General features: G+C 41.5%; 16 protein-coding genes, 2 long non-coding RNA genes and 1 pseudogene across 24 annotated transcripts; 5 read left to right on the forward strand and 14 right to left on the reverse strand.

Annotated features, from left to right (window-relative positions):
* Positions 1–2,768: 2,768 nt before the first annotated feature.
* Positions 2,769–10,808, forward strand: arg2 (arginase 2). The gene is made up of 8 exons (XM_084045457.1): positions 2,769–3,050; positions 3,239–3,311; positions 7,399–7,573; positions 7,785–7,944; positions 8,647–8,741; positions 8,854–8,958; positions 9,366–9,502; positions 9,766–10,808. Exons 1-8 carry the CDS (start codon positions 2,937–2,939, stop codon positions 9,954–9,956), a joined length of 1,050 nt encoding a protein of 349 aa, XP_083901583.1. The 5' UTR covers positions 2,769–2,936; the 3' UTR covers positions 9,957–10,808.
* Positions 10,809–11,733: 925 nt separating this feature from the next.
* vti1b (vesicle transport through interaction with t-SNAREs 1B) lies at positions 11,734–20,488 on the reverse strand. The gene is made up of 6 exons (XM_084044739.1): positions 20,193–20,488; positions 19,330–19,388; positions 18,387–18,575; positions 16,924–17,097; positions 13,947–14,008; positions 11,734–13,823 (listed from the first exon to the last, which is right to left on the reverse strand). The coding sequence occupies exons 1-6, from the start codon at positions 20,287–20,289 to the stop codon at positions 13,730–13,732; spliced, it is 675 nt and encodes a 224-aa protein (XP_083900865.1). The 5' UTR covers positions 20,290–20,488; the 3' UTR covers positions 11,734–13,729.
* A 1,224-nt stretch (positions 20,489–21,712) lies between these two features.
* Positions 21,713–27,307, forward strand: rdh12 (retinol dehydrogenase 12). Of its 2 annotated transcripts, none has more exons than XM_084044072.1 (7): positions 21,713–21,822; positions 23,254–23,372; positions 23,810–23,965; positions 24,059–24,163; positions 24,415–24,624; positions 25,111–25,300; positions 26,272–27,307. In XM_084044072.1, exons 1-7 carry the CDS (start codon positions 21,749–21,751, stop codon positions 26,372–26,374), a joined length of 957 nt encoding a protein of 318 aa, XP_083900198.1. In that variant the 5' UTR covers positions 21,713–21,748; the 3' UTR covers positions 26,375–27,307. The 2 variants fall into 2 exon arrangements, with proteins under 2 accessions (XP_083900198.1, XP_083900197.1); XM_084044071.1 differs by having other exon boundaries at positions 21,735–21,822; positions 23,242–23,372.
* A 1,398-nt stretch (positions 27,308–28,705) lies between these two features.
* zfyve26 (zinc finger, FYVE domain containing 26) lies at positions 28,706–70,007 on the reverse strand. 2 transcript variants are annotated; one of them, XM_084045272.1, is made up of 43 exons: positions 69,906–70,007; positions 68,541–68,834; positions 68,180–68,255; positions 67,501–67,587; positions 66,937–67,080; positions 65,782–66,130; positions 63,543–63,667; positions 62,496–62,660; positions 61,812–61,900; positions 61,538–61,689; positions 60,852–61,064; positions 59,605–60,228; positions 58,509–58,676; positions 57,110–57,258; positions 55,956–56,199; positions 55,134–55,397; positions 53,756–53,881; positions 53,242–53,409; positions 52,891–53,124; positions 52,514–52,619; positions 51,525–52,396; positions 50,754–50,953; positions 48,340–48,444; positions 47,857–47,979; positions 46,557–46,733; positions 42,759–43,008; positions 40,911–41,009; positions 40,494–40,669; positions 39,660–39,796; positions 39,227–39,255; positions 38,455–38,591; positions 37,802–38,022; positions 37,172–37,319; positions 36,752–36,961; positions 35,298–35,513; positions 34,564–34,761; positions 34,204–34,284; positions 33,600–33,715; positions 33,003–33,177; positions 32,750–32,809; positions 32,329–32,511; positions 32,066–32,116; positions 28,706–31,086 (listed from the first exon to the last, which is right to left on the reverse strand). In XM_084045272.1, the coding sequence occupies exons 2-43, from the start codon at positions 68,729–68,731 to the stop codon at positions 30,874–30,876; spliced, it is 7,851 nt and encodes a 2,616-aa protein (XP_083901398.1). In that variant the 5' UTR covers positions 68,732–68,834; positions 69,906–70,007; the 3' UTR covers positions 28,706–30,873. The 2 variants fall into 2 exon arrangements, with proteins under 2 accessions (XP_083901398.1, XP_083901397.1); XM_084045271.1 differs by having other exon boundaries at positions 53,242–53,412.
* Positions 70,008–72,313: 2,306 nt separating this feature from the next.
* On the forward strand, positions 72,314–76,587 carry LOC311035867 (galectin-related protein B). Its single transcript, XM_084044330.1, has 3 exons — positions 72,314–72,393; positions 73,698–73,878; positions 74,331–76,587. The coding sequence occupies exons 1-3, from the start codon at positions 72,350–72,352 to the stop codon at positions 74,472–74,474; spliced, it is 369 nt and encodes a 122-aa protein (XP_083900456.1). The 5' UTR covers positions 72,314–72,349; the 3' UTR covers positions 74,475–76,587.
* A 130-nt stretch (positions 76,588–76,717) lies between these two features.
* plek2 (pleckstrin 2) lies at positions 76,718–83,774 on the reverse strand. Its single transcript, XM_084044331.1, has 9 exons — positions 83,304–83,774; positions 83,048–83,212; positions 82,042–82,235; positions 81,556–81,647; positions 78,599–78,786; positions 78,223–78,324; positions 77,901–77,984; positions 77,655–77,733; positions 76,718–76,989 (listed from the first exon to the last, which is right to left on the reverse strand). The coding sequence occupies exons 1-9, from the start codon at positions 83,355–83,357 to the stop codon at positions 76,862–76,864; spliced, it is 1,086 nt and encodes a 361-aa protein (XP_083900457.1). The 5' UTR covers positions 83,358–83,774; the 3' UTR covers positions 76,718–76,861.
* Positions 83,775–88,161: 4,387 nt separating this feature from the next.
* On the reverse strand, positions 88,162–103,553 carry tc2n (tandem C2 domains, nuclear). The gene is made up of 12 exons (XM_084044785.1): positions 103,023–103,553; positions 102,347–102,418; positions 101,632–101,832; positions 100,961–101,125; positions 100,749–100,819; positions 98,431–98,500; positions 97,136–97,236; positions 96,452–96,568; positions 95,351–95,542; positions 91,424–91,538; positions 89,995–90,194; positions 88,162–89,488 (listed from the first exon to the last, which is right to left on the reverse strand). The coding sequence occupies exons 2-12, from the start codon at positions 102,408–102,410 to the stop codon at positions 89,378–89,380; spliced, it is 1,407 nt and encodes a 468-aa protein (XP_083900911.1). The 5' UTR covers positions 102,411–102,418; positions 103,023–103,553; the 3' UTR covers positions 88,162–89,377.
* Positions 103,554–104,343: 790 nt separating this feature from the next.
* fbln5 (fibulin 5) lies at positions 104,344–120,598 on the reverse strand. The gene is made up of 11 exons (XM_084044734.1): positions 120,093–120,598; positions 119,820–119,874; positions 119,374–119,422; positions 118,706–118,990; positions 112,728–112,850; positions 111,802–111,918; positions 110,224–110,340; positions 109,133–109,255; positions 108,364–108,490; positions 107,189–107,384; positions 104,344–105,426 (listed from the first exon to the last, which is right to left on the reverse strand). Exons 1-11 carry the CDS (start codon positions 120,134–120,136, stop codon positions 105,265–105,267), a joined length of 1,398 nt encoding a protein of 465 aa, XP_083900860.1. The 5' UTR covers positions 120,137–120,598; the 3' UTR covers positions 104,344–105,264.
* Positions 120,599–120,859: 261 nt separating this feature from the next.
* On the reverse strand, positions 120,860–145,163 carry trip11 (thyroid hormone receptor interactor 11). Its single transcript, XM_084045524.1, has 21 exons — positions 144,563–145,163; positions 142,957–143,033; positions 142,722–142,832; positions 141,861–142,163; positions 141,535–141,603; positions 140,935–141,100; positions 140,174–140,500; positions 139,807–139,847; positions 139,591–139,689; positions 139,057–139,260; positions 135,630–138,680; positions 135,011–135,151; positions 134,331–134,524; positions 133,916–134,079; positions 133,521–133,624; positions 132,867–132,966; positions 130,804–130,885; positions 128,817–128,931; positions 125,064–125,186; positions 124,013–124,157; positions 120,860–122,859 (listed from the first exon to the last, which is right to left on the reverse strand). The coding sequence occupies exons 1-21, from the start codon at positions 144,699–144,701 to the stop codon at positions 122,639–122,641; spliced, it is 5,976 nt and encodes a 1,991-aa protein (XP_083901650.1). The 5' UTR covers positions 144,702–145,163; the 3' UTR covers positions 120,860–122,638.
* A 974-nt stretch (positions 145,164–146,137) lies between these two features.
* On the reverse strand, positions 146,138–155,511 carry golga5 (golgin A5). Of its 2 annotated transcripts, none has more exons than XM_084044067.1 (13): positions 155,339–155,511; positions 154,412–155,085; positions 153,801–154,007; positions 152,841–153,054; positions 152,355–152,478; positions 151,885–152,088; positions 151,213–151,383; positions 150,840–150,968; positions 150,148–150,246; positions 149,403–149,625; positions 146,842–146,941; positions 146,689–146,752; positions 146,138–146,590 (listed from the first exon to the last, which is right to left on the reverse strand). In XM_084044067.1, exons 2-13 carry the CDS (start codon positions 155,076–155,078, stop codon positions 146,510–146,512), a joined length of 2,283 nt encoding a protein of 760 aa, XP_083900193.1. In that variant the 5' UTR covers positions 155,079–155,085; positions 155,339–155,511; the 3' UTR covers positions 146,138–146,509. The 2 variants fall into 2 exon arrangements, with proteins under 2 accessions (XP_083900193.1, XP_083900192.1); XM_084044066.1 differs by having other exon boundaries at positions 152,835–153,054.
* An 828-nt stretch (positions 155,512–156,339) lies between these two features.
* rtf1 (RTF1 homolog, Paf1/RNA polymerase II complex component) lies at positions 156,340–170,774 on the reverse strand. The gene is made up of 18 exons (XM_084045399.1): positions 170,641–170,774; positions 168,517–168,627; positions 168,101–168,251; positions 166,357–166,561; positions 162,932–163,049; positions 162,302–162,413; positions 162,041–162,182; positions 161,476–161,653; positions 161,183–161,265; positions 160,989–161,076; positions 160,721–160,828; positions 160,546–160,623; positions 159,791–159,912; positions 158,969–159,026; positions 158,778–158,855; positions 158,576–158,680; positions 157,605–157,719; positions 156,340–157,413 (listed from the first exon to the last, which is right to left on the reverse strand). Exons 1-18 carry the CDS (start codon positions 170,722–170,724, stop codon positions 157,307–157,309), a joined length of 2,043 nt encoding a protein of 680 aa, XP_083901525.1. The 5' UTR covers positions 170,725–170,774; the 3' UTR covers positions 156,340–157,306.
* A 1,477-nt stretch (positions 170,775–172,251) lies between these two features.
* Positions 172,252–174,346, reverse strand: LOC311036608 (nucleolar and spindle-associated protein 1-like; annotated as a pseudogene). The gene is made up of 5 exons (XR_014602939.1): positions 173,969–174,346; positions 173,685–173,851; positions 173,290–173,453; positions 172,997–173,113; positions 172,252–172,891 (listed from the first exon to the last, which is right to left on the reverse strand). The product of XR_014602939.1 is annotated as a nucleolar and spindle-associated protein 1-like (transcript).
* Positions 173,969–183,509, reverse strand: LOC311036605 (RNA polymerase-associated protein RTF1 homolog). 2 transcript variants are annotated; one of them, XR_014599866.1, is made up of 9 exons: positions 183,381–183,509; positions 182,486–182,596; positions 182,070–182,220; positions 180,032–180,233; positions 175,799–175,904; positions 175,121–175,232; positions 174,875–175,001; positions 174,319–174,402; positions 173,969–174,016 (listed from the first exon to the last, which is right to left on the reverse strand). XR_014599866.1 is itself a non-coding variant. In XM_084045402.1 (8 exons), the coding sequence occupies exons 1-8, from the start codon at positions 183,462–183,464 to the stop codon at positions 174,372–174,374; spliced, it is 924 nt and encodes a 307-aa protein (XP_083901528.1). In that variant the 5' UTR covers positions 183,465–183,509; the 3' UTR covers positions 174,269–174,371. The 2 variants fall into 2 exon arrangements, 1 of the variants encoding a protein (XP_083901528.1); XM_084045402.1 differs by lacking the exon at positions 173,969–174,016 and having other exon boundaries at positions 174,269–174,402.
* A 1,000-nt stretch (positions 183,510–184,509) lies between these two features.
* On the forward strand, positions 184,510–191,152 carry ndufaf1 (NADH:ubiquinone oxidoreductase complex assembly factor 1). The gene is made up of 5 exons (XM_084045405.1): positions 184,510–184,682; positions 189,193–189,726; positions 190,156–190,341; positions 190,719–190,793; positions 191,005–191,152. Exons 2-5 carry the CDS (start codon positions 189,217–189,219, stop codon positions 191,143–191,145), a joined length of 912 nt encoding a protein of 303 aa, XP_083901531.1. The 5' UTR covers positions 184,510–184,682; positions 189,193–189,216; the 3' UTR covers positions 191,146–191,152.
* A 467-nt stretch (positions 191,153–191,619) lies between these two features.
* LOC311036604 (nucleolar and spindle-associated protein 1-like) lies at positions 191,620–196,014 on the reverse strand. 2 transcript variants are annotated; one of them, XM_084045401.1, is made up of 12 exons: positions 195,811–196,014; positions 195,150–195,209; positions 194,707–194,889; positions 194,318–194,468; positions 193,944–194,018; positions 193,710–193,822; positions 193,572–193,619; positions 193,279–193,445; positions 192,879–193,042; positions 192,587–192,703; positions 192,391–192,496; positions 191,620–191,749 (listed from the first exon to the last, which is right to left on the reverse strand). In XM_084045401.1, exons 1-12 carry the CDS (start codon positions 195,886–195,888, stop codon positions 191,662–191,664), a joined length of 1,350 nt encoding a protein of 449 aa, XP_083901527.1. In that variant the 5' UTR covers positions 195,889–196,014; the 3' UTR covers positions 191,620–191,661. The 2 variants fall into 2 exon arrangements, with proteins under 2 accessions (XP_083901527.1, XP_083901526.1); XM_084045400.1 differs by having other exon boundaries at positions 193,944–194,033; positions 195,811–196,013.
* Positions 196,015–196,981: 967 nt separating this feature from the next.
* Positions 196,982–200,275, forward strand: oip5 (opa interacting protein 5). Its single transcript, XM_084043981.1, has 4 exons — positions 196,982–197,012; positions 198,167–198,289; positions 199,139–199,220; positions 199,314–200,275. Exons 1-4 carry the CDS (start codon positions 196,987–196,989, stop codon positions 199,404–199,406), a joined length of 324 nt encoding a protein of 107 aa, XP_083900107.1. The 5' UTR covers positions 196,982–196,986; the 3' UTR covers positions 199,407–200,275.
* A 2,359-nt stretch (positions 200,276–202,634) lies between these two features.
* Positions 202,635–203,966, reverse strand: LOC311035652. Its single transcript, XR_014599758.1, has 2 exons — positions 203,661–203,966; positions 202,635–203,570 (listed from the first exon to the last, which is right to left on the reverse strand). It is a non-coding gene; the product is annotated as an uncharacterized lncRNA (long non-coding RNA).
* Positions 203,967–204,610: 644 nt separating this feature from the next.
* Positions 204,611–211,756, reverse strand: LOC311036412 (calcineurin B homologous protein 1). The gene is made up of 7 exons (XM_084045099.1): positions 211,330–211,756; positions 210,948–211,020; positions 209,751–209,831; positions 208,567–208,694; positions 208,249–208,310; positions 207,349–207,471; positions 204,611–206,302 (listed from the first exon to the last, which is right to left on the reverse strand). The coding sequence occupies exons 1-7, from the start codon at positions 211,394–211,396 to the stop codon at positions 206,249–206,251; spliced, it is 588 nt and encodes a 195-aa protein (XP_083901225.1). The 5' UTR covers positions 211,397–211,756; the 3' UTR covers positions 204,611–206,248.
* A 4,445-nt stretch (positions 211,757–216,201) lies between these two features.
* Positions 216,202–216,686, reverse strand: LOC311035904. The gene is made up of 3 exons (XR_014599803.1): positions 216,589–216,686; positions 216,330–216,377; positions 216,202–216,241 (listed from the first exon to the last, which is right to left on the reverse strand). It is a non-coding gene; the product is annotated as an uncharacterized lncRNA (long non-coding RNA).
* Positions 216,687–247,015: the final 30,329 nt, after the last annotated feature.

The raw sequence follows: 247,015 nt of genomic DNA on the forward strand, positions 1-247,015 counted from the left end.
CTAGCTAATGTTAGCTAGAGGCTGCTGTGTTCTACTCACCCCTGAAGCAGGTGTAAAGTGAACCCCGAGGACAGATAGTTTTATGAGCCGTCCCAATGTGGAGTCATGAATTCCGACGCGGAGTAAAAGTTGAAAATGGAATATATCACCGGCAGGACGGGTAGGTTAGCACCATATAATATAACTCTATGGTTAGCACAGAACGTGAAGCCACCAACACTGGAATCTATTCTTTACGAAATGCATTATGGGATACCACCACACGTCGGTGTAGTCACCCTTTTTAAACACTTGGGGGCGACATAGTTCATGCTTTGTTGCTGGATACTTTTTGGACCGCCAGCGTGTATCAAGCCACACAACTCAGACAGACCAAGACCAGACACCATGTCGTCCCCCAAGACTGATTGATTGATTGATTGATTGATTGATTGATTGAATACTGTATTAACAGTTTGCCCCCAAAAAAGCACAGAAAGTACAGTTTAATACAAATACAATGCTAAAAGGATTGAACCCAAGAAAGCACCAAACAAGCCAATGGAAAACGGCTTGTTTCTGTTAGTATAATATATAGTATATTCTAATAGGGATACAGGAAAGGTGGGCACCATATTTTTGGGAAGAGTGGGCACAGGAAAGGTGGGCACTAGTGAGCACTAGAGAAATGTGGGCACCTGGAAGAGTGGCACTTTGGGGTGGAGAAGAGTGGGCACTAAGGAAATCTGGACACCAGGAAGACTGGGTTATAGGGAAATGTGGGCACCTAGAAGACTGGGCACTATAATAATAATAATAATAATAAACTTTATTTATATAGCACCTTTTTAAACAATGTTACAAAGTGCTTAACAACTTAAAATCAGACAGTGAACAATAACAACTATTTATAACAACAAGAACAGTATCAGTGAGTATAAAGGAGAAGCACCGAAATTCTGCTGTTAAGGTTAAAAAGGCCTTTCTATTATAATGGGTCTCTATTTTTGAACAGTAGGCTACTATTTATCTAAATGTTCCTATCATGTTATACTGTTTTTGATATCTTTTCTTATTTGTTATCATTTTATAGTGTACTGTTTAGCTATGTTTTCTCTATCCTAACATTGATCATTTGACAATTTTTTGGTATCCTCAATATTTTTGGTGGTATTTCACCATTTTCTCCCAATAGTGTCTTATTTTGTAACAGTATTACTATTTTGGCAAATACACTCTTATGTTGTACTTTGAAACTCTGTTATAAAGTGCTTTTGACCTCAGTACTATTTTGGAAAATAAACTCTTATATTGTACTTTTGACCTCATTGTTGTGTTGTGTTGTGTTTGGGGGTTTAAAGAACAGTGGGGTAAACATCACTTACCAACAACAAAGCAGCATGCTATGTAAAGTTAAAAAAAAAAGCACCACGAATCCTAATTCAGGTGCCCAGTCCTAATTCAGGAGCGCAATATTCCTGGTGCCCAGTCTTCCTAGTGCCCACTCTTCTCCACCCCTAAGTGAAACTGGAACACTATACAAATGAAGCTAGTAAATGGTACTCTATCCGATTGGCTGAAGTTTTGTCACGTATCTTTTTTTTATCAAAAAGCTGGAGAGACAGGGAGACTCCTGTTACTGAACAAACGCTCTATTATATAGCAATGATTACTATCAGAATAATATAGTGATTTAACCTTTTAACAAAAACACTTTTGTTTTAATCCAAAAATATCCCTTAGCCGACCTTTAATTCAATAATAGGCTTTGGGAATCTATGGAGTCTATATTGAAACATTGACAAGGGTATTTTTGCGTATGAAAGCTGAAATTTGATATGAGATACCGGTTTTGGGCATCTAGGTCACGCTACATGTAAACAAGCATATCAATTCCAATTCAGCTGTGGAAATTTCCGTGAACACCCCCCATAACAAACATTACAATACAGTAAGTTGCTCTTCCTCGATTCCCAAGACACACCCCTGCAACAAACCCTCTTTTTTGACGTTTCTCATTGGCTAGCCCTGAAACATGACTTTCATGTCATGACGAAACCTCAACCTGGTTTTTGCACTTTCTTCATTTACAGCACGTTCATCTACATAAACGTTCAAATTTCAAATGTAAAGTGCCATGGGGTACCATGGCCACGGATGTTTCAATTCAATTCGGGTGGGTATAAGTACCCGTATTTTCCATATTGTTCAATAAAAAGCATTTTTATCCGATCGGCGGACATTTTTTCATAGAGTTATCAGAGTACAATACACCTTCCAACCGATAGAGTCACGTAGTTGAAAGCATATGGCAAAAATTCGGAGAAAATGGCTACCAATCGGATTAAAATGCTTTTTATTGAACAATACGGAAAATACGGGTACTTTTACGGGCCCGAGTAGAATTGTAACATTTGTGGCCATGGGTTAAGCACTTTATATTTTAAATTTGAATGTTTATGTAGATGTAAGGGTTGTAAATGGAGAAGGTGCAAAAAAAACAGGTGAAGTTCAGCCATGACGCTCGTGACGGACGAGCGTCGTGTGATCCATGGATACTCATTGGCTAACATGAAGGCGTGCTATTCAATTTGACGCAAGCCTCTGTACATATATAGGGTAATGTACAGCTTGTATTGTCAGACTTATTTCACGAGTTGAAGCGCATCACTGAATCAGAGCTACATACATCTGTGTTGTGAATACGTTGTTTCTGGGTTCCTCTGAGTAGGGTTGGATCAGATCATTGATTCTCGTAAACGCTCAAGTTCATCATCTCATGAATATTAAGTGGATTTGATGACATAATAGGGCTAAGACCAGCCCTGGCATCGTTCAGCATCCATTAGTGCAAGGTCTGACAGAGCTTTCATCAGACTTTTTTTTACCGGCCGACGGGTGGTGGTGGATAACTTTTTGTTTTCAGCAACGACGGCAGAAACCGATCTGAAAGAGCAATGGCTTTGAGAGGATCACTACTTCGTCTTCTCAGGACACAACTCGACCACAACTGCCAACAACGCAGGGCACAATCTGTGGCAATTCTTGGCGCTCCGTTCTCTAAAGGCCAGGTAAGCTATCCTATGACATGGAATATACATTAATAACGCTGTTATTAACGGATCTAAAGAATGTATGTGGTCTTAGCTAAATTCCATTAAAGCTATGGTATCTGATATGAATGCCATTAAGCTACGTAGTAGACTATATAACCTACATTATGTAGCTATATTCACAGTTTTTGTATTCATTTTTACAGAAAAGGAGAGGTGTGGAACATGGTCCCAAAGCCATCCGAGATGCGGGTCTGATCGAACGGCTTTCAAACTTAGGTGAGTTAAGATGCGAGGGGTGATGCGTGTACCCGGTGACATGATTATGTAACAGTAACAGTGGATGAACTTGACTGATCCCTCTTCATCTCCGGTTTAAGCTATATAACATTAGGCTAGTAGGACGGCTATACATCATTAGGGTGTGTTAACACGGCGAATTAAACGGTTTTGCTCAGACAGATAATTAAGCGCTCTATTAGCCACATGTGTTCAAGTTCAAAAACTCATTGGTGAGCCGCATGGAGGGTAACCGGAAGACTCGCCCCAAAACACGCTCGCCCCCATTCTTTTTCGCGGACCACTCAGCGGTTTTGTATTCGTGTATTTGTTTTACAGAGGATAAGGTTAGAAATAAGTTTAGGGTTGGCATGAGGTTAAGTTTAGGAATAAGGCTAGATTTTGGCCCCGTTTGACTGAGGTTACGACGTTTTTACTTGGTGGCGACCGTTCCGAGGTCGCCGGATTTGCCTCGGGGTGACTGTGTTTTGGGGCGAGCGTTTTGGTATTCGCATGGAGGGAGGCAGGGAGCAGGAAAGGATTCCCACCCATTGTCGTCACTGCGGTCGGAGCCATGATCCACTGCGTCTACAATGTGACTGGCTGGGGGAACGCCTACGCTTTGTACTGTACTGTCTGCGACGTACAGTTCAACGGCTTTGTACTGTAGCCTAGACTTGAAAGATGATACGCCAAAAGGAACCTTTCAAGTCTTTATTTGGGATGAATGACTCACCCTCGGGGTATGAAAGAACTCCACACCTTGTCAATGAAGGGAACACTAAAAAGAAACGAGCTTATGCTGTTCCCGGCTTAATAATAATAATAATAATAATAATAATAATAATAATAATAGTTATTTGTATAGCACCTTTCATGACATCAAATGCCCAGTGCTTTACATAACATAAAAAAGGGACCAACAAAAGAAAAAGAACAATACTAAACCAGATTAAAAAGAATAAGACCAAGAACAAATTAAAAGGAGGCATCAAAATTGGCATAAAAATTGAAACAATACAAGAAAATAGCAAAAACAAAACATCACTACATCACTTTAAACCAGTGCCTGATCTGAGAGCTTAAACTAGTAGCCCTGTCAGGCATAGGTTCCTTACAATAAACGAATAATGATTGATAGATTAGGGAAGGCAATGCACACATTTAACCATGTAACCTATAAAATAGCCCTTAGGCTAGAAATGGAATGTGCAAGTCATTTTTTGCAAGATGATCCTTGTGGCATTTTGTCCCAGTCATAACATGAGATTAACATGTTGCGCAACACCATCTCCCACTTTCGCCCTACAGCAAATCCTGTAGATCCAATTAATGTATTTTCCTTATGTTGAACTTTGTTGCTATGAAGCGGGCGGTTGACATAATTTTAGTAGACAGATTCACGAAGAGCTATGTATCTACATTTTTTCTCGTTTTGTCTAAACTCAATTTTTTTTATGTAAAGGACCCCAAAATGTATAAATAATGTTTCAATGTTATGATCTACAAGCGTGTAGATTGTCCATTTTCAAAGAGCTGATGTGTATAGGGTTACAGTGGTTAAATTGATTTTTTGATGCTAAATTATATTAACTAATTTTGCTGGGGACCCCCTGGAACCCCCTCAAGGACCCCTGGGGGTCCCTGGACCCCATGAGAACCACTGGGCTAAACAACAGATTGAACCTGAGGACAGGGAAAAATGTGTCATGCCTAAAGTAGCTGATTAGGGTGACAAGCTATATTTGTAAGGACATTATTACATAATTGCACTGACAGGAACAAGAAAAGATTAACACATTTTTTTTTACAAGGCCCTAAATGGTTTAGCTCTCTGCTCGCTGACCTCTCAGATCAGGCATTGTTTAGTCAGGGGATATACAATAGTACCTTTTTATTATAACATGAGGTTAAGCGGCAATATTTAATCAACATAAGCACCAATGCCTCCTCATGCTTATTTGGCCAAATTAACAAAGACTAAAACAAAATACATTTTCTGTATATTTAATTTTTAGTTAGTATAAATTCAAGTAAACATTTTTAAATGTTTGTATTTCACACCTTCTAGTTTTAGTTTAGGTTTAATTAAACCTTGCACCGTTATGTGACAGTATTACTGAAAAAGGACTAGTGAATAATGGGCTCCAGATGAGTCATTGGATTGAGTGACTCATATACTCTTAAGGAGTCTCAACCTGAGTCAACAATAGGCAAATGAACCAAAGACTTCATATTATTATGAAAGACCTGCACCAACACTATAGTTTATGTTGATGGGGAAGTAGCAGTGACAGTTAAATTATTTTAGTGCATGCCACACAAAAGTGGAAAGTCCCATTTTCTAGGCACACAAATACACAAAAGGCTTAAACATGCAGACTAGTTTTAAGTTACACAACTCAAAAATTCTAAATTCAAATATATTGTATAGGAAGGGGGAAGAAGGGAAATGGTTCACAATCACATCATGATCAATCTCCCTGATTGGACTTTGTTTTACTTTAACTTAATTAGAGAGATTACAGACCACACCTCTACAACACCTGCTTCAAAGTTTTGTACAGTGGACTCCCTTCTTATCTTTATACTTTGGTAATTTATTTTACCCTAACAATGTGGAACAATATATTGAAATTAAGAATATTTTAGACATCTTGACATGTCTGCTTTACCTTACACACTGAAGATTTCAATATATTGTCTAGCACTATTTTAATGTCAATAGTCATTTTGTAGGGGTAGGTGTAACTACAGTACCGCAATTAATTAAGATCTCATTTTGGAAAGGATTTTTAAAGCTCATGTTCATTAGGCCTATCTTATACTTTCAAATACAAAATGAAAGTACCAGTAAAAATGTAATGTCGTTGGAAGATACGTGTGTAGGGTGTTTGTCATATGCCTGGTGGCCTTTTGCCCCGTTTGGCACCAGTGAGAAAATATATTCAATGTCAGGTTTCATTGCTGCCATGCCACCACACGAGCACTTGCCAATGTATGAAACTGAATCTTCAACAGAAGTAAATACCATCCCCCTTACAGCATATCCATCTGTTCCCCTATCTAGATATGGAGGTCAATTAACCACTTGAACCCAGCATCCCCATTTTGGGGGAACATTCACCAAAAATAGATCTACAAGATCAAAGCACATCGCAACAAAGCGCGTTGTGAGGTTGTATACCGGCTATCTTTAGAGAAGAGATTTGGTAGAGTTGTAACTGATTTTGTCCACATCACAGAGTCCTACTTTTAATTACAGAAAACCATGGCCTCCTTGAATCGGCAATAACATTGTTATAATTCTGACCGAACAGTAGTAGAACTGGCATTTAAAATACTGCTGCACTAATGGGATTTTACTGGCTTTAATTGTACAGCAATACATGCTCAAAGTTGCATCAAGACAAGGGCTATTCCTGTCCCACCTACGAATGGTAAAGAGGTACCAAAGTTGGTTCCCCTTACACCAGCAGAGTAACTCTACACCGTCAGGGCTCGTATTGCCAGACGTGCCCCCAATATCGCATCACTTGTTTACCCCAATGCACCGCCACCATGTCCTAAAACTAGGTGGACATTTTTCGGTGTTTATTCCCTCCATGCATTTAGAATGAGCCAGTCTGCCCTGGTAAGGCTGAAACCTGAGCACATCTGGGAAATGGGACTAATGGAAAGTGCTCCGTCACCAATGTTCCACTGCCGTTTAATGACTCAGCCTCATCAATCACGGAAATGGAGAAACTGGCCGGAGGGAATAATCTGGGTTATTTGCTGTATAGAAGGTTCATCTTGAGATCCATGGAGCAGTATGAAAGACTGCTACTTTCATGTGCAATTCTGTTTGTGGCAGGATGGCCTTGTAGTTAGAGAGACCCTCTCATAACTGAAGATGTTACACAATTGAGCCCCATAACAACAAAAGTGCCGGTCAACTTGCAAATAATATGATGTGATACCCTTATTTGTGTAATTAACCCCCACACTTTATAATCATTGTATGTCTCTCTGGAGCTTCATGTAAAATCTATAAACTATCAAATGTAAAGCACCTGACTTCATGGCAGTTTTCCTGTTTTGTCAGAATACCCTGTGCACGACTTTGGCGACCTCAAGTTCCATCATCCAGAGAAGGATGACTCCTTCATGCACGTGCCCTTTCCTCGCACTGTCGGAAGAGCCAATAAGCTCCTTTCAGGTGCTGTTAGCAATGCTGTCGGGGCTGGACACACTTGTGTCATGCTTGGAGGTGACCACAGGTAACTGAGAAGCTCAAGCTGCCGTTTCATTTGTCTCCAGAATTTAACACGTAATAGTGCTACATGTATCATATACATACTGTATTATCAGCTATCACACCTACGAGCTCCCTTCTGGAATGTTTTGTTTATCTCTATATTTTTTTATCAACTCTTTAATAGTTTTAGTTTTGTTTTCAGTAAATATTCCAATCTCAATTTCTGTTCACAGCCTGGCTATTGGATCAGTGGATGGCCATGCTCAACAGTGTCCTGACCTGTGTCTCATCTGGGTTGATGCCCATGCAGATGTGAATACTCCAACGACCTCACCCTCAGGGAACCTCCATGGACAGTCTGTGGCATTTTTGCTCAAAGAGCTGCAAGATAAGGTGAGAGAGAAGACACAGTCAGTCTGCAGTTAACTCAAGCAACACTAATAATAAACTGGAGGCACACTATCTACAGTTCCCTCTGCCCTCCACAAGGACACAACAGTAGCTGTAATAATAATGATTTAATGTATTTCTATACAAATGATGAATGGAGTTACAGCGTGGTAATCAATGATGATTAAAAGCCCCTCTACGGGGTGCCAATGGCCTAGTCCTAGTGGCTACCACATATAGGCTCTAATGCCTGACAGGGAGTCTCGAGTTTGATTCCCGAGCCCGATGGCCTTAGCTGCGTGCCACACCCCATCCCTGCCTACCTGATTCCTGTCTCTCGCAGAAAAGCCTAAAAATATATATATTTTAGAAATCATCATATATCATAGAAATGTACATAGAAATGATGACTGGAGTTACAAAGTGGTAATCAAAAATCATTAAAAGTCATGACAAAGCAAAAGTAATTTAGGTTTGAATAACAAGGGTAAACAAGGAATATGAAAATCACTAAAACAGGTAAAAACAAAGATTATGCCGATTAAGTACTAAAGTTGCTATACAAGCAAGTTTTGTTTTGTCCCACATAATTAATTATTTTTATTGAATTATTATTGCAAGCCGATTAGCCGAAAGGTTTCACAATAGTTCATTCCCTCCAACAAGATACTAATAATAATTGTTTATCCAATCCGTCATTCACAGATGCCAGACATCCCTGGTTTCTCGTGGATGAAGCCTTCCCTCTCATCCAGGGACCTGGTCTACATTGGCCTGCGGGATGTTGACCCCGGCGAGCAGTAAGTGTACATCACATTGATGAGCTCTTATCAAGAGACCTACTTTAGATGTTAGATGTAAAGAAGCTGATACCAAGAGGTTGCTGATATGAGTACATTTTGCCCTTTGTAGTTTCATCCTGAAGAACCTGGGTATTCAGTACTTCACCATGAGGGATATTGACAGGATTGGCATTCAAAGGGTCATGGAAGTTACTCTCGATCATCTCCTGTCAAGGTAAATTAAACGGCTTAACCCACTGCCCTCCTATTTACCGTCTCTTCATATACTATACACAGGTACCTAGTTTTTCGGCTTTTGGAAAACAATCGTGTTTTGTTACTGATAAAAACCTGACCGATATATCGGTTTGGTTGATATATGGGCCATTATTTCGTTATCAGCAATTATGCAGCCAATTTGTCTGGATTTTACCTGGCGTCCATATTTAGGGCATGTCATTATAGGTCAAAATAGAAAATATACACATATATAATATATATAATACCGTATATAATATGCGCAATAAAAAATAACTATCTGAAAAAAAACACTGAGTACTACTGAGCTCAATTGACCATTGACCACCACAAAAGCATTGGATTAAAAAAACTACTCACTGCTTTCTCTTTCTTCCTGAACAGAAAACAGCGGCCGATCCATTTGAGCTTTGACATTGATGCATTCGACCCATCTTTGGCTCCTGCCACAGGGACACCAGTGAATGGAGGTCTGACCTACAGGGAGGGAATCTACATCACAGAAGAAATTCATAACACAGGTAAGGAGGAGGGGACAAACACCTGCACATTTTCTAAGATTCCTCTTTGTGTATTGTTTAAACAGTACTTAATCAATCGTAATGCTTCGGAATATCACTGCACTATTTAATCTACAATACAGTGCATGTTATCTGTGTAGGACACAAGATAAAACAGAGATTGTTAGTTATTTGAAATACAGTCCTTGCTTTCAATGTAGGTCACTCAGGATAAGAGAGAGTCTGACATAAGTATGTGTGGATGTGGTTGTGTTGATGTGCAGGCCTGCTGTCGGTTATGGACTTGGTGGAAGTGAACCCAACCCTGGCGGCCAGCCCTGAGGCAGTGGAGGCTACCGCAACGCTAGCAGTTGATGTCATCGCATCCTCCTTGGGACAAACGAGAGAAGGAGCTCACATGCAAGTCCACGAGATCCCAACTGCTAAACAGGACACAGAGCAGCTCTGCATCTGAGAAACGGGACGCAAGATGAGCTTCTATGGACTTTAATGGATATCACCACTGAGCATTCCACAATCTTGAAAACGATGACTGCAATTTACTGGAATTGTGGAGTTGTGGGTCTGTTTATTTTTCTAGTCTTTTTTTCCTGTACTGTATAGCATTATGTTCAATGGTCAAAAACGTATGAATTCATAAATGCCCAACTAAAGGGCTTTAAAGACAGTTAGTTTTCATCACTACTACTGAGGCAAACACTTTTTGACCTGACAGAAAACTGCCATCATAATTTTTGCTGTGGATTTTATTTAATTAATTTAAATTAAATAGCAATGTTAAGGTATTTAAGTTCAGCATAATTGATATATGATGTAAATTAAGTGTTACTAAAACCACTGTGGCAGCACATTATCTGGTGTGCTTTGGCTTACAAGGAGATTGTGAGGCTGGATCTTCTGTGCATATGTTTTGGCTCACAAAGTTATGAGGCTGCCTCATAGGTATGACAAATGTTTGTTGAAAACATGTCCATCGTCTTGCTAGGGACGACATTTTCTTCAACTTTTCAACTGAAAAGAAATGTTATTTTCATCAAGCAACGGCAACAAAGTATAAATTGGGCTTTAAGTGGCTGTGCCAGTTGAATTGTACTGTAGTTATGTGTTTGCACTTTTGGACCAGCTATGGTTCTGTATTTTTCATCGGTTTTTTGTATTTTGACAATGAACCTATGTGTATTTAGTATAATTATGATTCTTACTGTTTAGAGCAGTATTAACTTAGGTTTGAAACAATCTAATACATTTGCCTTTGATGTGACCACAAATGACTAGTGTTTAAAATAAAAAGTACATATTTTATCTTCGACCTTTGTGATCACGTCATTTCTGTGTGCAATTTTCCCTTCTTGCGATGGCCCATTACCCTTGTTATTTATCATCTCAACAGTATAACTTTTGTCCTCGAAAATGCCAATCATTTCACATATATTTAAGTACAAAATGGCGGCTGGCTTTGAAGTAAAATTGTATATACATTTTTCAATAGGTTTATTAGCCAATTCAAAATCTATACCAAACTAAATATGATTGATCAATGAATATCATCTGTCGGCATTTGCGTAAAGCCCAATACAACATAGTAGAGCACAAGATGAAATGTCCAAATAATCACCAAATGTTAACCCAAAACAAAGATATCACAAATCATGAGGTACTCGCTACCTATTACGGAAAGTTGTATAAAACAGAAGATACAATTTGTAGAGTTACTTCCTTGGCCTGCTGGCAGCGTGCACAAGAGAGTTGGCACTGATCAGCCTTGTGGTTTGTGAGATTAGCCCCAGACACACACTCACACCCTCTTTTAAACAGCTCAGCCCCTACTACAGTCCCACGCAGTAAAAAAGAAAGTGTCCCAAATTGGCTATTTAGAATGTTGCCCGTTGCAATCACGAGGTATGTCAGTGACCATGAACATATTTTGTAATCGAGCCCACTCTCCACCATTCAAACAAGTGACACAAACAAAACCCACCACACACCACATGAGGACGGTGAAGAAAAAACAGTGGCCAGAGTAGTAAGATGTGGTTTAAAAAAATAGCCTTATCACCTACTATGTCAGGTGTGTGAGCATTAATTCAATTGCAACTTGTAGCAGATGTTGATAGCCAGCACTAACAAGGCCTTACATCTGCTGTCATATGGCCAGCTCTAGGCAATAGCAGTTCTGTAACGGATGTCTGGAATATAAAATGAAACAATATGCTTTTAAGGGTTAACTTTAATACAGTGTAGGTAATTGGAATCTTAATTGTCAAAAGAAAGAAATTCCATTTTCAACATGTTCATAATATACAGTGATGTCGCAATAAAAAATATTGCATATGTGCGAGGAGTTTCCATGCCTTTCTGTTTTCATATTCATACTTTCTTTGATTGGCAGGTGTGCGATTCAGGTCTCATTGCTGATAATTGGCGGGCATCTCCAACCATTTGAACCCTAGCGGCTTCTGGGGTGAACAATCGTCAAAATAGCTTATCTACAAGGTCAATGCGACTCAATTAGCTATTGGCGAAGAGATTTGGTGTAGAGGGAAATACTAATGGCCCTAGTGTTGACTAAATGTGTATGGTTTAAGTGGTTGAGAAGTCACAATAGTATTCAATGGAACTATTTTGCTCATGGACACAATATTAAAATACAGTGGTAACACATTATACAGGGAATATACAAAGCCTACACACCCGTTAAAATGGCAGGTTCTTGTGAGAAAACAAGACCAGGGGACCTGGTTCTGCCAGACCCAGAATAACCGAGGTCCCTTTAAGCCCATGTATGGACGAAAGGGGGACGAAATTCTGTGTCTTTTATGCCCATGTATGGACGAAAGAGGGACTAAACCTCATGTAGGCCGACCCCTTGGGTCTGGCAAAAAATGTAAACCAAGATACCCTCTGTCACTATCCTGTTTTGCCCCAGCTTCAAACCCGGCGGGTCTCCTGCGCAAGTGCTGAAACTTTTACCACTGAGCTAATAGAGCCTGCCTGCTTGCTCAGGGGAGAAATTTAGTTTTGAACTTCACCTAGTTGTGTCAAACCAGACACAGGATCTAAATGTCTCAATAGAAGAGCAGGGACACCAAATACATTATATTGTACATACTTTCATTTGGATCATTACTGTGCTAAAAGATAAAATTCCTCTACAGCTTTCTAGTATATGGCTGACTGTTTAGTGCGTGTGTGGGGGAAGGGCCCTTCTCCCACACACACTAAACATTCAACCTACGCCATAAATACACCATAACTTCCTGCAGCTCCTTTAATGTTGTAAGCCTCTTGGCATCATCCCTAACCAGCTTTCTATTGTCTTTTCAATGTTGGAGGGACTTCCTGTTTCTAGGTAATGTAACTGCCATATTTTCCTTCATAGTGAATCAGAGTCACTGTAATTGATGACAGGTGTATACTAACTACAATTTTAACTACTATTTAACTATTCAATGTGACTGGCTGATTTTGAGAAGCGCAACACAACCACATCCTCAATTACAATTATGCAACCATTTTATATACGCCAGTTCATTGCTGTTTATACTGTACATCACAAAAACATGCCATTTTAACAGGGATGTGTAGACCTTTATATCCACTGTAAAAATGGATTAAATTGATACCATTTCATTAAAAAGTTCGGTACTACAAACATACAGTACTTCATCACATTAGCTGCTTATAATACAAAGGTAAAATGCATTTCAATCACAGCCTATAGTTGAGAAGTCATAAACCATTTTCCAAAGCTGCCCAAGTATCAAAGTATATCGGATACATTTAGACAGCATTGCCTCCTGTATAATTCCTCGCTGGGGAATGTAAGGATAATTTACTATTTTCTGAACTACATTTATACTCCTTCATGGAACCTGCTCTGGAATCAGCAGAATCTAGTGCCTGTCTTGGAAAGCTTCAGTATTTCTAGAGGGCATCACCTCAGGGGCAGAAGAGAGGCAATTCAAGTCGAATAAAACAGAGTGATTCTCAACAGTTGAGTCAAATGTCAGTCAGGTGTACCACTACTCATGGAGCAGAATCATCACTTGGATATTAACCCTGGTGACCCCATTAAGACTAAGTCATCTTGTTGTTCTCACATGCAGAAACAGTTTGTTTGATGCTGGAGGACAGCATTTGTGTAACTGGTTAGTTTATGAAGTGAGACCAGGAAAGGAAAGAAGAGGCTTTGCCTGGTTGTCTGTTGCCTCAGATGGTGCACGTAGTTCATTTTCTGAAGAACTTAAGGTAGATCACAGCACCCAGTATGGCAAGCTCCATTATAATGATGACAGCTAGTAGCAGCTTGTTGGTCATTAACCTGCAAGAGAATAATAAAGGTAGACATTAGGAAGAGGATGTGGTAGAGGCACAGCACCTTATGCATGAACTTCAGAGAAAACTGAATACTGGAGTTTAAATATATAGTGTAACTAGAACTTACCGTCGGGACATAGCACGCAGGACCTTACGGCTTTTACTAAGATTCTCTCCAGTGTGGACCAGCTACAAAATACCAAAAACACAGAAAGAAAAACTGATAATGCCATTCCATCAGCCAAACCAAATACCATAGGACATAAAAGCACTTCCATGTCCAGTGGGAAGAGATTTACAAGTGTATTGTTCTTTTCACTGCAACATTGACGTTTGTGCGACACACTCACACACACACACACACACACACACACACACACACACACACACACACACACACACACACACACACACACACACACACACACACACACACACACACACACACACACACACACACACACACACACACACACACACTATTGTGTTCGCACTGGGCAAATGAGAGAGAGAACTATAGCCTCAAGGTAGAGTGAACAAGGACGTGTAACCACCTGCATACAGCAGGGAATATTTCCGTACCAACATCATAGACATGACCTTGAAGAGCAAGTGGGCGGGGGTAATACATGCACAAAAAATATTAATAAAAATACTTGCAAAAATGGATGCAAGAATATTTTGGGAATGTCTTCCTTAAAGGAGCACTTTACCCATTTTCTTTTTATACCCCTTTCTCCCCAATTTAGTTGTTAAATCCTGAAGGGGGCGTCAACAAGTGTCACTAGGTAGCGGCGGACATCTTGGGGGGTCATAAACCATAGATATAGAAACCTAGATACCTCATTGGCCTCTGCAGTTCGTTGGAGCGACCCGTATCGCGGTCGCCATTTTAGAGGAGGCAAGCTACCATTCAAAGTGACTACAGGCCAATCACATCTCGTTGACTAATGGCCAATCACAGCACATTGACTACTGGCCAATCACAGCGCGTCTAACTTACTTTTGCTGCGCGGCTGCCTCTTACGAAAAGACCCTCCTCCACCTGCCTCTGATTGGCCTACCGAACGCCCCCTTATATGTCTGCAGCTACTATGCCACGCCCCCCGTCCCCCGTGGTGACGACACGTTGCCAAGCACTATATGCCAATTGATTCCTCACTACACATATTTCTGTGTTGTCAAAGCTGTTGTATTCTACTGCCTCACCTGCCAGTGAGGAGCACCAACCGGGAGGACTAGAGCCTTCATCCTACTCCTCCGGCCCAACACTCCCTGCTAACAGGTGCCACGCCAGCCCGTACGACTACATGTAGTGATATCACCCTCTACGCCCAGCTTCCCTCCCCCGAACACGGGCCAATTGTGTTCGCATAGGCGGATTTCCATTGGCATGGTACCACACCACACCACACCACACCGACCACCACAGCAGCGGTTTCCACTACAATGAAGTGGGTAGAGTGGTGTGTAAGTGGTACTAAACTGGTGCCTAAAAAGTACCCAGTCCTGGGTAGGTCTGAGCTAGGCCAAGCTGGGCCACATGCACAGGTGATTTGCATTTGTATACAGGACAGTTGGCCACTCACCTACATTCCATTGTTAGGCAAAGATTTACATTACAAATAAGTGTGAATGACCGGAGTCTGCTACTCATACCTGTGGATTTGAGCAGGGGTACTTTTGTGTAATGGAAACAGTAGATAATTTGAAGCGGTGCGGTTCTGGTCTGGTATATGCTGGACTGGACTGGTCTATAAGCCGTAATGGAAAAAGGGCTATAAATATATAGAGTGGACACTCGACAAAACCGGATGCACCACGGTGGATTCGAACCCACAACCTCCACAGTGATGGGCAAGTACTTTACCACTGCACCACCCAAGCACATCACCCATTTTCAACCTTATCTTTACTAATCACACAGCTTGGTTGAATGCTTGATTCTGATTGGTCAATCACTGATTCAGTGGTGTGTTATTTCTGTATAATGACCGAGGAGCTCTATAACAGACCGCTGTCTAATCAAAGGCTCAGAGCACCTGCTGCGCTGCTTGATTTTATGCTGTATCCAACATGACAGCCATGTCATTTACAGCTAAATATTGCTCTCAAGAATGTTTTTGAAAACATTTGAAGCGAGAAATAGACGATGTAATAACCGAAGAATGATGCTATTTGATCAACACTTCCTTGTTTTCTGAGGCGACCGTGTCCGCCATGCGCAACACTTATGGAATACTTTCATTACCGTAAGCAAGGAAATACCTGTCAATAATAATTGATAGGTCGCCGGTCATTATTGAGAAATAAATCACCCCGTCGGGATTTATTTCTCAATAATGACCGGCGACCCGTCAATTATCCCTTGCATAATTGGTCTCCACTAATACTCATTATCAGATGGCACCATTTCTATATACTCACTCTGCATCTCATTGGTGGGCTATGGATAGTTCAGAAACCTGCCTACCAGTGACATCATTGATTGGGATTCCAAGCTAATAGAAAGTACAGCCTTTCTCTCATGGGAATGCATGCAAAGGTCTCTTACATGTGACTACTTTTTGTCATTCCAAAAACCCATAAATCAATAACAAAACACAGTTGGCATGGCCTTCCGCCTTTCAGATATAGCTGTATAAATCTTATCTTAAATGCCATTATTTTTCAGATGTGTAGCCAATGTCATTAACTGTCGTCCCAGAACTCATTCTAAGGTACTTCCTACTCCCGATTCCAGGTCCAATACTTGTGGAAATACAAACGATATGTTCACAGAACCCTGTCATGGAAAGGAGCAGCGCTATGCAGACCCATTGTGCCTCCGGTCGTGGAAAAAAGCCTATTGTTTTGCCACCCCCTTGCGACTATCAATTAAGGGTGATTTATACCTTGTTGCATGACCACATCATATGACAAACATGTCCTTTTTGTTGTATGACAAAGGTATAAGCCTTATTGTGAAACCTACGTAGATAGCCCTAATTGATACGTCATTAGTTTGAATCCAGCTCATGACCAGCATCATGTCATGCCCTCTTTGGCTCTCTTCTGTTCATAGAGCATAAAGAAAATCTTCCATAAATCACCAGACAACTCACTCGGTTTCTTGTGCGGTCCAGCTGTTCCCTCTGCTCTCCCAGTTCCTCAATGATGTCACCACCTATTTGGTCCGTCTCAGCAGCAATACGCTGGCTTCGCTCAATGCTCTGCGTGGCGTTGTTTAGAGAATCAGTGCCCTGGAGCAGCAAGCTTCTCTGTGACTGCAAGTGTGTCTAAATGAGGTAAGGTGGGACAAATCATAATTCTTAGAAAAGGGCAAGAAATATAAAGATAAAGATTGATTCGGTCAATGAACCTACTGAAAACCAGGGGAGAAATCCACAAGGCACCAGTGACTGATAAATCACAAAGTTCACTTTTTACCAGCCAACTCTAGTTTAAAGTAATACAATGCAGGTCCACAAATAACAAATAGCCTCTGCTGGTCATTACCGTCACTGCATGCCGTTTGTTTATTCCTCCGTTACCCAGAATTCCATTTGTTTTCACCGGAAGACGGAAGCATTTCAAAAAGCGTTCTTTTAATTGTTTTATACTATCTGTGGATCGTTTCTCTTAGCCAGTGGAGCTTTAGTTACCGTGAGCTGTGTTTTCTTTTTCTGTTGTTTTTCGATCTTCAATCTCTTAAAAACAGCGTGAGATTCCTTTTTATTATTAGCGCGGTAGTTCCTGGCCAAACAGAAAACCGGTGCTTTTCCGTTTCCGTTTTCCGGCCGGATGACGTCATTTTAGCGGGAACGGCTCACCAGGCCACCTTTTCAATATAAACTAGAAAATGTGCTCCTCGGAGCACAAGTCTCCGCCAGCAGCAGGATTTTTGGTAAGGAATTTATTCCAAGATTGGAACTTCTTCTGCTAATATCTCCTGACTAAATGTTAGCTTGGCTGATGGCACTGATGTCACTTCGAAACATTACATGTTTCGAAGTGACTCACCTATTTATAGGTATGTATTTCGTCATGCGTCTCGCTAGCCAATCAAAGCACACCCTTTCAACACATTGTCACGTGTCACGTGAAGCTTGACCAATGTTAGCTTGGACACACAGCGAAAAACGGAACGAAAACATACTCTCCACCATGCCTTCGGCCTGGCGGAGACAATTATAATAGAAAAGGCTTTCGGGGGTGAAATTCATGAAGTGGGTGTTGTGAAACATTTGCCACTCAAAAAAAGATATACAATTTAACTTTAGTTTTATTAAAAAAGTTACCTAGTATTACTTTAAGGACAGAACCATAATTAAATGAGGTGCGGTCATCTGCTAAAGTGATCAGAATTATCAAAAAATATATGCAACTTGTCGAAGATTTTACAGCAGGAATATCCTAATAAGTAGTTTGCACAGGTCTGAAACCCACATTTCTATTCAAGTCTTCCAAAATATTTGAATTAATAGTTAATCAATTTGGACCCACCATTTCTTTCAGTGTTTACCAGGAATATTTATTAAAGAACATGCTGATAGTAACCCAGGGGTTAAACACTCCCCACACTCACACTGTGTTCATTTTGGGATGAATAGATGCCCAGGTGGCCAACTCCTTCCCCTGGCCGCAGCCCTGGATCCGTGCTTTTAAACTCTCTCTGTAGTTTGCCCAGGTCCCTGCGGTACAGGCGAATCTTTGTGACCATTCCATTTCGAAAAGAGGAGGGCGCAGAATGCAACTCTTGCTCCATTCCTTGTAACTGTGGACAAACAATAATATTATGTAAGATCATTCACCACACAACTTATGAGGGATGTTTATGCAATAGCAAACAGGTTATTGTTGACATACTTGGAGCTCATACAAGGGCATATTATCAATATGAGCTCATCAGTTATAATCACGAAAAGTCCTGATAACAGCACTGCAGCCATGGAAACAAACAAGCTCCTTCTTTGCTAATACGTAGCAAATGTTTGTTTGTTTGTTTGATTGATTGATTGATTGATGTACTTTATTTAGTAAGACATGAGAACAACAGTACATGGAAGTACAAATTCACAATATAAGGTCTACTAAACTGGAAGACTCATTAAGCACTGAGCTTGTTTAAGATGAGATCCCCATGCACACAAATCATGATGACATATAAGAGACAGACAGATATACACACTACTATACAGAACGTCATACAATCAGCTTACAGGTTACTGGTAATGAAGAGTGAAAATATGTACAAGAGAAGGAAAAAAATGGGGGGGGTAGGGGGGGGGGGTAGGTTAAGACTAGGTTAAGGGTCATTTTCAAATTGCAGCCTCCTGAAGGTGTATCTTTAGGGCAGTTTTGAAAGTGAGTAGGTTTTTACACTCCTTTACTCCTTTTGGTAGGGCATTCCACATTTTTGTTGAATAGCATAAGAACGAGTTCATTCCCTTTGTTGAGGCTTAACACCCAATGAATAACTCATTGTTATTATGTTACAGTCGATGTATGAAACCAAGAGAGGGACTTGCCATTTCTTCGGCCTCTCCCTGCCTTTCATCGAAGGTTCTCACCAATCTCTTCTTCTCCTCTGCAAATGCCAGGACATGGGGGACATCACATTAGCTTAGCATACACAGAAACGTTATTTATAATGTTAGCTTAGCCTTAGGGTTATTACACAGAAACACCATCTTTAATGTTATAGTACACAGACATAATTTATAATGTAATGTTAGCTTAGTGTTATATTACACAAACGGTATTTATAATGTTAGTTTTAGTTGTATTACAAGTACAACACTAGCCCTGAAACATGACATGACAGTCATGACAAAATTTCAACCTGGTTTTTGCACTTTCTCCATTTACGGCCCGCACGCCTACATAAACTTTCAGATTTCAAATATAAAGTGCTTACCCCATGGCCACGGATGTTACAATTCAATTCGGGCGGGTATGAGTAACCGTATCTTCTGTATTGTTCAATAAAAAAACATTTTAATCCAATCGGCGGCCATTTTTCTCATAGTTATAATGTATCAGAGTGCAATACACCTCCCAGCCGATAGGGTCGCGTAGTTGAAAGCATATGGAGAAAATTCGGGGGAAATGGCCACCGATCGGATTAATATGCTTTTTAGTGGACAGTACGGGTATTTATGCGGGCCCGAGTAGAATTGTAACATCTGTGGCCATGGGGCAAGCACTTTATATTTGACATCTGAACGTTTATGTAGATGTACAGGTTGTAAATGGAGAAAGTGCAAAAAACAGGTTGACGTTCAGCCATGACGCCCGTGGCGGACGAACGTCGAGTGATCCATGGCTATACAACACGACACATACATTATTTAGAGAAGCTTTTACACATAGTTAGCTACTACAAGTTTACCTCCGTAACATTTCGCAGCTTTCTCCGGCATCAGCTTCAGTTCTTCATGCAGTGACTTGTATATTTCGTGCAACTTCTCAAATTCTTCCGATGACATTTTGCATTCACTGTAGATCCGACCCCTTGATGAATACGCTCTCTCCAATACAGTCTACTAGCTACTAACTCTAATAATATCAGTTCGGTATTAGATACACTTTGTTGATAAATTAAATATCATAATTAATATCTCGGGACTCTCTTCCGCATACTACTGGTCCTTATCCGCAGCTGTTGACAACATCGTTTGTGCCTATGGTTTGTGCCTATAAATTGGGAGGTGGGTAATCACTTTATTTTTCAAGGTACCAAATCGATTTTTGTAAATATACATATATATATACACATATATATAATGCAAACGATGAAAGTAAAGATAAACACTGTTTGTGTCAAATATTTGTTTAACTATGGCCTTCTTTTATATACAAGCACAGAACTGGACAGCTTTCACTGGTGCATTCTGGTAAATGTAGGTTTGGCAGATGGTTCTCTTGGGGGAAATTATTTATCAGCTTTGTAATATAGTTTCTATCCAACAAATCAATAATTCATCCTCTAAAGCCTATACAATAATTATATATGGTCTTAGAGATTGAGTCTGTTTTACTTTTATAGCCAAGACCAGCTAATATGACTAGTATGACCAGCTAGTATTATATATTTAAATGTATAATTGAATTTAATAAACAATCAACTCTTTGGAAAACATTATTATTATTATTATTATTATTATTATTATTATTATCATCATTATTATTATTATTATTATCATTTTCCAGAGGAATGGTAAAACAGAAACTACCATGGTAGAGCATCTCTGTCACTAGCATAGGTCATTTAGCTACAGTACAGTACTAGCCATGGATCACACAACGTCTGTCACGACCGTCATGGATGAACCTCAACCTAGTGTTTACACTGTCTCCATTTACGGCCCGTACATCTACATAAACGTTCAGATTTCCAATATAAAGTGCTTACCCCATGGCCACGGATGTTAAAATTCAGTTCGGGCCCACAGAAGTACCCATAGCTTCCGTATTGTTCAATAAGAATAATGTTAATCCAATTGATGGCCATTTTCTCAGTTCTGTTGCCTAATCCTTTTAACTACACGGCCCTATCGGTTGGGAGGTGTATTGCACTCTGATAGATTATACTCTATGAGGAAAATGGCCACCAATCGGATTAAAATGCTTTTTATTGAACAACTCGGAATATAAGGGTACTTCGAAGAGCCCGTACATAATTGCAACATCTGTGGCCATGGGGTAAGCACTTTACATTTGAGATTTGAACGTTTATGTTGATGTACGGACCATAAATGGAAAAGTGCAAACACCAGGTTCAAGTTCATCCATGGCTGTCAGTCATGTTTCAGGGCTACTACAGTACAAACTACAATCCCATGATTCCGTGTGTGAAGAGCATCTCTGCTACAGTAGCTAGGAGCCCCCACATCAGCTGTTCTCCACAGAGTAGTGGGAGGCGAGTGGAGCAAAGAGAAAGGCACGATGGTGCTTTTACTGATCGTCGCAGGCCTTGGAGTAGTAATATTCTCGGTGGTTTTATTTGCACCTCACATAAGGTAAGCAGCATCAGTAGCATCTCCTTAATAAACACAGTTATTCCATAATAATATACTGTTATAGATGCGAGTCAGGCAGTGTATCATTTGCAGCGAGCATATTGAAGATCATTTCTATGATAAAATAAATGTAATTTCCCAGGTTTTGATTGATTGAATACTTTATTTAGCAGTTTGCAAAAAAAAGGGATGCTTGAAAGGATTAAACCCAAGAAAGCACTATGGCTTATTTCCATTGGGGTCCTGTGTATTCAATTCATCGAATTGTGTATTCATTCATTCAGGTCAGGCCAACTCCTCTGACAGCTGACATCTTATCCTGTGTTTTGTATTCTTCTATTCGGATGTGCTTTTAAAATCAGTTATTTAGAATGTAATCAATTAAACAAAAATAATGCATCGACAGTCTGACAGATGTATAGTTCTGCATAGGTGAGCATGCATCTCTCCAACGGTCAAACCCATCTCATATACACAAGCCAATCTGAGCGTTGAGCGTGGGCGGAGTTCTATTTGTATGCATTAATGTTGCTGGGTCATTGGTTATGGGGCGGCTCTATTAAGTGGCGTGGGTCGTACGACTTGACGTGTCTTGGCTTTGATTGATTGATTGATTGATCGAATACCTTAACAGTTTGCAAAAAAAAGCACAGAAAATACAGTTCTGGTCTGGTAAAAGGATTAAAACCCAAGAAAGCACTATGGCTTGTTTCCATTGGGGTGATGCTCAATTCATCAAAACATTTAATGACAATTTCAAACAAATATACAATACTATGCAAAAACATCAGATATAAATGAGTTGTAATCAAAAATAAAAATATGTACAGTAAACAGTTTGCGGGAGGGGGGAGGGGGATTTCTGGTTATAGGCTTGGACTTTTTTTTTACAGGGGCCAGTTCTGAATTGCAGCCACCAGTAAGGGCTCTTTTAGAGCAGTTTTGAAGGAGACTTTTTTATGACCGTTGGTAGGGCATTCCACGTTTTGGTGGCATAGCAGTAGAACGAATTTAACCCTTTGCTTGAGCCAAATCTGGGTTGAACGTGATTAGTGGAGCTTTCTCTGGTGTTGTGTTTTAGGACGTCTTTGACGTTTTTTAAGTAGTTTGACAGGTACATGGGTGTCTTTGTGGTGTAGCGTATAACATTAACAGTTATTGATCAGAGTTGAAATTCATGCATTCAGTTTTAACCAGTAGTAATAGTAATTATTAGGTTTGACATCCTGATATTCTTATCTATAGTCAAGGGAATGTGGTTTTGTTTTGACCCTTGTTGCTTCCTTGTTGTGGATCCAATAATTTAATCTCATTCTACTGTTAGTTAGTACCCCAAATTACTAAATAAAAAATGTTGAATGTACAAAGTATTAGTCATTCAAATGATATTCCTATTTTGTGATAATACATTAATAACAGAATTCTAAACAGGAGATATGCAGCTGGACCAGTGTGCAAGACAATATCTCGCCTGGATGGGAAGACCGCCCTAATCACTGGAGCTAACACAGGGATTGGGAAGGAAACAGCCCTGGACCTAGCTATAAGAGGTGAGGTAGAAGTTAGAACCTCCAAATAGAACTAAATGCATCCTGTTTCCAAAAAGGATGCAATAGCTACTGACCTTCCATGCCAGTGGATGATAATGTGTAAATGTAAAACTAGTGGTTTTACCCTCAGAAAATGGCTCCAAATATTGGTGAGCAATGCATGCTGCACAGTTCTTTATATTGTACAGCATATTTTCTTTCTACATACGATACGAAGTAAAGGGGCATCTGGCATCATCGTTGACTTTGACACTTTGAAAATGTGTCATCTTTAGTAAAGAGAGAAATCAAACCAATAAACCACATTTACACAGTCAGCAACCATGTTGCTTTTATTCCATATTCAGGGGGGGTTATGAACTCCCAAGTATATTAAGTAGTAGTAAGAGAAAAATGGCTGCCGTGTAAAAATAGTGAATGATTGTTTTTGATTACAGGGGCCAGGGTGATAATGGCTTGTCGGGATGTAGAAAAGGGTGAGGAGGCTGCAGCCAGTATCTGTGCCGTATACCCCGAAGCACAAGTGGAGGTTCGAGAGCTGGACTTGGCAGATTCGTGCTCTATACGTGCCTTTGCACAGACATTTCTCAGAGGTACATATATATTAACTGTGAGATACTTTATTTCGTAATTCATCCTCAATCCATCATAACTGAAATATTTTCTTGCACTGTTTTTCTGTTTAGAGGTCGACCATCTTCATATTCTCATTAACAATGCTGGGGTGATGATGTGTCCCTACAAGAAAACCACAGATGGCTTCGAGATGCAGATCGGAGTAAACCACTTAGGTGAGTATTTACAGAAATGTATTGTGAGTAAAGTAACATTAAACAGGATAGGGCTCCTGTAGCCTCCATGTACCGATTACCTGACTGACTGACTGATCGTCTGTGAAGTTTACAAATTGAATATTATTATTTATCCCAAACCCTTAGCTGTCCCTTTTTACAAACAAGACAGGAACCATCAATTATTAGCTGAATAATAAAGTGAAAAGCTCTGCACCACTGACTGTACGTTTTCCTTACCACCGCTATAGGCCACTTCCTGTTGACCTCGCTGCTGATTGGTCTGCTGAAGCGCAGCGCGCCAGCCCGTATTGTCGTTGTTTCCTCTCTGGCACACAACTTTGGCTGGATCCGTTTTCATGACCTACAGAGCCAAGGCAGCTACAACAGTGGGTTAGCATACTGTCAGAGCAAGCTGGCCAATGTGCTCTTTGCCAGGGAGTTGGCTCGCAGACTCAAAGGTAGACACACGCATACTACACACACACACACACACACACACACACACACACACACACACACACACACACACACACACACACACACACACACACACACACACACACACACACACACACACACACACACACACACACACACACACACACACACACACACACAGATTGTCTTCCTCAAATGCACACACACAAACGCGCAGGACTGATGACCTGCTCTGCCCTGTGGCAACAAGAGGAGTAAAAAGGAGAGTATTATAAATGTTCAGATGTGTAGAATAGTTCTTTATATCATCAAATATTACCCTCACCGTGTAATTGTTTGTATTGAAGAGGTTTTTACTGTCTTTGCAAACATGTCATTGAACTATAACATGGTCACCACCCCATTATTAGCAACATTAGAAGTGGAGATTTCTGGCACTACACTATGAAAACACTTGCAATTTGTACCTTCCACGGTACCTCCTTCCTATGTGTTTCTCTTGACAGGTTGTAATGTGACTGTGAACTCAGTTCACCCGGGAACAGTAAACTCAGAGCTCACCAGACACTCAACCCTCATGACAATATTCTTCGCCGCCTTCTCCTTGTTCCTTAAAACACCACGGGAGGGAGCACAGACATCCATCTACTGCGCCGTGGCAGAGGAGCTGCACTCCATCTCTGGGAAACATTTCAGGTAGGCTAACAGCAGATGAGTTTCACATGTTAGGTATTTAGCTAAAGTGTAACTTTACCATAAGCCTGCTTTCCTGGATCAACATTACCAACAACCAATAGTAAGTACAGTAGTCACCCATTGGTCATTTTTCAGTTAAGTCATACTCAGGGGACACCCCACCTCAACAGGGTTGGCTATGACGTAAGAGCAGGGGATTATGGTCATTTGTCAGAGACATAGCAGGGATCTGATGATGTAGGTAGAGGGAGGAAATAAGGAATTTAAACCAAACCTGGCAAATATGTATATATATTTGGAATGTATTTTAAATTGTATTCCTATTTTACATTCACTAACTACGCTGCAAGATATTATAAAAGTAAGTAGCCTTGGGACCAACGGTTCCCGTGGCATGTGGTCCATAGGGCAGGAGCCAACAGTATCTCCTGTGTCTGTAGCATGAGGCGGCTTGGTGTACGAGTACACCCCTTGACATGACGCTAGTATGTCACAGGGACCAGCTCAGTGGCTTTCTGGTTAGAGTGTCTGCCCTGAGATTGGGAGGCGGGTTCAATCCCCTGGCTGATTCATACCAAAGACTATAAAAAGGGGACCCAATGCCTCCCTGCTTGGCACTCAACATTAAGGGTTGGATTGGGGGCAAATGTCAAATGTCAGCTAAATGCCTAAAATGTGCAAATACACCCAGAACTACAAAGAATACATCTTGACATATTTTGAAGTCTAATTATTATAGTGTGTTATAATAATCTACATCAGAAGTTCTCAAACGATGAGTCGGGAGACTCTGGACCCTAAGTGGGATTGCGGGAAGGTGAAGGTGGGGTCAAAAATCATGCAATTAAGCCAAAACAGAAATGAGGTTGTATCATCCAAACTCGGCCACAGTACTTTCACTAGCCGTTATGTAATATACATTCTCCCTCTCACACTCTCTCTCTCTCTCTCTCTCTCTCTCTTTCTCTCAGTGATTGTGCCCCTGCCTTCGTTGCCCCGCAGGGCAGGAATGAAAAGACAGCACAGAGACTTTGGGAAGTCAGTTGTGAACTTCTCTGTATTGAATGGGACTGATTCAAGCCTTGTACTGTCATCTATCTCTGTTCTCAAAATTCGTATACATTCAAACCTCATTTATTCCATTTGTTTCATTGTTAGTTTTTAAATGTACTTTCAACGTTTAACTACTGAGATTACAAGCAGCTGGGGTAATAATGTAAAGGTATCATAATGCAACGTTGCTGTTTTTGTGTAATATTGCAGTAATTACATTTTAATACAGTTCATTAAGTATTTTGGTATTCCAATGTTACTGGTTCCACACAACCAAAACAACTCAACTGTATTTGTTTGTAAGCCACAAACTTTGTATTATATATTTTTTGTGACACAATGTGAATACTATGTTGGCAAAAAAGCAACTTAATATTTTGTGATGCTGTAGGAAAACTGTGAAGGGTCCAGCCAGGGTAAATTGCAAATCTATTCTAGAATTTGTATTCGTTTTTTTTGCTTTCTGTTTTTAGATTTCTTCTTAAATTACTCCAGGATTTGCCATCATATTGCTTGATTTTGTGCATTTCTGAAAGAGTTCAAGGGTTGTGTAATGCTTTCTGAGAAGAGATTTGAATTAAATAAGCTTTTGTAGATGTACTATATTTATACCATGTATTCATATAAAATTACAGTTTGTTATAATCCTTGCCAATTTTTTAAAATATTAACTTGTTTCCTACAATAAACTTGTGACCGTCAAAGTTGCAACCCCTTGCAATATTTACAGAGAAATGTTAATTTTTGCAAAAGATCCCCCTGCAAATCCCTGGAGTAACTATCATTCCAAGCTTGGCTCCTGTGTTTTAAAGTTTTTTTTTGCCATTTCCGTTTCTCTCTCGGCATTCACTATGAGCAAGGTTGCCAAGAGATTATAGCATTTTATACAAAAGTGAAACATGCCTTTTACTACATTTACATCCATGTCTGGAGTTGAATGTTTACATTTCATGTAAATAAATAGACATATTAATAGAAAGTGACTTATTTTATTTTCTCATGTAATAGCTACATTATTATCTCATGCCTGCCTACTTACCCACGTAAAACCCCAGCATCTGAATTCTGGGAAAACCTTTGCAGAAAATAGCTATTAGCTATTTTCAGCAAAGATATTTAATGGAGAAAACAGAAAATTCATTAGTATAGAGCCCAGAGGGACTCCACTCAACGTATGGGGTTCAAGTAGTTAAAGTGATGCACACATACTGAAAATAAAAATGTGATGCGTGCATACTCAAAGTGAAAGAGTAATAATGCGTGCCTAGTACTAAAAGTGAGAGAATGATGCACGCCTACTCAAAGTGAAAGAGTGATGCTCTCTTACTCAAAGTGAAAGAGTGATGTGCACCACCTACCCAATGCGAAATTGTGATACATGCCTTTAGGGGTCTGGGGGTATGTCCTCTGGGTAGTAGGCTGCTGGCTACACTGTCATTATGACAAGTGATTTTCTTCCTGTGCCTACTTAAAGTGAAAGTGATGTGTGTTTGGGTGTGGGTGAATTGTCAACAAAAGCGTATCCTGTAATTTACTTTCAAAATGACTGATTAGAATAAAATGATACATTGGCATTTCAGGGATTAAGTGCAGCTGGAGCTGGACATGGCTGGAATTGGAGGTTGAAAATTAGGTTAAAGGGATAGTTCACTAGACAATAGTTTCTATCGATTTTGTCGCATTCCTAGGCCAATAATTTGATGACCGGCAGTGGTTCCGGTAGGAGACATTAAAAAAAAAGTCATTTTAGGGGTGAACTATCCCTTTAAAGAACAAGAGCATATCATCGATGTCGGGCAGAAACCTTGTATGTCCACAAGGTTGGGCGGGACGAATGGACGGACAACCTCAAAACCTAATCCTCTGGGCATGGCTGTTCGCCAGGAAGGCATGAAATAAAGAACGGTTCCATTATAGCAACACTGTGCTTGCATGTCAAACATGAAAGAGGAAGTAGTCAATCCATGGGGGCAACCGTGACATGCATTTGTTGTTTGCTATTTATAGCCAGGAGTGTCACTGGGTCCCCCAGTAAAGTTTATCTATGATTACAATGAAACACATTTGATTCTACATTTAAAGGTGAATACAAGACAACTTCAGCAGATTGTGGAGTTTCCATTGGTCTCCATGTTAAACCTTCTGAAATCAGTGACCCCAAGTAAGAAAACAAAGTTCAGTTGAAGTCAAGTTGTCTCATACTCAGCTCAGGGTTATTTATTTATATTTCTTTGTTAACGCACACATACACTGGATATGTGGGTACTGGCTTAGAAAAAAGGGAAAGGTTGGGCATTCTATGAATAGGGTGTTTCTAGCCTGCGAGAGAATAAAACAAAAGTAAATGACATGTACATTTATATACACAATCCACATTTTATTAGTGAGGTTTTATCAACATGGCAACTGTATCACAGTAATTTTAACAATCTGAAAAGGCAGATTCATTATTAAATGAATTCATTAGTAATTCAACCAGACACCACTAGCCTCAAAAATCATTTTTTTCTGAGGAAAACTCAATTTTTCTTACCAATTTTACACTAGTTTTCCTGAATAATTTGTTATTTGAGACTCACTAAGTATAAAGTGCGGCAGTGAAAAGACAACAGTCCTGATCATATAGGCGGCTTTGAGTGCAAACACATCCATATAAAATGACAATGGCCCATCTCAACAGCCTAAAATGGCTTCTTCTCATCTCCGATGATCATATGTGTTTTGTTGAGAGGGAAAAAGAGGCCAGGGTGTTATAGTTTAAACTACAGTTGATGCGACACGTGAATGCCTCTGATCACATCACCAGATCGGCACCATGATGCCTTGCTAAATATAAACATAAATATAATCCACAGCTTGACAAAGCTGATTCTGTAACATAGGTGGCCATCATGAACAAATAACTTAATTTAACACTTTTTTTCATGGCATGAAGTTATTTTGTCCAGGTCGTAAAACAAAACAAAACAAACACACACACACACACACACACACACACACAAATATGGCAAAGATTAAATCCCTTTTTGTAACATACCATGATTGTTTCTGTATGTCTATATATACACAATATATTAAAATAATTCACAGGTTTCTGTTGATATGATATGAGCAACATGTTTTTGACAGAAAAATATGAGAACATAGTTTCACAGCAGTGACGGAGCCAATTACTTTACACCTTTTCAAAACACCTAATGCAGAAAACATTGAATCAATGCAGTGAAAAGACAATTTCATATATGCTCTGAACAGACTTTCAGAGACAAAACATTAGAAGACACATATGCCACCTGGAGACAATCATGGTGACCAGAGAGGACTTTTTTCATGTTTTCAATTCAAATCACCTTTCCAAGCTCAACTTCTTAAACATTAATAATTCATTGAGGTCCCTTTGTGCATCCAACTTCCAAGTATTTGTTTTCTGGAAAGCTCCTTTGTGCTAACCTTAATGCCCTTTCGGTACCTCAAATGCCATGTTTTTTGTTTATTAATACCATTATTATTATTATTATCAATTATTATCCTCATTAAAAGGAAATAGATTAATGATTGTGAAAACATTGAAGCAAGAATGACAGGTGAAACCAACAGGTAAACAGCATCGACAAGAACACAGTTCAAAACTGTAAATTCAACATTCCAAATTGTCTGTGTTCAGAGGTATTGAAAGTGTACCAATATTTCCTGGCCTGGTTAAACTTGAGGGGTTTCATACAGCTCATTGCATTTCCATTTGAATGAAACAAAACCCCACTTCATCCACGAGCAAAATATAACAAGGACAAAGAAATGGCAAAACACAGTACAACCCACTAAGACATTTTCAGAGGCTTTTCTGTAAGCAATATTATATTTTCCCTTTTGGCTGAGGTAGAACATAAATACTCTGTAAGAGATTATGCCTAGACGTTTAGTGTTTAAAGTTGAACTATGTGTGCATATTGCGTCTTTATTTTTTTGTTTGTTGAATTCTTGTTATAATTGTTATAGAGTGGTTGTCATTCTAGTGCAGTTTTGCTGTTCCCTCGCCACAGAAATGGATGAAACACACAAGGAAATAATTACGGTCAATAAGACCAGAGTGGGAGGGATAAAGCACAATGGTGTTTCTTTAAAAGAAGTAGGAGTCTGCACAAACAATAGGTATTCAAGGCAATTATAAGGGTTCCTACTGTACTTTTCATACCGGCTCTTACCTCAACAAGACAGCATTTGCAGATTTTGGTCAGGAGGGAGCATTGGCTGATAGAGCCACTGCACTGCATAACTGAGAATAATTATTTTAAATAGGATAGCATAATATATACTGTATATATGACATTTTGCCCCCCACCCCCATACTCTTCCAGACATGGACAAACATACTTTTCCATACCATTAATGCTTTCTGTTTAGGAACCCTGCACTCTCGAATCACAAACGACACCCACCGCTCTTAACATGCTCACTGCAACTGTTAGTGACATATGCCCTAGTTAAGACCAACTCTGTCACTACCCTGCGGTGTGATGTCATTACCTAGCATTGGGTCGCCCCTGGCGCTGCTGTGAGCTTTTGTTGTGGTGCTCAGACAGCCACTGGCGACAGATGTTCTGCATCACCGAGTCCTCTGCAGCCTCGGCAGCCTGCAGGACCTCCTGCACCAGCGGGCCGGCTCGGCTGGACTCCAGTTTCACCGCCAGGAGGTACGCTGGCCGCAGCTTGCTGCACTGCAGGTAAGCCTTGATCTGTGAATGGAGGCATAGTGATAACACTGTGGTGCTAATGCTAATGATGCTTATAAAGTTGATAACAATGAAACACACCGACATGATTGTGATTCATTAATATGGTGCTTTTCAAAATTAAAGTTGTGCCCTGATAATAGAGATACTACTGTATATAGGCCTTAATCTTTAGATAATGATAATACAGTATTGCGATAATAGTAATATTATATATAACACGGCATTTTTAATCATGCTAAAATAACTTTTCAATATTAAAAGGTAAGGTTAGTAATTGATATTTTTTGGTTAAAATTTGTCATTTGTCCAATCTGTATGGTAGAGTATGTTAATACAATATACAATATAACTTATACAATTGGGGTGGTTGTATTTTATCTCCCTGCTCTTCTATTGAGACATTTACCGGTAGTTCGTGTCAAAGGTCATGTCTCAACAGGATCTGATACGAATTTTGACCTGATGGTCAATATTCAATTTATCCCCTGAGCAAGCAGCCAGGCTACATTAGCTCAAGGGTAAAAATGTCAGCACTTGTGCAGGAAACGGTTCTGATAGTAATCATTGTTATAGAGTACCGGTATTCAGTAACACAGGTCTCCCCGTCTCTTCAGCTCTTTAATAAACAGAAAATACATTTCAGGTGGGCGGAAAAATCTCAGTCAATTAGGAAAGAGTACCCATTTGTCTGCTCATTTCTTAGTACCAGCACTTCCAATTTCACTTGTTTAATCTGTATTCTGTGCAAGTTCTCTCTCCTGATTGGATAAAATAGGTATCCGGACCTGAAAATGCATTTTCTGTTTAGTAAAGAGCAGGAGAGACATGAGGACTCCTGTTACTGAACTAACACTCTATAGCAATGAGCACTATCAGAATATAAAGCTGTTTAACAATTATTTTAACAAAATGATTAGTGAATTGTGCATTAGTGAAGATTAAAGTTGAAAAAGAAATTGAGCATTGAGGTTTACTCTACCTTGTTCTCTGTGCTCTTTGTCTCCAAAATGAGACTCTCCAACTCCTTGGCCTAAATAAAATAAATGAAAGTCAGACGGAACATTCTTCATCAGGTATCTACATAGCAGGCCAAGGAGTGTTAATTCTAAGCACACATTTTATTTCTACTATGTCAAAAAGGACCGTCAGCCGTCACTCACATCTACAGATTGTACTACGTCATAAGGACCGTTACTTACATCTACTTTGTGATTCTGCTATGTCAAAAGGACCGACACTCACATTGGCAGGACCCTTGTCTGCAATAGAGACACAGCTGAGGACGATAGCATCGCAGTCGTTCTTGGTGGCTGTCCCCGACTCCCCCACACACTTTAGCAGCTGACGGACAGCCCCATACTGCCTCTGACGGACCAACCTTTGACCCACACGCACATACACCGTCTGGGTCTCCAGCTGGAAGTCCTGGGTGGAGGGGAAGGAGGGGAGCGAAGGACGGATTGAGAGTGAAACACACAAAACAGTCATATTTTATTAAAGCTAAGGCTAAGGGAAAATCATATGTAAATGTTCCCGTGTTGTGCAACTGTATGTTTGTCAACTATGCGTCACTACAGTAAGCTGAAAGTGAACTGAACTGAAATGGGATGACATGCTTTGATGAAAACGCACTGTGACAGAACAGAGCACATCTCTGTCATACCTGTATGACTCTGTATGCTATACCGAACCCCTCTTCAATGTTCTTCCCTCCAAGCATCACCTGAAAAAGTACACATTTTGTTATGGTCTCCATAACATACAAACCACCAAAGTTTTTCTCACACACAGAATACTGAAAATAAAAATAGCAGATCCACAAACTCACACGCCACGATGCAACACAGTGTGAGCTTGTAGATTGGCCAGTATGTGCTTTTATATTGCCCATAATGCAATACAACAAATCAGCCCACCTTGCAGGCCACCTCAATCTTGTTGTTGCTGTTACCAAACAGTGTGGGGGGTGCGGTGGAAGCTGTGCTGTTAGTGGAAGGGGTAGTCGTATGTACAGTCTTGGAGGATGCTGAAGATTCACAGCGATGAAGGAACCGTGTTACCTCCAGCTGAAGCTCAATTGTGTTCATGTGCCTGGAGGCAATAGCAAGAGATCATAGAAGCTACGGTATACGTACACAAATTAAACACCAGACAGATGAATGTAGCAAATTGATCCAATCTGACCTACCGTATACAAATCTAAAATACATCCATATGTATACACACACACACACACACACACACACACACACACACTGCAGACGTGATGAATAAATGATACGGAAATCACTGTGCCGAGTATTTACCATCAAAACTATTCATATAGTCAATGCCTCATTCATACAGGTTGATGCCTTTATTCATGGTGAAAAATCTAACTTGTTCTGAAAAAAGAAATTGACGCTTCATCACCGCATTAAAATTTGTGTTCTGTGTGGATGTACTCATTACTCAATACTTTTGGTTGCATTAATCAGACAGTAAATGCACCCCCGGTGTGTCAGCACCTTTACCTGGACACATCGTTGGAGGACATTGTCTTCCTGAAGGAGATGACTGCAGACTTCCTCCGACCTTGCTGCTCCTGCAGGTAAGTCCTCAGGTGTTCCTTGGCTCTGACCAACCACCTCTGATCAAGGTCAAGATGATACAGTCAACGGTTAATGTCAGGGTCAGGGTCAAAGTGAGATCTTTACAAATGTCCTAATTAATTTGTTTTTTATAGGTTTCTTTTGGGAACTTGCAATGTAACATAAATAAATGTGTAATTTTTCACTTCCTTCCACTGCTGCACGTGAGGTGAAGAAACGTGGGAGTGTGTCACATATACGTTTCAGCACCTCGCGTGCTTGGTCACAATCCAAGTAAACATACTAAACTAGGTCCCATAGGGAAATCCTTATAGTTGGTGGTTTGACTGTTTGCCCACTAAAGCCCTTTATTCTTGCTCATACAACAAATAGCAAAAATAGCAGACCTAGTGTACATACACATACACTACATACATACACGTCACAGCCGCTTTTGAAAAGTTTCATTTTTTGAGGTTGAAAGTAGTTTATAAAATAAAAAAGAGAAAATAGAGAAAAAGAAAATGGGGCAAATGATATACTGCACCTGCTGTTCTCCCAACTGCAAGTATGATTGAGCCCCATGGGTGAAGAAACGGATACATGTCATGGCCGCCCGCACATGATCCTGTAGAATGAATAATTATTATTATGATTTATGTGGGATTTTGTTTTACAAATAAAAAGCTCCATAATCTCCTAAGCACTGAATGAAAATGTATTTGTTCTAATTGAAATAAATTGAATTCCATCCACACCATGATCCATATACAGTATATTGTGTGTGTGTGTGTGTGTGTGTGTGTGTGTGTGTGTGTGTGTGTGTGTGTGTGTGTGTGCAGACAGACAGACAGACAGACATACAGTATAGACTACATATATATATATATATATCAATGATTCAGACCATCATGAACTGCTGGAGCTGGTAGAGGGTGTGGTAGTATCCCCGGCGCTGCAGGAATTGGCAGGCGGCAATCAGGTAGCGGCTACAGGCCTCCAGGCCGGGGTCCAGGGTCTCCAACATGCCCTGCAACATGCCCAGGCGACTGCACTCCAAACTAGGCTGCAGCACTCCCTCCAAGAACACCTCATCCAGGCAGTCCTGGGATTTAAACATTCATTGACGTTGACTATTGGTCATGAGTACGAGTGTTCCCTTTATTTTTAAAGTCCCCTCAACAGTTCAGCAATTTCTAAGTGCTTTTATAATGCATTTCTGACAAACACCACCTCACTAGCTGTGCAATATGACTGCAACTCAATATCACCATTATTTCAAACTTTTGCATAAATTACGATTAATGAACGATTACAAAAAAATGTGTGAAAAGAGTAGATCTATACACTCACAACGCATAGCGACACGTTGTGAGCTTGTATATCGGCTATTTTTGTATGCACCATTGTACAACAAAGAATAATACAGGGTTAAGTGGTTAATCAGACTAATCGATTTAGTCGATTATAAAGAATCGAATAGAGGGTCGATTTGTTGATATATAAGAAATAAAATACAAATATTCAAAATATTGATTATTCGATTAATCTACATGAGCAAGATTAAGTCAGTTATTGGTTCTAAATATCGGTTTCGATATACAGTATATTTACAGTTAATTGCCCAGCCCTACTCCTCACCTTGCTGAGCAGGTGTACCAGTGCCTCCCTCATGCAGTCCTGACGCATGTAGAAGCTGACCAGGGCCAGGTGTGTTCCATAGGCATTCAGGTAGTACAGACACTCCTGGTGGAGGCTGCTGTTCAGGGCCTGTCCCTCCGGCCAGTCCACTGGGCCGGACTCAGACAGGGCCTCCTTCAGCTCCCACAGAGAAGCCAGGATCTCCTCGCCAAAAGGCTGCAACACACATAAGCACACACACACACACATAAATGATATAGATAAATGTGCAGGTACAAGAGGTACACACACCGGCAGGCGGACACTGAGTCACATAAAAGGCATGTGTACACACAAAGCCACACACAATCACATACGAAGCAACACGCTGGTGCAGGCACACATGAGCATGGAAACGATCAGAGATGCACCCCAAATGCCCAAAGCTAAGTTCATGTACTGTACATACCCCCACACATGCATGAATACACAGTGAACAGAGCACAACGAAGACTATAGCTTTCTCATTTCTCAATTATCATAATTTTGGACACACTCTCCATATAAATTACCTTCCAAATATTGACAAATTCAACACTAGTTTATTGTGCAAAATTACACACACACACACACACACACACACACACACACAATACTGTACTTCATACTGTATATACAGTATACAGTAAATATATTTATTTTCTTTTTTTAGTATCAAACACTATTTGTGCACGTGCCAGCATTATTGAAGCCTTCACAATTAAACTAATTTGAAAGAGTAGTCTTAAATAAGAAAAGTATGTATGGCATATTTACACACATGCACGCAGACTATGTAGTGATGGACTATGCCTCATTTGGCCAAATAGAAATAGCATACTTTACCAATAACATGCATCACAAGAACAATGTTGGTGTAACTAAGAGATGGCATGTTATGTCACGCTAGAGAGAAAGATCTGCCATATATATTCTGGCCCAATAAAATATCAAACAAGGAACTCTATATGAAGACTAACTGCCAAGAAATGAAACACCGTCATCTAAGATGGCTTAGACGCATACTACAAATGCCCCGAGAGTGGATCCCCAAAGTTGCCCTCAGATAGCCTAGACACCACCGCGGAAAAGGAAACGAGGCCGACCTGAGATAACCTGCAGGAGATGGGTCTCTCATGGGGTGAGGCACAACTTGTTGCCAAAGACCGTGATAGGTGGAGAAACATTATCGATGCCTTATGCCCCATAGGGGGAAAGGAGCATACAGTAAGTAAAGTAAGAAAGACACAACATGCTTTCTGGCTGGAGGACGTGCTTCGACTTTGTGACGTCATGCACATAGCGGCATGAGCTGCTGTGATTGGTCTACTTTTAAGGGGACAGACAGTCCATACATACAAATTGTTCTAGACGGCTTGGCCAATGGCTGAACTGTAAAAAATGATTTTTTTTAAATTAAAGCTTTGTTCTCCTACCACGGCTGGTGTCAGTCGAACTGTGGACTCCAAGTGCTGGACTATCTCCTGCAGAAGACAGGGCCCCAGGTTGAGCTGGTTGCGGTCCACCGGGGCCTTCAGGCAGCGGGCAAACTTCTCCCGTGCCGCTGAAAGGTTCCCCGCCTTGAGAGAGGCCATGCCCCATGCGTGCCATACACCACCAGGGTCCAGTCCACTCTTTGTGGATACCTGGCGTAAGAGAAGAACCACTAGATTACAATATGGCTTTAGTCACTAGCAATTCAATTTGTCCAAACTTAAATAAAACTACATGAATGACCTACTCAGATAAACAAAAATATAGTGCGACGCGCTGTCAGTCTACATTAGAGCCTAAATGTCCGGACCACTAGGCCAACGATCCGGGTCAAACACAGACACTGCTGAGTGCCTCCTCACCTCCACAGCCAGCTGGTAGTGTTCTGCCTCCAGTAGCTGGTTACGCAGACGAGTGACGGCAGTCGTCTCCAAAATATCATCCAGAGACGGGATGTACTTGTAATTGGCTGTCACCAGAATCTTAAGGACGTCTACTTTGCTGATATAGCTATTATGGACAGAGGACATTGACAAGAGTGAGTAGTAAGTAACAGAATGTGTGTTATGAGAAAGAGAGAGACCAAGCATCAGTGAGAGCATTTAGATTGAATGACAACCATTGTCAAGTATTTGCTAATTATTTTATTAATTTTATTTATTTAGAAATTTCCGTTAGGATAAGCCCCTTGAGATGTATAATTTTTTAGTGCATTTCAAACCACCTTTATTACTAGAGACATTGAGTTGAATTTGAAAATATTATAGAATAAAGGCATATACTGTGTAAGTTATTTGAAAGTCAATACAGAAATCATAGTATTTACTTCTATGTGGACTTTTACTGAACAGATTTCTTACTTAATAATAGTAATTAATAATAATATCAGAATTGTACAGATATGAGCAATACCCTCACCCATCCAATTCACAAAGTATGTCGAAACAAATGTCACAAATTCATTCCAAATACTGTCATTTAATTAGTTTCACCTGTCACAGAGGGCGAGATCCTGGCTGCGGCCGACCTTGACAAACATTAGCTTGGCGCTGAAGATCAGTTGCCTCATGATTTCAGTGAGGAGACAGGCGTCCACCTCTGGGTTGGTCAGCTTACGGGACAGGGAACGGCAGTGGTTGATAAGCTGGTGACCACAAGCCGTCTGGTCACTGTGCAGGGTCAAGATGGTCACGCAGAGGTGGGCACTGGGAGCCTTCGAGGGGGTATGGATAAAAGAACACATGCAATATGTGAATGGGTTAAGTTAAATGGTACATGCCAGGTCATACGTCCTAATATCCTACATGGGCACAATGACCAGAAAGCGGACATAATGTTTAGGGATATACTGTTATTCAACTGTAAAGAGTATTTTATACTGAGTGAGCCAAGCCGTAACTCATACTGTAGCTCTGTACTAGATACTTCTGGAGCTATGAGCCATGTGTCATGAGCCACGGCTAGGCTCACCCACACAGTACACATTAGCAGTACAGACTAGAGTACAGTAAGAGTACAGTATGTACTAATACAATATGTGCACAATATTTAAAGCTATCTACAATATATAATACGCTATCTACAATATATAATACAGGAATCTTTTTTATTTGTGGGGGGGGGGGGGGTTTATCTACATCCAGACCTGTTCGTAGTAGAACTCGCTCCGCAGCAGATGGTTGTCTTCAGGGTTTGTGCTGAGTCGTATCCGTCTGTGGACCACCTCGGGCAGATACAACATTCCATCTGAAGCACCGTCTGTAGCCATGGGGCTCCCAGCCACTGTACAGAGAGATTGGCAGAGAGCAAAGGATGAGCACGTTTCACAACAGAGTTATAGCAGAAGGTTACAGAAATGAGAGGAAAAAACTATGAGAACAGGTCATTATAGTGAATGAAAAAGGACTTGGAAAGTACGGGACAGAGGACTTATTAAGTTAAAACCCACTCTTCCCTACTCAAAAGATGTAGCAGTTTAGCATAACATGGATGGAGGGTACTGTGGCATGCTGTTACACTTTAACCACATGAACCCTTGTGTTGCTATTCTGGGCATGTCATAATAGGCGAACATTCCGCGATAATAGCTTGTCCACAAGGTCACAATGTGAGTGAAGACATTAGAGGGAAAAAAGAAGGGGGCCAAGTACAGACATCTGAGGGACGCTGGTCCACAAAGTACTATATAAGGTTTAAGTGATTAAAGGGAGGACATTTAATGACATTATCTGATTGATCTCCAACAAATGATTGAATGCCAATGTTCCAATTTAATTAAAAAAAATGGCCACATCCACCTGTTAGTGATCAATTACATAAAACTGGAAAATCTCTCTAACAGTAGTAACCACCATACAGCAGGATGTTCTGTGCACTTGCTGAATTGAAAAAAGAAACCATCTTTAAATTATATCTACCTTCTGCTTCCTCCAGCTCATCATCCACACTGCAATCAAAAACAAACAGCCATTCAATGAATGTTCATCAAATCATTAACATGGATAAAACATGCAGTGCACACATTTATAGCACCACTCCACACATACATACACACACACACACACACACACACACACACACACACACACACACACACACACACACACACACACACACACACACACACACACACACACACACACACACACACACACACACACACACACACACACACACACACACACACACAATTTGAAAAATTGCATTGTAGTTGTTCTCAAACGTTTATCTATTTATGTCCCAAGTTGTTCTGTAAAGCCCTCAGTTGGACAAACCTATTCTATTTTTTATGGAAGCACTTCATGAATAAATGAGTAGGCTAGTGAGTTGGACGTAGCTACAGGGTCTTACTCAGGGTGGAAGTACATGTAACACTGGTCACACACTCTGGCTTCGTCCTCAGGGCATCCCTCAACGTGCATCTTCTTCTCAGAGCAGGCGTGACACACCAGACGACCACATCTACGACAATGGTGCCTTCTGTTAAACTACAGGAAAACAAGGGGAGAAAGGAAAGTCACGACTTCACAGTGGCAAGTTTTAAAGTATTAAATACTTTGGTAAATATATATTTTCATATTTCTTCCCCCATGGTTTTGTTGATTGGTGAGGGGCTGCAGCCTATAGCTGAAGTTTTGTTTTCCCGATTTCCAGGTTGTCATTCATTTCAGTATAGCAACATTAACAATAGAACACTGCGTCATGTTCTCAAGTTATTAACCACTTAAACACTATATATTTCAGTTTAGCAAGGGTGTGTACTTGACCCCCTCCCTTTTCCCCTCTACACCAAACCAACAAGCTCAAAACGCATCATGTTGAGAGCTTGTGGATCTGCTATTTTCGCTGAATGTTCGCCTGTTTTCACTGAATGTTTGCCCATTATGACCTGCGCAGAATAGGGACAATAGGATTCACGTGATAAAGCACTGGTACAAGATCTAGGATCCTAGATTCAAGGAGGTACACACAATGCATTCCACAATACTTTATATTGTACTAATATTATCTATTATCCACAGTTATAATACGTACAAATAACTCAGACAAAGACCACCCTTGCACTACTTTTCACATACTGTATGTATCTTGATTTCATCAGTTCCATGGACATTACACATTGCTATGCACTGATCACCCACTGGTTTTGGTTTCATCAGCCTCTCATGGTTTTTGCTTTCTCACCATGGTGAACCGTTCACGCAGGCAGACCATGCAGACGTGTTGCTGGGTGTCTGGAATCCAATCCTTGCGGGCAGGAGGCTTTTCTGGAGGCTGAAACTGACTAGACAGGCGCCCCCTTCTGCTCACAGAGCCTCTCTCATTGCTGCTGGTGGATGTGGTGTGTGTAGGTGTGCTGCCTGGAAGTGGACATTTACAGATAACTGCAATAAATACATTATATATATAAAAAAAAGCTGATGAGTATAGATGGAATACAACTACTAAAAAAGAACTGCATTCACATTGATTTCAATGGAGAATGTTTACATCAAGTGATTTCAAATCTAATCCAGAGGGCAACACATCCTAGTATACATTCTGGGGGAACACCTGGTATATTAACACTGCAAATGTGATGTGGTGCACATGCCATCTCACCTGTGGAGGATGTTGGAGACTCCACTCGGCTGGGTGAGGGGGGAACGCTGCCCTGAGCAGGGCACTGCAACAAGGCATCTTGCAGGCTGATGACAGAGTCTGGGGTGTCAAGATAATTATGCAATTAGACCAGTGATTCTTTTTAAATTTCAAGGACCCCCAGTTGATATGCATTAGGCCACGGAACCCCATTTGAAAAAAAATTACCTCCGGGACCCTAATCTACAGGATACTGCGTAAAATCCTCAGTGTTCATTTAACTCTGAGAGTGTACAAAGTTTATTTATACATTTATACACTCTGAGTTACAGACCTGCAAGGGTCCATTTGGTTCCTGTATAACCTTTCCTATCAATCATTTAGCTGGGGACCCCCTTGATGGGACTCCTTAACTCATTCACTGCCAATGACTGCCTTTTGACGGTTGTAAATCGAAAGCCCTCACTGCCAAACGTCTTTTTCCCCCCTTTTTTTTCGCACACAGAACCAGGAGATAACGTGAGCCAAAGATTTACAGCTCCATTCACTTCCTGGTTAACACTTCCGTGTCTGCCATCAGGCCATCCCACACACAGCCTGAGATAATGTCATAATGACTGATCGTTTCCTGCTATTTTATTGGCCAGTGTATCCCCCTCTGGCTCAGACGATCCCAACACCTTCTCCCCGCGCTGCGGGGCACAACGGGGGGTTCCATTGCCTGATGTCGAAAGCAAGCGAGTTGTCCGCACAAGTTTATGCAATGGACGGAGAGCAATGTTTTTATCTTAAAGTCGCTTATAATAAGCAGACATGGCAACACCGAGGCAGAGCGCAAGAGAGATTGCGAGAACGAGAGAGAGAAGCAAACCATTGCTCAGAACAAAAGTACAACATTTAGTGGTTAGATTTATGGGGACAAAGCCGTAGTTATTTCTATTTCATTATTAGTAGGCCTAGAGGAGAGAAGTCGGACGGACAGTGAAATGCAAATCAGCCATTAAATAAAACAATGACGATCGGCTGGCAGGGGGTCTCTGAGGTGTGAACAGCTCTTGCCTGGGGGAGAAAGGGTAAGACCGGTCAATATAGCCGAAATATAACGGAATATAACGGTATATATATATATGTAATTTCATATTTATAATACATTTCAGATTTTTTTTAAAAACAGAGATTATTTGAAGCGCATATTTAGGAAAAGTCAAGAAAGGGGAACTTTCTCAGAGCTTCATGAGAGAAGATAATCCACTTTACATTCTCAAAATCGGCTAGATTGACGGGTTAGACACGTGAGTGTTAAAGCATTTGGGAAATAGTCTGTATCTCGGCTCCTGTGTTTTACTATATATCTTTGGCGAGACATGCTATTTTCAACAGCGTATTTTTTTCGCGGAATCACAGTGAAACCCTCCGTGATTAGCAACCATCAGGGGATCGATCATACTAGAGATAAATATTCTGTGACTACTTGAAAAGGTAAGAAAATCGAAAAATCGCTGGCAGTCTGGGCTTTATTTATTTATTTACTCTGGCAGTGGATGAGTTAAGGACCCCTACATTGAGAGCCAGTGGCAGTGAATTAAGTCATAATGAAGTTATACTAAGGATCGGTACCTCCATACACCAACCACCTGTGCCTGGCCTGCTGCTAATGTCTCCACAAAAGACAGCATTCTGTGTACACATGTATTCAACTAAATTTCGCTAATTTTAGTTCGCTAAATTTGAACACAGGTGGAACATTATTATGATGTAATGTTCTTGTAGTATTTTGAATCTAGAACTCAGTGCAGTGGTACCAAACTGATCATGTAAGAGATAGGAGCTGGATCTGTGTGCACGCGTGCGTCTACATTTTCAACTGACCAGACCGAGACATCTCTCTTGGTGCGTAGGGGAAGTCGAGGGCCTTGCAGGCGTAGTTCTCCAGCAGCTTGTCGATGTCCTCCGTGCCGAAACCGGCCTCCTGGCCAACCAGGAGGCTCCGCAGGGTTCCCACTGCCACGTCCAACCAGTCCACCTTTAGGTTCATCAACAGCTGTTCCAGCATCAGCAGCGGCTCAGAGAGCAGAGGGAAGTAGTCCTGCCTGGCGGCCATGGGCAGAGTGAGCAGCACCTATATGTACACACACAGCCACACATTTAACAGGGGCATTCTGGGGAAAACGGGGTGCCAAGGCACACTGATGTGCCATCAGACAAAATGATATAATGTATTATTAGGGGGCCAAGCACGTAATGCGTAGGACCCCTATTGTTTTTATTGGTTTTATTATTCCGCCAGTTTTTGCAGTTCTGGCTTAACCATGCAGTCGTTTTTTTCGAAACCCGGCAATGTGGTAGAGGGCTATGCCAAACGGCCAAGAAACGAAACTCACAACCACTGGCCAAAGGATGGCGCTATAGCACTTGAAAAATGCAAACTTTGAACAGGCATAGCTCATAGTTTCACCTACAGCCATGAAACTTCATTACACATTTACGTCTCCTCTTAACAAACTACTTTGCTGCTTTGACCTATGACCTCTGACCCTTAGATCTTCCGATTTGAATTATATGAAAAACAGTTCAATTCTATCACCTCCTGGGATTTCTTAGCAATCTGCAGAAGTTTGTACAGTATGTGAATGAATGAAGCCTCCATGAGCCAAAGAATATTGCAGTTTTATGAAAATGATTATTCTGCTCCTAACTACAAAAACACAGTCACATTTTTACGAAACTTTGCAGTATGATAGAGGGCCATTCCAAATAGCGCTGAAGCCAATCTTACTCCAATTGGCCAAAGGGGGGCACAATAACAATCTTAAGTCATGCCTCCTTTGGCCTATAGCCATGAAACTTGCTTACACATGTGCCTCTACTTATGAGGAACACATCTGTCACTTTGACCATTAAGCTCCGCCCTTAAACTTTCCGCCATTTTGAGTAGATTGAAAAACACTTAAATACATTCTTCTCCTGGGATTTTTGAGCAATTTGCTTCAAACGCTCTACACATAATCTATGGACAATCCTATATTAAAATCGCCTAGTGGGTGCACGTTTAACCGTCTACCTTCTTCTAGCACACCAGCAGTGCAATTGTTTCCACACTATGCACAAATAATAATGCATGCCATGAGAAATCCAATACACTACATTTCATGCTTGCATATTTACCGTACACTTTGTATGTGCATGAAACTACATTATAGAGCAATACTTATTAGTGCACTTATGCGATATGCGTCCCATTTTCCCAGTTACACAGCGCATGTTGGCAAACTTTTGTCTTGATAACTGAAATGTTAAAGAGTTTGAAATCTGCCATTATAAACAACATAATAAAGACATGCATTTTAATATAATATATTTGAATAAACAATCCCTCAGAACTCTGCTCCACTGTTTCCAATGCTCATTAAATGAGCATTGGAAACAGCTGAGCAGAGAAAATACTATGCGATTAACAAATTGTGTTTCAGTGTCATGTTTATGTTTATGTTTAATTTCTGTCTCTAAAACTCTGACTATTAACATTGGGGAATGATGTATGCCACCAACTACCTGCAATTTTATGTACATGCTGAATGCTGTTTATGCCCCCATGGACCAAAATACATGAAAATGAAATTAATGTATCTTAGGACCTGAGCTCTATATGTGTGTATGTCTTTTATGTTTTGTAATACAAATATATTGTTAATCGCATAGTATTTTTTCTTTCAAGTTCAGTTTATGTTTCTGTGGCTTATTGCGCATTTAGCTTTTTCTATATTGCATATTGCATTGCTTGGCCCCCATATGATGCGACTTGGGTAGAAAACGTTTGAGAACCACAGAGTTACTGCATTTGCTGATCACATGATGGCAACATCACAAGTCCACTCCGGTTCTGGACCTTATTTTATAATTTTTTACATTGATCTATTGTCAATTGCAATAAGTGCAATTTCTAAATTAATAAAAAAGAAATACAAAAGAAAATAACAGATGGGCAAACCGCAATTAACGACTGTGGGATAAGTGCAACAGATCATTCACTATTGAAATACACTCACTATTAAAACACTGAGATGGATGAAATAGTCAGGGTTTCTACAAGTTATTTTCCATTACAAAAACCCATTCATTTTTATCAACTCAATTGGAAGTTTCTCTTCACTGTCCCACAAGAATGTCAGACTCATTTCAAAACTATTCAAGATTTGGAAATTACCAAAGTCATCATACCTCTGTTTCACCAAATGTTATACTAGGTCAGTCATGCAGTGGAGTCACAATTGTGGATTAAAACAATGAGAACACTGCCTCATTACTTGGGGCATGAGCCAAGATGAGTAATACAACTGAATGAAATTCATTGTGCTTGTGGTACACTCAGTGGCTGTAATTGGTGAATCTTCCCATTGTCAAAACTCAACAACAATACTATTTTATTATTTATTTATTTAAAAAAAAGACTTTATAAATAATATTCTACTATGATATTTGATTTCTGATACATAATGCATCTATAAATAGAGAAACAAGTAATTCTTTATTCTACAATATATAAATAAGTGGATGATTTAATTTGGTATGAAACTTGTATTTTTGGGTCATGCTGTATCAGTTTCACAATCCCTCATGAGATTATGTGTCACAAAAACATGTGATAATGAGCAGCGATAAAGGCTTGGTAAAGGAAAGAGCTCCAAATGACATAGGGTGGGTGAAGGTACAACGTGTACTGATATCCCTTTGCCATGTCTCCCTAACTAACCAACCAGTTACCTTTTCACTTGCACACCCACGAGTTCAACAGGGACATGTGACATAACATCAACACATCCACAGCCCTAAACAGTAAAATCCTGAGAGTTCATTTAACTCTGAGTGTACAAAATGTAACCAAATGGCCCAGTAGGGGTCCATTTGGTTACATTTGTATACTCTAGCTGCAAATGGACAAGTTTACACTTATGATGTTACTGTGTATATAAAGTCAAAGATAAGTAACTGTGCATAGTGATACAGAGGAATTAATTAACAGTTTAGTTCCCCTACCACACACAAAAGCATCACTGCTAGACAGACAGCATATCGTATACTGTAGTATTTATGGGTAGAACAGGGTCCCCACACATTTTTAGCAATGAATTTCCAAAGCTTTTCCAAAACTTTTCCAGAATATTTAGCCCAATTTCCAGGCCTATATAACAATCATTCGGCGCAATAATGTGTCTCTTACTCCTATGTAGAATGCCCAAAGATAGGCAGTGTAGCAAAAATAAAGTTTGAGACATACATTAGGCTGCCGTCACACAGCCCGTTCGGCGAAAAACTACTTATGTTACATATTTCGTGTAATATTATTCATGTTTATGAAAATGTTTTGTTTTAACAAAATCAATAGCCAAAAACAATGCATAGCCAAATATTTTTCCAGGACCCTTGATAAATTCCAGGACCTTTGATGATGTTTGATGAATTTCAAACCTTTTCCAGTACTGGATTTTTTTTTTTTTTTTTCAAAATATTTCCAGGAATTTCATGACCGTGGGGACCCTGGTAGAATGCTTGTGTTTACGACAACAAAAGATAGTACAAGCCTTTCATCTTTACAGCTCACAAAAACATAGATATGGCCGTTTGCGTTTGTAGCACGGGACAAAAAACATGGACTCTAGCATTACTTACCTTAGAGCCCAGATGGAGGGCGTGAATATGACGGCGTCGGGCTGGTGACACCTGGCTCTGGAAATGCAGAGTGAGGTAATCAGCCAGGAAGTGACAGGCAGCCAATCCGGGTCGGCGGTCCAGAGCGCGTTCGCAAACCTCCAAGCCCACTGCGGTGTCTGAGAGGCCCTCAAGCAACTAGACAAGGAAAGAACAGAACAAATACAGTTTTAAAAGTTATAAACACAGTTATAAAATAGTAGAATGCTAGATGTCTTTTCAGGAGGCCCTTCCTATTGTACCATAGTAAGTAAATAATAGGTTAATAGTGGCTTATTGTCAGTATCAGCTGAGCAATGACAGGCTCTATCCCCCAATACAAGGCCCTGGACCAGGGAGATGGATTGCTGAGGCAGAGTGCCACACCCAACGTCAGCTCCCAGTGCTACTCACACGCTGTGTTGGTGGTGCCCAGGATCAAACCCAAAACCTTGCAATTCAAAGGGGAGCGCTCTAACGACTGAGCAATCCGGACACATGCCTTTGTACATAGTACAAGTTTCCAGAAGTGTATAACCTTTTCTATTTTAGATTACTGTAACCACATAAAACCTCAAGTCCCTATTTGGGCATTTCATAACATAACATGTGAACATTCGTTGAAAATAGGCAAACATTGGGCAGAATTAGCAGATCTACTGTACAAGCTCACAACGTGTCAGATTGTGAACTTGTATATCTACAAATTTTGATGTAGAGACAAAAAAGGAGGGGAACAAGTCAGTAAAGTATGTACGGTTTAAGTAAGTGTTTAAGAAACAGCATTAAAGTGGAGTTGACCAATACGCTATGGTGCAGACCATTATTCATGTGTTTGTGTTATGTTCAAGTTCAAGTTTTTTTATTTGAAAACATCATAGCATAACAATATGAATTATGATGTTTCTGACAGTAAAATAATTGAATAAAACAAGAGGGCCGGTCTATTAAATACTAAAACTAAAACTAATCATCAGTCAAACACCAAACGAAAAAAAAAAAAAAAAAAAAAAAAATGTTGCTTTATGTTATAACTTTAATGTTGTGTGTCTTTAATGGTTAGGAACCATGGGTTATGCGGTTAGGGGAAATTATCTCCCTTACACTTTCACTATGACTGACCTTGGCTGGAGCAAAATGATGTGGATGTCACAATAAAAAGTGTTTCATATTGAAAGCAGAAATGCCGTTTCATGGGAATCGACAACCCACCGGTCATTGCAATACTGTGATTGAGTAACTGCTGTTTGCCGTAATCATGGCATTTTGCTATGGTGCAGACCTGGTACGCCTCCTCTGCATGTCCTTTCTCCAGCAGATGAAGCAGGTGTTCTGTTTGCAGCTGCAGTGTCAGATGTTCAGAGACAGGGTACAGCGCCACCCACTGGCCACAGAGTGCAAACTCCTGCAATAAACACCAGAATCAATCATGAAACAGATAATGCATAGACTGGTAAAGTAAAGCTTTATTTGTGCAGCACATTTCATTAAAGCAATATCAATGTGCTTTATCTATAAGCATTTACACCAAAATATAAACAGAAAAGTCGTAAAGTATAAGGAGGTCACTATGGATATAAATCTGTCAGCTATGTGCTTAAAATGTGACTACTGTATGAAAGATTTTAAGTCTAAATGATCATATTGTTCATAATACTGTACTTCTGTTGTTCTTGATATGATAACAATTTTCTCAGAATGACCCCTGTAGGGCTAAGCAATGTGTAAGAGAAATAAACTCATGGAATGTCGTTCCACCACCTACTCGTGCCTCCAGGATGATAGAAAACACAGATTCAGAGTTTCTCTTAGACTCAGTCCTCAGCTCCTGCCATGTTACCCAGGGCAAGGGGGTCTGTAGACTCAACATCTGGGGGAGGGAAAGAACACAGCAGAGAAACCGGAATGTCACAACTGACATTTCCCATTACATAATCTTTCTTGTATACTGTATGTATTACATAAGTCAGCTAGCTATGATATTTACTATATACATCATCTCAGGTGCAGGGTTTAAAAACAAATAAAGACATCACAAAATTTCAACAGTTGGTTTGAAAGATTGCAAAGTAAAGAATATGGAGTGCAAGTTCAAATGTATGCAGGCTTTTTCCCTTTGCTTAATCACAGCCAAACGCCCAGAAACTATGTGAGGGATAAGAATTAGAGAAGTTGACAATTGACGTTTTATTTTTTATTAACTGTATATATGGTTACGGTTTTAACTGGAGTGTGTGTGTGCGTATGTGTATGTGTATGTGTATGTGTATGTGTATGTGTATGTGTGTGTGTGTGTGTGTGTGTGTGTGTGTGCTCCATCGCTTCCCTTATCTCATCACATCTCTTCTCATGGCATCTGTCATCACACTATCAATCAGCTAATCACTCTGAAAATAGGTTTGCCAACAATGTGCACTACCAAACACGTCACTGTAATCTGTACTCATCTGGAAATGTGTAATCTTTACACAAACATTAACTGGTTTACTCCCTTTTAACACTCCTCTCTACCTACAGCACAATCTCTGTTACAAACATTGACACCTACACACTCGATCAGCACATTATATAAAGTATTTCAAACCCCCTTAATAGGCTACTGTAGCATGCCAAGCTGTTCAGTTGGCAGAGGAGGGATTCCTTCAGGGGGCTCCATTTATTTTCCCTTTGTTATGGAGAATGTTGGGGGGATTCATGTGTTTGTGTTATGTTGCTTTATGTTATAATATTTATGTGCTTAATCGTTAGGAATCATGGGTTATGCGGTTAGGGGAAATGATCCCCCTTACACTTGACTATGACTGACCTTGGCTGGACCTTGGCTTGTGTGAGTCACACTCACAATAAAAAGTGTTTCATATCGAAAGCAGTTGTCATGCCGTTTCATGGGAATCGACAACCCACTGGTCATTGTAATACTGTGTTTGCCTTGTCATGGGATTGACAACCCACCGGTCATTGGTTAGGAAACATGGGTTATGTGGTTAGGAGAAATTATCCCCCTTACACTTTCACTATGACTGACCTTGGCTGGACCTTGGCTTGTGTGAGTCACAAGAAAGCAGTTGTCATGCCGATTCATGGGAATCGACAACCCACCAGTCATAGTAATACTGTGATTGAGTGACTGTTTGCTGTAATCTTGGCATTTTCTACTGGCATAGATATGACTCAATCTTTATGAACCTACAGTAAATCAAAGCCTTTGATTCAAAGGTGCAGACAACAATAGGCCTATATTATAGGTACATACAGTATTATAGGACCAGTATATACCGCCCACTAACAAGTGGCTTATGCCGCTTAACCCATTGATACCTGAAGGCGATTCTACATGTCTCCTAAATCTCAACAGTTTTCTGAAAAACCTATGTTTCTATATCAGTGGTGCTCAATCTTTTTCATGTCAAGGACCCCCAAAACTATATGTATTTGGCCGTGGACCCCCATCACAATATTTTGTTCCAGGGACCCCCCAGAAACAAAGATTTGAGTTAAAAATGTTCGCTTTAAAAATATATATATTTCAAAGATTTGCACACATTTTCACGATTTTTCAAAAATAGCAGATCTACAAGTTTTAGCTCAAATCTAAAAAATCACACAGTTCCAGGTCTTAATGGGTTAAGGTCTGGTATATGCTGCGGAACCATACAACATATGCCATGCGCCAATTTGAAAGACTATTGGTCAACTACACCTTATTATCCTCTTTGTAAGACTACAAATGGTCAACTACACCTCTATCAATAAAAAATTGATGGACATTTGGAATTGCCCCCTCACAAAATAGTACCAGCACTCAATTCAAGTACAGGTCCTTGACTATGTGCCAGCTATTTCTTCTGACTTGGTTTGTGTTTTCAAACATTTTTAGGATGCATCTGGTTCCTGGCGGGCCTGCAGACTGCAGACGCAGGAACTGCATGTTGCTTACTAACTGTCGATGGCTCTTATTATCCGTATGGTATGTGTTCAGATTGTTGTCCAGTCTGTTTATGTCCACCCTGTTGGTATGGCATGATGTGTGCTTTGTTTCCTCGATTCTAACCCTTTACAGGTGTCATGCTAGGCTCGGGGTTCGGTTTAATTTGTTTTTTACTTATTGTAAATAAAAATGTGTTCTTACCAATCTGCCAGATTAAATACATTCTATTGTCTCATGTTAGCATGAATTACCCAGCGATAGATTTCCAGTTCTTTCTTCCTTAGCTCCAGGTGGGTTCTCAGTGAGGTCTCTGTGTTGGGGTCATTGAGACAGAACTCCAGCAGCTCCAGACAGGACAGCAGAGGCCAGCGCTCCAGGGCCTGGAGGGCAACACGTGCACGCAGGCTGGGCTCCTGCACTCGAAACAGCTGTGCTATACCTTCATCTCCCTCTGAACATGGATAATTAGACAGAACACATGTTTACATCGCTTTTATATTTAGAAAATTAATAACATAGTAATCGTGTCTTTATGTTTAATGTTCCAATAATCAATTATAAGGAAATAAATGAGCTTTATGATGCTTAATGTTTACCAATACGGCTTAAACAGGGAGTTTGTTAGCAGTTTTAAAACTCAAAACTGTGGCTTTTATTTAACATCTTTTTTTATGTACCATTTATTACTAGTCACAGTCTTGTGTTCTTTTTAGTTGTTTAGCTATAAAGATATTAAAACCATAGTATATGGTTATTTATGCCTTTACTGTTTTATTTCATTTTAATATTGCTATTAGAATTATTATGAAATCACAGCCTATTAAACTGGAATTAACGGTTGTGTTCAAATACAGTTCTAATGCAGCAGGTGCAACATCATATTAAAGCAAAAATTTGCGTTGTCAACGACCCGTCATTATTTCTTGGTCTAGCTGAACTGAAGCTAAATTGTGGAAAAACAATTCCATGAACTTCCATGACCAGCCTGGTGGTCAAAACATGTTTACCAGAGAGGTCCTCACCTTCCAGAGCAGCGCAGGCCAGCAGACGGTCTCTTAGTGCCCCCTCCTGGCTGCAGCCTTGTCCAAACAGCTCCAGCAGACTCAGGGCTCTGCCCAGGTCCTTACAAGCTAGGGCCTCCTGGAAGGCCTGGGCAGCCACCGCCTGGGCCATGTCTCCCTGAGGCCCAGAGAGCAGGAGACTGACCAGGGGTCTCCCACAGAGTGCTGATCCTAGACCAGCAGAGCCCTCCTCCCTTGCGTCCCCCAGGGTCCCAAGTATGGGCTCAGACATGTTCTGTAGGTACGCCCGGAGAATAGGGAACTCCTTCAGCAGGCCGTCTGCTTCTCGAGCGATCTGCTCTGCATCTAGCATTGCCTCTTTACGTCCACTACGGAAGTAGCCTGACCAGCCTGAGGACTGCGCCCGGGCGCTTTCTCCTTTACAGGCGCTCAGGCACGCCAGCACAGCCAACAACGGACAGCGAGACTTTAAGAAAGACAAGGCTGACGAGGTGAGGAGGAAAGAGGATAACAATGGTGAAGAGTTGGAGGAAGAAGCAGATGAAACAGAAGAAGAGGACGAAAAAGAAGGCGGGGAGGTAGAGAGGCTGGTGGATGTTGCAGAGATCTCCTCTGCAGAGGCCTCCGACTCAGAGCTGGGTTCCGGTGAATGGTCTGCGATGCCCAGGGTTGCCATGTGTTCCTGGGCATGCTGTTGTAGCAGGGCAGACATGCTGGCCACACAGAAAACGCCTTCTCCCTCACGGCCCTGTGTAGTGTCCCTGACAGGGTCTGGACATGAGGACCACACAGGCAGAGACTCACAGCAGCGCTGGATGATCACCTGCTGAACGCTCAGATGCAGCCCTTCCTGCTGCAGCAGAGACAGAAGCCTGGAGAAATGGGAGGGGGGGGGGGGGGTGGGGTCACATCTGGTATCATGTCTACAGCTTAGCTTTGTGTGAGCTCTGTGCAAAACACGTAATGAGTAAGCCAGTGTGCATGCATACCTATCAGGAGATACCTGTCTGTCAAACAGCAGGTGAGAAAGAAGTTGAGATGGGGTCTGAAGCAGCACGAGTAGTGGGTTCCCCAGCTTCACTTCAGTAGCCTGGTCTGAGAGATACACCCAAAACAAACTCAGGTATAAAGACAGGCTGCGCAAAATTATGATTTGATAAATGGATGATTTGATTATTTATTATGATTTGATTTTAAGATATGGTGTGTGAAACTGCTAATTTTGCCCAAAAGATGGTTCTAGAGTAAAGACCAAAATCTGTAGGGTCATCACTGGAGCATGAATGCACTCAGCACGTTTCATGGTAATCTGACAGATAAAAACATGGCTTGCCTTGGATCATATCTATGTTATGAATGATTATACCTTCTGAACCAAGGCTGCGTACGAGCACAGACGCTAGCGTGTTCACGTAGTCCAAAAAGCTGCGCATGTAGTCAGGCTTGGCGAGGCTTCCATCCGGCTCGAATGGACAGAATTGGTCCAGCGACCGGAGCAGCTGCTTCATGCTGGAGCGTACGGGGTGGGCGTCCAGCTCAGCCTGCTTCAGGCTGGCCTGCTCTACCAAGGCCACCAGCAGAGAGCTGCCCGCATGGCCCTCTGTTACAAGACACAACACATACAGGCTTTCAGAAACAACAGAATCAGTAACAAAAAAACAGGGTATTTACTCAGTCATAACAAATAAAAGAGAAGTTTGTGAAACACTGTGTTGACCTATGTTATCTGTGGCAGTGCTGAGGGTTTGCAGGGTGTGTTCCAAGCGTTGAGAGAGGCCGAGACGTGAGGCGATGCCCTCTTCACTCAGGGTTGGGTGACAACACAGCAACACTTCCTGTATAGAGCATCCAAATGGACTGGATATCACATGGTCCTCTCCAACCACTTCTATGGAAACAGAGAGGGTCAGTTATTAATTTATAACTAACCCTAGTTTCTCTTGGCAAACAGTCTTTTTTCTTCTTTTTTTTCTTTTGTGTTAATATTGTTGTTTTCTCAGTCTCTTCTTTACATTTGTATTTGTTTAAGTGCTGCTTGTAAAGCTCTTACAGTATGGCACAGTAGGTACATGTGTATTAAGTTACATACATTACAAAGATACACAAACATTTAATCTATCACTAGATTCAGATGTCTTTGACACTAATTTATGTAACTTTACTGTACCTGGTTAACAAAGCAACTAACATTTAAGACAATGCATCATTGTGCCTTTGTATTCACTATTCACCTGTCTTGACAGATCCCTTGTTACTGGCTGTGTGGTTCAGAATCTTGCTGATTTGCTGCAGAACCATCGGCAATCCACAGATCCCCTCAGAGTCAGCATGAGGCACCTTGGGCTCAACCCTCAGTCCTGAACACCAAGACAGGGTTTGAAATAATAACAACAAAAAGATCATTATTGATGACTTAGGATGATTATCGGACCACAATGGAAACAAGTCCCCAGGACTTTTTGGTGTTATCCTTTTAGCGTAAATGTCTGACTGTACCCTGTGCTGTTTACATCTCTGACTAATAAAGTATTCAATCAATCAAAAAATAATTGAGATTTATATTAAAAAATAAACTATATTTTCGTGTTGTTGTTTTTCTATACTTCTTTAATTACACAGTTCAACAATGTTACACAGTTCAACAATGTAACTCCATGTTATAAGTGTCATCATTCAAATCTTCCAGTAATGTTTAAACTATTTATTTTTGTATGATTTGAGGAACTGGCAAGCGTTAGGAAAGGGCCTTAACTGCTCTTTTCCTTTTTTTATTCGTTATTTCTCTCCCACATTAACATGTTGCTGTCGTGCCATAACCTGACTCTGCCAGATGGAAGAATACCGCCCCCATCTGGCGGAGTCAGGTTAGTCGTGCGATGCATACCCAGAATATCCAATTTGGGCTATTATCATTTTTAATACTTAAATTGGAGGTTTATGTGGTTCTCAGTGCTATACATATATTTCATAACACAGAGTCCCTTGAGGCCCATCCAAAACCACAATGAAAAACCTTAAATAAATACATAGATAGTTGTCGGTCTGAAGGTGAGGTGAACCCTAACCCTGTAGATTCATGAAAGGTTGGCACAAGGAGAAACTTGGGGTCATCACCCAACAGCAGCGATGTGCTGTGTTTTATTGTGTTACTATTTTCGTTGTCATTGATGTTGTTGGCGTCTGAATGTTTTGTGGATATGTCTGTCTATCTTAGTCTATGTGAGGGAGGCTGGGGAAACGGGGAAAAAGATGGAGTGTCTTATGTGAATGTTGATTGTGTTTTAAAATGGTAAATGCATTAAGAAATAATAATATAGTAATATAGTAATATATAATATATATAATATATATTATAAGTGTCCTACTTCACAAATCACACCTGTAGCAGTGGAGAGAGAGTGCAAGGATTTGGCAAATCCCTTTCTCTTAAAATGTTGAAAAATACATTGAAAATAAGAATATTTAACTTTATAATCACTAAGATAAAATCCTTTAATAGGTCCTAAATAGAAATCCTAAAGATCTCTAAGGCCAATTTCAAAAATCCCAGAGAAGACCCAAAAATCACTGTGAGCCCCTTGTGAACCCATACGACCCCTGGATACACACCCCGTGCTTCCAGGCTGCTATTGAGCCTGCGCTCTGCCGTGTCAAGCAGCTGCCTAGAGGTCTTCCAAAGCTGGCAGTGGCAGCAGGCCAGGTCGAATGCAGCCATGGCTGTCGGGCTTAGCTCCTTCAGCAGGTTGTACAGGAGGTCAGAGGGTTCTGAACCACAGCGGCTTAGCCAGTAGCCTTCTTCCAGTGAAGGTATGGGGTGGCCTGGTGTACTGAGGAGCCTGTCTGCTATGTCTGAGATGGAGTAGAAGGCCATGCCTATAGAAGGATACAAGATCATATGAGTTCTACAAGACATCTACTGTAGCAAGCATAAGATAAATAAGAAAATATTCAATTTAGACCCATTTAAATAATTTCTCTTAGATCCCATTAACAGAACACATTAAAAGTAAACAGGGTCTGGGGTTTGAAATGGATTTTATCGAACCTGAATCCAACAGTGAACATGAATATTGAATCAGAATCCATTCGATTCCCATATCAACATTTTGGGGGTACATTTTCAGCGGACAGAGTGAGGAAAACTATTAATCTATGCAAAAATCAGTACCGCTTTTAGTGCTCTTGGTGACAATACACAATATGTTCAGCCTTCTAGAACAACAGAAATTCAATCGATTTCAAAGTTAAAATTCAGACTTCAGATTTGGGGTGAAAAGATAAGACATTTGTTTAAGTCAAGAGAGCTTATTGAATCTGAAAAGTAGGACTTGGCTATCGAACCCACAACCCTATAACTAGTGTCATGAGATTTCTGGCAAGATGTTACAACAACAACAACAATAACAATAACAACATTAAAACTGGTCATACCAGCTGCAGCTGCACTTCCAATGGCCTGCAGTGTAGAACGTCCACTGCTGCCCAGCCTGCTGCGTCCTGAGGCTGGACCCACTGTCGACCCCAGGCCCTCTGAAGAGGATGAGGAATTAGACACAGACTTAGACTCCATCTTCTGCTCAACCCGTCCCAGCTCCGTTAGGACCTCCTTGTAGCGCTCCATGAACACCAGTTCCCCACCGCACGCTGACGCCTCCAAACCGAACACCAGAGACACCTGGTAGATAGGAAGCAAGGAGACACTAAGGAGCTGAGCTTGTCAACAGGAGTACAACATATACAGTAATCTTCTTGAGCTGGTTCTGGACTCTAGCAGAGTTATTATGGCGACATTGCGATCCGCCATGTCTGTTTGAGTGTACAGTACCTGTATATCTGTGTGTCTGTCTGCAGCTAATCTCACAAACTAACAACAATACAGATCAGTGTCATATTTCTTGTGCACGCTGGTAGCAGGCCCAGGACCTGAACTGACGAATATTTTTCAAACCCGTCAACCACAACTATGTAAATTGACAAACGTATAATCACTGAGCAACTGTCCCTCCAGGCTATGGGACAAGTGTTCTGCCAGGCTCTGGACCGTAACTAGGTAATCACAGCAGGCTATGGGATAAACGTCATGCAAGGCTATGGTCCGGCCTGAACTAACCAATCGCAAACATGTATAATAGGATGGCAGTGCTACATGAACACAAACTTGCCTATCATTCAAATCATTACAGCAACTGACTGAGAGTTTAGACAACTGAGACAGAGAGAGAGAGAAAGACACGCAGTTTGGCGTTACTGTGTCAGACAGTGTAAGTATAATTTTCAGGGCATACCTCCTGGTGGCGATTTGCGCTCCTGGTGGCGATTTGTGCACCGTTTTAGCATAAATTCTACAGTACCAATAGAAATGTGTCTTTCCACATGCTACGCAACACACACACACACACACACACACACACACACACACACACACACACACACACACACACACACACACACACACACACACACACACACACACACACACACACACACACACACACACACACACACACACACACACACACACACACACACACACTTCATCAGAGCGGCAAGCTCACAGACAAAATCAACACACCAACACTCCTAACCTGATGTGCCTCCATGAAGTTTCCCCGTCGGATGCAGGACATGAGCAGTGACTCTGGAGGGGACAGCATGGCCGGGACAAGCCAACTGTGAGGACCGCCACATGGACAAGTCTCCCTTTCCAGACCAGCTCCAGCAACTCCACTACCATCTGGGGGTCAGCAGACAAACATTTATCCACAAGTGACTTAACCACAGGAATCATAGTGTCATATCAGTCAAATCACCAAAATAAATACATCTATAAGCTCACAACATTATGAGTGATTGGCTATTTTCAGATGAGATTTGGTGTAGAGTGGGAAAAAGGAGGGGCCATGTATAGACCCCCTGCGGGATCCCGGTAAATTAAGAATACTGTTAGGTGACTTGTGCAATTTGAAAATACTGGGAAGAGTCTTAGTGGTCAGCCAACTACAGACCTTGTCACAACATCATGGATTTGAAACATGTCTCCTCCTCAACCTCTCCAGCTTTTCCCTGTTTCTACCCACTGACTGCACTGTGTAAAATGCCTTAAAAACATTCAAATAACTAGCTGCATTCAACTTTGTAAAATATTAAACAATAACTGTCGATCTACAGACAGCCATATAGAAACGTTAAATGGATGCATTAAGACCCACCTCTCTGGACCCATATTCAACCTCAACTGCCAAAGGATCAATTCCCACAAATTGTTTCCTATTGTGTCCCATCTTAGCTGCCTCCCCTTTGGCTTTCCCATAATCAATCTCAGAAAAATTAAAGAGTGGACTAGTCCTTCTCCTTTAAGACATAAAATATATTTAAAAATCTGTTTGAAGATGAGGTGATTCATTATAAATCTTGGATTTATTTTTACGATCTTGTCTAAAAATGAAACTTACTGACTTCATAAAAAATATATAAGCCAATGCCCTTGTATTCAGGACAATAAAAGGAAATGAGGGGAACAATGCCAGCTAGACAAAGAGGAAGAGCAAGTCTCTTACAGTGGTAGAAAATGTCTTGTCTTTAATTCAATCACTTGCATCTTTCTGGCACATTCTGAAAATATTTTGTACTGAATTTCATTTTACAGAAACAAAATGCATGTACATTCAACGTGCATGCGTGTGTGCATGCGCGCGCATGTGTGTGTGCATGCGTGCGTGCGTGTGTGCGTGCGTGCTTATTAGACCTTGAAAGTAGATCTAGGTCACTAACTAATTTAAATTCTTTCAGTCGCTTTAACAAGGACTGCATTTACGTTACTGAGAGCCTAGAAGATCTGCATTCATGTTCTGCTCTGCTGAACTCACTGAGATGTACTGGTCATTGAGGCTCATTTTGAAATAAAAACAACTACAAAATCTTTTGTGTCATTGAATGTTTGCCCAACTTGTAGTTTGATGTACTGTAGAGACATTTCTGCGTCACCTGAGGTACTGGTGCTAACTTCTCCGTTGTGTCTCTCTGTGGAGCCTTGTTTCTGTGGAGCATGCCTCCCAGCTCTCTTCCTTCTCCTCAGGCTGGCGTGACTGCCGCTCTGCCCCAGAGGGGGAGAAGGTTGGCTAACGGACGAGGTCTGAAGAGGCCTCTCTGGACCTGGGGATTTTTGAAAATGTTTAGTTATTATCAGCAAGGCTGAGAAACTGTTGAACAACGCTACTGGGTGAGAGGGAACATGCTTGTTTATTGCTTAAGAACTAGCCACAGCTAAATAGAACATGAATCATAAAAAGAAAGTCACTGCAGTGCACACCACACTCAAGGCAATTAAAATGTGACACACCTCATACACACCTTCATATATATATGAAATAGCATGTAAGAAAAGCTTGGTGATTGTGTAAAGTGTCACCCAAAGACACTTTACACAAGCTAATCAAATTAAATTTAGAAATAAATTAAGAAATAGTAACTAAAACGTGCAAAAATGTATTCATATTTCTTACAGCACAAATAACAACTAGATGGGGAAAGCAAGTCAAGGTGGGTTTTGAAGGGGTCATGTGGGAGCTTTGATGTGGGTTGAAATGAGTTGACAGAGACGGGACGGTAACTGAGAAGGCCCCATCACCTCAGCTTCTGGTGAATTCTTTTCCACACCAATATTTATTGGAGTGGAAAAGAATTCCCCAGAAGATTCCAATATTCATGAATACTGAATTCTGATTGATCACTCAAGCCAATCTAAAGCCTGTTATTTCCAGATAGCAGACCGCTTTTCTCAATAAAACACCAATGTTTTGCCTCCGTTTACATTGCTATGGAAGCACTAAGCAGCATGTCAAATTATAGATTTCGTTCACAAGTAGCCATGTACTAAGTGGGATAATGTAGAGTGAGATGGTCATTATTGGAAAACTAGAGGTTAGGGCCGCTACAAGGCTTTGAGTCAGTCCTGCTTCAGTTTATTTTTCAATAATGGCCGCAACACTGTGCACTATCCCTTGCCCAGCCCTATTGACCTATCAATAAAAGAGTGCAGTGAATACACATCTATACTATACTGTAGATTATTGTCTCTCACCATTTCCACCACTATCCTTATTGCTGATGATGATCTGCAGCCTCCATTGAGCCTCGGCAGTGCGTTTGGTCAGCCTCTGCAGACGAGCCCCAAACGTCTCTGCTGTTACAGAACATCCCAGACTCTCCGCCACCTCTGCCTCGCCCGCCAGCGCTCGTCCCTCCTCCTGTCCCTCCTGCTGCCCCACCACACACACTCCCTCCAGCCCTTCCTTCAGCAGCTTCAGAAACCCTTTCATGGCAGCCACATCCACCAGAAACCCCCTGCAGCCCTGAGTGAGGTGGCCCAGGTCCAGGTAGCCATGTTCAGCTGCTGCTGCTGAGATTGTTCCAGGCTGCCGCCGCTGTTGTGGCTGCTGCTCCCTCCTGTCGTCCCTGATTCCATCCTGTATGGGCTTACTACCTGATTCTACCGTCTTCCTTGTTTCCGATGTACCCTCTGTATGCGCAGTGCAGCCCGTGTTCACGTTTGCTTCCCTCTGGTTCTGCTGAGGGATGAAGTCGGAGTCGGACAGGAAGAGGAGGGAGAAGATGTTCTCTAGGAGTTCCAGGCGGAACATGGCGGGAACCGCCTCCAGGTAGAGCTGGCACTCTGTCAGGAAGTGCTGAAACAGTGGATGGTAACCTGGGAAAAACATCAAATATAGAAAACTAGTATAGAGCGACGGTCGAGGGTAGTACAATTAAATCAGCTTGAAATTAGGAAAAACATCTTGAAACAGACCTGAATTAATGTAAAACATTACTGTTTTACAAAAAGTTTAGATAATATGCTACAGAGATTTTTTTTTTTTAACTAAAGTAACCAAAAGGTAAACTAGAAAATGGGCTCAGTATATTGCAGACCTATTCCATGGAAACAGCTTGTCCATAAATGTGCAGTAGAATGCACACCACCCCTTTTGGGAAAAGGGTTAATTCCATATTTTTTTTAAATAAAGCGAGATAGACTTCATCATGATGTAAAATACTACGTTTTATATTAGAGTGTTGTATTTATTAATTTACTATGCGAAATGTGCAGTCTAGCATAATTATCATAAGCATAAACAACTGTAAATGGCCGTGGCCCAGGGGTTCACCGGGGTAGCTCTGAGCCAAGGTCAATAGCACCCACAGGGTCACCTTCTCACACATAAAAAATGTAAACTGAAGTGGCCGTGGCCCGGGGAGGTAGACCACCTTTTGTTTTAAACTGACACCAAGCACCATGAAACTATCTTGAAACTAGGAAGAGAACATCCATACGTTCTGAAGCAGCTGACGAGGTCTGGCTTTGGTCCCCTTCTGGTTCAGAGGGTTGGTGCTGCTGTTGCATAGCCTCACATTCAGTGCAGGTGGAGTATTGGTGTGCATTCATGCAGAGGGCGTAGAGGGCATACTTCATGGCACAGAAGCCTTGAAACAGAACAACGTTCCTCTGTACAGCTGGGCTGGGAGTACTTATGGACTCTATGTCCTCTGAAAGGAAAGACAGAACCAGGTTACTTTACATGCAGGTTCTTTTTTTTTTTTTACTTTTTTATTGCTCTTCATATTCATTGACATGCAATTTATATCACATTGCAGAAAATGTTATACATTTATCCAACAATAAAAACAAAAATAAAAAAACAGTACATTAAAGAATAAGAATATAAATAAGTAAATAGACATGACAAAACATGGCAGAATTAATGGTTCCCACTGTATACCAGACATCAAATAAAGTTCAACTTTATCATCCCACCACTGTCACTTTGGTTGCAGCCAGGTATAAATGGATGATAATCAGAATCATTTTTCACCATTAAGAATAAACATACAGGAACTTGTCTTGGTGACGTTGGTAAATAATTACGTGTGCACAATCACAATTGGTCCGTGCAACAGAACAGAGTGTGGTAGATAACACATTGGACACAGACCAAAAAGCAGATGTGGCAGAACCTCACCTGTTCCTGATGGTTTTGGCAGTTGTTGTAGTAGATCAAGGACCCTGGACTCCTCAAACTGAGCCAGAGGGGTCAGGGAATGCAGAATGTACAGAGCAGAGTGATTGTCTAGAGTGTGAAGCTGTGCCAGCAATGCCTCCATGGAAATCACTCTGACATGTAATGAAACAAGACATGGGAGACATAAATCAGAATTTATGCTGCACATAGCCGTACACACACACATCCAGTCCAATGACGTCAAACTTCAAAAAGGATAAAGAGAACAGCTTACGGATTATTGTTTTTACACCACTCAAGTATTCCAAGCTGAGAGGACATAACATTGACGAATTCCCGCAGCACTGAGTCATTAGCCGGTGCCTGAGAAGAGGGCAAGGAGGATCATATCATTAAGCTCTGAATTGACTTCTTCTATGTACTGTAGTTTAGTCTCCAGTCTGAAAGTTATGCTGGGCTAATGTGAGTCTTGTACAGTTCATGTACCTTCGGTAGTCCTGCATCAAGTGTTAACTGTATCATGTTACAGCACCTCATGCCATATCCTATTACTTGTACTGTATGTAGCCTATACTTGAAAAATAGTGTTTTTCAATTTGATTATCAAAGGCTTGGTGCCACCTCATAAAAAGTATGAATTCTAAATCTACAGTAGGACAGGAGATCATTCCACAGTACATAAACATACTGTATTATTTAGACTAAGAAAATCAACAATCAAATCATTTGCAAAAGTAAATAATAATTTGAGACTGTTTGCATTTTGGTCACAATAAACTAAGAAGAGTTTCATATCCCCCATCAAATCATGAGTAAAGGTGAAAGAAAGAGGAAAGGAAATAGAAAGAGGAACAGAACAAGTTCTAATGAAACAGAAAATAATAAAACGAACAGAACAAAAATATACCAATACATCTGCAAAAAATAGAAGAAAAAACATTTCCATAGGATGCCTGACCTGCTCATGGTGAAGGATGTTTAGCAGGGTCTGAGCTGAGCTGAGGCTGCGACATTGAGTCCAACCCAGCAGCAGCAGAAGGCGACACAGTGGCTGGAACTCCAACCTCAGCATGTCTTTTAACCTGGAAAACTCCTCACGTTTTATCAAGTCCAGTGCAGTCACCTGGAGAGAGAAGAAAACCTTCTTCAAGGGGAATTCTGCTAGAAATTGACTGTGAGGTTCTTATGAGAAGACATTAGATAGATATTTGATATACACAGCAAAAGAGATTTGGTGGGGTTGGGGTTCGTTTTTGCACATGCAACACAGGTCATGAATTGGATTCAAACCTGTGACATCCAAAATAGGTCTGTAGTGTACAGTAAGTGCATAATAACTTGTTGAGCCAGTATGAAACTCTTTATCTGTATATTCTATGTTGTGACATGATGTGATCAATATTGACGTGATAAAATCTAAATTGGATTGCATAAGCTGGTTGACAGGAAGTTATACGAGTTCCTGTGTCTAAAGATAGCATCTAGAATTGGGGAAGAAAATGTACGTGTTTCCTTTAGATAATGCAACATGAACATGAATATTTGTTTTATAATTCATATTATAATACTTGTTCAGTATTCTATTTTACACTTAACACATTTAGACCAGAGGGCGATTCTAAAAACACCTTCTAAATCCTGACCTAAGTTTTCGGAAAAACTTCAAATATTTATTCAAAAATTATAAAAAATGTATGTTGCTATACTGTACATAGCAACAACAACCCCAAAAGGGGTTCCCGTCTTGAAAGGTATAGTTACAAATAGGGATTCCCACCCTAAATGGGTTAATGAAAGGATTTCCATCACACTAGTATTATAAATCCAGTTATAAATGTATGATTTTAAATCAACTTGAACTCAAATTTCTTTCATTGAGCTATATGTGAACTAGAGGAACAATGTCTTTGTAAGTGGCGCTGCCACTTAAAAAGACTTATAGTCCATTTGTAAAGCCACTTATAAGACTTGTAGAAGCGGCTGGAAACCACTTAAAAATACTTACCACGACCTGTTCAAGGAAGTGCTTCCCACTGCTAAGGCACTCAAAATAGATGGTCTTCCAAGCGGAAGGACGATCACTGTGGCAACACAAGCTGAGCACTAGGTTCTCTGCTTCAGGAAGGACAGCTAAGGATGTATTGGGAATACATAAAAAATAGGAAGGAGATTATGGCATGTAGAGGAGTATCAACATAATGCAACCGAGCTCAAAATGGGATTTGGAAGATCCTTTTTTGTGTTGGTGAAAAAAAACTAAGATATTTTGTATATCCTTAATTGGAGATGGGTAGTGTTGTTTTCCAACAACTTTTTTTGTTCTTTATTAAATCAAATTGTAAATTATTAACATGTCATCTGCTTTCCAAAAAAAAAAGTAAGGAATCCTATTTGGTTCATCCAAACAACTTCCCACTCGGCGCATCACTCCCTCGGGTCCTCAGCGATATACACACCGAGTGTGAAGTCAGTTGGTGAGCTGGTTCTCGAGATATGCAGGGGATGGACGGACAGACAGACAGATGCTATGGTTTTGAAAAATCGCAATTCCTTCCTATCAATAACTTTTGATGTTTTAAAAATATTTATATCCAGAATTGGCACAGAACTGATAGGTATTCTTTTTTTGATGCTCAAACCTAATGCTTCCAGTGGGCCAATATAACTTCTAGGATTAGCTCACTCTGGTTCCTCTTATAACTACACAAAGAATGTTGTAAAACATGTTTGAGAATCTGGAATCAGTTTAATTGTTCTGGTCTCTAAACATGCTCTATGTCAGTACCAATAACTGCAAATAACACTTTTCCTTTGGTAGATGATACATTCACTATTTTGTCCAACCAAGGCATCAAAATCATAAACCAAAAAGACTGGGCCTAATTATAGGTGTGGCTCCCATGTAGATCTCTGACATCTTTTGGTCTATTGTGGGAGTATGTGCTGGGTGAGCCATTTTCATTGAAATGAGTGTGCAGCACTAGCCTGGGACCAGACGAATCTGCGAGTGCAAAAAAAAATTGCACTCTGCGATTTGGGTCTGGCACCGCTCAATAGAGAATCCATTTCCTGCTCCAGAAGACGTGTGTGACCAATCAGGGCCCAGTATTCAAATATGGGAGACTGCAATTGGTAGTTGGTTGTAGGTCTAACCAATTGCTACGAGGGCTATTATTTTGATCCCGCCCCTTGGGAAAGAAAACGTCCTCATGGAGGCACCAGACTCATATCCACGCAGTGATATAGTCGGCTACGCCAGGCTAGGGCAGCACTGGGCACTGATTTTTCATGCCTCCTCTTCTTATAATATTGCTCAATGGCTGTGACCCACCACCTTGGGAGAGCTTGGGCATCATATCTCTATATCTGTCCAGACAAATGGACAACTTCAACTATATTTTATGTAGATAAGTAAAAATAGGTACTTCCTTACCCTACTGGCAGCATGCATAAGACATTTATGCATTGTGAGATTAGCATACCGCTGGACTAGACAAACCCATAGGCAGACAAACAGACAGACCCATAAATGTTTGTAGATGTCCTACAGAGCCACTTCGTAAAAACTAAAAACTCTCATGTCATAATCAAGTGACACTGGGTTGTCAAATGTAAATTTACTGATCAGCGAAAATTGCCTAAGTGCAGCCCACAGAAGCAGAAGTGTGAATAAACAGGCTGACTACGTTGGCAGCAACACTGTCAGATATGTTACTTCCTTCACCTCTGAGGTAAAGAACAGACCTAATATAAAGCAACATTGTTGTGAAACTACAGGCTCAATGACCACATCAGCTCAAAATACAACACAAGAAGAGGAACTTAGCTACATGACAGAGAGCCTCTGTTTTCGGCTTGATCATATTGATTAACACTGGTTTAGTCACCACAGATAACATAGCCCATAACACGGATTTGATTAGGCAGGGTTGCCTGCAGTGCAAAGGCCCTGGAGCTGTTTGGGGGTCAGCACTTTGCTCAAAGCCACCTGAACAGTGATGGTAAACACTGTGTCTATACCGTAATCCTAATCCTACAGAAAGCATGCAGCTGGAATACACCCTCCCATTAGTGCCAGTGATTGAACGTATTCCTAAACGGATCATTAGGAATTTAAGACTTCATGGCTGCCCCTCTGAATTAGTATCTGTAGCCTAAATGTTAAATGCAATTAGAAAATAATTTCATAATGTTAGGTCACAGGGGGAAACAAAGACACATCATGTTGTTAACGCTGATCATACCTTGGGTTTCAGGTGTGCTTTTCAGAAAATGGTCTCTCTGAAGCCGCAGAGCGGTGGTGCAGTACTGAGAGACCAGAGCGGTGCACTGAGGGCGCAGCAAGGAGCTCAGCACCCTCTCCTCCTTCAGAGGGCCATCTCTGGTCGCCCATAGCGCCTCACACAATGTCTCAAAATGGCCCCCGCTTCTCTCAGAGCCCCATGGCATCACAGACAACACAGTGCATATCTCCTCCACCCACTCCTCCACCTTGTCAGGGTCCCTCTCTGGCTTTCCGACTTTCTCCAGCAGGTATTGGATGAATGTGTGCTGGAGAGTCTGGTCCCCTGTGCTGCCTCCCAACGAGTGACCCTGCAGAAAATAACAAGACAATGAAATGCAGACAATGCTGAATGGAGCATCTTTGAGTTCCTGAATAGAATAGAATAGAATAGAATAGAATATAATACTGTATTGGCAACGATTAAACAACAAAGTATCATCAGTTTAAAGCGCCAAATGGATTGAACACAAAAAAGCAGAGGCTTGTTTCCATTGTGGCCCATTATTAAACATACAACATGGAACAGAATATACAAACAACCAAACAAAAACACAATAATCGATACTAATAGACAGTTAAGAACAGTACACATAGGACAAGTGACTCAACAAAGGCACACCGTGAGAGTCTCTAGTGCAGGTGAGAGCGAGGGCAGAATGAACAAAGACTTTTCACATCATCTTTTTCCAGGGAAGGGAAGCTCAGTAAGGGTTAGGGCATGTTCTTTTTTTGCAATAATTCTTAGTTTCATGCATTCCTTGTAGGTTACAACTTAAAAACACACATTTTCTTCCATTGGCCACTGCACAGTTCCAACAGAGGAGTTTTTTTGTTTAGTACATTGCATTATCTTGCATTTATCACTTCCATTTATATTTTAAATATGTATTAAATTTGCACAGTTTAGCATATTTTACATGTATTTCAGTATGCATTTCAAATTAGTTTCCCTGTGTATGAAATGTTCTATACACAAGCTTGACTTGACTTTAGCTCACCATCAGCCCCCAACATGCACAGTACAGCCTGCATGAAGTGCTACATATATTATAGGTAGCAGATCTGTAGAATACGGTATGTTAAAGAACCAATCTGTGAATAAATCGTTCACTACCTGTAAGAACTGTGCCAGTGCATGAGCTAGTCTGGGCTTCTTCCTCTCCAGTAAGTTCTGGAGGCAAGACTCAACGCAAGCATCTGTTGTCCTGGATGCTCCTTTTTGCTCACACTGGATGTCTAAGAAGGCCTGGTGCAGCTCCTGGTGGAAGAGAATGTTTGCTTTTATTATGCTCAGACAAGTCATAGAATGGAATAAAACAGTTCTAAGGTTACATAGTCATAGAGAACTTAACTTTATAAACCAATAAACCCTTTTTTAATATAGACTGTAAAACCATTGCCTGAACATTTTCTTTTTTCTATTTAGCGTGGTTGAATTTACCACTTACGTCTGCATTTTACATTGTCATACAAGCTGTCAGACAATGAAAGTAGCCGATCTACAAGCTCAACACATCACAAAACCAGGGTACAATGGACTATACATTAAGTACGATTTTTTAAAATAATTTTCCCCTATAATCAAATGCACAAAATCTGGACGCACGGTATGAATGTGGTTATTGTAACATCTACAGGTGATGTGATAGACCAGAACAGACCAGAACATTATGCTAACCTTGAGAACAGCCTCTGGAACTTTCTCCTCCCCCAGCTCTTCCAGGAGCAGCATGAACTCCAGCTCTCTCTGGACCACTGGAGAAACCTACAGGATAACATCAGAATACAGTTCTTCACCAAGTACATGTGAATGAGCAGGTGATACCAGTGGGGACAGTGGTCCAGTGATCAACAGTAATGTAGTTAGAACAGTAACTTCATTTGTATTAGTAGTTTGTGGTGCAGAGCATTAAGGCACAGCGCTACACAATGTACACATACAATAGGCAGTAGTCTGTACTTTTATCACTCCACATGGGGACAAGTAGATATCAAGGTCTCCCTACCAAGGAAATAGAGGGGAGGGCCACCCCGTTAATAATCTGTTTCAGTAACGAGTTATTGTGCAATATTGACTTTTCCTCTTCGTTAAGATAATGTGCTGGTGAAAATAATGACATCTTTAGTGTCCTGGAGACTTCTATGTGCATTTGCCCTAGTTACTTGTACTACTAGCATTATAACCTGTACTATACAAATGAAAGGTGCCATAAAAATAAAGATTTACTTAATCATGTGTTCATTCGATCATGTAATTGTTGCTGGGTTTTATGTTCATGTGGGGAACAATGCTCAGATTCAAAAGGAAGGAACATGGCCAGGACACAAATATACAATTTATAATTTCATAAATGTACCTGTTCATTTGTCAATTTCTCCAGGACTTGAAACCAAAACCAGGCCAGTTTGTGCGGACTGCCCACAGACTCCCATCTATCAAATCATCAATCACAGATATAGTAACTGAATTTACCACAGTAATTGCAATGTTACAATTATCTATTAGCTAGCATCTTCCTTAACTTATAAGTGGGCTATAACCTTGAAGACAAAACATATTGGTTTGAAAACACATTTTAAATCCTTACATACACCATGTCCATGAAAACACAAAACCATGACATCGGGAATGTTTCACTCAACTCAATTGAATATATTTGAAATAAAAGTAGCAAACAGGGTATATCCTCGTCGTCTTACTATCAGGCAGTTACTCACTTAAGAATGTAGGGATGGGAGACAATGGCTTTGACAATGTCCCGTAGCTTTGCAGAGAGCCCTCCAGTTGAGCTGGCAAGCTGTGGCACACAGGCACTGGCCAGCTCCCACTCTCCATGTTGCAAGCAGCGTGTGAAGTACCCAAACAGCTCCTGTAGGGACGCCTCAGCCTCACAGCCTACAGGATGCATGGCCACACTATCGTGACACTCCTGTGTTCACCGGTGACCGGTCACAGCAGCAGAATCCCCTTTACTACTGGGTAGTGAAAGAGTGCTCTTGAACTTCCCTCAGCTGTAAAGAAAGAATAGCCGCTTCCAAAGTCAAACACATGGAAAAATAATTGCTGCACAGAGTTCATTGACAGAAAGATGCCCATAACACGGTCATGTGATTTTTATGAAACAAAGACTTGACAGAGACAAAGTAGATAATCCAAGCTAACAGTACAGATATAATATTGTTGAGTTTATCATCATTTAATACCATCAGATAGGACTTTTCCGTTTCATGAATGGGCTGTCAATGGAGGGTATTGCAACTTGGATGCAGATGGCATTTATAGCATTGAGGTTGCTTGCGGCTTAAGAAAGAATAACCTATTATGTCCTCATAGACTCCTCAGTGTTTAACTCTGCGAGTTACAATTGGATAACACAGGATTTTATTGTGCTTCCTCGGTCCAGTTGGTACACTAAATAATGATATTTCGCACAGGTGCAGGGTAGTTTGCCATTCTCGTTTCGAGAGAAAAAGTTAGGACAAAATGTTGAAGAACAAATATATTATACAAGTCATGTATCAGCATAAAACCCTGAATACTTTAGCACAGTGGTTCTCAAAGTGGGGTCCATGGTCTCTCTAGGTTCCTTTAAGGGGTTCTAAATTGACCCTTACAAGTCTATAACTCATTTGGCATTTGTACTCTGTCATTTCGAGACAAGCCAAGCTTTACTTAAAACGTAAATTAACGTTACTTTTATTAGGCTATAGTCAGTGAAGCTAAACCAATGTATCCTTGGCTCTAATGAGATCAATCTCTCATATTTCTTTCCTTATGTGCATACAGTACAAGTGGTTGTCAAAGTGGATTCCAGGGACTCTCTGGGGTCTAAATTGACCCTTACAAGTCAGTAACTCTGACAGTGGAACCAAATGGACCTGTGTACACTGTCAAGAGTTAAGGGGAGACCTTAAAATGTAAAAGTTTTAGAACCATTGCAGTACAGTACAGATCTGACAGCTAGCATTGCTGTCAGTACTTTGCTATTGTTAGCCAGACTAGAAGAATAGACATAAACACGCCACATAGTGTGGAAGCTCGACGTACATGAGAATCAAGCCATACTCAACAAAGTTACTTACTCATTTCCATGGGTAGTTGTTTAATTCTGATTCTATTTGCACATTCTGCTCCTCGGGTGCTCCCTCTTCATCTGTTATGCTAGGCGGCTGCAGGGGGCCATTGGTAACTTTTTGCCTTTGAAGTTATTTAAGAGGCACTTTCCTACAATAAAACGTAACAGTTTTATTGCTTAACATCTTCTAAAATAACGTTATTTTTGTCTTTCGTGTATTTTTAAAAGTATTTTATTATTATTATTATTATTATTAGTAGTAGTAGTAGTATTCAGTGTGGTGGGAAAAGTAGCCTATTCACATTTCTTCTTCAGTAATAGCCCTAGAATGTCTGTGATCTTACATACATTTCAAGTATTTCAAATTTTCAAATTTGAAATACTTGAAATGTATGTAAGATCACAGACATTCTAGGGCTACTTCAGTAAAAGTATCAATACTGCAATGTAGAAATACTCTGTTACAAGTAAGTAAAGTCCAGAATTAAAATTTTACTTTAAAAAAGTACAAAAGTATTGGCATAAAAATGTACTTAAATTACCAAAAGTAGAAAGTACTCATTATGCAGAATGTCGCACAAGTTACCAGTAGCTAAAGTTTTCAAATAATTGTAGTGGAGCAATATTTGCCTCTGAGAGGGAGTAGAAGTAAAATGATTTAAAACGGGAAATGCTCCAGTAAAGTAAAAATACCTCAAAATTGTACTTAAGTACGGTACTTGAGTAACTGTACTTAGTTACTTTACACCACTTGTAGTATTACTTTTCATTTATATGGGCAAAACAAATAAAAGATATATTGGTAAAGGCAACAAAGTACCCTATGGGAGCTAGACGCATGCTAAAGAGGGTCATGTGACAAGAGCAGCTGATTCCCCTGTGCTGGTTGGTGCAAAGGTTGAGAAGAGGGGGCGTTCCAGTCTGCATTTTTTTTTGCAGGATTATAAAACACAACTTTCATATTTAGCAGGGATTAGGGAACATGCACAATTAAGAAAATGCACCATTTTTTGTCTGCAGACCCTGTACTGTCTGCAACCCTACGACCACATCTAGAAAATGCAATATTAAAGAACAATACCAAAAACTATGAGGCAAGTTGTCCTGACAAAAGTATTAGTGTATTATTGTGTGGTTTTAAGCTATGTGTTAAGTCTGTCTTGAAAATTGTGAAGTGATTCTCTGTATGTTTACAGGCAGTTGTATTTTTTGATTGCTTTAACAGAAAAAGCCTTGTTCTGCTAAATGAAACCACACAGTAGTTAGAGTAGAGTTTTTGTGTACAGAGTGTGCATTGACTGAAGTGTTCTCACTTCTCCTGCATGCATGGGACCAACTGGTAATGCAGTTCAAGTTCAAGTTCAAGTATTTATTTGCCATTTCAAAACAAGTTTGATGTTGAAATGCAGTAAGAAAGATGAGGGCATTTGCTTAATTCTTTTACATTTTTAAGACAGGTTGGACTCAATAATGATACCCACATGTAAAACAATGTGGGACAATTCTTATAATTTCTTAATTAAAGAAAATGTGATGTGGTAGTTGTTAGTCTATTTCCAGATGAAAGTATGAGAGCCAATAATTAGGCTGCTGACGTCACGCACTATATATATATATATATATATATATATATATATATATATATATATATATATATATATATATATATATATATATATATATATATATATATATATATATACATATATCACATCACATCTTTTCCCTTTGTGCCCCATACCCTGCCTACCCATACCCCATCTCTCTCTCTCTCTCTCTCTCTCTCTCTCTCTCACACACACACACACACACACACACACCCTGGCATCCTTTGTGCCACATTTGGGAGCCTGTCTCTATGACAACGGACAGGCGGGGTTTGCCAGCTGGAGGCAGAGAATTAATCAACTCACTGGCATCACCACTGGAGATAGAATATCCTCCCTGCGCTGACTGGAATGGAAGAAAACGATAAGAAACAAAATGTATGTAAAACGATGTATCTGCAATGATGCAGTTTTTTTCTTTTCTTTTGCATGTTAAGCTATAGGAAATAAATGCATAGCTAAATTGTTTAATTACAGTTTGATCGCGGTTTAGGAAACAATAAAACAAATTTTGTCGGCTCGTTCAATGACCGTTCATTCACCTGTGGACGTTTTAAAGACGCAGGCAGGCTTATCGATACGTTGTTAGCAGCGGGAATAGTTGTAGCCTGTAATGCAGATGTAACAGATAACCAGGCCTCGTGGCGCTAGGTAATAGGCTAATAGTATAGTTCCCGCAATATTAAAAAACCGTAGCTCGAAACTGCCACGTGCGTTGTGCTACATATTCCATCCTAGGTCTAGATGAATGCTGATGTTGCGGGTTTGACCAATAAAAACATTTCTTTCTATTGTTTTACAGGAGGAGTATATCGGAGAAATAAAAGGTGGGCTGCGGCCTTCAATGAAATTGGTTGTTATGGGAATTGTTAACCAAAAACCAAAGAGGTTAGAAGCTTATACTTACTACTATACTGTTTCTTCTTTAAGCGACTATGGTGAAAAGCAGACCTTTGTCTGTCTGCACCATTGCTTTCACCGCCCTGCAGCTGGTCCCTGGTGCATGTTTGGGAAAATACCTTTGCAAGAGCATTGCTTAATTATTAGCAATTAAGCATGGGAGAGTTGCAAATCCCATGGAATTACAATAATCACAATGGAATTTCCCTGCATGGCAGATAACATCATGTCTATTTGCGCATTTGTTTAACAACTGTAGACCATAATAATGCCCTCTACAACACACACATATTATTCAAAAAAGAAGTTGGGTGGTAGGTCAAGAGACCAGAAAAAAAAAACTTTGTCCTTTTATGGAGAACAATAGATAGGATATTACTGTAGAGATCATTGTGAATAATTACCCTTCCACTGACAGCCAGACAGACCAATCAAGGGTATGTCTGAAGTCATCTTTAGTTTTATTCTGATGTTCGAGTAATTTAATGTTACTCTGATATGTCTGATTGTTGTGGCAGAGATATATATTTCTTTCAATCAAAGCATGATGCTGGCTACCACCATTTTTCTTCCAAAGGAATCAGCTGCTGAAACATGTCATGTGCTGTTCATTTTCTAAACACATCATCTTGGCTGTCAGAGCGGGCTGGGTTCAAATCGAGTGCAGAGCTACTAATAATTAGACTCATGCAATGTCAATAAATGCAATATAGCATTGGAAAATGGAAGACGTTTTGTGGTTTAAGTGCCATGGATGTAATACTATTCTTACATATATTGGCACAATTGTGCATAAAAAAAGGGACGCAACAATAAAAGCATTATATATTCCACCGTTATGTAAAATGCTAATAATTCCATTTACCATCATTAATCCCTTAATCTAATTTATTTTACTATTCAGCCCCACGCTTTCAGTAGACTTTTTGTACAAGATTTTGCATTGAAATGTTCACTATTTGCAATACAAACCAGGAGATGTCACTGTTACTGTCTGAGCTGCTGTGTAGTAGCTTTTAGTCTGAGTTGAACTTGCATAACATTGTGATTGTACTGGCCAATTCCCAGGTGTGTCTGTGGTTACATTGAGAAATCTCCAGGTGTGTGTGTGTGTGTGTGTGTGTGTGTGTGTGTGTGTGTGTGTGTGTGTGTGTGTGTGTGTGTGTGCGTGCGTGCGTGCGTGCGTGCGTGCGTGCGTGTGTGTGTGTGTGTGCTCAAGATTCTTTTTTTGTTGAATTCTACATCCTGTACCTTTTTGTTAATCTTTGACCACTTTATTTGTATTTGTCCAGCATTGAGGTGTCTATATCCAGTGTCCCACAAGAGGAGGAGACAGAGGCAGATGTTGGTCTCCAAATGAAGGTCATCTTCACAGACAAGGCCATCCAGCGCAACGCTCGCCTGGCAGGAAAATGGGGTCCCTCTGAAAACACCCTCTCCTTCTTCCCTTTTGCTGCTGGAGAATCCTTTAAGGTACAGTATGTGTGCACATGGTCCATGTTGTGTGAGTACTAATTGTCTTCTTGTGGTCATGTTGCTTTGAGGTGTGGCTTCAAATAGATTGCCTGCAATACTGTATATCTGCGATCAAGGAATTAAGCTTAGCATTGCAGTCATTGGCAATAGCTCTGGAAAATGACTGTAAGCTAAATATCAACAAATCTAAATGCCTAAATGCACAAACTGTAAATGAAATGATTATGGTGATGTATATTTTAGAATATCCCACACTCACTCACATTCTTTCATTCTCTCATACCTAGGGCTGGGTGATGTGGACAAAATAAAACATCACAATGTTTTTGACCAAATACCTCAATATTGAAAAAGTGATTAAGTGATTAAAACCAGGAAAAGACAACCCTACTCATGCCCCCATCTCACCATCAATGTCTCTCTTTCTCTCTCCCTCCTGTCTCTCTCAGATGGAGATTGTTTGTGAGCACCAGCAGTTTCGTATCTTAGTGGACGGTCAGCCCCTATGTGGTTTCACACATCGCTTCTTCCCGCTTTCATCTCTGACTGCTCTAAGAATCTTTGGAGATCTACAGCTCACAAAAGTGGCCTAAGGCCAGCCCCTTCCCCTGACCCTCAGATGGAAGATGAAGTGAAGAGTTTTGGTTTAGGGACAATAGAATTAGAATAGTACCTTATTTGTGTATAAATCAATCCATAATGAAGATGTATTCTTAAATTACACCTGGCTCGTAATCATGTGTTAAGACGAAGTGCCTTCACTAGATTACCTGTTTGGAGATTTGAACATGTTGACTGAATGTAACGGTCTTCTTGATGTCTGATGTCCATTGAGGACTGGGATCTGACCTGAATTTGCTTAAAGCATACAATCTCTCCCCCAAAGAACACAATATTTATAATAGTACTGACTGTACTACTTACTTACAGTAAGATTAATAAGCGGTATCAATCTAGGCACAGTGAAGACTTGAATGGGAGCAACATGTTTTTCTGAAACAAGTTTATGTAATTTAAAAAGATATTTAAAATGTCTTTTTAAATAATTTCTCTAAAAGTTAAATATGACAGTGCTTGAAGCTGAATGTTTCTGAAATCAGAATAACCAACACTAAAGACTGTAATTCCTTTCCCTATGAAGTACTGTAACAGGTGTAACGTTCAACCAAGTATAGCCTACATTAGTGCATGCCCGTAATATAGTATGTTAAGTCCCACTTAATTTGCCTTCAAACGGGGATACAGACAAAAGAGCTTAAAGGGCAAGACCACTTTGGTAGAGGTTTGGGTTGTGTACTTACCTTGCCAAGATGTAACTTCAAAGGGGGACAAGAAATCAAAAATAATTGCTCCATTGATTAGAAATTGTTAATTCAAAATATGCTCCTCATTGACTTACATTGTACGGTAAAACAGCTCTCAAAGTCACTCTTTTAGCACATAAACAAACACAAACAAAGTTGATTCAGACAATATAGAACATCACTAAACCCACTACTGTTTTTTCTTTTTATAAAAATGTTAACTTCCTGTTGATTTTGCTATTTTTATTAAAAAGAAAACCTGGACTGGATCCGTGGATCCGGATCCGGATCTTCAAATAGTAAAAGTAGTAGTAATAGGAAGTTGACATTTTTATTTAGAAATTAAACAATACTGGATTTGGTGATGTTCTACATTGTCTGAATCAGGTTTGTTTGTGTTCGTTTACGTGATAAAAGAGTGACTTTGAGGGCTGTTTTACCCTACAAAGTCATGAGGAGCATATTTTGAATTATCAAATTCAAATCAATGGAGCAATTATTTTTGATTTCTTGTCCACCTTTGGAGTTACATCATGGCAAGGTAACTACACAACCCAAACCTCTACCAAAGTGCTCTTGCCCTTTAAAGCGTCATTATAATGTAGTTTGCACTTTTGTTGTTGTCATCCCACCACTGGGTTATATACTTTTCTGACTACCATGGCACTTTTTACGTGAATGTTTAATATTGACTGTATTTCACTGCAATAAATCTTGTCATTTTTCCAAGGTGTTTACATCTGTTGATTAACAGCTCCTTAAATGTATTTACAAATCTTCAGCACCCAGCGGTGCAGCAATTAGAACATGATGTAACATAAATCACTACCTGCCTATTTATATAGGACAGAATGTCTCCTTAGGCTCGAGAGGCTTTAGTCACATGTGTGACACATAATTATCTTTTCCCTGGCCCCTTCTCAAGCATTCTATCAGCCTGGCAACTATATCAACAAAGACAAAATGCAAAGGGAATTGACCATATTCACACGTGGCCATTTTGCTCTTACTTCATACTCGTGGGGACCCCTGTGAGTAGGCCTATGAAGTAAGACAATTATATCTTTGTGATAAAAGGTTAAAAAAATGCTCACTTGAACAAAAGAGAGGCTGAATCACCAGCTGTTCACCATGAATCACATGGTCAACATAGTAACATGCTGACAAAAGAGGAGAGGCTCGCATCAGCTTGCTGTGTGGGTGTGTTCCCCTTTTCCAGGAGAGCTGCCAATCTGTATGAATGTGAAAAATACAACCTGGGGCCTTGCGTGTACATACTTGTATTCAGGACATGGTGTTTTGAGTAAAAAACAATGAAGCTCAATAAAGAAAATACATTTAAATAATAAAATAAAATTGAATGAATATGAGAAAATGCATATTGTGTGTGTGTGTGTGTGTGTGTGTGTGTGTGTGTGTGTGTGTGTGTGTGTGTGTGTGTGTGTGTGTGTGTGTGTGTATATATATATATATATATATATATATATATATATATATATATATATATATATATATATATACATACATACATACATATAAATGTGAAATAGATTGTCATCTAATCAGATTTAGTCAAATTAGTATTCTAATCTATTTCATTTGGATCGCATACTTTGCTATTGCTACCGTACATTCACAGAATGTATTAATTCAGTCCAAAACAGGTTTAAAACCTTTTAGGTCTGTTTTCTTATCGCATCTATCCAGTCCATCTTGTCCTGGTGGGTTGGAGCCTGGATGAAGTAATGTGTGTCTGACTGTGTGATGATTTTAAACAGGTTGCCTTGAATGTTGCCTTTCACTCCTGTATGGAGAAGATGGAGGGATAGTCAGTAAAGTATACTGCATTCCTTACATTACTTTGAGTGCTTTTTTCCCCCTACACCAGATTTCTTTGCCAAAAATACCCGATCTACAAGCTCACAACACATTGCAATGTGATGCCTTGTGAGCTTGAAGATCGACAAACGTTCCCCCCATAATAGGGAGGTTCAAGTATTTAATAAATATAACAAATTAAATTCATCAAATCTGTTAGGTCATCAAACCTGACTTGAAAAAGAAATTAAGAATTTAGCTGTGTGCATTCATGGTACCTGAGCATTTCTTAAATGTGCGTTATGCCCAAAAATGGTTTGCTTTCTCAATGCTAGCAGACACTTACATCACATCACAACAGTAATTACATTATTTATTGAACATGAGTCTAAGTTATTCAACTAATGTTCCTTTAGGCCGTAAAAGTTTAAGAACTCCTTGTTACAACAAGGAGTTCAATACCATGCCCCTTCCATGGTCCTTTTCTACACTTTACAATGTTTATTTCATGTATAATATGTCATCTATCATGAGCAGGTGTTATATTTTGTTATATTATCAACCCTTGAGCATGAAGTTAATTGCTCCAGATGCCTCATTCCAATTCCAACCCTGAGGCCGCACCTTTGACCGAGGCTGAGGGTGACTCACCTGAGGGAACTCCGTTATCTTCCAGTGCTGAGACCAGACAGCCTCGCAGACTGAAGCCGCCTACAGGGCTGACATCATCCTGAGAGGTGATATCATACGACAGGAAACAGATGCGACAGGAAACAAACACAACCACAGACAGTAGCACAAACAACTAGGTCATTTACCACAGCACAGAGGTTAAGATGATAATGATAATATTGAGAAATAAATAATGTGTAACTATTAAGTGATTTGTGTGCTTACCCTGCTGGGATCATAGTAGTGGAGGTAGGCAGGCTCTGAACGCAGGACAAAGAGTCGCACCTTCCAGTTCTTTCTTTTGTGTCCCTAAGTTCGGGATTGAGCAATATATAGCTAAATAATTGTAATTACATACTAAATGCTAAGCTATAAAATAATATAATATATTTTCTGGGTACATTTACCAATTGACATAAAATACTGACAACCACGGCTTTGTTAAAGTGATGATATACTAGTTGAGTTACGCAGGACCAACTGATAATGCAGGGAACAACTGAATGTGATTTCCTACATTGTAATTTGTACAGTAGCTTGAACGTACCTGTTTTAGCAGATAACCCCTCCTCATCACTTTCCCACTGAGCTCGACAGCTGACAGAGACGTCTCTGCCTTCACACTTCCTCTTTTTGTGAAGCTCTCAGACTGGGAGGAAACATGAACAACAAAGCAATGAACAGGTAGTAGAACCTCCAAACATGTGCATGCAAGTACTGTAAGTGTGCCCCTTAATGGATTGAAGGATTACATTTATTAGGAGATAAAGTACTTCCCTGACTGACTGTTACCATACAGACTTCAAAAAAAGTCAATAATACTGGTGCTCACTACTCACTACCACAAATTCAACAACATGGAAACACTGCCCCCATGAAACTCACAACTCCAACAATGAGGTGGACCTCACAAAGGTACTCACAAAGCTGTAAAGTGCAGTGGAGTCATCCATGAACTGTTCTACGAGTCCCGCACTGCGGATGGCATCTAGACTCCTCAGTCCTATAGGCCGTAAGAAGCCTTCCTCCAGTAGGGCAGAGGCCAGGGTCACTGCCTCCACACGGGTCAGAACTAACTGCATAAATACTAGCCAGTCCACCACTGCTGAACCTGTATAAACATATACACATAGAGAGAGAGAGATGAGAGAGATGGCAACAGTAGTGCCATCATAACTCTAATTTCATCAGTGGCTTTATGAAAGATAGATCAGACTTATTGATCGCCAGTGGAAATTCAAGCATCACAAATTCAGTAAAGTGGCAGTTTACCTTGTTTCGAATGCCGACATTTACAGCCGATAAACGTAGTACACACTACACAGCATTTCATAACTTTCATGATCATCGTCCTCATTGAACGTTTTTCAACGTTTCTCAAAATCCGTGCATAGACTACTGGAAAACCACAAATTCTGTGCATAGCCGCCTCGCATCTCCCCCATTGTGACTAAACCATTTCGGAGCCGCGCAGTCTCAAGGGAATTGTCGCCGTGTGAAGGACCACCGAGCGAGCTAAAGCGAGCGAGTTGCCGTCCTGAACATTGCGACATTCCCTTGAGCCTACTCAGCGGCGTTTGAGTTACGTACCGATAGGCACAGAATCGTAAATTTTGTTGTGGGGACTGCTCTACTTCCTGGTTTTGCCCTAGAATAAAAAAGAAGGATGGATTACAGGGGCGTGTCCCAGCGTAGTACCGGGGTATTGCACATGCGCAGTAAAATCCTGCCTGAACATACAAAAAGGCTCAGTAGATGGCAGCGTGTGACCCTTAAACGGTAGTGTTTGTTTTGTGTCACTTCAGTAGCCACGGAGACCTGCATGAATTATATCAAAACTTTAATTCAGTCAAACAGTGGGTCAACAACAATGAAAGCAATAATAAACAGTAGGGACATAAACACAATAGATATGCATATTAATAACTTGGATATGGGGGTTTATGTCACTTTGTTGTTGTTCTTTATAACTATGTAAGTCATTTAGTCCACTTGTGTATTAGAATTACAAACCTCCAGCTGTTTAGGTGCTGAGTGGAGAGAACAACAAACACACACCTCGACCGACTGAGAAGGGATCCTGGGGGTTTTTATGTAGCGCCTCTGCTGGAACAGCGAACCCTTTTTCTACCCCTTGTTTTTCAGTAGCGGGGGGCGGGGGGCGGGGAGCGGGGGGCGCCCTAGTCCCTACGTCACATCCTAGACGGATAGCTCCGCCCACACTGGGCGAGCGCTGTCAGTGCAGCGGAAGTCGATGCGCAGACGGCTTTGTTGTTGAAGCCCGACTGACGCACGCTCATGAGAAACAGCAGAAATGAAATCTGGCGAAAACAGTTGCGTGCATTAAACTTTAAAGGAAACATATATAAAATATATAATAAATATCCATTTGCCTAATTCACCACTACTTTTGCGTTTGAAACTTAGTATTTCTCTAAATATTACACTTTCACGACAGCCTAAGTATAAACTGTTATATTAGATGAGTGAAACAGCTGTCTCACCACTACTTTTGCGACTGTCTCAACGTGGTTTTACTGGTTAAATTAAAAATAAAATTTGCGTTTGAAACTTAGAATTTCTCTAAATATTACACTTTCACGACAGCCTAAGTATAAACTGTTATATTAGATGAGTGAAACAGCTGTCGATACAGTCAATATAAGTAAATCATTATATGATGATAGCCTTATGAGTAACTTTTTTATAATTTCGGGACATTTTGTTATTTTGCACAACACCTTTGTACAACGAAGTATAAAATAGGGTTGATTAGAATTTCTCTAAATATTACACTTTCACGACAGCCTAAGTATAAACTGTTATATTAGATGAGTGAAACAGCTGTCGATACAGTCAATATAAGTAAATCATTATATGATGATAGCCTTATGAGTAACTTATGAGGAACCCTATTTTATACTTCGTTGTACAAAGGTGTTGTGCAAAATAACAAAATGTCCCGAAATTATAAAAAAGTTACTCATAAGGCTATCATCATATAATGATTTACTTATATTGACTGTATCGACAGCTGTTTCACTCATCTAATATAACAGTTTATACTTAGGCTGTCGTGAAAGTGTAATATTTAGAGAAATTCTAAGTTTCAAACGCAAATTTTATTTTTAATTTAACCAGTAAAACCACGTTGAGACACAGTCGCAAAAGTAGTGGTGAGACAGCTGTTTCACTCATCTAATATAACAGTTTATACTTAGGCTGTCGTGAAAGTGTAATATTTAGAGAAATACTAAGTTTCAAACGCAAAAGTAGTGGTGAATTAGGCAAATGGATATTTATTATATATTTAGACTGCATGTTTCCTTTAAAGTTTAATGCACGCAACTGTTTTCGCCAGATTTCATTTCTGCTGTTTCTCATGAGCGTGCGTCAGTCGGGCTTCAACAACAAAGCCGTCTGCGCATCGACTTCCGCTGCACTGACAGCGCTCGCCCAGTGTGGGCGGAGCTATCCGTCTAGGATGTGACGTAGGGACTAGGGCGCCCCCCGCTCCCCGCCCCCCGCCCCCCGCTACTGAAAAACAAGGGGTAGAAAAAGGGTTCGCGCTGGAACACTCCGTCGTGCACTTCCTGATAACACTGCGCATGTGCAATACCCCGGTACTACGCTGGGACACGCCCCTGTAATCTATCCTTCTTTTTTATTCTAGGTTTTGCCGGGTTGCGACTGGTTACGCCCACCGTGGGACTCCCCGTACATATGCACGGAATTTGGGGGTTTCTAGGCGACTATGCACGGAATGACGTGCACAAATCCGTGCAATGTAGGCCTATACTAATTCTCTGGCGATCAGGCTGGGCATTCAGTTGTGCCTCCTGTGCAGATTGACTATATTGCTGTTTCTGTAGAAGCTTACCTAAGAAGCAGTTGCTGTAGGTGCTGCCTTGCTCCACATGGTTGGTCAGCTTGATGCCACTGTGGACGTCATACATGGAGTCTACCACCTGACTGAGACACAGAGCAACAAGTTTTCTGTTTATATTTGCTGCAGAGCCATAGCGTCTCACAGTTGGACCAATAGAATATAATTATAACATTATAAGTATAATGTATAAGGAGTGCAAGGGTTAAATAAATAATAATACAGATTATTCAGGTATTCAACTATGTAATAAGTATTCAGTCTTAAGAACAATTAGGTATGACAGAAAAACATGTCACCACATTTATGGCAACAATACTTTGATTATTATTAAGTGTATGGAGTGTGTGTAGCTGGGTATTCCTGATTAAAGCCTAGAAGCCTATATGTCTCTTGGCCAAGGGTTGGGGGGAGTTCCCACTTTGGAAGAGTGGTAGTTGTTTGGTATCAAATCCAGGTGGTAACATAAGCATGGCTTACTTCAGACTGATGTTGTGTAACTGTAGTGATTTAGATATGGTGGGCTCTGGTTGACTTGGGGGCCCTCCATCGTCAGCCGTCCGGAGTTTCTCCACTGCAGCAGTGATGGCTTCTGCCCACTCATCTCGTTTCTCCCGAGAGCAAGACTCGAGGAAATGCTCCACAGAACTCTGTGTCTGCAGCTTGAACACCAGCTAGGGAATAGAAATCCCAGAGGACATTATTCATTTTTGGAATGATGTTCATGAGCAAGCGCCAAAATACATAAAATATTTAGAAGGAAAATGGCAGTTCAGAATAAATTGCATCTTGAAGTTAGTACTGTTATGTATAATGCATGTGCAATCATGTTTTCACAGAACTGCAACATTCAGGCAGTGAATTGTCTGAACAAGTGAGATAAGTGTGAGCAGATCATAAAACATGACATTGTCAACACCACACCTACAATTAATTGTTCACCATGATAAAATGTCAACTGCATAGGAAATTATTTGATGGAAAATCTAGATCCTTCTCATGTTATGGAAGTTATTGGAGGGCTGACGATATCAATTATTAAGTTAACAAAAATGTACTTTTCTATTTCAGTGGTATCACATTATTTGACTGCAAGTTTGCATATATCCAACCCTTGATTTTTGAAGGGTTACTTGCTCCTTGCTCATACTCCATATGCCTGCATGTGAATGTCGACATACATCATGTCACAGTAATCTATTTTGTCGTAGTTGTAAATACACCAAAGAAACAATTTCCAGTTATTAATAAGAGTATTTCCTTACATCTGTAATCATCAACAAACATAAAGTGGATTTAAATGGTTCTTATTCTAAACTTAAGGTATGGTGGCTTTGTCTCCTGGCTTGTACTACTACTCACAGAAGCACATTTATTTTCAATCTGAGGTTCATGCAAGGACCTTTTGGGCATTGGTACATAGACATTGAATATCAACTTAATTCCATAAGGGCCTACTGTACATAACAGTTCAATGATTACTCACCGGCCGATTATCATACTCCAGAAAAGGACAGGTAATCACACAGTCCTTCAACACGATTTTTCCACGTTGACACGAGTCCCTCTTGCCACCTTCATATTTATAATACAGTAACTTGTCTGTCATTAGTACAAACCAGCGAGCCTTCCAGTTGTGTACAAGATGACCCTGTAGAAAATAAAGTAAAAGTCATTCATTATGTTAGATCAAATGATAAATGTCCCATCATCAATTGTCTTATCATTTAATCATTTCTTACCCTTTTCACCAGGAATCCCTCTTTTAGAACAGTATTTTTCTGATCTGCATCCATGCTGTTACACGTCTTCTTGCATACCTTGCCTGTTCTTACCTGCTGCCTTTTTAAATGTTCTATTGGATGTGTCACACCACGGTCACACCCACACACACACACCTTGGTCAATATTCAGTAGGTGATCTTTCAATTGCCTGCCCTGCACAGTCACTTGAGGGCGCTCTTTGACAACATTAATGATTGATAAAACAGAAATCCATCCTGTGCGCAGCGTTTGGGGCAGCCGCTGAGAGAGGCAGTCTGGTTGATTGATTGATTGAATACTTTATTAGACAGACATGTAAACAGCACGAGGTACTGTCAGACATTTGAGCTAAAAGGCTAACACAAAAAAAGTCCTAGGGACTTGTTTCCATTGTGGTCCTGGTATTCAAAAGGTCACCGGTTTGCCTCCCGGTCCACCCATGTCTTAGCCTTGATAAAAGTCAAGACTCTCATGTGACCGTCTTGATCTAAGGCTACCCATGTCTATGTGTCAAAGTGTTTCTGAGCAAGACGCTTCTCTCCACTAAACAGATTAGGCTACAGGCGGTTGGAAGGTGTGGGGAAAAAAGTTGCTGAATGCACCTGAGAGCCGACACCGACAGACAGCTAAAATAGCTCGGTTCGGCTTTCGACGTTTCCCTACAACTTGCGACCCGACTTGGTAGTGTACCCACCACCACCACCCATTCAACAGCAGATTTCGGCAACAGCCGCTTTCCAACACTTACCGCCGCAGACGTCAGTGCGGAGGAGAGCGACCTTTAATGAGAGGCCCCCGATGAGGGACCCTCATTGATTAATAATCAGTGAGGGTCCCTCATCAAAGTTTTCATATTTTGTTTATAATCAATGATTATAAACAAAATATGAAAACTTTGAGTAGTCTCTCAGTGATGTCTGATGACTGGGAATATGTGCTGAAAAACGTGTTATAGGCTACATGGCCTACATTTAGACACTGATGTGGATCAGTATCCCAGATGTGGGAAAGAGAGAAAACTAGAAACATGCAAAAATCGGCCTCCTAGTTGGTGGCGCTATAACAGGCCAATGTGAAGTTTCAAGGCAATCAGATGCTGCGTTCATGATTTGAGGTATTTTGTTCAAAACAAGCCATTCCTGCAAATTTTAGATGCCAATCAGGATGGACTGATCCGTCTTGATCACATGACAAAAATTGTCCGCCTGGTGGCGCTATAACATGACATGACAATGTGAAAAGTGTGGCATTTCTTCCTCGGCCTAGTGTGAATGTGCGTGCAGAGTTTCATAGCAATCGGAGGCTGTGTTCATGATTTAAGGCATTTTGTTCAAAATGAGCCACTCCTGCAAACTTTAGATGACATTTAGATCACATGACTGTAGAGATAATGTGTACCGATTTGCTTGATGTTTGGACAAAATCTGTAGGAGTAATATCCAAAAATGTGTTTTGCAAAAATCAGCCTCTTGGTAGCGCTATAACAGGCCAATGTGAAGAATTTGGGGCAGAGGTTCTGCTCTGGCCTCCAGGGAGTGTGTGTGTGCACAGTTTCATGACGATCGGGCCAACAGTGCCGGAGATTAGCTGTACACAGATGGACAGACGAACACACAAGGACGGACGAACGGACGGGGGCGAAAACATAGAAACATAGTCTCGACCACACATTCGGCCTGGCAGTGGCGGAGATAATACGATCAAGAGGAGGGGAAGGGGCAGAGAGAGATAGGGGGATTAGAGAAGGATGATTAAGCTACTTCAAAACCAGATTAATCAAATATTTCCCTCCATGACAACCTGGTTCTCCGTTATTTGGGGAGAGTTCAGATCCTGGAAGGGTGGTGTTGTCAGCTGTGGGAAGTAGTGTAGATGCTTATCCCAATTTGATGAAAAAGCAACAGCAGGGGGTAAACTATTGTCTGTAGCAGCTGTGTCCAATAGGAGAGGCTGGTAAGCAGCAAACAAACAGCTGCCGAGTACTAGTTTCGGTCACATCTGTTGATTCCCACCAATTACACTACATTATATTACATCTGCGAGGATATACTGTAGGCCTACAGATAACATGATTATCGGGGGCACTTCTGCCCGGAAATTGTATGGCCCTTGAGGGCCCCTATCCTCTGGAACTGCTATGCACTGGCTACCTGAGGGATTTTATTTCGTTTCAAAACAGCATCTCCTTTCTCTCTGCTTTTCTTCTGTATAAATAAAGAAAAGTGCCAAGGGAAGCAAGCACTTTTATTCAAAATGAAAGGTTCCAAAAGACTGAGGTTTTGCAGGAGACAGTGATAACTTACACTGCATGTCTTCATTAGTAATCCTAAACTCTATTTTGGCCGGCCTACCGGTAAAACGACTTTTAGGTTTGCCTTTTTCTAAACAGGATGATAGAGAGACGGGAACTGAACGCAATGAGAGGATTAAAGATCTGCAACACAGGTTTCCAAGCTGTAAACAAACCTGGTGAACAATCAACTATCAAGTTACCTTCTAGCATCCTGCAAGAAATGTGATCTCTAAATACTGCATAGGCTAAAATTCATACTTGATTTTGTTGTTTGCAAGAACAAATAACTATTTATTTACTAAATATATTTAACTAGAGGTCCGGCAAGCTGGTACACATGAGACAGCTGAAATGTGCAACAGAGAAAGGTTGGCAGTCTGCCAAATGACTGTAAAGTTAAGAATCTGTTAAACATACAGAAACACATTCTCCCTATAGGACGGGAGCCACTTGTGGGACTCAAGCTCTTTAGCCAGACTTGAGTGTAAGACACCTCTGCTGGTGAAATTGCCAAACCATGCTCAGTGGTAGACGTCAAGTCACTGGGTAAAGGTGTGTCTGGAATGCCCTCTGTGTGACTAACCATTAACCATAAATCAAACATGTATTACGTCAAAGAAGACCATGCCGATTTGGCAGCCAGGATACAGGAGGGGCTTTGACGCAGGCCCATTCACGTGACATGCTTTCTTGCTTTGTAGTCTTGGCCACACACACTTAACACACAAAACACTCACTGTATTGTGTTTGCTTATGAAAGAATGAAAAGAAGATCCGTGTGCTACGGTAACTTTCTCCGGGTTAGTCCTGTTAAGTCTTTACTCTCTGTATTCTGTTTTCTTGGTCCACAGAGTTATTGTTCTCTGGGTGTGTGTTTGTGTGGCCAGACTGGCCACTTCCACAGCTGGTTACACATGGTAGGTCACTGGGCAGTCTCAGGCTTTATAGGAATGAAGCTCAAACTGAGAGATTGTACAACTTGAAGATTTGCTGAAGGGTCTTATTTTAAAATACTAATACCATTACATTTCTACGAATATTAGTTGATGTCCATTGGAGTGAAGAGCAAAGACAATTTTGCACCCTCTGAAATGCTACTATGTGGCACAATCATATCTGTATAAGCATAATTTGGCCATAAGCACCACACTTATGTTTCTTTCCATGGTAGTAGTAAAGTAACGACATAAGTACAGTTCTGAGGTACTGGTACCTTACTTATTTCTATTTTCTGATACTTTACCACTACACTACATTTTGGAGGCAAATGTTGTGATTTTTTTACTCCACTACATTTCTTTGATACCTTTAATTACTTTGCAGATTGAGATTAACAATGTGAAATAATCAATGAAGTCATATTTATCATTCTGAAATGGGCCATTCTGCATAATGAGTACTTTTACATTTGGTTTGTAAGTGTATTCTGAGCCTAATACCAAATTTACTTGTACCAGAGTATTTCTTCACTGTGCTATTTCTAATTAAGTAGATGTGAGTACTTCTTCCACCACTGCCTACTTTGCTGGGGGACACAATGACGTGTATTGCCGTGGATACCATACCAACTATCTTCATATGGAATATATGTCACTAGAGGCTCCCATGGATTGATTACTTCCTCTTAAACGTTTGTCACGGAACCACAGTGTGGCTATAAATGTAAATACATTTATTTTCTAGACATTTATTTCTATGGTAAAAAAACATAACATTGTTTTATTACATCATATTTAATAGTGGATTTTCTTTTTAATGACAGCAAATATTTCATTTATCATAACCAGCCTCACAATTTTCAAACAGTGGACAACTCCATTTGGAATTAAACATTTCAGAATTACAAAGTGCGCTGGTTAACAGGTCATGTTGATCCCCAAATCAAGCAATGTTCTTTCCTGAAGTCATTCTGCAGAAGTCTTTCTAGGGGAAATCAACTGGCTATGAATTGCCTCTATAATAAAAAACTGAAATTGAAAAGCAAGATGAACCAGTGAAAATATGTAAGGCGAAAGGTCATTAGTCATCACAGTCCAGACCACAGAGATTCTCTTGGTGTTTACCTGAAAATGTCCCAATCACACATGTCTTCAATAAGAGATGACATGGTCGGTGACACTGTGTTGTATGACTGTTGACCTAGTTTACAGGTGCTGAAGACATAACACGTTACACATTGTACAGTACCTAGTCTTGCATTGCCACACAATCGGAGGTGTTTAGAGACTTTTTTTTAGTTTACATTGTACCTAGTCTGATACAATGTGAGTGCCACGGTTCTCAAGTTTGTGGGCCCATTAACAAAGAGCACCTATACATCACTACTTGGATGTTTTATTTTATGCCTCTTGTCTTTTCTTGATACAAAGACATCATTTGACATTCTGAAGACTCTCACATTTGAGTTGCTAATTGTTCAATAGTATTACATTTAATAAAATAAAGGGCTTTTTAACTATAAGAAATGCCTTATCTAGGTTTAGAGACACAATGTGCTAAAATATGTTACTGTGATATGATGCTATGTTTAAATTGGAGGTAAAACCCATATAGTATGTTGCAGACAGATTTTAAAAGGGCTTACTTTTAAGATGGATGACTGTGAAGTTTTTAAATGTTAATCAATGCATTTTGAATAGTTAGTATTGGACCCAGCATTGTCCACCTTACAATGTACACAAAGAACCATGTAAACCTTCAATTCAAGTAGAAAATCTGAAAAAATATTACAAAGCTTAAGCCTTACTGACAAGGCTATGTTATTCACAATTGATGAAACAAACACTTTTTACGTAACTAACCAGTTGTTTGTTAAGCAAATACTACATCTCCCAATAGTTTCTTTGAAAAGAAAAACATTTTATCCACTGAATCACATTAAAGCTGCAATGCGTAGGTTTCATGTCCTACTTGGAATTGAACCCTGGTCTCGCAGATTGGAGACCAAACCTCTCTTCTGAGAGGGAATCCTGGCTTTGCCAGGGGAGATATGGAGCGTATGAGCTTCAGGCAGTACTACATGTCAACCAGGAGGTGACCTACCTCACACCAGGGTCAAAATTTCTCAATGGAAGAGTATGGTGACCATCTCCAATGACTGCAGATGTACCAGTCAAAATGTCAAGGCACTACTGTGTTCCTATTTTTTCAAATGTTTGCCAATAATTAAATGCCCAAAATAGGGACGCCAGGTTGAAAGTGGTTAAAATATCTTTTTAGGGTACAGAATTAGCTCTGTATTGGGAAATGAGTGCAATAATGCTGTGGTTGTCACAAAACCCTCAGGCACACCTGGACTTGTCTCACAGCACAAGTCCAGTGTCCTTCAGCACACTGTTTGGGAACCACTGCACATACAGTACAGCACATACAGATTGGTAAAAACAAACAATTCATTAAAACAAGTTCCAGGTTGCAGCTTTAAAAAATTAAAAAATAAACACAAAGAAGTCTCAGCATATGTACACTATGCTTTGTTCGAACTACTGTACCTGTAGGACCTACAATAATAATACAAGATACAGTATCTACTGTAACTCCCACTAAATCTGGTAACTATCTCCATGGAACGCCGCGTGCCCCCCTGGGGCATTCAAAGAATGTCCAGTATTTTACAATCACTTTCGTCATAGCAACTGACTGCGTATAGCTAACAGAGCCCGGTCGACTGGAAAAGCAAGTAGCAAGGGCCTGCATCACGGATGCGTTCTTCCCTTTGAAAAAATACTTTCCCCTTTTATAGGGAAAGTCAGAAGTAATCTAGGTTCCACTCAGTCTGTGCCATGTTTTTACCACTTTTTCAGGATGGGCCATAGTGTCCTTCCATTGCTCCATGGCTTCTGCTACGGGGCAATCAAATCCCAGCAAGACCTGATAGAAATAAAACACATGGTGATCATGTTAACTTTGGACTCTTTGTTATTACATGAGATTATTATTAATGACTTCCAACATGCTGTTTTATTTGGGCGCAAGCTTTTGTGAGCTTGTAGATAGTCTATTTTCGCAACGCAACACTGTCTCGTATGACAGTATAAAATAGTGCTTAAGTGGTTATGGCATTCCTTTTTAGTAGAGAACCATGAGATGTAAAACACGTCATTGACCGGATTTGAAATGATGACATCACAGTTTTATTTAGGCTACTTTAATGTCCATGTGATGATAAGTGTACTCTGGTTGTGCTGCCAGTATTTATTTTCTGTATTTAATCATCCAACATCTCTAAAATAGCATTCTGTGTTTTATATGAGCTTTATAAGAGCACCCTTTAACAACCCTTCATACCATCCTATTACATTTCTGAGACATCCTTTCAGTTTCACTCTAGGATAGGAATCCATCAGCTATAACATACGTTGGTATAACATGCTCACCTGGCCGAGACACTGTTTCCTCCTGACTGAGCTGCGACTGTACAGTTTAAAATACAGCATTGAGGCATGGTCTAAAGTGGCTAAGGGGAAGTGAAATGTATCCATCCATCGACACTGGCCTCCTGAGGCTTTCATCACTCGAGTCTTCTTCTTCATCACCACCCGTCCCAGCTGGTGAACCTCCGCCTTGACAAAGAAGCCTTTGGGGACATAAACCAAATGTATGCTTTGGTGAAAAAGTGTCATGCGATATATCGCTCTACAAAAATGCCCAAGTGAAAAATTCCTCCGATGTCCAACTGAAATATTCATTATATTTGTCAAGTGACTATACAGTATGTGCCATTTGGTGGATAGATAGACCTTTATTGATCCCGCAGATTTCCCGCAATTTGTCGTCAAGAGGCAGCACAGCAGTTATAGTTACCACTCATACAGCAACATAACAGTAGATATTTTCCCTTTTAAGGTGTCCACAGAAAGAAAAAAAAAGCTTAAAGGACCACTTCACCCATTTTCAACCTATCTTCATATACTTGGTCCTCACTAATGCTCATTATAAGATGGCAGCATTTCTGTCTACTCTGTGTGTCTCAGAAGAGGGCTGGGGACAGTTCAGAAACATTTCAAAATCTTTTTTTAATATGTGTTTTTATTAACAATGGCTTCTTTTTCTAGCCTGGCATTGGCCAGACTGATAACGTGGATTCACTCTCACGTTCCTCCCCGGTATCAGTCTGGACTTCGGCCCATAGGGAGCGAGTATGAGAAATCAAAAAATGATTTTGATGCTTTTCACTGTTGCACGGACAGCAGTTGAAACGCAGTCACTGATTGGCCCGATCGTTTTCTGATTTCTCATACTCGCTCACTATAGGCCGAAGTCCAGACTGATACCGGGGAGGAACGTGAGAGTGAATCCACATTATCAGTCTGGCCAATGCCATGCTATTCTTTTTCAGCATGTTAACTTCCAGGGAGAGATAGGCTGCAGTTTCTATTAGCTTGCAATCCCATCGATGATGTCATTGTATGGCACAAATAGGCAGGTTTCTGAACTGTGCATAGCCCACCAATGAGATGCAGAGTGAATAGACGGAAATTGTGCCATCTTATAATGAAAATGACTGAGGACAAATTATAATCCTGGCAGTGTTTGTACCATGCACTATAGTCGTTGAGTTACACATGATTTTTCCAAAACTCTTTTCTTTTTATTGTTTGGGTATTTTTAAGCCATTGTTTGATAGAGACAGCTGAGAGAGACAGCTGACAGAAATGGAGAGAGAGTAGGAGAGTGACATGCAAATAAATGGTCCGGCCAGCCAGGAATCGAACTGGGTCCATGTGGTACGCACCCCAACCATTCGGATTACCATTGGGTTGCCCCTAATGCTCCAATTTGACCCTGAATTAAATCATCACTTACCCTGGGTGAGGGGTGAGGATGATGTAGGGAGGTTCTGAGCTGCGAGAACCTGGAGCTGGACACGTCCATTGACAGGCTGAAAGCAGGTGGCTAGATGTAGCTCAGCGTGGCACACCTACAGTATAAACACAGAAAACGTATTTGTGTGACTAATGTGTGTGTGTATTTAACAGTGTTAGATATATACTAAGAGTACATTTTTGTATATTAACCACTTAAACCCTATATACTTAGTTGACTGCGGTCCCCCAGGGTACTATACTTAGTCTGAACCTTTTGTCCCTCAACACCATATTGCTTTGCTGAAAGTAGCCAATCTACTGTACAACACAATGCGTTGTGAGCTTGTAGATATGCTATTGTTTAAAAAAATCATCGCTGAATATGGATGCTAAAAGTCTATTTCCCAAGTATAGGTGTCAAGATAACTAATAACTCCAAAACGAATGAATAACTATCAAGTACACTCTCCTGAAGCATAGGATTCATCTCTCTCTTACCTACAGTATATCTGTCCAGTGCTTCTAACTGCAGTGCTGCTATTACAAATGAATTTTCCTCACAGGATCAATAATGGTCTATCTATAATAGTTTACAGTATATCTATATATAATATACATCTATAGTTACAAATAGCAAACTCTGAAAAATCTGGATATGCCGTAAGCCTAATTTATACTTTGTGACTGATAGATATGTTTTGTGGACCAGATTGATATGATCTAGAAATATCGATCTAACCAGTCAAATTAATATAGTGATGTCTTTTTGGGCCTGTACTTCAGTCTTTTAAACATGCCTTTTGTAACTCTACTATACTTTCTCTACCAAGGCCATGTAGCTGGCTCCATATTTGCTATCTGGTGCTGGCTCCATATGTTCCCAATCAGTAAAAACATGTCTTGGTCAACGTTTTGTGTTTAATGTCCTAATGACCTGTATCTCTGTACGATGACCGATATCTCTGTTTGACCCGGCATCGTCACTAATTCCCTTTTGTCAGCTGTCATCCTGTCACAGATAAAACCATGCACATGTCCTATGATATCGAAGGAACAACTTGTTTATGGAACCGAGAATTGTACACAAGGACACCCTAAGATGAACAACAACTTATTATTAAGACAGCCAGACGCCTGCCCATCTTACGACTCCCACCCTACGTCTGAGGGTCTTAAAGCCAATCATAAGGATGCACCTATGTCTGATGTCATTGAAGTCCAACTGTGTATAAATACTATTGCCTGTTATTGAAGCATTAGTGTGTGTGTGTGTGTGTGTGATTGATATTCTTGTCTGTAACTTGCACTGTCTCCTGTGTGCACACTCGGGCAATACAGACTGATCATTTTGGACGTACCAGGTGTCTGACTCTCATTTCTTTGGGTGTTGACTGGACGGGTATTGGGGGGTCTTAGTACCAAACCATCTTTTCATCTTTCTTGGGCTCGTGCCTTATTCATAGGGTTCAAATTTAACCCTATCAGTGACCAAGTACATTTTAGGTTTAGGTACACCCCACAAACCACGTAGAAGATGGATTCATAGTACATTGTCACCATATCAAGTTTAGCTACCATCTTTCTCATAAAGGGTTGGTCCACAGTGTTGATTCATCCATTTGTAACTCAAAAACATTTGTAATTCCTCAAAACAAACATGGCAAACTACACTGCACCTGTGCCAAATAAAAGTATTTAATGTAACAATTGGGCTGTAAGACGCACAGTAAAATCCTGTGTTTATCTATCCATTAATAACTGGACCCATAACGTTCCATTTGTTTACATTTGTACACTCTCGGATTAACAATCTCGATTAACACTGAGGATTTTACTGTGTATGATCACTGTTACTATACTGGGTTGTGTAAGAACACGTGATGCTGTGTTCTGACCCTGGGAGCATCTACTGAATGATTGGCAGCACTTTGGACAATTTGAGGTTTTGTGTCCACTGGATGGCTAGAATCACTCTGTAAATGAAGGCTCCCCTCTGAGAGCTTAATGATGACTCACCGCCTGATCTCTTAAAGGGGTATTTCACTTCTGGGGTCATTTTAATGTCCACTCTGGCTTTTGTGTGCACCCCAGACAGCTTTTAAGTTGCTTGATTCAATATTTATTTTGATATTCATTTTATCAGACATGCCATGTCTGATAAAATGAATATACATTTTTAAAAATATATTTAGTTAAGTAACATATAGGAAGGGCCTTCCTATAAGCTAGTTAATTAAATTATGTTTTTCCTTTTTACTATATACATTGTATTCTTTTTTTAATAAAAAAAAAAAAAAAATCAAATCAAATACATTTAAAAACTACAAAAGGACATTATAACCAGAACCAAGGATGTATGTTTTCAATTAATCTAACATGGTTAAAATGGAGTTTGAAGTTACAATGTGGCTTTATAAAAGGAAGGGGACGTGTCCATATCAAATATCAAAATATTGAATTAAGCAGTGTTTTAAAGTGAAATTGAAAGTGCAGAGAAAGTTTTTAATTAAACTTTTTTTCCAGATCTTCCCAGTCCATTTATCAACCAAAATCCTTCTCTGCCACTGAAAGTGTTTGAGGTTTGACCTACTTTCCATATCTTACGTTTCCAGTAGTCACACTCTGGTATTTTCTTTTCCTATAAAATTTGTCTTCCCAATTTTCCCCACCAATCCCCTCTGCTTTTCTTGTGATTATGCAACAGGATTCCTTCTTGCCCTGTTAGGACCTGGTGTACTGCGTACATGTCAGCAGGTTACAATACATCACAGGGACAGGTTTATGAGGTATTCACAGTCCCTTCATGTGTTGTTCCTATTTACTGTGCACATACATAGGGCTGTAAAAAGACAGAGCTGTACAGAGGGAATTGTCACTAAGAATGAGTTATGGGAAATCTGGGACATTCCCATAACACTTGTATTTCCTCTTGGCTACAACAGCCAATGAGATAACAATAACAGGTAATTGCTGTAGCATATAGTAGGTATTTTTTATGAGCAGATTACCATCTGCTGAAAAAGGCCACAAATATTTGATGCATGGACTCAGTGAGTTCTATATATAAACTAATTTAATGTACAATTACTCAAGTGTAATACCATGTGTACACATTTAAATACTTCAAGACAAGACTAGGTGAGACTTCGTGCATGTCTTGAGAATCCTAAATTAAAATTGGCTTAAGGGAGGACCGGCCAGTGAGCGGGCGGACCTCTGACGTCATGCTTATGTCAGCCATAACCATATAAGGAGTTCCCAATTGAGTGTGTTGTCTAACCTCAATGTGTCATCATGACATCAGGCGCAAACAAATCCGTCCGCTCCATATATGGGCACAAAAGGGGGCTTGCCCATATATGAGATCTCCATATATGGGCATAAAATGGACAAGGAGGACTGACAGATACAGAAATCTCCATATATGGGCATATCACCATGACCATGTATGGGCATATACTGATGACATCAGGGATCTCCATACATGGGCATTAAGACAAGGACTGACTGATACAGAAATCTCCATATATGGGCATACCAGTCGGATCGAGTGTCTAGTTTATTAATATATGAAATATATAATTTACATCTAATTCTATCAAAGCTTATATTAACGACTTAAACACTATATGCTTTGACAGGGGTCCCCCAGGGGTGTGTACTTGGCCCTCTCCTTTTTTCCCTCTACAACTTCAACTTTCGTAGAACGAAATCTGGACCAAATCATCTTAATTAACAGATTGTCTTCATTAACACCACAGATGAAACACAAATGGTTAGTCTAGTGTGTGTATCATATCGCTTTTGCTGAATGTCACACATCAGCCCTTTTCTCTCTCCTGTCTGTCTGTCTGTGTTACTACATGATACATTAGAAACGCCTTTGAAAATGACAAAGAGATATTAAAAGAAAACAAAGACCCACAGTGCTTTTGGATGGTGGGTTGAGGTCCAACCAGTGCTCCATCTCCTGGGGACCCAGCTGTCTCAGAGACAGGACACACTCTGCCACAGTGTGTTTCCTGGGCTGGTGCGCCTGGAGCCGCAGAACCAGGGCACTGCAGCGGAGCTGCTGCAGGCGCACGGTGAAGACAAAGGTCTCCATGAAGGCAGCATCCTGGAGGAAAGAGTAGGAGAGATTAGGGAAGAAGAGGGGATGAGGAGCAGGAGAGGGGAGGGAGAAGGAACGGTTAGGCGAGAAGGAGAGAGGCCAGAAGAGGAAAGGGAGGATGTAACAAAGTCTAAAAAGAACAATGACAGGGAGGCTAAAAGGAAACTCGCAACAGCCAGAGAGTCAGTGACCTTTTCTACTACTGACAAGCCAGCTGGCACTGGAACTGTGCATTTGTAATGACTGTGTTTAAGAGTAATTACACTGTAAAATACTGTTAATTTAGCTCTCAGAGTTACAAATGGATAAATTAACACTGGGGATTTTCCTGTGTACAAAACAAGAGATTAACCAGCTTGAGAGCTTGATCTGGGTGATTTGTGTATTTGACTTCTGCTTATAGTGATGGATATGCTGTTGAGGAAGTAGATGCATACATGTTTACCCAAATGTCCAGCCCTGTGTTTGTTATGAACACACTGTTCACATGTTCCTAGCAATGATGGATGACAAGGAAATAAACGCTTGAATCTTGGCATAGCGAAATACTTTAGTTATATTGACACTGATAGTCCTTACAGTGTACATGGGGTTATTTTTGTGTTTTTATAGAGATTCTTAAATTGTAGTTCTCTGATAACTCAAAACTCCCTTTGGGATTTTGTTTTTAGATAAAAGCTCTTATGCATGGTGATGTCATAGATGAGTCTAACGTCTCTTATTACCAACCTCCCTGATCCCACCTAATGTGCCGGATCTTTTAAGATGTAAAATGGCACAGGGTCAGAAAAGAGCAAACCTGAGCAAGCATGGCATTGCACTTTAAGCTATTTAATCTGAGTTGTGTAATGGGTTTCAAATGTGTAATCGGTTCACGGTATAGGTCCATAGAGGGGGGATGTGACTCATTATTACCTGAGAGCACTCCTTGACTGAGCTCTTGAACTGTATTGGCTTGGCCATGGTGATGATCCCTTTAAATCCAATCTTTTGCTGCTCAACACCATCTACAGGGAGATTCAGGTCTGAACACTGATAAGAGATAAGATGACATCAGTGCAGTGACAGTCAAAGCATTTTTGTTTATTAACCATTTAACAAAATTGCTTTGTAACGAACAGCAACAAATATCAGGAAATTACAGAGACAGTGAAAATCAATTTGTGTGTGTGTGCTGAGAGAATATGTGTACCTGGGTGTCCTTGAGAATATGTGTACTCAAAAATGTGTGAGCACACACTAAATGAATGTGTGTACTTACTCACGCACGTGTGTGTACTCACACACATGTGAGTACACACAGGAGTGTGGTGCATGTGTGTGTGTGTATTATCAGTGGAAGCCGTGATGTGCACACTGTACTCTCTGACCACAGTACTCAGGTACGGCATCAATCAGGCCCACTCAGTTAATCAAAATTTCAACCTTCTCCTGAGCGAGCGAGCCAAAGTTAATGGAGCACAAGCTAATGGGATGGGGTTACTTGCAGCAGGACTCTGGACACACAGAGGCCCCATTGAACAACACAGCAGCTGAGAACAAGGGAGCATTTTGTCCCTCTAAGGTCCCCTTTCCTCATGGGATGTACTGTAACCGTACCTGGACCAGAGTGATCCACACCTGCTCCAGGGCCTCTTGGTAGCTCAGTCTGACACACACCTTTCCCAGCTCGCGCTCATCTCCAGACAGAGTTATGGACTCTGAAATGCAATATGGGAGTGATTTAGGAAGTTTTTCGTCACATTAATGTATTAAGGGCATGTGCAACCTGCCAAGTCAAAATTCCTATTCATATTTTTTTTGCATTTTTTCCCCTCTATCAGCCACTATATAATGATGCTGGGGTGTTTTGAAACACAGTACTCTTTCTGAAAACCCTATTTTCCCTCATTGTTATTGTTTGTGCAGTTCGTTTCCCGGCCACCAGGGGGTGATGCCTCCATAGACTTCCATAGACTTCCTTACGTACCGGACAAATATAACAACAACAACAACAATAGGGAAAATAGGGTTTTCAGAAAGAGGCCTGTGTTTCAGTGCAGGAAAACACCCCAGCATCATTATATAGTGGCTGATAGAGGGGAAAAAATGCAAAAAATATATATATAAATATTTTTTAAAGGCATTGTAGGGAACATTAGGCCTAAATTTAAAAAATATTGCACAAACAATAACAATGAGGGAAAATAGGGTTTTCAGAAAGAGTACTGTGTTTCAAAACACCCCAGCATCATTATATAGTGGCTGATAGAGGGGGGAAAATGCAAAAAATATATATATAAATATTTTTTAAATTTAGGCTTAATGTTCCCTACAATGCCTTTACATTTAGGCTTAATGTTCCCTACAATGCCTTTAACTTACATGGCAAATAAAAGTGATTAATCACAAAAGTCTGTAGACATTTTAGAAAAATCGAAATTACTCCATTAAATGGCCGTTTAAATACAAACAGGATTTTAAATTTTAAACAGGATTAAACTGGTCATGCCTTATTACTCCATCCCAGTCCAAACATTTTTGATAATAAGCCAGTTTGGTGACATTGGGATTGGGTAATTGAGGAGGTCACTATGGATGAGGGTCTGTAGATGTCTGACACTGGACCAAAGTAAAAAGAACATTTGGGGGTGATTGCCGTGTCTGCCCTTTCACAAACATGATTGCACAATGTGGAGTGATTCTTATCCGAGCAGGGAGGTCCTGTGGGGGTTGAGGGATTGTAGGAAGTGAAAGGATGGGGGGGGGGGTAGGAGAAAGGAGGGAGGTTTGTCTAGGACAGTCGATTGGGAACTGTGAAGAATGTAGGGGAATAATGCCCCTCCCACCCACCCACACGACACAAGCAAACGTACTGGTTTCCACAAAAGTGAAAATGTTTGACAAATAGTTACCAAGGCTGCTTTCAATGGAGCTGATCACAGAGGAGGTACTGCTCGGGACACTGGAGGTAGAGTCAAAGCGCTACAGAGAAATCAGAATAACTATCATCATCATCATATATCTAAAGCAGAAAGTGCTGTAAAAACATTACAAACTATTAGTTACGATTCTTAGAAACGATTTGGACAGATCATGACCATGACTCCATCATGACCAGTAGCTTAATATGGGCTATACAGTACGCCTATAGCAAAATTCTGGAGTTGGAACGGACCTCTGAATAAACAGCATCACTTTTGCATGGTTGTGTCTTTAAAAGGGAGATTCACAATGTTTGCCAACTGTTTTTCCTCAAGCAGATTGTTCCAAACTTCTCATGCCCTGGTTGCAAATAGCCGGTCACCACCACTGACATGATACTTGACAAAAGACGTATAGTACAATAACACATAATTTGGCATTTGCTCTTGAGCACTGGAAACGTTCGTTAAACCCACTTTGGCAGAGCTCCCACAGCATTGCTGTAAGCCAACATGGTTCTGACGCGTACCACAATGTGTATACACATGGTGTTTATCATGGTTTTGGGCGAGACACTAGAGTGTGCCTAATACAGACAATCAAACACTCATATTAAATAATAGGGATCCAATGAAAGGCGGATATGTGATATCCTTTATGTAATGAAGAGGACTCGCCCCAAGCAAAGTAGTCTATTAACTTCACTCTTTATACTTCAAGTGTTATTGTAATTCTGATTAATTACAGGGAACAAAGCTGCGCCACAGCTTAAGCTGAGTAACATGTGGCGGATAAGAAATACTTAAGGCATATACTGATCTTACACATAGATACATACAAGGATACATCAAGGTGTGCTCGCCTCCAGAACGATGCTAAACTTTGCAATTCTTCACAAGTTAAAATAGTATGGATCTTTTTAGATTAAAAGCCAATTTCTGTAGATGGGTTTATTTGAAGACATTATATAGATTTGTTTTTCTCTTTCTAAACTTGTGTAAGTGCTGTTACTTTTTGTTGATGTAAATCCTACTGTGTTTTTTTTATCTACAGATATTTGATTGTTAAATTGACCTTTCTCATCTTGTTTTGTCATATTGAATTTTCTGATTTTGTTTGGTTTTCTTACCTTGGTAAGAAGGTTATTACTGCTACTGATCAAGTTGTGACGTTGCTAATTGGCCTGATGGGCCTCATCTGTAATGTGTGAATTTGTCAGTGACTTTTGTTTTGTTTGTTTTTTCAATTCACTTTGACAATTCAATTATTCATATTGTATACACGTTAAAATCATTGTGGACGAAACAATAAAGTCACAGACTTATTTCCAATATGGTCCTCATGATTACGGAATCAAATACATAAAACATACAATTTGTGTTAAAAGTCTGTTTCCTTCTTAAAGAAAACACAGGACAAAAACCTTTGAATTTTGATCATCTTGATATCTAAAGGCCATTCTATAGTGCCTGAATACATGATAGTGTACTTCCCAACCAATCGGTTGTATCTGGGCACTGTGGGCAGGCACACATTAGCTGTAATGGATCTGGTGTTATAAGTGTTCCTGTTTCTGACTTGGGAGTGTTATGGATGACTCTGTGTACTAAACTGAGTTTTAATTGTGTAGCTCTGTTTTCCATCGAAGGTCAACAGAGTTGTTGGAAGCGACTTTACTAGTGTGATTGCGGGGAATGAGGTTCAGCATGACCCTGACCAGTTTATTCTGGGCTGTATGAAGCTTGTTTATTACATGATTTGAAAGCCCACAGAACCATGAAGTAACCGCATAATCTAGATGACACTGAACCAATGTGGTCTCCAGAAGTTTCATGCAGTCTCTGTCAAATATATTATATGTCATTTTATACTTCCTGGCCAAAGATGTGGGTTTAGCATTTATCCTTTCACTTTTGCAGCCATGCCACCAGCATGTCCATCAAAAAGATTCTATAACAGGGCTAGGGGTTAGTGGACACCTCGATTTTACTTACTACTCAACCGGTTTCACACTGGGGCTTCGATTTTGTATGGACCAAATGTATGCACAACCCTCTATGCCTGTGATCCTGTCCGAACATTGGCCCACTGGTTGAGAAACACTGCTGGGAACATTCTGTGACGGGTCTCAAGTTAGCTTATAACCTAATTTTCCCTTGCTAAACCTATGTCTTGTTTTCCAAGCAAGTTTGTTTGAAAAATGTTCACACTGAGGTCATTGGAAAGAGACTGTAGCTATATTTAGGCTTGTTTTTACACAGGGTGAGAAACGCTGTGTGACTACAGATTAGATATAGAACGAACTTACCTGCATGTGGCTGTGGGACAGGTCAAACATGGAACTGCATAGCCTTTGCCTCCCATTTTTAACATCCCAACCTAGAAGCGCACAACATGTAGTTAAAAATATATCATGGTTAAATACGTTGCTTCCAACATAAATGTTTGCCGCAATGCACTTTGGTAAATTTATATTTGATAGTATGCAAGATGATCTGATTGATGATAATATGATGTTACCTTGAGGACTTGGGTTCTTGTTTGTCAATGTGTTGCGGCGGGCTGACCCAGGAGAAATGTACTCAGCAATCTGACCATGATGGAATGTGGACTCTGTGTTGTAGGCGATGTGACTGGTCCCTGAGAGCTCTGCTTTCCTCTCTGAATACGTTGTCCTGGTTGAACCTATGGATATAAAGCAGGACTTGGGTTTGTGGTGCTAATTGTCTATTACTCCAGGTTACATTTACCTGGTGTCCTGGTCCTTCAATAGACAATGATTAATGGCTGGAATGGATCCCAGCATTGCTTATGTTCCTCAGGACTGAACATGACAAATAGAATACAGTAGCTCTTACTTTTCTTGATTATCAAATCAAAGTAAAGCCCAGTTAAACTATGGTCTGTATTTTTACATTTGTACATTTTACTTATGAATCAGGTCTGGGATCTGCACTGACTAGAGCCAGCTTTACGTCAATGAGGATTCTTTCTCATACTAGCAGTACAAGTATAATACTTTCACTTTCCCTCACACAACTTATATTCCAGTCAAACATCTGACAGTCAGCATAGCACCAGGGACATTTATAGTGATCCGGTTTATTGATAAATCAAATCTTGCTGAGCAACAACACATTATTTGCGGTAACCAACTCGGAAAACAGGTTTGACTGCAGTAGGCTACTTACTCTGTGGCCCAGGCTGTAAGTTGGGATAATGAGAACCTCTAGGTTGGATGTAAGAGGGCTTGAACGTCGGCAGGACAAAGGGAACCTCTCTTCCGTCTGGAGGGAGCTTGGACAACAGGTAGTCCTCTGAGACCCCGATGCTCCTCCTTGCCTCATTAGGACCCATTCCCAGCTTGGCAGGGGGCATCTTGACTGTAATCACTTCACGTGAGAAGAAAATACACCGTCATACAAACAGCGCCCACAAAATGGTTCAACCTTTTCAGGCCGTGACCACCTAAAATAATCATATTTAAACTGGGGACCCCCCACCCTGATAAGCACTTGGAATGTAGGAGTTGTAGGTGCATTCAATTTTGTTTGACTCTGTTCCACAGAAAAATATTGTGAAAATAGCCGATCTACAAGCTCACAACGCTTTGCCGTTCTACAAGCTCACAACGCCTCGCAAGCTTGTAGATCTGCTATTTTTCTTTTTTTTATTTTACTACAATTTTTGCCTCTTTATTATATCATTTGACAATTTGGCCAATGTTTGACCAGTTTTTATAGTACAGTTTGTTGATTACTTTTGATGCAGTAATTGTCTTTTTTCATGTTTTTTTTTTAAGGTAGGTAAAAAAACATGTCACATCCCTGTCATCAAAATCATGTGGGGACCCCCCTTGGGGGTCCCGGCCCACAGGTTGAGAACCACTGATCTATGTCACTTTACCTTGAGTCTCAGGCTCCTTTTCCTTCTTGATCAATTTCTTGCAGCAGTTTTTAAAACATTCCATTGCTATGCCTGAAAAAAAAAAAAAAAAAATTGTCCATAGACTAATAATTATTATTAGCCTATGAGTAATTGGCCTATAACTTACAGGCTACCATTGTGATTCATCTGTAGCATCAGAAAGTATTAATTTAAATGATTAAAGGTGCTGTTGTAAAACAAATAAATAAATAATAAGTTAATGCTCTTTCTGATACTAATCAGCAGTGATCAGTAACAGGGGTCTCTCTGTCTCTCCAGTTCTTTAGTAAACAGAAAATACATTTTCACGTGGGACACCAATTTCATCCAATAATAATAATAATAATAATTATTATTATTATTAGCCTATTATTATTATTATTATTATTTAATCACTTCCAATTTCACGTTTATCCTGTATCACTTGTATGAGTCTCTGTCCTGGATGGATAAAATTGGTATCCCGACCCGAACTGAAAATGTATTTTCCCTTTATTTACTGGAGATAATAAACTACAAGAACGGTATAATATTGACGAACGGAAAATCGTTCTATAAATAATTCACAACAAAACACGTTAAAAAGTTACTTCCAAATGTCTCAAATAACAAACAACAAAAACATTATTTAAATCAGGAAAATAGATCAACTCACCCGCGATATTATCAACTCTCTATATCCAAAGGTAGTTCACTCTCCCAGGGACTAGAAGGAAAGAAGTGTACCGTCGGTCCAGCTGTGCTGTGGCTTTACCTTGTAGCATACTTACGTCATTGGTTCTCAAAGTGGGGTCCGGGGACCCCCGGGGGTCCTTGGGGGCGTTCCAGGGGGTCCCCAACAAAAGTAGTTAACATAGCATCACAATCATTTCAACCACTTTATCCATTTATGTTGGCTAGTCAAAAATAGCAAATATACAAGCTCGCAGCGCGGCACGTTTTTGAAAATATTGGGGAAAATATCGAAAATGTTTGGAACATTTTGAATAGTTCCAAACATTAGAACACAAATCTTCTCTTCTGGCAGTCCCTGGCACAACACCTTTTCAGATGGGGGTCCGCGGCCAAATATATATCAATTTGGGGGTCCTTGCCTTGGCACGAAAAAGTTTGAGACCAACTTACGCTACAGCCCTCGTCCTCCCTCTCTCTCTCTCTCTCTCTGGGATGGTCATATTATATTATCATTGGGTCTTTCCCGGATTTAAACTGCGCTTCCTTTTCCTTCTTTGAAAAGCATGTGCACTTTCTTGCAATGCAACTTCTGTGAAATCAACCGTGAAACTCATACCATCACTGCCCGCCTGCTGTCATTCTATGCCGTCATCGAACTAGCCTACAAACCACAGTAATGTGGTTATCAACAAACCACAGTTGTTATTATCTTCTACACGCCTGGAGGTATGGATTGGGTGTTTTCCAGGCTTTGGGGGCTTGTGCACTTGCCCCTTTGCTCCTGATGCCCAAAGTGCCCTTTTAAAAAAGGCCAACCTGTGGTTATCAACCATTATTAAGAACAACATTTGACATTATTTATAATTAGGTGTGTGTTCCACTCACACCTGATGAAGTGATGCTGCCCTCACCCCTCATTATGCTTTGCAGCTGTAACAACTTAAGTGTGTAGGCCAATCTAGCTGCCTGTAATTGCCTTCAAACATTGGGCGGGCCTATTTCTTACAACAAAACGCTATGATGAACACATCCAATCATCCCCAAATTGGAATTGCATGTTGAGGGGCCTCTAGATCACACCTCCAAAAGCACTTTTGCCCAACAAATGCAAAAGTTGCTCCATTTGTCATAAAAAACTTCCACCTATTTCCACCCAGCAGCTTCCTCGTGTCCTGACACAGCTGCACCCCACGACTGACACAACCTTTGGTAGGCAACCCAGCCTGGCAGAGATATGTGCTCCAAGGAGTGCACTGTTCTAGTGTCACTCATCTGGAAAATAATTCCACCATACATTTTTCTCAGGTCTAGTATGACTTTATTTACTGACCAGGTTCACTTAACAGGTTCTCATTGAAGAAGATAAGACAATAACCAGAAAACAAACATCACTGGCCACAAGAGCCTATTTATATCACATAAAGCAGTGTGGTGAATAAATTCATTAGATCTAAGACAAAATTATATCAGTAATTCAACTCAGTCAATAGCTGATTGGTACATTATTTCAATTATAGTTTACATAAGGGCACTGTGAATGAAAAAGTTACATTACATGTTTTTTGGATAAGCACAGACATGTGCAGTCTAATAAAAAATATATACATTGCAGCTCAACTGATACCCACGTCAGTAAACAAAATACAGCCATATCTGAGCTCTGGGTTCAGACACAAAAAGGTCTTGATAGATTGACTCACATATTGCAAGCTCACTTTCACAGCTTATCTGAAAGGGATGACAGACAATAAGAGTTGTGAGAAAAGATCAGGAGGACTGTGTTTAGGATGCACAAACAACACAAACACATTGCTTAGTTCAATGAAAGCAATTTAAGCCATTTTGTCAGGCAACATATTCAAAAAATCAAGGATGAACAAAAATTGTACACCATAAATATCCCTCTGTGTGGAACGTCCATCTCACAGACATCAAGCAACAGAGTCCATTAAACATTGAAACAAGGCAGGATGATGGCACAGGGATTTCTTCCCATAATCTGATCTTTATTGAGCATTTATCGGATGCGTCTTTGTCGATGATGACATGGTAATAAAAAAAAAATATGAGGACGAGCTCTCTGAAGCAAACCATCAACTGCAGCTGAGAATGCCGCAGCTGCACCGTCATGGGCTGTTGGCCTAGACTGCAGAGAGCTGGGACAATTAGGGGAAAAGGTCCTCGGGGGGGCTGTAATGCATTGAGACCACACACTAGCCCCATCAGAAAGGATGCTCGGAAACAAATATGGTGAGCCGTATGATGGAGCTTCCTCGGAAGTTGATGACGTTGTTCACTGTGACCATTTCCAAGTCCAGGACCACCTCTCTGGGTCCTTTGATGGGACGCGACAACACAAGGGTGGCACTCACATTACTTGTTTGCTGTGTGAGAGAGAGAGAGAGAGAGAGAGAGAGAGAGAGAGAGAGAGAGAGAGAGAGAGAGAGAGAGAGAGAGAGAGAGAGAGAGAGAGAGAGAGAGAGAGAGAGAGAGAGAGAGAGAGAGAGAGAGAGAGAGGAGAGTGGGGGATAATGAGATATGAATCATAGGAACTAATGGAATGTGATGACTGCAGAAAACAAAAATCTAATCCAAGCCACCAGTGTCCCTAGGGAGATATCTTATCTAAATCTACAGTAGGTACATTTTAGGTTTTGATAAGATATCACATGTGACTTCAAAGTCAAGTAAAGTTAATGCATTTTCCACAAGTCATTTGAAATAACATTGTGGATGAGGGTGGAAAAACAGATCTATGATTTGTGTAAACAGGACTTATAAAGTAGGCAGATTTAAGCAGATGTTACAAAGGAAAAAATAATAACGGTGCATTGGGATTTTGTATACATTGACAGGAAATATGCATTGAAACCAAATGGACCAAATTAATTATCTAAGTCTGCTTGTGCAACGTCTCCCACATTAAGACATCGTATGCACTTCTAGCTCCATCTGCTGGCCAAAGATACTTACACGCCACAATGTTGCTGATGTGTTTAAACCAATGACCATATTACACAGGGCCCCTGTGTGCTTACATCATACTCAGGGGTGGGGTAATTGTTTGCCGTTTTACTGCCATTTTTATAGACGGGTTTCCGAGCGACGTCATCACAGAGCAGAATGCGCAATCTGCGCATGCCTGGGGGTGGAAGGCGCGTTCGAAAATACAGCCCTGAGCGGCAGTGAGCGCACTGGCCAATACAAACTAATAGGCGAGTGTGCTCCGGTGCGTAATTTCCAAACGCACCCATAGGCTTCCCCCCGCAGCTGCGCGGTCATATTCCTCTCAATGTTTACTAACAGGAAACCTGTCTATGGACTAATTTATCTAGAAGTGGTGGTTGTATTTTGTTCCTGCTGTTATGGTACCCAGTACCACATGTTGTACAAATGCAAAGTAAATATTGGAATGTTTTTTGTATATCCACCTGGGAGAAATAGGTCAGTGGTCTTGTGGTTAGGGTGTCCCCCCTGAGATTGGGAGGTCAGGGTTCAATCCCTGGCTGAGTCATACCAAAGACTATAAAATGGTGCCCTATGCCTCCTTGATTGGCACACAGCATCAAGGGTTGGATTGGGGGTAAATCCCAGAGACATACTAGCGCCATGTCCAATGTGTGTACTTGTACATCAAGCTGCCTCACACTATGGAAACAGGAGACAGGCTACTGACCTATGGCTCAGGAACTGTTGGTTCCCAAGGCTAATTACCTTACAAATACAGATACATTTCACCAAAGATATCACCAAAGAGTTCAGAGAGCAACTTCAGCCGTACAGATTTAGTGATTTACAGCCTTTACTCTGTGAATTCCAGCACCTTTGGTGTTCTCACTCAGTGAAAGTCAATGACCTAAAAGTTTGACAGCTGTCTCATATAAACAACAAGCCACTCTACTACAGTTTGTGATCATTATCCTGTGGTGTTGAATAACAGAACAGAAATATTTAAGATAACGCATTTGTGGTGCAGGACTAGCCAATACAGGAGGACAAATTTAACTTCCCACAAACATTTGTTTTTGTTGGCTCTACAAGGAAAAGGATATTCTCTTTGGTCTAAATTGGGTGCAATTGATGCATCTCCATATTTGTAGAGTGATCCTATCCACTACTTTACAGAGTCTTATTAAAAAGACTCACCCTCATGTAGAACTCTCGTCCATCGTTGCCTGTCTTTATCTGGAAGATGTAAAAGGCACCAGGGTAGCGCGTGGTGGCCTGCATCTGAAAGATGTCTGCAGGCACAGTGCGACCAGAGGACAGGTCCATGTGTCGGTATAGGATGGTGAAGGGCTTGTCCCTGCAGGCAGGGTTCTCAGCCGAACACATACACTGACTAGGGAGAGGAGAGGGAAGGTGTCTTTTAGGTTGGCAAAGAAATACCTGCATGTACAGCCTATGCTAACAACAAAATGCCACAGCAAAGAATGAGAATATAGTATTATATTTTCATTTAATACAATATCGTCCCTGTCGGACAGGAACCTTGTATCTCAATTTTTCAACTTGTCAGTGTCAGATAAAAATAGCAGTTTGAAGAAAAAAATTAAGCGAAAGTTAAAGTCTGTCTGTGGGTTTTATGAATATTTAACCAATGAAAACTATTAACAATTGCTTGTGACTAAATAATAACTACATCGGATCCATTAGAACACAGGTTATTTTTTCAACTTCCTGAAAAGTCACGGTTTCGGACATACAAGGTTTCCACGCGACAGTGACGATATGTTGAATGTATAGCTTGAATGAAGCTTGGAGCGCGAAGGGTGTAAGTGACATTTTCAGAATTTTACATGAGAGCTTTTCATTTATTGTAATTATTTAATTAAAAACAACATAAAAAATGAATATTTAAAACACATTCCTTGAAGCCTTATCTGTATAACAGTATATATTGCTTAAATATGTTAGTTTTAATTAAATAATTGCAATCATTGAAAAGCTCTCCTTTGTGCTCCAAGCCCTTGCAGTGATATATTGGACCATAGACAAGTAACCAAGAGGGGCTAAGCAGCATCACAATTGCAGATGTTTTCAGAGTGTAAGGACATTCATTGGGTGGGTGAATTTCTCTGATTTAGGAGTAAACACTTGGATGGCAGGTATTTCTGAGATTAAGAACCTCTGACATTCAGGACACCGTTAGCCTAATTCATGCATCAGTTATTTTCTGCGAGTAGCACATAAACACAAATGCAAACAATTGTGCACTACATAGCAACTCCTAAGCTAAACCATTCCTACAGTACATACTGCAAATGGTCTTAGAGACGGAAACTAACTCAGAGAAGTGAGAAAATAAGGAGTGTACTCACTTGTCACTGAGTTCAATGTAAGGCAAGTCACATTTTAAAGGGTCCAGGCATGTGTAACCTCCCTGGAAATTGAAACACACTTGTGCTGTTGTACAGGTGTTGTTACCAGTTTCACATTCATTGACATCTTCAAAATCAAACACACAACAGCCATAGTCAGTTAAAACATCATCATCATCATCATCATCAAAACAACATCATCAACACATAAAAAATGTATAACTAAAAATATTGAAAAGTATTGATCTGCTAACAATATGTGCATACAAAGTTATACATGCAACAACAGTCAAAATTCTGACCGTTAAACATGAAATTCAGATGCATGTTGCTTCTCAACATGTTTTCTTTGTTATTTTGAAGCATCCAAAGTGTCATTTAGGAAGGTACATCCACCATTATTACCTCAATAAAAGCAAAATTTCAGCTTTGTGAACAAGTGAGCAAGAAACAAATTGTTTAAAGTAATGCATGTCAGCTTTTATATTTGAATTTCCAACACTTTCCATCACTTTCTAGGTTTTTATGTTAAATGGTCATTTGTGTCCTTGTGAAAATTACATTCCTTGCATGCGCCAATAATGTGTTTATGATTTAATCACAGAGTTCATCAAAGATATGGGATCAAAACACATTACAAATCATGTTTCACAATTCATAATTACAGTTTCTGACTCACTGGTAATTGTGTAGTTATCGTAGATTCAATAAACCATTAAAGCCCATGAACCTGTAACATTCTTTTAGGTTCCCTCATCCTTGATATTACCTTCACAACTCCTGCCGTCTTCATATACATAGTATCCAGGAGGACAGTGACAGGCGAAAGAGCCAGGAGCGTTCACACATCTGTGCTGACATAAAAATTCAGAGAAGCTGCACTCATCCAAGTCTATGGACGGCAAGAAAAGGCATAGTAAATTCTCATGTGTTAAATGACACAACACAGTGGGCTCACTTCTTCAGAAATGTCAGGAGTCTATTGACCTAACTGATCTAATGATACATTTACTTGATTCAAAACATTAACTAGAGATTTTTTTATCTCCATTTTTAGTTGTTACAAAAGGTGCTATATATAATGTTCCATTACATTTCATAATAGAGCCATAACAATAGCCCATCTGGAGGCTGGATATGGAAACTAATACACTGACTGGTTTAATATGCTTTACATTACACATAAACCAAACACATACAAACACGCATCTTGTTCCATGACATGATTGCTGAGAATGAAGTGAAAGAATGAAAGACACCCTTACAGCGTTTGATACGGACTTGCTTGGCTTACCAGTAGCCTACCCAAGATGAGATATCTCATTAATTCAGTACAGATCACAATTACTGTATATCAAAACTATATACTTAAGTCGAATAGTGAAAATAGTCAATCCACAAGCTCACAATGCATCGCAATGTGACACATTGTAGATCTGTTATTTAAAAAAATGCTTACATTTGTTGAATATTTTTTGATTGAAAAGAAATGATATATTTCACCTATATTGACATGCCCCAAATAGGGACGCCAGGATTAAGGTAATTTCAGAGTGGAAGCAGCCAACGCGCCTATGTAATTCATTTTTAATGAATGAAATTGAGGGGCGGTGAGGCGCGCGGGCGCAGTCCCGTGAAATTATCGCACTCGTTTGTGCACACGCACGTGGGCGGGAAGAGCTGGATTGTGGTCAGCATTTCTTTTCCCCGCAGGAGGACAAAACAACAATGATCGCGGCGCGAACCCCGCTGATCCGAGCGGTAACGCACGCGTCCACCGCTCACCGTCTGTTAAGACCTTTAATGTTGTTAAAGAGCACTTGGGGGAACAATATAACACATACAAATGGTTTTCCTCACCAATACATGAAGTGCCATCAGACGCCAGCTCAAATCCCTCATCGCAGTTACACATGAAGGAGCCATACGTGTTAAAGCAGCCGTGAGTGCATGGCTCATCTTCACATTCATCCACATCTGAAGGGTGAAGAGTGGCAGAGCAGTTAGGGAAACATGTACCACACTGACTGAATCAGGAGAATATTTGTGCATGTAAATGTACATGTATAGCTAATTTGGATAAGAGCGTCTATAGATTCCTGAATTGTAAATTGTACTGTAAATTGTACAGAAACAATAGTCAGAAAGAGTATGGATGTGTGTATGTGTGCCTGTGTACTGTAATGCTGCGTTCACACTAGTGGTGTACCTACAAAGGTACAAAATGTGCAAAAAGCTACAGTTCTTCTGAGTCACCGTTGAAGTGTTGCTCAAGCCACACTGCGTAAATGAATAAAAGGGTAGGGATAAATAGAACAAGGAAATGGTTAAGGGCAAGAATGAGTTTTACTTTCATTTACGGAACAGAGCAGAGGAGGGGAGTGGCGGCAGTGGCTCAAGAGGTAGAGTGGCCATCATGGAATCGCAAGGTTCCTGGTTCGATCCCCGTTTCTTCTTGACTCTGTGTCGAAGTGTCCTTGAGCAAGACACTGAACTCTTATTGCTCCTGATGAGCAGGTTGCATGATTTCCTCCACCGTCGGTGCGTGGGTGAATGTGAAATACATTGTAAAGTGCTTTGGAGAAAGGCGTTATATACCGTAAATGCAGTCCATTTACCAAAATGGTGAAACAAAAACATTTGATTGTTTGATGCTTCACTGCATCATTGGATCACTGAAAAAAGTTGAGGCCAGCTCAACTTTTCTTTTAGATTTTTTGATATTTTTGGGGGGCTTTCTGCCTTTATTTGGATAGTACAGTTGACATAGACAGGAAACATGGAAAGAGGACAGGGAGTAAGGTCGTCGGGTTTGGGACTCGAACCAGCAGCTCGTTGTCAGGCTGCATGAGAGCCTAAATGTGGTATGTGCCTTAACCAGTAGGTCATCGGCGCCCCAGGCCAGCTCAACTTTGATTTGTGACGCAACATGCCCCGACGCAACATGCCCCAAAAGCAGAAATCTATTTGAATTAGTGTTTTTTGATCAAACTGGGCGTGTCCAAGTACCTGTCACTCAAGTCTCTGCGGCGGCGGGAGATCTCCACTTGCTCGCCGAGAGTAGAGCAGAGCAGGTCAGAGTGATCTGTTGTGATTTGTCGGTGTCTCTGTGATAAAGGTTATTATAAATTCATGACAGTATGTAGCAACTTTAATATTTGTTTTGTATGGGTGTGTGTAGTCCACTTTGGCCTCCGGCTGATTTGCATAGAGATAACATTGAAAATAGAAGCTGATTCATTGTTCAGCTTCCCGTCGGTGTGAACACGGCATTATGCAGCAACAAGTGTTCTGCATCACTTTGTAGCTTCATCTCGATGGCTTCCATCAAAATCACTTGTAGCCTGTCACTTTGGCACCTAAAGTGTAAACGCAGCATGAAAATGTATGAGTGAGTGAGTGAGTGAGTGAGTGAGTGTTTGAGTGTGTGTATTGTACCTTGACAGGTCCTGCTGTCAGGGTTGAGAAGAAAGCCAGGGTTACATGAACACGAATAAGAACCAGGAACATTGGCACACAGCTGCTGGCAGTAGCCATAGCGACACTCATCAATATCTGGCCAACAAAGAGGGAAACAAGGAACAAACCCTTTATTCATACAGTATGTCTATACTTAAAGTGAGTAATTTATTACATTCATCATATATACAACTATATCCACCATAAAGGGCCACCACTTTGACAATCGTTAACCTGAATCCTATCGTTTTATTATAGTCATATATGTGAAAATCTGGCATAACATTTCCCAATGTGTTGTGTCTCGAGACTCGCTATAATCACTGCCAGGACTATGAAATATTAGACAAAATGAGGGCTGTCGAAGTTAACGCATTAATAATGCATTAACACATTGTTCTGTTAATCACGCTAGGAACGCTAGGATTCGGGTTAAAGTTGCCGTTTAAAGTTGCCGTTTAGCTACAGGAAAATTAACAACTTTAACTTTAGTGTAGCCAAACATTTTCAAAGACTTTCAAATAATTTCACAAGATTTTCAAAAATAGCCGATCTACAAGCTCACAAATAGATGTGATACTTTATGTTTATGAGCTTAGCATCATCTTCTTTTCCAGTTTCTGCAGGCTCCTCCTCTTCGTCTTCCTCCTCATCGGATAAAAAATGTTTTACATTTTCAAATGAAGTGGTTAAGCCTTTCAACATGTACATGTTAAAAATGTACAGGATATGTAGCAGCAATGCTAGACATTAGGATCTGCTGCCATCTTCAGTAGCTCTGGCTGAATGAGTAAATTGTCACAAGTAAGATCCACAGTAAGATTATGTAGATTATGTAGAAATCACTCTCTAAATTCATCATTCCAAATCGGTCAAGGCGAAATCAGCATGCAAGATGTATTTACCCTGGCACTGTCCAGCAACCAGCCAGTATCCCTCTGTACAGGAGCAGGTGTATCCACCTGCTGTGTTGATGCACACTTGGGTGGGGTTGCACTGGTGAGAGTTTGACTCGCATTCATCAATGTCTGGAACAGAGAAAACGAGCACAACACAAGGTTAAATTAGTTAAATTAGTAGTTAATTATCGCTTTTGTGAAATTCATCTTTTTGCCTGGAGCATTCAGAGGGAGGTAAAGGCCAGTGGGTCCGCCACTAAGGAGAACATTTTGATTTAATGTGTATGTTAAAAAACAACACATTTCATGTGCAGGATATTGATGTTGTAGTTACATTTTGGCCACACAAAACACACTTTCTTTCTCCTATACAGTATATCACTGACCAAAGTATATATTTGGCCATTTTCTGTATTTTGAAACAAACTAGTGCAGTGTCCTTACCCGCAGACCGGTTCTGGAGAACCGCTCATCCGAGGGACTTCACACTAGACACTGCACTTTGTTGGGTCCTCAGCAATACACCAAACAAGTGTGAAGTTTACTGGATGAGCGGTTCACTAAATACACGCGCCTGCTCTAAGCGAGCTGGCGTGCCTGCTCTGAGTGAGCCGGCCAGATTCTAGAGAACCACTTTCAACCTCAACACTGCACTTCCTTGGGCCATCAGATACATATACTGTGTGAAGTCAATAGGATGAACGGTTCTGGACATATGCAAAGGATATACAGACAGACAGACAGATTTGTGGAATTTATAGAAGGATTTAAATATTTTCTCTGTGGTGACACAGGAGCTGCTGGGAATTCAGCATCTTGTTGTGGTCTACTTGCAACTGGTGGACATTTGGAGTGTGTCTTGTTATAGCACTGCCCCTGCAATCAGTAAATTACAAAATTTTCCAGTCTCAACTTTTCCCACGTGAACTCTGTGGACTTTTCTCTTTATCTGATAGCCTACTTCATATACTGTATACCGTATGCTTATCTAATTTCAGTTTGGCAGTTAATAAAGTGACTTGTTAACCTTTATTTATCTAGAGAAGCTTTTCTACGTATGCTTGTTTTTCCAGCGACGCTCTGCTTGACATTTGTGCACATAGTCACATACTGTAGTGTATACACACAAGTATAATACTGTATATCCAGTAAAGCAAAATGAGCCAAGCACTTCCACAGCAGTGTTAAGTAATTTGCTCAAGGACACACACACACTGGTATACAGAAAACGATCCATTTTCATTTGAGCATTTGAGATTTGAAAAAAAAAAACGGTATATTATAGTATATAGTATAGTATATACGGTATAGATAATTAGTCATTTTTACCATTCTAACATTAGAATACATAAAAGTTCTCAAAACCCTACGTATATCTACAATGTCTTACTTCACAGTAGCTGTTAAAGAAAAGTGGATGAATACTTGTGCAATTCCCCATCGAGATATATGCCCAGTTGGCTGAAGATTCTGTCTGTTGACCCTCTAATCAAAAGCTTGCTTTTCTAACTTACCGCCACCCCAAATGTGAAAATACAACATTACTGTTAACATTTCAACACCCCGACAAGTTTTGACTGTTGTTGCACAAGATTAGAGATTATAATCGGGGTCAAATTCCATTAGATCCCCCGGTTCAGTTCACATAAACTACCTCATAATAGCCACATTTCCTTATGAGGACATGACCAATCAAAAATTCCGCACTCCGTGCTTGGTTCTCAGACAATGAAGTCACCAATTCACAATGAAACACAAGTGAGAGAAATGGGTGGGAGCCCCAAGTAGAGCTTGGGATTTTTTTTTGTTTGAACAGACTGCCATGATAAGCGATAACGTCTGGTGGTGGGTTTTGTTGGCCTTTGTGCCAAGTTGGTCTGCTGGCCCTCCATGGGTGAGGGGTTGAGAGAGGGGGGGCGATGCTAGGCCCATGGCCAAGGGCAACACAGTCTCAGCACCTGCTTGCACTTACTAACTTAAAACTCTGAGTACGGGCACCTAGATCATCTGCACTCCATGTGCAGGGTCTACTGTTATCCTGCAGAGGTTGAACTGTGTAATACACACCACAGGAGCGTTTCAGTTCAGTTCCTTATATAGCCTTTTTCATGAGCTGTCTAAGGTCCCTGGGGGTTACTTCTGACAATTTTGATTAACTTGAGGGGTAGCTGAGAGCTGTACGGAGGGGATAAAGAGAAGGACGCGTAAATTCTGCTCAATAAATAAAAACTTTAATTAAACATGTTGATGATAGAAATGTGTTCAAGCATTCAAGAATCACTCAGTGGGACTTGAGGGGAACTTCAGAGACAAGATGATAAGGTGTTTTCATTGTCTGATAAGATGAAAATGTTTGGCCATTGGTGCTAGAACCGGTTGTGGTCCAAATAAAATAAGCACTGTAACTGGATATGAATGACAAATTAACAGAACCAAGACTCATAACCTAGGAGGTACCACTTCTTAAGTTATACGTCTGCAGGTGGTAGATTGATTGACTAATAGGTAACCCATAGTTCCAATCTGGGTACTACTGGCTGTACTAAATGCTGCCAAATATCAACCTGCTATAGTGGACATTGAAGGCTAGCTAATATTAGATACCATGATACAGTAGAATATGCAGCTGCTTGCCATATATAATTTTGGTCTCTGTCCTTATAGGACAACATAGTGTTGGGGTAACACATTACATACGCAACACATTATGCAATAATATTACTTCCATGAAAATACTGATACTAGAAATTTAGAAATGAGATAATACTATTTGTTACTAAGTCAAATAATGCATTACTACATTTTTCCTATTTAAGCTTTTAACAAATCCATGCATACACTAATGACAATGCAGTTTGTTTACCATTCACTATCCCTTCATCTTATTTTTACAATGCATAATATCATAATTAATTATGATTCAGACATGACTGTTACAACAGCATAATTAGCTAAAAATGTTCAACAGCTGGGGCTTTTGCACACTGTTTATATACCTGCATGCTGCGACTATAATTATCACTACTCTCTACACCTCTTTTATATCATGCCCATGGTGGAGCAAATTTATTAACAGCTCAAATGAAGTGTTAACTATTGTTCTCACAGCTGATGCTATTAATGACAGGGATAGATCTGTGCCATTAGTTTCAAAACACAGCCATGTCTGTTACAGGTTGAGACAGGAAGTCACTGTCTACTGAGTTTCAGCCCTGTGGCAACATCAATCAACAACCCCTTACATCACTATATCTTAAAATGCACAAACACAGACACACACATATACAGACATACGTATGTGGCATGCCTGTCTGGACCCATGCATGCATATTGTGCACACGCACGCACACACACGCTCGCACACACACACACACACACACAACATTCCAACACACGCACGCACGCACGCACGCACACACACACACACACACACACACACACACACACACACACACACACACACACACACACACACACACACACACACACACACACACACACACACACACACACACACACACACACACACACACACACACACACACACACACCTTCAACGGTTTGAAGTGCACCCACAGAAGAATGTCTGTTCTATACGCCAGCAAGGCACAGATTTGGCAACAAATGACCTCATCTTTGGCGCTCCGATTTTGTAGTTTACCCAAACAAGGCAGAGAGCTGATTCCCTGACTGCCCCATTTTCCCTTACAAAAGTAGAAAGAGTCCATATTTGTGTCTGGGATAAAAGTGCTCTTTAGATGAAGAATATGAGTACTTTTTCCACTCATTACAAGGTCACGTCTGATTTAGACAGTGTGACAGAAAAATACCCTAATGGACCTTCAGGAGGCCCTTTTCAGCAGCGTATTCCTGTGGGACAGATTGGACCGCTTACGTTAGGATTGCCCAGAGTGTGTTTAAGACAGCTGGGAAAATCATCAGACACTCTCATGTTTAGCTGTGATATCAAGGATCTGTTGCTATTGCGAAATTCCACAGAATCAATCAAATAGTAGATTTTCCTCAGAATGAGGAGTTGAAAGCTTCCCTTCCCTGCTGTTTTATGAGCAAACCGAATATTACACTCAGTTCAGAGGTAAAATGTCCATTGGTTACATGAGTTAATGGAACACTGAGGATTTGACTGTACTTTGTCATTTGACTGTCACCAAATTGTGTTTTTGACTTGACTTTTGTGGTGAGCAACACAGTCGTATGATTAAGTATAAATATATGGTATGGTGGGACCTCTACACTGGCGAAAAACTGTACCATCAAGTATAGATTAGGCTTCACTAGTTACTGCAGCACCTGTGCTCCATCTCCAAAAAGATATAATGTATTTGGAGACGTCTACTTTTGCTCTCTTTTTGACTGTGGGAGGTTAAAATATGTGGCCAAGTAGCTCGTCAGAGTTTTGGGTTACAGTTTAGAAATTAATGTATAGTGTTAAAGGAGTGTTTACAGCATTAATGCATGGTTAAAGATAAATGCATGACAGACAAGAATGTTACAATGATACATTTGTACAGTAGTCTAATGTGTGTTTGGCCTGCATCCATATGTTGTGTTTGTACAGGTGTAAGTCTGACTTATGCTGAGATTCCTGGCTTTGTTGCACGCCGGTGTCGTGCACCTAAAATAGCAGATCTACAACCTCACAACGTGTTGCAGCACGACGTGTTGTGAGCTTGTAGATTGGCTATTTTATGGGTGCAACTAAGTATAAATCACTCTTTTCTGGCTCGCTCTCCCTGCTCCATCTTTCTCTTTCACTTTCTCACACACACACACACACACACACACACACACACACACACACACACACACACACACACACTTTACTTTCATTTAATTTAGCTGTAATAACTGAAAAGCTAATAAAGTATTTAGGGAGGTTGAACAGCCCATTCTTCACAATAAAACGCAACTATGTTTTCAATTTGAAGCAGCGTCCTAACATCATGCCACAGATTTCTTCCAGATTTGTTATAAACAATTGCCAGAAAGCCTGGAAGGATTTGAAATGTTCTATTACAAAACACTTTAGAACCATTTAAAAATAAACGATCTTGTCCTTATGTTCAGCATCAATAAAATTGCTGTCATTTTATCAACCTATGACTTAAGCTACTTGTTTTCCTTGTGAGGTGCCTTAATTTATGTATTTATTTAACTTCGGAATATCAATCATTTTGTACTTTTGAATTAATCTCATGTCTTGTCCTGCAGTAGAAAAAAAATAATCTGTTTCTTGATCACATTGAGAAACATATTTCATAGTAATGAGAGACGATTATGGGTTTTTTACTTTACTTTTACTTGTATTTTGAATGCACTGGAGTTTAGCAATATTGTGCATCCTGATATCACTTCTTGCTATGAATGGAGGGAATGAACCGGTTTTAGGTAGAGGGGTAGCCAGCGGTCAGAGTTGTTTGGTATTTGAGACAACCACTGACATTGGAAATTGACTTGAAAACCACTGTTGCAAAAGAGATTTCAGCAAGACATTTTGAAAGTCTGCCAAACCCATGCTTCCACTACTTTGGCCACAGAAATGCTACTCTTTCTTTAGGCACTCTGTTTACATTTTCAGTTTGTCATGAAAATCAAGGCGCAGTGACCAAGAGGGGTTTTTGAGGTTATTCAATTCAATTTCTTTATTTACTTACTTATTTTTTACCTTGCCTGGTTCTAAAGAGGATAGTGGTTTGCCATAAAGGACAAATGACCTGAAAATGTAGACTACTTATAAAACTTAATTCACAATTCTGGAATTGGGAACATCCTCAACACCAAGTTGGATGGGATGGATGACTTTCTTACTTTCCAATAATAACAGCATAACTGTGCTATTCTCTATGGAATTGGGAACTTACCTGACAAGTAAAGCAACCCTAGACCTTGTGCTTTAATTTGCCTAAAACGAGTGCTAGGAAGGCTACAGGACCACTTGACTCAGGTGTGGAGTGCAGACTCACCATTACAGGTGCCGTCTTCTGCCACGGCATATCCAAGGATGCATGGCGCAGTGCTTCTCACTATGGGGTAGCTGGGCTCAACAGGCCCAGAAGGGGGTTGGCGGAAGGTGTCCACGAAACCCACAGATGAGTCTGGATAGGACTCTGGAAGGACCCGGTCTCCGGTCTCCGGTTGATACGACTGGGTGTACAAACCCCTCGGCATGCACAAGTAGCCACCAATTTGATTAACACAGCGCATGTCGCCTCGACAAGGATCCGGCAGAGTACGGCACTCGTCCACATCTAGGATGGAGGGAGGAGGTTCATTAGCGTAAGGACCACATGCCACATCTGTTACTTCCATTGACAGGGAGTCATTGCTTTTTACTGGCCTTGTACTTATTAGGCTACTGCTGGTGGCAAGTGATTAGTTGAACCATATTCTGTTGTTGCACTCAATGTGTGCCGTTTCTCTGGGCAAGAGACAGTAAACTATAACGTTTAATACCACAGTAGGTTTAATGTAAAGCTACTTTCCCAAATGAGAATGGAGTCAGTCACTTAGCAATTAACAGCAGATATTTAAGTAGCTACACATTTTAATCACATTGAGTATAACATTGTCTTGTCTGCAACACTAACCTACAATATTAAACACTGCCAGCATCAATTTGTTATTAACTTACCAACACACTGCCTCGATCTGCGGTCGTAGAGTGAACCTTCTGTGCAGGTCTAGAGGGGGACATAACCAGGACTCAGTAGCTGCTCCTGTAGTGGACCCTTGTCAACACTCAACACAAATTACGATGTGTTCGCATTATCCAAAAGAAAGGCACATCACCACCACTGCAAGTTCCTATATTTATTTATTTCTTTACCCAAATTGCCTTGCCATCTTCATATCATGAGGACCACAATAAAAATAGGATGTTTTTGACTTCCAGGGGACATCCTTTTTTTGTGTGGTCATTGTCAATGGTGTAAAATGGCACAGTTAAAGCCTGGCTCATTTTAATTTCATACATCTATTGTAAACATTCACTGTGCCCTACTATGTGAGTGAGTGAATGAATAAATCCATGCAAATATAATCTCAAAAAATCATGTATGAAAGAACAGCTTCTGTTACCTGACCATGTCCAGACTGGATAGAAAGCAGAGCAAATACCAGACCTGTCAGCATGCTGGAAAGAGGGAATTTCAAGTGATCAAATGAGTCTCTGGGACAAAACCTCAATGAAAAACATATAGGCTAGCCTGTGCGGGATGCAGCCTGCGCGGTGCCAGCATCCCGTTACTTAGCCTATTCATTCAAACACAACTCAAGCTAAAAACACCAAATCATGGAGGAAATGTAAAGGTGAAAAAGGTTTAAAAAATAAATAAATGTAAACGCACTAACCTTGAAGAAGTCCCAATCCTCGAGCCACGTATTCCAGAAAACATGATTTAGAGGCACTGCTGAAGTCTGTCCCAAAAGAGAGATTCTTCCGAGCAGTAAAGTCTTCCTACTACACACAGTGCTCTGACCAGCCGTCCAGACCCCGAGTGTGAGTCTTTGCTTTAACTCTGTGGTCTTTACGCAAAAGCCGACACGGGGTTCTCATTAATAACCGCTGTCTGGTCGAACCGAAGCCTCGGTACATTGACCAGCTATCGAAGCAAATGCCTTTCTTTTTTCGCAAGCGGACTGCGATCTGTCCTCTTCTGCGTTTACAGATTATTTAGCAATGCAAATTGACTGACTAGCCCCCTCCGAGCACTTTTCACAACAGCTGGATTCAATCACGGAGTGAGAGACAGCCCCCTCACAGGGAGAGAGAGAGGTCCCAGCGCGTTCAGGGAGAGAGGGGTCCCCGGGGGTCCCGCGGTGTGTTGGGGCGCACTGACTCCAAGTACGCACTGGTTCTGGCAAATAATCGGCTATTATGAGTCGGAGGAGGATAAGTGGCAAACATATGCACAGTGGGCGACTGTTCCACGGAGACATAAACACCCCCCCCCTCTCCTCCTCCACATAGCCTACTGCTGAACACAATATTGCACATCTGGCTCAGCCCGTGCATACTATTCCCACAATAATAAATCTGTAGGATCTCTATTGTAGCTCACGATGTGAAATAACTCAATTCGAGAGAAAGTGCACAACAAGATACTTAGTAAGGGGGGGCAGTTAGTACCTTTATTCGTTTGAAACAAAATACCCAATTCAGAGACTGGTGGTACTTCAAAGCATCCTCCAAAGTTAACAATCTAAATACACTTTTTAAATTTTCTGATTAAACACCTACAAAACCTTATTTTACAGTTACATTTAGTCAATTCTCCAGGAAAAACCCTTTGCAACATTTTTTCTGCTATGGTTGCTGATTGTGGATGTCCATACAAAAATGCTGAGCAGCTATTATTTATTACATTGTTGGCTTGCTTTCTCATGTAAATCATTTTCAATGTGCAGTTATTACATTTGCAAATATATATTTATATTAACCATTTACAATCCAAATCATACAATTATCTAAATTGCAAAAAATGTATAGGCACTTGGACAGAACCCGAACTTCCTAAGTGCCCCATAAATATGAAAAACGCCACTCAATTTACATATATATATTTATATAACTATATAACAGTACTGTATTTATGCATAAGAGCAGTCTCCTAGTCGGATCCTCTGACCAACCACAGCCCACAATTACTGCTGGAATTACAACACTATATCACAGTCTGGCCATCTAAGGAAATACAACATTTTGCAGAAACGTCTGTATGGTTTTAACAGATGTAGGGAACCGCATAAATCTCTAAGCATCACTACTGGTGCCAAAAGACTATCAAGCGAGCCTTGCATCAGACAGATTATACTTTATGTCTAAAATTTGGAAAAAAAAATAAGAAGAAACTCAAAAGAGAAGGGAAATAAAGCTCTCAAATGCAGGAACTGGGGCAAGCATGTTTTCTCTTGCAAACACAGGCGATGTTTTGTATTGCACACCTGTGTGTATTGCACAGCACACAATTAGTTTACAAGGTCACTTGCGTTCAGAACTTAAAACATATTGGTCTGACCCATAATCAAAAAGCATTTCTTTTTTAAAATGTACATATACATTGCACTCTGAATACAAAACCATTTTAAAAGGAAGTCACCTGCTTACTGAATGCATCATTAATGTTGTACACAGACCAGATGCCTATATAATGTAACATTGATGTGGCTAAAACACATCCATAGATGGTGTAAAGGGCAAAACAAACGTTGCATAGAACAGCAATAGATCAAAATCAAATTCCTCAGAATATTTCAGGTTGATTTTAGTCCCCTCCCAAATAAGAGGGGACCGATGGACCCACAAGGATCCATTGTTACTCTCTCAGAGTTGAATTAACACTGAGGGTTTTGCTGTGTGTTTGCTCAAGTCATCACTTCACAGCCATAAACCGAAGAGCAGCAAGTACTGTAGTAGCAGTGTTGGTTAGTGTTCTCTCAATGCTTGTTTTGTTACACTGAAAATAGTGAGGTGGTGCTATAATGTAGCCGCCTTAACCTGTACTGTCATCCACTTGAACCCTTGTGTCCCACTGTCCCTATTCTGAGACAAACAGTTGTCAAAGATAGCAGATCTACAAGCTCACAACATGTTGCGTTGTGAGCCCCCTGTAGAACGGTTATTGTCGGGGAAGATATGTTGTGTAGAGCAATAACAGGGAGATCCCTAGAATACAGCCCTGGGGGACTCTGGTCAACTACAGTTGACTAAGTGGTTACTTAGTTTGAGAAATAGCCACACCTTCTTCACCAACACTACTTTGGAACAGACCAATAGCAAGAACACTTCAAGTAAGAACAGCACCACCACATCTTTTCCAGTGTAAAGTATGTAGTGTCCAACATCAGTTGACATGAGAGGAGACCTTCAACTGACACACAGAAACACTTGGATCCAATCACTGCTTCAGCAGGTCTTTGAGCACAGCCCCCCCGCTAGCCTCGACAGAGACAGGCACGGGTGTGAAGGAGGGCAGGGCATCTGATATGGGTTTCATCAACAGGTGACCTCCGACGCCTCCGGCCCCAGCACCAGCTGAGCTCAGCAAGGGGACGGCAGCAGAACGGGGGGCTAGGAATGGGTTGGACTCGCCGGCCCGTTTGCTACCTGCTGCAACACCTGATGCAACATTCATTAGATTAGTTTCTATTCTCTGTACGGTGACTTATGCATGTTTGCACATCCTCAACACCAAGTTGGATGGGATGGATGACTTTCTTACTTTCCAATAATAACAGCATATAACTGTGCTATTCTCTAATACTTGTCTTTCCAAAAGTAAGAGAGTACAATACATTACAATATAAAACAAAAATCTACTTATGTTAAAATAGAATAGAATGAGTACCTGTAATCAGTTACCTTCCAGTCCTACTTTTTAGATACAGTACAGTAAATAAATCTAACATTCAATAATAACTTGCAATGAGAAACCAAACATGGCCTCGATCCTTTAGAAAAGTTTAGAAGCTAAATGAAGCTTCATGTGCTTGCTCACAGAACAAAAAGGTAAACATGATGCACATTTTTGCAAGTGATGTTTGGCACATTTGTGGCAACCCCTCAGGGTCTAAGTGAATTTGATTGATTGACTGATTGAATACTTTATTAGTCAGAAATGTAAACAGCACAAGGTACAGTCAGACATTTAGGCTAAAAGGATTACACAAAAAAGTCCAGGGGACTTGTTTGCATTGTGGTCCTATATCACTTTTATCAGGAAATCACTTTTGACTCTGCCTTGTGTAGAGGTCCTTCAATATGCGATTCAAATTTGGTGTTGATGGACGATGTGTCCATGTTTTTTGGCCTTTTGTGTAACATAGACCCCTACCGAAAACTTTGGAAGCCAATTATAGCCTGGATAAAAACTCTATATGATACATGATGTTATACGCTAAAATGTTAAGTGGGCTGGTATAGTGCCACCATGAGGCCAATTAGAACATTTTGGGGTGGAGGTACTTATTCCTTGGTCTACTACCAGCTGTGTGCATAAAAGGTTTAGCACTGATCGGTCCAATGGTTTCCCAGATTAGCCGTGCAAAGACAGACAGACAGGGGCGAAAACAAAATCTCCGGCCCTGGCATACTGCCTGGCGGAGATAAAAACGAGCATGAAAAGCAAAGCAATCGCAATAGAAATAATGGTTAACTGATGTAAATTAAGCCTGACATGTCTGCAGCCTTGTGAGGCAGGCTCCTGCTTGACGTGTCTGACATGAGAGAAGGAAACATGCAGGCTGTGTTTGCTCCCAGAGTGTGGCTGTACCTGTAACAGAGGTGAGAGCAGAGCTGCTGCTGGTCCTCCCAGGAGGCGGAGCGCTCAGGGGTTTGATGTCATGGAGGAGCGTTAGAGGAGGCAGAGAGGGGGAGGACTCCACCTCCAGGAATTTGACAAACATCTCTGAGAAGGACTGCAGTTTACAGGAAAAGGAAACACAGGTCAGAGTACAGCACCGACGTGTGGGATTGAGTGAGTCGAGTGTGTGTTTGTGTGTGTGTAGAGAAGTGTGTGTACTACGCATGTGTAGTTGTGCAACAAAAATAATTATTTGCAACAGGGCGTGTGTGTGTACGCACACACTACATTGAGTATATTCTAGATTCTAGATTCTAGCATGTCTAGATCTTGGAGTGCATTAAATGAGAGCTGCAGGTTCTCAGTTGCAAGCTGGACAGAATCAGCAATACAGTAAATGATGGTGTCGTCTGCATAGAAATGGGCGTGGCAACCATCTAGGGATAAAGCAATGTTATTTATATATAATGAAAATAGAACAGGGCCTAGGATCGATCCTTGAGGGATCTTACCCATTTGTAATGGGTAAGAACCCTGACTGGGTTCTCCCAGCTTTCACACACTGAGATCTCCCAGCCAGGTAGCATGTGTTCTAGACTGTGTATATTCTAGAATGTTTGTGGTCTAGAGTTTCAATGTGTATTCTAGAATGTATTGTGTCCTAGAATGCATGTGTTCTAGTACAGTGAAGAAACAATAAAGATATCAGTGAAACTGAGATAAAATATCAGTTCTTGTATATACATTCAATTATTGTGTCATCATGGTGAACATTAACTATCAGTCATTTATCTGGGGACCCCCTGGAACCCCCTCAAGGACCACAACGTTGAAAACCACAAGCATACACATTCTAGAATCAATAAAGTGTATGTCCTACAGTGTGCTTCTGTTATAGTGTGCTTGAGAATGTTTGTGTTCTAGAATGTCCGTGTTCTAAAATGTGTTCTCTAGAATGTGTGTTCTCGAGTGTGCTTGTTAACTTCATCCTAAAGAAGGTTTCTTGCTCTTGTCTTCTCACCGAGTTAAAGCCTTGGCTCTGGGTGGGCCTCTGGGGGGTGTTAGGGACACTCTGTGCTCCCCTGCCTCCCAGCCAGCTGGATACCCAGCCAGTGACCCCCTGTCTCCCGTCCTCCTCCAACATCTGCAGAGAAGTGAATGACAGGGGTCAAGAAAGAGTGGACGAATGAACATTACACCATCGATTGCAGTAATTAAGCAGCAAGGTCATCGTAACCATGTATTCAAATTTGAGGTGAAACCTTGTTTAACCCAGTGGACCAAAACTAAATTGACTAAGAACAGATTTTCATTTACAACAACAGCCTGGGGAACTAGTTGGACGGGAAGTGAAGCTTATATTGATTCACAAACTCACATCTGGAAGTTGCCTAGTTCTATCACATCTTATGCTGCAGTGAGCAGTGTTGGTGACGCAATAGGCTCTTTTAGTGCCATACTCAAAAGGCACCTCAAGGGCAGGTCTCCGCCAGGCCGGGTTTCCTACCCAGGGCCCGCACACTTTGGTAGGCAGTCATATCCAATTGAAATGGGATCTGAATAGTCACATGACCCTAGTAATAATTTGTGCCGATTTGTGTGAGTTTTGGACTAAATCTGTAGGAGACTAGTAGTCGACTTAGTAAGTAGTAAAAATGATTCATGATTGGTGGCATTTTGTGCAAAACGGGCCAGACAAAATCTGTAGTAGTATAAAAAAATCACACCCTGTGTGAAGGAAGCGGTGCCTTTGGGGCGGGGCTTAACTCATTTCAGTTCGTCCCTATTGGTGGTCTGAGTCCACTTACCAAATTTGTACTTGGTAGCATGCTGCAAACTGGAATAATGGCTGTTTAAAGCCCAGCCAATGGGCAGACAGAGGGTGCGGGGCTTAAGTAATTACAGTTTGTCCCTATTGGTGGTTTTAGTCCATGTCCAAAATTTGTACTCCGTAGCATGCTGCGAACTTGAGTTATGGCTGTTTAAAGGCCAGCCAATGGGACGACAGAGGGGGCGGGGCTTGAGCAATTCATGCTCGGCCCGTATTGGTGGTCTAAGTCCACATACCAAATTTGGACTTGGTGGCATGCTGCAAACTGGAGTTATAGCTGTTTAAAATCCCGTGCTCATCCCGTGCTCATACGGGCGGACGTCCCTGGGGGTCCCTGGACCCCTCTTTGATAACCGGTGGCACGTGTGGCAAATGAGAGGAGAGATGGCATAGGCAATCTCCAAGTCCGTGTGTGTGTGTGTGTGTTTGTATGTGTTGCTTCTTTGCCGTGCTCATCCCGGGCTCATACACACAGACACACAGACACACAGACAGACACACAGACACACACACAGACACCGAGTCAAAGCCACGTATAGAGCGGTTGGCACCGCTAAAAAATGTTTTGAAACCGTCTCCCTCCTGGTGGCACCGATGTGAAGAATTTGGGGCAGAGGTTCTGCTCTGGCCTTAAGGGAGTGTGCGTGCACAGTTTCACGCCAATCTGTCCAACAGTGCTGGAGATTAGCTGATCAAAGACACACACACGTACAGCCTTTGACTTTCCGGCCTGGCGGAGACGATAAATTAAAAGAATCACAAATTCAGTATTAGACATTTGCTATTGATCATTTAAGGGGCCATAAATGGCACAAACGTTATGGTAAGCTCTTGTCAGCTCTGTGATCTCATGGGACATACTATGCATGGGGTCTTTCCAGGAGGTTGGCTGAATCCTGCCAAAGTCGATGATGTCAGCGATCAGGGTTCCAAATAACTTTTAAGGGCTAAGCCAAATATCCTCAAGGAGTGTTAAGTCGTCAATAATCAGATACACCGTATGAACAATACGAGGAGTGAGTCCAAAACAACTGTTCCAGAAAACTTTATTTAGTTGGCAGAAAAAGTGTTTTGGAATTGGGCTTCCCTCAGCCATTTCAAAAGTAAAATTGGATCTCTGAAAAGAGTACCTAAATAAATATTGTTTTAATTACTTTTCAGAATACTACGAATTACATTTTAAAGAATTTAAAACAAATCTGATCTGAACAAAGTGTGATCTTTTAAAAAGAAGAACAGGATAGTGTTTCTCCACCAAGGGTTTTTCTGAAAAAGTCAGCTTGGTTTTCTGGGACACTTGGCTGCCTGTTAACATGAGTTGAGTGGAACATTTCAATAGCATTAACAGGATGAGGGAGAAGTAAAAAAAAACAAAAAAACAACAACAACAAAAGAGCGGAACAACCTCAAGCGCAATAAAACTGGGTCTTCTGAGGAGTTGTAATCACATTTGCCCCTTACTCTCAAGCTGTTTTCCTTTAAGGCAGTTGGGTAATATGCTGGGAATAGTTGGATGTGGTCCCATGCAGCTCCTGCCAGCAAACTCTGGATGAGGAAATGCCGAGCTTAGCGCGCTAAGCTACGACTGGATTCTCAGTGGCTGCTGGAGTTAAAAAAGGAATTGGGAATATAGTATTTGGCTGATATTTGACTTTGGGCCACCGCATGTTCATATTCAGGAGAAGATCCCAACTGGGCTACTGATAGAGCTGATCAAACGCTTATAAAAAAACAGTGACAACAAGGAGAGATTGCATGCGGTCAGAGTGACCTGATATAAATGAACACGGTACTGTACAATGTAACTGACCAGGCACTGGGACAATTGGTGGAGTCTCAATTTGTATATATTTGAAAAAGTTTCAAGTGCATGTGATGAATGAGAAATCAAAGGTGGTGTAAGTAATTTTGCTTGCTATAGTGTGATCAGTGTTAACAGGGGTCTCACTGTCTCTTCAGCTCTTTAGTAAAAAGAAAATACATTTACAGGTCAGGATAACAACTTGATCTAATCAGGTGAGAGAACTCATAGAGGATACAGAATAAACATGCACGCTGGGCAAGACCTAGCCGGTTGAGTGTCTAACCGGAAGTACCGGGATTTGGCGGAAGTACCGCCCAAGGAAATGATGTTGGCGCTTTACACATCTGTTTACATTCTGAGAATGAAACGAGTGGTCGAAAAAGACAGCTTCCGGGGAACTACGTACAACGGCAGTTCCACCCCTATAGACACTCTGCTTTAGGTCGTGACCAGGCTTTTCTCTTCGCAGATGAGTAAACGCTGGGAACGAAGCTAATAAACATGTGGTAAATTTGCTGAACATGTTGAATTGGAAAAATATATAAAACTGAAGCTGATAAATGGGTGTTCTTTCCTGATTGGATGAAATTGGTGACCCACCACAAAAGGAAATTTCTGTTTATTAAACTACTAGAGATTGGGAGACCCTGGTTTCTGAACAAGTACAAGTAAGTATAGCCATGATTACTATCAGAATATAGAGCTTTAACTTTTTAAGATATTTTTGTTTTAACCAAGACACTTACAGAACCTTTAAAGGACGACTTCACCCATTTCCAACATGTCTTCATATAATTGGTCCTCCCTAATGCTCATGATAATATGGCACCATTTATGTCTACTCAGTCCGTGTCCAGTGACATCATTGATGGGAAATGCAAGATAATAGAAACTACACGCTTTCTATTCCTGGAAAGTTAGCATGCTAATGGAAGCCATTGTTCTCGCGTTAATAAAAAATAAGACAGGTTTCTGTGTCCACAGCTCTCCTATGAGACACATATCTGTGTTTGCCATTCATTTGTTTGCATATTACAGAAATAGGCTTTATAGAAAAACATTTTATTCTTATTTTTATGTTCCAATATTCATTGCCAAAAACAGCCCTAAAGGTAATGGGTGTGAAATTGAATAGTCACCTGGTCAACATCTTCTCTTGTCAAGCCCAGCACACTTCCCATGAGCCTCAGCACCTCGGCACGCCTGGTTTTGGGCGTGTGAAAGTAGCCCATGAACAGGTTGCGCATAAGAACTCTGTTGAAAGGAACCAACAAGAGAGTTGTTGTGATGAAATTCTACATTGACAACATGATGGTCTCTCTCCATTTCTTTATATAGCTGTGAGGAATACACTTATCCATCACTTCTACTGGAAGCATGGGTGTAAAGTAGATTTAGGTATGGATGGTAGAGACCTGTCCTGATGCACTTTGGGGTAATCTGAAATATCCTAAGCAACATTAAGGCCTATTATTTTATTCTACGTTAAAACACAGATGATTTGTTTGGTTTAGTCCCTTGGGCACTGTTGTGCGCTCTGTATTGCATGTGAACACCCCCTCAGCCCTTGGTGACAGAATAATAAGTAACAGACGACTTTGACAGTTGCTTACTTCTGCCAATCGACTGTCGTAACTGAGTTTGCTTCAGTTTATTCTGAAATGATCATCCCCTCTTCAGTGCTACTACAACTCACAAGCTTGCTCTAGTCATTTTGACATCACTTAAAATGTGTATGTGATGACAAGATCATTACAGAATAGATCTGATTGTTGGTCTGCTAAGTTCAAACCAGCATGAAATCACGCTTATAAATCTCAGCAAAATGAGTTCATTCAGACAACAAGAAAATCGTCTTTCTCACTTGAAATCTATACAGGGAAAACCATGACAGTGATTGGACATGTACTCGTGCAAACATTCTGAAAGACTCCATTATCCAACACTCTGCATGCTGTGTGTTTACGTTGGGGAAGGTAGTAGCACTATGACGTCATATTGATAACATCAAGGATCTCCATATAGTATTAGTAATCATTTAGAAGGGGCAGCATTGTTTAACCGTTTAGTCGACTAGCGGCACACATCCATAGAAGTGATACATTATATTGAAATATGAGATTATTATATAGAGCAGAAAGCAAGAATAGGGTAGGCCAACATATATGGTAAATGGTAGTATTGTATGTGTTATGTGTGATGTCTGCATTGCTTATATTGTTGGTGCTTGTCAGATCTTACTGTAGTTAGGCTAAGTTACTATATACTGTACTGATCCCTGTGTGTAAATTCATCCTTTATTTGCTCTTTTTTTTACATTATTTTTTAGGCTGTTTTGCTTTATTTAGACGAGGCGGTGTAGAGAGAAATTGAAGGCAGAGAGGACAAAGGACATGCAACAGTGGTCTCAATCTGGACTCCAACTGGGGACGTTGCAAGGAAGTAGTCTACTGATTAATAATTCCAGTCATCATTTGACCTACAGTAATACTGTAGGTGACATTAAAAGGAGTAGTTCACCCAAAAAATTACTTATTTTGTATCAATTATCTACCCCATGAAGCCTTGAAATCATGGAGATTGTTTTGTTTTTGTAACATTCCTTAGCCAATAATTTGATGACTGGGTCATCAGTCAGTAGGAGACTCTTGGGTCATCAAATTATTGAATTAGGAATGCGACAAAAACAAATAAAATCTCCATGAACTCAATGCTTCATGGGGTGTGTAATTGATAGAAAATAAGTTTGGGTGAACTACTCTTTTAAGGGTTCAAATCTTTTCTGGGCTTTGTTGTATGCCACTCCCTTGCCCCACCTGTATCTCTCTTCTGCACAGTAAAGTCCTCAGTACTAATTTAACTCTTAAGATTTGACTGGGCACTACGCCCAGTAATGTATATAACCATAACTTACTTAAGAGTCCAATAACAATCAGTATGTGGTGAGTAGTTATAATCTCAGTTCAGCTGATATAAGCCTGATTTATACTTGGTTGCACTCCAGTGTTTTGCGCACTGAAAATAACTTATAACACTTCGCCGTGCAATGCAGCACGCAACCAAGTATATAAAACAAGCCTGAGGGAATGTGGGTTTTATTCCAGTTAGGATTGCTGCTGCACTTACTTGTCTACTTTGCCCTCTGTGCTGTTTAGCAGGTTCACCAACTTCTTTTGAGCCTCTTCCAACATCTCTTGTCTCACATCCACTGCAAGAAATACACACACACACACACACACACACACACACACACACACTTATATTATAGTTATAGGTCATATAAAAAACTACTTACAACTTGCAACATGTGCAACCATAGAATACGATTTACAGATCACTAAAGTATGATTCATGTATACTTGCGCACAGAAAATAGCCGATCTACAGCTCAAAGCGTGTCGCAGTGCGCTGCATTGTGAGTTTGCATATCAGCCATTTTTCATGTGCGACAAGATGTACGTTTAATAAAGCATAAATACGGCATAAGAATTTCAAGCAAACATTATCAAGCAATACAAAGGTCAACCTTAGTGGCCAGAAAATATTATATAGATACACACAAAAAAAACACATTCAGTACAAACAAACAAAATAAATCATCACATTTGCACGTCACGCATACATGTGTGTACATAGATGTGTCCACGTGTCCATACAAGCACACTCTCAGATGTGCGTATGATTTAGGACTAATTTCTAGACGGTAACGTTGACATATTTGCTGAGCAGACATTCCAAAGTTAGACTTTGTCATCAGTGAGACTGCAGATCAGAACATGTTGACAGTTGGCACATTACCACTAGACACCTGTGTTACAGACATAAACGTGTTAAACGAAGAGACTCTCCCCCCTTGCTTTCTGCACTTTACATTGCCAATCCATGATGTGTGTCAAGGTGTTTGTTCAGTCTGGTAAGAGTCCAAAACCAATGCCAGATTTGGAGAGCCCTAGCCCACCAATGTTTTGACTGATATTTTGTCAAAAGGTTTTTTACATTTTATAATACATTTGAATTATACAATGAACAAGCAAACAAATAAATATAAAATACACTCAAACTGAACTTTGAAAGACTTAAGCCCCATTTAAGACAATTTCTGTAAACGTTTTCGTATATCAAATCATGTTTCATGTTGTTATACATTACTGCAAACCATGCTTTTCATTTAGGAAAAAAAACAAAACAAGTATGTCTGAGAATTTCTTGTGATGTCATGGCCATGTCTAAAGCTGATAGTGGGAAATCAGTAGACTGACAGAACCACAAAAAAAAAATGTGGGAAAATCTACCCCATAAGAATTCAACAGTTGATGTAATTTGATTGATTCTATTTTTGTTATTTTAGCCTTTGATAAGAACCCAGAATAACAAATGTCCCTGCTAACAAAACTGAACCCAATGCGTTCTAAAGGCTGGGCATAGTATGGCTCTCTGAGTATAGTATAAGGATCCCTCCCATTATTCAATGTTGAAAGACTATTTGGCAATCAGAACAAGGTATAAAATGTACATGCCATTAGAGAATGCCAGCGAGGCAGGGATTTAAAAAAACGCATATCATCCATGACATCTTAAACAAAAGCAGAACATGGGGGTGCCGTGGTCTTTGAACTGAGGCATAAATCAGTCGTCAACATTATTTATTTCATTACAGCTTAGTGAAACCACCTTCCATTTGCTGTAAAGACTTTGAGCTCAGTTTTAGTCGCCACAATTGTGTGCAATCCCATATTGTGATTTTAGCTTCCACAACTAATAATTATAGAATTTGGCATGACAGCAATACCGAACTCTCACTCAGAGCACTAGAGCAGATGTAGTTGAAATATAGTCAATATGCTAATATGAGATTAATATTCAGGCTCCAAACTAACTTTTTAGTTTCACATGCAACAGCGTATAATTTAGGTGCATTAACACATATGTACACACACATATACAGACATGCTAAATTTAAGGTGCACTGGAGCTACCACTGAACATTTTTATTTCTGGATAGGTGTGATGTGAAAATGGGTGCATTCTGAAGCCCTGATATTATTAATCATTAAAATACTAATAATCATGATTAAGAATCCTGATTACAGAAGTCTATTCAAAGATAATCTTTTAACATCCCAATCATTCACTTGCACTTCAGAAGTCACTTGCAGGGTTTGGCTCTTGAAAACAGCTTCAAGTCTGACCTTGGTTTTTCAGTTCTTCAAGCTGCTCCTCTTTGAAATCCAGCTGGTCTGTGAGGCGAGAGGCTGAATCCAGGGCAGCATTGGCCTCATCCAAGTTCACCTGACAAAAATACAGGATAGCACCAGTAAGGAACACCCTCTTAATTTTTCAAAATAGCAAAAAAAAAGACAATCTACAAGAGATCTGTCAGAACTTTCCTTCTACAGCTTGTAGATTGGGCATTTTTGCTATTTTTGAAAAAGTTTGAAAATCTTTGAAAGTATTTGCCTAAAATATGGACACCTGGTTAACGATTTTCCCCAAAAAGAAAAAAGAGATTTAAAGTGTACAATAAACACGCTTGCATAGAAAACTTTAGTTACTCATTGTACACTGTTATTACCCGTTATTGCCAGGGTTATTACATTGATGCAAATGTCCAGTCCATTATGGGCATATTTGCCCGCCCATCACTTTATATAGCAGGTAGACTATTATACTTAAATAAAGTATGGCTTGGGGCTTATTTTATGAAGTCCTACAGTATACATTAGTGTTCAACAGTTCTTCAATGAGATTGCATTGCCACAACAGGCTTTGGTCTGTTGTGGTAATGACAATGACACGCGGTAAAAATAGTGTGTGGTGTTTGGTTTCTCTGATTGGTCTTGTACCTGAAGCGCAGCAGCTTTGTCCTCCAGTGTCAAAGCTTTCCTTCTCCACTCGTCCTTCTCCTTCCTGTGCTTGTCCAGCTCTGATGAATACATGGCTTTCTCTTCTACAGGAACAAACTTAAGTTAATTATTCCATGTTTACAGAAGTTAACATGGACTAATTAACTATCACGCATATTTTAAGCATTCGGGAAAAAAAAATATTGGAAATTTGGAACACATTAGTGAAGTCAGGTTTATGATGTGTGAAACGGTACATAATTGCACTCTTACAGTATATCCACTTTAACTATTAACAGCATTTACACTTTAGTGTCACAAGACTAATACACTCCATAGGTACTGTAAATAACTGCTTAAAGTATGAGATTTGCTAGTTCAGGGAACCAACTTGCCTTGCTGGAATTGCTCTAGCACCATCTGCAGGTTGGAGAGTGACACTGCATACTGGTTGACCTGCTCCTGGGAGATGCGGAGCTGGAGCCGTGCTTCGTCCCTCTGCTTCACCACTCCACTCAGCTGGTCCTGTAGAGACTCCACCTGCATGCTAGCCTGTTGGCTGGAGCAGGACAGTGTGAGAAATGAACACCGGCCACCAGGCAAATGGGCCAATAGTGACACAACCTGCAACCTTCTGTTTCCCAGGTGGCCTCTCTACCCATTCAGCTGTGGCCGCCCAAACAAATCTGTATCCGTCTTTTTTTGCACTCTCACATGTATGGGGGTCTGTGGCCTAATAATGCATAACAAAGTGGGGGTCCTTGAAATTAAAAAGTTGAGAACCACTGAAATAATTTGTCTTCCACTAACCTGGCATTCTCCACTGCACTGGAGGAAGTGGCCAGTCTGTCATCCAGAAGGGCTACTCTCTTGCGTAGCTCTGCCTCCCTTTCCTCTGCAGATAAAGCCTCCCGGGTGTACGAGTCCTCGATCTCCAGCAAGTGGTTGCGCAACCTTTCCAGTTCCAGGTTCAGACGCTGTTCTTTGTCCTTCACATGCTGCAGCTGAGAGGAGGACAAAGAACACTGATGTGAAAGGTAGCAGTAACGCAAAGTGTATACCAAAGGTTCTGCATTGTAAACTCCTAAAAGTCTTAACTCAAATGGAACCAAATTTTTTACACTGTAGGTTAAACATTATTAAATTAACATTGAAAACTTGACTGTGTATTTTAGAGTGAATACTTCTCAAGAGCCAAATAGTGCCCTCAAAATATTTAATTTTAACTTAGTATCTTATTTACAATTACACACCTGAACATACAATCACACATGCATGCACATCAGTCCAAGGAGCCGCCCAGGGCAACCACAGCCTTCAACTGTCACAAGTAGCTTAGTGAAAGCATTTGGGTGATGAAGTGCCTTGCTACAAGAGCACTTTGTTGAAAGAAGGATGTATTTGACTCAATACTCATCCAACCCCCACCCACGTAGGAGCTGTGACAATAGGTATAAGCAAAGACCTGTTGATCCTAGCTACCAACCTACCTCATTGTTTACGGCTGTCGTCTCCATTTGCTTCTGTTTGAGAGCCAGCATCACCTGGTCTCTCTCCTGCTGGAACATCACAGCTTTCTCCTGCATCGACCTCATCTCATTGAGCAGCTGGTTGAGCTCCCCAGACTTACCCTGTGTGAGATATTCATATAGGAGATCACAACCACCTGTATTTCACATTTGTCATTCAGAGAGGAAATATTAGACAAGAAATTAACCAATTAAAGACTGTGTTAATCTGATGATTAGTACAAAATTATGCTTATTACTAAGAATAAGGTCTTGAGATGGTCTCAAGAAAAGGGGTCAGCGGACTGCACATGCTTGGTTGGTTGGGGCGAGTGTTGAAAGTCTTTAAACATCACGTGAGCAGAAATTACATCCTTGATGCATTTTCTCCCCAAACAATCAATCAAGAATTTCACATTTTGCAAATATCAACTGGAATATGTAGGCGCTTGTGTTGGATTATGTATTTATTCTACATAGCATTTATTCTAACTTTTTATTTTGCCCTAATGAAGGCATGGGCTCATTTTCACATGTGAACACAAAATGTTCTATTCTGTATAAATATGAATAACAATTAATTTCGTGTTAATTAACTGACCTGCTCTTTGTCCTTTAGCATCTTCTCCATGGTGCTGGCCTTCTCGCTCACGGCACTCAGCTCAAACTCTTTCTCCCTCAGCAGGAGAGATACCTGCATGTTGGTTTCTTGCAGCGCCCGGAACTCTGACTCCTTTTCCCGGGAGCGTGCAATCACCATCTCATTCTCTTCCTTCATCTTCTTGACATCCATCTCCAAGATCAGGGCGCGTTCCTTCAGGTTGGTCACTGCCTGCTTCAGCACGTCGTTGTCGTTTTCGCGGTTGCGCAGCGCCTCGCTGACCTGGTTCAACTGGTCTCCTTTGGTTTTGATCAGGAGGTCCTTCTCTCTGACAGCCGTCTGCAGTGCCTCCAGCCTCTCTCTGACCCGCCGAGCCTCCTCCGCCTGGCCTCTTTGCTCGCTCTCCGAGGCTAACGCAGAGTTGGACAGGCGGTGGTTGTTCTCTTGTAGAGTCCTGATCATGGCCTCCCTCTCGGCCAGCAGAGCTTGCAGCAACTTAATCTGTTTGTGCAGGCCCTCGTTGTTTGATGACGCTGACCCCTGGTGGCTTAGAGGGGCCTCCGTTGCAAGGAAAGTCCCGGCAGTCTGGGGAGACAATGAAACATCTGGATACTGTGCGACACTGTCCAGTTTACCCAGCAGAGCGTCTTTGGTGGTACTGAGCTGACTGATGGTGTGCTGAACGTGGGCAAGCTCCTGGCTCAATGCGCCAAGCTTCCTCTCCTTCTGCTCGTAGCTCTGGATGAGCCGGGTGTAGTCTACTGACAGCTTGGAGCTGCAGTCACTGTCGGCAGAGACCTGACCTTGCAGTTTGATCAGTTCCTCCTGCAGCTGGGCTGACTCGTGCTGCATGTTCTTCACTGTGGTGATCACTTGCTGCTTCCACTCATCCATTTTCTTTACCTGCTGCTTTAGTGTGTCTCTCTCGTGGAGGAGCTCCTCAAACTGGTTGCTGCTCACACCTCCACCCCCGGAGGCGGAGCCAGGTTCCCCTCCTGACAACTGCAGGACAGCCACCAGTGTCTGGCACTTTTGGGTCAGGGCGTCAATCTCGATGTCCTTCTCCCTGATGATGCGCGACAGGTTCTGGATGGTCTCCCGGAACATCTCCTGGCTTCCTGATGGGTCACTCATGGAGGAGAGGCGCTGGTTCTCTTGCTGGAGCTTCAGCAAGGCCGCCTCCTTCCCTGCCATGATGTCCATCATGCGATGGTAATCAGAGCGAAGCTGGCTGTTCTCCCTGGTCTTCTCGTTCAGCACGGCCAGCACCTGCTCCCTCTCCACGGCATAGGCGTGCATCTGCTGTTGGAGTAACAAGAAATCTTGACTAAGTCCTCCACCCATGGAGACTCTGGCGTGCAGTGCCTGGATCTCCAGGTCTTTCTGGAGGACCATCTGAGAGAGCTTGCCCATCTCGTCGCGAGACCCTGACAGCTGGTCAAGCTGCTTGGCCAGGGAGAGATTTTTCTCACTGAGTTGGTTGATTTCATTCTCCTTCTCCTTAATGCCCCTAACCAGACGTTCTATCTCCACCTTGGACAAGTCATGCTTCTCGTTGCCATTCTCACCATTTAGAGACTGGGTCTTGTCCTCCTGGAGGATGACTACCCCCTGTACGGGGGGGTCGTTAGGGTGTCCCCGGTGCTCGGTGATGCTGTCCACTGCCTGCTGGAGCCGGGCGATCTCTTCTTCCTTGGCGTGGATAAGCCTGTTGTAGTTGAGCGCTGTCTGCTCCTGGCGAGAGTGGGCCTGCTCCAGCTCACTCTGCTGTGCTTGGAGAGACTGTTGGGAGTGGAGGAGAGAAGCCTGCAGCTCCTCCATGGTTCTCCTCAGGGTTTGGACCTCCTCGTCCAGGGCGTCCCTGGAAGACTTAAGCTGGGTGATCTCAGTCTCCAGTTCAGTAATAATATCCAGGGTCCTGGGCTCAGCCAGGGGCTGAGGCCTGCTTTGCTGGTCTCTGAGGCGATCGATCTCCTCCTTCAGGTGACTGTTTTCCTCCTTCATGCCGCCCAGCTGTTTGTCTTTGTCATCTAGCGCCTGTCTAAGGGCTAAAACGTCCCTGTTTGCAACGAAAATGCGGTCCTCCATTTCCCCCTGCAGCTCTGCAGCATTCTCCTTAAGCGTGTCCATAAAAGTGTCCTTCTCCTGTAGCAGGTCCGTCAGCTGCTTTTGTCCGGCGACTGTGATGGAGAGCATTTCATTTGTGTCTCTGTGGTCAGATGCCATCTGCTCTATGTCCCTCTTCAGGTGGGCTATCTCAAGGTCCTTCTCCTGGTTGATCTTGATGGCACGCTCATGCTCCGTCTGCAAGGCAGAGGCATCCATGGAGCGGGCCCGTGTGAGCTCCTCGATGGTCTGCTGGTACTGTTTAGTCAGCTCTGTTAGTGCCTTCTCAGCCTGACCCAACTCTCCCTCCAGCTGGCCCTTCTCTAGCTTCAAGGCTTCAATACGAGTGTCCTTCTCCCGTACCGTCCTGTTCAGAGCCATCTGGCCTTCCCTCAACTGCTTGCCGAGCTCTTCAATTTGAACCTCAGTCAGCTCGTCCTCCGCCTTCAACCTCTGGTTTTCCATCTTCATTTCAAAGTCCTCTGACATCACCTTCTCATGGGTGCTCCTCATCTCGGCCAGCTCTCTCCTCAGCTCTGACAGCTCCCCCTCCTTCTCTGCCAACACCTCTCTCCCCCCGTCCATCTCACCTCCTCTCTCTCCAACCTGACTCAGCTCTGCCCTGGTGGCAGACAGATGTTCCTCTCTCTCCTGTAGGGTTTTCCTCAACTCAGAGGCTTCTCTGCGGGCCTCCTTGCTCTGTTCTTGCCCACGCCCCAGTTTGTCTTTAAGCTCCTTCACTGTGCTCTCCAGTTGCTGCTTGCTCATGTGCAGGTCATTGAGGGTGAAAGCACTCTGGCTCAGTTTCTCCTTCTGGGTCTCCAGCTCTTGCTCCAAGGCACCTGCCTGGTTTTTGGCCACGTTGAGCTCCGTGGACAGTCTGGTCACCTCAACCTCAGCGTCCTTCAGCTGCCCGGAAAGCTGATCCTTCACTGAGATCATATGCTAAACACAAGGAAAACAAAGCATAGAAGGACATGCCAATCAGTTTCTCTCTGTACTTTACATGGTTGCGATCACAAAAGTTTTGTTCAAGTACAAATATTAAAAGGAGAAAATTGGTCTGCAGTCAAATGGAGTAAATACAGGCTTATTTCAGTTTCAAATTCTTCTGTGTCAATTATGATTTTTTGTTTGTTTAGATCATTTAATACATTTCTGAGACGGACAGAGATGAGGTTGGAATTATGATTGAATGGTTTAGGCACAAAGGCGCCATTTTTATATATTTGTTTAATCAATGCAGTATATTAAAAAAACATGCATATGTTTTTGAGTACACACAATTTCTCATGGTCCAAATTATTTTAGTCAGTCAAACCTGTGTGGCTTCCTGGTTTTGCCCATCCAGTTCCTCCAGTTCGGCCATCAAAGTGTCTCGTTCATCTTGTGTGTCCTTCAGGGCTCTCTCTCTCTTCTCCAGCTCCACCTTCAGGTCCTCCAGCTCCTCCAGGTCACTCCTTCCCACACCTCCCCCACTAGATACATTCTCCTCAGCCGCTCTGAGTCTCTCTTGCAGATTTAGCTGGCAAAGAAAAAAAACAATGACAACCAAAAGATATATGATATATCTTAAAAAGGAGAGTGGGCTGTCAAACGATTTTATGGAGCAATTTGTTTTGACAACATATAAATTATTTGAACACTCCGTAGGGGGGGGACCATGAACAGGGCCATTCATAGACTAACTAAAGGATTAGTTCCATCTAACACAGATCACACAAATCAACTCAAGTGGCCATAGGACTTTGGTAGAACGTTGACTTTTTTTTTTACATGCTTACTTACTTGCATGGTGAGAAGTGTATTATATCATTTAAGGTTGTGTAGGTTCCAATACAGAAAAAACACTGACCTTTTCCTGTTCCAGAAAATCCTTTTCCTGTTTCATTGTTCCAATGATGGTGTTCAGCTCCAATATATCTGCATGCTCTACTTCTTCCTTTGGTTCAGTCTTAGAAAAAAAAGAATATTACTTAGGAAGTTAGGAAAAGAAAGATTTAGGAAGATTTAGCACCATGAATATGACATTGCATTAGTTTTGTTTGTTTGTGATCTTATCAACACTTGCCTCAGCAAGACTCTTTAGCCGCAATACTTCCTGCTCTGCACCTGGAAAGATGTAAGTTGAAGAAATATTTTATTAAAAGTTTGAACCCAAGATGAATATGTATATGATATGTATACAGTATATGTATAACAACCTTCAAAGGTATAGTATATAAGAAAGACATTTTCATGGCCCTAATTGCAGATTCAGATAAACTATATTTGTATTCTTCATAAAAAAATGACAAGTGCAGTAAAATCATCAGATATAATAATGGTAAGACACACAATTACATATTATTCACCTATCCTGAACCAGCTTACCTGTACCAGATTTGCTAAACCTACAATATAACATTCGGCAGAATCACAAAGATAATAAAATATACCTGCGAGAGCTTTCCTCAGGCCCTGGATCTCGCTGTCCAGCTGGGCTTTGTGCAAAGCTTTGCCCTCTTGCTCTTGTACCCTTGTCTGGAGCTCTGAGACAGAGGCTTGCAGCCGTGTGTAGTTCTGCAGCAGCTCACTGTTCTCACCCTGGGTCTCATCTTTCTCCAGCTGCAGACAGGCCTGCTTTCTCCTGGCCTCCTCCAGGCTGGTGGTGAGCTCCTGCAAATGTTTCTCTTGCACCTGTGCCTCCTCCTGTAGACACTGGATGGTGCTCTGGAGCTCCAGCAGTTTGGAGGAATCTGGTGATCCTGTGACCTGACCACCACCTGGGCAGAAAATAATTCAGAATTGGAAAATAGATCCTTTCATGTTGACATGTTGCATTGGCATTTGTCAGACAAGTGGAAAGAAGCCGAATAAACCTAATTAGAAATTCACATCCACTATAGTTAGCGCTGGTTGTTTTTATTATTTATTTATCTTTCTGTTTATTTCGTGGTGTTGATACTTTGCTTCGCTTGTGATAAAATCCAAAAGCAAAGCAATGAGCCTTAACTACAATGCGGTTGTTCCACGGATTCCACTGGGCCAGTAAGATACCCAGAATCATAATGTCTCTACTTCGCCAATTATAACGTCTAACCCTTCTATAGCTGCTCCTCTGGTACATATTTAGCATTTAGCTGTTTTAATGCCTTGTTCAGTTGGGCTGAAAAACACACAGAATCTACCCCAATGTGTCCACTTCCAACGTTCTCACCATCCTGATGCTGTTCCTCCAACTCTTCTATCCTCTCCTCGTACTCAGCCAGCTCCTCTCTGTGTCTCCGGGAGATGTCAGCCATCTTCTGCCGCTGGGCATCTTGCAAAGCCGTCAGCTCATGCTGGTGCTCGTCCACCTCGCGGCTCATCTCCTCTCGCAGCTCCTGTTCCAAAGCAGCAGTGAGAGAAAAGTCATAATTATTAAGTCCCCGTCTCAATAGTTATGTCATCTACGTGTGGTGTCTTTAAAATTAATTCCATGGGTTGAAATAAAGCAATAAACCACGAGAGGCTGTGGTTTGCCATGGAAAATCATAGAGATTTCTCAATTGAAACTGTTTTTAATTTTGTCTCATTACAAGAATACTTTCTACAAGAAAGTATTCCCCGTGACTGCCCACACAAACAAGAAAGTTGCTATGCAAAAGCATGGAAGGTACCAAACGGTACGCATCATAGTATCTGCCTTGTTTTAAACATGCAGTCCAGCTGTGTGTTTTACAACAACATCAGGCGATCAGAATCAAGGACTGGAACTATCCGCTTTAGAACTTGCGATTTGGGTGGCAGTGGAAAACTGAAATGCAGTCACACTCACCTTGATAATCCTTTGAAGTTTTATAATCTCACCCTGGTCGCCATTTCCAGTTCCTGATGAATTTGATGCCTGCAATTTAAAAAAGGAGACCTGAGCCAAATAATAGCTGACAAAATCCACTAATCAAATCCACTTTCAACACGTTCCTATAACTGCCTGAACTTCCTGGTTCATATCGACTAATCGATTTATGTATCAAATCCCACTAAGCTGACATCTAATGTCCAATATATGCTCTGTCGTACGACCGATAATAGCTGATCTAATAAGCTAACAACCGAGTATAAATTGGGCTTAAGCTGTGCACTAACAGACCACCAGCTGACCTGAGACACACGCCTCCAGTGTGCCACCTCAGCCTCCAGTCGCATGACCTCTGTCGACAGCCGGTTGATCTCCTGCTGAGACCAGAGGACATCGCTGAAGTCCATTTCGTCCCCATGGAAGCCATGATGGGACCCCGGGGGTCTTGGAAGGAAGGAGGAGGCTGAGGATGAGGTAGAGGTTGTGGAGGAAGTGGAGACAGGAAGAACGGCGGCGCCGATGGAAGCCGTTTGTGCCGACTGCTGCATCTTCTGCACTTCTTCTTGTAGGCCACTCTGACGGGCTTTGAGGTGACTGATCTCCACCTGGGGAGACAATGATGAACCTTAGACCAGGAGGAGATAATACATTTTTGTGTGGAACATTGATTGACGCGTGCATGTCATGCTTTTTATTATATAAATAAATACATATTTATATAAGTTGCACATGTTAAACAGGTGCCCATCATAAGAGAGTGTGTGCTCTAAAAGGGTTAAAAAGACATTTTTCATTTCAGCTTGACTTGAATGTCATCTTGACATACAGTATACACTATACAGTATAGTTGAGTTGTGATTTAGGTTGCAGTGCTGTATAGTAACAAACGTTTTTGTGATTTTGTTTTAATGTTCTGTTCGGTGCATTTTCTTTTGTGTTCGTCATAACAGATTATATGCATCACAACCTGTCGAACAACATATCACATCACACCCTTGCATTCTTCTATGGCGTGTAATGTTGCCTATCCAAAGAATCAAAACCTTTTCCATTGTTGCGTTAAATTTAGGAATGAGAGCATGTTACGACCCCTATATGGCCACTTCTTGGAATGTAAACAAACATTAGCATAATGCCTGAAATGTAAATGTAAAATCCCGTACATCTTTCTGCTGCAATAGGGTTCTGTACTCCATAGACTGCTGTTTGATCTGGATCTCTGAGGCCTCCAACTTCTCTTCCAGTTCTGCATGCAGCTTCTTAAATCTCTCATGCTGGAGCAGATAGAGCAAAGGTGAGTCATTAACATTCAGACACAGAAAATTATAGATTTATCATATTAAAAAATGTAGGGTAGAGACTACATTTCAAATACAAATATAGACTTAAGAATCTGACCTCCAACTTTTGAGCAGTGAAAGCAGACTCCACTTCTACCAGTTTGGAATTGGACACCTGCAGCTCGGTGGTAGCATCTGTGGTTTGATTTTAAAACAGCATGCGTTATAAAGTCAGTATTACTAACAACCAGAAAGTAGCTCTGAACACATTTTAATATGCCCATTGTGAATCCTCTAGAAATTATAGGAACTTAAAGGGCAAGACCACTTTGGTTGGTAGAGGTTTGGGCTGTGTAGTTACCTTGACGTGATGTAACTCCAAAGGTGGAAAATAAATCTAAAATGTATGCTCCACTGATTAGACATTGATCAATCAAAATATGCCCCTCATTGACTTGAAACAGCACTCAAAGTCACTCTTTTAGCCTGTAAACAATCACAAACAAAGCTGATTCAGACAACATAGAACATCACAAAACCCAGTACGGTTTGTTTTTTTAAATAAAAATGTCAACTTCCTGTTGATTTTACTATTTTAAGATCCGGATAAGTCGATGTCTGGGTTTTCTTCCTAATAGAAATAGGTTTTAAAAAAAACAGTACTGGGTTTGGTGATGTTTTAGATTGTCTGAATCAGCTTTGTTTGTGTTCGTTTATGTGCTAAAAGAGTGACTTTGAGAGCTGTTTCACCGTACATCAATGTAAATCAATGAGAAGCATAATTTGAATTATCATTTTCTAATCAATGGAGCAATTACATTTTTTATTTCTTGTCCACCTTTGGAGGTACATCATGGCAAGGTAACTACAGTACACAACACTTTCAACATTTTCAATTGGGCCCTGATGCAGAAAAGGTTGAGATTCACTGTTCTAATGGACAGGACAGAACGTCCTCCTCCTCACAAATACATTCTCGCTCAAACACTCAGTTCTGTTCTGAACCAGGTTCACATGACAGAAATCTTGCTTGGCTGAGGACACAAACATTCTGGAGTTGTCCGATACAAATTGTTGTATTATCTGCACGCAAAGGCACTTTTCGATGAAATGTACAGATAATTTATCTGTGGACATGATTGACCCTATGAACTTTTTTTGTGTCATGCCTGTGAGGTGGAGATCTGTGATCAAAGTTCTTTTTGTGACATTCCTTTGGGCTATCTCGCACAAGTTGTTTGCTTTAAACAGCTGAACAGCTTTTTGGATGAATGAATGCTTTTTACTGGAGAAAGTGGTATTTTTCTACAGAACAACATACAGTGAATATTTCTTGGTGCCATCACAAATTAGAGCCTCATCATGTTCCTGGTTTCCAATTCAAACCATTATCTCTGGCTAGTATTAGTTATTGAATTGAATTGATACACAGATGTTTCCACTGCAGTCACACACAGTGACTCCAGTGGAAACATCTGTGTATCAATTCAATCCCCAGTGGTTGTATTGCATGTTTTTCCACATGGAAAACAATATACAATATGGGACATGAAAGCACAAATGTACAAAATCAGGACTGCAGCATGTTGTTGGCTCTTGATTAGCCTTGGCTCAAGAAGACTATTATATATGTATTGTATCAAGTCTGACAAAGTCAGACTCGATGAAATACATACAGTATGATAGTCTTGATCCCAGGCTAGCTCTTGATGTGAGTGTCTTACCTCCTACTTCTTCAACCCCTTCCAGCAACATATCTTTGGTAAACGTAGAGATCTGTCCCGTGAAGGATGACAGGCTTCCCCCCACCTGGCCAAGGGACTGGCCGAGGCCAGAGCCAAGCCCACCAAGCCACGATGACATCTCGGTGAAAGTCAAAAACAAAACAAAAACAAAGAAAGGCAAAAAAAAACTAAGCTAGCTAGCCTAACCGTGGCTGGCGAGTTTACAACGTTAGCTATAGGTCATACAGATCGATTCTCGACCACAGAAACACCTCTAGGTTCAACGATACACACTTTGTTTTGTTGGGTCGACCAACTCGCCTTTAGAGCTGACATACGCTGTCATTCGGGGTCTATAAGGCTAAACTCGTACGCCGTGTACGGTAATGTCAAGACAGGCAAGCAAAACTCCATTCTAGCTCGACCAAACGGCAGAAACCTTGGGTGGCGAGGTTATGTTGCTATTCGCATCATCGGTAATGTTTATCCGCATTATTTGACGATGGTTTTGAAGCCGGCTCGAAACTAAACAGCGCCTGTGGAGACTGGAATGCCACCTCAACTGCAGCCATTATCGGCTTCTAGGGTGCGATGGTTGACAACTTTGACGTGGACACAGGCAGAAAGCACAGGGCAGCGATGCATTGTGGGATCGTGGAGGACCAACAACCAGCAATCGAGGCAACGTTCAAGAGTTCAGTTAGCCTGTGCCATGTTTTCCCAATGCAATCCTACGGGAGCAGTACTGCGCATGCGGACGGGGGGGTTGACTGGCCACAGGCTGACTGAAAAAGCGATTTAAACGCTTGTTTCAACCCGTCAGGTAGATTTTCTTGCCCGCTGAAAATGTTAACATGTGAGAGCAAGGGGGACGACCTTTACTTTTTGGATACGGTTTGCGGAAAAGCGTAAGAATCAACATTAGAGGCCAATTGTCGGTCGTCATCTGCCGACACCCGACGCTGTGGGACCTAATCTCGGACAGGTTCCAAATGGGGCTACGTTCAAGAGCAGCAATATTGTTTACTATTAGCGATTCCCCATCACTTAAAACTTTAGTGATGCACACAATATAAATTAAATACATTTAAAATTGTATTAGTTAAAGCTGGAATCGGGAGCTTATTTAAATGAATACATTGTTATTTTATCCCATCAGAGTATGTATGAGTATTAGTTACAATATAACTAGCACATTTGGTTGAGGTGGTCTCCCTACTCTTCCATTGATAAATTTAGACCCTGTTGTTGGGTAGGACACATACTGGTTCACAACCACAAACAAGTAATGTCCGAAGTATCCCTGGCCTGGGCCCTGGCCAAGCAAGGATTTTGTCTTGGAAGACTAAAAGAGCCAAAACATATTTCAAATAAGATATCAATTGTGTAGATTTTAGCCAATTTCATGGCCATCTGTGCTCAGGCTCCAGAGGTGAGCATCTCGACACATCACTAGAGCGACAAAATGTGGCTTTCATTAAGTCATAGTCAGAATCACAGTGTTCTGTAATAAAGTACCGGTAAAACAATTAGCCTTATTATTACAATAAAATGACAATAATTTGTATGAACACCTACTGTTTCTAATATGTTTATTAAAAGAATCTTTTTTACATAGTGTTAAATACAATCTGTCAGGAAAACAAATAGATGTCTGAAAAAGGGGGATGATGGGGAGGAGAGAGAGAGAGGGGTGAAATCAACTTTTATTTAATACCCCACTATTAATCCCAACCGGTACAGTATATTGCTGCATAACGTATGTCAAATTCCATGCTATAGCCACTGTGGGTATCCTCAGAATGAAGATGGGACACTGGAGGACAGAACCACAAATCAGAAATCCATAGCATGTCTGTGCAAACCAAGTATTAAGTCCTAAGAAGAATATGCTAGCTTGAGCCATGTTCCAGCAGCTTGAACCATCCAGTTCTGTATTCAAGACTTCTATCTTCCATCCGGATGGCCATGGTGCATTTCCGGCGTGTATGTCAGAAGAACCACCATGACCCATAGGTGCAGTAGCCCCTGGGAAAGAAATTTGGTAGAGAAGTTGTCTTTTATTTATGGCATGAATTAACACTGCATATTTTGAATACCGGTACTTATTATATACAAATACTCACTATGTACAGGATAACAAAAACTCTGGCCATGGGGTAGCGTCTCAAGAAGATCCCCAGTCTTATGCTGAAATTATAACATCATCCATGTTTAATGTGAACAAATGTCTCAGAGGAAACACACATGCTATACTGTAGATTAGAACAATGCCACACCTGAACTTGTCAATGGTGCTGGCTGCCTTGCGTACTTGGCCGTACACTCCGGGGCTGTCCTGGTCACTAAAAAGGATTGGTGTGTTCCTCTGCCGTGCCCCTGTAAAGTAAACACACAGAATAGTAAACACCCACATGAAAGAAGTCAATAATGAGGGCCTGGTGAAGTCTAATCGGCCATTTACCTTAACTGTAGATAAAAACATTGACTTACTAATTAAGTGTGGATTGAAAACCAAATACACCATTTAACAAATTTAATGTGTCATAATACTCAATTGTTTAAACAAAAACTGTACATATTAACCAGAATACATTTAATGTGTCATCCTCATATTGATAGTCTTTTGGTTAAAACAAATGTTTTTGTTAAAACTTTAAAGCTCTATATTCTGATAGTAATCACTGCCATAGAGTTTGTTTGTTTGTTCAATAACAGGGGTCTCGCTGTCTCCATGGCTTTTTAATAAACCGAAAATACATTTTCAGATGGGTCTCCAATTTTATCCAATCAAGAGGGAGAACCCCTTTATACTATACTAAGCTTAAGATTTGTTGTGTTCTAGTTCTAATTCTGTCTGCAAATTCTTTGGTTTCATCACTTTATATTTATGTAAAGATTTATACTTTATCCTGTATGAGTTCTCTCTCCTGAATTACTACAATAGACCATACCCGGTGAAGGGCGCAGGCGAAAGTAGTTGCAAACTTGGGGTTATTGCACGTCCTGTCGCGCGGTTTCTCCCCCCCACGGGTCACCCCTCCCCTCGTCCCCTGCGGGTCACCCCTCCCCACGGGCAACTCTATATGGCTGTGTGCAAAATCAGAGCAATTGCTCCAGCCACTGAGGAGAACCGGGCAGCTTCACCATGACATGACTACAGAGTTTTTTATAGGAATTATAGGAGGTTTTTAAATAAAATTAGTATCCCAACCTGAAAATGTATTTTCTGTTATCTAAAAACCTTGAGAGATACGGAGACACCTGAACAAACACTTTATAGCAATGATTACTACAGTAATATTTTTCATAATACAAAAACCCTAAAAAACAGATTTTTTGTACAGTATCGCAAACATGTGATAAATTTGTGATACTGTAATGTTTAAACCTAATTTCAGGAACACTGGCCCTCATTTATCAACGCAGCGTATAAACCGGCGTGTATTTTTCCATATATTCGACCGTACACCAACGTCGAAGTCACATTTATCAACACATCCTACACAGCTGAACCGAGCGTACACTTGGTCCCAGCGTTGATAAATGTCACGGCTGAAACCAAGCGTCATTTAAATAACACGCCCTTAAATATTCTCAAAACGCCCCGATTAAACGACATGAAGATTGAAGAACCAGAATACGACCGAAGACATCATGAAAAGCCAGTAAGAAAGAGTTTCCCTCGCTCGCCACACACGCACACGCCCCTCTCTCTCTCTCTCTCTCTCTCTCTCTCTCACACACACACACACACACGCCCGTAGCGTATTGTCACGTAGGCTTGTAGCCTACATGAATGACATATTATGATACCAATCACATCGGCATGAATGGAATACTTTTGTATATTAATGTATTTAACCCATACCGAGCAGTGCGCATTCGAGTTACACTAAAATAAAGCCGTCAAGTAGGCTATTCCCATTTCCCTGTGAGACTCGGACCGTCGGACGGGCGAGTCCCGTCCCGCTCCACATTAATGAGAGATAGCCTGGAGAGAACATTAATGAATGAAGGCTGGTGTGTGTTGGACCATGGGTTAAATTTCTGATCTCCCGGTGGCCATGAAAATATTACAGCAGTGCCGCCTGTTAGACCGGTGTTCGCGCAGAAGAGTGCTCTCGCAGAAAGCGCCCGTATATTTTGAAAATAGCAGATCTACAAGCTCACAACGCATCGCTGGCTTATGAGCTTGTAGATCTGCTATTTTCAATACAGACAGATCTACAATCTTATCTGAATGACTGTTAAAGCAGTTTGTTTAAATGACTTTATAAAATGTTATATTTTCATTATTTATTAGTGTAGATATACAGATTTATGAGTGGATTATGTGTCCAGATGCCTCTCAGACAGTCAAACAATGCTGCTCCGCAGGTCTAGGAAGGAATAAACGGGTGCAGCCAACGTCAACAACTGGTCCCGACCAGACGTGAGATTTCAGCGTACCGTAGGATGAACCCCACGTCAGGATATATTGATAAATGCCGAAAGGTGCAGTGATCTCGCCGTACGCCCATTATTTGGGCTGCACCGCGTTGATAAATGAGGGCCACTGTATTGTGTCATAACCCCTGTATCATATCGCCGATTCTTACAGCCCTACTGAATGCATACACAATGAGCCTGAAATTTGGATGAGGAAGGCATATGTCTCTTGCATAATAAGACACAGTAACATTTTTCACATTTAGTGTACACATGAGGATGGATGAAAATGCTTCATCAACACCATACAAAATTCTAACCACAAAAACTACCCCTTTTAATTGTATTTCTTTACTACTTGTATCAACTAATACTTGTATCAGTACTTTGTATCAACTTTCTATCCTACCTGGTCCCTCTAAGTGCCCCATGTTGATGGCTGGCCCTCCACTCTGTCCTCCCTGAGCGTTCTTCAACTGCTGTTCAAGGCGCTCCAGCTGGAAGACCAGGGAGCTCTTCTCTGTGCCCAGAGCCTCCAGCATCGTCTGCTTCTGGATCAGCGTCTCCGTCAGTTGATGCAACCGACTCTCCAGTTCTGCCTCGCTGCTGCTGCTGAGTGCCTTGTTGGTCAGCTAGTTGGAACACAGTTCATCAAATAGAGGGAGGCAAGCCCTTAATTAATAAAAAGGGACATTACACTCATAAAACATAAACATAGTAACTGTAGTTTGTCCGGGGCCTTTAAAGTTAACCGAGTAATCAAATAATATTTTAATCACAGAGTCATTGGATATTTTTGGTTAATGCTTTGTTTTTGTTTTTTCTATTCTGCAAAAACCCTGATCACTTTGAATAGTAATAAAAGCTAAATCGTCTTTTGAAAGCTACATTTTCCCAGTAGTGTCCCTTTATGCTTTAGGATGGATTGTTATTTTATTTTTTTCTAATCATTTAATTGAGCTGAATTAAACACTACATGGGATAAGTATGTCCCTCATGATGGCACAAATACAGACCATCAACTCTCAAAACAACTGAGTTTGTGCAAGGCGGTTTATAGTTTCAGGAGTTACATGTGTGAGATTGTGTGCAAGATAAACCAAAACACCACCAAAAAAAGAGGTTACAAATTCACAGGAATAAAAGTAGCTTACCTGGTTCCTGAGTTTTTGGATTTCATCCTCTCTGTCTTTGACTCTGCTCTGAAGGGTGGCTTTGGCGCGGTGTTGCTCGTCCTCAACGTACTGCAACTCCTGTGGCAGACATCAGTACAAATCTCAGTCTCCCTTTGTCACCCAACACAAACCAATGATGTGATGAATTGAATACATAGGACCACAATGGAAACAAGTCCTCAGGACTTTTTTGTGTTTTAGCCCAAATGTTTGACTGTACCTGTGCTGTTTGCATTTCTGTCTAATAAAGTATTCAATCAATCAATGAGAAACACAGAAACAGAAAAGGGCAGAAAAATAATAATCCTCCAAACAAAACAATGGTTACTTGTTAGCTACTAGTAATATACTGTAAATGCCGGCTTGTAAACTGCAAATTGCTGCTGCTGTACATTAACTTTCAGAGTTACATTATTTTAGCCACTTTCTTTTTAGTCTTTATTTGCTGATGCTAACACTGACTGCCAAAGTGTGTGCATATATAATGTATAGATTCTTGTTCTTTATTTCTCTCCTTTTTTCTTCCTATCATTGAAGTTTATCATATTACTATGCTGTTGCTGCTGCAATGTTCAAGGAGCCACATAATTGTCAATTGTACTCTTATGTACCTGTATACAAGATATAAAAATAATGAAGATCCTTGAACCTGAAAAGGGTTCTACTCTCACCTGTTTGTAGCGCTCCACCTCAGCCTCTGCCTCCTGTCGGACTCTATTCTGTAAAGCCTGCTGTTCCTGCTGCTCCATCTGCTGCTCCCGCCACGCCTCTGCCTCCGTCAGGGCCTGGTTCTCGAAATCCTGCCAGAGAAAGACAAGGAATCTCAGCCATACAGGTTTTGAATTTGTCAAATGCACAACAATACAGCCATTAGCAGTTATTGCTGGCAAGGATATGGCTAGACTTCAAGCTTCCACCACTAACTTTCTGTTGCAATTTAATTTGGAAGCGTAATTTTTTATGTCTACTTTCTGTATTTTTATAATTGTATTATTGTGTTGTTGTTTTTTACCACACCATAGTGCATCTCTGGGTTTATCTAACCTGTAATTCTGCGCGGAGCGTGTGCACTTGGCCCTGCAGCTTCTGGATCTCGTCTCTCTGGAGCTCCTTCTCGTGTCGCAGCTCCTCCAGCTCCAGAGCCGTGGCACCGCTCCCATCTAGAGCCTCCAGCCCAGACCCCTCCTTCAGACTACTGATCAACTTCTCTTTGGACTGGACAAACACGTTTACACAGCAGAAAAAAATATTATAGTTTTTTGCATATCCATAAATAGATGTATAGGCACCAAATTAGAAGAACATTGCAGATTATTGCACTCAAGTGGGGCATGAAATGGTAATCATCATCCACCCAAACTAAGAAGCAGTGGTAGTGATATCAATTTTATTGGTATATTCTCCTGAAAATGCACATGTGTGCAGCATAGACTAAAAACAAGGCAATTCTTCTGTGAAAATAATTAAATACTTCTTCCTGAGATTTATTGTATTTTCAGGTGTAAAAGGGCTCCTTTTATATCCCTGTAATAAACTAATAACAATAATAGAAGTAGTAGATGCTTATTATATTAGAATATCAATATCAAAGACACTTAGAATATCACTGTAATAATACATTTCATTGATATAGCACTTTTCTAAGCACTCAAAGACACTGTAAAGTCTTGATTTTTGAAGGAGAACAGCTAAAGCCAGTAGCAGAGGACCTCTGACCTGCAGGATGCGTGAAGCTTTATGTTTGTAGTCCTGTAACTCCTGCTTGGCAGTCTCTGCTGCTGCTTTGGCACTTTTCATCTGCTGCTGGAGGTCATCGGCCCTGTGCTTCTCCTCCATCACCCGTCGTTCTGCTGCAGTCACTGCCTCCGCCAGGGTCTGCCTCTCTGCCTCTACTTTGGATAACCGGGTAGCGTACTCATTCTGTGTTGAAAGCAGGAAGATGACCAAACAATCTTTACCATTTTAATTTTTTTTCTTCAAAAAGTACATAAAGAACACACACACACACACACCTGCATCTGCCTGTAGCTGCACACACACACACACACACACACACACACACACACACACACACACACACACACACACACACACACACACACACACACACACACACACACACACACACACACACACACACACACACACACACACACACACACACACACACACACACACACACACACCTGCATCTGCCTGTAGCTGTCCTGTTCCCTCCTGAGGGACAGTTCAGTTTCTCTCAGCCTCTCCTGTACAGTTTCAAGAGCTTGTACATGCAGGTTGTTCCCTTCTGATTGGTCCAGCATGATTCTGAACAAAGGGAAGGTAAAATATAAATTGATAACCAATGTAATGTTACAATTCCGGTTTGTACAAGTACATTAAGTTTGAGAGTTAAGTGCAAACTGTACAAGTGACAGAAAGTGTGTGATGTGTGATCCTAACTAATGTCTAAAGTACATTAAACGAGAGAGTCCCATCTGGGAGGCAATCAGCACATATGTACACGTCTCTACAAAGTACTCTCACAACAGAGCATCTAATTAGGTTGTGTCGCCACCTCGCACTGTTGGTACACTGCTATATAACTAATGTAGTCCAAATTGACCACGTTCGTTGTCACAACATACTGTAACTGTGTTAGCTGAGATGCAATAACAATGTACCTTGACCTTTCACACTGTGCCTCCTCCAGTGCAATGTTGCGAGACTTTAGCAGCTGGTCAGCTTCATCCAGTCTGATTTTCAGAACAGCAAGCTGACCATCCTTAGCAGAGAGGGCTTCTGTGAGGTCATCAACCTGCGACCGCATGTCCCTAACTGTACGGTCTGTGCGGGACTGGTCCGAGTTCCATTTCTCTGCTCGCATGCGGGTCTGGTTCAGTTCTATATGAAAGAACAGCAGCTATTTAAAACCATTACAGAGGAAAGTTACTGTTGTGCGGTTATTCAAATAGAACTGCATGATTACAATCCCTATTTTTCTCCCTCCTAGATATAGCAATAATAGGCACGATTACTGGTCTAAATTGTGGAAGCAAAAATATTGTCTAGCACTTTTGCAACCCTAAGCCCAATGTTTTACAGTTAACTGGGGACTGGACACTAACATAGTATGATACATTCATGCACAATTAAGTGTGCAACTGCAACCCTAAATTAAATATCTAAGCCTTATCCTTGCTGTTGGGCAGACACCTTGTATCTCCATATTTCAACTTTATACAACAATCAGTGCCACACAAAAGTAACACAAATAGCCGTCACGTAATGTGGTGCGTTGTGAGCTTGAAGATCAGCTATTTTTGCTATTTTTTGCTAAGTGAAAATTAAAGTGCTTAAGTCTGCCTGTAGGTTTTATAAATATTGAACCAATGAAAAGTATTAACAAGAGCCTTTGATGAAATAATAACTACATTGGATCCACTGGAACACAGGTTCTTTTGTCCATTTCCTGAAAAGTAAAGTTTTGGACATAATGAGGTAGCTGTCCTGCTCAACAGTGAATCTATGTAGCCTCATCTTATATCATATACGCGCTAAGGAAGGCTTGACGCCGAAATGCGTGTCGTGCATTCTGTCCGTGCGTCTATGAATTAAAAGTACCAGAAGGTGAATCTTTGTGAACCTACCCTCCTGCATGTCTTTTGCTCTCTGGATGAGGGATGCCATCTCCTGGTTGAGGGAGGAAACCTCGCTGCGCAGCAGCTGGTTCTCCAGGCGCAGACTGGACAGCACCAGGCTCTGGGGCTCCTCTGTGGGGGGAGATGCCTCCTGTCTGGCGGCAGACTCTATGGGAGGGGCCATGCCAGAGTCTGAACCGGAACTCTCAGGTGTTTCTGTGGCGGGGGTATCACAAAAACACAGAGCTCTGAGACAGAAATCAGTGAGACAACTGTACAAAGACCATATAAAACTGTATGACTGTGCACTGTGCTTAGATTGGTTGATGTGTGGTTCTTGATAAACAGAAGTTTGGAGGAGTGAATACATACATACAGTACATACATACATACACATATAGGCAATTTCTTCTTAACATTTTTACACATTGTTGTCCTCATACAAACGACACCTATACAATACTATCCACACGTTTCCTAGGGCATTGTGGTGGGCATCACTTCCTGTCGATTTTATCCCTGATACCTGATCAAATCGACAGGAAGTGATGCCCACAACGCCCTAGGAAACTTGTGGATACAACTTGTCAGTTAAGAGCAACTACTATCTACATTCATACCGTGGCTTTGATCTTTGGCAGACCCATCATCTGAGATCTTCATGCTGTGAGTGGACAAAGAGCTGAGGCTTGATGCCCGTGAGATGCCCCTGGTCGAGGGGGGAGTGGAAGGGGCCGAAGGGAGGCTATACAGAGGTGCAGCGGCGGAGAGGGGAGGGACAGCAGGTATGCTTTGTACCTCAGTGACCTCAGGGACCGCCACTTTCAGAGGCTCCCGTCTCAAATCCTTCCTGTCACCAGAAGGTGGGTCCGAACTGTTCAGAAAGTCAAATAGCATGTCGTCGTCCACATCCTGCTCGCTCTTTTTGCGCCTCACAAAGCCTGAGGAGGCTTTGACAGTGTTGGGGGCGTTGCTGGCTGAAGTGGACACATTAGCTGTGCCAGTCAGCAGCAGCGTTGAGTTGGATCTCTTGATGTTGGAAGCAGCTGAGGAAATAAAGCTTGTTGCATTGTGCGGCGAGGCATAGGTGTGTTGTGTCACAGAGGTGTCGGTCTTGAACCCTGTGCTGCTGTATCCAGAGGTGCTCATGGAATCACCCTCATATGATGTTGAAAAGGAGGAGGTCCCCTGGGTCTCATGGGTTTTACTAAGGGCAGTGGCAGCACCCGCGTCCACCTTAGTTAGGAAATCTTCAGCTTTCCCAGCCAATTCAGTAAACCAAGACATTCTGCACCTATGGGAGAAACAAGCTAGTAGATGAGCTCATATTTACAGCTACAGCTAGCATTCGAAGTCGAACTAACCAAAAAGGTGGTAACGTTACCAACTTATGCGATTTTAAAGTCAGCATAAATAATAGGCTATAAGGGGTCGTTGGCATACAATTCTGCTGCCACTATGACGCTAAACTGGACACAAGAGGTTTAAAGTCATCTCTGTACCCTGAATGCTAACAGGCTAGCTAGTTCTTATGGAAAGCTACATACCGTTATTGAACGACGCCCAAAATGCAAACGATCTCCAGTTGGTTTGCTGTCGGTCAGGTTGGATTGGTGATCATGATAGAGGGGCGATACTGTTTGAACATACACTGTCGAATGTCATCATTATCTGTCAAATAGGATGTTGTTGACCTGCTGGAGACTACAATACGTGGACCAGGAAGTGTTACAAGCAAGGACCTCAAAACAGAGTGCCTCTCACAGAGCCTGATTGAAAATGAGCCAGTGTTTTTTTTTTTTTTACAGGCAGTTCTCAACCTGTGTGTGTGTGTGGGGGGGGGGGGGCGGGGCAGGGGGGTCCCCACATGATTTGGGATGATATGAAATGATGATGACATTATTGGAGTGACAAAAAAAGGACAAACTATACTATAAAAAATTGTCAAACTTTAGCCAAATTGTCAAATATAAGAAAGAGGCAAACATTTTGAAAATACTGTAGCAGATCTACAAACTCACAACGCCTCGAGGCGTTGCGAGCTTTAGTTGTAGATCTGCTATTTTCACAATATTTTTCTGTGAAAGCAAACAACTCCTATATTCCAAGTGTAGTGGGGGGGGGGGGTGCAGTTCAATTATGATTGGGTTGGGGGGTCATGGCCTGAAATTAGATTACACTCGATGCACACTATCCCAAATGGCGCTATGCACATACCTGTATGTTATAAACATAACTAAAGCAAAACAATACCACAGGAACCCCAGGACAACTAACTTGGTTGCTCTAGCACCAGCTAATGGGGATCCTTAATAAATAAATACTGATTCAAGACCAGCACCATTATTTTATGGATCATGTTAGGCATACTTTTATTTCATTTAAAATATTTAACAAGTAATTATAAAGCCATTAGCCATATATTAACCACTCAGTCATCTAATGACCTGGAAAATGTATGCCTATAGTCAATGGTTAGTTTTATGGCATCCACCATTTTTCATTAAATTAGCTTCCGGACATTGATAATTGAAACAGACACAAGACATATGAAACAGTGCCTCTTTATTTTTCCGCACTCACTCCAAAATGCATATTTACATGGCATGCCACATCAATACAAGAACTGACTATGGACACAATTGGTAACACGTAGAATCTGATCTGCAAGTAGGGAGGGGATTTATCCCATGAACAACCAAACTAGAGATAAAATAAACAACGCAATGCTTTTAATCATCCATAAAAAAAGTGTTTTTGTTTTTTGTTTTCATCTTAAATCCGGCTGGTTCAAATACTTAAAAAGTGACATTGTCCAGTTGACATATAATCGGACAAGCTGCGTCCCATTCCTATATTCCTTTGTTTAAACAAAGGGAAAAAGTTGTAGGTTGTAGCTGAGTTATACATGGAAGATCTCCATCAGCTCTATGAAAAACCATGAGCTGCTATGCTTGGGAGGGAAACAAAGGAACAAGTACAAAGTAATTCACTGTTGATGAGGTAAAAGCTGATTCAGCTCCATCGAGTGTTCTGTCCAGTAATATCAGAGTAACCTGAAAATTAAAGTCCCAGAGGATAATTGTCCTTGCCTGTTCAAGGTCAATATCCACAACCTTCCAAAACAATATGTATTAAAAAAAGAAATATGAAAAGAGTGTACTCCCTTACATCCAAATGAGGGGAGAGAAGTTAAATACAAACTCCAAATAACTAACAAAAAAAAAAGAGAAGAAAACATTTTTTTCCCACAATTTAACGTCCGTGTTTCTTCTGGACACGCGTGTTCCTGGAGAGATCCTTGATAAAAACGTCTTTGCTTAATGATTAAGCTTTAGTAATCAATATGTCCTCTGTGGTAGGATGAACAGTCTCTTGTATCAACACTTACACACATCCTGTCCTCACAGTCTCACTCACGCATTCTCTCAGCTTTCTCTCACCAACTCACTCACGCACACACATTCAAATCAGTTGGACATGCAATGTGGTTTTGAACAAGTGGCTCATAGCAATCAGATTAATCCCCTCCTTTTCTTGTAGTCCTCCAGATTGAGAGACCTTCGGGGGGCACCATCCTTCACAGGAAGAGCGTTTGAGCTCACTGAGAGAGACTTTGCCTCTGCAATAAAGCATAAGAATATAATATTAATAATCCTTTATATAACGCAAATTTAAAAAAAGGGTTTACCAATAGCTGGCTGTGTCTCTCTTCAAAGCAGAGACCGTTTCACTCATCATTACATCAATTAAATTTCACATAATCATGACCTACATGGCACGATGAACATACTGTACATGAGTTCATCTCACCTGCATTAGGAACCTGTAGGTCAATCTTGACATCAAAATCATGAACTTTGAATAGGTCTTCTGAAAGATCGCTGGTTGCTTTGGGGGCATCTTTGTCTTTCTGGTTAGCTTGTCCCTAGAACACAGAGAATAGGAATATCTAGATTATCTTTGGGTAAAGAACTCAGATTAAAATTCCATTAAAGGCAGTAATAATAATGTATTCTCAGTTTGTCACCCCACAGAATGTTATTTACCATAACATTGGGCTAAAACGAAGCTTCAGTGAAAGCCACTGCAATACAATGATTGTTTCCTCAGCCATCGTTGTGTCAATGTGTGTGTGTGTGTGTGTGTGTGAACATTGTAAAGTGCTTTCGATAAATGTGCTATGTAAATGCACCATTTACTTACTATTTTACAAGATGTGTACTATCTCGCTGTAATTAATTAATTGCCATGTGTTGTGTTTGTAGTCCCCCAGACTACTATATTCTGGCAACAAAAAAAAAGTAAACCGTGTATGGTACCGTTGGCGACAGATTGTGGAAATTAAACAGTAACACTATAAATCACAAGCACCTTGTTTCTGACCAATCACACACAATGTTTTACATTGATGTCTCTGCTGTAATGTTTGGCTAGTAAAAAATCTTGGGATGAATGCTGAATTGGAACGTGGTTGCACTCTATTTTAATGACGTGACGTGCACGTCACTTAACACCTACACTACAGGTCACACAATGGACAATTGATTCCGCAGGGAAGTCATTAATGACGGCTGTGGGCTTATGTACGCTGACTACTGCGTTCCACGCCCACCGTCATTATGTCACAGCTGTGACTTTGTTGATATTAATTACTCGACTGCACGTGCGTGAGACGGATATCATCCAGTGTTAAGCACTGCCTCTGGCAGTCATCCAGGATTCATAGAACCATAGTTACATATGTAACTTACGTTTCAAGTTGTCATGTGCCCCTGTGTTACCTGGTAGTTCCTGTCCCCGGCGTTGGGATCTTGCATTTCTGACCCTGAGCCATATTTCTGGTTTAGGTGTTCAAGGATAGCTGCATGTACAGATGGGTCTCTGGCCTAAAAACACAAAGGTCAATGATATTAAATTACCCAGATAAACTCAACAGAATTTGATTAAATTAAATCTACTATGAAGGAAATAAAGAACGCTTACATTAGACACCATAGTCGGTTTGCACTGTCTTCGGGTGAAAGGGTCCATTTGTTGGTTCTTGGTACTTTGTCCTTCAGCCTGTGAGAGGAAGAAGTGAAGTAGAATATAACCAGTAAGAGATGTTGTAAAACATAATTTACTGTACAAGCAAATCATCATCATATGAATATGAAGTGAATGTTGGAACTTACAACTAAAGCCTTTTCAGATTCCACGATGTTCCAACTTCTGTTCCTCTGATTTATATAACTGGATTGTAAAAAAGTATGTGTAAGATGAGTGTGAGGTAAAGCTAAACATCATTTATTTATTTATTTGATATTTTTGGGCTTTTCCATCTTTAATGATGCCCACTGCCAGCAAATTCTTTTTTTTTTTTACTTTCACAAAAAAAAAATCATTATGATCGCATGTCCAATCGTTTGTAAACACACAGAGTATGTGTCTGAGTCGCCCAGACAACTAACATTTCAACCGGGTCAGCTCCATGTAAACACGCCATTTCTTGTCAAAGATACACGCTACAGAAAATGTACATCCCTTATGATCGAGTGTCCGACTGTTGGTAAACACACAGCGTACGTGTGTGTGGCCCAGAGAAAGAATATTCCATCAGCGTCATTTCCTTCTCCCCTCGCAGCTGTTTCAAAACAGAGCGTCTGGCGCAACACAGCGAAAAAAAAAGGCAAGTCGAGAAAGAGCCGTTTCAGTGAAAGAGTTAAACTGGAAGAAAATTTTGGATTTACGTTATTTCCGTATCCGGGTGAGTTACAGTGAAAGTAGTCACTGCGAGTGATAAAGAACGTGGGATCTTTTATAAAATAAAATAAATACATTTTTTACGTCCATGGCAGAATTGGTAATTGGAAAAAAATATGTTTATTACGTCCTTGGCAGTGAAGTTAAGAACAACAAATTCTCTCCTAAAAACAAAGTCCTTTTTATTAGCTAATAATAGTCCAATGTTGTTCCTTGTTACAAACTATTTACAACTCAAAGATTCTGAAACAAACCTGATTGCAGAGATGCTTTTGGTCCTCTGCCTGTCAAGCATTTCAGCTCTTTCCTCTAGTTCATTCAGTTCGTCCTGGATAGTTTTAGCTTTATCACCGTCTCCTCTGTCTTCTGCCATGGCCTTTAGTCCAACACAAACAAAGAGAGGGATCAGCACAGTCAGAAGGTTCAAGGTTAAGTTTATTATATCCCAAACTGGTCAATTTGTGCTGCAGCAAAGCAGATTAAGAACTCTAAAATACACAATAAACATGCATAGAACAAAGACATCCAGATCATAATCATGTCATCAATAATCATCATAATCATGTGTCCACGCAGCAAGACAACTAACCAATCAACCAACCACCCAGCCAATTGTAGACAGCAGAGCACAACCATATTGCACCATAGAAACAAAAGAAGAAGAAAAAAACATCAGCTCATCATTACCATCCTCCCAAGATGGTGATGAGCCTGTAAACTGTCCCCACAACTGAACAGCAGCTACCTCCTCCTGCTTCCATTATTGATGGCACGAATGGAAGTAGGTATAAATGAGAATTTGTACCTGTTGTTTCTAGTTGCAGGGGCCTTTAACCATTGGTCGGAAGGCAAGAGCCTGTATTCAGGATTCAGGGGATGAGAGCTGTCTGCTGCTCTAATAGATGCCGCTTTCTTAAGCACCTGCTTGTCATATATATGACTCAGACAGAACACTGATAGAGGCAGCAAATACGAAGAGAGCACTTAATGTTTCTGTATTTCCCAGTACCTTATCTTTGAGGAGAGAAGTTTTCTTCATGGCATAATTTGATGGACACTTTCGAAATCTGTCCTTCTCTTTCACAATCTGTGAAGAAAAGCAGATGCAAAAAATATTACTATTTTTTCTGCTCTGCATAATGTTTCAGACCAGAACATAGACAAACCAAAGAGGACTGACATACATCTTCTATGTCTTTGTCATTGAACTTATAGTTCATGGCCTCTTTGATGGACTGCTCCTTTTTGGTGATTTCATCAAGAGTTGGGACTTGCATCGAAGCAACCATCATCTGCAAAGAACAAAGAAACGTAACTCTTATTTCAGGGTTGACAGATCTTGCAATGTCTCTCATACCCTAACCTTTTCTGCACCAAAACCATCATTTAAAAGCTTTGAAGTTTCATGTATCAAGTATATTTATTATTTCCAAACTACCTCCCATTACTTACCGCCTCTTTCCACTTCATAAACTCATTGTCTGTGAACTCCTGATTTGACACAAACTCAAGTCTGAAGACACGCGTGTCGCCTCCATGCCTGTCATGTATGAATAAGATTGAAAGTCACACATTCAGGGAGTAAAGGTTAATAGTAGAACTTGTTTTTGCCTTGTAGATTGTTAGTTGGAATCTAAGATTCCTACCTTAATTGTAAGCCTTTGTTTGTTCTCGTTGTTCCAAGCTGGTAAACTTTGGCCGTCTCTACCACATCCACTATTTCAGCAACCTTTCAATGAAAAGAGAGAGGAATATAACTGGACAGAACAACACAATTAAATGTAATCTAAGCTGGGAATCTTATTGATTGCATGGTTAAATAAAGGTTAAATCAATTAAAATAAAATATTTCAATGGACCTACACATACAATTGGATAGCAATAGCACATGGATATGATAATCACATGACATTAAGCACAATGTTAGAGGTCAACCTACCCTGTAAACTGGTTTACTACTGCTGTTCCCAATACCTATCCTAACGAAGCACCCAGTCACAGTCTTGGCAAAGAAGGGCATGTGGCACCAGCGTTCCAACTTGTGTCTGGACAGGCGGACTCTGTTGAGCTCATCTGGGAGTGATACTGGTTGGGACTTTGGTGGAGTCTCCTCTTTTCTAAGATGGTGAGAGAGATATGGAGGCAGAGATTGAGAGATGGAGAACAGAGAGATGTGCAAAACTTTTGATTAGCTAGAAAGACACGACATCCAGAGATACACTTTTCGAATTCCAGAGGAGAATAACAGGGTTTAGGAACAATCAACATAAATGTTCACTTTAGTATTAACATTTGTAAATTTGACTGTAGATGGTCATGTTATAAAAGTAGAAGTTATATACATTTCAAAAGTAGGTCAAAAAGGAGATCATCAAAATAGAGATGCATGAGTGGTGGTGTGTCTAACGTCTATCAGGTGCTTAGGAGAGGTCATGCAGTCATCAAAATGCAAGATGAAGATTGACACATACTGGCTCTTTGTTAGTGTTGTTACTCATACTCACTCGTCGTCATCATCGTAAGATGAAGAGTGTGAACTCCGGTCACTTTTTATAGATGATTTGTCATCATCTTCCTCTTCCTCTTCCTCATCATCAGAATACACTTCGCTTGTCTTTAGGGGCTGACGCTTAGCCAGCAGTTCAGCTGTTCGCCAGAGAAGTCAAAGATCAGCTTAAGAATGTCCCAACCTCTTTATTGCCAGAACAATACCACTTAAGGGCTATAACACAAGAATAGAAATAGGACTATGACCGTGTGCCAACCTGTTCTGTTTTTCTTCTTCTCACGCTCAGCTTTCAGTTCTTCCATGGCCTGTGACTTCTTGTCAAGCTTTTCGTCACGTTTGGATCGTCTCTCCTTGTTGTGTGACATGACCTAGAGAGGGGTGGAAGTTGAAAAGACAATGTGAAAATTCTGTTGACTTTTAATATGGCATTGGGACAACCCGATAGCCGTGTGGTTAGGTAGGCGTACCACATATGCTGACATGCCTGACGGCAAGTCCCCCGGTTCGATTCCCGGGTTGGCTCAACCATTTGCTGCATCTCACTCCCCTACTCTCTCCCCCACCTTTCCCATCCCTCTACTAGACAAGTTTGCCGCTACCAAAAGAACAATACTTAATATACCTGGGTTTGGGGAAAGAAACAAAAAACTGCCAAAAATCTGTAGAAAAAAAAGAAGAAAAAAAACAGTGTGCTCTCTCTCACACAAACCACAGCTCCAACTAATTTTGTCAATATTACATCCTTTCAAGTTTTGAAAACACTGAACCATAATATGGTGCTGTGGTGATTTTATCCATGAGACTTTCTGCACACTTAAGAACAAATCAAACAGATGACCATGCCACCCATAAGCAATGTGTGATATGCCAACAGGACTGTACCCACCACTTGAGTGTCTTGGACCTGAGATAGCTTCCTTTTTTCTTGCTCTTCCTCCTGCTTCTTTTTCTTCTCCTCCTTATCCTTCTTCTTTGCGGTCTTCAGTTTCTTTTTAATTTCAAACCTGTTGAGGAGAAAAACAACATTAAAAACAGCACACAGCAACTGTTAACAGTACAACTACCACAAAATTAGATACGGTCAACATAAATTGATATTAAAAAGATCATACCTTATTGAATGTTTAGCCCATTGACTTTAAGTCATGAATACTTTACATTTTTAAGTCATGAAAACTTTACATTTTTAATGAGTTTTTAGTTTTTTATAATGATTATTTTCATCATCCAGGTGATAAGACAACCTTAGAATTATCAAATTCTACAGCTATCATTCACCTCGCCAGAACTAATTTGAAGAAATACTTTTCAAATCAATCCACACCTTCAACTGCAAAGACAAAAACCAAGGCAACGCAAAGTTCACTCGTGTTGAATTACCTATCTGAAGCCAGTTTCAAGCAGTTGATACAGAACACTGCTGCTCCAGTCCTTACTAATACCAAGAAAGTGGAACATATCACACAGTTCTCAGATCTTTACATTGGCTCCCTGTCTGCCCTGTCTTTAAAAAGCTTTCAAGCTTGCAGAGAGGCTTTGCATTCTATATAGAAAGTAAACCAGCTACTGCAGATAGTAAGGATGTTAACGACTCAGTATTTAGCGTGTTGGGGGCATTTATCAATGTGTCGATCAATTTTCCTTAATTATATATTTTTTGCTTCGCAGTTGAGAGGAGAGCGCAAACTGCGCTTTCCTTTAAGCACCACAACTGCAGCCTTCATGTTTTGAATTTGTATCAAAGCCCTAATGATAATAAAAATTAGACTTTATTTTATAAACATGTTTATTAACGCAGAACATTTGTTTAATCCGTATGCTACAACAGCCTATATCTAACGAGGCCTACATTTGACAAATTAGTAAGAATGATGTCAGACTCAGCTCTCCTTCCCGATGCCAAATTATAATAGTAACAACACAACACGTATATGATACCTATAAACTTTTATAACATCTTACTGAGCGTTCCGGTTACCTCAGCGAATACAAGAGCGCTCGTCCCCAAAAAACGCCCCAGGTCAAATCCGGCGACCTGGAAACGGTCGGCACCAGGTACTCCTAAACGTAACCTCAGTATAAAAATGGGGGCGAGTATGTTATAGAGCAATTGTTCCGGTTACCTCAGCGAACGTTCACTCTCTTGTCGCGCTGTCATAGCTTGGCGACAGGGCACGGTGTATTCTAGAAATGTCATCAGGTCACCGGAAGCCTTTCCCTTTCCCCTCGACAACGCTAATAGTAGGCATAATATCTTAGGCTATCACACACAGACCTAACTGTTCCTCTCCCATTTGGAAAACATTTTATACTTTTTTACATTTTTGAACAAGCCATTAAAACATTTTTGGTAAAAAATTAAATGACAAAAAAAAAATGTAAAAAAATATTTTTCCATTTCTTTTTTTTTTTCATAAAGTTTTTATCCCACGATTTTGTCGCCTATTTTTCAACCAGTGCCAATTGTCTAAGCTTGTAATCCTAGGCGCTACTCTCCCTCTGCCAGCCTTGGGAGAGCCCCGAACTGAGCTCATGCTTCCTTCAACGCATGAGGATTGAGCAGGCCGCTTCTTATCACCTGACAGGGGGGAGTTTCCCCGGTAGGACGTAGCGCGTGGAAGGAACACGTTATTCCAACCAGTTCCTTTTCCCTCCATCAGGCGCCCCGGCTGACCAGGGGGGAGGCAGTATAGAGACCAAGATTACTGCATGTTTTTTGTGAGGGCACCTACCCTAGGGGACACGGGGAGAACATGCAAACTCCACACTTAAAGGCCCTTTCACCAACCCCACCTAGGGTATGGGCACTGATGACGTGGAGGTCGGAGGAGAGAAAACGACCCCAGTGCCCACAGCGTCCCCGGCGGGAATCAAACCCAGGACTTTCTAGCTGTGAGGCGACAGCGCTGTATTTTTTTTTTCTATTTTTAGAATCGACATGAGCAACAAGTCGAAAATCGAGTCGACTTTCGACTCATCTTAATATCAGAGGTGCTGCGATCAAGGTTTTTGCGATCCGATCCGGCAGCATCAAAACAGATCCGATATGTCACATAATAGTCTCTATACAGTACTGTCTATCTAAAAGGTTGTATATTTTTTTTGTTGCTCTGTAAAGGACTTCTAGCTGCATTTATGTTATGAAAGGTGCTATATAAATAAAGTTAATTATTATTATTAATATCTAATATATTATTATTATTATCCACTCCGATCCCCCCGTGCACCTCTCGGTCCGCACACCGCTCAGAAAAAAGAAAAGAAAAGTATTTCGCTGCATGTCTGAATCACCTTCTCTTTTATCCCAAATGCGTCCCTATCAGTGTAAAGAGCCTCGATGGACAGCTATGCCATGTTGTAAAAGTTTCCCTTTTATGTAGGCATTGTCTTTTTTAATAAGACGGACAATAATAAATCCTGTGGGTTAATGATTAATCACCAGGTTCGAGAGAGCAGTGGTGGAAAAAGTAGTCACATTGTTTAGTCTTATCCAACGGTAACAAAATCTTCTAGTTTTAAACTTTTGGGTCTGAGATTCTAAATCTCATCAAATGGTGGGATCCGTGGCTTAAATGTGGAATAAATAATGGACCTTGATATGAAAAGGGTTGAAAACCACTGGCCCAGAGGAGAGGGGAGGAGAGGGGAGAATGAGTGAGGAAGAGACGGACAAAAACAGAGTCGGCAGAAGAAAGTGGTTGTCTCTAGTCTACACCCTCCCCAATATCGGTTAGGGTTGGCATGACAGGGACTATATAGTACATAATATTGTCTCTGTCGGGTGGAAACCTCATAGAGCTTGTAGATCTACTTTGATGCTTTGTGTGACGCTGTAGGATGATGAAGATAAGAAGGGCAACTCACTTCTGTGTTGCTTGCACGGAGAATGTGTCAGCCCGTACAACATGTGGCGCGCGGCCACGACCACTGTCCACGCTTTTTATTATCTTTACTTTTTATTACTGATGTTATGTTAAAACTAAATGTTAAAAGGATTGATCAAACCTCTCCAGAATCATAGTCAACAAAGTTTCACAGCGTGCTGGTTAGAAGTGCTGCATAGAACTGCTGGAGTGGCGTACTGGAATGGAGTGTTTTGATCGGAGCGTTTGATCGGCATTTTCGCTGCGATCCGATTTCCATTTTTTAGCTGTTATCGGGCCGATATCCGATCTGTTAATCGGATCGCGGCATCTCTAGTTAATATCTCTAGTAGATGGGTTTCATTTCGTTAATCGTCTTTTACAAAATAAACAACTTTTCTTTCAACCCGTACAGTAGCTGAGAAACTTGGAAAGCAAACGCACTTACCGTCTTTTATCCACCTCTCTCTTCTCAATTCGGTTGAACAGCTCCTGTTCCCTTTCCTTCTCTGTCATCTGCTCCAGCCGAGCTCGGTCCTCCTCATCTCCCATCAGGTCGTCACCGTAACCGTCCTGGAAAACATCGTCCTCAGAGGAGGAATCTGAGTCCGAACTGGAGGAGGAACTGTTGCTCTCTGAGTCTGAGACCTCGCCTGATGGGGAGAAAATAAGACTATGATAAGTTCCCCTTCTTCAAATGGTCACCAGTACACTGTAAAGTTATGGGAATACATGGGGATCATTTACACATTTAAGCTGACACTCTTATTCGGAGTGACCTACAAAAAATATAAACACAAAATAATTAGAACAAATGGAATTCCAATGCTGTGCCGTGTCCATGTTTTTTTTGCTTAGTTATGTGATGCTTTCTTTTTTATAGCCAATTTTAATCTCTGGGTCTTGTTTTCAGGTCTTAGGGCAATCATTATTGTACCTGATACTAGTGGTCATGCTCAACTTATAACACCACAACACATTTGTATGGCAATTCTAAATCTTTTGATCCAGTACTATTTCAGAGCAATTTTATTAACTTTTCCTGAGCTCAGCTGGAAAACAGCTATGTATCTCCAACTATAAGCCAAGTCAATTTTATTTGTATAGAACATTTCATGTAGCTGCAAACTAAATGCCCTTAACATTAAAATACAATGGTAGAGTAACAGTATTAATGACCCCTCTTCCCCACAGACACACACACACACACACACAAATAACACATATGCCCACATAGTGTCTGTCAACGCCACACACAGGTAACACGCATACATAAGTGCGCTCGCACGTGTGCGCGCACACACACACACAAAACATCAAAGGAACCTACAGTGTAGAGGGGGGGGGGGGGTAATGTAAATAGCCCACATCTCCCAAACACAGATTAGTTGCTGCCCTACATGCCAGCTAGGATAAGTAGGATAAGGAGATGAGTCACCTAATGACAGCCACGAGAAATTATTCTACAAATGAACAAGGTACATTGGACCAATGCAATCCTTGTCTATAGCTGCAGGTTCAGTGCATAGCACACAGCTTATACACACATCATGGCAGAATACCAACTGTTCAATTCAAAAAGAGGGGGCATATATAATGTCCACACCATCAGACTGCTGTTGGTATGCCTTGCAATGTCCCTCTTCACTCTATGAGGTATCTCATCCTACTCTATGTCAAAAATGTCTCTGTACCTCCAAATTCTATACGTTTTATTTATTGGCCGGATTTCAGTGATTCTGGTTATATTTTTGCACATCAGGCATTTAACTGACAGCCTTATTCAGAGCGACTTACACATTCTGAAGAAGTTATATGTTATACTTATATTCTGACTGTGGAGAAGGCTACAAGGAATATTCTTTGGTCAAGAACAAAGGGGTTCGACTGCCCCTCAAGCCAAATTCAGGCTGATCCAGTGCATCCGGTGCGACTGGTATGTGTAGTAGGCGGCAGGCACTGGAGCAAACTCGGACAATTAAAGCCTTTTTTATTTACAAGGTGCAGGCAGGTCATGATCTGATGAAGATATATTGACATTGAAACGTGGTCACGTTTCACGATATTTGCCTGCACCCTGTAAATAGAAAAGGCTTAAATTGTCAGAGTTTGCTCCAGTGCCTTCCTTCTTCTGCATATTCATTAGTACTTTGTTCTCGTTCTCCCCACATTTCACCACAGATGCAACTTACCCTCCTCTGGAGCAGAGCTCTCAGCTGAACTGTCTCCATCAGAACTACCAGACGCAGCAGCTTTATTTACTTTCTTCTTTGTAGTGTTCTTCTTATCCGACCCTTTCCCTTGCTTAACCTTCTTCTTGCCTTTGGTGCCACCGACGGTCCACTGTACAAAGCATTGAAACATTGTGTATATCATCAAATAATGATTGTTGCTTACATTTATACATATAAACTAAAATAATAAAGACAAGAGGTTGATACTGTGAGGAAAGTTGAGGTTAATGTGACAGAATGCCAACTAAGCTTTTATGTCTGAAAAGAGATGGCGCTAGGAGACTGATTGATTTGCTTGTATGGGCTCAATTTTCAACTTTAGGCCATAGTTGGGAGAAGACCATTTAAATATGGTGGAGCCATTGTTGTCATACCTCATCATCACTATCTGATGTCTCTGAGTCTGTAGAAGCAGCAGGCTTACTGACTGGCTCTTCCTGTTCACCTGAGTCAACTCTCTTCCTCTTTGCCAATGACAAAAGCTCCTGTAATTAAAAAGGAATATGGTTTAGTGACAAAAATCCAGGAATTGTATTTCAATGTATAGAAAAGAATATGCAACACTGCAGAAACACAGGGTGGTTGAAGTTCATACTGGAGACATGGCTATGCAAATGTGAATGTAAGATGTTGCAAAAACATCTGACCAAGTGACCATCATAGCAGTCTTCATCAAAAAGTCTGAAAAAGCACGACCACATACTGACAATAAAACCCTCATTAACGAATAGTCACTTGATACTGTTACATAGTACAAATCAAGAGCAAAAAAATGCAGTTTGCTTGATGAAATCAGAAAAGCACAGTTAACTTCCCGTAGCTCATTAAGGCCACAATGCTGGTTTAAGTGACTGCATGCGTTTTGTTTACACATGACATGAGGGCTACATGGCTACTTGTGCCTGGGCAGTGTGCACGTACAAATATTCTAAGGAAAGGAAAAACACTAAACCAGGTGCAACCCTGTGAGGTTCAGTTTTCAGTCTTTTCAACTCAAAGATTATAGAGAACACTTGGTCAGACAGATATAGCTGGCTGATGTTTGTCAACAACACCGAAATAGAATTCTGGCTCTGCGCCCATGACGTCATTCGAGAGATAAGGTATATAGTAAATCGACTGCGAATGCCATGCAGACTTTCTAACCCCCCCCCCCCCCCACAAACCAGAAAGCTAAACATCCGTCATATACAGCAGTGATTCTACAAGTGTGACTCTCTGGGTTCCTTGGGGGGGTTCTAAATTGACCCTAACGTGTCTGTAACTCTGACGGTATACAAATGGAACCATTTGGTTCCATTTGTATACCGTCAGAGTTAATGGGAGACCCTGAAATGTAAAAGTTTGAGAACCATCGATACACAGTGTGAAACAGTCAAGTACACAAAACCAGTCCGTGCCAAGCCTTTGGCGGTGTTTTTCTGCTTTGATATGAATACTTTTTTTTTTTGCATCACAAAAAGTACGGTTCTATACAAAGGGATGCTAAAACATGATTTAAAAACCCAAGAAAGCAATATGGCTCATTTCCATTGGGGTCCATGTGCATTCAATACATCAACACATCTACTGACAGACAAATATACAATACTATGCAAAAAAACATCACATGCACGATAGTAATACAAAATAAACAAGTAGTAACAAATGTTGAAATAGGCTTCATAAATGTTGTGTTCTTGAAATGCAACACTGGCGTAGCTAGTTAGCTGCAGCAGCCTAAAGCTTGTCTAAATAATAGCATTCTGTTGAAGAGATGGTCTGTTCATTAATTTAAGCAAAAGACCAATGCTAAAAAGACAACTGCTGCAGTTCAGGGGATGACATAGTCATTCCAGAAGGGGTAATAACACCACTGTTTAAGTGTCGTGTTCCAGTCAATAGACTGAGCCCACTTTCACCAAGGCAAGGCCAGGCAACAGTGTTGCCAGATTTTGTGAAAGAAATAAGCAACCACCAGGTAGCAACCAAGAATACAAGCCTAAAAGAAGCAACTAGGCTACGGTTATTTATCAGAAAATAGGGGATCAAACAAGCTGACGACGTGTCGCATATGCTATTTTCAAAAAAATCATGAGGAAAAGCAGTGTAAAATATGAAAAAAAAAAAAAAATGTTTTAACACAAATCTTGTATGGGGGTCCCTGACTCCCTGGCATAACATATTTTCAAATGGGGGTCCGCCAACATTAATTTTTGGCATATTCATTTGGGGGCCCTAGGCATGAAAATGTTTAAGAAACACTAGTTTAAACAACAATAGCAAACAAGCCCAAATAAGCAACTACACTTTAACAAGCCCGAAAAAAACTCAACCACCATTACGATCAACTTTATAGAAAAAGAAGCCCATAGTCGCTTATAATAAGCGGACATGGCAACACTGCCAGGCAAAGCACAATCAGAGGCTATAGCTATCATCCGTTAGCTTCACCTCAAAGCGTTGACAACGTAAACAATGAACATTACGACAAAATAAGGCAGATCGTGTTTCGTTACCTGATCTAAGTTATCGTCGCTCGCACTGTCTTCGGAATCAGAGTCAATCACGACGCGACCTTTCCGTTTCTTTACATTAACCATGATTAGCGCGGAGAGGCTAACGTGCTACCTCTGTGTCGTCTGAATGTTTGATGGTAAACCAGTGGACTGGACGCGCCGACGCCAGTGTTGCCATATTTTTACAAGAAAAATAAGTAACCAACAAAATATTTTCATATGGGAGGGTGGTCTGTGCATTTACATACATATTCATTTGGGGGTCCTTGACATGAAAATGTTTAAGAACCACTGGTTGAAACAACATTAGGAAACAAGCCCAAATAAGCAACTACACTTTAGAATCAAGCCCAAAAAAACGCAACCCACAACTACCAATATTTACAAGCAACTTATAATAAGAGGACATGGCAACTCTGACGCACGCAAGGAACGGCGCAACGCACAGACATTACAGAGCATGCGCACTCAAAATAAATAAATACACACACGGGCGCGCGTTCGGCATATCATCTTTATCAAACAAACGAAAATAAACAAAATACAGCCAGAGGATATTCAAAATCAAATACAAATATGAATCTTGATGCGCGCGCGCATGCATGTCTGAGTGTTTTCTGATAAAAAACAAACAAAAACAATGACAAATCGGGAACGATCGTTACGGAGTGTGTCACTCAGGAGTCAGGACGGTGAACATTGTTGCACCAGGGGTGCGTTCAGGACACTGATAATGGATAACGTTCAGAAATTGTTGAGGAAGATGTAAGAAAAATATGTGCCATCTGTGCTTCCGTTAGAGTTGCTGCTGAACGCAGCCCATTTCCGCTGCTAGGACTGGTGTCCTTGATTAAGTTCGTGAAAAAAAAATGTTCAAATGAAAAAATCTGAAATGAGTAATCATCTGGTCATAGGTTCAAATCCCAGTACCAGCCAAAGTGTCTCTGAGCAAGAAGACACTGAACCCCCTCTCAGTATAATTAACCGTAACATTTTCAATTTGTAGGCTTCATTTGAGAGGAAGAAGCACTATGATTTGTCCACATTCAACACACTGCATCTACGAGTGCGTGGTGACGGCCGTCCATGGATGATCAATATTGCAGCAGAAACCTACTTTTGCCACCAGATAGATGATGTATACAGTTACTTCTTGTATACCAGAGGAGGACCCTACTGGCAAGATGTCACGGTATACTCCATCGTCATGCTATAAATACGTCTTTAGTTGTTGAATTAAAGTTAACATCTTCACCATTTTACCTTTAGAAATGTCTATACAATCTAATCTTCACATGCTGTTCATAACTTGGAAACTGACAGACCTTTTGGAATGGGGTGCCTGGTGGTGGCGGCTCAGCCAGTTGGTGCACTAAACATGCTTTAATTTGTTCAGCAGACGCACTTGTATCTAGTGTGTCTGCTAAATGTCTAAATTGTTTTGAGTTCTTTGTCTCTCTACACTTTCCAATCTAAATAAAGCTTAAAATAATCTTAAAAGAAACCTTTAAATATCCCCTACTCCCTGGCAGATACCATTCTCCAAGTTCTTCCTGGCACATTGTGGAAGAATACAAGATGACCAACATCCACTCTGGCTTGACAAGGTAGTACAGCAAAGAGATTTATTTTTTTGCAAGGAATTTATAAAAAATAATTTAACATAAAGCAGAAATATTTAAACACCAATACATACATTAACTTTACTATGTATGAAATATGCTATGACATTACTTCAAGTTGTAACATGCAATCTTAACAGAGCTACAGAACATTGCTGCATTTCTGAATACAACACACACACATGTAGTGTGTTGTATTCACACATGCAGCACTTTTTTTAGTAAATTAATTATTTAGTGACTAAATAATTAATTCTTAGCCACTTGTTTCTTATTTCTGCAGATAAACACAATTGGATTTACTTTGGACTTGTACTGTGCTTGTAATGTACCCTGAAGTCTGAGAAGCATCACTGTAGCCCCCATAAATAAAATCCAACAGTCAACAAACCATAAGTCTCCAAAATGCAAGTCACTCATAGTAGTATGCGGTTTGTCAATACAGCATACAATTAGTAATATAAACTTTCCCAGGGAGTTTTTCAAAACATGTCTATACAATGAACATTCACATAAATGTAACTGAATAAAAGGTTTAACGGTTAAGACATTGTAAGACATCGATTGTGAGATCTGAGAGTTGTTTCCTCCTGTGTTTTCTCCGTTCTCTCCAAATGGCTTCAGTTTCCCTATAAAATAAAGACACCAACAAAATCAGACATTTATTTAACCACTAGTGTCATATTTAAGCAGCAGAGAATTTGAAGATGCTAGACTTAAGATGCCAGACTTACCTTTATGGGGCTTGTATGCAAGGGGACGTGACAGACTTTCCTTCAGGTCAAAGCATGGCTTCTTGTTATTTCCAGGGGTGTTTGAAACACTTACATTGCCCATGAAAACAAATGCTCCTTTGGAATTCAGAAAAAAATAAGTATGAGAGACAAATACAGAGCATTCTCAGGGTGCATTACTTTTCCAGCAACTTTCCGTTTCAATTAAGTAGTGACTATGCAACATTTTCTATGTCACAATGATTGTGAGTCCCTCAAATGGTAGTGTATTTTTAACAGTATGATCATGTTACCTGGGGTCTTCATAGCCGAGACGTCGGCAGTCTTTACTGGGTTGACCTTTCCTCCATCATTGTTCTGTTTTCCTGGGGTGCCTAAGGAGATACGTGATGACATACGTGCCGGCGTCTTCACCAAGGTCCTCTTATGTTCATTGTCCTGTATGTCTTGGGAGAACCTGCAAAAAGTTGACATTTGGTTGTTTTATTGTACCATGATATGCTGTGTATGTTAAGTTTTTGGACATCCTCAAGATGCAATAATCATCCATACATTTTCTCAATACGTTATTTTATTTATTACATTCACACCTCTGCAATGCCCAGTACAACAAGTTTTCTTTTGCTGGCCATAGACCAGTAGTGGAGCAACCATGACCGGGAGGACAAGATGTAAAACAGCATCTCACCTAACATTGATCCTGCGTGTGGACAAGACAGGTGGCCTGAACAGAGCATCTTCCTTCTGGGAAGGTTTCTTGAGCACAGGTTTACTGGCTGAGGTATGTCTGCGTTTGTCATCAACTGGTTTGGTCAGTGCAGGGCTGAACAAGGAAGCAGGGCCTGGGGGTGGCTTCTATAAAAAAAAATACACCAGCACAAAAACAAACGATCATTGAAAGTGTATGTACCCGCTAAGCTAGTAGTGGTTATAAAACAGAATGCCCAATTAGTGATTGAGTGAATTACTCACTTGATTTTTTCCTTTAACTGGATTCAAAGGAGTATTTTCCCTCAGTGTCTGTTTGAAAACACAAGAAAAAAGAAAACAAGATTACAATCATGTCATAATGGTATTTCAGCAATGCCACCATCAGGGCAAGGTCTTTCACTGAATTACTGTAAGTCTCCACCTGCTTCCTCTGGACGTAAGAGTCAATGGACTCCATCTTTTTAAAATGTGCCTTGTGCAGTTTTTTGAAGTCTGTACAAAACATTCAGAAACAGTTGTAGAGGTAGTAAGAAAACTATAAAAAAGATGTACAAGATTGGTGGAACTTTCAGGAAACCAAATGAACTGTAATGACAGAAAAGAAAACTTACTGGGCGACTTCAAGGCCTTTGACTTATTCAGGAGTCCTTCATAGCGTGGGATTTTACCAGCTTTCATCGCTTTTGGTGCATCGTCTACCATACACATGGAAAAAAAAATTATACAAGTTTAGTTTACATCCAAATAAGTTCTATAGAGATGCACGAAACAAATGATAAGCAGTATGTTTGATAATTCATACATAATACACTACCAAAAAAAGGACAACAATGGAATGCAGAGATATCCATTTTACACAACCAGTTCCTGGAGCCTTTCTGGCAGCTATTTCATACAAAATTAGAACCCCCAAAAAATGACGACAATCAACATAAATGTTCACTTTAGTATTAACATTTGTAAATTTGACTGTAGATTGTCATGTTATAAAAGTAGAAGTTATATACATTTCAAAAGTAGGTCAAAAAGGAGATCATCAAAATAGAGATACATGAGTGGTGGTGTGTCGCGTCTATCAGGTGCTTAGGAGAGGTCATGCAGTCATCAAAATGCGATATGAAGACTCACACATACTGGCTTTTTGTTAGTGTTGTTACTCATACTCACTCGTCGTCATCATCGTAAGATGAAGAGTGTGAACTCCGGTCACTTTTTATAGATTTGTCATCATCTTCCTCTTCATCAGAATACACTTCGCTTGTCTTTAGGGGCTGACGCTTAGCCAGCAGTTCAGCTGTTTGCCAGAGAAGTCAAAGATCAGCATAAGAATGTCCCAACCTCTTTATTGCCAGAACAATACCACTTAAGGGCTATAATACAAGAATAGAAATAGGACTATGACCGTGTGCCAACCTGTTCTGTTTTTCTTTTTCTCATGCTCAGCTTTCAGTTCTTCCATGAACTGGGAGTTCTTGTCAAGCTTTTCGTCACGTTTGGATCGTCTCTCCTTGTTGTGTGACATGACCTAGAGAGGGATGGAAGTTGAAAAGACAATGTGAAAATTATGTAGACTTTTAATATGACATTGGGACAAGCCGATAGCCGTGTGGTTAGGTAGGCGTGCCACATATGCTGACATGCCTGACAACAAGTCCCCGGTTCGATTCCCGGGCTGGCTCGACCATTTGCTGCATCTCACTCCCCTACTCTCTCCCCCACCTTTCCCATCCCTCTACTAGACAAGTTTGCCGCTACCAAAAGAACAATACTTAATATACCTGGGTTTGGAGAAAGAAACAAAAAACTGCCAAAAATCTGTAGAAAAAAGAAGAAGAAAAAAAAACAGTGTGCTCTCTCTCACACAAACCACAGCTCCAACTAATTCTGTCAATATTACATCCTTTCAAGTTTTGAAAACACTGAACCATATTATGGTGCTGTGGTGATTTTATCCATGAGACTTTCTGCACAGTTTGGCTGTTCTGAATGTGGGCTTTTTAATGGTTACCGGCACCACTCTTAAGAACAAATCAAACAGATGAACATGCCATTCATAAGCAATGTGTGAAATGCCAACAGGACTGTACCCACCACTTGTGTGTCTTGGACCCGAGATAGCTTCCTTTTTTCTTTCTCTTCCTCGTGCTTCTTTTTCTTCTCCTCCTTTTCGGTCTTCAGTTTCTTTCTAATTTCAAACCTGTTGAGGAGAAAAACAACATTAAAAACAGCACACAGCAACTGTTAACAGTATAACTACCACAAAATTAGATACAGTCAACATAAATTGATATAAAAAAAAGATCATACCTTATTAAATGTTTAGGCCATTGACTTTAAGTCATGAAAACTTTACATTTTTAAGGAGTTTTTAGTTTTTTATAATGATTATTTTCATCATCCAGGTGATAAGACCACCTTAAAATGATCAAATTCTACAGCTATCATTCACCTCGCCAGAACTAATTTGAAGCTTTTCTCGAAGGACAAGAAATACTTTTCAAATCAATCCACACCTTCAACTGCAAAGACAAAAACCAAGGCAACGCAAAGTTCACTCGTGTTGAATTACCTATTTCTCAGATCTTTACATTGGCTCCCTGTCTGCCCTGTCTTTAAAAAGCGTGCAAGCTTGCAGAGAGGCTTTGCATTCCATATAGAAAGTAAACTGTAGATAGCTGTAGAAAGTAAACTGTAGCTACTGTAGATAGTAAGGATGTTAACGACTCAGTATTTTGCGTGCCGGGGGCATTTATCAATGTGTCGATCAATTTTCCTTAATTATATATTTTTTGCTTCGCAGTTGAGAGAGTGCAAACTGCGCTTTCCTTTAAGCACCACAACTGCAGCCTTCATGTTTTGAATTTGAATCAAAGCCCTAATGATAACAAAAATGAGACTTTATTTTATAAACATGTTTATTAACGCAGAACTTTTGTTTAATCCGTACGCTACAACAGCCTATAACTAACGAGGCCTATATTTGACAAATTAGTAAGAATGATGTCAGACTCAGCTCTCCTTCCCGTTGCCAAATAATAATAGTAACAACACAACACGTATATGTAGCTACGTATATGGCCTGGATATAAACTTTTATAACATCTTACGGAGCGTTCCGGTTACCTCAGCGAATACAAGAGCGCTCGTCCCCAAAAAACGCCCCAGATCAAATCCGGCGACATGGAAACGGTCGGCACCAGGTACTCCTAAACGTAACTTCAGTAAAAAAAATGGGGGCGAGTGTGTTATGGAGCGATTGTTCCGGTTACCTCAGCGAACGTTCACTCTCTTGTCGCGCTGTCATAGTTTGGCGACAGAGCACGGTGTATGCTAGAAATGCCATCAGGTCACGGAAGCCTTTCCCCTCGACAACGCTAACAGTAGGCATAATATCTTCGGCTATCACACACAGACCTAACTGTTCCTCTCTCATTTGGAAAACATTTTATACTTTTTTACATTTTTGAACAAGCCATTAAAACATTTTTGGTAAAAAATTAAATGACAAAAAAAAATTAAAAGATTATTTTTCCATTTCTTTTTTTTTTCACAAAACTTTTATCACACGATTTTGTAGCCTATTTTTCAACCAGTGCCAATTATCTAAGCTTGTAATCTTGGGCGCTACTCTCCCTCTGCCAGCCGTGGGAGCGCCCCGAACTGAGCTCATGCTTCCTTCAACACATGAGGAGTGAGCAGGCCGCTTCTTATCACCTGACGGGGGAGTTTCCCCGGTAGGATGTAGCGCGTGGAAGGAACACGTTATTCCAACCAGTTCCTTTCCCCTCCATCAGGCGACCCGGCTGACCAGGGGGGAGGCAGTATGGAGACCAAGATTACTGCATGTTTTTTTGTGAGGGTACCTACCCTAGGGGACACAGGGAGAACACGCAAACTCCACACTTAAAGGCCCTTTCACCAACCCCACCTAGGGTATGGGCACTGATGACGTGGAGGTCGGAGGACAGAACACGCCTCCAGTGCCCGCAGCGTCCCTGGTGGGAATCGAACCCAGGACTTTCTAGCTGTGAGGCGACAGCGCTGTTATTATTATTTCTATTTTTAGAATCGACAGGAGCAACGAGTCGAAAATAGAGTCGACTTTCGACTCATCTTAACACATTCGGTGCCAGAATTTTATAATAACAGATTACGTTCGGTGCCATAAATCTCACCGTTGCGCTGCACGGCGTTGTTTAAGCTGTAGACTCCACGATGAGCAATCCATGTGAAACAATGCATGCGTGCAGGGTGCACGATGGTGTGACAAACAAAAAAACGGTTTGAACCGTGTTTGGCACCCGATGTGTTAATATTAGAGGTGCTGCGATCAAGGTTTTTGCGATCCGATTCGATCAGGCAGCATCAAAACAGATCCGATCCGATTAATTCCGATCCGATGTGTCACATAATAGTCTCTATACTGTCTATCTAAAAGTTTGTATTTTAATTTTTTTTGTTGCTCTGTAAAGCACTTTGAGCTGCATTTATGTTATGAAAGGTGCTATATAAATAAAGTTTATTATTATTATTATTATCTAATATATTATTATTATTATCCGCTCCGATCCCCCCGCCCACCTCTCGGTCCGCACACCGCTCAGAAAAAAGAAAAGAAAAGAAAAGTATTTTGCTGCATGGCTGAATCACTTTCTCTTTTATCGCAAATGCGTCCCTATCAGTGTAAAGAGCCTCGATGGACAGCTAGGCCTACCATGTTGCAAAAGACGCCATCTAAGTTTCCCTTTTATGTAGGCATTGTCTTTTTTAATAAGACGGACAATAATAAATCCTGTTAATGATTAATCACCAGGTTCGAGAGAGCAGTGGTGGAAAAAGTAGTCACATTGTTTAGTCTTATCCGACGATAACTAAATATTCTAGTTTTAAACTTTTGGGTCTGAGAGTCTAAATCTCATCAAATGGTGGGATCCGTGGCTTAAAGGACAACTTTGTTTTTTTACAACCAAGGTTTATGTTTTAGATTGTAATTAAAGTAAATAAAAGATGAGTGTTAAAATTTTAAAATGTACTGCTTTCTATAGTTTTAGCAATTTTCGCGATCTTTTTACAGTGGGCGGGGGCATTCTGTCCGGTGGCTAAATATGTCTTTTTTTACACAATAACCCGGCGTTTTCTTTATTATTATTTACAGTAGTTCTTCTAGCCCCCAATAACTCACATCTGGCCATCAAAGACCACAGGACCTTTTTTATTGTGTAAAAAAAGGCATATTTAGCCACCGGACAGAATGCCCCCGCCCACTGTAAAAAATATCGCGAAAATTGCTAAAACTATAGAAAGCAGTAAATGAAAAAAAAAATAACACTCATCTTTTATTTACTTTAATTACAAGCTAAAATATAAACCTTGGTTGTAAAAAAACAAAGTTGTCCTTTAAATGTGGAATAAATAATGGACCTTGATATGAAAAAGGTTGAAAACCACTGGCCCAGAGGAGAGGGGAGAATGAGTGAGGAAGAGACCGACAAAAACAGAGTCGGCAGAAGAAAGTGGTTGTCTCTAGTCTACACCCTCCCCAATACCGGTTAGGGTTGGCAGTGACAGGGACTATACAGTACATAATATTGTCTCTGTCGGGTGGAAACCTCAGAGCTTGTAGATCTACTTTTGATGCTTTGTGTGACGCTGTAGGATGATGAAGATAAGAAGGACATTCATTTACACCACTGCGAGAGAGAGGCTCGCCGCTCGCGTCGCTAAAGCCAGTGTTGTTAATTCAGCCAAAATCATTTGCTTTTCAAATCGCATTGTTTGATCGGCTGGTGATATAACTTAACAGTCACAAGGTATTTATAAACATACTTGTGTGGATGACGGTGATGGAGAATTTGAATGAAGTCTGGATCAGGACGTGCTACGCACTTCTGTGTTGCTTGCACGGAGAATGTGTCAGCCTGTACAACATGTGGCGCGCGGCCACGACCACTGTTAAAAAAGGATTGATCAAGTGATATTACTCAAACAGAGAACATAACCTCTCCAGAGTCCAGAATCATAGTGAACAAAGTTTCACAGCGTGCTGGACCACTGCTGGTTAGAAGTGCTGCATAGAACTGCTGGAGTGGAGTACTGGAATGGAGTGTTTTGATCGGAGCGTTTGATCTGCATTTTCGCTGCGATCTCCATTTTTAGCTGTTATCGGGCCGATATCCGATCTGTTAATCGGATCGCGGCATCTCTAGTTAATATCTCTAGTAGATGGGTTTCATTTCGTTGCTCGTCTTTTACAAAATAAACAACTTTTCTTTCAACCCGTACAGTAGCTGAGAAAGAGACAACTTGGAAAGCAAACGCACTTACCGTCTTTTTAGCACCTCTCTCTTCTCAATTCGGTTGAACAGCTCCTGTTTCCTTTCCTTCTCTGTCATCTGCTCCAGCCGAGCTCGGTCCTCCTCATCTCCCATCAGGTCGTCACCGTAACCGTCCCGGAAAACATCGTCCTCAGAGGAATCTGAGTCCGAACTGGAGGAGGAACTGTTGCTCTCTGAGTCTGAGACCTTGCCTTATGGGGAGAAAATAAGACTATGATAAGTTCCCCTTCTTCAAATGGTCACCAGTACACTGTAAAGTTATGGGAATACATTGGGATCATTTACACATTTAAGCTGACACTCTTACTCGGAGTGACCTACAAAAAATATAAACACAAAATAATTAGAACAAATGGAATTCCAATGCCGTTTCAGTGTCCACGTTTTTTTTGTTTAGTTATGTGATGCTTTCTTTTTTATAGACAATTTTAATCTCTGGGTCTTGTTTTCAGGTCTGCCTTAGATGGGACGCAAGCAATCAGGATCATTTTATTAGGGCAATCATTATTGTACCTGATACTAGTGGTCATGCTCAACTTAAAACACCACAACACATTTTATGGCAATTCTAAATCTTTTGATCCGGTAATATTTCAGAGCAATTTTATTAACTTTTCCTGAGCTGGAAATCAGCTATGTATCTCCAACTATAAGTCAATTTTATTTGTATAGAACATTTCATGTAGCTGCAAACTAAATGCCCATCACACTAAAATACAACAATTGTACAGTAACAGTATTAACTAGAAAACTAGCCAGTACTGTTCCTGATTAATCCTGTCTTACCTCACTTCAAAAGATATAAATGATCTTTTGAAGTGACACACCTATTTATAGGTCTCTATTTCATCATGCGTCTCGCTAGCCAATCAAAGCACACCCTTTCAACATATTGTCACGTGTCACGTGAAGCTTGACCAATGTTAGCTTGGTGGACACACGGAAGGACGAGAACGAAAACATAGTCTCCTGGCGGAGACAACTAGAAAATGTGCTCCTCGGAGCACAGGTCTCCGCCAGTACTGTTCCTGATTAATCCAGTCTTACCTATTTATATTACATATTGTCACGTGTCACCTGACCAATGTTAGCTTGGTAAATAGCCCACATCTCCCAAATACAGATTAGTTGCTGGCCTACATGCCAGCTAGGATAAGTAGGATAAGTAGATGAGTCACCTAATGACAGCCGCGAGAAATTATTCTACAAATGAACAAGGTACATTAGACCAATGCAATCCTTGTCTATAGCTGCAGGTTCAGTGCATAGCACACAGCTTGAACACACATCACTGCAGAATACTAACTGTTCAATTCAAAAAGAGGGGGCATATATAATGTCCACACCATCAGACTGCTGTTGGTATGCCTTGCCCTGTCCCTCTTCACTCTATGTGGTCTCTCATCCTACTCTATGTCAAAAATGTCTCTGTACCTCCAAATTCTATCCACAAATTCTATCCACAATATTCACTTCCTGTCGATTTCATTGGATTTCATTGGATCAAATCAACAGGAAGTGATGCCCACACACCCTAGGAAACTTGTGGATACGTTTTATTTATTGGCCGGATTTCAGTGATTCTGGTTATATTTTTGCACATCAGGCATTTAACTGACAGCCTTATTCAGAGCGATTTACAAATTCTGAAGAAGTTATGTTATATTCTGACTGTGGAGAAGGCTACAAGGAATATTCTTTGGTCAAGAACAAATGGGTTCCACCGCGCCTCAAGCCAAATTCAGGCTGGTCCAGTGCATGGTGCGACTGGCATGTGTAGAAGAAGGCAGGCACTGGAGCAAACTCGGACAATTAAAGCCTTTTTTTATTTACAAGGTGCAGGCAGGTCATGATCTGATGAGGATATATTGACATTGAAACTTGGTCACGTTCCACGATATTTGCCTGCACCCTGTAAATAAAAAAGGCTTAAATTGTCAGAGTTTGCTCCAGTGCCTTCCTTCTTCTGAATATTCTTTGGTACTTTGTTCTCGTTCTCCCCACATTTCACCACAGATGCAACTTACCCTCCTCTGGAGCAGAGCTCTCAGCTGAACTGTCTCCATCAGAACTACCAGATGCAGCAGCTTTATTTACTTTCTTCTTTGTAGTGTTCTTCTTATCAGACCCTTTCCCTTGCTTAACCTTCTTCTTGCCTTTGGTGCCACCGACGGTCCACTGTACAAAGCATTGAAACATTGTGTATATCATCAAATAATGATTGTTGCTTACATTTTTACATAAAAACTAAAATAATAAAGACAAGAGGTTGATACTGTGAGGAACGTTGAGGTTAATGTGACAGAATGCCAACTAAGCTTTTATGTCTGAAAAGAGATGGCCCTAGGAGAATGATTAATTTGCTTGTATGGGCTCAATTTTCACCTTTAGCCCATAGTTGGGAGAAGACCATTTAAATCTGGTGGAGCCATTGTTGTCATACCTCATCATCACTATCTGATGTCTCTGAGTCTGTAGAAGCAGCAGGCTTACTGGCTGGCTCTTCCTGTTCACCTGAGTCAACTCTCTTCCTCTTTGCCAATGACAAAAGCTCCTGTAATTGCAAAGGAATATGGTTTAGTGAAAAAAATCCAGGAATGTTATTTCAATTTATAGAAAAGATTAATATGCAACACTGCAGAAACACAGGGTGGTTGAAGTTCATACTGGAGACGTGGCTATGCAAATGTAAGATGTTGCAAAAACTTCTTTTAATAATTTAAGCAAAAGACCAATGCTAAAAAGACAACTGCTGCAGTTCAGGGGATGACATAGTAATTCCAGAAGTGGTAATAACACCACTGTTTAAGTGTCGTGTTCTAGTCAATAGACTGAGCCCACTTTCACCAAGGCAAGGCCAGGCAACAGTGTTGCCAGACTTTGTGAAATAAATAAGCAACCTGGTCTAAGAATACAAGCCCAAAAGAAGCAACTAGGCTACGGCTATTTATCAGAAAATAGGGGATCAAACAAGTTCACGACGTGTCGCATATGCTATTTTCATATAAATCTTGAGGAAAAGCAGGGTAAAATATGAAATATTTTAAAAAACATTTTAACACAAATCTTGTCCCTAACATATTTTGGGGGTCCGCCGACAAATACATATTAATTTGGGGGTCCTTGGCATGAACATGTTAAGAAACACTGGTTTAAACAACAATAGGAAACAAGCCCAAATAAGCAACTACACTTTAATAACAAGCCCGAAAAAAACGCAACCAAAGTCGCTTATAATAAGCGGACATGGCAACACTGCCTCGTTAGCTTCACCTCAAAGCGTTGACAGCGTAAACAATGAACATTACGACAAAATAAGGAACGTCGTGTTTCGTTACCTGATCTAAGTCATCGTCGCTCGCACTGTCTTCGGATTCAGAGTCAATCACGACGCAACCTTTCCGTTTCTTTACATTAACCATGATTAGCGCGGAGAGGCTAACGTGCTACCTCTGTGTCGTCTGAATGTTTGATGGTAAACCAATGGACTGGACGCGCCGACGCCAGTGTTGCCATATTTTGCAAGAAAAATAAGTAACCAACAACATATTTTCAGATAGGGGGGGGGGTGGTCTGTGCATTCAAATACATATTCATTTGGGGGTCCTTGACATGAAAATGTTTAAGAACCACTAGTTGAAACAACATTAGGAAACAAGCCCAAAAAAGCAACTACACTTTAGAAACAAGCCCAAAAAAACGCAACCACCAATATTTACAAGCAACTACATGGCAACTCTGACGCACGCAAGGAACGGCGCTACGCACAGACATTACAGAGCATGCGCACTCAAAATAAATAAATACACACACGGGCGCGTTTGGCATATCATCTTGATCAAACAAACGAAAATAAACAAAATACAGCCAGAGGATATTCAAAATCAAATACAAATATGAATCTTGATGAATTGAATACCCAGGACCACAATGGAAACATTAAGCCCATAGGGCTTTTTGTGTTGTAACAATCATTGTAAAATCGTACCACTACTGTACTGTTTACAAGCTGTTAATAAAGTATTCAATCAATGCACTGACTGCTTTCTTGTTATTCTATCACAATTATAATAATAATATGCATTATTATTATTATAATAATAATTTATTATGATTTAGTCAACCGGTGTGTGTGTGTGTGTGTGTGTGTGTGTGTGTGTGTGTGTGTGTGTGTGTGTGTGCGTGCGTGCGTGCGTGCGTGTGTTTGTGTGCGCGTGCGCATATGTCTGAGTGTTTTCAGATAAATAAATAAAACAACAATGACAAATCGGGAACGATCGTTACGGTGTGTCACTCAGGAGTCAGGACGATGAACATTGGTGCACCAGTGGTGCGTTCAGGACACTGATAATGGATAACGTTCAGAAATTGTTGAGGAAGATGTAAGAAAAATATGTGCCATCTGTGCTTCCGTTAGAGTTGCTGCTGAACGCAGCCCGTTTCCGCTGCTAGGACTGGTGTCCTTGATTAAGTTCGTGCGTGGATATTAGCCACATATAAATAGGTTGTATTTAGTGACTATACAATAACGCGCTTTGCGCATATTGAAAACATAAGCCATAAAACAAGATACTAGCTAGATAGTATGCCTCCTGTAGGTCCAGCATTTCCAATGCTGCAATGAAGCCATGTCCAGTTAGGTAAGTTAAAGCTTTAGTTCACAGTCACACGCTGCCCAGTATCTGTCTACTACTAGACGGGGATAACTTATCTCCGCATGCATGTGTGAGTGAGTCGAGATCTCGAGAACCGTCCGATCCCGTTCAGCTTCAAACTTCTGAATTCGGAATAACACCTGACCTGAGTGAAGTCGGTTGGGTGAGGATCGGCGGTTCTCCAATTCCGTAAATCCCCAAATCCCATATGGATGGATATAATGGCTATATCCCTGATGTCATCAAAATCACGTCATACCCAGGGGGCAAAGGGGGGTATGCTGCATTTGCTCTGCTATAAAAGGTTGGCCACCAGAAATAATATCTATGACCCCGTAGGATCACAACCTATATGGACAACCCGGTAAATTTTTTGCTGGAAATCCAATATGGCCGCCTCAATATTGGCCCCTATCAGTACCCAGGGGCAAAGGGGGGTATGCTGCATTTGCCCTGCCATAAAAGGTTGGCCACCAGAAATAATATCTATGACCCAGTAGGATCACAACCTATATGGACAACCCGGTCAACTTGCTGCTGGAAATCCAATATGGCCGCCTCAATATTGGCCCCTATCAAAAAATAGCTTTGGCAATAACTTTTGAACCAGATGGGCTAGAAATAAAAACTTGGTGTCTATTTCATGGTTTCAGAGCATGAGAAACTCAATGGAATACTTATCTTTATGATTGGGTGTGTCTGGCCCTTTAATTTGCATATTTCCAAGATGGATGCCACGCGAAAATGAGTTTTACTATGACTTTTACAGTGACAGCTTACTGTTATGGCAAAAAGTCTGCTTTTTAAGCAATATGAACACATTTGGTCAGTTTGAGCTTTCATTTCTATTTTGTCAATATGGCTGCAGTCATAAATAATGTATGGTATTACATTTTCCCCCAGATTTATTGATTTATAGATCTATAGTTGTGGGGATGATTGCAGAGAAAAATCGGAGAAAAAGCCCACAATGTATCTTATGTATCATTTTAATAAACTAAATACAATATAAACATACACATGCACACTCCAAGACTTGCCAAAAACTTCAACTTTAGGGCTATACAAATTAACATAGTGGTATGCATTCAAGTAACATAACAAAATATAGACTACTTAGTGACAAATAGAGTAAAGGCGGAGTTGAGGTTGCCTACAAAAGGTTCATTTTGACCTCTATGGTGCTGTCTTGCCTGCTTCTAAAGCCAATGATACTATGGTACAATGCTATTGACTGTCACTGTTGTCATGTGTTGCACTGATCCTGCTGCATCGTGTCTCCAGTACCTGGCAACGGCATCCTAAGTAGCATGGAATTGCCTTCTTTGCACAGGAACAGAGGCATGATATTGCCTTGCTCATTGACAAAGGCAAGGCTGGCTCGGTAGATGCAAGAGGGACTGCATTGCTAGCACTGAGAGACCATCCATACTCTGTGAAAGAAGGAATATCCGGCTTGGCGATATGTGCACATTTATCTATTATGGTTGCTAGAGCAGCTCTTCTCAGGTGCAGGTCAAAGGCATTCTCTGTCGGGGGCAGCAGCTTTAAGAGGGTTGATCTATTATTGAGGAACTTGTACACTCTAAGCTTACTCAGGTCAAAATCCTCCGGGTGGTCCGCTTTGGATGTATATACAGCAATTGTGAGGTCTCGTGCCTGATTGATGACGTCATATGAGAGGGAATCAGAAGAGTTTTCACCAAACTCCTCAAGTGCAGGGAGATCCAGACGCATGCTGGCCTTGAACCATGCCTTCTTCCCAGTGAAAAAGGGATAGCTGGTGGCATCTCTGCCACTTAAACTATGGATAAAGGGCAGGGCACGACACTGTGCAAGCCCCAGTGCTGATACCATTTGATGGATAGGAAGGTATGAATTGTGTTCTCACCCACAGCTCTGGAAGGCATCTGACATGGGTTGCTGCATAGTAAAGGCACATGATGATGATGTCTGTGTCATTGGCATGGATGACAACTCTGTCAACTTTGTCATTCTGGACACTGTACAAGGTGTGGAGTATTATTCTTGTATCAGCTTCCTGTTGTGTGGATTCTAGTGCAGGGACATCTTCAATAGACCCCTCCTTGATCACCACACTCCTTGTCTCTTCTTTAAACCACCCACCCAGGTAAAGATGTGTTGGACCAAGGGCCGACTTAAGTTTCTCATTTTCACACCATTCGTCACAGAGGAAACTCAATAGGTTTGCCTTGTTAGCTGACACAGCAAAAAACTCCTGAGGATCTGGAGCTGTGTAACGCATACTGACTTCATATTCTTTGGTAGGTTTTGGTCGAGCATATCTGTGTTCTTGCTCAGCTGTCTTAAGACTAGGTCCACTGTACCGGTCACAACAGAAGTGAATTATCTCTCTGCCAGCAGGCACATCATTCAACAGCAGACGTTGGTATCGTTCAGCGATTGTTCCAAATGCTTCACCTTTCAGGAACGACCAATGGCGTATGGCATACATGGCATCAATAACTACTGCTGTTTTTCTGTCTTCTGTAGGCAGCTCAGGGATGCATGCAACTTTGGTCTCCTCTTTCAGGACCTTCACAAGGCTTGCCTTGGTACCTGTTCTCATCCTGCCATCTTCCTGGAAGAGGGAAGGGGGGAAGCCACTGCACTCGTGGTTGCCTATAAAGTCAACAAGGTTGAGTTCTCCACCACTGGCTATGATTTGGGTCATGCGCAGGAGGGCAGTAATTTCATTGCTCTTGCCAGGTGCTGAGGTTTTCCCCTTAGACTTTTTAGATTTTGTGTTTTGAGTGTGGGAAGTGTTAAGCTTCATTATGCTTGTCTTCTTCTGTTCACTGGACAATGACTCACACAGTGCCTTCAGACCCAGTTCTTTCACACTCATCAAGTGGTCCTTGACTGTGGAATCAACACACTGTCCTGTAGATATGTTGATCGTGGATGATGTGCTCACTGTAAATGGGTTAGTCTCCACTGCTGCCATGACCTTGACTACCATCTCTGCATCCCGGATTACACGACTCTGACCAGACTCATGGTGTGGGTTGGAGGAGTGGAGGTGGAGCAAAGACTTGAGCTCTGCAGAGACAGCTGCAGTGAGTGGTTTTGTGTAGACCCATTTTGTCCTGGCAGCAGGGCTGAGTGTAATGCCATCCAGACTGCTTGCTTCCTTGGCATCGGCATTATAGGTCTGCTCCAGTAGCATGTCAAGAGAAACACTGTTGTGGCTGCCATCTGCTCGTCTGCCAACAAATACACCTGCCATCAGTGCTTCATGTACCTCTGAAGCTGTTTCTGGTAGTTTCTTCATCTCAGCCAAATACAGAGGTAAAGATTGCTGCCCGTACTTGTAGTGGCCTGCTGCAGTGAGGTAGGGTAGCATTCTTGCTGATTCACAGAGATGTCCTGTCCAGTCACCTTCCCGATCGTACTAGATAAACCTTTGGAGAATATCTGACATCTCCAGGAAGGTTTCCCAGAGTACTGCAGTTGGTTGCCCATTCAATGATTCCTGAAAAAGCAGCAGCTGCTCTCTTAGGACTGCCATCTCTGGACTGCCATCTCTGTTGCCATAACAGTCAGCTGTCACTGTAAAAGTCATAGTAAAACTCATTTTCGCGTGGCGTCCATCTTGGAAATATGCAAATTAAAGGTCCAGACACACCCAATCATAAAGATAAGTATTCCATTGAGTTTCTCATGCTCTGAAACCATGAAATAGACACCAAGTTTTTATTTCTAGCCCATCGGGTTCAAAAGTTATTGCCAAAGCTATTTTCTGATAGGGGCCAATATTGAGGCGGCCATATTGGATTTCCAGCAGCAAGTTGACCGGGTTGTCCATATAGGTTGTGATCCTACTGGGTCATAGATATTATTTCTGGTGGCCAACCTTTTATGGCAGGGCAAATGCAGCATACCCCCCTTTGCCCCTGGTAGTGGCCAATATTGAGGCGGCCATATTGGATTTCCAGCAAAAAATTGACCGGGTTGTCCATATAGGTTGTGATCCTACGGGGTCATAGATATTATTTCTGGTGGCCAACCTTTTATAGCAGAGCAAATGCAGCTTTCTAAAAAAAAGGGGGTTTTGCCCCCTGGGTATCATGGTACAGGACAGTGACGTCATTATGATGTGATTAATAGATATGGGCCTCTATGCTAAATGGTAATAAGGACTCTGGCAACAGGTACAGCATGCACTGCAATGGGCAGCATCGGCCTAGTCAATACAGACTGTGCTACAGATTAATACAGATTGTGAAAATGGCAGTATTTATAACATAACTATTAATTGTATTATGCAGTTAATATTAACGGTATTATACAGTTAATAGTAACGACGATTCAAAAGCAAGCATCACCCTCACCATCATTTGAAATAAGAATAGAATAGTGATGATGACTGTGATAAACTGTCAGGACAATTGAATTACATTCTAAGCTCACTTTAAAAGCAAAGTTATTTTAATTCGTTTTAATTCTATACAATTCCTCTTTCATCCAACAGGAAATTGCTGCATGACAAGTAAAAATGTCCCTGTCAAGGATTAATCATCTTCCTCCAGTGAGGCTGCTAGCCTCCATGCACCATAGAAAGATCTTGGTCCATTCCATCTATCCTGTATCTGTGGCCACAAGGTCTATGATTCAGGGCCAATACAAACGGCCCGGTCAGACCAAAGACACCACTCCTCTTTGGAAGATCAAAGTAGACTTCGGAAAAGGTTTGGCGGGTATAAAGAAGAATTTTGCACTGTTGAAAAAAGAGTTTTTCGACCGTTGGATCGGTCCAGAGGGGAAATCACTTACTGAACATATACTTGAACAGACTCTAGTAAGATGGGAATTCAGAGGGCCAGAGGACCTGGAGCAGTGGACGGTGTCCTCAGACCATGAGATAGGAGGCCAGAGTGAAGCCTACTTGAAACTTGGAAGGAACAACAATACCTGTTTTTTCTATGGGACTCTGTGTTCTGCTCCTCCAAGGGATGGAGAAACACGCTACAGTGGATACTGCACAATGCGCTCAAAGCAACCACTGGTTAGTATGCAGTGATGCTGCTCACTGCTCATTTCATCTTTTGTGAATTCAATCAATCAGGATGGTCTATGTTTCTACTGAAGGTTTCATAATTTGCCCCAGACCACTTGCATACTCAAATTCAAGACTTGTTCTTTAATCATGTTTTAATTGAGTTTACTTATTTTATATTATATTTGTTTAATTTAAAGCACTTTGAAACTTAGTTTTTTCCTCTACATTTTCTATTAATGGCTTTAAATGATTTTATCATGACAAAATCATCCTGAAAATCACATTTAACTGTGAAGTAGATCATGTGTCAGTTGTATTTAAGAACCGATCCACCACTGACTGACTTACTCCTCTTTGTCCCATCCACCACTGAGGAAATTGAAAAGGGCTTGCCATCATCTCAGTATAATTAACCCTAAAATGTTCAATTTGTAGGCTTCATTTGAGAGGAAGAAGCACTATGATTGGTCCACATTCAACACACTGCATCTACGAGTGCGTGCTGACGGCCGTCCATGGATGATCAATATTGCAGCAGAAACCTACTTTTCCCACCAGAAAGATGATGTATACAGTTACTTCTTGTATACCAGAGGAGGACCCTACTGGCAAGATGTCAAGGTATACTCCATGTCATGCTATAAATAAGTCTTTAGTTGTTGAATTAAAGTTAACATCTTCACCATTTTACCTTTAGAAATGTCTATACAATCTAATCTTCACATGCTGTTCATAACTTGGAAACTGACAGACCTTTTGGAATGGGGTCGCCTGGTGGTGGCGGCTCAGCCAGTTGGTGCACTAAACATGCTTTAATTTGTTTAGCAGACGCGCTTGTATCTAGTGTGTCTGCTAAATGTCTAAATTGTTTTGAGTTCTAATCCAACTCCTGTTAAGTCTCTACTCTCTCTGTCCTCAGTGTCCTGTCTCTACACTTTCCAATCTAAATAAAGCATAAAATGCTAAAAAACCTTTAAATATCCCCTACTCCCTGGCAGATACCATTCTCCAAGTTCTTCCTGGCACATCGTGGAAGAATACAAGATGACCAACATCCACTCTGGCTTGACAAGGTAGTACAGCAAAGAGATTTATTTTTTTGCAAGTAATTTATACAAATCATTTAACATCAACATCATAAAGCAGAAATATTTATTGCTGCATTTCTGAATACAACACACACAATGTAGTGTGTTGTATTCACACATGCAGCACTTTTTTTGTAAATTAATTATTTAGTGACTAAATAATTAACTCTTAGCCACTTGTTTCTTATTTCTGCAGATAAACACCATTGGATTTACTTTGGGAGACAAAGCAGATGGCCAATTTCAGCTGGAGATTGATTACATTGGCGTCTGTAAAGATTATGCGCATACAGAAGATTTTGCCTATGAGGTCTACAAGAGGAACCCTGAAGTCTGAGAAGCATCACTGTAGCCCCACTAAATAAAATCCAACAGTCAACAAACCATAAGCCTGCAAAATGCAAGTCACTCATAGTAGTATGCGGTTTGTCAATACAGCATACAATTAGTTATAAACTTTCCCAGGGAGTTTTTCAAAACATGTCTGTACAATGAACATTCACATAAATGTAACTGAATAAAACGTTAAAGCGTTGTATATAATGATATTGGCACCTGTCCATCTCTATTCTTTCACTGGAAAATATTGGAAATTAAGTGATAGAATTAAACTTGAGTTAAGAACATTTGAGTTAAGAACATTTATTAAGCTGCATTTAAAATATAAACCATAACAAAAGTACCTCTACATTGAGATTAACAATACAATGGTAACAATCTACAGTATACAATTGGACATCGCTGCATCCTTTAAAAGTATTTATAAAACAAATGAGCACAAAACATTACAAAAAGAAATGTACAAAACGAACTTGCAGATCTGCTTTTTTTGGGTGGGGATGGGGTTTAACGGTTAAGACATTGTAAGGCCCCTCCTGGCCCCAAGAACGTCTTCTTTCTTCTGTTTCCTGCCTTTGACATGCTTTGCTCTCCTGTCCTCCCTTAGAAAATAGGATACAGCAAACCATGTATGAAACACAAGCTGTAGTTGAATGATGATATTCTTATTTCTTTCTTATTCTGAGACAATGGCACCAATATAATCAATGTCATTTGCAGGTGTGTACTACTCGAGGTCAGTAGTTGTTTGAGCTGCACGTGTGCCCGCACATGCACACCCGCGAAAGTGCGTCTACATTGTGTATCGATCAAAAACAACCATTCACACCTATTAGGCTTACAAAAGCTGCAGAGTCTCAACAGTGTAAATTACCATAGGAATATTCCTGTCTGGATGCATATCAATGGTTTAACAGTGGCTTATGGATTCATGAACTAAATTTACGTCTGCAAGGTAATGCATATGACAACACTGAAGTATCCCCATTACGCAAGTAAATAGAACAACATTCGATATATTGTGGGTTAATAATAAATAGAACAATATTCGATATATTGTGGGTTGATAATAAATAGGCCTACATATTTAAGAGGTCATTTCAATTGGCGATCGCCAATTGCGTCACGTGCACGAGACGTAGCGCTCCTCCAGTAAAAAATCCCCAGCACACCCCATGTCATTTGCTAATCTTTTACTTATGAAAAATCTAACAACCCTTTTTCAAATCTCGGTCAAATATACCTTGTTTCCACCTGGTGCTGTTTATATTTTTTCTGGTGCGATTGTGAGATCTGAGAGTTGTTTTCTGCTGTGTTTTCTCCGTTCTCTCCGAATGGCTTCAGTTTCCCTATAAAATAAAGACACCAACAAAATCAGACATTTATTTACCACTAGTGTCATATTTAAGCAGCAGAGAATTTGAAGATGCCAGACTTACCTTTATGGGGTTTGTATGCGAGGGGACGTGACAGACTTTCCTTCAGGTCAAAGCATGGCTTCTTGTTATTTCCAGGGGTGTTTGAAACACTTACATTGCCCATGAAAACAAATGCTCCTTTGGAATTCAGAAAAAATAAGTATGAGGGACAAATACAGAACATTCTCAGGGTGCATTACTTTTCCAGCAACTTGCCGTTTCAATTAAATAGTGACTATGCAACATTTTCTATGTCACAATGATTGCGAGTCCCTCAAATGGTAGTGTATTTTTAACAGTATGATCATGTTACCTGGGGTCTTCATAGCCGAGACGTCGGCAGTCTTTACTGGGTTGACCTTTCCTCCATCATTGTTCTGTTTTCCTGGGGTGCCTAAGGAGATATGTGATGACATACGTGCCGGCGTCTTCACCAAGGTCCTCTTATGTTCATTGTCCTGTGTGGCTTGGGAGAACCTGCAAAAAGTTGACATTTGGTTGTTTTATTGTACCATGACATGTTGTGTATGTTAAGTTTTTGGACATCCTCAAGATGCACTAATCATCCATACATTTTCTCAATCCGTTATTTTATTTTATTTATTACATTCACACCTAGGCAATGCCCAGTACAACAAGTTCTCTTTTGCTGGCTATAGACCAGTAGTGGAGCAACCATGACCGGGAGGACAAGATGTAAAACAGCATCTCACCTAACATTGATCCTGCGTGTGGACAAGACAGATGGCCTGAACAGAGCATCTTCCTTCTGGGAAGGTTTCTTGAGCACAGGTTTACTGGCTGAGGTATGTCTGCGTTTGTCATCAGCTGGTTTGGTCAGTGCAGGGCTGAACAAGGAAGCAGGGCCTGGGGGTGGCTTCTATAAAAAAAAATACACCAGCACAAAAACAAACGATAATTGAAAGTGTATGTACTCTATGTAACTGCTAAGCTAGTAGTGGTTATAAAACAGAATGCCCAATTAGTGATTGAGTGAATTACTCACTTGATTTTTTCCTTTAACTGGATTCAAAGGAGTCTTTTCCCTCAGTGTCTGTTTGAAAACACAAGAAAAAAGAAAAGATTACAATCATGTCATAATGGTATTTCAGCAATGCCACATGTCATTTCAATAATTGATTACCTTAAGGTCTTTCACTGAATTACTGTAAGTCTCCACCTGCTTCTGTTTCCTCTGGACGTAAGAGTCAATGGACTCCATCTTTTTAAAATGTGCCTCGTGCAGTTTTTTGAAGTCTGTACAAAACATTCAGAAACAGTTGTAGAGGTAGTAAGAAAACTAAATAAAAAAGATGTACAAGATTGGTGGAACTTTCAGGAAACCAAATGAACTGTAATGACAGAAAAGAAAACTTACTGGGTGTAACCGACTTCAAGGCCTTCGACTTATTCAGGAGTCCTTCATAGCGTGGGATTTTACCAGCTTTCATCGCCTTTGGTCCATTGTCTACCATACACATACAAACAAAATTATACAAGTTTACTTTACATCCAAATAAGTTCTATAGAGATGCACGAAACAAATGATAAGCAGCATGTTTTATAATTCATACATAATACACTACCCAAAAAAGGACAACATTGGAATGCAGAGATATCCACTTTACACAACCAGTTCCTATAGCCTTTCTGGCAGCTATTTCATACAAAATTAGAACCCCAAAAAAATGCCGACCTACTACAGCTTTCCATTACTACTACAGCCCACCCCTTTACCACAATTTTACTGACCTGTCACACCACCCGCTGGGACTTCATCTGCATTATGAGGCTGTTGTTCATTGCAGTTTACACCAATCTCAGTGGGGACAATCGCACCAGAACCACCAGTGGATGAATACCGCTTCCTTTTGGCACTCCCTGCACCAGCAACTTCATTTTCCTTTGAATTAGAGACAAATTGTGACTTTGCTTAATTTTCAATGCAATGTAAAAGTTTATGTGCACGAAGACCACAGACATTTATTTATTTTTTACTTAGAGACACTAGCTTCTGTTATCGCTACTCATGCCGTCCCCTTTTTTTCGAGGGCTGGGTGTGTTCTCTACCATCTTTGCACTGACTGATGTGGCCATTGCATTACTTCTGACAGAGAGACAACACAGACAATGCTATATACCTTGGATGCTGCATATGGCAGTTCTGTCTCAGAGATGTTTCTCTTGGATTTCTTTCCCTTTCCACGCTTGGTCACGAATGATATCGGGTTGAAGACAGGCTCATCAGTTACTGTGTCATCTTGGACAAGAGGTTGGCTTTCATTTGTGTCCACTTGAGGGTCCACATTGTCACTCTCATTTCCCTGAAACATGGAAATAAAACACCCTAGCTCTGGTTAGTGAGAACTCACCAGCAGAGCTCAACAAGACCAGATCTAAAATACCCCTGGACCAAGAGGCTGCTACTTGCCTCACATTAAATCATTAGTGCAAGTTATATTAACATTAATAACAGATAACACGATATTCAATTACATTAAAATGACCAATTTACATCATTAGAGTAAGGGTTACTTTAACATTAATAAACATCATGAGTAACCGTTATATTGACTAAACGTACCTGGACGCTCTCCTCTTGTTGTTGGTAATGCCGTTTGATCGCCATAAGCAGCTTCTCTGCCTGTGTAAGATATAAACATAAGGTTTCATTCGGCACACATTACGTCTACCAAGGTGTGTGTAAGTATGAAGCCATGAATGTAAATATTAAAACATTTTGAGTGTTCGATTAATACGACAACGTAAGTAGTTTTGAGTAGTTCTTAGTTGCTTGTTTTAGAAGAGAATGCACTTAATACTTCTGGTGATTAGTAGTTTCGTTCCCTACCTATGTTGAATGCACGCATTGTAAGTCGCGTTGGATAAAAGCGTCTGCTAAATGACCGTAATGTAATGTAATTGCGGATCATTTGAGTGTTTGTTCATTCAATTTGAACTTTGAAACTATAAACAACTTAAACCAACATGTATAAAGGATAGGCATAAATAAGCTATGAGCTTCAGCCTATGCCTTTTCGATCAAACAGTATGAAATATTGAATTACAATGCGTTACGTTTTGTGATACTGTTGATGTGGATCGAAATAAACTAAAACCATGTACATATCGTTTGGTCATCCTTTTGACGTGAGTGAAACGGTTAACACAAATCTATGACTAGCTTTAGCAACGATCGCAACTCGACTTTTCAAGCATGTTTGAGGTTCTTGTATTCTCGTTACCTTCATCTTGTTGGCTTTGATCCCGAGTTCTTTTGCCAGACTTCGCAGCTCCGCGTACTTCATAGAGTCCAGATCCATGTTTTAATCCGATATCTGATGTAATTTCGAAGACAAAGTAAACACGCACGTTGTTTCGCTCATACGTTCGACGAACAAACACACCACTATGCAGGCCAGGCAGCAGACAGACAGCAGTGTCCTTGTATCACCCGCCCTGACGGTTAAAACCAACTCTCGTTTCAAAACATGGAGCGTGAGGCATTTTATTGGCTCGTTGGTCAAAGCGGAAGTACCCTGCAGCCAATGGGGGCTAAGCGGGACTAAGCCACGGTTTCCCAAACAGTGGGTCGGGACCCATTTGTGGGTCGCGGATCCATTTTAGTGGGTCGCGAGTGAATATCCCTTTATTTTTTTGTTTCCTAAATGTTGTCATTTATTATTATTATTCAATAAGATTTTCTTAAGATTTCCACCCAAAGAAAAATCACCATTTTGAGTTGAAAACAAATTCAAACATTTTTCAATAAGAATGTCATGAATAAACTAAAAATAATCAAAGAAGTAGTGAAAATAGCAGATCTGCAAGCTCGCAACGCGGCGCCTCTGAACTTGTAGATCAGTTATTTACACTAGTTTGGTGGGTTTTGGATCCCTCAATTTCAGATGTTTGCCTGGATTCTCAATCTCAGGCAAACATCTGATCTCTCTTTTGGGTCTTGAGCTAAAACGTTTGGGAACCACGGGGCTAAGGTCTGTTTACCAGTTACGCCCACTTTCTTTTTCTTTCTTTCTTTACTTTATTTATATAGATATTTTAAAATTATCTGACAAAACGTTAACGTAAACTATATTATCTCAATTTGAGATTCTCAATCTCAAGGTACAAATGTGTAACGAAAATACAGTGCGCTAAAAGACTGCAGTCACGCTGCTACATTAGAGTAATCATCATCTCACTTTACATAGAGAATCAACATCTCACATTTCTAACCGCTTGGGGGCAGTGCTGCATGAAACTGACGTAGTGGGACTGAGAGAGGGGGCCTGGGATTTTACAAAGCAGACATAATAATAATATGATACGATGGAGTCTGGGCGAAAACACCTCCAGACCTTTCATTGTCAGCAATGCAACACTGTGCTCGGGGACTCTCTTGGGGTTTGTGGAGAGTTGAGATGGTTGGACTCGATTTTATGCTCAAGTAAGTTTACTCACACCTTTCCAAAACTAGCATGGGCCAGGATGTTGGCTTGTGATCAATGTTTCGCTGGTGTTGTGTTGGCTCAATATTATGAATGAAAACCTTATTTTTAACTCTATGATGAAAACCAGTGGTGGAAAAAGTACTCACATGTTTTACTTAAGTAAAAGTATCAATACTGCAATGTAGAAAATCTCTCTGTGACAAGTAAAAGTACAGAATTCAAAATGTACTAAAAAAGTAAAAGTACAAAAGTATTGGTAAAGTATAAGTACAATATTTGTCTGTGAGACGTAGTTAGTGGAGTAGAAGTAAAAGTACTGAAAATTGGAAATACTCCAGTAAAGTAAAATAAATACCTCAAATTTGTAATTAAGTACAGTAGAGTAAATGTACTGAGTTACTAAACCACTGATAAAACAAATGTCATGTGCACAGCAGTGTAGGCCTACTGTTGTCAAGGCATTGTACCTAATCTAACCTCAAGTGCATTTTTCATACTAGGGTTAACCCATAATGTGACTGTCAGTTATGAGGTCGCCTCAGGACTGGAAGGAGAAATGGCTCATTGGTGAGATAATACAGAAGATGTTGAGCATCACACATGGCCACCTGTAGAAGACAGGTTGTACTGGGAATGTCAAAACATGGTAGACCCCCCCAACCTGTGGGTTGGGACCCCCAGGGCGCTACCCACATGATTTTTGGGGGGTACCCCAGATGACAGTAAAGTGATCAACAAACAAGCTATTGTGAGCTTATAGATCGGCTATTTTCACAATATTTATCTGTGGAACCGAGTCAAGCTAAATGTAATGCCTCAACTCCTACAATTCCAAGTGCTTGTCCCCAGTTCAAATGTGATTATTTTGGGGGGTCCCCAGTTCAAATATGATTATTTTGGGGGGTCATGGACTGAAAAGGTTGAGAACCACTGACGTAATTGCCTGAGGAATGTTTGGATGTTGTCAACAGTTTCTCCATTCACAACTACTGCCAAATGCCAATGCAATACATACATTGTGCAGAAATCTGGCTGGCTCACACATCAGCACTTCACATGTGTTGTTAACTAGAACCCGCTATTTAAAGTATTTAATTGTATTTGCAACTTGCCTCATTAAAAGTTAAAAAATGTTTGTCTCCAAATGTAGCATCTGCAGTGATCTGAAGTGCATTGGTTGCCATTGTGTTGTGGGTGCGGTTGTCCACTCAACCCCACAGCACCTGGATGCGCTGCGCTCAGTGTTCCTCCTCTACAAAACCAACATCAATTGGTAAGACTCCTTAAAGGCCTCCATCCAGAAGGGCTTCTGAAATTCTGAATTTCATATTCTGAATAACCCTAACATTTCATGGTTGAATATAACCTATGTAGGAGAGGGGATGCTGGTCAGAGTACTGTTAGAGTACCTGGTTGTAGGCACAACTCACCTGTCATATCTACTCCGGTGTTCAGGCAAAATAGTTGCCCAGGGGGGCAGGGCACAGTCAACTGTGGAGCTCTGTGTCAAACTATTTTAAATGGCTAAATCTAGTTCACAGGATTCCCATTGGACAGCTCTTGGTTTAGAATTTCCAGGCTTCTTCTTTTGTGTATTATCGTCAAATGTCCAACTCAGTGTTGTGTAGCCACGCCCTTGTCTCTGGTCCCACTTGGAAGTGGCTGAAGGTGGTCTGTACAGGGGACAGGTGGTGAGCAAATATTCTGCAGTCTGCTCAGGTTCGCCACACTCGCTTGCTACGCTGTCTGCCAGGCCTCACTTCTTCATAGTTGACTTGAAGCAACCGACACATTTCGCCTCCCCAAAATGTAATTCCTGGCGATGCCACTGAGCCCAGCACCGGGTATTTAGTGAGTGGATGTGCGTGCTTTATTGTTTGTTTCAGCATCAAGGAAACCGTGTGTGTGTGTGTGTGTGTGTGTGTGTGCATGTGCGTGTGTAGGGGGGGTTCAATGAGAATCCTTATGTCTGAACATGCATTGTGTACATTGCTCTTGAAATGTATTTTAGTACTAGTGTTTTGATCCTGTTGGGTCACTCTAGAATCCTGGTTGCTACAATGCTTGTTATCCTGCAAGAGTCTTTCTATTTTGATATGCTCTTCTTTGTTTCCTTCCACAGCTATATCCTGAACAGCAAGCTAACAGTGAAAGCCTCCAAACTCACATTTGACTTTGAACCCTTAGGAAAGACCATAGACAATGTAAGACAATAGCATATCACTGACGTGATGTATCAATTTGACCTAAGAAGAGCTATTGATCAGTAACACCTCCTCACATCTGTTGCATTCTAGCTGAAGCAGCAGATTGAAGCTATATCTGTTCCAGTATCACTCATCAGAAAGAGGTTGTCTGAAAGGAGCACCAGCAGTGAAACGTGCGACTGAAGCACAGTATTCTTCAAGATCTTTGTACAATATGTTTTCATGATGATGTTGGCTTCTGGGCTTGTACATTTGTTAAATTAATTTAGTTAATGGTGAGATTGTATGTACTTATTTTTTGTGTTCTGTCAAAGCAAATACAAACACTATTTACTTTCTGGTGCATTTCCACAGACAAGCTTATGCAGAATGACTAACAGTGTGAACAGGTAGGGGTTTCCTGGGTTTCTCAAGGGAACTTTGTTAAAACATGACCCTAGCGGAGACTGAAACCTTATCTTATACCTAACTATACGTAGCGTACCTTATCGTTATGGGGCAGTGAGTCACTTGCCACTCACAACCTGAAATGGTATTCTTCCCTTTCTTAACAGCAAAGATTACACAGGCCCATTTGTTAATAATTGAGAACTGCTGCAGTTGTCAAGTTGGCACCATGCTGTTTTTTATTGCTGAATTTCTGATAGATTTTCTTTCTTTTTAAAATACAAAACCAGACAAGAGATTCACAAATAGCATGCCCAGTTCCTCCCTTTGGAGTGCATAGTTTTCTACATACCCCACCTCTACAAGTGGAAAAAAACATTTGATCAACAAAGAAATGTCGCTGAATATTCTTTACCTCAGCCTGTTCTTCATTTTGTTTTCTTAATAGCATAGGTTAGTTTGCCAGTTGGCATTCAGTTCAACAGCAGCTTAGTTAGTTTGACACAGCAAGCAAAAAAGAATAATCAGTGATGTATTTTCTTTAGATTTCCACTGATTGCCATTAAACATCCAATGAAGTTTGTGCATTCAGTGTTCTAGATGTTTTTTCTTCCCAGAATCGCTCTGTGTAATTAGAACAGTAATACAATCTACACCATAATCAACTTGCTGCCGTCATGTCAAACAACCTTGCTGTATACATCACCTTGTTACAGAACATCTGGTATTAACGTTTCAGTACCATAGTTTTAACTCATTCACATTACAAAGTTGGATTATTGCATGCAATACAAATCATTCGTTATTCTGCTAGCCTAAATCATGCACACAGTATATATTTTTTAAAACCCCACATTAATATTGTATATAAATCCCCACATACAGTATATAGCATTACAGAGTTTTTAGAACACAGTATTTGAGACACAGAGCTGGTGGTGATGATGACGATGATGCAGTTCATACATGAGAGAAAGTGCTTTTCAACAAGTGTTAAGTTCAGCCATGTTATCCTTTTAGGCCATGCAGTAACTCAATAGATCAAACAATGCTACAAAAGTGATGACTTGGCCATTATTGCTTTCACTCCTATACAGTATAAAATATACAGTGTACTGTTTGGTTTTGGATAGTATAGTGATGCACTAAAAACAAAGCCTGGGAATTGGTCTGCCTCACTCGTTTTATATAACTTCAGTATGTTATTATTAATGCAATGCCAAGGTGTTAGCAGTGATACTGTATTCTAAAGCCAAATATAATACACCTCCCAAAGGGTTAATCGTAAGCTGCCATAGGCAAAACCTTGTAAAAAATAACAGAAAATCCTTTCCACATTACATTACAGAATCCTTTCCACATTACCCTGGCACTAAACTCATGCATTGTTGCATTATTGCTTCTAAAACTCCAATCAAATAAAATTGAACATTCTGACTCCTGAACTATGAGGTATTATGTACAATTACAATGTTATGGTGATTTATATTTCTCAGTGACTACCTCACTACTTAGGATACCTTATCAGATCCAAATCTAGAATAATTAAGGTACTACTCTAAATATTATTTATAATTCTCAATAAGTTTGACATTGGAGACATTTTTGGTGGTCATATCTGGAGAAGTAGTCTAATTGATCCATTTAAACTTATGAAAGTATAAAGGGAAATAAAGTCAAACATCTCTTGCCTTATGAAACCTAACATAAACCAGTTCATTAAAAAGCAGTTGAACATCCTGTGGTTAAGAGCCTATTTAATATTACTTGCGATACATTTGTCCTTTAGTGTTTACAGTTATATACTTAAGTTATTTCTTACTTTAAGTTAGTGTACACCCTAAGCCTGGACTAAAACAAGGTCTTACGTTGGCCTAGGACTGAGTCTCGCATCACAATAAGAGACTTAACTAACCAGAATTATAATTTATTTGATATACTGATACTGCCCTGGTTTTACATTAAATCTAAACAAAAGGTCTTATTAGACTGAAGGATTATGTTTTCACAGATTTGAGCTCTGACAGCTTTGAAAATCAATTCTGCTATTCTTCATAAAGCAAGCATCACTACTATTCATGCATGGCTACAATAATGTTGGCACCACAGTTCTGCTAAATAAGCTAATGCATATGAGTCTATACATATCTTAATGGAAGACATTGGTGATTTTGTTGCTTTCAAACAACTTGTCACTTGTTTATACAATATACCATTTGGTCAACAACATGACAGTTTTAAGGTAAAATATTGCACAATTCCCAGTAATTTCTTTTTTTTTTTACAAATGAAAATGCAAACAAAACAGATCTAGTAAATTATACCAGGGTTTCATTCACACTGGGCCAATCCATGGTGAATATGTTGTAATTCACCGTAATGGAAGCAGAAACTCACACACTGGCTTTTCTGGACCAATCAAACATACCAGAGAATGTGACAGAACAGAGGTAAAATGCCATGTTGTTCCGTACATTTCTTAAAACACAATAACAATGAATGCTAACCCCAAAGAATTGTGTGGTGTTATTCATGTGGTTGATTGTTTTTTGGAGTTTAGTCATAAAGAAAACAAAACAATCCATCTATCAATTAGGCTACACTGTCTCTTACCGGCCATTAAAACAATTTGAGCAAGAAGAGTTTGGTGATAGGGGAAAAGGTTTGGTTTGTTAGTATAGTTGTGTATGTCACACCTGGAGATGCATTGAGGACTGTTTTGATGAAACACATTTTCCCCTTCATTAAAATGTCTGAACTGCAAGGTAACAAGATACCTAGAGCTACCTAGTACCTAGTATTTCTACAGTTGTCATAAACATACTTGTACTTGTGTGCAAATGACCCTGCTGTTTTAAGTTGCCACCTGTGACACAAAATGAAACAAATTCCTCTGATGGTCCTATACCTGCTGGGGCACTTTGACAAGTTATTTGGCTACTCATATTGATCATGTTTGCTACTTGTTCACTTGTATGACAATGAGGTAGTGCAAAACAACAAAACAAATATGGTTTTCATAAGTCAAATTCAATCACAGGCCTAGATCTTTGCTACAGTATTTTGTCTTTCATTTTCTTCACAGAAAAGTAAGCCTATAACCAATTGTATGTTCATAATGAAATACAAAACATCTACGCAATGTGGACCTGTGTTAAAGAACAAGCTCAGGGAGGACAGAAACCTCATGTGGAACAGAAGGGCAAAAGCCCACTTGATCTAGATTCTAGACTTTCATTACAAGTATAGAACATAAAGCGTGGGCTCACAATCCTTCTGGCTTTTGGGGTTTTAAGCAGGAGGTTCATTATGCTTACATGTTAGCATTATGAAACTAGCTTGTTTTTGTGAGGAATTGGCCAGCAATGCATAAGCACATTTTTAAATAACTTTTTAAAGAACATTTTGACTATGTTTAAATGTAGGATGGTGACCAAAGAAGACTAGTTTACATGTAAACTGGCTTCATACAATCATCTCAACTGGAACAGAGTGATAAAGAATACCCTAATCTGAAATGTCAAAGTAATGCTGTTTTCTTGCACATACAACCAATTCCCAGCATTGACTACTTCTCAACCACATAGAAGGCACGACCTAGTTGAAGCCTCAATGTAAATATAGCCAGTGTTTAAAACTATATCAAATGCCTGGCAGATTCACTCACAGGATTTGCATGGTTGTCCTTACTGATGAAAATACATGCCATTGTAGCATACATGACGGGGATTGATGTGGACCCAATGACTTCCCTGTTCAGAGACACTTCTTTCTGACCGTGGGAAGATCTTCACGATCACGATGGGTCATTCTGGACTCCCACGGAAGAAGGCCCATCCATCACCTGTCAGGGTTTCTGACGAGGGCCCATCACCTGTCACAGGGTCTTGCACAACTGTGGGTGCTGGGTCTGGCCGGGGGTAGACGTCTGTCCAGTGCTGGCGTCATCTGATTGTGGAACTGTATTAAAGTATATTGCCAATCAAAATTTGGGGGCATACAACAAGTATGGACTTGGCGAGCTGTTTAGAACGAATGAAAAGCACTGACCTTGGCGAAGGTTTCCTCAGAATGACGTAGGATATACATTTTCACTGTGATGTGTAACGTTTCGCACGCTGGTAAACAAAAGCCAGAGACATTCCCTTTACCGTGGTAGCCTACCGGGTTTGGATAATCGGAACTGGATCACGGGACTAATTTCTGACCAGGCGGATTTTACAAGGCGATTGAACATTTAGATAAATCTTCAAGGACGTACTATGCGAGACGTTGTACATAGTAAGAGAGGAGAAGGTCCCCTCGCCCCTTCTTCTCACACCCTGTAATCTACGCCATTTCCCCTCCCTTACTACTAGCGAATGGACCTGTATGGCGATTGCGCGTTAACTACGTCAGTCAAAATCATAGAAATAGATGTTCAAGAGTGGAAGCAGACATTATAGTAGCGGTGATTTTTTTTTTGCTTTTTTCCTAAACCTGCACGCTAAGCGAGCCAGATTCTTCAACTTCAAATGACCTAGCCCTGATACGTGACTGTCATTATGTGACATGACAGATGACCGTCTTGTGATCCAATGCTAGAATTGACCATAACGCGTAATTTCTCACACTAAGACTCCCTTTAAATATTGTGCTAATCTAATACATACATACAACTAAAACAGTAAAGTGGTTCTTGTATCTATAAGTTTCCCGACCGTCCATTGCACTAGTTAAAACAACGCATGCATAGGCCTTCTACTGTAAACCAACCAAGTGGATCAGTGGATGTCATGTTTTAGGTGCTGGACTGTCTGGAATCCAGAGATCCATTATTGACACATGCTCTTGAAATACGTGAAACCTGACATTGACTGTATAACAAGACAGCTCTGATCCACTCTTTTGAGAAGCCTAATACTAAAATAGTTGGTGAAATGTAACTTGTTTTTCTGGAATCCATTAGCAGATCATTTTAATATAACCCACAGTCTCCTATTTGTCAATCAAAGACACAGTTTACATAGCATGGCACATCATTTATTCAAATCAAATTAATAAATCCCTGTGATAATTCCCAGACTAGCATTTCACATGATAAAACATCTTAATTATATCTGATTGATGATCACATCTTGATTAATAAAAACAGGCATGTATTTCCATTATTCAGTTGCTGAAAGGTATTCATGGAAATCATTTTAAACAAACTTAATTAGAAAAAAAAAATCAAAACGTCTGCATTTTGGTCAAATACATTGGCCTATACAGAAAATAGATTCTAATGCATCACATCCTCTCAAGTACCTGGGACTTACTTGATGACAAAATAAAAGCATGACAAAATACTGAGCAGTGCATATATAATCAAAATAAACATTGTTTCATGGGTTAGTGATAGACACTGTATGCCATCCTGAACTAGCTGTTGAGCCTCTGCACTCCTCGTTTCTACAACAGGGTTAAACGGGGACACCATGTGCCTAATTACTAGGTAGCCTTTCAATTCTCAAATTTCAATCAGCCAGCTACTTTTTTTTGGTAGGGGGGGATACATCAGGGCCTGCAGATTACAGACATTTGGTTATTTACCAATATGGCAGGTAGCACTGGTAGGCCTACTATTATGCTTCAGGGGTGGTGGTAATCTCTGGTTCTGGTCAGATTTGTCCAAATGTTTTTAAACCACATGATTAATTGTCAGCAGAGGTTCATCAGTTGGCAAAGTCTTTTGATGAATATAATGGGCAATGGGCTTATGATGCACCCATCGGCATTGCAGTGCAAGAGGCCTTTGGGGGGATGGTGAAATCAAACTCAGATTGGTTGTATTCCAAAACAGGGAAATTACAATCTTTTGGCAGTAGCTGGGTTAACCCATATGAAAAATCAAGCATCCAACAAGATCATCGGTTCCCTGTGTATCTTTTATGTGATATTTATGAGGGGAGACCCACAACCCATGGCACTTGAGTGGATAAAAAAAAACAGAAGTCAGTCCTTTGAGAATGCTTAAGGGAAAAAGGAGGACAAACTCAAAAGCCAGAGACTTGCTTTGCAACAACACAGAGCGGAGTCTTAAAGATCTTGCTTGCGTTAAAACACATTGCTTTTTGCAGTTGATAATTTACAGCTTTAAAATTTTACTTCCAACATCTGCATATTTTATATAGGGACAATGAGGCAGCACATGATAAATATCCATATCCAGGAGGATAGTGTGAGTAAGCTTTAAATTGGCATGACCATGCCTTCTCAGCTCACCCATTTACAATTGCAAAAGCCTGGTCGTACCATGGTATACTATCAATCATTGTTCATGTCATGAATAGCAGAAGAGCGATGGTACTAACTGTGGCAGACAAAAAGAAAGAAAGATTGCAAATAAATAATGTTCCACTTCTGGGAGGATGGAAAAAAATTACATTGTGACAGCATAATAAAACAACCCAAGGCACGCAACTTTTTCCCTTTGTTTATGGAGCAGTGCAAAGGCAGAAACTCAAATGAGACGTATGGCGTCGTCTACCTAATGCTTGATCAAGAGAACATGTACTGTAGGTCAGGCCATGGCAGCTGGCCCGTTGAGTGTTGAAATAGGGTTGGGTCTTGATATCAACTGGCATGGCAAAGCACCTTTCAGAGTGGTCAATTCCTCAGTGCAGGAACCGGATGCTCATTTTCTGCTCCACGTCCACCTTCTCCAATACCTGAGAAAAGCATCAAAATGCCACGATTCAAGCTAACAATAACAGTCATGAGATTTTAGGTGGCAGCTCTGTGTAGAGCATGACACTGAATACGTTTACATGAACTGCAATAATGTGACTACTGGGCTTGCCTGATTCAAAACAGAATATTTTGATGAACCTGTTAAACATAGGCCGCTTAAACACTTTCTGAAAATGCCTAATTCCTGGTATAGAACAGGAAAAACTGGTATATAAATGTTTTGCATGTGAATGCCAATCTTTTATTCCTGTCATTTCATAGTATTTTTCCCAGCTTTGATAAGGTGGCACCACATATGTGCGAACGCAGAACATTATACCGGAAGCATTATGATGCTGAGAGAATGAGAGAGACAACTATGGTCGAGCAACCTTAGGATTTCGCAAGAGAGAGACCATAATTGTTTAGTCGGTCGAGTGAGCAAGTTCTTGTAGCGAGCGAGAGAGCGTGACAGAAAGGCTGCCTCATATAGTGAATGATAGCTAGAGAAAGGTGAAACATACTGTATATGGTGCATGGAAATGGCGTGTCCAACTACGACACAAGTTAAAGTAGCACAACTTCGTTCATTATTGTGTGTGTAGGGAGTGGGTGAGCGAGAGACACACAGACGGATTAAAGTTACATTAGCTTATTTAAGAAGCCTCTACTGATATTTTCAATTTTCATTTATGCTACAGACTCGAAGCATAGCCCAAATGATAACTGAAGATGACCACTCCACAAAGGCATAGTAGGGTTTTTTTAATATCTTCCAGTGGTTTAAGACTGCAACTATCAATTTTCTTAGCGATTATTCTATCCATTACTTTTTCGATTAATCAAGAAGCATGTTTTTTAAGGAGGTGCCACAAATGTGAAACGGTGCACCGCATGTCATATAATTGCTTTTTCTCCGACCACAGCATCCTCGGGTCCTGGTGGCTACAAACTTGCACAGCTCTGGCTAGGCAACCCAGGCAACCCAGCCTGGTGGAGCACCCCTTTCCAGTTTTGTGAATTTCTATAGAACTATGACACAAACCTTTATGAATTCGTTAAAGGAAATTGAATTGTCGCCGTTCTGGTCAGCTTCCTGGATGGTCCTGTCAGCAATGCTGCCTAGCTGTTCGTCTGAAATGTTCACACCAACCATCATACGCAAGACCTGTAGAAATGGACCAAAGGTTCCTTTGCCTTAAAATACAAAACATTTAAAACACCTTCTGGTAAACTTTATGTAATGTGATTATGTCACTTTTAATACATGAGGTAGGTTAAGATTTTTTTTTAACAATGTAAATACTACTAATTTGACCATAATTTGTAGTTGTTAAAAAAAATAGCTATAATAGACTATAGGACTTAAAATGATTACAATATGGAACACATTTACTGGGCTGTAACAGAACAAAAACAAGTAACTTAGGGCTGTATGCAGACCAGTGCATAGCATTAAGCTTTCAAGGCAGAAATGTTTTGTGCAAAACACAAGATCAGTCTACTGAGTCATTTAACCCTGGGCTTACAGCAATTGCAGGTCGCACAATGTCACCGAAACCAACATGGCTTGATGGATGGACAGAAAATGGGAGGAGAGCAGAGAGGAAGCTAAAATACAGGATATTAGATTGTCTGGCAAATCAACCTGTAGTTAAGGTTAAGAAATTACATTATCAGAAGGGTCAAAGTCCTCTCTAACAGCAGAGAAATACTTGACTCTACACAGTACTTTGGAAGGGAGTGAATGTTATACAATAGCGTTTGGTCCCTTACGAGTCATCATGGTGTAAACAGCAAGTGTGTTCAGGGACAACAATGATCATTCTGTCATTAAATGAATGAAAGGGGGGGGGGGTAATGGTGTGTTTGGCTATACTGTTATCCAGAATGAGACCGATTCCCATGTGATGTCAAACATTTGCTCTCAGCAAACCACTCTCACCTGTAACAGCTCATCACGAGAGATTTTGTCATCCCTGTCCAGGTCGTACAGACGGAAGGCAACTGGCAACAAAACAAAAATAATGTTTTTTTCAGTCACAGTCTCTGAGACATATATGAGAACACAGACATTTTTAGACTAGGTTTTATTGTTTGCAGGCCACACTGGCGGGTGCAACTCAAAATTCAGTATTACCATGTTACTGGCCAAAGTGGCTAAGAGTAGACAACCATACAGGCAAAACTTAGCAGCATTTGGCAGGTGTTAGTTTACCAAACTGCCAAATCCACCCACTCACACTGAAAGTGCTTGACTCACAGAGTAACTTGTTTGTCCTGCTGTTGAGTGGCTCGCTGGCAGTGGGGTCTTTGTGCTTCTCATTGTCCTCAATTGGTCTGAAGTGAGCCAGGGTTCGCATGAAGCCCCTGAAGTTCACCTGGTCCTCCCTGAAAGCCAAAGTAGCATCACCAAAACAGAAGTGAGGAGATATTACAGAGTGAAGATTCCAATTGAATTTTATATTTAACCCATTAAGACCCGAGCCCGATTCTACAAAAGCCTTTTCTCAAACTTTTTCATAATTCCAAATCATTCAACGCGGGTTCGATTCCCGATCCCCCCCCCATCTCTCTCCCCATTTTCCTGTCAGCCTACTTTCCTCTCAAATAAAAGGCAGTAAAAGCCCCAAAAATATCTTTAAAAAAATATATATATTAAAAAAGCAGATGTAAAGCGTTCAGCGCTGCACGAAGTGACGCGCTGTGAGCTTGTACGTCTGCTATTGAATGGCCAACGCAAAAATCGAAAATGACACGGATGCTTTCATGGTTTTAATGGGTTAATGTTTCAATGGATCCTACCATCAAATTGTACCATTCAGCACTCTTTTCTTATGTGCAAAAACAAGGGGTGGGTGGGTATCTACATTGGAGCATGCACTACATCTCTGGGTATACAATGAAAAACACAAATAAGCTGTAATGCAACACCGCTGAGATTCTGTGTGCAGTTGCCCTCAATGAGGGCTTAGTGTGCCGACCCTTCTGCTGTGGGATCAAGCGGCTTCTAACCATACAAACCCAAACCGAGCCCAAGGCAAAAAAACATCTGTAACCATTAAAACCCACAGCTAAAAATCAAGGACGCCTACACATTGGAATTTTTGGGATCATAACAACATGTGGAAGAAAGATCTGGTCTATAACAAGTGGGGACTCTATGTGAGCTTTAAGGTCATCAAAACAAGCACTGAACCAAAGAATACACTTCAAATCCTGAGTTGGGACTGTTGCTTTTTACCAGATAGCTCTTTTTTTGTTTTATACTATGAATGTTGTTAATTAGTAAATGTGTCACTTGTCACATCTACTGTTGTTTGATGTACACACACTGCTGTTTTGTAGCTCAATCTTGTGGTGATTGTGACTCAGGGCTATAATGTGTACTCTTGAGGGAAAAACAAGAATACAGCTGAGAGCAGACCAACAACAGTGAACACTCACCCCTCAGGGAAGAAGGCGTTGATTATTCTGTCTCCAAGAGGGTTGATAGCCAACTCCGGGATCCTTTGGAAATCTTCTCGACTGTAGGAATCAGGAATGGAGGTAGTGAGCTCACCATTTATTTTAATAAATACAAGGAGTGTGACCCAACCCTCACAGCAAATAACCACAGCTCTTAAAAATAAGTTTATTGATCAATATATAATGAATTAAAAAAAGGTGGCATATCTCTGTTAACTCACAGTGACTTGCCAATATTATGATTAAATACAAGGAACAAGGAAAAAGTGCTGCAAGGATACAACCAAACTGTGTCTGGTTTCAACACAGAAACCAGACATCAAACTCAACATTAGAGGAAAGCTGCACAAAACATGCATATTGCATAATGAAAGAGTTTTCTTCTGGAACCTGTTTCTGTATGATAATAGTGCTTCAATACAACAGTCTATCTGGCGGGTGAGATATTAGGACGTGAATGTTGTGTCAACTGATGATTACAGCAAGTCACCTTGGATCCAAAGCCAGGTGGTTTCTGACTGCACAACCCCAAGTAAAAGCTTCAGTGCAAGGACACAGGGATCCTGTGGTTTATTATGTGTAAACATACAATCTGAGACAACTGGGCGCTATGTAACAACGCTATAAACAGATGTGTCTATGTACTCTCTTTGCCAATGGGATGTGTAAACCTTTGGAATTCAGTGAAGATGGGAATGTCCACACATGATATACTGCTCTCTCGTCTTTTTTATTAAACCAACAATAATCAGAATTCAGAACAACGGTTCAGGAGCAACATTGTTCTGATTATTGTTGGTTAAATAAAAAAGACAAGAAGCTGACATTCCCCTCTTCTTCCCTTGATTATGTTTTGGGTCCAGCAGCTTGTTCAAAGAACTGTGTGGATGTGCAAATCCTACCTTTTTTCATACCCTTTGGAATTCAACAACATTCAATGATTACCTATTTCTTCACCTATTGCTTGTTCTGTATATATTATGCATGCAGATAAATTATGCATGCAGTTGGTTGGTTGTTAATCAAGAACTTCAGTTTCAGTTTTACACTCATATGCCAAGACCTCAGACACAACTGGCATAAAGCCCAAAATGAGAAAAAAAAAAAATGTTCCATTAGCCAATAATAACTGTAAAATACAAATACATACAGGTATTGTAAATACACATATATTACCTGAGGGTTCCATTTTCACCTTTATCCAGGCTGGTGAAGCGACTATACAGGCGAGTGATCTGACTGTGAGAAACTGCAAGGGGACGCAGAGAACCACAAAGACGGCATCACTTAATCAGACAAGTCGTTACTGTGTATGACAGACTTTCATCCAAATTGTTGTACTACTAATAGGTATTAACAGACTATTGATGCTATGATACGAAACGACATAATGTGATGTTGGCCTCTAAAATTAAATGTGGCCGGTTATACATTAGATTAGATAACGTTCATTGAGCCCAGAGATGAAATGGCACGAAACGTTTAACCAGGCAGACAGAACGTTTTGGCGTGTTTGTGTCTCCCAACCAACCCAGCAATTAGTCTGAGCTCAACTTACAGCCCGTTTCCTTCTTGATTTCTTCAATTTCCTCCTCTCTGAGTAATGTGGACGCCCGTGAACCCATGGCGAAATACTACTAATAAATTATAAACCTCGCAATCAAGCAGTAAAAAAAAAAGATTCCTCCAGCAGGCTAAAAGTTAGTTGTCCGAGCTGTTAGCCCACAGCCAGACAAGAGCTAACAACAAGTTAGCAAACAATCCTAGCTACGCTACTGGCTCTTGTTTGAAGTGTGCTCTTCTCGGTTTAGAGACATTAAATGGACATTAGCCGCTGCTTATTCGTCTCGCTGGAAATGAATCCAACAGGTTGCTTAGTGTCTTCCTGGCCGGTGTTGGTCGGTTGCTTTCAACAACCTTGTCGGTATGGCGTGTTGGTCAACTTGATGGTGCTACTGCTGCTGCTAGGCTTGTGCTAGCTATTATCTGTGACAGTAGGTGGTAGTGTTGCCAGATTCTGTGAGAGAAACAAGCAACCAGGTCTAGGAAAACAAGCCCCAAAAGAAACGACATGAGCCCTTAATTATCGTACACATCGGCTATTTGAAAATAGCAGATACAAGCTCAAGCTTGTAGATACGCTATTTACAAATAAAATCTTGGGGGGAAAAAGAGGAACATTTTAACAACGCAAATCTTGTATGGGTGGTCCCTGGCACATGATATTTTTTAGATGGGGGGGGTCGGTGCCTGGACAAATACATATTAATTTGGGGGGTCCTTGACATGAAAATGTTTAGAGCCACTGGTTTAAGCAACATTAGGAAACATGCCCACTCAAATAAACACACTTTAGAAACAAGCCCAAAATACCGCAACCGGCAACTACTAATATTTACAAGAAACTTAACAGAAAAACAAGCCCAGTCGCTTATAATAAGCGGCCGTGGCAACACTGGTGGGTGGGTGGGCGGGCGGGCACGTAGAGTGTAGATCCCATAGCGCGGAGGCACAGTCACGTTGTGATTGGCTAGTTGGTTGTTAGGTGACCAGAGAACTGGGCACCTGTGAGAAGAACTGGGCTCGTTACATCCGTAATAGTAACAGGATAGGTGGGCACCAAGGAAGAGTGGGAACCTCAGTGTTAAATTAACTATTTTTTTCCCAAATGTTAAATATATATAGATATATATTTGGACATTTTTAAGTATACATGATTAGAACATGCTTAAACATTCGACAATTAAGGTATAATATTTCTATAATTGCTACAAAACCTGTATATTATCCAGTCATTTTGGGCATAAACAAGTTAAAATTAAGTTTGATATTTAAATGATGTACCGTGCATGTTCACATTGTGCATACTTTACATTACCTGAGACAATTTTTCTAACGTGTTTTTATTTTTTTTACATTTTGGAAAAAAATAGCCAATTTTACATCGAGGTGCCCAGATATGTCCCTAGTGCCCACCTATCCTGTATGTATCCCATCACAGAATATGTACCATCGCCCTCGTGTGGTTAGTAATTTAAATGATTTGTCCTCGTTGAGACTCCTTTCAATGTAACCTCGCGTCACCAGGCTTTTCCACCGAGGAGGAAATGTATATGTAAAAAAAAAAAAAAAAAAAAAAAAAAGGGTGAGTCTGCTTGCCCCGCGGAGCACCAGAGGCCAAGTAGTAACGGCTGCAACCTTGCCCCGCCCCTTCCCCCAGGCTGCAGCCGTTAGCTTCTCCCAGAGGCAGTCCCAGCATAATTTGTAACATCCAACACATGATCAGTGGTGGGAAAAGTACTAATTTTTTTCCCGGAAAAAGTCCGGAATTAAAAATTAGTAAAAGTACAAAAAAAAGTACCCACTGAGCATTTTTCGGTCTAATATACGTATAAAACACGTCTAAATGGCCCCTATACGGCTAGGCTAAAACAGGTTTATAATTGGTCTACTGGTGAAAGTTTTTTAGCGGTATAGGTTTAGCCTAGCCGTTTAAAAGACGTCTATTCAACGTCTATATATATACCTCTTAGACGTCTAAATAACAGCTAATATACGTCTAAAGCTATATTTAGACGTTTGTTAAACGTTTATTTTTATATCAAATGTATACCCCATAGACGTTATTTAGACGTCATTTAAACGTCTATTTAATTATAAGGATATGAATACTTATAATTCAATCCAGACGTTTAAATAAGATCTAAACTTATTAGCATTAGATAGACTACCTTTACAAGACATATATTCATTTAAAAGCCTCAATATTTAATGCAGATCCAGCTTCTCTATTTAAAAAAAAAAATACTAAAGGGAACACATTTAACCTGTTATCCTTACCTTGATAAATGTGGTAATGTAGTCCCAGGATGTTCTGACTATGTATTTACATTGTTATCTTTATGGATATTTTAAACAGCTTTGAGTGTAACACTAATGTCATTTGTACTGTACAACAGGATATAAATACATGTATTTATGTTAAGATTTGACTATCCCTCAACTACATTTCAATCACAACATGTTTCAACAATTTTTCAAAATGGAACTTTTTTATTCCTTAACTTATTTTTCTACTCATATTGAGTGAAACAATGGAGGTGCAGGTAAGAGTCAAGAACCAAACCAAATATAACAATTTGTTGAACTTTACTATACTTTGCTATAGACAAGCACACACACATTTATATTTAACTATCATACACATGATCCCTCCCCACACACTCAGTTTATTACACACACTCTGCATCTGCGTAAATAGCAGGCAAGCAGCAGCCAGCTTCCCAAATGTACTTTGCCCAAAACTGTGAAAACATGCTGTGCTCTGAAATTGAATTAGAACTGCCTTAAGTTTTAGATAGGATTTAGAAACACGGCGGTATGTGCGTCTTCTGGGAGCTAAAGCAAACATAACTTGTAAGTTAATGCCTTTGAACACTGCCTCCAGGGACAAATCAAAGGCATTCTTCTTCTCACCATACCAATACTCATCAAATATATCTCCACATTCCACTTTGAAAGGTTAGGCCTACAGTATATCTTTGTCCTGAAAGAGGTATTTTTTAGAGCCTGTTAAAAATCCTTGTGATATTATCACTATCAATCCTCACAGGTTGATCAATTCTTGAAAGTGGCCAAAGAGCACAGAGATTGTGAAACAAAGCAAAAACTGCATTTCAAAGCTGTGACCTGGCTTAAAAATCTTGAAAATGATTGACCAGGAGAATAAAAGTGTGACAGCAACATTATGAAATGGCTTGCAGCAACAAAGAAACACACAAGGCTAGGAACATGCATGCATGCATGCATGCATGCATGACACACACACACACACACACACACACACACACACACACACACACACACACACACACACACACACACACACACACACACACACACACACACACACACACACACACACACACACACACACACACACACACACACGCACGCAGGATTATGGTGGTATGGTGCAGACTTCAAATTTTCAAGGGGTGAGTAATCGATAGTCATTTTGGGGTCCTTGGGGTCCTTGTCCTTGGCCTCTTGTACCCCCCCCCCCCGCCACTTCGAGCTGGCGCCTGCTTGAAGTGGTCGGCTATTGAGGCGCTGACCTGGGCCTCCGTTGTCTCTGCAAAATTCTGCCGAACAGCTTCTGCAATCAAAACAATGACAAATATCTACTCTCAGACTTGACAGTAGCCATTACAGAGATTGCCACATATAGTCCAGACAAATTGTCATTTGTTAATGTATGTCATCATGTCAGTCACACATTTATAACATGAAGAAGCATCAACAAAGAACTAGCACAGACAATTGTTCTATTTACCCTGGATGAGGGAAAAGAAGTTTGTACTCTTTGAACGCCCTCTTTTTTTGCTGCCCACCACCGGACATATTGTATTTCCGCATCAGGCCATTGGTGAAAAGTCTGAAACAGATTTTTTTTAAAGCAGATACATTCTCAACAGCATGCGCTAGCAGCTTGTAATGAAGACAATGTATATGGAACAGCAATAATACACTGACTACCACATTGGAACCCCCCCCCCCCACATTATATTTCTTTTTCTACAGTGTCATGTTATCAAACTTCAATTTGTATTCATACCTGTCCAGGATCTTTCTTGTACATGCCCTCACGTCGTACCCCCCAATGTGGGACAGCTTTGAAATCTGTATGATATTACAAATTATCAACATTGATGTAATCGTTTTGAATTCAAATTATTTAAAGCATATCCTTTTTTGTATTTACCATTGAACGTCGGAATCGTTGCTTCTCCAGCTCCTTAGACATGAGGTTGAACTCCTCCTCGTCGTCTATTGGCAACGCTCCACCCTCATCATCACTTTCTCCCCGATTGTTGAGTGTCCTCAATTCATCGAGGATCTCCAACAGCGTCTCCACAACGACCTTCTGAAACTCTGAGTAAAAAAACAAAATATTAACCTAAACACTTGCCTTAACAGATATGACCACTTTATTTCAAATTATTTTAAAACCTTAAAATACTTTTTTTTAGTTTTTTTTTACTTTTCTCAGGCATAGGGTAGTCGTACACCTTCTTCTTTGCTGTTAAATTATAGAATTAAACAATAAATGTTGTATTAAAGGTTGAGAGTCTGGTGTGGCTGGCTATGTGATGCTGCTTTACTTTTGGCTTGTCAATACATAAAATTAATTGTTTTCCAAGATCAAAATCTTCCTCTCTCCCCCCCAGTAAGATCACTGCCAAACTTGATAAAAATGTACCTTTTGTAATCCTGGGACTTTTTGGCCCTCTACTTCCAACACGCTTTCCTGATGGTGAAAGACAAGCCAATTACATTTCATACTTGCGACATCACTATTTAAGATTACTGCTATAGTCAATCTGTACCTTGTGGGGTCTGGCCATTTCTGAAGACTGACGGTCTATTTGGTGGGCTAGGAGTCTCTGTTGAGAGAGGGCTAGGAGTCTCTGTTGGGGGAGGGGGTAAAGGAAGTAACTCATCTTACAAAGTCACCAGTTACACTGTATATCACTGTGAAACTAAATACTTTTTTACCTTGTTGAGTCCTTTGCCTTGGACTCCTTCGACTTGGAGTGCGATGCCCTGTTGAGGGCAAAACAAATCAAATTGCACATCTTAATCACACCATCGTCATCACTGTTACAGCAAATACAAATCTATCTTTGATAGTCCTGTTTCTTTGATTGAAACTATAGCCACGGTCCACTGGGGTGGAAAACAATTAAATTATACATCCAAATTAAATCTTTGCTATGCCATCTCAAAATCTGTCAGCCTTGCCATCTACACTTACAGTTTGATCTCTGTGAGAGAACATCCCTGGCTAGTCTAGTAAGCCGGATGTTGCTGTCATCTGCAAAAAAAAAAAATGTTTTAATGTTACAGCTTTCACATACAGATCTATTATATAATCAAATAAAATGTAGGGGGGCATACAGTAGTATTGAATAAAATACACTGTATTAGTTCAATGGATTTAGATCCATGTTGTGTTTCTAACCCATGCAGTCAGTCAGTCTGGACTGCGTCTAACTGTGGGGGGGGGGGGGGGGGGGGCATACAGTGGTATTGAATAAAATACACTGTATTAGTTCAATGGATTTAGATCCATGTTGTGTTTCTAACCCATGCAGTCAGTCAGTCTGCCCTGCACAGTCTGATAGAAAGCACAAAACAGAAACAGTCTGCCTCATCCAGGCAGTTGGCCAGTAGTCACTTTGAGTGGCAGTTGGGACAAACGCAGTCAGTGGGGCAAACGCAGTCCGCACCAAAAAGATTTACGATTCTGTCCCTATCGGTACATAACTCGGACGGCGCTGATTCGACTAGCAGACCATCGGCTGGTCGTCGCGGGCACTCGCGCCTGGGCCCTGCACAGTCTGAGAGAAATCACAAAACCGTAATAACAGAAATAGTCTAGGTAAGCTTAATTAATTGCAAAACATGACACCCCTTATTCAAAACAGATGGCGAATGCATTCTTCTCTTTATAGGGCCTACACAGGTAATAAAATTACCTGTGAGACCTTTATGAATTGAACCTCACAGTCAGCAATCAGTCAGTCAGTCAGTCAGTGTTGCCTGGTTTCAGACGAATCTGCCATTGCAAAAATAAATGATCTACGCAGTGATATTAGTTCTGGCCATGCCAGGCTAAGTGAGTGAGTCTGTTAGTTAGTTAATGAATTAGTGAGTTAGTCAGTATGTTTGTTAGTTAGTGAGTTAGTTAGTGAGTTAGTCAGTATGTTTATTAGTTAGTTAGTAAGTCTGTTTGTTAATTAGTAAATTAGTTAGTCAATATGTTAGTAAGTTTGTCAGTTTGTTAGTTAGTAAATTAGTTAGTTAGTCAATATGTTAGTAAGTTTGTCAGTTTGTTAGTTAGTTTTGGGAACAACATTAGTACCTCTAAAGCAGTGTTTCCAAAACTGGGGTTTGGGACAGTGGTGTGTTCTAAGTTTTTTCGGAGGGTATACGATACGATGCGCGTGGTCGTGGGTATACACTCGCACGTTTTCAATGAAATGGTTATTAGACTGTATGCGCTTTTCCCCCAAAAAATCTGGACTGTATACGGCATATACAGCGTGTAACGGTAGAACACACTACTGGTTTGGGACCCCCAGGGGGTCCCCAGATGATTAGCTTAATGGGCAACATTGTTTACTCACTCAGTAAACAAACCAACATACAGTATAAGCGCATACAGGGTATCTGCACATTTATAATGTTACAATTTAATGACTTTAAAGACCTTTTTAAAACCAAATTGATAAATATTACGTAAGAAAGAGGCAAACATTGTGAAAATAGTCGATCTACAAGCTCACAACGCCTCACACTGAGAGGCGTTGTGAGCTTGTAGATCGGCTATTTTCACAATGTTTATCCATGGAACCGAGTCAAACTAAATGTAATGCCTACATCTCCAAGTCCAAGTGCTGGTCAGGGTGGGGGGTCCCCAGTTCAGATGTGATTATTTTGGGGGGTACCTGTAAATGACTACACTTACAAATACACTTTTAACCTAAATGTAACCATCAGGACACCTCAGGGACTTGAACCCCGTCCTAGTGAACCAGGAGTGCCATACCAGTGTCTTTTACCTCTTTGACTAATTTACAGGCAGTGGCGGGAACATTACTCAATTTCTTTACTTAAGTAAAAGTATCAATACTGCAATGTAGAAGTACTCTGTTGAAAGTAAAAGTCCGGAATTCAAAATGTACTAAAGTGCCAAAAGTAGAAAGTACTCATTATGCAGATCCCATTTCACAAAGTTTTCGAATGTATAAAATGCATAAAAATCTTTTTTGAAAATAGCAGATCTACAAGCTCACAATGCGTCGCATCGCAACGTCCATATACATTATATCACAATATACTAAAGGTCATTTGTACAACGTTTTTCCGATGTACGGCACTCAGATTTTGGAAGCGAGTTTAAATCAGTGGTTCTGGGACTTTTTCGTGCCAAGGATCCCCAAATTGATACATATATATATATATATTTGGCCACTGACCCCCCCCCCCCCCCCCCCCCATCTGAAAATGTTTTTTCAAAATCTAAAATCAAAATGACACAGATCCTTTCCCGGTTTTAATGGGTTAAATGGCCTGTCTTGGTTTAAAGCCCACTCACCACGACAAGGTGCAGGTCGAGAGTGGGGACACCCCCACCTCCCCCCTCTGTGGGGGGGGGGGTGGGGATTGGGGGTTGGGGGGGTGGGGGGATTGCAAACAGACGTACACGGACGCCACATACATTACAAACAGACTTATTAAATATATTACAATATATTACAAACAGAAGTAAATATATATTACATATATTACAATATAATACAAACAGAAGTAAATATATATTACATATATTACAATATAATACAAACAGAAGTAAATACATATTACATATTACAATATATTACAAACATAAGTGAGAATCAGGCTTCTTCTTCTTTCGTTTATCATCATTAGATGTCCAGCTCAATAACGTGCAGCCACGCCCTCATCTCGGGTCCCACATCAAAGCGGCCGGCCTACGATGGTGGTCTGTACAGGACACAGAGGTGATTATGTGATCGGCAGATCGGCAGGGTTCTGGATACAGGGCTGCAGGCTCTGGATACATTTCAGACTTACACGGACGTCACATTTATTACAAACAGACGTAAACAGATAATACATATATTACAATATATTACAAACAGAAGTAAATAGATATTACATATATTACAATATATAACGAACAAAAATAAATCATTATTACACTTATTACAATATATTACAAGGAGAAGTGAGACTCAGGCTTCTTCTTCTTTCGTTTATCATCATTAGATGTCCAGCTCAAGGTCGTGCAGCCACGCCCTCATCTCAGGTCCCACATCAAAGAGGCCGGCCTCCGATGGTGGTCTGTACAGGACTAAGAGGTGATTATGTGATCGGCAGATCGGCAGGGTTCTGGATACAGGGCTGCAGGCTCTGGATATAAAGTTATGGATACAGGGTTCTGGATACGGGGCTGCAGGCTCTGGATACAAAGTTATGGATACAGGGTTCTGGATACGGGGCTGCAGGCTCTGGATACAAAGTTATGGATACAGGGTTCTGGATACGGGGCTGCAGAGGACGTTGCAGAGACCAATCAGTCATCCATCCCGTCTGTCGAAGTGTCCTATCCATCCATCCACCCCGTCGGTCGAAGTGTCCTATCCATCCATCCCGTCTGTCGAAGTGTCCTATCCATCCATCCATCCTCCGTCGGTCTAAGTGTCCTATCCATCAATCCATCCCCTCTGTCGAAGTGTCCTATCCATCCATCCATCCCGTCTGTCGAAGTGTCCTATCCATCCATCCATCCCGTCTGTCGAAGTGTCCTATCCATCCATCCACCCCGTCGGTCGAAGTGTCCTATCCATCCATCCCGTCTGTCGAAGTGTCCTATCCATCCTCCGTCGGTCAAAGTGTCCTATCCATCCTCCGTCGGTCGAAGTGTCCTATCCATCCATCCACCCCGTCGGTCGAAGTGTCCTATCCATCCATCCCGTCGGTCGAAGTGTCCTATCCATCCATCCCGTCTGTCGAAGTGTCCTATCCATCCATCCCGTCTGTCGAAGTGTCCTATTCATCCATCCACCCCGCCTGTCGAAGTGTCCTATCCATCCATCCATCCCGTCTGTCGAAGTGTCCTATCCATCCATCCATCCCGTCTGTCGAAGTGTCCTATCCATCCATCCATCCCGTCGGTCGAAGTGTCCTATCCATCCATACAACCCGTCTGTCGAAGTGTCCAATCCATCCATCCACCCCGTCGGTCGAAGTGTCCTATCCATCAATCCATCCCGTCGGTCGAAGTGTCCTATCCATCCATCCATCCCGTCTGTCGAAGTGTCCTATCCATCCATCCTGTCTGTCGAAGTGTCCTATCCATCCCGTTTGTCGAAGTGTCCTATCCATCCATCCATCCCGTCTGTCGAAGTGTCCTATCCATCCATCCATCCCGTCGGTCGAAGTGTCCTATCCATCCATCCATCCCGTTTGTCGAAGTGTCCTATCCATCCATCCATCCCGTCGGTCGAAGTGTCCTATCCATCCATCCACCCCGTCTGTCGAAGTGTCCTATCCATCCATCCATCCCGTCGGTCGAAGTGTCCTATCCATCAATCCTGTCTGTCGAAGTGTCCTATCCATCCCGTTTGTCGAAGTGTCCTATCCATCCATCCATCCCGTCTGTCGAAGTGTCCTATCCATCCATCCATCCCGTCTGTCGAAGTGTCCTATCCATCCATCCTGTCTGTCGAAGTGTCCTATCCATCCCGTTTGTCGAAGTGTCCTATCCATCCATCCATCCCGTCTGTCGAAGTGTCCTATCCATCCATCCCGTCGGTCGAAGTGTCCTATCCCTCCATCCATCCCGTTTGTATAAGTGTCCTATCCATCCATCCATCCATCCCGTCGGTCGAAATGTCCTATCCATCCATCCACCCCGTCTGTCGAAGTGTCCTATCCATCCATCCACCCCGTCGGTCGAAGTGTCCTATCCATCAATCCATCCCGTCGATCGAAATGTCCTATCCATCCATCCATCCCGTCTGTCGAAGTGTCCTATCCATCCATCCTGTCTGTCGAAGTGTCCTATCCATCCCGTTTGTCGAAGTGTCCTATCCATCCATCCATCCCGTCTGTCGAAGTGTCCTATCCATCCATCCATCCCGTCGGTCGAAGTGTCCTATCCATCCATCCATCCCGTTTGTCGAAATGTCCCATCCATCCATCCCGTCGGTCGAAGTGTCCTATCCATCCATCCACCCCGTCTGTCGAAGTGTCCTATCCATCCATCCATCCCGTCGGTCGAAGTGTCCTATCCATCAATCCATCCCGTCGGTCGAAGTGTCCTATCCATCCATCCACCCCGTCTGTCGAAGTGTCCTATCCATCCATCCACCCCGTGGGTCGAAGTGTCCTATCCATCCATACACCCCGTCTGCCGAAGTGTCCTATCCATCCATCCATCCCATCTGTCGAAGTGTCCTATCCATCCATCCTGTCTGTCGAAGTGTCCTATACATCCATCCATCCCGTCTGTCGAAGTGTCCTATCCATCCATCCATCCCGTCGGTCGAAGTGTCCTATCCATCCATCCCGTCGGTCGAAGTGTCCTATCCATCCATCCACCCCGTCTGTCGAAGTGTCCTATCCATCCATCCACCCCGTCTGTCGAAGTGTCCTATCCATCCATCCATCCCGTCTGTCGAAGTGTCCTATCCATCCATCCTGTCTGTCGAAGTGTCCTATCCATCCCGTTTGTCGAAGTGTCCTATCCATCCATCCATCCCGTCGGTCGAAGTGTCCTATCCATCCATCCACCCCGTCTGTCGAAGTGTCCTATCCATCCATCCATCCCGTCGGTCGAAGTGTCCTATCCATCAATCCTGTCTGTCGAAGTGTCCTATCCATCCCGTTTGTCGAAGTGTCCTATCCATCCATCCATCCCGTCTGTCGAAGTGTCCTATCCATCCATCCATCCCGTCTGTCGAAGTGTCCTATCCATCCATCCTGTCTGTCGAAGTGTCCTATCCATCCCGTTTGTCGAAGTGTCCTATCCATCCATCCATCCCGTCTGTCGAAGTGTCCTATCCATCCATCCATCCCGTCGGTCGAAGTGTCCTATCCATCCATCCATCCCGTTTGTCGAAATGTCCCATCCATCCATCCCGTCGGTCGAAGTGTCCTATCCATCCATCCACCCCGTCTGTCGAAGTGTCCTATCCATCCATCCATCCCGTCGGTCGAAGTGTCCTATCCATCAATCCATCCCGTCTGTCGAAGTGTCCTATCCATCCATCCACCCCGTCTGTCGAAGTGTCCTATCCATACATCCACCCCGTGGGTCGAAGTGTCCTATCCATCCATACACCCCGTCTGCCGAAGTGTCCTATCCATCCATCCTGTCTGTCGAAGTGTCCTATCCATCCATCCATCCCGTCTGTCGAAGTGTCCTATCCATCCATCCATCCCGTCTGTCGAAGTGTCCTATCCATCCATCCATCCCGTCGGTCGAAGTGTCCTATCCATCCATCCCGTCGGTCGAAGTGTCCTATCCATCCATCCACCCCGTCTGTCGAAGTGTCCTATCCATCCATCCACCCCGTCTGTCGAAGTGTCCTATCCATCCATCCATCCCGTCGGTCGAAGTGTCCTATCCATCCATCCATCCGTCTATGTAAGTGTCCTATCCATCCATCCCGTCGGTCGAAGTGTCCTATCCATCCATCCCGTCTATGTAAGTGTCCTATCCATCCATCCCGTCGGTCGAAGTGTCCTATCCATCCATCCCGTCGGTCGAAGTGTCCTATCCATCCATCCATCCCATCTATGTAAGTGTCCTATCCATCCATCCACCCCGTCGGTCGAAGTGTCCTATCCATCCATCCATCCCGTCGGTCGAAGTGTCCTATCCATCCTTCCATCCCGTCGGTCGAAGTGTCCTATCCATCCATCCATCCCGTCGGTCGAAGTGTCCTATCCATCAATCCATCCCGTCGGTCGAAGTGTCCTATCCATCCATCCACCCCGTCTGTCGAAGTGTCCTATCCATCCATCCACCCCGTGGGTCGAAGTGTCCTATCCATCCATACACCCCGTCTGCAGAAGTGTCCTATCCATCCATCCATCCCATCTGTCGAAGTGTCCTATCCATCCATCCTGTCTGTCGAAGTGTCCTATCCATCCATCCATCCCGTCTGTCGAAGTGTCCTATCCATCCATCCATCCCGTCGGTCGAAGTGTCCTATCCATCCATCCCGTCGGTCGAAGTGTCCTATCCATCCATCCACCCCGTCTGTCGAAGTGTCCTATCCATCCATCCACCCCGTCTGTCGAAGTGTCCTATCCATCCATCCATCCCGTCTATGTAAGTGTCCTATCCATCCATCCCGTCGGTCGAAGTGTCCTATCCATCCATCCCGTCTATGTAAGTGTCCTATCCATCCATCCCGTCGGTCGAAGTGTCTTATCCATCCATCCCGTCGGTCGAAGTGTCCTATCCATCCATCCATCCCGTCTATGTAAGTGTCCTATCCATCCATCCACCCCGTCGGTCGAAGTGTCCTATCCATCCATCCATCCCGTCGGTCGAAGTGTCCTATCCATCCTTCCATCCCGTCGGTCGAAGTGTCCTATCCATCCATCCATCCCGTCGGTCGAAGTGTCCTATCCATCCATCCATCCCGTCGGTAGAAGTGTCCTATCCATCCATCCACCCCGTCTGTCGAAGTGTCCTATCCATCCATCCATCCCGTCGGTCGAAGTGTCCTATCCATCCATCCATCCCGTCGGTCGAAGTGTCCTATCCATCCATCCATCCCGTCGGTCGAAGTGTCCTATCCATCCATCCATCCCGTCGGTCGAAGTGTCCTATCCATCCATCCAGCCCGTCTGTCAAAGTGTCCTATCCATCCATCCACCCCGTCGGTCGAAGTGTCCTATCCATCCATCCCGTCTGTCGAAGTGTCCTATCCATCCATCCATCCCGTCTGTCGAAGTGTCCTATCCATCCATCCACCCCGTCGGTCGAAGTGTCCTATCCATCCATCCATCCCGTCTATGTAAGTGTCCTATCCATCCATCCCGTCGGTTGAAGTGTCCTATCCATCCATCCACCCCGTCTGTCGAAGTGTGCTATCCATCCATCCATCCCGTCGGTCGACATGTCCTATCCATCCATCCATCCCGTCGGTCGAAGTGTCCTATCCATCCATCCAGTTGGTCGAAGTGTCCTATCCATCCATCCATCCCGTCGGTCGAAGTGTCCTATCCATCCATCCATCCCGTCGGTCGAAGTGTCCTATCCATCCATCCATCCCTTCGGTCGAAGTGTCCTATCCATCCATCCATCCCGTCTGTCGAAGTGTCCTATCCATCCATCCATCCCGTCTGTCGAAGTGTCCTATCCATCCATCGTTGGTCGAAGTGTCCTATCCATCCATCCATCCATCCCGTCTGTCGAAGTGTCCTATCCATCCATCCCGTTGGTCGAAGTGTCCTATCCGTCCATCCACCCCGTCGGTCGAAGTGTCCTATGCATCCATCCACCCCGTCTGTCGAAGTGTCCTATCCATCCATCCATCCCGTCGGTCGAAGTGTCTTATCCATCCATCCATCCCGTCGGTCGAAGTGTCCTATCCATCCATCCATCCCGTCGGTCGATAGTGTCCTATCCATCCCGTCGGTCGAAGTGTCCTATCCATCCATCCACCCCGTCTGTCGAAGTGTCCTATCCATCCATCCATCCCGTCGGTCGAAGTGTCCTATCCATCCATCCACCCCGTCTGTCGAAGTGTCCTATCCATCCATCCAACCCGTCTGTCGAAGTGTCCTATCCATCCATCCACCCCGTCTGTCGAAGTGTCCTATCCATCCATCCATCCCGTCGGTCGAAGTGTCCTATCCATCCATCCACCCCGTCGGTCGATAGTGTCCTATCCATCTCGTCTGTCGAAGTGTCCTATCCATCCATCCACCCCGTCTGTCGAAGTGTCCTATCCATCCATCCATCCCGTCTGTCGAAGTGTCCTATCCATCCATCCACCCCGTCTGTCGAAGTGCCCTATCCATCCATCCACCCCGTCGGTCGATAGTGTCCTATCCATCCATCCATCCCGTCTGTCGAAGTGTCCTATCCATCCATCCACACCGTCTGTCGAAGTGTCCTATCCATCCATCCATCCCGTCTGTCGAAGTGTCCTATCCATCCATCCACCCCGTCTGTCGAAGTGTCCTATCCATCCATCCACCCCGTCTGTCGAAGTGTCCTATCCATCCATCCATCCCGTCTGTCGAAGTGTCCTATCCATCCATCCATCCCGTCTGTCGAAGTGTCCTATCCATCCATCCACCCCGTCTGTCGAAGTGTCCTATCCATCCATCCACCCCGTCTGTCGAAGTGTCCTATCCATCCATCCATCCCGTCGGTCGAAGTGTCCTATCCATCCATCCATCCCGTCGGTCGAAATGTCCTATCCATCCATCCATCCCGTCGGTCGAAGTGTCCTATCCATCCATCCCGTCGGTCGAAGTGTCCTATCCATCCATCCATCCCGTCGGTCGAAGTGTCCTATCCATCCATCCATCCCGCCGGTCGAAGTGTCCTATCCATCCATCCATCCCTTCGGTCGAAGTGTCCTATCCATCCATCCATCCCGTCTGTCGAAGTGTCCTATCCATCCATCCCGTCTGTCGAAGTGTCCTATCCATCCATCGTTGGTCGAAGTGTCCTATCCTTCCATCCATCCATCCCGTCTGTCGAAGTGTCCTATCCATCCATCCCGTTGGTCGAAGTGTCCTATCCGTCCATCCACCCCGTCGGTCGAAGTGTCCTATCCATCCATCCACCCCGTCTGTCGAAGTGTCCTATCCATCCATCCATCCCGTCGGTCGAAGTGTCTTATCCATCCATCCATCCCGTCGGTCGAAGTGTCCTATCCATCCATCCATCCCGTCGGTCGATAGTGTCCTATCCATCCCGTCGGTCGAAGTGTCCTATCCATCCATCCACCCCGTCTGTCGAAGTGTCCTATCCATCCATCCATCCCGTCGGTCGAAGTGTCCTATCCATCCATCCATCCCGTCGGTCGAAGTGTCCTATCCATCCATCCACCCCGTCTGTCGAAGTGTCCTATCCATCCATCCAACCCGTCTGTCGAAGTGTCCTATCCATCCATCCACCCCGTCTGTCGAAGTGTCCTATCCATCCATCCATCCCGTCGGTCGAAGTGTCCTATCCATCCATCCACCCCGTCGGTCGATAGTGTCCTATCCATCTCGTCTGTCGAAGTGTCCTATCCATCCATCCACCCCGTCTGTCGAAGTGTCCTATGCATCCATCCACCCCGTCTGTCGAAGTGTCCTATCCATCCATCCATCCCGTCTGTCGAAGTGTCCTATCCATCCATCCACCCCGTCTGTCGAAGTGCCCTATCCATCCATCCACCCCGTCGGTCGATAGTGTCCTATCCATCCATCCATCCCGTCTGTCGAAGTGTCCTATCCATCCATCCACACCGTCTGTCGAAGTGTCCTATCCATCCATCCATCCTGTCTGTCGAAGTGTCCTATCCATCCATCCACCCCGTCTGTCGAAGTGTCCTATCCATCCATCCATCCCGTCTGTCGAAGTGTCCTATCCATCCATACCATCGGTCGAAGTGTCCTATCCATCCAACCCGTCGGTCGAAGTGTCCTATCCATCCATCCACCCCGTCTGTAGAAATGTCCTATCCATCCATCCACCCCGTCTGTCGAAGTGTCCTATCCATCCATCCAACCCGTCTGTCGAAGTGTCCTATCCATCCATCCACCCCGTCTGTCGAAGTGTCCTATCCATCCATCCACCACGTCTGTCGAAGTGTCCTATCATCCATCCACCCCGTCTGTTGAAGTGTCTTATCCATCCATCCATCCCGTCGGTCGAAGTGTCCTATCCATCCATCCACCCCGTCGGTCGAAGTGTCCTATCCATCCATCCATCCCGTCGGTCCAAGTGTCCTATCCATGCATCCATCCCGTCGGTCGAAGTGTCCTATCCATCCATCCATCCATCCATCCCGTCTGTCGAAGTGTCCTATCCATCCATCGTTGGTCGAAGTGTCCTATCCATCCATCCCGTCGGTCGAAGTGTCCTATCCATGTCGAAGTGTCCTATCCATCCATCCACCCCGCCTGTCGAAGTGTCCTATCCATCCATCCATCCCGTCTGTCGAAGTGTCCTATCCATCCATCCATCCCGTCGGTCGAAGTGTCCTTTCCATCCATCCATCCCGTCGGTCGAAGTGTCCTATCCATCCATACAACCCGTCTGTCGAAGTGTCCTATACACCCATCCACCCCGTCGGTCGAAGTGTCCTATCCATCCATCCATCCCGTCGGTCGAAGTGTCCTATCCATCCATCCTGTCTGTCGAAGTGTCCTATCCATCCCGTTTGTCGAAGTGTCCTATCCATCCATCCACCCCGTCGGTCGAAGTGTCCTATCCATCCATCCACCCCGTCGGTCGAAGTGTCCTATCCATCCATCCATCCCGTCTGTCGATGTGTCCTATCCATCCATCCACCCCGTCGGTCGAAGTGTCCTATCCATCCATCCAACCCGTCTGTCGAAGTGACCTATGCATCCACCCATCCCGTCTGTCGAAGTGTCCTATCCATCCATCCATCCCGTCTGTCGAAGTGTCCTATCCATCCATCCCGTCTGTCGAAGTGTCCTATCCATCCATCCACCCCGTCTGTCGAAGTGTCCTATCCATCCATCCACCCCGTCTGTCGAAGTGTCCTATCCATCCATCCACCCCGTCGGTCGATAGTATCCTATCCATCCATCCATCCCGTCTGTCGAAGTGTCCTATCCATCCATCCACCCCGTCTGTCGAAGTGTCCTATCCATCCATCCATCCCGTCTGTCGAAGTGTCCTATCCATCCATCCACCCCGTCTGTCGAAGTGTCCTATCCATCCATCCATCCCGTCTGTCGAAGTGTCCTATCCATCCATCCCGTCTGTCGAAGTGTCCTATCCATCCATCCCGTCTGTCGAAGTGTCCTATCCATCCATCCCGTCTGTCGAAGTGTCCTATCCATCCATCCACCCCGTCTGTCGAAGTGCCCTATCCATCCATCCACCCCGTCGGTCGATAGTGTCCTATCCATCCATCCATCCCGTCTGTCGAAGTGTCCTATCCATCCATCCACACCGTCTGTCGAAGTGTCCTATCCATCCATCCATCCCGTCTGTCGAAGTGTCCTATCCATCCATCCACCCCGTCTGTCGAAGTGTCCTATCCATCCATCCACCCCGTCTGTCGAAGTGTCCTATCCATCCATCCATCCCGTCTGTCGAAGTGTCCTATCCATCCATCCATCCCGTCTGTCGAAGTGTCCTATCCATCCATCCACCCCGTCTGTCGAAGTGTCCTATCCATCCATCCACCCCGTCTGTCGAAGTGTCCTATCCATCCATCCATCCCGTCGGTCGAAGTGTCCTATCCATCCATCCATCCCGTCGGTCGAAATGTCCTATCCATCCATCCATCCCGTCGGTCGAAGTGTCCTATCCATCCATCCCGTCGGTCGAAGTGTCCTATCCATCCATCCATCCCGTCGGTCGAAGTGTCCTATCCATCCATCCATCCCGCCGGTCGAAGTGTCCTATCCATCCATCCATCCCTTCGGTCGAAGTGTCCTATCCATCCATCCATCCCGTCTGTCGAAGTGTCCTATCCATCCATCCCGTCTGTCGAAGTGTCCTATCCATCCATCGTTGGTGGAAGTGTCCTATCCTTCCATCCATCCATCCCGTCTGTCGAAGTGTCCTATCCATCCATCCCGTTGGTCGAAGTGTCCTATCCGTCCATCCACCCCGTCGGTCGAAGTGTCCTATCCATCCATCCACCCCGTCTGTCGAAGTGTCCTATCCATCCATCCATCCCGTCTGTCGAAGTGTCCTATCCATCCATCCATCCCGTCGGTCGAAGTGTCCTTTCCATCCATCCATCCCGTCGGTCGAAGTGTCCTATCCATCCATACAACCCGTCTGTCGAAGTGTCCTATACATCCATCCACCCCGTCGGTCGAAGTGTCCTATCCATCCATCCATCCCGTCGGTCGAAGTGTCCTATCCATCCATCCTGTCTGTCGAAGTGTCCTATCCATCCCGTTTGTCGAAGTGTCCTATCCATCCATCCACCCCGTCGGTCGAAGTGTCCTATCCATCCATCCACCCCGTCGGTCGAAGTGTCCTATCCATCCATCCATCCCGTCTGTCGATGTGTCCTATCCATCCATCCACCCCGTCGGTCGAAGTGTCCTATCCATCCATCCAACCCGTCTGTCGAAGTGACCTATGCATCCACCCATCCCGTCTGTCGAAGTGTCCTATCCATCCATCCATCCCGTCTGTCGAAGTGTCCTATCCATCCATCCCGTCTGTCGAAGTGTCCTATCCATCCATCCACCCCGTCTGTCGAAGTGTCCTATCCATCCATCCACCCCGTCTGTCGAAGTGTCCTATCCATCCATCCACCCCGTCGGTCGATAGTATCCTATCCATCCATCCATCCCGTCTGTCGAAGTGTCCTATCCATCCATCCACCCCGTCTGTCGAAGTGTCCTATCCATCCATCCATCCCGTCTGTCGAAGTGTCCTATCCATCCATCCACCCCGTCTGTCGAAGTGTCCTATCCATCCATCCATCCCGTCTGTCGAAGTGTCCTATCCATCCATCCCGTCTGTCGAAGTGTCCTATCCATCCATCCCGTCTGTCGAAGTGTCCTATCCATCCATCCCGTCTGTCGAAGTGTCCTATCCATCCATCCACCCCGTCTGTCGAAGTGCCCTATCCATCCATCCACCCCGTCGGTCGATAGTGTCCTATCCATCCATCCATCCCGTCTGTCGAAGTGTCCTATCCATCCATCCACACCGTCTGTCGAAGTGTCCTATCCATCCATCCATCCCGTCTGTCGAAGTGTCCTATCCATCCATCCACCCCGTCTGTCGAAGTGTCCTATCCATCCATCCACCCCGTCTGTCGAAGTGTCCTATCCATCCATCCATCCCGTCTGTCGAAGTGTCCTATCCATCCATCCATCCCGTCTGTCGAAGTGTCCTATCCATCCATCCACCCCGTCTGTCGAAGTGTCCTATCCATCCATCCACCCCGTCTGTCGAAGTGTCCTATCCATCCATCCATCCCGTCGGTCGAAGTGTCCTATCCATCCATCCATCCCGTCGGTCGAAGTGTCCTATCCATCCATCCACCCCGTCTGTCGAAGTGCCCTATCCATCCATCCACCCCGTCGGTCGATAGTGTCCTATCCATCCATCCATCCCGTCTGTCGAAGTGTCCTATCCATCCATCCACACCGTCTGTCGAAGTGTCCTATCCATCCATCCATCCCGTCTGTCGAAGTGTCCTATCCATCCATCCACCCCGTCTGTCGAAGTGTCCTATCCATCCATCCACCCCGTCTGTCGAAGTGTCCTATCCATCCATCCATCCCGTCGGTCGAAGTGTCCTATCCATCCATCCATCCCGTCGGTCGAAATGTCCTATCCATCCATCCATCCCGTCGGTCGAAGTGTCCTATCCATCCATCCCGTCGGTCGAAGTGTCCTATCCATCCATCCATCCCGTCGGTCGAAGTGTCCTATCCATCCATCCATCCCGCCGGTCGAAGTGTCCTATCCATCCATCCATCCCTTCGGTCGAAGTGTCCTATCCATCCATCCATCCCGTCTGTCGAAGTGTCCTATCCATCCATCCCGTCTGTCGAAGTGTCCTATCCATCCATCGTTGGTCGAAGTGTCCTATCCTTCCATCCATCCATCCCGTCTGTCGAAGTGTCCTATCCATCCATCCCGTTGGTCGAAGTGTCCTATCCGTCCATCCACCCCGTCGGTCGAAGTGTCCTATCCATCCATCCACCCCGTCTGTCGAAGTGTCCTATCCATCCATCCATCCCGTCGGTCGAAGTGTCTTATCCATCCATCCATCCCGTCGGTCGAAGTGTCCTATCCATCCATCCATCCCGTCGGTCGATAGTGTCCTATCCATCCCGTCGGTCGAAGTGTCCTATCCATCCATCCACCCCGTCTGTCGAAGTGTCCTATCCATCCATCCATCCCGTCGGTCGAAGTGTCCTATCCATCCATCCATCCCGTCGGTCGAAGTGTCCTATCCATCCATCCACCCCGTCTGTCGAAGTGTCCTATCCATCCATCCAACCCGTCTGTCGAAGTGTCCTATCCATCCATCCACCCCGTCTGTCGAAGTGTCCTATCCATCCATCCATCCCGTCGGTCGAAGTGTCCTATCCATCCATCCACCCCGTCTGTCGAAGTGTCCTATCCATCCATCCACCCCGTCGGTCGATAGTGTCCTATCCATCTCGTCTGTCGAAGTGTCCTATCCATCCATCCACCCCGTCTGTCGAAGTGTCCTATGCATCCATCCACCCCGTCTGTCGAAGTGTCCTATCCATCCATCCATCCCGTCTGTCGAAGTGTCCTATCCATCCATCCACCCCGTCTGTCGAAGTGCCCTATCCATCCATCCACCCCGTCGGTCGATAGTGTCCTATCCATCCATCCATCCCGTCTGTCGAAGTGTCCTATCCATCCATCCACACCGTCTGTCGAAGTGTCCTATCCATCCATCCATCCTGTCTGTCGAAGTGTCCTATCCATCCATCCACCCCGTCTGTCGAAGTGTCCTATCCATCCATCCATCCCGTCTGTCGAAGTGTCCTATCCATCCATACCATCGGTCGAAGTGTCCTATCCATCCAACCCGTCGGTCGAAGTGTCCTATCCATCCATCCACCCCGTCTGTAGAAATGTCCTATCCATCCATCCACCCCGTCTGTCGAAGTGTCCTATCCATCCATCCAACCCGTCTGTCGAAGTGTCCTATCCATCCATCCACCCCGTCTGTCGAAGTGTCCTATCCATCCATCCACCACGTCTGTCGAAGTGTCCTATCATCCATCCACCCCGTCTGTTGAAGTGTCTTATCCATCCATCCATCCCGTCGGTCGAAGTGTCCTATCCATCCATCCACCCCGTCGGTCGAAGTGTCCTATCCATCCATCCATCCCGTCGGTCCAAGTGTCCTATCCATGCATCCATCCCGTCGGTCGAAGTGTCCTATCCATCCATCCATCCATCCATCCCGTCTGTCGAAGTGTCCTATCCATCCATCGTTGGTCGAAGTGTCCTATCCATCCATCCCGTCGGTCGAAGTGTCCTATCCATGTCGAAGTGTCCTATCCATCCATCCACCCCGCCTGTCGAAGTGTCCTATCCATCCATCCATCCCGTCTGTCGAAGTGTCCTATCCATCCATCCATCCCGTCGGTCGAAGTGTCCTTTCCATCCATCCATCCCGTCGGTCGAAGTGTCCTATCCATCCATACAACCCGTCTGTCGAAGTGTCCTATACATCCATCCACCCCGTCGGTCGAAGTGTCCTATCCATCCATCCATCCCGTCGGTCGAAGTGTCCTATCCATCCATCCTGTCTGTCGAAGTGTCCTATCCATCCCGTTTGTCGAAGTGTCCTATCCATCCATCCACCCCGTCGGTCGAAGTGTCCTATCCATCCATCCACCCCGTCGGTCGAAGTGTCCTATCCATCCATCCATCCCGTCTGTCGATGTGTCCTATCCATCCATCCACCCCGTCGGTCGAAGTGTCCTATCCATCCATCCAACCCGTCTGTCGAAGTGACCTATGCATCCACCCATCCCGTCTGTCGAAGTGTCCTATCCATCCATCCATCCCGTCTGTCGAAGTGTCCTATCCATCCATCCCGTCTGTCGAAGTGTCCTATCCATCCATCCACCCCGTCTGTCGAAGTGTCCTATCCATCCATCCACCCCGTCTGTCGAAGTGTCCTATCCATCCATCCACCCCGTCGGTCGATAGTATCCTATCCATCCATCCATCCCGTCTGTCGAAGTGTCCTATCCATCCATCCACCCCGTCTGTCGAAGTGTCCTATCCATCCATCCATCCCGTCTGTCGAAGTGTCCTATCCATCCATCCACCCCGTCTGTCGAAGTGTCCTATCCATCCATCCATCCCGTCTGTCGAAGTGTCCTATCCATCCATCCCGTCTGTCGAAGTGTCCTATCCATCCATCCCGTCTGTCGAAGTGTCCTATCCATCCATCCCGTCTGTCGAAGTGTCCTATCCATCCAACCCGTCGGTCGAAGTGTCCTACCCATCCATCCACCCCGTCTGTCGAAATGTACTATCCATCCATCCATCCCGTCTGTCGAAGTGTCCTATCCATCCATCCACCCCGTCTGTCGAAGTGTCCTATCCATCCATCCACCCCGTCTGTCGAAGTGTCCTATCCATCCATCCAACCCGTCGGTCGAAGTGTCCTATCCATCCATCCACCCGTCTGTCGAAATGTCCTATCCATCCATCCATCCCGTCTGTCGAAGTGTCCTATCCATCCATCCATCCCGTCTGTCGAAGTGTCCTATCCATCCATCCACCCCGTCTGTCGAAGTTTCCTATCCATCCATCCACCCCGTCGGTCGAAGTGTCCTATCCATCCATCCATCCCGTCGGTCGAAGTGTCCTATCCATCCATCCCGTCGGTCGAAGTGTCCTATCCATCCATCCATCCCGTCGGTCGAAGTGTCCTATCCATCCATCCATCCCGTCGGTCGAAGGGTCCTATCCATCCATCCATCCCGTCGGTCGAAGTGTCCTATCCATCCATCCATCCCGTCGGTCGAAGTGTCCTATCCATCCATCCATCCCGTCGGTCGAAGTGTCCTATCCATCCATCCATCCCGTCGGTCGAAGTGTCCTATCCATCCATCCATCCCGTCGGTCGAAGTGTCCTATCCATCCATCCATCCCGTCGGTCGAAGTGTCCTATCCATCCATCCATCCCGTCGGTCGAAGTGTCCTATCCATCCATCCATCCCGTCTGTCGAAGTGTCCTATCCATCCATCCATCCCGTCTGTCGAAGTGTCCTATCCATCCATCGTTGGTCGAAGTGTCCTATCCATCCATCCATCCATCCCGTCTGTCGAAGTGTCCTATCCATCCATCCCGTTGGTCGAAGTGTCCTATCCGTCCATCCACCCTGTCGGTCGAAGTTTCCTATCCATCCATCCACCCCGTCTGTCGAAGTGTCCTATCCATCCATCCATCCCGTCGGTCGAAGTGTCTTATCCATCCATCCATCCCGTCGGTCGAAGTGTCCTATCCATCCATCCATCCCGTCGGTCGATAGTGTCCTATCCATCCCGTCGGTCGAAGTGTCCTATCCATCCATCCACCCCGTCTGTCGAAGTGTCCTATCCATCCATCCATCCCGTCGGTCGAAGTGTCCTATCCATCCATCCACCACGTCTGTCGAAGTGTCCTATCCATCCATCCAACCCGTTTGTCGAAGTGTCCTATCCATCCATCCACCCCGTCTGTCGAAGTGTCCTATCCATCCATCCATCCCGTCGGTCGAAGTGTCCTATCCATCCATCCACCCCGTCGGTCGATAGTGTCCTATCCATCCCGTCTGTCGAAGTGTCCTATCCATCCATCCACCCCGTCTGTCGAAGTGTCCTATTCATCCATCCACCCCGTCTGTCGAAGTGTCCTATCCATCCATCCATCCCGTCTGTCGAAGTGTCTTATCCATCCATCCACCCCGTCTGTCGAAGTGTCTTATCCATCCATCCACCCCGTCTGTCGAAGTGTCCTATCCATCCATCCATCCCGTCTGTCGAAGTGTCCCATCCATCCCGTCTGTCGAAGTGTGCTATCCATCCATCCATCCCGTCTGTCGAAGTGTCTTATCCATCCATCCACCCCGTCTGTCGAAGTGTCCTATCCATCCATCCACCCCGTCTGTCGAAGTGTCCTATCCATCCATCCATCCCGTCTGTCGAAGTGTCTTATCCATCCATCCACCCCGTCTGTCGAAGTGTCCTATCCATCCATCCACCCCGTCGGTCGAAGTGTCCTATCCATCCATCCCGTCTGTCGAAGTGTCCTATCATCCATCCACCCCGTCGGTCGAAGTGTCCTATCCATCCATCCATCCCGTCGGTCGAAGTGTCCTATCCATCCATCCATCCCGTCGGTCGAAGTGTCCTATCCATCCATCCCGTCGGTCGAAGTGTCCTATCCATCCATCCACCCCGTCTGTCGAAGTGTCCTATCCATCCATCCACCCCGTCTGTCGAAGTGTCCTATCCATCCATCCACCACGTCTGTCGAAGTGTCCTATCCATCCAACTACCCCGTCTGTCGAAGTGTCCTATTCATCCATCCCGCCTGTCGAAGTGTCCTATCCATCCATCCATCCCGTCTGTCGAAGTGTCCTATCCATCCATCCATCCCGCCTGTCGAAGTGTCCTATCCATCCATCCAGTCGGTCGAAGTGTCCTATCCATCCATCCATCCCGTCGGTCGAAGTGTCCCATATCCATCCGTGGAACGTGAGAACCATGTATGAGACATTACAAGTGGCAGCAATGATGAGGAACTACCAGTTGGTTCATGTAGAAAGTGAACTTTCCCAACACTGGCTACACTTGGTTGGTACAGATGATAAGATTATGACTATGGCATAAGTGGCATTCATCTTTATGGGTCAGTATTTATATTGTATTTGTTATTAGTGTCTTATGTCCTCTGAAACAATGTGGTTTATAGTGAGAACTTGTTTATATACTTTTAAACTGAAGATGATGGTCAATGTTGATGATAATTTTGGGGAAATTACAATAGTATATTGTGTTGTTATCAACTATTAATTAATTTCCCAGTCGCCACTGCGCTGGAGGAGTGACACATGCTTAATTGATTTGACTAATTCATTATTGGAAGCAGTTGTATTCCAGAATATTTGGGGACGATCCTCCACTCTGTGTCAGGAAATGTATTCCTACTGCTGTAGATCTGCCATGCTGCATTATCATGCATAGTACATAATTACCTCAGTTATCAAACTGCAAGATTTTTGATTGAAGAAAACATTTGAATTCAGATCATAGTTTTACTGCAAAACATGGTGTTTTTCTGTGAAATGTTTTTAAAGGGAATCCCACAGCCTTCAGGTCTATGTCAACTTGCGCACTTCTTGAAGTGCGCATGGTACTTTATTTCCCTGTGTTTAAGGCAGAATTGCAGTCTTATGTGGTTGCTGTGCATCTGCCTCCAGGCACCACTTTATGTCGGGGGGGGGGGGGGGGGGGGGGGAATTTGCACTAACATTTAAATGAAAAATAAATATGAACCATTAAACCGTTGGTATTATCTGGTTACAAATGTCTTAAAAGTTACCGGTTAAACGGTTAACCATGAACATTTGGTTATTTTCTTTTGTTTTCATAGGCCTGTGGCCCCCGACCTCAATTGATTTAACAATTTTGGCCCCCTGTCTAATCTAGTTGAATGCCCCTGGTCTAGTATGTAGAGGCGTCTTCAGCACCTGGTCCAATCTGGGTCAAGAAAGAAAGAAAAATGCTCATTAGATTGTTCATAAAATAATATGATCATAAGTACCACATTCTGATTTTGGATTGTATAGTTACCTTGCCATGATGTAACTCCAAATGTGGGCGAGCAATCAAAAATAGTTGCTCCATTGGGTAGAATTTTTTCATTCAAAATGTGCATCTCGTTGTTGATCAAGATCACCATGTTGATGAAATACATCAACATGGTGATCTTGATCTTGTTCTTCTTCGGGCAAGAAATTAAACTTTTAAATGAAAAACGTAGATTGTCTTGATTAAAATGTAGCAGCGTCATGTGATTAGTGTGAACGGAACGAAATGACCAGGTCCAGGGCCTGGATTTACAGAGGCTTATGTCTAAAAATATATTGAATGCAAATTCTCTCTCTCTCACACACACACACACACACACACACACACACACACACACAAAATAACAGCCACAACACTACCAACATAGTCACACTACAACCTGAAAGAAACGTGTTAGGGTTAGGGTTACACTACCAACATAGTCGTACTACACCCTGAAAAAAACTACCTTCTAGATTCAACCTGAAAACAATAAATACATATACAATTGTCGATTCCACAACCTCAAAAAAAAAGCAGCAGAGCAACATCTTTAACAACATCAGCACACATACGACTCAATCAGCATCCAACATGCATACGCCACAAGCACCATCCAACAGACTGCAGCATGAAGCAACTGCAGCATCCAGCAAAGGAAAAGGAAACATTAGTTCCTAAAATTAGGTCCTACTATGAGGTGTCTTCAGAGGAAACCCCCGCCGGGCCGATGTCTTTGGCGGAGACCACCAGTGGAGACCACCGTACGGCGACAGAAGTCTGATCGCTCAGCAATCGAGCCACAGTGGAGGTTCACCAAAGACCAGGGTCAACCGCACGGAGGAATCCCCCCCCAGGCAGACGAATCCATGGATAGAGAGAGATCTCTAAGGGCATCCTCGGGTTGAGCCTTCCAGCGGCATCTCCCGCCATCTCCTTGAGAACCTCAGTCTTCTGGGCACTGTGAGAGAGGGAGAGAGAGAGAGAGAGAGAGAGAGAGAGAAAGAAAGAAAGAAAGAAGTTTGCTTTAAAAAATATTATATTCAAAGCTTTTCACAAATATTCATGATTTTTCTAAAATAGCAGATCTACAAGCTCATAGTGCGGCACTCGGTGCCGTGCTATGAGCTTGTATATCTGCTATTTTTGAATAGCCAAAGTATAAAAGGTTAAAGTGGTTACAAATGAAATGATTGTGATTCTATATTAACACATTTTGCTGGGGACCCCCTGGAACCCCCCGCACTTTGAGAACCAACGCTCTACAGCCCTTTCCCAATCAACAGGATTACCCTACCAGCTCTGCAGAGGAGAGACACGTGACCCACACATCATTTAACTTCCTCACAGGGTCAACAGCCTCAACAAACATATTTAAAACCCTTTTAGTCCTTGTGTGTTGCTTTAAAAATGTCATTATGCACACAGAGGAAACATTGCAACACAATTGATCTGTCACTTCCAAACCAGCTGGTGATGTCAATTAGTCATTTGACTCAGCTGTGTGTGTGTGTGCGTGCGTGCGTGCGTGCGTGCGTGCGTGTGTGTAAGGTGTTGGCATCAAAATGTACTTTAAAACCTGGAACGCATCTGTATCATTTTTAGATTTGAGCTAAAAAGCTTTATTTTACACTTTGGCTATTCAAAAATAACAGATCTACAAGCTCATAGCGAGCTTGTATATCTGCTATTTTTGAAAAATCGTGAAAATGTGTGCAAATCTTTGAATATATATATTTTTTAAAAGCTAACATTTTAACTCAAATCTTTGCTTCTGGGACCCCCTGAAACAAAATATTTTGAGATGGGGGTCCGTGGCCAAATACATATAATTTTGGGGGTCCTTGACATGAAACAGATTGAGCACCACTGATATAGAAACATACGTTTTTCAGAATATTATAGAATAGGGATTTAGGAGACACGTAGAATCGGCTTCAGGTCTTAATGGGTCACAAAAGTAGAATGTACTCATTATGCAGAATGTCCTGTTTCACAAGTTTTCAAATGGATACAAATCTTTTGAAAATAGCAGATCTACAAGCTCACAATGTGTCGCATCGCGACGCATTGTGAGCTTGTAGATCAGCCATTTTCAAATGGCCGAAATGGCTGAAGTGTTTAATATATGTTTAGTAATAATCAAAATCTACAAAGTAACTAGTAACTTAAGTTTGCAAATAGTAGTGGAGTAAAAGTACAATAGTTGTCTCTTAGATGTAGTGGAGTAAAGTAAAAGTACTGCAAATTGGAAATATTATATATATATGTACAGTATAAGTAAAGGAAAAAAAAACTCACAGAGAATTCTTATGTAGCTTCACCAGATAATCTCTGCGTAGTCATTAGAGCTGGATGTTCTGGTAGGATGTTTTACTGTGAGAACCTCAGTCTTCTGGGCATTTAGGGCACAAGAACCACCTCAGCACAGTCTGTGTCTCCACTCTGAGAAACAAAGAAAGAGAGAAAGAAAGAATTAATTCAAGTGAGCGAGAGCCAGATATACGTATATTGTATACTGTCACAACATACACAGCCTAGTGTATTGGTTCTCAAAGTGGGGTCCGGGGACCCCCAGGGGTCCTTGAGGGAGTTCCAGGGGGTCCCCCGCTAAATGATAGATTAGGAACAAATGGACCCTTATGGGTCTGTAACTCTGACAGTGTACAAATGTAACCAAATGGACCCTTATGGGTCTGTTACTCTGAGAGTGTACAAATGTAACCAAATGGACCCTTATGGGTCCGTAACTGAGTGTACAAATGTAACCAAATGAACCCTTATGGGTCTGTAACTGAGTGTGCAAATGTATCTGTAACTCTGAGAGTGTACAAATGGAACCAAATGGACCCTTTAGCCATTTGGTTCCATTTGTACACTCTGAGTTACATTAACATAGATTTTACAGTTGTGGGGTCCCAGAGATAGAAATGCCATTAAATGGGGGTCCGTAGCCTAATGCATGTCAAACTGGGGGTCCTTGAGATTAAAATGGTTGAGAATCACTGCTCACCTGTTTGTCTGGATGGAGAATTCATTCACTTGTGTTTTAAACAGCCTGCTATTCACCAGCCTAATAAAAACTGATAACTTTACCCATAACCATGTCCATGTGGACTAATGTTACATTAGGAGTTGTTAAAGTTCACTTTTAAACTGTCTTTTTACTGCCAAACAATGAAACGTCGTGTTTGCTGCTTTGAGAGAGAGCGCGAGCGAGCGAGGCGGCAAACACCTGCTGTCCCTTTGATCTCTCACCGCAAAGCGGGCTGCTACTGTATGAGCAGATCTACAAGCTCACAATGCCTTGCACCGCGAGGCATTGTGAGCTTGTAGATCTGCTATTTTCAAATGGCCGAAATATATATAGGGCTTAAGTGGTTACTGTAGGTTTGTTTTGTAATACTAATCAAAATCTACAAAGTAACTAGTAACTAAAGTTTTCAAACAATTGTAGTGGAGTAAAAGTACAATATTTATTTCTGGGATGTAGTGGAGTAGAAGTAAACGTACTGCAAATTGGAAATACTCGAGTAAAGTAAAAAAAATATATATATATCTCAAAATTGTACTCAAAGTAGCCTACAGTACTTGAGTACATGTACTCGGTTACTTTCCAGCACTGACTAGGCCTGTCATGAAATGAATACCAAGGACCTCAATGGAAAAAAACAAGGCCTTTTAGACAAAGTATTATAAATGTAATTGTGATGTTTTACATTGTTTTGCCTAATAAAACACAGCTCAATAAAACACATATTATATATTCACTTCACACATCCTACTAGTTGCAATTGTGAAATTACTCGCAATTCCATCAAAAAAAACCTCACCTGCTTGGAGATAATTGTCTTGTTTTAGCGTTTTAACAGCTTGTTCCACCTCCCTGGTTAACATTGTTAACTCTACACGACGTCCATGTGGAATAATGTTACATTATGAGTGGTTTAGTTAACTTTTTAACACTCTTTTTTACGTCCAAACATTTAAACAGAGCTGCGTCACGCTCGTTCGTATTTGCCGCTCTGTGTGTGTGTGTGTGTGGGGGGGTGAGGCGGGGCTATAAGCTGCTGGCGCTCTGGCTTTGATCTCACCCGCAAAGCCACCTGCGATGGGCGTGGGCGGTGACGTAACGAAGAGTGGACACTGAGCAGATCTACAAGCTCACAATGCGTTGCGTGGCAACGCATTGTGAGCTTGTAGATCTGCTATTTTCAAATGACGGCAATGTTTATAGGGCTGAAGTGGTTAATGTATCTTTAGTGAATCAAAATCTACAAAGTAGGCCAACTAGTATAAAGTTTTCAAATAATTGTGGTGGAGTAAAATTATGATATTTGCCTCTGAGATGTAATGGATGAGAAGTAAAAGTACTGAAAATTGCAAATACTCCAGTAAAGTAAAAAAATACCTACATATTTTTGACATATCAAATATTTTACTGAGAATAAAGGGTGAAAATGTGAATTACATTAATACATCTGATTGACAGATTCATATGGTAGAATAATTAAATTAATACCATTATGGTAGAAGGGTGCAATTTCAGACAATTAAGGCACAGAGGAGATAGCTGCCTAAAATAAAATATTATTCACAGACTGTCTCACACAGACTTACATTGTACTTATATTCACAGGTTGACTGTTAATTCTGCACAATCACCATTGATACACAAATCAGTGTTTTTAAAATAACGTTTCATTGTATGCAGTGTGCAGTCACGTCGAGTTTATTTTGATTTAGGCTGTCCTCGACCGCAAATAGTGCGAACTGCCGTTATAGAAATATATTTTAAAGGACTATTTGCATTACTGGCCTATCACCATTAATGCAAACTGCCATATTTAAGCGATAATAGTGAGATATTATCACTTCTAAACATACTGTTAGCGTCCTAATAAAACCATTTTTCAAAAACATGTCTAAAAAATAAAATAAATGTCATGGTTTAAAACTGGTCTAAATGTAGACGTTTATATATGGTTTTGATTTAAACGTCTAAATCTTGGCTACATTTAAACTATACTGTATAATGATCAATGGCTATTCAAATTGTTTTTGTCCAATAATTGGTGATCAGTTATGCAACTTACAGTTGTTTTTTTAATCGATATTTATGGAATAATGCTTTAAATTCAGTTGGCTAAATTCGGTCTACATTATAGACCGATTCTAGACCAGCTAATTTAGGTCTTTTAAAAAACGGACGTCTAATATTCGACTATCCCACTGAGCAATAGTCGTCTATTAGACGTCCGTCTAAAACAGGGTTATAATTGGTCTACTGGTGAAAGTTTTTTAGCGGTCTAGGCTTAGCCTAGACGTTGATTAGCTGTTTTTTAAACGTCTATTTATAGACCGTCTATATTATAGACGTCATTTCAACGTCTATAATATAGACGGTCTATAAATAGACGTTTAAAAAACAGCTAATCAACGTCTAGGCTAAGCCTAGACCGCTAAAAAACTTTCACCAGTAGACCAATTATAACCCTGTTTTAGCCTACCCCTTAGACGTATTTTAGACGTCTAATAGACCAAAAAATGCTCAGTGGGATGGCTCACTGGGTTATTTAATACATTATGCATTTCATCCTCCATATATTGTCCAGCAACCTTGCCAGAACCTGAGTCTAGTAGAACATTCAAATAACCACTTTTAGCACTATTTAGCACCATTCGTGTTTAGTGTGACATATGATCTACAGCCTGTAGATCATGTGTTTACGTTATTAAATCAACAAAGTAACTAACTAAAGTTTTCAAATAATTGTAGTGGAGTAAAAGTATAATATTTGCCTCTGAGATGTAGTGGAGTAGAAGTATAATTTTACTCCAGTAAAGTAAAAACAGAAATACCTCAAAATTGTTCTTAAGTACTTGAGCAAATGTAGTTACTTTACACCACTGTTATAGACCAAATGCCATGACATGATTAGCCTTCAGTAGATATGCTACTACTATGGCTACTACCGGTGTTCAAAGGTGTTCTGCGATTCTTTTAGGTTACTGCGCCAATATTACAGAGAGTACGGTAGATGAGACGTGACGTCCGAACAAAACCAAAGACACACCAGCACCACCTTGTGGCACCATCTGGATTTGCATTACCAACTGACCGTTACCGTAATGTAGATGATATATAAATTATCAAAACATTTAAAGTTGCCCAGAAATACCAGGTGCCCTCTGTTCCGGTTACCGTACGTATTATCTTTTTAAAAATTCGCCTTGAAGTTAACCGTAACAAGTCCCCCCCCCCCCCACCCACCCACCCACCCACCACACACACACACACACACACACACACACACACACACACACACACACACACACACACACACACACACACACACACACACACACACACACACACACACACACACACACACACACACACACACACACACACACACACACACACACACACACGCTGTGGCGTTTGTAACGTACATATTTCCATAAAAACAACCGCATCAGCAGAAAATAAATCTCGGGCGACTTTTACAAAGGTTACGGTATCGCAGGGCATCTCGATAACGTACACACGTGACACACCATATTAGGGCAATGCACCTTGGCGGCTTCTCCAATTGTGATTGGCCAAGCCAACCTGTAGGCCTCGCGGATTGGCCGAGCCTTGTGCGGCTGTCTGATTATAAGTAGGAGCGCGCGGTTTAAACTTTCAGTGTTCTTGCAATACTCTGTAGCGGTACTGTTGTTGACTCGCTCTTCTTCGAAGCTTCAGCTACCAACTACCACACATCGACGCATTCTGTCTTCCCTTGTTGATCCAGCCTTGCTAACCGCCATTGTTTCAGTTCGGAATCGGTTATTATATTAAGAGTTCCAGAAACTTTGAGCTAGCTATCATGGGTCACCGTTCCAGCAAGCCTCGTCTGGCTCCTGGCAGTCACGGGACCACAGTAACACCACCGTTGGTACCATTTGTGCAGGTAAGCGTCGACCTTTAGCTTTTTTAACAAGTAAAATTGACATGAATTGAAATGCGTTGTGTTGTTGTATATCGTTGCTGTCGGGCAGAAACCTTATCTCCACATTTTAACAGTTTTACTTTTGCTATTTTTGAATTTGAATCCTGAAAAGTAACAGTTTTTCCACCGACAGAGACGATATTCACTATAACGTATGGTTTACATGTTCATTGGCACGGACGTTAAAGATGAATTATTACATTTTGGTAGCGGTGTGGGTTGTCAGTTGAGCTCATCTTGCCACGACGTAACTCCAAAATATTGAGGATATATATAATATAACGTACGTTACATGTTCATTAGCACTTGACTCCAAATAATAACGTAGGCATACTTTTCAAATGGACATGCATTTGGCACGCTTAACTCAAAATGTTGATATAACGTCCGTTAGAACCTATGGTTAGAACGCTGTTTCTCAACGTCTGGTCCAGGGCCCACCAACCAAGGGGTCGAATGGGCCTCGCGGGTCTGTAACTCAGAGAGCAACTTTTTTTTTCATCTTTGGGACCCCAATCTACCCTGTACAATCCTCAGTGTTTATTTAACTATGAGAGTGTACCAATTGAACCAAATGGACCGTTACGAGCCCATTTGGTTCCATCGGTACACTCTCAGAGTTACAGATGATCCCCTCCTGGTGGTCCCTGGACCTGACGTTGAGAACCATTACGTTAGAAGATGTGGGTGTAGTTACATGTCATGATGTAACTAACTCCAAAACAATGATTTATCTCCAATGGTTGCTCTGTTAACTGTTAAAAGCATGATTCAAATCTAAATATTCTCCCCAAAGGTGAGAATATTTTTTACAATGCAATAGGAACGCACAGTGAAAGTAGGCCTTGAAATCACTCTTATCACCATGCAGATGCTGGAATATGCACCTCAGTTTTTTCAGTTGAGATTACATTACATTACATTACAGTCATTTAGCAGACGCTTTTATCCAAAGCGACTTACAATAAATGCATTCAACATTCAACAAGATTAATAATGAGATTGAGATTAAATCTACATCATCATGCGTAGCTTGCTGTCATGACAGATACCTCAAATCAAATTTGAAATGAAAATAATTTGCAGACATTATTCAAATAAGATTATGATGTTGCCACTTAACATGAGCAATTTGGTACATATCATACAAGATTTATTTTATTTTATTAAAGCACATCATTCAACTCAATTATAGTTTCAAGTAAATATGAAAAAGTACAGTATCACATTGTATTATTCAGTATTCATTAAGTATGTATTTATGTGTATTATTTTGTAACCATATCCTTTTAACTACCTATTCCAAAAGGCAATGTGGTCTTCAATCAGGTTAATCTGAAATTAATATGTAATAATATTCTGTTTATTTTCCAGCTTGATTTCCACCGGGACGATGTTGTACCTCCAGCCCAGCAGAACCCACAGTGGCATGCAATGTGCAGTGGTTCTTCAGTGGAGACCACAAGGACCTGGGGTACCTTTAAGCGAGTCTGCTCAGTGCCTTCTGTAGAGGTAAGTGATGTTGACCTATTTAGTTTTACAAAGACTTTACCATGAATGCATTGTGTTGTATTCACTATAACCAGTGGTGTAAAGTAACTAAGTACATTTACTCAAGTACTGTACTTAAGTACAATTTTGAGGTATATTTACTTTACTGGAGTATTTCCAGTTTTCAGTACTTTTACTTCTACTCCATTACATCTTAGAGGCAAATATTGTACTTTTACTCCACTAGAATTATTTGAAAACTTTAGTTACTAGTTACTTTGTAGCTTTGGATTATTATTACAAAACATACATTGACCACTTCAACCCTATATACATTTCGGCCATTTGAAAATAACCGATCTACAAGCTCACGATGCGTATTGTGTAGCATAGCGACGCATTGTGAGAGCTTGTAGATCTGCTATTCAAAAGATTTGTATACATTTGAAAACTTGTGAAATGGGACATTCTGCATAATGAGTACTTTCTACTTTTGGTACTTTAAGTACATTTTAATGCCAATATTTTTGTACTTCTCAGTTAAGTACATTTTTAATTCCAGACTTTTACTAATAACAGAGTATTTCTACATCGCAGTATTGATACTTTTACTTAAGTAAAAAGTGTGAATACTTTTTCCACCACTGACTATAACGTTACATGGACATGTTCATTGGCATGTTAAAGTAAAATTACACTTTGGTAAAGCTTTGTGTAAGGATTGTGTAACTCCAAATACTGATGACATCTTCAGTAGTTGCTGTAGTTGTTGATTAAAACATCATAATTTAAAATATTGCATGGTGAAACATGTCTCATAGTCACTCTTTTAGACCACAAATACATGCAAAGTGGATTCTGACAATATGTAACATTACGAAATTCAACACTGCATTTGGACATTTAGCTGATGTAAATTAGTTAATTAGATTGTTATTAAGAGTGACATAACAAGTGCAACAGTAGATGTACAGTATCACATAGTATCAGTAAATATGAATTCACATGTATTTTTGTAATCACCGTCTTTTTAACCACCTGCTCGACACACTATGTTAAAATAAACATGGTCTTAAGTTAATCTGAGATAAATATTTAAATAATAACAATATTCTGTTTAATTTCCAGGTCGATATCCAGGCGACGTCCTACACCCCCCACACAGACAACCTTGACCAGCTGAAGGCCTCCACCCCCCACACAGACTACCTTGACCAGCTCTTTAAGGATGAGTCTGATGAGGGATATTGCTCTCTGGGAAGACGCAACGGCAGAGAAACCCTCCAGCAAAAGAGGATCCCCACCCCGGAAGTCTGTGCCTACCTGCTGTCATTAAACGACAAAGACACTCTGAACAGGCTGTACACAGCAAAAGACCTGCACAACATTTGTACATAATTGTAAATATTTAGAAATAGACCTTTTTGTAAATCAATCAAACTTTAATTATTATTGTATATCAGTTGGCTGGGTAATTGTGTAAATAAATGTACCCTGTATATAATTGATTTAAGTTGTGTCTTTTCTCATTTCGTTGATAAATTCACAGTCCTCATTGTTTCACAGAATAATGTAAAACTTCTAATGGCAGGTCAGGTGTTCAGTCTTTTTATTATTTCATT

This window comes from Gymnoscopelus microlampas (assembly GCF_963454915.1).
Source record: "Gymnoscopelus microlampas genome assembly, chromosome: 20".
Classification (NCBI taxonomy): domain Eukaryota; kingdom Metazoa; phylum Chordata; class Actinopteri; order Myctophiformes; family Myctophidae; genus Gymnoscopelus; species Gymnoscopelus microlampas.

What these genes read in the sequence shown, in the direction of transcription:
- arg2 (XM_084045457.1), top strand. Translation starts at nt 2,937, where the DNA reads ATGGCTTTGAGAGGATCACTACTTCGTCTTCTCAGGACACAACTCGAC. An exon ending in CTCCGTTCTCTAAAGGCCAG is followed by an intron (nt 3,051 to 3,238) that starts GTAAGCTATCCT and finishes TCATTTTTACAG; the next exon opens with AAAAGGAGAGGTGTGGAACA. An exon ending in CTCGATCATCTCCTGTCAAG is followed by an intron (nt 8,959 to 9,365) that starts GTAAATTAAACG and finishes CTTCCTGAACAG; the next exon opens with AAAACAGCGGCCGATCCATT.
- vti1b (XM_084044739.1), bottom strand. Translation starts at nt 20,289, where the DNA reads ATGTCATCGGAAGAATTTGAGAAGTTGCACGAAATATACAAGTCACTG. An exon ending in AGCTGCGAAATGTTACGGAG is followed by an intron (nt 19,389 to 20,192) that starts GTAAACTTGTAG and finishes TGGCATTTGCAG; the next exon opens with AGGAGAAGAAGAGATTGGTG. An exon ending in CATCCCAAAATGAACACAGT is followed by an intron (nt 17,098 to 18,386) that starts GTGAGTGTGGGG and finishes TACCTCATTTAG; the next exon opens with ACACACTTGCAGTCACAGAG.
- rdh12 (XM_084044071.1), top strand. Translation starts at nt 21,749, where the DNA reads ATGGTGCTTTTACTGATCGTCGCAGGCCTTGGAGTAGTAATATTCTCG. An exon ending in TGCACAGACATTTCTCAGAG is followed by an intron (nt 23,966 to 24,058) that starts GTACATATATAT and finishes TTTTCTGTTTAG; the next exon opens with AGGTCGACCATCTTCATATT. An exon ending in GATCGGAGTAAACCACTTAG is followed by an intron (nt 24,164 to 24,414) that starts GTGAGTATTTAC and finishes CCACCGCTATAG; the next exon opens with GCCACTTCCTGTTGACCTCG.
- zfyve26 (XM_084045271.1), bottom strand. Translation starts at nt 68,731, where the DNA reads ATGCATCCTGTAGGCTGTGAGGCTGAGGCGTCCCTACAGGAGCTGTTT. An exon ending in TGCGTGAACGGTTCACCATG is followed by an intron (nt 39,797 to 40,493) that starts GTGAGAAAGCAA and finishes GTTTTCCTGTAG; the next exon opens with TTTAACAGAAGGCACCATTG. An exon ending in TCCTCCAACGATGTGTCCAG is followed by an intron (nt 33,178 to 33,599) that starts GTAAAGGTGCTG and finishes TATTGCCTCCAG; the next exon opens with GCACATGAACACAATTGAGC.
- LOC311035867 (XM_084044330.1), top strand. Translation starts at nt 72,350, where the DNA reads ATGAAATTGGTTGTTATGGGAATTGTTAACCAAAAACCAAAGAG. An exon ending in GTTAACCAAAAACCAAAGAG is followed by an intron (nt 72,394 to 73,697) that starts GTTAGAAGCTTA and finishes GTATTTGTCCAG; the next exon opens with CATTGAGGTGTCTATATCCA. An exon ending in CTGCTGGAGAATCCTTTAAG is followed by an intron (nt 73,879 to 74,330) that starts GTACAGTATGTG and finishes TGTCTCTCTCAG; the next exon opens with ATGGAGATTGTTTGTGAGCA.
- plek2 (XM_084044331.1), bottom strand. Translation starts at nt 83,357, where the DNA reads ATGGATGCAGATCAGAAAAATACTGTTCTAAAAGAGGGATTCCTGGTG. An exon ending in AGGGATTCCTGGTGAAAAGG is followed by an intron (nt 83,213 to 83,303) that starts GTAAGAAATGAT and finishes TATTTTCTACAG; the next exon opens with GGTCATCTTGTACACAACTG. An exon ending in ACTACTATGATCCCAGCAGG is followed by an intron (nt 77,734 to 77,900) that starts GTAAGCACACAA and finishes ATCACCTCTCAG; the next exon opens with GATGATGTCAGCCCTGTAGG.
- tc2n (XM_084044785.1), bottom strand. Translation starts at nt 102,410, where the DNA reads ATGGAATGTTTTAAAAACTGCTGCAAGAAATTGATCAAGAAGGAAAAG. An exon ending in TGTCCCACAGCCACATGCAG is followed by an intron (nt 98,501 to 100,748) that starts GTAAGTTCGTTC and finishes ATTTCTCTGTAG; the next exon opens with CGCTTTGACTCTACCTCCAG. An exon ending in CAGTCAAGGAGTGCTCTCAG is followed by an intron (nt 95,543 to 96,451) that starts GTAATAATGAGT and finishes TCTTTCCTCCAG; the next exon opens with GATGCTGCCTTCATGGAGAC.
- fbln5 (XM_084044734.1), bottom strand. Translation starts at nt 120,136, where the DNA reads ATGTTTTCTGGAATACGTGGCTCGAGGATTGGGACTTCTTCAAG. An exon ending in GGTTGCTGGACAGTGCCAGG is followed by an intron (nt 111,919 to 112,727) that starts GTAAATACATCT and finishes TTTGTTGGCCAG; the next exon opens with ATATTGATGAGTGTCGCTAT. An exon ending in TGATGGCACTTCATGTATTG is followed by an intron (nt 109,256 to 110,223) that starts GTGAGGAAAACC and finishes TGCCGTCCATAG; the next exon opens with ACTTGGATGAGTGCAGCTTC.
- trip11 (XM_084045524.1), bottom strand. Translation starts at nt 144,701, where the DNA reads ATGTCATCGTGGCTTGGTGGGCTTGGCTCTGGCCTCGGCCAGTCCCTT. An exon ending in TGCTAAAGGACAAAGAGCAG is followed by an intron (nt 135,152 to 135,629) that starts GTCAGTTAATTA and finishes TATCTCACACAG; the next exon opens with GGTAAGTCTGGGGAGCTCAA. An exon ending in AGTGCAGTGGAGAATGCCAG is followed by an intron (nt 134,080 to 134,330) that starts GTTAGTGGAAGA and finishes GTCCTGCTCCAG; the next exon opens with CCAACAGGCTAGCATGCAGG.
- golga5 (XM_084044066.1), bottom strand. Translation starts at nt 155,078, where the DNA reads ATGTCTTGGTTTACTGAATTGGCTGGGAAAGCTGAAGATTTCCTAACT. An exon ending in ACAGCTACAGGCAGATGCAG is followed by an intron (nt 152,089 to 152,354) that starts GTGTGTGTGTGT and finishes CTTTCAACACAG; the next exon opens with AATGAGTACGCTACCCGGTT. An exon ending in AAGCTTCACGCATCCTGCAG is followed by an intron (nt 151,384 to 151,884) that starts GTCAGAGGTCCT and finishes GTGTTTGTCCAG; the next exon opens with TCCAAAGAGAAGTTGATCAG.
- rtf1 (XM_084045399.1), bottom strand. Translation starts at nt 170,724, where the DNA reads ATGGTTAATGTAAAGAAACGGAAAGGTCGCGTCGTGATTGACTCTGAT. An exon ending in GTAGTAAACCAGTTTACAGG is followed by an intron (nt 161,266 to 161,475) that starts GTAGGTTGACCT and finishes TTTCATTGAAAG; the next exon opens with GTTGCTGAAATAGTGGATGT. An exon ending in CCGGGGACAGGAACTACCAG is followed by an intron (nt 157,720 to 158,575) that starts GTAACACAGGGG and finishes TCTGTGTTCTAG; the next exon opens with GGACAAGCTAACCAGAAAGA.
- LOC311036605 (XM_084045402.1), bottom strand. Translation starts at nt 183,464, where the DNA reads ATGGTTAATGTAAAGAAACGGAAAGGTTGCGTCGTGATTGACTCTGAA. An exon ending in GAAAAAGAAAAACAGAACAG is followed by an intron (nt 175,002 to 175,120) that starts GTTGGCACACGG and finishes TCTGGCAAACAG; the next exon opens with CTGAACTGCTGGCTAAGCGT. An exon ending in TCTTACGATGATGACGACGA is followed by an intron (nt 174,403 to 174,874) that starts GTGAGTATGAGT and finishes TGTGTATGGTAG; the next exon opens with ACGATGCACCAAAAGCGATG.
- ndufaf1 (XM_084045405.1), top strand. Translation starts at nt 189,217, where the DNA reads ATGTCCCTGTCAAGGATTAATCATCTTCCTCCAGTGAGGCTGCTAGCC. An exon ending in TGCGCTCAAAGCAACCACTG is followed by an intron (nt 189,727 to 190,155) that starts GTTAGTATGCAG and finishes TTCAATTTGTAG; the next exon opens with GCTTCATTTGAGAGGAAGAA. An exon ending in ATCCACTCTGGCTTGACAAG is followed by an intron (nt 190,794 to 191,004) that starts GTAGTACAGCAA and finishes TTATTTCTGCAG; the next exon opens with ATAAACACCATTGGATTTAC.
- LOC311036604 (XM_084045400.1), bottom strand. Translation starts at nt 195,888, where the DNA reads ATGGATCTGGACTCTATGAAGTACGCGGAGCTGCGAAGTCTGGCAAAA. An exon ending in CCCAGCGGGTGGTGTGACAG is followed by an intron (nt 194,034 to 194,317) that starts GTCAGTAAAATT and finishes TGTGTATGGTAG; the next exon opens with ACAATGGACCAAAGGCGATG. An exon ending in ATTCAGTGAAAGACCTTAAG is followed by an intron (nt 193,620 to 193,709) that starts GTAATCAATTAT and finishes GTTTTCAAACAG; the next exon opens with ACACTGAGGGAAAAGACTCC.
- oip5 (XM_084043981.1), top strand. Translation starts at nt 196,987, where the DNA reads ATGGTTGGACTCGATTTTATGCTCAA. An exon ending in GGACTCGATTTTATGCTCAA is followed by an intron (nt 197,013 to 198,166) that starts GTAAGTTTACTC and finishes CTCCAAATGTAG; the next exon opens with CATCTGCAGTGATCTGAAGT. An exon ending in TACAAAACCAACATCAATTG is followed by an intron (nt 198,290 to 199,138) that starts GTAAGACTCCTT and finishes TTCCTTCCACAG; the next exon opens with CTATATCCTGAACAGCAAGC.
- LOC311036412 (XM_084045099.1), bottom strand. Translation starts at nt 211,396, where the DNA reads ATGGGTTCACGGGCGTCCACATTACTCAGAGAGGAGGAAATTGAAGAA. An exon ending in AACGCCTTCTTCCCTGAGGG is followed by an intron (nt 208,695 to 209,750) that starts GTGAGTGTTCAC and finishes TTTGGCTTTCAG; the next exon opens with GGAGGACCAGGTGAACTTCA. An exon ending in CCTTTAACGAATTCATAAAG is followed by an intron (nt 206,303 to 207,348) that starts GTTTGTGTCATA and finishes TGCTTTTCTCAG; the next exon opens with GTATTGGAGAAGGTGGACGT.